Source organism: Heterocephalus glaber, unplaced genomic scaffold, assembly GCF_053883595.1.
Source record: "Heterocephalus glaber isolate CG9 unplaced genomic scaffold, H.glaber_assembly_v1.0 deba00001140, whole genome shotgun sequence".
In the NCBI taxonomy this organism is placed as follows: Eukaryota; Metazoa; Chordata; class Mammalia; order Rodentia; family Bathyergidae; genus Heterocephalus; species Heterocephalus glaber.
The window spans coordinates 2,610,564-2,895,397 of NW_028258200.1; the positions used below are offsets into that span (position 1 = coordinate 2,610,564).

Consider the following 284,834-nt stretch of genomic DNA (forward strand, 5'->3'; position numbering starts at 1 on the left):
GTTTATCTTTGACAAAGACTTCAGTGATCTAGATTACTTCCCAGGATCTGAGGATTTACCCAGACATATCTTTATGTGTTTATTTTCATGGTTACTTTTTTTTTTTTTTTTACTGCAGCCTTTATTGCAAAGGACATTGGTTTTCCAGTCACAGTAAAAAAATGTAGTTTCTCTTTTGTTTAGATTTTAAAAGAGATAAATGGTAAATATTTGATAGTATTGGTGGTATAAGAGTAAAGTGAGTGTGATGAGACTTGAATGCCTGAACTCTGGGAAATATAGATCCACAAAACCATGTCTTTTATTGGAATAGTGAACATTTCCATTCCTCCCAAGTGTCCTCATGAGGAAGGGTTGTTTTGTTTTGTTTTGCTTTGCTTTTTTGTGCCACTGGGGATTGAATTCAGCACCTTCACGCTGAGCTACATCTCAAGCTGGGTTTTTGGGGGGGGGGGGTACTGTGGATTGATCTCAGGACCTTGAGCTTTCCGGGCAGGCACAGTGCCACTGAGCTAAATCCCTGGACCAACATCCTAAGCTTTTATTTAATTTTTTAAAAAAATTTTTTATTTTGAGACAGAGTCTCTTTAAGTCGATAAGCTCCCCAGGCTGGGCTTGAACTCATATCCTTCTGCCTCAGCCTCCCAGTGTACTGGGATTTATAGGCATATGCCACCACTCCTGGCTAGGAGTCTGCATTTTAAAGATGGCCTGCCCACGCTTGTGCTGATGCACACCTGGACTGGGGCTACATACTGTTCTGCCATCTCCTGGTTTGCCTTTTACAGAGAGTAAACCAACCAGTACCTTGGTTGTGATATTGACTCTGCCCCTTGCTACCTGTGGGACCTTGGGCAACTTACTTAACTTCTCTGCCTGGGTTTCTTATCTGTAAAAGAGTACTTGCCTCACAGTATTGTGAGCAATACTGGATAATGCAAGAAAAGCCCCTAGATCATCCTTGGCATAGCTTTCAATAAACACTGGCTATTGTTACTCGGTACACAGAGCTCTGTCCACACATCTGCCTAGAGGTATCATATTTGGAGATACAAAAAGCTGAACAGGATAGGAGGCTGGGGAATCTCTCCCTTCTCCAAGGGAATTGGCTGAGGAGCTCACTGTTCTAGAAAGAAGTGGGGGGAGGAGGGGAGAGAGAGTGCTCTAGGATTGTGGGGCGAGGTCTTATGAAGGCTTCATTACATAGGCTCAACCAATTGCATCATTAGCCAATGGTAATTAATTCCACATTGGGAAGGCACCCTCTTCCCTCCCCAAAGATCAGGAGAGAGGGGCTAAAAGTCCCAATCCTTTAATCCCATAGTGTGTTCCCCTGACAACCTGTGCCCACCCTGAGGCTACCCAGCTGCCCAAGACTTATTACCTTGGTCACCCAAGGAAGTCCAAGGGATTTAGAAGTTCTGTAACTGGAACTGGGGTCAGAGACCAAATATAACAATGAAACATTCTCTTAGTGTCTCCGTTGCTCAGGAAAAAGGACTTGAGGCAGAGTCCAGTGTGTGCACTTCTAATCTCTTAGCTGCTAAGCAGGTTTCAGATGTGATTGAACCACTGTGTATAACCCTACCAGAGCTCTAGGAGAGATTCCCTTGCTCTCTATTCTTGGCAACACTAGGGATGACCAATGATCAGCCTTTTTAATGTGAGCCTTTCTGCTGAGTGTACCATCACAACATAGTTTGAATTTGCATTCTCTGGGAACAGTATTGAGCATCTTTTTCAGTACTTAGTGCTTCAGATAACAAATGAAATGTGTCAAGAACTCAGGCAATCTTGGGATGAGACAAAACACCTAAGAAAGCCCTGGAAGGGAGATTTGTATCTGTAAGCTTTCTTTTCCCTACCCTTCTAGCTATTGTCTTTTCTTTTTTAATGAGTGGTAGGCTGTTTTGGTGATAGGAAGGACTAGGTAAGCTAAATTGCCCTTGCATATTTGGGGCCTTGCCACAGAAGCCTTGGTCAAACTTTGCTGCTTGGGGCATCTTGAATTCCTTGAGGTCTGCTCCATGAGCCTTCTGGAAAATTCTGTTTAACAGGTGCTTTGATTTTCTCCATTGCTGCACAAATCCTAGGTTGGCCATGGCCACACCCTGCTGGGGAGGTGAGAGAAGGAGGGGTAAACCTGGCAGTGAAGGAAGGCATCTTATTCATTTTTCTCATTGCTCATTTCTATTTTCTCTCAAAATACCCAACACCCACAATTTCAGGAAGAAAGGGTTTATTTTGGCTCATGTTTCAGTCCATAGTTGGCTGGCTCCAAGGCAGGACAGCATGGCAGAGGGCATGGCGGAGGAGAGCTGCTCAGGCCATGGCGGACAGGAAGCAGAGAGAGGACCCTCTGACAAGGAAACAGGAAAACAGCACCAGTTCCAACAACATGCTGGGCTGTCTTCTCTCCCCTCTCCTCTTCCTCTCTCTCTCTCTCTCTCTCTGAGTCAGGAAGTTACAGAATTTCTGTAAAAATAACATAATCCATGCACACACCCTTCCAATCTTTGGATGGAGGAAACTGAGATTCAAACAGGGCCCAGAGCTCATCCAGGTCATGCAGCATCTCAGTCCAGGCAGGTTAAGGATGAGACCTGGGCTTTCTAACTCCAAGCCAAGGTCCCCTGTGTCACATGTCACAAAGCACCCCAAGCACATTCACCAGGCATTTTTAAATAAATGTATTATAATACAACGTGCAAATAGAAAATGCACAATCCTGAGTGTGCTGGGCAGGGATTGTCAGAGCGAGCAGTCCTGTATAACCCAGCCCAGAGCTGGGAAGAGAGTGGCCAGTGCTCCCATCCCCGTGTAACCCACCCTTCCGAGGGAACCCCCACCTGATGCCAATGCAGACTCATTTTGTGTCTTTGTGGACATGGTGTAAAGGGAGTGCTCTTGGGTCTGGCTCTACCTACTCACCACAGAGTTGGTGAGAATCACCCGCGCTGGTGGGTTACACTTACCTCTTTCATTCTCAGTGCTATCTGGGTCCCATCACAGAGCACACCACACCAGCGTCCCTTCTGCCACGGATGAACCTGGGGATTTTCCGGTGTGGGGTGGTGTGCTGCCACTGTGTGTGTCCTGCTGTGTGTCTTCTCAGGGTATGGGTGTTACTTCCTCTCAGATGCACCATGGGAGTAGAAGTGCTGGGGTACAGGTGCTGCTTCACTGCCCCCTCTTGCTTTCCTGCACCAGGAAAGTCTCCTGCTTGGTTCTTAGAGAAACCCCTGTGTGCACCCCCCACCCACACACTGCTGAGAACAGGTGGCCCTGGCATCTTTATGGGATGACCTCCTCTCTGCAGAGAGGAGCCCCCTGGCTCCAGCACTGAGGAGCCCTGGGGAAAGTCATCCATGCTTCTATTGATCTGCTCTGCTCCAGTGTCCCCTCTTCTCTTGGCCCAAGGCACTAGAAACAACAAACACTAATTATTTGTTCTTTTGAGATGCAGGTCTCACTATGTTGCTTAAGCCGGGCTCCAGTTTGTGAGTGCAAGAGGCCCTTCTGCTTCAGCCTCCTAATTAGCTAGGATGACAGGTGCACACCCAGCATCCAGCAACACTAACTTCTGTGTATTGAACTCACTCTGAACCAACCCAACAGATAGGAGTCCTTATGATTCTCTTTGACAAGGACCTGGCTTATCTCAAGTTCACTAGGAGTAATGCCAGGGCAAAGCTACATCCCCAGGCTCCAGGGGAGCACAGTTTTAGGGCACAGAGTGAAGGAACAGGGGAGCGAGGTGGAAGGGGAGGGAGCAAGAAGGCAGCAAGTGTGTTTCTGAGCTGCACACTGTATGAGAACACACAGCTCTTTGCTGTGCTTTATGGGGTACTGCAGGGTCCTGTGCCGGACACTTAGGATGACCACAGGGGCACACAGGGGAGCTCACTGCTGTCCTCCGTCTCCCAGGCCTGCAGGAGATGCAGGGAAGCCTGGGTTGAGCCCTGGAAGAGGCCCGAGGAGGTGAGGCGAGGAGAATCAGCTGGTACCACCCTCAGTCCTTGTTCAGTTGTCAACCCTGTCTCCTGTTCTGAGTGTTTCCCAGTCCTTTGAGTTGGAGCTGGTATCTGCCCCTGCCATCAGGAGTCCCATTTTACAGATGAGGAAACTGAGGCGAGAGGTGAGGTGTCTTGGCAGGGTCACATGGCCAATCCTAAATCTGGGGTACATGGCTGGGGGGGGCCTGCTTCCCTTGCCCCGTGTGCTGCAGCAGGCTCGGTGCTCTGGCCACCTGGCTCTGTCCCTAGGTCCTATGTACCACCTACATCATGGGCTCCTGGAGGTGGGGACAGCGCATCCACCTGGGAGACCTGAGCCTGGCTGTGCGGACCAGAGGGGACACAGGAAGCGGCTCCGGACTGGGGTCTGGGACCTGTGATGGAGATGTGCTGCCAACAGGGGTCAGCAGAGGCTGCTGCTCTTTCCACCGGGATGGCCGCCCTAGGCTGGGGCCGGGGGAAGCGACAAGAGGAAGAGAAAACACATCGCAGGGTGCCACATGCGGGGGACCGGGACCGGGACCGTAGGCGTCCTCAAGAGGGCGTGCTGGGACTCCACAACACGCTGCTCCTATCAGAGCCCAGAGGTGTGAGGCCCCCACAACTCCCAGGTTGTGATGCCAGGACACTTGAACTCAGCTCCCTCCTGCCTCCTCCTGAGGCTGGGTCCCTGTCCTTTAACTCTCGGGCCAAAAGCTTGCTTCTGAGCCTCCAAAGAGCAAACGTACTGCTGCACTGTGAAGACTTGAGTAACCTGCTCCCATTCACCTCTCCTGTCTCAGCCACGCTTTTACCCTGGCATTGTTAAGATTTATAGCATTTAATTCTTTAGTTTAAAAAAAAGACTTCTGAGCTTTTTTTGTGGTGAGGAGAATAAGTGAAAAGTGAGTGGGAGCACTGGGAAGGGAGTGGTTTTCAGGCCACAGGGAAGGTGACATGAGAACAGGTGGGGGTGTGGCTGGTGCGCCTGAGACCCTGGTCCGTCCCCACCTTGGGCTGGGGCTGAGGGTGGTGAGAGGCACTGGTATCGCAAGGGAGTGCATTTCAGCCTGGGAGCAGCTAGTAGGGAGCAGAGGGAGAGGGGACCAGTGGGGAGCCTCAAGGGTATAGCCCCAAGGATTGGGTTTCTGGTGGGAAGGACGCTCCAGCAGAGGGCAGTGTGGGCCCCTCACAGCATCACCTGGGCCCAGGGCCCAAGATCCTGGTGTGGCCATGGGCCAGGAAGGCTGCTTGCTTACAGCCAAGGGAGAGCAGGGCACATACTGCCTCCACGTCCTTTGCATGCTCCCAGCCCAAGTAGCTCAGTCTCCCCTGAGGTTCTCACTCAGCCACCTCTCTTTCCCCAAGCTGCTCCTGTCTCATCTCTGGGAGAAGAAAGCGACCTCGTGTGCTCATGGGCATCGTCCCAAGTGACAGCAGCAGTTTCAGGCATTAGTCCTGTCTTGGCATGGTCCAGTGGGGCTTGGACCCCTTGAACACCATGGGAGGGAAGCAGGCAGAGAGCTGGTGACCCCCACAGGGCACGGCCGTGTCCCAGAGGGCCCCGTGCTCTCAGCTCCTGCCTGGTGCTCACCTAGAGCTTCCAGAAGCAGCCCTGCCACCAGCCCACAGAGACAAGGCCCAGGGAGAGGGAGGCCCTGCCTAGGCTCACTCTGCTGTTGTGCAGAAGAGCAGGGGTGGACCCAGCCATGGGTGACTGGGAAGTATCCCCGTGGTCCCCACTGTCAGAAGCAGACTCTCTGGGACAGTGGCAGTGGCACTCTGTGCTACTGGAGGTATAGTCGGCCAGAAGGGCAGGAGCTACAGGCACAGGGAGAGAGACGCAGCTCTGCCCAAGCGCAACTGGCAGGGAATGAGCTGGTCCCAAACTCCTCTTTCTTTTTTCATACGAAAAAAAAAATGTTTTTTCTTAGCCCCTACAATGATTATGTTCCTTGTGTGTAGTATTAGCTTAAGTACAGAAGACATCTGAATTCTTTATTCATCCTCTTCCCTTCCCCTCCTCCATCGCTTGATACCATTCCCCTTTGAGAAAGATCTGTCTCCCTACTTCCTATTATTTATCTTTTATTCTGCTCCTTTCTTTTCTCTTCTTTTCTTTTCGTTTTGGTACTGGGGATCAAACTGAGGACCTTGTGCTTGCCAGGTAGGCGCAGTGCCACTGAGCTAAGTCCCCAACCCTATTTTGCTCTTTATGTTTTGGTTTCTCATATAAAAGAAATCATGTGGTATTTAAGTCATGTGTGTAATTTATTTTCCTTAACATCATGGTGTCCAGGTGCATCCATTTTCCTACAAATGACTCAAGTTTTTATTTCTTTATGGCAGAGTAGTACTCCATTGTGTGTAAATATGACATTTTCTTTACCCATTCATCTGTTGATGGACATATAAGTCACTTCCAAGATTGAGCTATTATGAGTTGTGCTGCTATAAATATGGGCATGCATGGATCACTGTAATAGGATGTCTTTAACTCTTTTGGAAGATATCTAAAAGGGACTAGTTGGGTCAAGTGAAATTCCTACTTTTATTTTTCTGAGGCACTGCCATACTGATTTCCACAGTAGCTGTGCTAGTTTATGCTCCTGCCAACCTCTCTCTCAGGGCCCTGTTCTGTCACAGGGTGAGGCCAGAGGGACAGACATAAAAACCAGTATGTTGTTTATGTTTATTTTTCAAAAGGCAGTTAGCCATTTAAACTCAGCTAAACCAGCTCCTCTGCTTCTGTCTTCAGCACTGTGTTCCGGCTTTGGCTCCTATTGGCTCCCCTTCATCCTGCTCCCCAGGTGACTGTCCTACTGGCCCCAAAGAGGTGTCACTGCCTGGGCTGCTGGTTGCAAGTGTCCCAGAGCCACCTATACTCTGTAGCCATCGCTGGGTGCTCTAGGGCCTTGTCGCTTTCTAAGGTGACCCAGGTCCTCACTGCCCTCAGCTCATACTGACCTGGGGGGTTGTCCAGACTTCCCAAATTGGCTTCCCTTTGACCCCTTCTCCACCCCAGTTCCCAAGATCCTGAGGAATCTGAGGCTCTTCAGCAATCTTCAGGAATCTTCCCACTCTTCAAGAATCTTCCCAAACTTTCCCCAGCTTTCATCCTGACAAAGGCTTCTGGACTTAAAAGCCAGAATTCAACCTCCTTTTTCCTGAGACTCAGTGTCTCCTGGGTGAGGGTGCGGTGGCTCCTCCCTTATACTGACCTCCCCCTGGTGCAGCCAATCTGCCATGCTCGGGCAGCGCTCTCTCCCTGTCCCTGCCTATCAGCTAGAGCTGGCAGTGACTTGGGCCACCCTCCAGGCCATTGCCTTCAGGACCCAAAGGGTTCCTGCTGAGGCTCTGGAGGTCCAGGACCCATCACCTGCCCAAGGTCACAGGGGAGACCTTGGCAGTGGGGTCAAGGTCAGACTCTGACAGATTCCTGCCTCAAAGCCAGACCAAAGCCTCCCATTCCATGCACCCTCAACAGAATTGGGAAGGTAGCACGCTGGGGTCTGTGGCCCAGGCCCTGAGTTTGTCTGGAGACAAGCTTGTCTCTGTCACCTGCCTTTGCCAGTTAGGACACCAGCACCTGTGACCCAGCTGGACTCTCTTGGGGACATCTCACAGGAGTCCTCACCCACATGTCGTGTGCAGCATTTATACTGGATTGAATTGTGTCCCCAAATTCAAGTTCCCTCAGGGCCTCCAGAGGTGCCTTTATTTGGAAACAGGGCCTTGCAGATGTAATTAAGGATGGAGCCATTTGGGACTAGTGTGGGCCCAGCCTGAGGACTGGTGTCCTTACAGGAAGGGGACATGGGGACAGCTATTCAAAGGCAGAGGTGGGGCTGGAGCCATGGGTCTACAAGCCAGGGAACGCAGGGACCACCGAGCTCGGAGAGGAGCAAGGCTTTCCAACAGAACGGTCTGCCCACACCTTCATTTCAGAGTCCTGGCCTCCGGACCAGTGAATTTTGTTTCTGTTGTTTTAATCATCCAGGTTTTGGTCATGGTGGCCATAGGTGTCCAACACAGTTAACCTTGGAGGGAGATTTTTTTTCTCTTTCTTTTTTTCTGGTACTGGGGATTGAACTCGACCTTGTGCAGGCATGGCAGGTACGGTGCCACTGAGCTAAATCCCTGGCCTGGAGGGAGATTTCGGGTGCTCAGAGAAACCATGCCATGAGCTCCCCACATCTGGGTATGGCTCCCTGAGAACCCACATTAGTGTCCTTCCTTCCTTTCTCCCTCCCTCCCTTCCTTCCTTCCTTCCTTGTGGGGGCAGATCCAGGCTTGGATTTAGGTGTCCCTGGATGACCCCGTTCCTGCATCCCCATCTGTCATGTTGGTCCAAGCACAGACACTTTCTCAGTCCCTGTCAGTCTCCCCAGACAGGAGTCCTTGAAGGCAGGGGCTCTGGGCCTTCCTTGGTCACCCAGGCGTTAGCTGAGGTGGCCATAGGGTGAAGTCCTTCCAGCCATGTGCAGCCACAGCGAGTTGGGTGTGCAAGGTGGGATGGGGTTTGGGTCTGTTCTAAGAACTCCTTCTGCTCCCAGAGTGGCCCTCGAAAGCCAGCGAGGAGGTTTTTCTGGGCCCAGAACGCTGAGCCCTGGGCCAGACATCCTGGGAGAGCCCGGGCGATTTGCATCCAAAAGAGCACTGGCTTCATTGAAATTCTCCTCGCCTGGAGGGAAACAAAACTGGGAAGAAAAGGAAAGTTTTAGCCCTGACCAACTTTGCTACAGAGGAACATTCTGAGCTGCTAAAAATAGGGAGGAAAAGGCGCTGGAATCACCCGGCCCCGCCCCCAAGGCCAGCTCTACCGTCGGAGACGGCTGCCTTTCTTCGCGGATGTCACGCAGCTCTGCAACTGGACGCGAGCACCACCCCAGGGACCCCAGCATGCCGGGCCGCCAAGATGTCCCTCAGGAGACACAGCAGGACAATGGCATGGGGACCGCCAGGGACAACTTGGGAGCCAGGTGAGTCAGGGCTGGATCTCGGCGTCAGGCTACCCGATTCCAGGCTCCTTACTGCTGGGTGAGCCTGGGAAGCCGCTTTTTCTCTGAGCCTTTGCTCAACTGGGAGATGCAAGGAGGGTCTGAGTGAGCCCCAAGATGGAACGAGGGTTCAGGGACACTTGTTCTTTGGAGCACTGCTTGCTGTGGCCAAAGGAGGCTCACCTGAGGAATAGGTCACATCCCAGGAGCTGCATGAAGAAAGAACTTTCCAGTCAATGAGAAGACTTCCCTGTCTCCTTCACAGGGCTTTGATAGACAGGTGAAGGGGGAGCCAGAAGTCCCCACTTCAGCTTGCTGTGTGACCTTGACAAGTCCCCAGCCCTCTTTGGGCTACAGTTTTCCATCTGTCCATGAGAACAGTAACTGTTATGTTCTTTAAACCCTTCTGCCAGATATGTTCTGTGGTTCAAGGAGGCAGATTCACTTTGCAAAGCCCAGTCCCAGTTAGGAGAGAGCTCCTGAGGAGATGGGACAGGCCCAGCCAGGACTCCACAGTCAGCATCAGTGACCATGCCCAGGAGGCCACCGCCTGGAACAGACAGGAAAGAGGCGTCTGTCCAGGATCGTTGGGGTAGCCTTGCGTGGTCAGGCGGGCTGGAAGGTTAAGGAGGAGAGGACACCAACAATGAGGGACGGGAAGTCGGGGTAACTAGAAGGTGCAGTAGGGAAGCCAAGGGAAGTACCAGGGCCTAGGGAGAAAGTATCAGTGTTTGAGCTCCATAAATGTGGCAGCCACTGTCCTCATGAACCACAGGAGGAGAAGTGGGGGAAGGGAGTGAATGTAAGAGATGGAGGGGCCCCATGCAAGGCCTGCCCTGCCTTGCCCTGGGCTCCAAAAGGCCCTGCTATGCCAGGGCGAACTCCATCCCCCCAGAACAGGGGCTTCCCACCCTCAAGACCTCCAGAACAGAAGACCAGCCCCCTGCCCAGCATGGACCTGAGCACAAGAAGATGGGAGCCCCTCTAGGACAGCAGGCCCAGCTCCCCATCCAGAGCAGCTCTGATCTGTTCCGGGTACAGTCATCTACAGATTCAGAGAGCCAAGCATGCTTACCCCAAGATACCTACAGGCAGGCTCAAGGCTCAGGGCTCTTTAGCTGTGGTGCCGCATGCCTGTCATCTCAGATACTGGGGAGACTGGGGCAGGAGGACCACAAGTTTGAGGCCAGCCTGGGCAACTTAGTGAGACCCTGTCTCAAAACAAAAAATAAAAAAGGGCTGGGTATGTGGTGGGTTTGAAGCCCTGGATTCAGGCCCCAGTATCCCTGATTCTTACCCTGCACAGCTCAGCCTTTAAAAGTAAAATTCAAGGGCTGCTGGCTCTCAAGGTCCCATGAGTGAGAGGGCATGTGAGAGTCAGGAGCCTTGGGGAGAAGGTTAGCAGAGGATCCTGTGTGCCCAGCTGGACCCGCTTTGCAGATGCACTGAAGGGTGGTGGCACACAGGCCAAAGCCCAGCCAGCTGCAGGGAGTATGCCCTCCCTGCCCCCACCAAAGGAACACAGGTTCCGGGCTCCAGGGCAGTGAGGGCCGGAGCTCAGGGCGCGGTGCCAGATCGCCCGCCGTCTTATAAGCAACTTTTGAGGAAGGCGTTTAACCCCTCCAGCCTCAATATCACCCATGTGCAAATGGAGAAAAAAGGCCTGAACTCGACACTGCGGAAGGTCCAGTATATCCACCAGCTGGTGTGCATCTCGGGCCTGGTGGCCCCATGGTTTCCTGGACAGACCCCTGTCATCGTCAGGCTGGAGGGCACCTGCCTTGAGCCTCAGGGCTGCTCCTGACTATTCTGAGATTTTGGGCTGGACACCCTCTCTGGGCCTCAGTTTCCCCATATGTCAATGAGGGAGCTGATCCTGCTGTCTCAACCTCCTACGGTAGCTGTGGGGGAAAGAACTTTGATTTTCAGTTGACACGGTTCCAGTCAGAGCAGTTATTACCCTGGCCAACACAGCAATATTCCTGCCACTCCGAGGCCCCTGCAGCCAACCCCAGCAATACAGCTCTAGCTCCAGTCTCTTCCAAAGCATGACAGGACCCCAGCCCAGTGCTGCAGTGGGGCAGTTGAGGGGGAACAGGGAGACTTGGGAGGAGGGTCCATACCCTGACTGCCCACCCAAGTCCCTCTCGTGCCACACTCATCACAGGGCTATTGTTGTGTGGCAGAAGCTGATGTCTGCCAGGCCCAAGCTGGGACTCTGGCACTGCACAGGCACCTGCAAGGCTGTGGCTGCAAAGCACTACTCACCAGGGCACCTGCTGACCATGCTGGGCCCAGGTCTTGCCCTGGATGAGCCCTTGTTGGGGAGACCCCAGCTTCCATAGGCAGAGGAAGCCCATTATGGAATGACAGGGGCTGTCAGATCCGACATGCAAGGCTAGGCCAATCCCTGGGTCTGGAGAGGCAGACACAGCCAGACTGGGAGCAGCTGGGGCCAGGGGAGGAAGCGGGGAGCCCCAGCAGAAGCCAAAGAGCCTGGCTTGGGGGAGGTGAACCTGGCAGTGCTGTATCCAGGCTGGGCTTGGCATGGAGAGGAGGCAGGAGATGCAGGCCCAGGGTACTGCCAGGCTCAGGGAAGGACGCAGGCTCTGAACTGACCACCCTTGCCCTGCAGCTGCTGCCTGCTGCTTCCCCCCAGCTCCGCCTGCCAAAGACAGGGTGTAGCAAGGAGCCCCTGAGAGTCCAGGACAAGGGACAGTCACAGTGTTACAGAAAATAATACCGGAGATGAAATATGAAATATTGTATCTCCCAACCTGTTAACTGTATGATATGCAAGTTCTTAGTCTCTAAAATTTGAAGGATGAGTCGTAGGAACAACAGAGGTTAAGAGTAGGGAGATATTTATTGATAGGAAAGCACCTGAGTGGCAGGAGAGGGACCTGATTGAGTAGCCCTGGGAACCCACTTTACAGAGGAGTTTTATAGGCTGAAACTCATGTGGGTATGACATGGGCCACAGCCATGATCATCCAATAAGATTTCAAGTGTAGTCACTTAGATAATGGTGGTCCAGTTGGGAAACAAGTCACGTAACAAGCGTGGATGGAAAGAAAAAAGATTCACCTAGGAAGTGGTGGGTCCCGGGGTCTCTGGTCACCCACTGGGGTGGTTGATATCTATCTAGACTTCATTAGGCCCAGTGTTTGTTCTTTGAGGAAGTATATAGGCCTGGTCATTTTGTTGTTATCTTGAGGCCTGGTTTTCATCTGGTCGCCGCTGTAGTGTGTTTCACCTTTGTCCTGACTCTCTTGAGGACCTACCCCTATCTGACTGCCTATAATATTTATTTCTACATAACTCATCTGTCTATAATAACAGGAGCTACTGCAAGCCCAGCCAACAGGGCTGCCCCCACAGAGAGGACTTTCCAAGGATGACAGGGAAAGAGTGCCCGTCTCTTGGGTATGCTAGGCCGGGAGGAGCAAGTGTAAGGTGAATGTTACAGGAAGAGTACAGGTGTCCCCTAAGAACATAGAGCGTTCAGGGCCTCTGGTTCTTCAACTCTTTCTTACCACCCGTTTCCCCATGATTTAGAAACATGATTGTTGCTTTTTCTTTTGTGTTTCATGTTTTGGTGTCTCTATTGTTTTTTTCTGTTTCCACAAGGACACATTCATTTACTCAAAATTTTTTTTTTCTCGGGAATAATTATCTCGTATCATTTGAAGGTTAGTAATTCCTTAGGAATGACCTCTCTGTTATAATTAGTAACTTACATACAGCTAACTCAGAATTATTTATTGTTGATTATTGAGGCGCCATGTTAAGCCCTGGAGGATATCCTAGAGTACAAAGCAAATCTCTGCCTTAATGAGTTCACACACCAGCAGAGAAGAGACATTAATAAATAGTTATACCATTTTTTTGTCATGCTGGGGGATCTAACCCACGTCCTCGTGCTCTAGAGTAGCCCTCTGCCCCTGAATTCCACCATAGTTAAACTATGACTGTGATAAGAACCATAAAAGAAGAGAATAAGAGCAAAATACCATCAATGCCCCTGAATTACATACTTAAAATGGTTAAAATGCCAATTCTCATATATATTTTACCACAATAAAAAAATATTCTTTAAATGCTGTTTTTTTGTTGGGCATGGTGGTGCATGCCTGTAATCCCAGCACTTAGGAGGCAGAGGCAGGAGGATCGCCACAAGTTCGAGGCTAGCCTGGGCTACACAGGGCCAGCCTGAACTACAAAGAGAAACCCTGTCTCAAGAGACCTAAATAAATAAAAATTTTTTAAATGTTGAGGTTTTTTTTTTGGTACCGAGGATTGAACTCAGGACCTTGCACTTGCGAGGCAAGCAGGGGAACCACTGAACTAAATCCCCAGTCTGGGTTTTTTTAAATTATGGAGGAAGTGCATCAGCTATCTGCCTTGGTACTGGGAGTTAAAGAAGACTCCCCTGGGAAAGTATACTCAAACAGAGACCTGAAAGATAAGTAGGAGTTGGTAAAGGGAAAAGCTTTGTAGGAATACAAGCACTGCAAGTGCAAAGGCTCTGGGGTAGGAAGGAGCTTATAGGATTCCAGGAACTGAAAGGCCAGTGGGAACAGCACCAATAGGGTGGTGTTAGAAGAGCTACAGGAAGTAAGGGCATTGGTGCCAGGAGCCAGACAGAGGGCAGGACACATCCAAGAAGTCAGAGTTCCTAGGTGAACTAGGCCTGGCCTCAGACATTGCATACAGATGTAGAATCTTCAGGATGTGGGTCAGCCCAGGTTGGCTCTGGGTCCAAACTCCAGGACCCTGAGTTGTTAGCTGGGATGCAGAGACTACTGGTGTCAGGATCTGGGACCCGAAGTAGTCACTATCTACAGGCAAGCACTGCTGGGTGGCAGACTCCCAGGCTAGAAGTTTTCAGGTCACAGACGCCTCTGTTACGACACCCACATATTGTCAGTCCACTCTGACCCGAACACCTCTGAAGAAGGGAGGCTGCTGCCCACACTCCATCCTGCACAGGCAGTTTCATCTGGGGACAATGGGGTGAGAGGAAGTCCTGTCTCACGCTGGGTCCCCAAGACCTCGTGGTTTCGAGACCTCCGGCTCTGACCTCAGACAGCATGTAAGGAGCGCCTGAGAACAGGGCGCAGGGAGCTGTAAAGGTCTCGACCATGGGAAGGACACCTGGATCTTGCTCAGACTCTAGCCTGAGAAGTTGTGAACTGATTTTACGCCTGTAGGTTCTAAAAGACAGTCAGGTTTTTATTAATGGAGGTAAATGGATCATATATTGAAACATACACCTATTACAAGTATAACTTGATGAAATTTTTTTTTTTGTACTGGGGATCAAATTCAGAACTTTGCACTTGTAAGGCAGGCACAGTGCCACTGAGCTAAATCCCCGGCCCAAGAAATTTGATAGTGTTATAGACAAATGCTTTATGCTTTATGCTTACAACTTTTTTTTTTTTGTACTGGGGATCAAACTCAGGACCTTGTACTTTCGAGGCAAGTGGCAGCAGCACTGAGCTAAATCCCTGGCCTCATTTTTTTTTTTTTTGGTACCAGGGATCAAACTCCGGTCCTTGCACTTGCGCAGCAGGCAGCGAAACCACTGAGCTAAATCCCCGGCCCCCTGGCCCCATTTTTGATAAATGTATACACACATGTAAATGTACAACCCAATCAAGATATAGGCCATTTTATCACCAGGAAGCCCCTCAGGCCCACTCTTCTCCCTTAGGCTGCCCCGGCTTGAGCAGTCATGGTCTGGCTGCTCTTGAATGTCACATGACACCATCTTGAATTCCTCTGTGTATGGCTCATCTCATTCATTATATTTGTGAGGCCACTCACACTGTTAGTGTCGCAATGGCCCACGCTTCACAGTTTAGATTTCCATCGTGTGGCCACACCACTGTGTCACCCACTATCCTGTTGAGAGGCATTTGTGTCCTTTCCTGTTCCAGCGAGTGTCCGCCTGATCGCCCTCCACCCTCTTTGAGAATAAGTGAGATTGTATAGGTGTGTGATTGGATGTGGGCCCACCTGGGTGCTCCAGAATGCTCTTCCTACTTCAGCATCCTTAATCATCTGCCAAGTTCTTCCCCTGCCCCACTCCTCCTATCCACAGCATCCCAGAGACATGGGTGACTTTCAGGGATGTTTCCATTTATTAGGCCGGCTGTGGCTGGAGACCTTTGCTCTTTGCCACAGGCCTCAGTAGGCTGCTTGAGTGTCCTCATAGCACAGCAGCTGGGGACAGGACAGGGGCATGTGTCTTCTTTGCTCAGCCACCTGCACCTGGTTGGGGGTTGGGAAGGCTCAACAAGCTAGGGATGGGGAGCCAGGGTTTTAACTCAGTGGTGCCACCACCTGCCTTGCAAGTGCAAGGTCCTGTGTTCAATCCCCAATACCAAAAAAAAAAAAGGCACGGGGTCCGGAGGGAGCATCAGTGTCTGCTTCCTGCGGTTTCCCCGTAAGATCTTCAGCTTCACGCCTCTCAGAGGGTGGGTCGAGGACCCAAAACACATGCATCCTGACACAGCCGCACAGCACTGCGTCACCTTTCATGGCTTCACCTTGGAAGCCACATGGCGGGACCACCCCTATGTAGTGAGTTTTAGAGTCCAGTCACCTGGCCGGTGTCTCTTGGAGGTGGGGAGCTGCACTCCATGGCGTGGATGGAAGGAGTGTTCAGGACCTGACTATACAGCCCTGCCCAGCTCACCGGAGACAAAGCCTCCTCCCAGCTCTCTGTGATGGAAACGTTATGTTTCACTTTGATTTTTTTGGTACCGGGGATTGAACTCGGGACCTTGTGCTTGTGAAGCAGGCAGCAGAACCACTGAGCTGAACCCCTGGCCCTGTTTCACTTTGTTTTTAAAAGATATATTCATTGGGAGAGAATTCTGGCTTGAGTTTATTTATTTTAGCATTTTCAAATATTTTGTTCTGATGTCTTTGAATCTGCATTGTTTCTTATGAAAAGTCGGTGCTTTTTCTTTTCTTTTCTCAGTCATTGTTTCTCTGTTTCCTTTTATATAATGTGCCCTTTTCATCCTACCCCTCCCCAGATGTGGCTGCTTTTAAAATATCTTTATCTTTAATTTCCAGCACTTTGGTTATAATAGATTTAAGCATTTTTAATTCAGCTGATGTTCTGTGATCTGTAATTTCTAGATTTCCGTGTGTAACTTGTGTATTGATGTTTTTCACCCAATTTGAAAAAGACATCATTTCTTCAAATATCCTCTTCTGCCCCGTTCTCTCTTGCCTCTCCTTAGGGTCTCCAAATAAAAATTTGCATTAGATCATTTGACCTTGCTTCATAGATCCCTGTGGCTCTAGTCATTTTTTTAAAAATATAACATCCTATGTACATGGGGTGTAGTGGCACACACCTGTAACCCCAGCACCTGAGAGAGGCTGGGGCAGGAGGATTGCCAAAAGTTTGAGGCCAGCCTGGGCTACATAATGAGTTTAAGGCCAACCTGAACCACATAGTGAGATCCTGTCTCAAAAAACATAAATAAGGGCCGGGAATTTAGCTCAGTGATTTCGCCGCCTGCTGCGCAAGTGCAAGGATCCGAGTTCGATCCCTGACACACACACACAAATAAATAAATAACAAACAAACCATCTTTATTGAGCTATAACTCATATATCATAAAACTCATTAAACTATACAATTTAATGGTTTTTAGTATATTCACAGAAATGTGTGACCATCATAAACCCTATTTTATTGTATTTTACTTTATTTTTGCAGTGCTGGGGATGGAACCCAGGGACTCACATATGTTAGGCAAGTGCTCTACCCCTGAGCTACACTCTCAGTCCCTACAACCAATTTCAGAACATTTTCATCCTCCCATAAAAATCCCCATAACCTTAGCAGCGACTTTCCACCTCTCCTCAGTGTCCCTAGCCTAGGAGACCACACCTTACTTTCTATCTCTGCAGATTCACCTCCTCTGGACATTTGTCTACATGGGCTGACATTTTGGCACTGTAGCTGGCTCCCTCCACTTTTTGAGTATGTTCACAGTTTACCCATGCTGCAGCGAGTGTCCGTGCTTCGTCCCTTGGCTGGCAGGATAATATCCTACTTGTTAACTTGTTCATCTGCTGACAGGCACTTGGGTTGCTTTCGCTCTGGCTTTTATGGATTGTGCTGCTACGAACACTTAGGTAGACATTGTTGTGTGGACATGTTTTTGTTTTCCCTGGGTGCAGGACTGGGAGTAGGATTGTTGGGTCACACACTCAACGCATTACCCTCTGAGGCACTGCCAGACAGCTTTACTCCCACCAGTACTGAATGAGTTCCAAGCTCTTCATGCCTCTGCCAGTGCTGTTATCTTTGATTGTAGCAATCCTAGCAGATGTGAAGCATTATTGTGCTCTTGACTTCTATTTCCTGATGGCTGATAGTGTTGGGCAACTTTTAAAGTGCTTGTTGCCCATCTGCATCTCCCCTGGGCCAACTCTATCTTTATCTTCATGTGTCCCTCTCCTCCCCATGAGGCGAGGATGGTGGCCTTCAGTGACCTTGAGTGTATCTTTGTGCATTGACCTTCAACTCCATGGTCTCTAAGCCACACGCACTGTGCTCGCCTCTACCCCTGGGGCCCATTGAGCACCTGGCCCACCGGAGGTGGAAAATCAGTATGCACGGGAGGAAGGAGGAACTTTGGCAGCTGTCAGTCACTGGAACAGGGAGAGGTCACTTCTAACTCTGGAAATAATTAATATTTCATATTTCCTACCAAATAAATATGTGTTAAAAAGCAATATCCTGCATGCTTGGTCCCCTGGAGGGGATCAACCAGGGCAATTCTCAGAGGAGAAAGCATGACCCTGCCTGTGCAGGCAGCTGGTGGACTCTGCAGGGAGATGGGAAGAAGGTCCCAGGTTTCCTAAGTCCTTAACAATATGGAAACTACACCAAGAGTGACCATCAAGCCACCCAGAGAACTGGCAATCGGTGTGGGATTCCTGCCAGCCCCAAAGTGAGGACATTTCTACTGCCATTGCCTGCCACATCCAGCACCAGTGCTAGGTCCAGTCATGAACGCTGATCATCCCTTACTATGGGTGCAGCAGGAGGAGGAAAGGTCAGGGAGTGGTCTCACTAGGGCTGGCAGCATTTACAAAGGTGGAGCTTCAAGCCCCCTCAGGAGCCAGAAGCGGCAAGGGGCCTGTGGGTGCAGAATGCACAGGTGGGGTGAGGGTGGGCTCCCACAGCTCTCGAGCATTGCAGGACGGAACAGCCTGGTGTCTGGAAGCGGCAATGGGCAGGGAAAGTCCTTTCTTTATACCGGAACTTGGTGAGGGGCAGGATTCTCTCAGAGTTATGCTGGGGCATTGCCCCTTTCCAGGTTGTTGTGACAATCGGCTATCATCTGCTGTAAGACCAGGGCACAAAATCACTGTCCACAGGGTAGCATCTGACCCAGGCTCAAAGGCGGGGGCATGTGGCTCAGGAGTGCTTGCTTGCCTGGCATGCCCAAGGCCCTGGGTTCTATCCCCGGTCCCCAGAAAACAAATTAAGGGCTTAAAATTCCTCCTTAACACCAGCAGGGGCAGCCTCCACAGTGGCCTCCCTTTTCTTGCCTCATCCAACCCCACTTGCCTTCAAGGCAGTTTGGGGTTTGGAGTTGTGACTTGTGAGCCATAGTTAAAGGGACAGGCCAACTCCCCAGGGGGATAGGAGACAGGCACCCAGGGGCACCCACAGGGAGCTCTGGTGTGTAGGAGGGACATGAGACACAGGGTGGGTGGCAAGGGGCTCTTCAGGGAGCAGCGGCCCAAGATTTAGAAGACTCTGTGGGCTCAGCTGCTCAGCAAGCCTGCTAGTGCCTGTGCACAGGAGGAAGGGCTGTGGGGATTCTGTCATGGTGAATGGGGTCCAAGGTTTAACACTGAGCAAGGCTGGAGCTCTCCAGGCCCCCATCACTGCCTCTGGAAAATGAGACTCTAATGAAACCTGCACGACAGGACACTAGAAGCCACACATGTGACGGTGTGTGTGCTTATTAGTGAACTATAAACAAGGCACACGAAGCCCAGCCTCCCGCCCAGCCTCCGGCCCACCTGGCTCCCAGGTACAAGGCCTCACAGTGGCAGCAATCACACCTGAGGCCGTCAGAGATGATGGGCAGCAAGCCGCCTCTCCTACTGAACCAGCAGGTCCCTATCCTGCCTCCCGCCCTATTATGTAAGAGACCATGGGTGGGCAGCTGGAGCTGGTGCCAGGTGGGTCAGAGGTACCCAGGGCCACACCTCGCCAGCAGCCCCAGGCGGGCTGGGGCGTGTCCCCACTTCTGCCCAGCCTCCCTCTTGTCACCTGAGACCTGGGGCACCGAACAGATCCCAGATTCACCATGCCTTAGCTGCAGGACCAAGGGGCTCACCGGCTCACCAGCCCAGAACTCACCAGGCACAAGCAGGGGGTAGCCGGACCTCTGGGGCAGGACCTCTGCCATGAGTCTCCTGAGGAGGAAGGCAAGCCAGGCATCAGGACCAGGAGAGAGCAGCCAGAGGCCTGGTCAGTGAGGTGAGGCTGCCCCTAAGACCAGAAAGAAGGGGAAAGGTGCATGGGGTCTGCTGGGCAAGGTTGTGGGGGGTCCGCGTGGAGTCAGACTATACTGTTGCTATGGGGGGCAGCAGTGTGGATACAGGGGGGAACCTTGTGGCCAGGACCGTGGGGTCTGGAGGAGCCAACCTGCTTCTCTTTGGGGTTTGGGATGGGTAGGTATCAGGCTACGCCCTGTGTGCGGCACATTCTGGGCTGGGGGATAGGGGACAAGTCTCCCTTTGCCCTGGCAGGGAGGTGAGGGCTTGAAGCAGCAGAGAGGGCAGAAGGCTGTGGTCAGAGGCTTTGTGAATCTGATGCATTTGCTCATCCTGGTGAGCAATGGCCCTGGGAAGGAGAGCCCAGAGCCTCAACAAGGCAGCTGCCTCCTATTCTGGATCTGATTGTCTGGGCTGACTCGTGGGTTTACAAGCAAGAAATCAGTCAGGTGCCCGCCCAGGGGCTGTGAGTCAGCCCAAAAGCAAGGCGCTGCTGCGCCCCCAGGCTGGCTGTGACTCACCTGTGTCTCTGTTGCAGGGCAGTGTGGCCTCCTTGTTCACTGGGGCTGCTGTGGCTCTCCGGGGACGGTGACTCGTGCACCCCTGAGGCTTTCACTCTCTCCCTGGTGAGCTCGTGGGGTGCAGCCCCCCAAAGGGACCATGCCCGAGATGCTTCTGCTCAGGCCCGCCAGCCTCCTCCTCAGGACTGTGTAAGAACCAGGGACCCATGTCTCCCAGGGGGAGTGCCGAGCACAGCACCCAGGCCCCCAGACTTGGGTGTGAGGTTTGTCACTCTGCTCTGTCATCCCCGAATCTCAACCAAGAGTTTTCTTGTTCCTCAAAAGATAGCGCGGCAGCCGTAATGATGAGAGCTGACCATGCACTAAGCCACTGCTCACCTGTCATCTCAGAGAGCACAGGACGGAGGCAGGAGCCAGGGCTCACAGAGGTTTGGTGACCCAGCTGGTCACACAACCTGTTAGTGACTCGGACCCAGGGGGGCAGACTCTGGTGAGCCTCAGTGCCAGACTGATTCACAAATACATTCACTGAGCAGTTGCTGCATGCTGACCGGTGTCACAGCTGCGAGGATGGCAGGGAAAGAAGGGCCAGAAATAGATGGGAGGGGAGACCCTCATGCAGGATGTGAAAAGAAGGCTCTCCTCCACTCACGCAACACAGAGAGTGACACCTTGAGATGTGGCCACTGCAACAGTGAGGACAGCACTGAACAAAGCTCCCCAGAGATGTCCAAACCAGGGGCAGCCTTCAGAGCCCCCCCCACCCCCCCCAAGCTTGTCAGGGAAATTCAGGAAGGCTTCCTGACAGAGGGTGGAAGGAAGCTGGGAGGCGGCGGCAGACAGGAGAGAGAGGCCAGTGGGTGGGGAGATGGCTGAGAGAAAGATGGGGTGCAGGCCTCCCACCCCACCCTGGTGCATTCGAGCAGGCCTTGGCTTCTTGCTGCTGGGAGGCCCTGGAGAAGTGGGGTCGATTCACTTCTGTGGAGGACAGTGAGGCGAGGAGGACATATTCCTGTGCGTTGTGGCGAAATAAAGGGGGCCCCCTTTCAGGGCTTTCCTCCTCCTCCCAGGAGTTCAGAACCCACAGTCTGCTGCGCTCTCCCACCCTTGCTGCTACTTTATTACTTGGGGTGCCATCCTCCTCGGGGACAACTGCATTCCAGGTGTATAATTTTCCAGAATGACAGGAATGAAATGTTCATCACCTTGAGTGGCTCCTTATGGTCACAAAGACAGGAATCTCGCCTCACCTGCTAGGGTCATTCACGGGCCTCTGCTTCCCAAATCAGGAATTGATGACCACAGAGCAGGGCTGTGAGGACACTGGGATGGATTCAGTGATGGGCTCGGTTCCTTTCTGGACGTCTCTGACTTTGCCTGCCATTTTAACAAGCTTGGTTGTCCTGTTTCCTGTTCTGCTTCGAGAACAAACTTCGAGTGGGTGGGAGACAATTGCTAGAAGCAGCACACTGGCAGGAAGGCTGCCGGTGAAGCAGGAAAGGAATAAAGACTGAAACAGCCTGGCCCACAGCAGTGACAAAGTGTAAGGAGGAACACAGGGTTCTAGCTGCAATGTGCTTTGGATTAGCACTTTTCTAATTTAGGTGATGTTCCCTTAAAGGGACTCAGTGTCTAGCAAGGGGAAGAGCAAGTTTCATTTAGGAAATTTGGTTTTGACTTTCTCTTAATCAGGTGCTGCAAATTCTTTGAGCAGAGGGTGCAGAATTAAGACCCTTCTGTGGGCCAACTGCAGGGATAAGTGAGGTGTCAGAGCAAGTACTGCGGGTAGCAGGTCCCCACTTCCTGGAAGGAGGGAGACAGTGGGTCCAGGCTGCTGGACAAGAACCATGTCCAGAAGATGCTTCCACCTCCTGGCCCCATAAACAGGTTAGGAACCCTAATCACCGAGGTGTGTGAGCTTGGCCCGGGCTTCCTGGCTTCCTCTGCCACTGGCTTTTCATATTTTCTCTGTGTTGAGCTATTTAAAAGCCAGAGCCAGTTTACACAAAGTTAATTAGGTAGGGAAATGCTCCCTTACCTTTCCTGGTGAGGATTTACCAACAGCCCTGTTTGTAGGAGGTGGTTAGGATGGGGGAGATTACAGCCTGAATAATTTGGGGGTGACTTCCAGCTGATGGCCCTGAGCCTGGAGTTCTCCTGGTCCCATCTTGGAGGACCCAGGCTGAGCTCATGTGAGGACACCAACCAGGGTCATGGTCCCTCCTCATGTGCGTGGCCCTTTGTCGCCTGTTGTTGCCAGAGCTCAGTGCTGTGGTAATATTCCCAGTCTCCTCTATCCCCAGGTGGGGACTGCTTCTCCCTGACAATCCTGGGGAGTAGTGGCACTACCCAGTGACCCAAAGTCTGCAGGTTCCAGAGTGGTCCGAAACCTCCCAGCATAGCAGACCCCAGAAGCGCACTTGGCCATCTTCCTCTGCTGTAGGTTGCCATATCAAGAGAGGCTGCCCTAGCTCTGTGGTCCAGACCAGAAGGGGGCTGCCCCAGTCCCCACACAACCCCCTTCCCACTCTCTTTATCACCTCCTTTTATGTCTTTTGCTTTAAAACCTATCCCAGGTTCTTAAGCAGACTGCTGCCAGGTGGGCCTGGGCCAGGGTGTGTTCGAAAACTTAGTTTGAACCTGCGGTACCAGCAAGGAGTAAGGCCGAATGTACAAAGCAGGTAAGTGGCCCAGCCACCTGGGAACTGGGCAGGGACAGGGCCAACCCCACCCTGACAGATGGGACTCCCTGGAGCCAGGTTACCCACTGCACAACTCCAGTGGGCTCTGTTTACATGGCTGATGACTACATATGTGTCCCTGGAGTTGTGCAACCTTGCAGCCTGGTACAGTCCTGAGGTGTGTGCTGAAATCAACCCACTCATCACCCAGGAGGCTGAGGTGTGGCCAGGTAAACCTTGAGGTACTGATGGACATCCAGGAGCCCTGGAAGGGGGCAGGATCTGGGGCAGAGGTGAAAGCCTGTGCCTGTTTAGATGCAGCCCAGGAACTGTCCAGGAGGCCTCCACTAGGGGCTGCATGATCCCCTGAGAGCCCTCGGTGGGACCCCAGGTGCAGTCTGACTTTTCCAGCATGGCCTGGACCGGTGGGCATGGGGAGTAAGGAGGAGCTTTTCCAATCCCAAAGCCCTCATGCTCCTTGGTGGGGCTCAGACTCCCCTAATGGCAGACCCAACACTGTCCTTGTCCTGATGGGCTCAGAGATAGGCATGGACTTGCCCAAGGCCACACAGCAAGCCAAATGTAGCAGAGCTGAGTTCATTTCCCAGGAATCCCTAGAGGCTGTGGGGGGCTGGGGCAGGGTGGATTGGCTCAATAGGACCTGAGGTCCTGTCCCCTGGCCCTCTGGGAGCCCTCTGTAGATGCCCTGGGGGACTGCAGGAGGCAGTGATACCAGTGTCACCCTGGGGTGCTGAGCTGCCTGCTGGGCCAGCATATTCCAACCTGTTCTCTGCCAGCTCCCAGACTGACGGACAGACACTCTCCAAAGAGTCCCTGAGCCATGGTCTCCAGCTCTCAGCCCCAGAGAAGCCCCAGGACACGCGGCTGGACTGTCCAGGTGAGCAGCAGGGCTGCAGGGTGTGCAGGGGTGGGTGGAGCTGTGCCAGATGCTGGGGCACTTGGGTCACAGTGCAGAACCCTGGGACCCCCATGGAGATCCTGCCACTCTCCAGCTCCCAGGGGTGCCTTCCGCCATCCCTGTTGACCTCCATGGCTACCATCCGGGCCAGATGTGCCAAAGACAGTGGGGGAAGAGTTCAGGAAGTGTGGGAAGGAGCAAGACCAGAGATGGGGTGCCAATTGGACCTCATCCTGATCAGGCCCTGGTGCCCCACTGAGTTGGCCTTGGGCGTGTTGGCCAAGGTACCTGGGCACAGGGCAGAGGCATTGAGGCCAGCGGTGTTTATCTTGGAGGCTGGAGACTCTCAAGCAGCCTTCCATTCAGATAACGCACATCTGAGAATGCAGAGCTATCAGAGCCATGATGATAATAATAATAATGAACATTTGTTCACTTTCACTGGCCACAGAGCAATACTGTAGCACAAACAGAATCTTTAAAAAAAGAAACAACAGCAGCTCAGAAGTCCACTGCCCCCATCATCTGTGCTCTCTGTTGACCTCACTCTGCCCCTCTCCAGGCACCTCTGGGGGCTAAGAGCATGCCCTTTTGCTGGTCTTCCAGGCTGTGACATCCCACCTACCAGGACCCCCAGGGCCACCCACTCCTGGGCCTCTGGCTGGGAGGGGTCGGAGGAAGCCCAGTTGCCTTTGGGTGGCTGTGTGTAAGCTGGCTGGGTATTTTACAGGCTGGCCTTCTGGGTGTTTCACAGGGTGGTCTCCGTGTGTCTTATTGGATGGTCTCTGGGTACCATATAGGACGGCCTCTGGTTATTTTATAGGATAGCCTCCTGTATCTTTTGGCATGGCCTCCAGTATCTTATGGGATTGCCTCCTGCGTCTTGTGGGATGGCCTCCTGTGTTGTATAAGATGGTGTCTGTTTGGCTACACCTGTGTTTCCCTCATGCTTAGGGGCTGTGTGTTTGGAGAAGTGGGTGATTATGTTCACAGCAAGATCAGCTGGGAGGAAGCAGCAAAGAGGATGAGGCCAGAACCAGAGCACAGGCTCTGAGTTCCCTTTTCTTGTGATTTCTTCTGACTGGGGTTTCCTGGCTCCCAGTGGACAAGGACAGGAACCAGGATTTCTTTGGTCTGTTCCAAGCCTTGTCTCAGGTCACTATGTCCATTCTCAGTGGAGAAACTGAGGCACGAGAGAGCTTCAGGATGAAGGGAGGTACAGTCAGGGGTCAAGCACAGCATCTCCAGGCTGCAGGGCTCCTTGAAGGCCAAATGCCAGGCTCCCAACCCCTAGGCTTGCCACTCCCCTCAAACAAGCTGCCCCTAGGCTGGTGTCTCTAATGGCCTTGTCAGGAGTCTGGCCTGGGGGTCTCCGAGAGGACATGGCCTTTCCTGCCCTCCTTAGGGGATAGAGGCAGGAGCTGGGCCAGAGAGGACCCCTGGCCCTGGAGAATGGTCAGCAGAACCAGGCAGCCCCACACCTGTCCCTCTGACCATGATGCCCCAACAATTTAGGCCACTAGGGCTCGGCCCCTGGCCTTCTGATGGTTTCCCTGAGAGACTTGAAGGGCAACATCAGCACCTGGGGACCTGGGCACAGCAGAGACCCAGGCAGGAAGGCTGAGTGTGGGCATGATGGCATTGTACTCTCCCTCTCCGTTTAAGGCCCTGTGGGCCACAGCTACTTGACCTCAGTCACTGTTACCCAGCAGTGAGTACAGGCACGGGGGCAGGCGCAGGCTCGGGCTCTGGCAGGGTCCCCCAGAGCAGGTCCCATCCGAGGGCCTGGAGTAGTGTCCCCTAAGGAGCTGGAGACCAGGGGTGCTGAGCCAGATGAGCCTGTCCCGCCCTCCAGTATCTTTCAGTCTGCAGGCAGATGGGCACGGGGCAAGGGCACAGATGGGCAGAGGAGGGAGGCCTGGTCACTGGAGGAAGGGGACCCACCCCCGTGCTGCCCTCTGAGCTTTGAGCCCTTGGGCCTAGCCATGAAATGCATGGTCCACCCTTGAGAACTCCCCACCAAGGTCTGGTGATGAGAAGTAATGACACTGTTGGAAGGGGTGACTTGGAGCAGGGACAGCAGGGGGCTCTTCTGCAAAGCCTTTCCCTACTTCCCCATGAGGACTGGGGGCACCTGTGAGACTGCAGGGCCTGACAGTCCCTCCCCACAGAGCTCCCCTGCAGAAGAGCACTGCACTGTCACCATGGCTGTGCCTCAGGCTAAGGGACTTCCATGGATTCTCTCACGTTGTCTCTTCACAGCAGCTGGGAAGAAAGCACATTTATTGCTTCCGTTTGAGAGAGGAGCAGAGTTCTGGGAGGTCATGATCTTCTCTGAGTCACACAGCCCATGAGAGATGAAGCTCTTTAACCAGCTTTCCTTACTCCTTGGGACCTGGGCTGTTTTGTCATAGTAGGGTCCCCTGTAGGTCTGGACAGCCCCAGCCTCCCCTCTACCTGCAGGAATGAGGATTCACCTGGGAGCTCTCAGAAGCTGCCTGGGCCCCCAGAGGGTCCCTGCACTCCAGTCCCCAGTCTGCACCCTGAGCAGCCCCAGCTGGAGAAGGGAGGCTGGGGAGTAGCTGTGGGCAGAGCTGATGGTGGTACAGGCCAGGGCCAGCCCCGCCCCACACCCCTAGGAGCCTCACACCTGGGAGCTCTGAGCTAGGGACTGAAGCATTCACTGGCTCCTGTTGTCCCTTGCACTTGCCTCTGTGGCCCCAGGCCATATGTGGTATATGGGCTGTAACAGAGGAACAGGATGCCCCCCACCCCAGGGAGCTCAGTGAGAGGCTCAGAAGGGGGCCAGAGGACAGCCCCAGGCAGAGGATACCCTGTCCTTTCTGCCTCTGTAGGTTAGGACTGGAAACACTGGAGGTGGCTCCTCACCTGTACAGTGGGACAGATGCAGAAAAGGGGACCTCTAGGGGCTCCCGGGATCAAGATCCCCCCTACCTGGACATCCACAGCTCATGCCTGATGTCCCCACCTGCTGTCCCCTCAGGGCCTGCCTGTGCAGGATGGGTGTGGCCATGCCTCCTGGACTTCATCCTCCCCAGCAGTGGGGACTCTACTTCCTCCTGTGCGTCCCCCTGGGCACCCACACAGGCAGCTGCAGCCCTCTTCGTGCTCTGTCCAGGCCTGAACAAGTGGGATCTTGGGTGCAGGCCCCAGAGCTAGGATAGTGACCTGGAGGGTCCCAAAAGGTCATCTTGTTCATCTGCACAGTAATTCGGGGACACTGCCATAGTGGCCTGGGCTCTAGCTCTTGTCCTTGTGAGAACCCTAGGTAGCAGCTGGCGGCCACAAGGCCCTTTCTGCTGGGTACTGAGGAGTGAGCTGCCAGTCCGTTGGCCAGTACACTCTGTGCTCCTGTGCCAAGGCACCTATGGCCGATCTATCCGGAGGCTTTGACCTTATCTCTGTCACACCCTGAGACCTGTGCTGTCTCCTCCAGAGTGCTAGGCATGAGTCAACCAGACACCATGACCCTCACACAGGCTCCTGTGTGGGGAGAGGCCCCCCGGAGCCTGCCGTGGAGAGATCTGTGCCTCCTTGTCCCATCCCAGTCTCTGCATAGTGCACCGTGTTCCCATCCCCTCTGCTGTTCACACAGACTGCAGAAAAGGCCCATGCCACCCCCACACTGCTCTGGTATTTTTCTCTTTCCCAGAAAACCAAGTGACTTCCTCTGCTGTTTGGATGCCCTAATCCCAGAGCCCTGGAGAGCACGCTCATGCTTCCCAGCACCCCTAGCATAATGGGCAGATTGATAAGAACCCAGGCTGCTCAGCCAGGAGAGGGAGCGGGTGGGAGGGAAGGCAGAGAGTGTCAGCCAGCAGGGGAGCCTCCCCCCGACGCCCCAGGGATCAGCTTTCAGTGCCAGCTGTCACACTGGTACAGACTTCAGGCCATGATCCTTGGTTGGTTGTACCGTAGATTTGTTGTTGGTTGCCATGTGGAGTTAGCCCTGTTGGGTTGGGGGTGCCTTACTGGGTGATGGGAACCTAAGTGAGTTCTGACCCAGTTTTTCTTTTTTTCTTTTTTTTTTATTATTTTTTGGGTAACCGGGATCGAACTTGGGACCTTGCGCTTGCAAGGCAGGCACCGGAACCACTGAGCTAAATCCCCGGCCCCTAACCCAGTTTTTCTATTGCAGCAGTGACCTTGATTTGGGTGTAGGACAGAGAGGATGGCTGTGACCTCCTTGAACTGGAGGGGGAGAAAGGTACTCCTTGAAGGACTGGAGACCCAGCCTGATTTCTGCAATCTCTCCATCCTAGCAGACCCCAAACACACAGGCCAAGAGGGGCTGCAGAGCCAGGCTGGCTCATGATCCTCCTTCCAAGCAGCCATTGAGGCAGTAAAAGAACATGTAATGACGGAGGAAATGGTCACAGTATGACATCAAGTAAAAAAGGGACAAATGTGTATGCATATAAGATGTGCAGACAAAAGGAAAAGGACAGAACAAAGTTGCTGAAGACTTAGCACATCATGGGAGCCCGAGACACTGCACTCTGCTCTTTCTAAACAGACTCGGGACTTCTGTGCAAGCACGGCTTGCAAATAGGTGTTTGCAGAAAGAGTAAGTAAAATGAACCCTGGGTTGTCCTTGAGGAGTGGCTGCCTGGAACCCATGACCAAGCTGCACCCTAGCAAATCCCACCCGTCATCCCCTGATGAACACTGGGGCCATTCCCAGCAGAGCTGTAAAGACAGCACATTCACATTCTCACTGCGCTCGTGTCATTGTCATCTGGCCTAGCTTCTTAAAGGGGGTTGGCTGACTCCCGGGATAGTCCTGTTCCAAGCCCGTTGGTAGGCACTGCCAACCCCCAGGAAAGCTATTGGTCAGTGCACACCCTGTCTTGCACACCGTCTGCCTTTGGTGAGACAGCCCATCTGCCTGGCTGGTCTTTGCTGCTTCTGGTTCTTCCCTTGGGAGAATCCCGAGGAGGCTGGCAGGTGGGTTCCAGTGGCTTTAGGAGATGGAGGCTGTGAGGACAGGCAGGGAGGGAAAGAAGCAGAGAATGAGTGAGGCCCAGGAATGGAATAAGCAGAACGGTGAGGCTCCCTGCTTTGTGACTTGACTAGGACTCTGCTCCTCTCTTGCTGCTGCTGCTTCTCACCATCCTGCCACTGTGCTGCGACTTATGCTGCTTCATTCTCCAGTGTGGCATTCTGATCTTTGCAAGTCCTGCAAGAGAGAGGCCCTGGTTGTCCCAGTTTCCACTACCTGAGCCCTCCAGCAGGGCTGTGTGCCTGTGCTGTGATCTCAGGGCCATGACAGGGCCTGAAGTTCAGGGTCATTCTAGTGCTGAGGCAGCAGGGCCAGCATCCAAGGCTCAGCACCAGGCCTGGGACCACTGATTGCACACTTTGCCAGAACCTGAACCCAGGCCTTGAGCTTGCTGTCCAGAGATTTCTCTTTTATCCGGATGGGAAGTTGGAAGAGGGCACAATGTGAATGAGCACTCAGAGTGGAGTGTGCAAGGGCATGGAAGATGGGGCGGGGTGCAGCCCCCAGGCTGGGAGCCTCACCTGTCACCCCTTCTTCCTCTTCCTCTTCTTCCCCTTCTTCCTATTCCTCCTCTCCTCTCCCTCCTCCTCCTCCTCCTCTTCCTCCTCTTCCTCCTCCTCCTCCTCCTCCTCCTTCATCGTTGTTTCGTGGCAGTAGATTGCCTTTTTTTTTCTGGTACCAAGGATCAAACTCAGGACCTTTCACTTGCCAGGCAGGCATGGCGCTACTGAGCTACATCCCTGGCCCCTTCGTTGTTGTTTTTAGCGGTACTGGGGATTGAACCCAAACCTTCACACTGAGCTCCATCCCCAGCCCATTTTTTCTTTTGATTTTGAGACAGGGTGTCACTCAATTGCCCAGGCTGGCCTCTGGCTTGTGATCCTTCTGCCTCAGCCTCAAATCAGTGCTGGGATGACCACACCCAGCTTGTCTTCCCTTCTTTCAACTTACAAGTGCATGGGGCCTGGGATGTAGCCCAGTGGTGGTGCACCTGCCTTGCAAGTGAAAGGTCCTGAGTTTGATCCTTGGTACCAGAAAGAAAAACCACAACAAACTTGCAAGTTGAAGGGCAGGCTCAGCAGCTGGCACCACTGAACTGTGGTGGCCTTAGGCCAGAGGGACATTAAGCAGGATGGGGCCTTGCTGGGCCCTGTAGGATGGGGGTTCCACCTGGCGGACCCTGCATGGGCCCATCTTTCTCTGTTCCAAGCAGCAACGGATCCTGGCTCACTAGCTGTCTTCCGGGTGAGGGTGAAGTGGGGAGCGGAAAGCCTGGGTCCCAGGGCTGGGGATGGGAAGGAGCCCACTCCTTCCTCCTGAGTACCCTGGCCAATGCTCTGGGCTCAGGGCTTTTATATCACAGGCTTCTAGATCGTTTCTTAGGACAAGTGTATTCCTGTTGTTAAAAAAGACTAACTGTGGAGCTGAGGCTTTTGGCCTGAGGGAGGATCTAGCAGCAGTCACAAGACTGAAAGTCACCCCTGCTCCGCTTGGCATCTGAAACAGGTGAGCATGGCAGGCCATACACATCTCCTAGAAGTGCCCAGAGGTGGCAGGAAGGCTCTGCCGTGGGAGGAGAGAACAGCAGGGGTGGCATCAGGCCTGCAGACTCCCAGGGTGTAATGGGGGGGACCTCCCAGCCCTTGCATCCCCTGGGAGGCCGGCCATCTGCCAATGAGGTGTAATCTATGCCACTGCACTTACTCATTTTAAATGTGCAGTTCAAAAGCTTTCAGCAAATTTTCATGGTCCAATTTTTAGAATATTTTCACTACAGTGGACCCTTGACTTATGAACTCAGTTCATTCAAGAGGACTAGTTGTAGCTCAGGTTGGTCAATTGAAGGCTCAGTCTCCTAACACAGCCTTCAAAGTCTCTCTCCTGTATACAGGTAGATCTCAGGGTCCTTAGAGAGACTTTGGCCCGGGATTTCTCAACCCCACACAGGAAAGGATGTTGTCATGTTCCTTCCAGAACACTTTAAGGTTTAAATCTGTATCTGAGACCATCTAGAAGCACAAGCAGCCAGCAATCAGATAGTAACTCAAGACTTTGTTCTTAAGTTAAAACTAAAATTCCAGTCGTAAGCCAAGTTGTTCCTATGTCAGGTTGGTTGTAACTCAAAGGTCCACTGCACTCCCAAAAGGCTCCTTGCACCTGTTTTTTGGTTTCTTATTCCTGTTTTTTGGTCATGCCCCTACTCATCTCAGTCCCAGGCAGCCACCACCAATCTTGTCTTTTCTGTATGCATCATGTAATCGGATTTGTGACACATCTGGCTGCTTGCCTCTGGTCTCTGTCACTATGTAGGCTTTGAGCTGCACCCGTGTGGTAGCCGGTATCAGTACTTCAGTCCTTTTAGGGCAGAATTGTATTTCACTAGACAGATAAAACACACTTTGGTTTTCCTTCACCAGTCTGTGGACATTTGGGTTGTTTCTACTTTCTTCTTTTTTTATACAATACTGAGAATTGGACTCAGGGCCTTTGCAATGAGCGACATCCCCAGGCATTTGTGTGTGTGTTGGTTCAAACTTGCAATCCTCCTGCGTCAGCCTCCCGGAGGACTGAGGTTACACCCATGCCCTACCACTCCTGGCTGTTTCCACTTTTTGATTGTTATGAGTAATGCTGCTGTGACCATGTGTAACAAGTCTTTGTGGGGACCTGGATTTTCCTTTTCCTCAGGTTGGTAGATACCTAGGAGTGCCTTAGCTGGGCGGTATGGCAAATCTACTTGAATTCACTGAGAGTTGGTAAGCTGTTCTCCCTTGTGGCTACCACAGTGTGCATCCCCATCAGCGCCAGGTGAGGATCCAGCTTCTCCACATCCTCACCCCACATGCACACTTTATTCCAGTGCATCGGGAGAGGAGGAGACTCTCCAGGGTGGCGGAACCAATGCTCTGGGCCCAAGCATCCCTGACTCACAGCCCATCCTCCTTCCACCTTGGCAAGGCAGGGCCTGGACTCAGGTTTGCCTGGACTGGGTTCTGGGAGGAGGGGGAGGAGGGAGAGGAGTGGTGGAGCAGCTCTTGCCTCCATTCAGGGACTGTTGCCAGCAGAGGCCATCATGGCGACCTTGTCTCTGGAAGGGGGTAGACGCCAGCCTGCACGGCCCAGGTTCTGCCCAGGCAGGAGGGGGACGAGGGACCTTCTTTCTGCACCTACCTTGGCCTGTCCAGCGTGTTTCACAAGCTGCCATGCGCCTGATTGGGCCTGGTGGTGTCCCCTGGTCCCTCATTCCTGGCCTTGTCCTAGGAATCTGACTCTGTACTGAGAGCTCAGAGTCAACACACAGCCTGAATAGCACAGGGCAGGGATGCGGGCATCATTTCCCACAGTCTCCCTTGGATGGAAGCCAGTAGCAAGATCCTGATAGTGCCACGTCTGAGGCCAGGTGGGGCTGGCCAACAGGTGGCAGCACCACCCCAGGATCGTCTTAGAAGGCTGCCTTCACCGGAGAGAGCAGGCCCCAGAGGGTCTGGACCACTCAGAATTCCTTTGCGAGCAGCTTGAAGAACTTGGAAAAGGGAGGATTGGGAAAGTGTCCTTTATTGAACACCAGCTGTATCCTGGTTCTTTCTTGCATACCATTTCCTTTAGTTCTCACACGCACCTTGAGAAATGGATCCGGCTCTGGTGAAGGCATCTGAACCCTCATATGCCCAGTGGACTGTCCTCTTCACCTACAGCCCACAGCTTGAGCTCTCCAAGGCTCAGAGGCTGGGTGTGCCCTGGAAGGTGTCCCATGGGTGACGGTGGCATCAAGTGCCCAGGTTCAAGTCCTCCTGCCACTTCCTTGGTGTGTGGCCTCAGGAAAGAGTCAAACCTGTCTGAGCCACGCGGCCTGTCTATGAGCAGGCGCCCAACCCACACAGTATAAAATGAATGACAGCCAAAGGCGGGTGAGCCACTGACTGCTATTCATCTGCACTGGAGCCTTTGTAGCCTGGGACTGGGATCTGACGGTTTTCAGTGCCCCCAGATCCTTCCATCTGCTGATCCTCTCCCCCGCTGGGTCTGTCCCCACTGGAAGACCACACTGCAGCTGAGATGAAGCAGGGCAAGTCCCAAGCCTCTGTGGCTCCAGGCCAGGCCAACCTCCTCCAGGCAGCCCCAACCTCCCTGAGCCTGTGGTCCAGTGTCCACAGCTGTAAGCTTGCCTGGGCCTTACTCAGTCCCCTGGGGACAGCTGGAGCAGGTGTAACCAGGCCATCCTTTCCCTGCAGAGGAGGCTCTGTGGACAACCAGGGCCGATGGGCGGGTCCGCCTGCGCTTGGACCCCATCTGCTCACAGCTCCCCTACACTGTGCACCGCATGTTCTATGAAGCCCTGGACAAGTACGGGGACCTCAGTGCTCTGGGCTTCAAGCACCAGGACAAGTGGGAGCGTATCTCCTACTACCAGTACTACCTGATTGCCCGCAAGGCTGCCAAGGGCTTCTTGAAGGTGAGGCTGAGCCATATCCTCCCTGTCCACATCATTTCTTAGATGGGCTCCTGTCTCCACCCCAGCTCCCCGAAGGCGAGGCCTTAGAAATCATGACTTTAACCCACCCCACTTAGTGAGCCAATACTTCATTCTGGGGCTTGGACTAGGGATTTTATACTTATTGAACCTTTTCCAAACATCAGACTCTTGTTGCTCGTGTGTTGTCTGCCGTCACATTTAAGGGAAACCTGCATGAGAAGGCTGATGACCAGGTTCCTGGAGCCCTGATGAATCCCCAGGAGTTCCCAGGCTGGGTGGGCCCCAAGGTGTGGACAGAAGCCCCTAGAGAGGGAGAGCCTTTTCCCTACCCTTCCCCTGGCTGCCTTGACTCACCTGTCTCCCTTTGTCCTGCAGCTTGGCCTGGAGCAAGCCCACAGTGTGGCCATCCTGGGCTTCAATGCCCCTGAGTGGTTCTTCTCAGCAGTGGGCACTGTGTTTGCAGGGTGAGTGGCTGGGAGGGGTGGGGCCAAGTGGGTTGGCAATGGGCAGAGCTGGGAGGGTCGTGTTCCCTCCCCAGTGGTGCTCTCCCCTGGATCTCTCCTGGGAGGGGGCGAAAGAGCAGGTAGGGGCAAGTTTGCCCCCTGTACCTGCCCAGGTGTGAGCCCCCCGGTGTCCTGCAGTGGCATTGTCACCGGCATCTACACCACCAGCTCCCCGGAGGCCTGCCAGTACATTGCCCATGATTGCCGTGCCAACATCATCGTGGTCGACACACAGAAGCAGCTGGAAAAGATCCTGAAGGTTTGGGGGAGAGGGGCTGGGTGGAGGAGAGGGACCCCTCCTCTAAGGACTTGGCCACCCACAGTCAGGGCTCCCCTCATCCTAGCAGCGATCCCCACCCCAACTACATCAAGGCCAGCAGGGTGATGGTTGCCTCCCTCTGACAAGTCAGGAAACTGAGGCCCAGGTACCTCAAAGGCTAGGGTCACCAGGATGAGGCTGGTACTCATGCCAGTCCACTGCCTTCCACAGCCTCCAGTCCGGACAGGATTTCCTGGGCCTCTGCTGGTGGGAGGGAGGGTGCAAATGGCTTAGACCTGAGTCTCAGTGGAAAGTGGAAGTGGGGAGCAGTGTGAGAGCTGCCACAGAGCAGGGGAAGCAAGTGCCAAGGGCAGTGATGCCCCCCGGAGCCTGGAAGTGGAGTGTTGGCAGGGGCCTCTGATTCAAGGAAGGCCTACCCTGACCAGCTCTGTGTCCACATGCCCATACTGGGTGGTGGTGCCCTGGGGACACCTCTGCCCCCGCTGTACCCAGTAGCTTTCGAGTCTCCCAGGTCTCCCTGAGTCCAGAAGACCCTCTAAGCCCGACCTTTGGCCTTGGGTGCTGGATGCATCCCCTGGGCCTTGGCCTCCTCAACTGTACCTCAGGGCCAAGGGTTTCCAGCCTCCCATGACTGCAGAACCTGGGTCTCCAGGTGGCCAGGCCTGGTGCCTCCTGCACCTCCCATGTCAGAAAGCAGCCAGCTGGGGCCAGGGGTCCCCACCCAAGGGTAGCAGGGTTCCTTCTCCAAGCTGTGGCCGGGTCTCAAGGCAGAACATCTGAGTGTGCATCTGTGGGCAGAGTGATGAGGCTCTGAGCAGCCCAGGCCCAGGACACCAGCACAGGTGGAACGAGAGGCCCTGGGGACCTCAAAACAGCCTAATAGGGCTGTGAGGCAGAATACACCTGTCCCCGTGGGAAGGAACAAGGATGTGCATGGCTGTGGCTGGCTCCTATGGCCCCTGAGCCTAGACACTGTAGGGAAACCGAGGGAGACCCCCTGCTGTCTCCAGAGCCTGGCCAGGGACATAGGTCAGCCACCTGAGGGCCAGGTCCTCAGAAGCAGGGTAGCTTCATGCAGTGAAACCCACACCATCTCCTAGGACCCTGAGTGTGGTTGGTACCCTACAGTGCCACCTTGAAACTCACGACAGGGCTGGAGCTGGGCCCCACATTGGTGTTGTGCACCCAGCTGCGGCTGCACCCAGACCCAGGCTCCCAGGGGTGGCTCTAAGCCACCTGCATGACCACTTCTCATCTGCCAGGTGGTGGACCTGCCTTTGCTTTCCAGTGGAGGTTTGTCCAGTGGCTCTCTTTCCTGTGGAGCTTGCCCTGCCTCTTCTCGGGCCCTTTTCTGCCCCACTCTTGCCAAGCCCTGTGCTTTCAGTCTCCTTTTGGATCATCTCCATCTTGTGTGGTTGGGTAAAGCCTTCATGTTGAGAGAGGATGGATAGATGTGAATCATGCAGTCCAAACGAACCCTTGCTATAGGGAGGAGAGTGGAGCATCCCCAGCACCCTCCTGCACCGCAGGCACCTCAAGACCTAGTATGGCCCAGATGTCCTCAGATTTGGGGGCTTCAGAGACCCCAGTGACCCTGAATGGCTCCTGGGCCACTGTTCACAGCCCCAGTCACAAGTGGACCTAGGCTCCCCCAACCTTGGGCCAGCTTTGACCTGAGGTCTTGGTGGTTGAAGATTTGTCTGAGAACCATGCTGGTGGGACCTGGGCTGCCACACATGGGATTGTTAGTGAGGGAGCCCCGCATTCCTCCAGGTTCCCCCCATATCAAGATCCAAGGAAGGGAGAGCTGGGAAGTTCACAAAGCCTCCAGTACATTCAACATGCTCCTCGGGAGCAGATTGCTGATCTAATGCAAATGCCACCTCCTATCCCCATCCGCAGGCAGAGAAACCGAGGCTGAGAGTAGGGAATGACCACTTGGGCTACTATTTAAAATAAAATCTGTATTAAAAAGGCCTTTGATACAAAAACAGAGAGAACCCCCTCCACCCATATCTACGTCAGATCCTATCATTATCGATGTGTTTCTCTATAGTCCATTCTTCGATCCTTCTGTGTGCAGAAGTGTTGAAAGGCAAAACCTCTGTCTTTCATGCTTCTCTAAAAAACACAAACTCTCTTAAATAATCATTGTAAATTTACTGTGAGTAAAAGAGTTCTTTCACATCTCCTTATATACACAGTGGGTTTTTTTCCCAATAATTTCATTTTTTCAATATTTTCACTGTGGTAAAACACACACGACAGGACACCTACCATCTTAACATTTGCATCCTGGTGCAACCCTCGCCAACATCCATCCCCAGAGCTCTGGTGCCAAACTGAAACTCTGCACGGTAAGCAGTAACTCCCAGAAAAGTAGCCAGAAGAGAGGGTGTTAAATGGCCTCACTCTGAACAAACCATAAATGTTTGAGGTGACAGCTATGCTAATTACCCTGTTGGGATCTTTACACAATACATCCTGTATTGAAATAGCACACTACAAATCTGTATAATTATTAGGTGTTAATTTAAAAAATCTTTTTAAGTGAACAAACAACAAAACAACTTCTGCACCCCTCCTCTCTCCAGCTCCTGGCTGTTCTGTTCTACACTGGGGCTCCCACCCTTTTCAGTTGATTTATTGAAATCAGGCTCCAAACCAGGCAGAATGTACAGGTCCCCTACGTGTTTTGTTTTGGTACCAGGGATCAAACTCAGGACCTTGTGCTTGCCAGGCGGGTGCAGCGCTACTGAGCTACATCCCCAGCCCCTCCTAAGTGTCTTCTAAAAAAGCTTTGCCTTTTGTTTCCCATGCCATAGACCAGTGTGGTCCGCAGTGGGCATTACCTGGGAATGTCCTGGAAATACAAACTGCAGCCCCACCCAGCCCTACTGAATAAGACACTTGGGGTGTGGGCCTGGCACTTGTGCTGATCAACCCTCCTGTGCCTGTGACGCACAGAGCCACAGACCAGCTGCAAAAACCAGGTCAATGGCTTGCACAGTCTCGGGTTTGGGATGTGTCTGACCGCCTCCCTCTTGGTCCTTCCCCCGCCCCACTCCCCCATTCTGGAGTTGAACTCAGGGGTTTGCACTGAGCTATATCCCCAGCCCTTTTATGTTTACTTATATATTTATTTGATTTTGCTGTACTGGAAATTTAACCCAAGACCTTCACACTGCATTCAACTCAGCTCTTTTTATTTTTTCTTTGGAGGTAGATCTTGCTAAGTTGCCCAGGCTGGACTCAAACTTGGCACTTCTGCTTCAGCCTCCCAGAGTGTTGGGATTATAGGTGTGCACCCTCTCATGCCTGGCTTCCACTTGAGGTCTTTATCTCCTTTCTCTAATCTCTGTACTTCCTGTTGATCTAAAGGCTGTTATGTTTTGGATGAGGACTCTCCAGGCAGACACCTCACAAGTGGTGCTGGCTGCTTCTTATTATGCAGCTTCCAGGAACAATGATGTCACGTCCACTGTTTCCCGGGCTGAGTGACATCTGGACCCAGCTGCCTTCTTTATAGTTTTAGCATCCATTGGTCCTCTTGGCCTGAATTAATTATTGCATGATGGTCGAAAATGTTGACTTGATTCATGGGCAGAATTCTTCCCAAAGGAAGAACTTGCCATCGCCACTCTCTGCTCTCTGGAATCTGAAACACCCTGTGTGCAGAGCAGCTGTGGTGACAGGTTCATGGTCCATTTGGTGACTGTGCCATGCCTATTTCAGTAACATGCACTCTACAGTAGTTGGGTAGAATGTTCCACAAATCTCATGTCAAGTTGGTTGATGGTGTTGTAATGTGATTAAGTCTTCTATATCCTTACGGGTTTTCTGCATCAAATACTGAGACAGAGAGTATCAAAATCTCCAATTATTATTGCAGATTGATCTATTTTTGTTTTCAGTTCTATTGGTTTTTGCTTCATATAGTTTGGAGCTTGTTATTAGACATATAGATATTTAGATTGTTAGCCCTTCATCATTAAGAAATATACTTATCCCCTATACTAGTGCTTGTCCAAACCTACTTTGCCTCAAAGTAATATACACACACCAGGTTTCTTATGATTAGGGCTTGTATGTATTTTTAAAATTTCTTTTACTTTGAAGTTGTCTCTTTATATTTAAAGTTTTTTGTAGATAGCATGTAATTGGGTTTTATCTTTTTTATCCAATCTGAAACAATTGTCATAAATCCACTAAATGGTTATTTGTCTCCTATGTGTCTTGTTTGTTCTTTGTCCCTTTTTTCCTTCCCCCTTTGGGTTGAGTTTGGTTTTGTTTTGTTTTTTTCTTTTTGAGGTTCCATGTTTGTCTCCACTGTCTTCTTAGCCATGCTGTGGCTATGTCAGTGTTGGCCGTAGAACTTGCAATGTGCACCTGTTATTTCTCACAGTGTCATCTCAAATATTGTGCCATGTCACCCGTGGTGCAGAATGGTCCTCTGTATCTGTGGGGTCCATGTCAGTGATCCACCAACCTCAGACAGAAATATTTGGGGACACTGCAGCTGTAGCAGACACATATGGACATTCTCTTGTCACTGTTCTCTAGACAACACAGTACAACTGTGGACAGCATTTATGCTATCTTGTACAAACTAACCAGAGCTGGTATAAAGCATGTGGGAACACATGTGCAGGCCACTTGGACACACGTCATCTCATACACTCAACTTGGGGTGCCTTGGTGTTACCTGCAGGGGTGCCGAAAGGGGACTATGTATCCACCCTTGCCTCTGTGCTGCCCATTTCATTTCTACATAGGCTACAGACCTTGGAATACATTACAGTTGAATATCAGAGAAATTTACAAAAAGGAAAATGTTTTTTACATTCACCCACATTTGCCATTTCTGACCCTGAGTGCCTTTCTGTAGATCCAAGCTTTCATCTGCTCTCATCTTCCTTCTGCCTCGAGAATGTCCCTCAACCTTGCTTATCACATACATCTGATGACGACACATGCTCTCATCTTTTCATTGTCTGGAACAGTGCTGAGTTTTGCCTTTTTTTTTTTTTTTTTTTTTGCAGTACTGGGGATCAAACTCAGGACCTTAGACTTTCAAGTCAGGTGGGGTGCCACTGAGCTAAATCCCTGGCCCTCTTTTTTTTTTTTAAAGAGTTTCATCTGGCTTACAATTCTGGGTTGAAAAGCCTTTTTCCTTCTTTTGTTTCTTTCTTTTTATCTCTTTTTTTCAGCACTTTTAGGAGTTCATTCATATGTTTTCCACTTGCATCTTTTTTCACAAGAAGTCTGTGATTTCTTAGCTTTGTGCCTTTCCAATATATATATGTTTGAATCATGAGTTCACAATGATACTTCTGATTCAAACATTACTTGACTTCTTTTATTTTATTCTTGCATTTTTTTTTTTGAAACAGAGTCTCATTAGGCAGTTCAGGCTGTCCTTAACTTGCTCTATAGCCTAGGCTGGCCTCGAACTCGCAGTGATCCTCCTACCTCAGCCTCCTGAGTACTGGGACCACAGGTGTGTACCACCACACCGGGCTTCTTCTTCCATTTTAAAATCTTACCTTAAAATCATCTTAATAACATTACCCTAATCCAACCCTATATACCCAAGAATTTCAAACTAATAGTATTTTTGTGCCGGGCATGGAACTCAAGGTGTCACCCATGCTAGGCTAGTGCTGGACCACTGAGCTGTACCCTAGCCCAATAGTCTTGGTATCGCTCCCAACAATCAGCGTGCTTGAAAAGCCTGGAATTCCTTTTCTCCTGTCGAGTGTCACAGTGTCACAGCATGCTGTCATGAGCCCCTGGATGCAACTCTCTGAGTGTGAGTGTGTATGTGTTTACATCACCCGCCTGGTCTCTAGTCTTCATTTGTTTCATGTTGTCTTCAAGTCTTAGGGAATCTGCTTTCCCTTTTTCACACACCTTTGTTTTTCAAATGATGATAATATTCATTTGATTCCAGAGTCTAAATTCTGTGAGAGATACTAAAATATTGCTTATTCCCATCCCTTTCTTGTTATTACCGTTCCCTTTCTGTGCTTAGAGGCAGCAATGTGACTAGTTTCTGGTTTTACCTTCCAGAGTCCCTTCTGGTCATATACACTCACGTGTACACTTGTCTTCACTCCTGTCCACTCTGAACCCTTATGCAAAGGCTGAATGCTGTGTGTGTGCTCTACACATTCCTCTTGTCCATTCTCTCTATAGTGTCTCAGGGTAGGACTTTCCCCTCTGTCCTCATCTCTCCCTCCTCCATGGTCACTCAGTGCTCTGCTGTGTGGCTGAACCTTTGTTTGCCAGCCAGGTACCTGATGCTGCTGGTTTCTCTGTCTTCCTGCCCTCCTCACCTTTACTGTTCCAAGTTCCCACAATGAGAAACCGTGAGCAAAGGGCGTTGATGGTCCCGCTAGCCAGGGGTCAGAGACGAGAGATCCAGAGGCCTTTGCTGCATGGGGCCTGCTGAGCACTGGTGGATGGGGTTTTTCTCAGGATATGACATGTTCCTTATTGACACCCCCGTTTGCTTTTCCTGTTGATGCAGATCTGGAAAAACTTGCCATACCTGAAGGCAGTGGTGATGTACCAGGAACATCCTCCCATGAAGATGGCCAATGTGTACACGGTAGGGAGGACGGTCCCTGGGTGAAGAGGGGCCATCGGGGCCCATCCACTGAAGGTGCTGGCCATGTTCCCAACCCGGCTGCAGATGGAGGAGCTCATGGAGCTGGGACACCAAGTTCCTGAGGAGACCCTGGATAGCATCATTGAGGCCCAGACACCCAACCAGTGCTGTGCCCTGGTCTACACATCCGGCACTACTGGGAACCCCAAGGGCGTGATGCTGAGCCAAGATAATGTAGGCTGATGTCCAGATGGGTGCGGTGCACTGGGTAGACTGGACCCCAGCTCCCTCTAGGGAAGACCCTGGTCCAGCCTAGCCCAGTGAAGGGAAGGGAAAAGAGCACAGATGGGCCCATTTCAGGCTTTCAGACTCCCCTAGGATGGCACCCACTCTTGAGGTTCCCAGAGGACTAGCCCCAGATCCCAAGGTGACCACAGTGGTGAGGATGGCCAGGGATGGCAATGACCCTTCTGGGCCCTGTCTGCCCCCAGATCACATGGACAGCACGGTATGGCAGCCAGGCAGGCGACATCCAGCCAGCCGAGGTTCTACAGGAGGTGGTGGTCAGCTACCTGCCCCTCAGTCACATTGCCGCCCAGATCTACGACCTGTGGACAGGCATCCAGTGGGGGGCCCAGGTGTGCTTTGCAGAGCCTGATGCCCTGAAGGTCAGTGTGCCCTGCCACATGGGTGTCTGGGGGAGCAGCCTATGCTGGGTGGGGCTCATGTCTGGGCCCTGCTGTGTGCCTGTGGGTGGGTGACACCGATCAGACAGATTGCTTCAGCTGCCACTGTGCAGTTTGATGCAAACAACCAAACACAAGGGTAACTGAGGACATTAGACTGAGTTGAGTTACAGTGCCTCCCGCTTAGAGGACCCTCATGTGATGGTCACCAGGTGGCCACAGCCCTCCCTGCATCCCAGCCTCTTCAACTGCACTTGTTCTTTGATTCCTTATTCGAACCACTGGGGAAATCGGCCAGAAACCCCACTAGGTTTCTCTGACCTGGCATCTCATGGCCCAAACAGTGTCACCCGTCTGTTCCTAAAGCAAGCACTGTGTAGGGGGCAGAGCTGTCCGGGCACAATATCGAAGGAAGAGTCCTCACCCTAAAAGCTGGAAGGGGATTGAACTACCTCAAAAGCACCAAGCCCCCTGGCACCCAGACAACACCCAGGTCCTGTCTGCAAAGGGCAAGGGGGTAGCAGTGAAGCCCAGGCAGTGGCATGCAGCCCACACTGGGTGCAGGGATGTGGCTTGTCCCAGCCTCCATGAGCAGTGGGTGAGCTGAGCACACCTGGGCAGGTGAGGGGCCTCCAGGACCTCCTGACCCAGGCCTCTCCATGGGGACAGGGGAGCCTGGTGAACACACTGCGCGAAGTGGAGCCCACGTCCCACATGGGGGTGCCACGTGTGTGGGAGAAGATCATGGAACGAATCCAGGAGGTAGCCGCTCAAGCTGGGTTTATACGGCGCAAGATGCTGCTGTGGGCCATGTCGGTGACCTTGGAGCAGAACCTCACCTGCCCCAGCAGGTATGGGGCCTGGGGGTGAGAGGCTAGAGCAGCCCAGCCAGCTGGGAACATAGGGCACAGTTCTTGCCCAGGGCATCCATTCTGGCCCTGTAAAGAGGCCCTGTCCGCTGCTGGGCCTGCACATCTACATCCACCATAGCCCAGTGGAGACCTCAGCATCTGTGGGTTCAGGCTAGGTGGGCTGAATCACTTCCTCAGGAGGGGAATGCACCTCCATAGGAGTGGCTCTGCAGTCTCCCCCGGTTCCTGCTCTCTGTGGCCCAGGTGACCGGGTTTCCACCTTCTCAGCCCTCCTGCCTCTGACACTACGGCTCCCATCTCTCTCTGCCCCTTTCAATTGCCCGACAAGTTCCCACCCAGTGCTGGGAGGGTCAGTAATGTGAGTCTGGATGGGTTTCAATTGTGAAATAGTTTCTGTGGCCAGCATGTCTGTGAAACAGCATCCTGTTTCATAAACCATGGAGGCGTCTGTACACCTCCAGCTTCATGCACACAAAGAGTAAATATGCATGAAGCAAGTGTTTGCAGGCTTCAAATGGGATCACACGTACGTGTCCATGTGAGTCCATGAATACAAACTCCAACTCTCTACATGTGCACATGGCATGTGTGCAATCTGCATGTGTCTACGCACACCTGTATCTGCCTGACGTTCTGGCTCACAGCACACCTGCACACAATCACTTGCATACACACCAGTATTTACATGCATGTCCATGGCACCATCCAATCATAACAGGCAACCAGGAGGGAAGGGGTGTGGCTCAGTGGTAGAGCACATACTTAGCATGAGCAAGGCCCCAGGTACCAAAAAAAAAAATATGGACCCCAGAATGCCTGTGCCAGTGCGTCCAGTGTCCAGTGTCTTCTCGTGTATGTTTCCTTCCTTCTGTGGACCACACTCCTCTCCCACAGTGACCTGAAGCCCTTCACAGCCAGGCTGGCAGATTACCTGGTGCTGGCCAGGGTCCGCCAGGCACTGGGCTTTGCCAAGTGCCAGAAGAACTTCTACGGGGCGGCTCCCATGACTGCTGAGACACAGCGCTTCTTCCTGGGCCTCAATATCCGCCTGTATGCAGGCTATGGCCTCAGCGAAACCACGGGGCCCCACTTCATGTCAAACCCCTACAACTACCGGCTCTACAGGTGAGGTGCAGCCCACACACCCTGACTGACGCCCTGCTTCTCTGTCCACACTGCAAACCTGGCCCCAGGGCTGTGGGCCACCAACTTCCAACACTGTTCCTGGGCCAAGCCCCTGCTCATCCTCCTTGGCTGTGGGGTGGTCTTCAGTGTGTGAGGCATGGCTGAAATAGCCCTAACACCCCAGGTGCCCTGCACTGTCCTGCGGGTGGGTCAAATCTGAGGGTGACCCAGGAGGCTGATGGCCCGGCTGCAGTTGAGGAGGGAGTGAGAGGACAGAGCCAGCCTTCTAAAGGGGCATGAAAGGATTCATTCTGGGTGTGACTTGAGGGGTCATCTGCTATGTTGCCATTCCCCTCTCCCTGCCAGCCCATCCCAGGCTCCAGGTTCTACCATTCACATTTTGTCCATTTAATCAGTCACCAAAAAATCTTTAACCCCACCTTTCCACTCTAAGTCCCCCATTAAATACAGAAACCCTAGGAAGGGACCCCTGGGCATCAGTGAAGACTGAGAAGTTGGGGATCTGGGGTCCCCAGAACAGCTGATCCCAGGCTTCCTTCTCTCCCACCCTTCATCCCAGCTCAGGCAAGCTGGTGCCCGGCTGCCTGGTGAAGCTGGTGAACCAAGATGAGGAGGGCATCGGTGAGATCTGCCTGTGGGGCCGCACCATCTTCATGGGCTACCTGAACATGGAGGACAAGACGTGCGAGGCCATTGACTCTGAGGGCTGGCTGCACACGGGTGACACAGGCCGCCTGGACCAGGATGGCTTCCTCTACATCACCGGGCGCCTCAAAGGTAAGCACCCTGCATCCAGTGGGCAGCAGGAGGGGTCCACTCCCACCACAGTGGTGCCTGAGACCAGTGCACAGCCTTCCGGGGTACCACCCACCTTTACTCTGCCCACTTCCTGCAGGCAGGAGCTGTCATCACCCCGATGAGGACATAGGTGAAGTGACTTGCCAAGGTCATCCAGCTTGTGGATGGTGGGACTGGGAGTCACATCCCCTAGAGAAATAAGGCAGGGCATCCTGGAAGATCTAAGGGCATAAGCATGAGGTTTATCGGTAGACACAGGTGGGGTGCAAAGCTGAACATGAACTGGACATAAAATTTAGAATAAAACAAGACTTCAAGGACATTTCCCGGGGGAGAAAGGGAAGTAAGTCGGGGAGACCTCTGAGGAAAAGATGTTTTGCTCCCTTTGCACAAGTGGGTGTAACATGGATGCATGTGTGTACAGGGGCACGCGCATACACACACAGACACATTTCACAGAAGAAACTGAATCTTGGTGAGTGGGTCCATAAATCACACAGGCCGGTGTTCCATCAGGTCCAGGTTCTAAATGATGGAGGCGTGGACTCTGGGGAGGGGCAGGACATCCCATATTTGGGCCCCTGGTTGTGCAGGCTTAGGAGCCCTGACTGGTGAGACCTGGGGGAACTGCAAGCGCCGCCTGGTGTTGGCCTTTGGAACAGCAGGTCAGGGACCTCGCTCCTGCATGGAAAGGGGAGAGTAGCCAGAAAACAAAATTCAACCAGAGCTGGCATTGCTTTTAGAAGTAGAGTGGAGACATCTTTACCAAATGCATATTCAATTGGCCCAATATTGCTTCTAGAAAAGATCATCCTGTCCCCATTGTTCTACAGTGCCACGTCGTCCTTTATCAAGCAGTTGTGTAGGAGAGATCTATCTTTAGACTCTTCTGTTCCATTGGTCTGTTTTCTGGCCCTTGCACCAACACCCAGGGTGCTGATTTCTGTAGCTTAATGGTAGGGCTTCTATTATAGTCCTAGGTCCAGAGTGTTTTAAAACCTTGATCCCAAACCATTCCAGACCCCAGGGCAACTCTGGGTCCCAGTCCCTCCTATTTCTCCTAACACACTACCTGCAACTCCGAAGGCTGTGCATCTGCTCACATCCACCTCTGCCGACCAAGCCCTTTCCTACCAGTATCCACTGGGCCTGGTGCCTCCTGCCCCGAGGTGCTGTTCACCCCTCATGTTGCTGCCCCATGCCTGGCGAGCTCTTAGCTCCATGCTGAGCCTGAGGTGGCCAGAGAGATAGGCACAGAAAGCACCAGCTTTGTTGACTTAGACAGGTGGGGGTGGAGTACAATCTCACTCAAATCAGTCAGGCCATCTTCATGGAATTTGTTGATTTTATTTTATTAAATGTGATGAACTGCAGCCCGGGAGTGAGCATTACTCAAAGACCAGTTAGTGTACCGAGAGCCTTGCAGACAGAGACTCCTCAATTTTTTTTTAAATTTACAAAATGTATTAGTCCCTGTTTGTAGCACATAATGATTACATTCTCCAAGGGAAGTTGGCACATGTCCGTAACACATCTCAGCTCTTTGCACGTCCCCTCCCCTTCACTCTGTCAGGATGAAAGGTGACCCATGGGTGAGTGGAAGGAAGCTGTGAGAAAAGCTCAAGGAGGGAGAGGTTGATGTGGACTGGGGGATGGAGGAGGCTTCCCGAAGGAGCAGACTGTGTAGAACAGGCTGACAGTGGACAGACAAGGAGGGGACAGGGCACTCCCGTGGGAGGCATACCAGCTCCATAAGAGGCACTGGGACATGGTGGGTACAGCATGGGATCTAGAACTGGACTGGATTTAAACCTTAGCTCTACTACTTATTTCCATGTGACCTTGGACATTGCTGAGCTTCCCCGTGCCTCAGTTTCCTCATCTGCAAAATAAGGGAGCTGGCTTGTTCTCTTTGTGAGGGTGGATTACAGCCCTGGGCCTGGTTAGTAGAGGGTCAGGGTGTAAATCAGAAATGACACCTGCTACTCACGGGTGGTGAGGGGAGGGAGGGCTGCAGAAGAGACCAGTGCCCGGACATCTGGGTGGCAATGTCCTCAGGATCACCCCAGCCCCTGCAGGCATGAGAGGCCTCCCCCAGGCACTGCCTGTGCTCAGGGCACCCAAGCTAGGGACAAGGCCAGGCTGTGCTCAGCCAGCACCTGGTCTGCACCACACGGGTCTGGCCTTCCTTCCCCAGAGCTGATCATCACCGCGGGTGGGGAGAATGTGCCCCCTGTGCCCATTGAGGAGGCTGTGAAGACGGAAGTGCCCATCATCAGCAATGCCATGCTGATTGGCGACCAGAGGAAGTTCTTGTCTATGCTGCTCACCTTGAAGGTGTGTAAGGTGTTGGGCCTGAGGGGGGCCCAGGGGCTGGGGGTGCAGCCTGACAGAAGCCTGTGCAATCTGGGCCCCATCTGGATCCCAAGGCTTGATTCTGAGAGCAGTTGGAGCACAGGGAAAGTCCTCTGTCCCCAACAGGCTGCCAAGGTGAGGCATCCACCTTCTCCAAGAGGAACTTAGGGCCCCATTTTCCAGATGACAACGTCACTGACTGAGGGCTCAATGTGGTGGCGCTGATCATTCTCGGACCCTCCCTGAACCAGCCCACTGTGATTAACACCTTGCTGTCTGCTTCCTGCAGAGTGGGGCCCAGGCTCACCTGTCTTCTGGCTTTTCAGTGTACTCTGGACCCAGATACCTCTGACCCAACGGACAACCTGACCGAGCAAGCTGTGGAGTTCTGCCAGAGGGTGGGCAGCAGAGCCAACACTGTGTCTGAGATCGTAGGGCAGCGGGATGAGGCTGTGTACCAGGCCATCGAAGAGGGGATCCGGAGGGTCAATGCAAATGCAGCCGCCCAGCCCTACCACATCCAGAAGTGGGCCATTCTTGAGAGAGACTTCTCCATCTCGGGAGGAGAATTGGGTAGGTTCCACTGTCCCAGGGGCTGTGGGAAGCAGAGGCCACGCAGTGCCAGGCAGGAGCCCACAAGGAAGCAGTCATAGCTGGCAAAGGTCTGGGATTTGTCTTTGGATGGCAGTCACTTTTCTTCCTGTGGGAAGACACTGAGGGCTGAGAGTGTGAATTTGTGGTTGTGCAGAGCCTGTGAAATGTTCAGTCAACCCTATGTATCTGAGGGTTCCACACAGGTAGATGCAACCAACTATACATGGAAAATATTTGGGGAAAAAATGCTCCTCCTCTACTGTAGACTGTGTTGTTTTTGTTTGTTTGTTTGTTTTTGGTAAACTATTTTCACCAATACAGTATTTGGACAACATTGCAAAAATAGAGCATAATTTATAGAATAGGTTTTGTGTTAATAGATAGTTTGGTGAAAGACATGTTCAGATTATTGCTCCTTAGTCTGACCATGTTTAGCCACTGTATTATTTAGAAGGTTATTCACTTTTTTTGCTATTTGATAGGGTTGGGCAAATTGGTTAGAGCTCACATGTTGAAGACTTAACAGTTGCAAAATATGAAAATAAGTGCATTAATTTTTCCTGAGTTTTGTTTATGTCTTTTGAATTCACAACAGTTGTATCTTTGAGTTATTTTGTTATTCTTTATGAACGCATTTCTTTGTAAGAAATGGACTCTCTTTGATATGCTTGTTTTTCTTTTTTTGAAGATCTGTTTGTGATTCCTGTTTTCTGAGCTTATGCCGATCTTCAAGACTCCCTTGTAGCCAAGGGAATGATGCACTCAATTTTTTCATCCCTAGTGCACAGCTTGTCTATTAGATTTTTTATTTCACGCAAGTTATTTTCACCATTGTGCACTGAGTCCTTAACTGTGGCCTGAAATTCTGTCCACAAATATTTATATTGTGTGTGCTGAGCTATCAGTTTACAGGACAGGTCACTTGAATTGTGTCTGAGGAAGTCTTGTCCTTCTCTGTATTCCTCTGTGTTGTTCTGTAAGCATGAAATATATTCTTTTAATCTTTTATTTTCCAGAAGCAAAAGGTCTGCTTTTTGGTCATGTAAATCGACTTCATTTTTTAAGTTTTTTAGAATTTCAAAATGTTCTTTGACCTTCTGCCTTTCTTGATCTCGTGCTTGTCTTAATTCTTTCTTCACTCTCTCCATGTTTTCAACATATCTTGAAAAGTCCCATGTAATATGAGAAATGTAGTTGTTCAGCAAAGTCTCCTGTCTTTGTGCTTTAATGTCCTATAGAGCTCTTGTAGCCTTCTGTTTTTTATTGTGTACTCTTCTTCTGCCAAATGAAGGTGTGGAAGACTATCAATGAGCTCTTCTGTTTCTTTGCTAATTTTTGTTTCATTAACGATTAAATACTCATATATGTTTAACTCATAAATTAAGGGGTTTTTTCTCTGATTATAAATTCCTCCTCTTCTTCTTTTAATTGTGCTGTAACTTTTTTGATCTGTGTCATAAATTCATCGATCTCCTTTTCTCTGTTTGGTCTCTTCCAGTAATTCATTTCGTCTCTGTTCTGCATGCTCAATTTTACCTGCAATTACCTGTATTTTGGTCATTTTCTTGGCTATCCATCGTGCATGCTGTTTTCTCAAACAACACGGAGTTATGATACATCTCTGATTTTCTCTTTCCAGGTTATCACTCAGAATTTCTATTTGTTTTTGATATACTTCTTTTGTTGATAATATGAAATGCAGTTATGTAAACGGTTGAAGGCCAGAAATATCCATAGATGAAACAGAACAAAATGCTGTCAAGTGAACTAGAAACACAACTGTGCTGTTTCTTTCTCTGTTTGAAATCATAGTGTGGCGTATGTAGTGACATCTTTGCCCAGTATTAGAGGCTGTAAGTGGCACAAGCTTCTTGCCCTTTCATAATTCGGCTAAATTACATTAAAAGTAACAGGGGGTTGCTGAGTTCACTTCCAGCCAAGGTCAACTTGACTCCAACTAAATTCTTTTCCTCTGAATTAACCGTTCTCTTCAGTGTAGACTGTGTTCTTGTGGTTATTCCCTAAATACCACAATGACGAACAATTAACATAGCACTTCCATTGTGTTGGTGATAGATATTATGAGTAATGTAAAGATGATCTGAGGTATTTGGAGGACCTTCCTAGGTTATACACAACTATCCCATTTTATGTAGGGACTTGAACATTGTGGGCTTTTGTGTCTGGGATGGGAGATCTTGGAACAAATCCCCCAAGAATACTGAGGGGTGACTACATAGGATGTGTGCCAGGACTTATTAATTTGAAGACAGCCCTTGGTTTTGCCTTGACTGTGGAACTGTTTTCCCTTTCAAATCCCAATGGACCCACCAGGCAATGTGTGGCCCTGCTGGTAATTCAGGCTGGCATTGCCTGGCCATGAGAACACTGCTATCATCTGCAGTCAGCTCACATGATAGGTTAAGGGATGACAATCTCTAGACCACAGTGCAGGGTCAAGAGAAGCCTGAGATGCATCCTCAGCTGGCCAGATGAAGCTGCTCCTGACTGTGGTACCTTAGGGTACTCATGGCACAGGGAAGGGGAAGGCACCTCCATGGAACCCCCATAAAAGCCAGCAAGGCTAAACTCAGTGGTACCAGCTTCAGTAATGCTGAGAGGTGGTTGGAGACCTCAACGTCTCATTGTCAAATTGAAAACAAGGTCAAGCAGATACAAAATGTCCTCCCTCAGCAGATGCTGATGTTGAAGCTTCCAGTTACAGTCAGGAGTGACATAGGCTACCCAGGACCTCAGCCATGCTTCACATGGGGAAAACCAAAGCTTAGAAAAGTGACTGAGGGAAGAAGTCTCATTAACACCCTGACAGAGGCTCCACACCCCATCACATCACCAGAGCTGTCCCAGATACACAGAAGCCATTGGAGCAGCTATGTTTCTGTGTAACAGTCACCCCCTACTGGAGCAATAAACACGTGTCTTCCTTTCAGTGGGTCAGGAAGCTGTGCAGCTCAGCTGTGGTTCTGGCTGGAGTCTCTCTCGAGGTCACTGTGGGCCAGGGGCCGTCACCCACAGCTGAAGGTCTGTGCTTGCCAGCTATAGGACAGACCTGTTCTGGCCCAAGGACCTCTCCACGGGCAGCCATAATGCCTCAATGTAGCAGCTGGCTGGATGCAGGGAGATGACATTCAAGAGCCTAAGACAGAAGCTGTAGGAGTGTTGATTTCTATTGCTGGACCAGTTTACTGGTCCTCCTTATATGCACATTCCACATCTACAAAAGACACCCAGCCTTAGATTGAAAGTATTTTTTTTTAAATGAACCTGTATTAAACATATACAGATTTTTCCTCATCATTATTCCCTAAACAATAACAATGCACCTATTCACATAGCATTTACTACATTGTATTTGGCATTGTAAGTAACTAAAGATGATTAAAGCATATGGGAGAAGCTGGGCATAGTGGTGAATACCTGTAATTCTAGCAGTCTAGGATGCTGAGGCAGGATGATCATAAGTTTTAGCCCAGCCTAAGCTACTTGGCAATTTAGCAAAATCCTGACTCAAAATATGAAAAAAAAAAAAAAATGGGGCGGAGGCAAGGATATGTAGTGGTGCCTCAGTCCACGAACTTAATTCTTTCCACAATTCTGGTCACAATCCTAATTGAACAAGAACTAAATCCGGGACCAGGGATTTAGCTCAGTGGTTCCACTGCCTGCCTCGAAAGCCCAAGGTCCCAAGTTTGATCCCCACTACCAAAAAAATAAAAAATAACTAAATCAAGGTCAACATTGAACCTAATCATTGAATTTGATTCAGTTCTTGTCCAATTTGGTTTGCGACCAGAATCATGGAAAGAATTAGTTCATGAACCAAGCTACCACTGTAGCTCAGTGTAAGGCCGAAGGTTCAATCTCTAGTACCAGGGTGGGGAGTAGACAGGGGGACATGCCTAGGTTATATGCAAATACTATGCTACTTTATGTAAGGACTTGAGCACTTTCAGATTTAGGTATCCATGGAGCCCTGGAACCAATCCCCTGTGGATCATGGGAGATGAGTATATTCATTGAAGGGACATAATCCCAATGAGTAGAGGTCAGGGATGGGCACAGGTCACAGGCAAGATGGCCACAGTTCATACTGCCTCCCCATATGCTGGGAAGAAACTATAGTCATTTCTGACCTATTTATCACTGTTACTCTCCGGCCATCCCTGGCCACTGCATGAAGAGCCTCCTCAGGGTGTGATGGCTGGAGGCCTGGGTCTGAGAGGCTGGCACCTCACCCTCCCTTCCTCACCTGGCCCACTTCTGAGTCTGAATCTTTACCCCAAATCTCTCAGAATCTGTGGAGCCTGGGCCTCACTTGCTTCTTCCCACTTCTCTTTTAGGTCCCACCATGAAACTCAAGCGGCTCACAGTCCTGGAGAAGTACAAAGATATAATTGATTCCTTTTACCAAGAACAAAAGAAGTAGTGGGGGCCATCCACGTGATTCCCAATGAGTAGAGAAGGCAGCCTCTGCCTGAGGTGTCTCCGAGCTCCAGGCTCTCCCATGTGGCCACAGGAACTCAGGCAAGTCTGTCTGGCCTCCAGGGCAGGGTTTGGCCAACATCTACAACTCCAAGAAGCTCCACATGCGAGTAGTTTAAATTCTGCTTAAGTGTTCAGGTGATGAAATCAGCTCTCCTTTCACAACTAAAGGGTTGATCCTGCTCACCCCTAATTCCAGGGAGACCTAACAAGCCATAGCTCAACAGCTCACCAGAGACCAGGGTGGGGGTGGGGGGGTCGTATTACTAGTATGTGCTGCAGTTAAAGCCATCTAGCTCACTTAACAGCCAGATTACTCTGGAATCTTCTTGGACACTGCCTAATAAAACTGCTGCTGCCATGTGACTGTATTTAATGTGTAATATTAATATTAAACTTTTAACATAACTGTTAACAAGTACCTGGTTTTTTTGTCAGTTGAGCAAGCAGGGCACAGAGCAGTGAGTATTTAACCTGTGGGATTCTGTGACAGGTACAAGTGACCATTTGAACACTGTTAGTGCCAGGGAGGATGGTCAGTGGAACAATCTAGTAACCAGAGCCCACTCTGGCATTAGTGCATTACCACCAGGCCACACATCTACTCTGCGCATTCGAGTGGTTATTCTTAGTAATAAGCTGAGCCAAAATGCCCCAAGGCACCTGAGCTGGAAAGGCAGAAGACGCACATCTTGGTTGTTTTGGAATTCTTTATTTCTATGAACCAAGAGCCACTGGTAATTAGCACAATCCAATAAAACAACAGAAGCAGCAGCATAAACAGAATAGAATACATGTAAGGATTGTTGGTCTGGTTACAAGCTTTAAAAATGACCCAGAGGAGGACGTCTGTTAAGAAATCCCCTTGTGATCTGGGGACATTATGCAAAGCCACAGGTTTGCAAACTGGTGGGGGCAAGGGAGAATGCGTATGGGGCCAAAGTGCAGTTGCTCATGCTGCCACCAGGGAGAGGGTGCAGGGAGAAGGGAGTTGAAGGTCACAGGCTGACAAGACCAGGCTTCGGGGTGACGTTCTGTGAGTCAGCTTTCTCTACAGTGGCATCTTATGCTGGTGCTATTGAGGCAGAGGGCAGGGACTGGGTGAAGGGCACAGTGATTTTGGGGAGGCAAAAGGGCAGCTGCTGAGATGTGAAATCAATAGCCAGCACCCTGGGTTCCTCAACTGCAGCTCAAACACCAGGGACCAGACTTCGAGCAGTGCCTCCCGGCAGTAGCAGCGAGAGTGGAGCCATCTCCCTGCTGTGACGGTACAGGGAACGTGACAGGGTCGGCTCCTGGCCCAACTCAGGTAGGACAGGGTTGGGGGCCTTGATGATGCAATGGTGACAGTGCATCCAGGGAGAAGGCAGCACCACCCACGGCTTCATCAGGAGCCACACGGAGTTTTAAACCTCAAAGTAAAATCATGAAAAACATGATCCATGTGGGACTTCGTACACAATATATTATCTGTATCTCATTGACAAAATTATACTGGGCTGGGGATTTAGCTCAGTGCCACCGCACCTGCCTCACAAGCGCAAGGTCCTGAGTTCCATCCCCGGTACTGAAAAAAATAAAATAAATAAAATAAATTTAAAAATTTTAAATTTTTTAAAAAAATTATATTGCTCATTATATATTTCTTGGATCTGAAATTTTTATTCATAGTAATTCATGTAAAGGAAACATCTGTTTTTATTTTCCATATCACTAAGAAATATACCTTTTTTGCTGTTTTAGATGTGAACTTTCCCAGGAAATTTCTCCTGTGCCCATTTAGCTTTATAAGAATGTCATTTTGTGCTATTATGTCAATGTCCTGTTTTATTTCCATTATGTTTGTCATAAACCAAAGACAGGACTTCTGTTTAAAAAGTTGTATGTTTTCTCTTATTAATTCTGTATCATAATATTTACAGTTGAGGAAAAATTATTTAAACTAAAGTGTAAAATGGTTAACAATGGCAAATGATACAGTCCACTTAGAGTTTACAAAACAATGTTTACCAGATAGACATTTAATAAATAAAACAAGCACTTGGAAAAAGTCCTTTGAAAGCAGATCAGGGACATTTCCTGCATCCTTTGCACAGACTGGTTAAGAAAAGGCCAGATTTTAAAATGTGCTCTGTCAAAAAACAAGCAAACCAAATGCACACAGAATGGCAGGCGCCTACAGAGAGGTTTACGAGGTGGTGTCCATTAAGAGTGACTGCAGCATACACCACTGGTGAACTGTTAGTCTAAATCTTTCACTCGACGACAGATTTCTTCCGTGAAGTCTGAGCACTTGGCATTGCCTCCCAAATCTTTCGTTAAGCTCTGAGAAAAGGAAACAGCAAGAATAAAAAGGGATCCACACCCAAGATATTGTCATTCAAAGCCTTCAGTGAGATGTGAACTGAGCAAGGAGCTTGCCTGCTGCAACTTTCATTCAGTTCCTCTCTTCAGAGTTAGGCCCCCACACACCAGCTACTCCCCAGGAGGACCAGAAGACCCCATTACAGGGAGTCCACAAGAACACTCGGAAACAATACTGGCACTCCTGGTATGAAAGGCAGCATGGAAGTCTCCCAAAATTTCTCCTTTGTTCATACACTAGTCCCTAAGAAAATACTTATGCATATTTAAATGAAAGAAAATCTAAACAAGAGGTTTTACAAATTCCATGGGAAATTTTTGAAGCTTCAAAAACTTAAGACAGCTGGGGATTTAGCTCAGTGGTTCTACCGCCTGCCTCGAAAGCGCAAGGACCCAAGTTCGATCCCCAGTACCAAAACAAAAAAACTTAAGACATGTTCTGATCTATTTTTGAAGGCTAGAGAACAAATACCAAAATATACCTAAGTGACTCTGTCTCAAATTTCCCTCCTTGTGGGAGAAGTCTCCCATTCAACCAGTCTCACTCTCCACCAGTCTCAGTCTTGCACCAGCTCACTCTAGTGCAAAGAGACCTCAATTTAATTCTCTTGCTGGGCGTGGTGGTGCACGCCTGTAATCCCAGCACTCGGGAGGCTGAGGCAAGAGCATCACCATGAATTTAGGGCCAACCTGAACTGCACAGCAAGACCCTGTCTTTATTTATTTACATATATATATATTTATATATATTTTTTTGCCTTGTATCTGCAACCTGCACAATTAAGGTTACTGTATAACTCAGGCATCTCTCTGCTGGGCTCTAGGATGTAACTTCTTAAAGCTTTAGAATAAAAACAGAATCAGGATTCCCTAAAGTTACTGTCAGGCTGAGGGTGTAATCAGTGGTAGACTGACTAATGGTCAACTTGTAATGCCCAGCTGAACTGAAATGGCATGGTCTGGGCATGGAGAATCCACCTGAAGATTGTTACCAATAGCCATAAAAAGAGAACTGAAGGGGAAGATCTGCCTGTTGATTTTCTAGAAGCTTGCTGCGGATGGTTTTCCTGATGCAAACTAGCCTCTTGTCAGAGGAGGAGCTCAGGACCTCGATGTCACTGGGAATAGCTGCTATTTTCATCAAAGGAGCTCTGATGTTTACCATGAGCATCACTTCCTGGCTCCAATGTGGATCCCTCAGCCTGGTGGCACAAATCCTTCATCTCACCAGCGTAGATGTTCTGGCTCCCACCACTGGCTTTTTGGGCCTTCTAGGTGCAGATCCTCAATACAGACAAGCAATAGACATTGCTCTAGGCCACCGGCTGGACTTGAGGAGGACCTTGCCTTGGACTCTAAGCCTTTAGCTAGACTCATATGGGAAACTGCTGGGATCCAGGCTCTCAGCTGAATCCTTTGGGCTTCTAGTGTGCGGTTAATCTCTTGCACTCCTTTGTGCTTGACTCTTTGGGTACTTATCATAAAATAATCTTACAAGTTATGTGTCCTGTATTTAATGCATTCCCTTGCCTAATCCTGCTGACTACAATAGCATGCAAGAGAACCTACGTTCCATCCTCACCTACAAAAACAAACAAAAAGCTTGGATTTCTTTTTCTTTTTTTTTTTTTTGGTGGTACCAGGGATCGAACTCAGGTCCTTGCACTTGAGCAGCAGGCGAAGCTTGGATTTCTTATACTTTGGTTGTGAGAAGGAATCTCAAATTATAACACTTTTATAAAGGGGCCAGCTTTGGAGAAATTCTGCTGAGGACAACTTGGCAAGTCAGGCACAGTAGTGCACAGGCTGAGGCTGAGTCCAGCCTGGGTAATTTAGTGACCTTGCAAGACCTTACCTGAAGGGCCAGGGATTTAGCTCAGTGGTTCTGGCGCCTGCCTTGGAAGCACAAGTTTCCGAGTTTGAGCCCCGGTACCAAAAAAAGAAAAAAGAGCTGGGGAATGTAGCTTAGTGCAATGGCCCTGGGTTCAATCTCTACTATCACAAAAAGGGGCCAGGGGGGAATTGGCCAAGACTGCACGGCGACAGGACAGCTGAGCTTGCCCTGTCTCTGGCTCCCTCTGTCCTTCCTGCTGTGCACAATGCCTGTCAGTGCTCCTTGGTCCTTTTTGTGTAGAATACCTGGACCCTGACCTCAGCAAATGAACATGTGTGTACACACTTCCTGAAGCTCACCCAGGGCGTCTACACTGAGAATCTCTGACATCGGTTCCCTCTACTCTCCTGAAACTCATCTGCTTCCTTCACTCAGACACAGCACAGAGATGCAACCACCACACACAAGTCAAGACCACGATACCTTTCCATCCTTGATTGTGGCGAAGCATGCGGCTTCAATCCTTGCGGCGTGGTCAAAAAGCCCCATGTGGCGCAGCATCATCACAGCGCTGAGCAGGAGGGCGGTGGGATTGGCCATGTCCTTGCCTGCGATGTCAGGGGCCGTCCCGTGAACCTTCGCGTCAGGAAGGCAGCATCAGCAAGGAGACCAGAGCCTGCAGCCCTCAGCAGATGGCAAGCACTGGCCCTGGGCTCTACCCTGCACTGCAGCCAAGACAGCAGCTTTCTGAAGGGAGGTGGGGTCCCCATCACCTTCCTCAACCCTCACCCCTCAAAGGTTTGCGCTGACGGTGCTGTGTGTAATTCACCTGACAGACCTCAGGAGTAAAGCCTTGTGGAAATTCAGAGCTAAGTTTTTTAAAAGTGCAAAAATATGGAACAATCTTTTTCAGTCAATTTTTGGTAAAATACAAGTGAGGAAGGTTACATAATAAATACCTGGAGAAAAATGAAGACTATAAAAATATGCATTATTCTTTTGACAATCTGTAAAATGGCAGAATTAAACCCCAAGAATACACAGAGCCCCTACTGTGTCCCTCCTGTTCTGACCTGAGCTCTGCTCGGGTGTCTGGGTCCCTTACCGACTCAAAGATGGCCACCCCGTTGGCTCCAATGTTGCCACTTGGGGTCACGCCGAGACCACCAATCAATCCTGCACACAGGTCACTGGAGACAGATATTTAGAAAAGGAAAACATCACATGTCATTCAGGCTCCATTATAAACACTATGCTCCACTAGCAGGAACTAATTTCCTGGAGAAGTGGCTGATTCCAGGGGTGACGTTTAGAACATCTCACTGTGCCAGACAGCAAGACGAGGCTCAGAGAAGGAAGGCCTGAGGCCACAGGAACCAGGAGCCCTGGGGAAGGGAGCCTGGCCCAGATGGCCCACCTGAGCATCAATGGGAATGATGCGGCGAGGGGCACAGCCCTGAATAAACAGAACACCATGAGCCCATATGGCACAGCTAAGTAAAGAGACACAGGAAGGGCAGCTGATCCTCACAGCAGGATGCCAGCCCCTAATACAGAAGGAATGATGGCTTGGACAATCACCTCTGGCCAACATTGGTGGTGAGGTGATAACAAAGTAAGTGTGGTGAAATGTTAAGATCTGGCAAACCCAGGTGCTGAGTTCAGGAATTCTTTGTGCCATTCTTAAAACTTTTCTGGAAGCCTGAAAGTCAGTCAAAAGTTACTGGGGATAGGAGTGTAGCTCAGTGGCAAAGCACATGCTTAGCATGCATGAAACCCTAGGTTTGGTCCCCAGCACCACAAAAAATAATAAGCAAAAAATTTGTTAAAATGACCAACCTAGCTATACATAACACAACATATTGAAATCAATCAGTCAGCCAACCAATAAAACATCTGATGGGCCGGGGATTTAGCTCAGTGGTTCCAGTACCTGCCTCTCAAGCGCAAGGACCTGAGTTTGATCCCCGGTACCAAAAAAAAAAAAACATCTGAAAAAGCCAGGCATGATGGCACATGCCTGTAATTCCAGCACTTTGGGAGACTGCAGAAGAAGGGCTGCCTAGTCCCACCTGGGCAACTTAGCGAGACTCTGTCCCAAAATTTAAAAAAAAAATTAACAGGAAAGGACTGGGAATGTAGCTCAGTATGAAGGTTCCGGGTTTAATCTGTAGTAATGAAAAAAAAAATTTGAAAAACAGAAAGAGCAAACTAATGATGAGGGAGCAATAGCCCAGTGCTGACTTGGTAAATAAAGGACCAACCCCACCCCAACATGTAATCATTGATGTCACCACCTGAATTGTTAGAATTCAGCTCACATCTGACGAAAAATGCTATATTTCATAAGATCTGATTGAAAACGTTAACCCAAAAGTTATTTAGCATGTCTGTAAAGAAACCAGAGACTAAAAATAAAAAGGGTGCAGCCGAACTCACCTAAGGATGTCTCCATACAAATTTGGCATAACAAGAACATCAAACTGGGATGGATCTTGTACCATCTACAAAGAACACATTTGTGCATTTAGCAATCAAAATCTAACCACACATACAGTGTTCATCACAGAATAGCTAAGTATGAAAATGTACTCACATTCAAACATACTGTGTCAAGGTACATCTCATTAAATTTAATATCTTTACAATTTTCTGCGACTTCCCTGCATTTTTGCAGAAAAAGTCCATCTGACATTCTCCTGTATTTAAGAAAGAAAACACTCAAATGAAAGAAGTTCAAGAAATTCAAGTTCCAGAAGTTAAAATGTCTGATTTCAATTATAGTAAGATCATCACAGTAAAAAATTATAGTAAAATTCTTTCTTTTCTGAGACAAGATCTCACTATGTAGTTCAGGCTGGCCTTGAACTCACTATGTAGCCTGTGTTAGCCTTGAACTCACAGATCCTCCTGCCTCAGCCTCCTGGGATTACAGACATACACCACCATGCCCACCTCAGTAAAAATTATTTCTTAGGCAGTTAATAAAATTGAAAATGTCTTGGGATCCTTCTGGAGGGACAAAAGGATAAAAACAAAATATGCAGTTTCATCATAACAGAGAACATTAGCTTTTTATAGTACTAACCAGCAAAAACCGAGTACTCAGTAATATTACTAAAATTGGTTTAAAGGGTTAATTTACTTCCATTATTTAAATGGTTTTACTGTTTTGCATGTTTAATAATTTTCTTACGTTAGGTGAACTATTTCTTTATACATTCAGAAAAGCCAACTTTTAGTTGGGTGAGTGTGATGAGAATGTGCATCCCATAGGATGCAGCAGGTGGCAGAGGTGCCACCAAAGCCCTGACCATGTGGTCCTAGGGACCCGAGTCTTTTCCAGGCTTTCTCATAACCCTCAGGCCTTCCTTAGCTCCCAGGGCCTGGACTTCTGCTTCTGTGAATTTGTCTGTCATCACCCAGCAAGGCACAGCAGCAGGAGCAGCGTCTCCGTGGGACTCACATGATGTTGGCCTTGTGCACAGCCGTGACGTTGCTCCGGTGATTGTTCCGTGCGTACTCAAAGGCAAACTCAGCAATGCGCTTGCTCGCCTCCTCAGTGATGAGCTTGATGCTCTGCACGACTCCATCGACGATCTGAGAGAGACAGAGTCCTGCCCTGCTCAGAGGGTATGCCCACAACCATCAAGTCAGCATGCAGTGTAGACTGCATCACTGTGGCATGCTAGTGTGGCCAGTGGCACACATTGTGTTTCTGGGGTCAGTGTTAATTTTAGCCTCTGAAGCAGGTGTAATAAACCCTGGTACACAGAAGAAAGAAACCAAGGCCCAGAGAGGGTCGACTGCCTGAGGGCCCATCTGTGAGGCAGGCAGAGTCCTGGGCCTGCGCTCTGAACCACCAGGCCCTGCTCCTACTGCATCCATCTCAATAGTCAGCTGCAGACCCAGCCCTAGAAAAACACCCAACTCCTTCCTCAGTGAGGTAACACACATCCATCCTTGGGAGATGTTCTAGCTTGTATCTAGAAGTCCCCCAAAAACCTCATGCGGTCCTAGGTGGGGCTTTTAGGAGGTGGCTGGATCTAGGATGTATGCTGCTGGAATCAAGGATATGATGCTGGGATTGATTCATGGTGCGATGCTAGAATTAATGCTCCTCTATTCTGGGTGTGGGGGCTACCTGCTCTAAGGGAGGGGAGCCTGGATAGGATATAAGGGCCTGAAAGAGGGTCACTGCTTGTCACTTGTCTGCTTGTCATGAACTGTTTCTCCCACGGCAATGCCCTCTGCCATGCCACCCTGCTTTGGACCAAGCCAACTATGGACTGAAACCTCTACAAACTGTGACCCAAATAAATCTTTCCTTTTTTTACTCTGGGCATTGGGTATTTTGACTCAGTAACAAGAAAAGTAACTAAGACAGGAGATATGCTCAGGTGAAAACATGAAAGACAAAGAACAACTCAACTAGAAACACAAAAATAACAACATACCACATGCTCAATGCCACTGTATTCTCCTTCCGTGTTCTCACGAATGGTGACAATATTCACATCAGTGTAAGGGGTTTTGTAGCCTTCGATTGAGACGCATGGCCGGACATTGGCATAAAGGTCAAATGTTTTTCGCAGCAGTAAATTCATAGATGGGTGACCAGCTGCAATTGGGGTCTTTAAAGGGCCTGTCATAACAAAGAACACCCAGGTAACAAGAGGACACAGCTGGTTTCACATGTGGTTCCCTGTGCAATGTGTGTGCCGCTAGCTTAACCCCTTCCCTCAGATCCAGTGGAGGAGGAAATCACCCTTACAGAGACTTTGGAACCTTACTGCACTTCCGTCTTGACAGCTTCTGGGACAAAGCACTGTACTGTCAAGGTGCTCGACATCATCTCATCCTCACCATGCCCTGTGGAAGTCATTTAAAAATGGAGGAAATAGGGCCGAGGATTTAGCTCAGTGGTTCCGGTGCCTGCCTTGCAAGCTCAAGGTCCCAAGTTCAATCCTCAGTACCAAAAAAAAAAAAAAATGGAGGAAATAAAAACCAAAACCCAAGACTAAGCAGTTTGCCCAGGCCTGCCAGCCAATGTGTGGCTGAGAGGAGATTCAATCTTGGATCTATGATTTTACAGTTGTGCCACGTTTCACTCTGTCACATGCTAGTCATTTTGAATCAGGACCTTAAATGTATATTATAATAATGATAAAAATGTAAAAATGAGGTAAAAGATAAATCTAAAAATGAATACATACTGTCAGTTGGTAATGGCCAGTAATACTTTAATGTTTTTACTAGAGTTTGAAAAAGAATGTCCAAAATCAAAAACAAAGCACCTTATTATGAATGGTGATTTCATAAAAACATGGCTCTACTTCAGCAGGAAGCCAGGCCTCACTTCGCCTACACAGATGAACTCTGGAACTTAACACCTAAGCAGAGAACAGCAATATCCAACACCTCCAACCCACCCTCTACCTTTCAGGCCCATCTTGTTCTTATCCATGGATTCCTTGGCCTCTGGCGGGATCATCCACTTTCCTCCGGGTCCCTGAATGGCAGTAACATTCCGCTCCTCCCACTGGATAGGTGCCTAGAAACCACAGAAGCACTGTGAGCTGACAGCCAGCAGACTGACAGGTGCGCCATCAACTCTGAAGGCCTGGCGTGCAGAGGTCCTCACACCACATCCCACCAGCTCCCCTGCACACCTATGTGCTTCTCAAGGACCCTCAAGGTGCTCCCATTAGAGTACAATAAGAAGCAGACAGAAATGCTTCATAGTACTGGGCATGGATGGATCTTGAAAACATTAGGCTGAGTACAAGAAGCCAATCACATAAGACCATATAAGAATCTATCTGGGGCCAGGCATTTAGCTCAGTGGTTTCACCGCCTGCTGTGCAAGCTCAAGGACCCGAGTTCAATCCCCAGCACTAAAAAAAAAAAAAGACTCTATCTGCACCCCAGAACACACAAACATACATGGGTGATCGAAAGAAATGATGGATTTTTCAATTCAAAAAAAAAAACTTGGGCTGGGGTAGCTCAGTGGTGCTGCTGCCTGCCTTGCAAGCACAAGGTCCCGAGTTCAATTCCCAGTCCCCCCCCAAAAAACTTATTAAAGTAAAGACACATTGCCAAGAATGATGGGATAAGTGTGTCTGAAACGAGAGGGAGCACTTCGAAGGGGATTAATGGCAATGTATCTTTTACTATAGTATTTTAATGTAAATATTCACTGTATTTTTTGATCACCTCTTGATTAACTGTTCACAGCAACTTCTGTCAAAAACATTACAATGCCTGGTGTGGTGGTGCATGCATGTAATCCCAGAACTTGGGAGGCTGAGGCAGGAGGATCACTGAGTTCAAGGCCAGCCTAGAATACATAGCGAGACCTAGTCTTAAAAAAACAAAAACATAAAAAATATTACAGTGTATTCGTCCACCTTATTCACCAGATCTTGCACTCTGTGACTTCTGGCTCTTCCTCAAAGTCAAAATGACCATGAAAGGTAAACATTTTGAATAGATTCAGAATATCTAGGCAGCTGCAACAGCACAACTGAAGACATTCATGAAAAAAGACTTTTAGAACTTCTTCAGAAAGTGGCAAGATGGGCCGGGGATTTAGCCCAGTGGTTTCGCTGCCTGCTGCTCAAGCGCAAGGACCCGAGTTCGATCCCCAGTACCAAAAAAAAAAAAAAGAAAAGAAAAAAGAAAGTGGCAAGAACAATGGGATGAGTGTGCTCAAAGCAAGGAGGAGTGTTTTGATAGGGATTCATGGCAATGTGTGTCTTTTACTACAACACATTTTTTAAAAATTTAAACATTCACTATATTTTCGAGTACACCATGCAGAGACAGAAAACAGTGGTTCCCTAGGGCTGAGGAAGATAAAGGGCCGAGAATGGAGTAGGAGAGAAAGGAGGGGGTGAGTGACTGCATCGGGTATGGGGTTTCCTTTTAGATGATGAAAAGGTTCCAAAATTAGGGCTGGGGATGTAGCTCCGTGGTAGAAATTTGCCTAGCGCATGTAAGGTCCTGAATTTGATCCCAGCACCATAAAAAAAAAGTTCCAAAATTAGATTTGTAGATAATTGTACAACTCTGTGAATATACTAAAAATCAAATTGAATTGGAGACTTTGACACAAAGAAACAAACAAAAAGAAGTATTTTTAAATATTGATAGCTTAGCTAGTTAAATAACCCATTCTTGAAAATAACGCCACATCAGTTTGGGTTTTTTAGGTGGTACTGGGAATGAAACAAACCCGGGGCCTTTGCACTGAGCTTCAGTTTTAAAATTTCGAGACAGCATCTCACTTAGTTGCCCAGTCTGGGCTCAAACTTGTGATCCTCCTACCTCAGCCTCCCAGACTGCTGGGATTATGTGTGTCACCATGCCCAGCGCACATCGAAGTTTTTTTAAAAAAGGTTCTTTCCAGGGGCTAGGAGTGTAGATCAGTGGCACAGCATGTGCTTGTCATATGTGAGGCCCTGGGTCAATCCTCAGCACAAACAAGAACAAAAACAAAAACAAAAAAAGAAAGGAAAAAAACAATTCCCTCAAAATGTCCCATATAAATTTTTTAGACATCAATTTTCTCCTCTATTTTGGCAGGAAGGCACAATGACTTCAAATCCCCCCCACACACAAAAAAAAGAACTTTAAACCCAAGCTGAGTTCAAAGATCCATGAATCCTGTAGTTCTACTTTGATTATTTTATATATCATTGATTTTAAACTACCAAAAATGCCAGTAACAAATAACACTGAAACATTAAAGAGAAGATCTGTGGTGATTAACAACAGACCTCTCAAACTTTATAAACACATGCAATTCACTATCACAGAACATAACTGGCTAAAAACACTTGAATTATTATTAAATGGATTTTTTTTTAATCCCACTTACTTTGGCAGCATCAAAAATTTTCATAACTGCAGCTGAAATTTCAGGGCCAATTCCATCTCCTGGAATTAAAGTTACTGTCTGAACCTGAATATAAGAAATCATTAAAGGAATAAAGTAAGAATTGGTTTTTGAAGGTTTAAAATAGAATATAATTGAAGAGAAATCCACCTCACAGGGTGCCTCAGAAAGACCCCAAACACTGCTAAGAAAACAGACAAACTTCCCCAGGACCAGAAAGCAAAGGCAGAAATCAACAGACAGGAGACTCAACAAATTTATTCTACCTGAGTTCAGAGGTCTTAAAAAGAAGTAAAATAATGCTCTTTAGATATAGCAAAAATAAATTACACTACACCAAGGAGACTTCCCAATTGAGATTTCTTTTCAGACAAGCTATGATGCGACCAACTGATCCAAGTCTATAAAACTAAAGACAATAAAATATTTCAACAGTATTGTTTGCCCTAATTCAGAGGGTTCTTTACAAAGCAAGAGGCTGTCTGTCCTCAGGCCACTTCTTCAGGCTTACGGAGCTCTTTCAGACCCATTTCCAGAGTATCAGAGGTCTGTTTTGAAACACAGAATCTCAGACTACTCTTCAAGAAAAGGCCTCCACTGTCCCGGTTCCTCTGTAAAACTGGTACTTAGTAAGAGTAAAATAAATAGGCTTAGCCAAGTGATTTGTGGCCAATAAAGGTAACATCTGATCAGACCTACAGAGCCTGCACTATATTAGAGAATGCAATAAGTGTATTTATGATAGAACATCAATTATTTGTTTCAATGGCTTCAGACAAAATGAAGCCAGCATTTCAAATATAGAAATAAAAATTTGGAATAACAGGGAGTTTAAATGAGTTAAGATAATATTCAGAGCCTTTCTCTACATTTGAAAACTATACATTTTATTCATTTTATTACTGGGAACATTATTCCATCTGGCCTTTTTTAGTTCCAGTTGTCTGAGCTACATGTTAAAAAGAAAACCACAGGCTGGGGATATAGCTCAGTGGTGCTGGCGCCTGCCTGGCAAGTGCAAGGTCCTGAGCTCGATCCCTGGTACAAAAAAAAAGAAAAATCACAAACTGACTTTAAATAAACACTAAATTAACTTTCCCTGGTCCTTCATCTTCTAATGATACCTCCTGGACAGGCAGATGAATTATTTCTCAATTCTTCTGTATAGCTCAAGAAATTTATGTCTCCTCTTATTTCATCTGAAAGTAATCCTATCAGGCCAATATATATATATATATATATATATTTTAATAAGTATCCTGAAAATTAATTAATAATTAAGTAAGTAAGTAACAGCAGAGACCAATGATCAGTTCTCTGAATGTATTTGAAATGCTGGCTTAGCTACTCTCAAGCTCCAAGTGCAAAGCTCATTTTGCATTTTCTGTATAAGCAGAGCCAAAAGAACCCTTTGGCATCTTCTTCCTGTCCTCCCCATGTGTAATAAACAGCATTAGACCATGCAGAAGTCTACTTTTCTCCCACAGTAGAGAAAATAACTAGGAAATAAAATGTACTATGGTTTTATAAATCCCTCATACATAAAGTGTTATAGGTAGTATAGAAATTAGGAAATCCCAATCAGATTCTGTAAAAGGGGAATAAAATAAAAATGAAAAGGAAATCACTGACCCACAGTCTTAGAATGTTCCAATAATGTGGTATCAGCTTTTAAAGCATAGAACTCTAATGCTGGGAATTCTAAAAGCAGCAGATTTGATGGATAATAGATGATCCACTAATGTGATAGTCTGTAATGACTATCTAAGAAAGTATAAGCCTACAGGGCTTAGCAATGTTTGAGAAATTCCTAATTGGCAATCAATCTACTGTTTTTAGGGAAGCTCACAAAATAAAAATGCAAAGCAAGGTTTGAAGCTTCTCAACAATTTTCTCTTGATTTGTATTAGCACAGAAAAAAAGCTTCTTACCAAAATGAGATTGTGAAATAAAGTAATAGGCTCAAGGGTAATATCTATTTTTTTTTTTTTTGAGACTGGGTCTTGCTATTAGCTCAGGATGGCCTTGAACTCACTCTGTAGCCCATGCTGGCCTGGAACTCACAGCCATCCTCCTTCTTCAGCCTTCCAAGTGCTGGGATTACAGGCGTGCACCACCATGCCTGGCTTATCTATCTATTTTTAACAAGGCTCCTTCAAGACAGTAATGTCACAGGCTTCCAGAGCCAGTTGTAATATAATTCTTTCACATGTACAAGTGACTAATAAGTTTGTGTATAAGTTTGCCAATAAATCTAGTATACAGTAAGTATGGCCAATTTTCTCTAGTTTTAAATAAATGGAGAGTAAATGCTATATATTAGAGCATCTTTCTTGAGAAACTTCTAAAAGGAAAAAAATAAAAAATATAATTATACTCACACCACCAGCAAAAGCTCTGGTCACCTGTTTTGGGCTGTGGAATGCCCCCAGCAGCCGAGAGACCTACGTGAACAACAACAAAGAGATGTCAGGCAAAGAATGAAAACACACAGCAACAGTGGAGACGAATGCTGATGGCTGACAATGCTACAAATCTGCCGATATAGTTAGGAATTTTCCGGGAATACTCCACCCATGTGTTAGCTCAGTGGAGTAGCTTGCTTGGATTTAAAAACCTAAATAAGTGTTTTACATTCGAGCCAGGAATTCAAGCACTATACTTTTTTCAAAGTTGATTTTATGCATGTAGGTTGTCAAAAATGTTTCAGACAGAACAAAACTATACTTATTTTTTAGCTCAAACATTAGATTTTATTCTGATGGTTCTTTTCATGTTACATATATGAACAAGGGACACGTATCCCTCCTGTCTTTGACTCCCTTTTTGGAGCCTGATCCTTTTACTCAAATACTGGCCTCTACTGATGAAGATACAAAAACTAGCCACCAAGAAAGTATGAATGAATTGCATTCTGTAATCCTGGGAATCTGCAATCATGTCCTGGTCTGAAAAGTTAGGCCCAAACACAAAAGGATGCTCTGCCAAAACCACCTGCCAAATCTTAACCCTAGGAAGATTCCAGCAGGTGGAGTATTGGAAGGGAGGCCATTTGAAATTACCCTGTGGCAAGCACTAAAACTTTCGTGAGTCCTCCCGTCTCAGTAAAGAGGAAAAAGACATTCACCCAAAACAGGTTCATATCCTTGTGGTAAAAGATCTGACCAAATTAAGATGTAAGCCTGTAATCCCAGCATTTAGGAGGCAGAGGCAGGAGGATCGCTGCAAGTCTGAGGCCAGCCTGGCCCACATAGTGTGACCCTGTCTCAAAAAAAATTAAAAAATTAAGAACCCAAAAAAAAAAAAAATCCCTTAACATAAGATTATTTCAGCATAGGCTGTCTTCTCTCTTATACCTATACATATATATCACATCACTGGATTTCAATGAAATCTGTGAAGCAGGGTGAGATGGTGCATGACTGTAATCCTAGGTTTCTGGGAGGCTGAGGCAGGAGGATCACAAGTTTGAGCCTAGCCTGCATAAACTAGTGAGGCTCTTTCTCAAAATAAAAAATTTTAAAATGGGCTGGGAGAGTAGCTCAGTATAAAGGCCCTGGGTTCAATTCTCATTACTGGGTTAAAGACTGGGAGGAATGAGAGGGAGATAGGGTTTTCAGATAAGAACACTGGGCCTAGATGGGACCCCTGAACTTCTGACCAGACCCTGGGCTGTCTTAGTCCCTGGCTCCTTGTTCTCTTCTCTTTGTACTCCAACTTCAATACACAATATGGTGTTGGATGGATGGCGGGCAGGAATCACACAGTGAGTGCTGGCTGATGGCAAATTGGCTCATTATAGTAGTTGAGAGCCAAGAAAGTCTTTAGAAACCCTCTATTTTCTCTGTGGGAAAGTTTTTTTAAATTGCGGATGTTTTTTCAAACAAAACCTTAAATGGCAATCCAGTAGAGGAACTGCTCCTCCAAACCCAGCATCCAGCTTGACCTTTCTACTCTAGGTTGGCCTCAGGTCTTTCAGAGGCACCAACCCCTACAGGGAGAAACTGGCCCAGAGGTGAAGGCCAGTGCACTGGGAGACTATGTCCAAGGAGGACCTTATCATTTTTTTCTTTTTGGTAATGGGATTGAACCCAAGGCTTTCACACGGAGTTATACATCCTCAGCCCTTTTTTGTTTTGAGAGAGGGTCTCACTAAGTCGCTAAACTGCCCAAGCTGGGTTCAAACTTGTAATCCTCCTGCCTGAGTGACCCAGAGAGCTGAGTTTCCAAGTATGTGCCACCAAGCCTGACTGACTAAGAATCTCATCTTCATGGGGCTAGGGATTTAGCTCAGTGGTTCTGCTGCCTGCCTCAAAAGCACAAGGTCCAGAGTTTGATCCCCAGGACCAAAATAAAAAGAATCTCATCTTCTGATTCTGCAGTCCAACACTTTCCAAACTCCTTGGAGTTTCTTCTTGCAGTGCACAGTAAAGGCCCAAAAAATTTGCTAGCACACTTATTATCACTAGTGTTGCTTTAGTCCTCAGGATGAATTACCAGTGGGTGTTAGAGTGGAAGCCCAGGGATTAAGGGACGGATTTGTTTTAACAGTAACCCAGAAATTACTTCACCTTTAGAAGCAAATCTGACCTAAGAGTTAGCATCCCAAGCAAATTTGAGTCTGAAGAGACTAGCACAGTCGAATCCAATTACAAAGCAATAAACCCAGCAATCTCTGTCCACTTGATGACTGCCCCCTAAAACTAATCTATTGATGGTCGAAAAAGCTTCCAATTTTTGTGTTCCTTCTGCATGTTCTAGGTGCTTTTACATACACTGTCCCATTTAAACCTCAACTCAAACAAGAATAGATATTTTTCTGATGGACATATAAAGCCGCAGATATGTTCATTTTGCTCAGTGTTACACTGTCAATTAATGGTCTTGACAAGACTTAAACCTAAGAACGCCTAAATTCCAGTGTAGTGATCTTATCAGTAAACCTCTTATCAGTGCACTTCTTTAAACTGGAAAAAAAAAAAAAAGGACAAAAGTAGTAACAAATCTGCTTATAGGAGAGCTCTGGGGGACCAGCCGTTAATAGCAGCAGGGACCTACAACCTGGTGTCCCCCGTGCGGGGCCGGGAACTTGCTATGTGACCTTGGTACTGAGACCCAGGATGCCTGGCTTCCTCCACTGCTCTGACCTCGAGTGACCTTGGGTGAGTCGGTCTCTCGGCCCAGGTTAGCTCCCAGAGAGCAGGGCGTGGTGAAGGGAATCCGGGTGATCTCAAGTCTTTTCCGCTGCACAGCGGAGCTGTCAAGGACACTCGCCCTCCTCATCACCGCAGGGTCCCTACCAAGGGCCAGGGCAGGCTCTGGGGGCCCTCTCGCGCGTCCGCGGTGACCCCGAGGTGCATGATGCCCGGGTCCTCAGAAGGGGAGCCAGCTGCAGACGTCCAGGGCCCCACGAAGGAAGACGGCCTAGCTCCCACCCAGAGGGCTGCAGTGGGTGGCACGGACCGGGGGAGGCTCGGCTGGGTGGGTCACCGGCCGACTCCCGGCTCAGCCCGCTCGGCCCGGCCCCCAGCGCTCCCGCCTCGACCCTGACGCCTTCCTGCCTCGGCCGCGTGGGTCGGAATGAGCTCCCGTACTCTAGGCGCCGCCTCCGGCCGTGCCGTCGGGACGCCTTCCACACCGCGCCCGCGTTGTCCCTGTCCTGTCAGCTGGCGGAGGCTCCGCCAGCACGTGCCAATCACCGTCTAACCCGCGGCCACCCGCCGGCGCCAGCTCACCTTGGAGATCCACGCTGGACCCGCCATCGCGACAGCCGTCTAGCCCGGCGATAGCGGCGACAGCCTAGCGCGTTCGCGCAGCGGCGCCCAGAGCCCGCCCCCGGCGTGGCCACGCCCCCCGAAGTGGCACGCCTCCGCCTCTGGCCTTTCCGCTTTCACTGCCTGCCCTACTTGGGGCACCCTCTGGCCAATCGTCGGATTCTTTTCGCGGGACAAGCCTAGCCGGCTGCTCAGCTGCGACCCGGAAGCGGCATGAGAGAAGCCCCGCCCTCTTCGCTCCTGATTGGCGGCTTCGCACTTGCTGGGTGCCAATCAAGCCTCTAGAATTAAAGATGCACTTCCTCTCGCGGAATTTACGAACCCGGGGGCTGAGAGGGACCTTTTATTCCACAAGTACTTGAGGTGTAAGTTATATATAACATTTACAAACTGTAAGTGTACGGCTCGATGCTTTTTATAAATGCAAACAGTTGCGCAATCGTCACACGATGTAGCTTGTTTTCTGGTAACTGAACCTAGGGGCTTCACCTGCACTACATCTCCAGCCTATTTTAAATTTTTTATTGTGACACATGGTCTCACAAACTTGCCCAGGCTTGGCTCCAGTTTGTGTTCCTCTTGCCTCAGCCTCCGAGAGCACTGGGATTACAGGCGAGCGCCACCTCGCCTAGCTGGTCTAGTTATTTATGTGGTACTGGGGATTGAACGCAGGGCCTTCACACTGAGCTACATCCCCAGCACCTTTTTTATATTTTATTTTGAGATAGTGTCTCACTAAATCGCTAGATTGTCCAGGTTGGGCTCGAACTTCAATACGCCTGCCTCAGTTTCCCAGCATGCTGGGATTAGGAACGTGGCGCCCCTACACGCAGCTAAGATCCAGTGTTAGACACTGGGAATGTTCCTGGTGCCCATTTTCAAGCAGTCCCCTTCCTGACCTCGGTCTGAGGCAAGTGCTGATGTGTTTTAACGTCTTTACAGCTTGCAGGTGCCAATTAGACGCCAGGCACTGGGCAGAGTGTTGGAGTTTAAAAGTCCAACAGGAAAAAAAAAAAAAGTCCAATAGGAATGACTCACACCCTGTAATTAAACTATGAAAAGTGTCAAATAAGGATTTTGAAGAGGCAGAACCAGGTGACCCAATTCAAACCTAACATGGAGGCCAGGGAAGGCTTCTGGTAGGAAACAGCTCCTGCATTCACTTCCCCCTTGTCCTGTCCTCATGGGAAGGCCCCTTGCTGGGAGATGGGGAGGCAGGATGATCAGCCCAGATGTCCTACCCCACCCTAGAAAGAGTTCTACCCAGAGAGGAGCTGTCCACCCACCAGAAAGGCAATGAGTACCTTGAAATGACACAAAGGTTCTCCTGAGATAAAATAATTGTTAGAAGGAGGGCTCTTATCAATCTCTTCCCCCAGGACCCTTCGCTGCTCCAGGCCCTGTCAGTTCCACCCTGAAGTGTTCTTCCACAGTCCCCTCCTCTGTCCCCACAGCTCTCCAGGCCTGACCATCTTGTGCCCGGTTATTCCAACAGCCTAATCACCAATGACCCTTTTTCTGTCCTTCCTTTTCTCCTCCTTGCCTTCTCCAGCTGTGTCCAGGGCTTGCACTGCCTCTAAAAGTCCGGGCTCCCTTGCTTTCTCCTGTTACCACTGTGTTTTTCCAGCCTGTTTCCCACCTTTCTGTCCAGTCCCAAACACCTGTAGCACCAGCCAAGTAGGTCTCCTGGCCAGCCCCCAAATGGTTGCCATGTTTCAGCCAAAGCAGTGCTGTAGCCACTGCCTTTGTCTACATGCCCTTCTGCCCCATTTCCACCTGCTCAGATTCCAGCCACTTGTCAAGTCTCAGCTCACATGTTGATTCCTTTGGGAAGTCCCCAAGACCTGGCCACATGTCCCCTCTTTGACTCAGAGCCCCTGGCACTTGTCTCCCATCTTCCCTGAGAACTATATCATATTCTTTCCTGCTGTGATGCCAGGGACCATTCTTACATCTTTGTTTCTGGAACAGAGACGAGTACACCAAGCATACTTGTAATTTCAGCACTTGGGAGGCTGAGGTAGGAGGATCACTGCAAGTGCAAGGCCAGCCTGGGCTACACAGTGAGTTCAGGGCCACCCTGAACTACATAGTGAGACCCTGTCTCAAACAAACAAACAAAAACCTGTAGTAAATAAATAGGAGGCGAAGGACCCAGTCAATTTATAGCCAAAGTCACATAAAGAAATTTAAAACATGTTCAACCTTAACTGTAATCAAATGTGTGCAGATTTTTTAAAAATAGAAAAACCTTTCACCCGCTTTGTTAGGGATCAGTTAAAACTCTAATATTACACACTGTCCAATCTATGAAGAAATCCCTAAACTCTAAGCACCCCCCCCAGGGATTGCTAGATCTTTTTGGAAAATACTTTAGCAGTGCGTCTCAAGAGCTGAGAAGTGTTCCTACTCTTTCCCCTGATAAATCTATTCCTGAGAATTAAATCTCTTGAGAAACCACAGAAAGAAAAAAACCATCAGCACAAAGATATTCATTATAGGATTATCTATAATTTTGAAAATTAAATAAACTTAATGATTAAAAAAAGGAAATAGTTATGTAATTTAGGTTAAATTAATTGAATGGACTACACAGCCCTCAAAAGTGGTCATTACAAAGACTCCTTAGCATCCTTGTAAATGTTTAGTATTTAATGTTTTTAAAAATCAAAATGTAAAATGTTGTCTATGCTTGGCTACACCTTTCTACCTCTGAGAAAGACCCCTCTTGCAGTTTCTTCCCCACCCAATAAAATCTAAGGCCAGTCTTCTAGCTGCTCAGCTGGAAGCCTGAAGGTCAGCTCTATTTTTAAAGTGGAGCCAGAACTGGACACTTCTCCCCACCTCCACTGGTGCTACCGCTACCTGGTCCAAGTCAGTCATCTATTGCCTGAACCAATACAGTACCTGTTACGGTTTGGATCTCAAATTTCCCCTAAAGTTTCATGTGTCCAGAGGTAGGGTTTTTGGAGGTATCTGTACCATGGTGGTGGTGCTTTCTCATCAGTGTGTTGATCCAATAATGATTTTGTGGCTGTTAGTGGGTGGAGACTGGTTGGCAGAGGCAGTCACTGGGGTGTGACCTGGAAGGGTGTATTCTGGACCCAGCTCCACCTTTCTCTCTCTGCTTCCTAAGTGCCATGAGGTGAGCAGCTTTCCGCCATCATGCCCTACCACCATGATGTTTTTGCCTTGGAGCCAGCCAACCATGGACTGAATTCCTGAAGTGTGAGCCAGATGAAACTTCTCTTCCTTTAAATTGCAGGTGTTGTATGTTGTGTCCCAGTGATGGGAAAGCTCACAAATATAGTAGCCTCCAAACTGGTCCCCCTTATTCTAACCTTCCCCTTTTCAAGTCCTCCTGTAAGAGGGATCCTGTTGAGACAGAAAATGAGCTAGGTGTGGTGGTACACACCTGTGATCCCAGCTACTAAGGAGGCTGAGGGAGGAGAATCGAAAGTTTGAGGTCGGCCTAGGTAACTTAGCAAGACAGTATCTCAAGGAGAGGGGGCTGGGGATGTGGTTCAGTGGTAAAGCACTTTCCTGGCATCTGCAAGGTCCTGGATTCAATCCCCAGTACTACACACAGGAGGGAGGGAGGGAGACCCTCTGCTCAAAACTGCCAATGAGATCCCTTCTCTCTCCAAGTAGAAATCAACCTCCAGACAGTGGATTTCATGGCCCCAGATGGCCTGGACCTTGTGCCCACTCTCTGCCTCACCTCCCATTGCTGTCCCAGCCTCTGTGCTGTGCTCTGATCAGGCCACGCTTCCTTTCACCTCAGCACCTGTGCATTGCTGTCCACAGTGCCAGGAAAGCTCTGCATGCAGCCTGCTCCCTCCGCCATTCCTACCTCAACTCTCCAGCAGCCACCAGGCGGGACTCAATCTTACAGTCTTCCTGCCTCAGTCTCCCAAAGCAGTGGAATTACAAATGTGCACCACCACACCAAGCTCACCAATCTACTTTTTGTCTCTGTGGATTTACCCACTCTGGGTATTTCATATAAAGGGAAACATTCACATGTGGTCTTTTGTGACTGGCTCCTGTCATTTACCATGTTCTCAATACCTACACATGATGTAGCATATGTCAGTGCTTAACTCCTCATTTGGCCAAGTTATAGTCCATTTTATGGATGCACCGTATTTTATTCATCCATACAATAGCTGATGGGCATTGGCATTGTTTCTACATTTTTTAATTTATTGAACCCAGGGCCTTCTATATGCTAGTCAAACCCTGTATTACTAAGCTGCTCCCTCAGCCCTGTTTCCACATTTTGACTATTATGAATTCTGAATTCCTTTATTGTTCTTAAAATGGATGCTACTTATGCAGTAAAAATTATGTCTTCCATAAAATCTTTGTACCCTGACTTTCTGGCAGTGTGTGTATTGCCTGAAGGATAAACACACCCATACTCATACACATTTACAGTGTGAAACTAAACCCTTTCCTGGAGGAGTGAAAAGACGCATGAGATAGGTCTTCAATGCAGCCATTTCTCCCATTGTCACAACTCCCTGTTAGTATGCAGGAGGCCGCCATTGGAGCTTGGTGCATGGGAAGGAGCTGGGCCCTGAGGAGACTTGGTCCCAATAGTGCAATGACTTTAGATCAAAGAAACTTGCCTTGAATCTTGGGATTTCCATAAACAGGGTGTATTTGTCAGCTTTCCTATGTCTGGGACAATGCCTAACATCCACAATTTAAAGGAGGAGAAGAGGTTTAATTTAGCTCATGGTTTCAGGGGATTCAGTCTACGATTGGCTGGCTCCAAGTTAGGAACACCATGGTGGAAGAGTGTGGCTGAGCAAAGCTCCTTGACTTATCATGGCCAGGAAGCAGACCAGGAGAGCAGCAGAGAGGAAGGAACAAGGAACCAGATATATACCAAAATTTACACCTCCATGTCCCACCACACACCCAGAAGTGTGCTCCATCTATCCCCTGGATGGTTCCCAAGACAATCAAATCAACACAATCAAGCTTAACTATCACATCCTATGCATGTTGGGCTGCTTTGAAATTTCATTCATCAGATCAATTAGTCCACTTCCCTTAATCTCAGTTTCAGGACCTGGGCAAAATGTAGACAATATTTTTCTCAGAGTGTAACACACATGACCTGCAGTCCAACTGCCAATGGAGTTCTTCTTTCCAACCAAAAACTCCTAAGCTTGGTCTTTACCAGCTGTATTTTTATCAGCACTCTGGTCTTCTGTGCTTTGACCAGAATCCCCCTGTATCCTTGGCTTATAGCATTCTAGGGCTTTGCAAGCCAGCATCACCAAGCCTTTCCAAACTCCTCCTGCAAACCACTTCCAAAGGCTTCTAAACCTCATGACCGGGTAGCCACAGAAATGTTCCCATGTCTCTAGTATCAAAATCTGTCTCATTCACTTTCCTCATTACCAAGACAGATTACTTGACACGCACAGTTTAAAGGAGGAGAAGTTTATTTGGGCTCACATTCTCAGTCCTTAGTCTTCTGCTTCCAAGGCAGAAATGGCATGATGCAAGGGTCTGGGTGAAGGAAAGCTGCTCAGGTTGTGGAAGCCAGGAAGTAGAGAAAAGAGGAGCCAGGGAAAAGAAGATACCCTTCCAGGTCAGACCCCTGCTGACCTGCCTCTAACCAGGCCCCACCTCTAACACCACATTCTGCTACTAAACTCATTAGTGGAAGAATCCACTGGTAAGTATAATATCCTCACAATCCAGTCACCTTCCCAAAGCCCCACCTCTGAATATATGAGTCTCTTGGAGGACATTCTAGATCTAAATCATAACAGAGCCATGCTTTCTAAATCTCTGCAATTGCTCAGTTTTGACAAAAAAGCTTTTATGACACTGACTCCAACCAGCTGTCAAATGTTCTCCAGTGTTAGACATATTCTGACTGACAATCACTGGGGAGGGCTACCTCGGCACCAAAGCAGGAGGCCACAGATAGTTACATTTGCCAATGCATTCAGAAAAGAAGAAAATGCATTCGGAGACAAGGGGGGAAGTTGTGAGCACCAAAGAGTCACCTGTGTGTCAACCCTACCAAAATAAGTAGAGCTGCAGAGGTTATGAAAGAAGGTTCTTATGCATGATTATCTAAAAGTGAAAGCCATTCCAGGAGGTACAGCTATTAAATACCTCCTGACTTTGGCCCTTTTGTATTTGACCACACTATCTTTAGCAGTATTTTCCTTTTTTTGGTACTGGGGATCGAACTCGGGTCCTTACGCTTGTGCAGCAGGCAGCAAAACCACTGAACTAAATCCCCGGCCCTTTAGCAGTATTTTTTTCAGCTGCAAGCATTTACTCCACTTCCCTTTGCTTGTGCTGCAGTTACCTTTGATGGAGTCTATGCCCCAATTCAGCCTTATACTGATAGCTAGATGCGGCTCCTCAGGCCCTCATTATTGAGGGCTGAACTAGAGCAAGATGGAGAGTTGAAACTGGCATGGAAATATAGAACTTTAAAAGTTAGATTTTCTACCTTTAGAGACTAGTGTCTTCTCCAAGTTTCCTCAGGCCTAGGGCATAAACTGCTACCCCCACCTGTCCTCAGCCCAGATGCATAGGCAGAATGTGTAGGTGCCAGCACCAGAAGGTCAAAGTTCAGTTTCATTGCCAGGGAAGGAAGAGAGAGGTCTGGCCCTGGAAGGAATGGAACAGGCCTGGATGTGTCTATTGTCTCATTGTACTCCCTGATCCCACTCGATATGAAAGATCCTAACACACAGCTGTACACAGTGAGATGCTCATTCGGGTGATGAGACCCCTCCAACTCCTTGGGGCTAGCTTTGAATAAACACTTTTTCTTTTTTTTCCCCCAAATAAATGGTTTCATTTGAGTTGGTCAGTGGTGAGCAAAGGAACCTGAGCATGTGAACTAAGTGGCCAGTAACAGTGGGGTGGACCACAGTGATCATGATGGAACACTAAGATGTGGTTAGCAGCTAGATGTACCAGGGTGTACCGATGGTCAAAGTACAAAGTGTGAAGAAAAATGGGGTCAAGCCAGGCATAGTAGCACATGCCTATAATCCCAGCACTCAGGAGGCTGAGGCAGGAGGATTACCGCAAGTTTGAGGTCAGCTTGAACTATATATTGAGACCCTGTCTCAAAAAAAGGGGGGGAGGTGAATCAAGAGTGAGTCTAAGGATTGTGTGTGTGTGTGTTATTGGAGATTGAACCCTAGCCCTTAATTCTGAGCTACATTCCGAGCCTTTTTCATTTTTTATTTTGAGACAAGTTCTTGTTAAATTGCCCAGGCTGGGCTCAATTTTGCAGTCTTTCTGCCTCCACTTCCCAGAGTTTTGGGATCACAGGTGTGCACTAACATTCCTGGCTAACTCCAAGTATTTTAAAGGCATCCGAATGGGTGAGTAGGAAAAATTTCAGGATGTGATATGTAATCTTGTCAACTTGATTGGACTGAGAACACCTAGGAAATTAGTAAAGCACATTTCTGGATGTGTCTGTGAGGATGTTTCCATATAAGACTGGCATGTGTGACAACACATTGATGGGGAGACCAGCCCTGAATGTGGGTGGTACCCTTCAATCTGGTGGGGGCCTAAATGCAACAAGAGTAGGAAGCAGCCCACTATTTGGGCTCTCTCGCTCGCTCTCTGTCTCTCTCTGTCTCTGTCTCTCTCTCTCTGTCTCTCTCTCCTTCCTGCCTTCCATGAGATCTGCATCTTTTCTCCACCACACCTTCTGCCATGATGTTCTGAACCCACCCCAGACCCACATGGAACCAGCTATGGACTGAAACCTCAGAAACCACAAGCCAAACTAAATCTTTCCTCCTTTAAGTTGTTATTCCCGGATATTTTGTCATAGTGACAAAACGCTGACCACACAGAAGGTTTTGGGAAGAGATTGACCCCTCTTTCCTCAGCAATAGGGCAGTCACCATAAGGTCTAGGAACTTATATCCAGAAAGTCTTCTGGGGAGGCTCTAGAACAGGCCAGCAGTTGTTATCAGAAAGGAAGAAAGGGGTTTCATTTTGTTTGCTTCTGGACCAAAGGGCTGGTCACTTGATCCCCTAGCAGGAAAATCTTTTCCAGGTCAGGGTGTTTGTAGATCTAGTTGATTCCACGTGTAAACGGGACCAAGAAAATATATTGGGGGTGGGGGGTGGGGATTGGATCCAGGACTTTTATGCTGAGCTCCATCCCCAGCCCTTTCTATTTTTTATTTTGAGACAGAGTCTAAGTTGCCCAGACTAGACTTGAATTTTCGATCATCTCAGCTTCCCAGAGTGTCAGGATTACAGCCATTATTCTTTTAATAATATGGATTCCAATTTATTAAGACCCTGCCCTAGACTCTGGGGATAGAGAGCCAAGAAAATGTCCCAGCCATCCTGTATTTTGGTGGTTAAGAGGAAATAATACCCCTCCAAAAGAGACAATCTCAGGCTGTGTATTTATTTAACCACCAGATACTATATACATGAAGAACCTACTATGTGCATAATGCTAAGATGCAGAAAAATTACACAAGCTGTTCAGTGCTATAGAGTTTAGTGCCAGGGTATAGGCCTGGTTAAACAAGGAGCAGCAGGGTGTTGGGGGGTGAGGCAGACACACTAACTGCTTACAGGACACAAACAGCAGCTATGTCAGGAGAAAGGCCAGGATGACAAAACTCTATAGACAAAGGAGGAAAGAGACAGGGTCTTGCTAAGTCACTAAAGTGGCCAAGCTGAGATTGAATTCATCCCTTTGTTTCAGCCTCCCAGAGTGCTTTGAATACAGGCATGCCCCATGCTGACTCCTTTCTTTTTCTTGAAAACAGAAGTGATGAAATCCCCATGTGGGAGCTGCCCCCCCTAAACCAGGAGAAAAGAAATACTATCAAGGTCAGGTTGAGACTAGATAATTCTGCCCAGATCTTATTAAAATAATATTTATTTTCTTTTAGCTTCCCCATATAATCCTATGATTTTCCCACAGTCGCCTCTGTTTTGCCAGTTCTCCAGGATTTGGCTTCCTTATGAGGCCTCCATGTCCTGTAAATCTAACATTCAATACATCTGTATGATTTTCTGCTTTGAACATGTCATAATCCAGTTATTTCTCAGGCCCAACCCAACATCCTACCAGGGTAAAGTTTTCTCTCCTTAACATGACAAGTGCTTAAAACCCCAAGAAAATGTCATGGCCTTTGCCACCCTTCCTTGGACACCATGAGTCCTTTCCATCTCACTGGAACTGAGCTAGCCCTGTCCTTCTCCCTAAGGGACCCGCGAGAAGGCCCGCGCGGTCAGGGCCAGGTGCGGACAGCCTGAGGGCACAGCGGCCCGACCTCGCCCTCCCAGAGACAGGGCCGGGCAAGGGCGCGTCAAGGTCGCGCGAGGGGGCGTGGCTGCTCGCCGGACCCGCACATTGTCCCGGGACCCCGCCCCCACACCCTTGAGGGAACTTCCTTGCTGGGAACGCAAATCCCGCACGACCGGAAGTCCTGGGTACCCCGGGTGGCGCAAGGTAAGCGGTGCCTGGTGCCTTCCAGTTCACGCCCTTCTCGGGTTTGGTCCCGCCCCCTCTGGCTAGGTCTCGCCCTTCCCTTCCCACCTGGCTCTGCCCCCTCAAGGATAAATCTCCCCCTTCTCCGGCCCCGCCTCGGACTTCCCCTTCCTCAAATTAGGCCCCGCCCCACCCCTTCCCCAACCCCGCCCTTGACCCGCCCCGGCCCCATCTCCGCCTGCCCTACCCCTCACTGAGCCCCGCCCCACCCTTCACGGCCACGCCCTTGGACCCGCCCACCAGCCCCGCCTCAGCCCCGCCCCTCCCCGGGTTGCGCTCTGGCTCCGCCCCGCGCACCGCCCTCTGGTCCCGCCACACCCCGCGCGCGCCCCCTCTCGGCAGCTAGGGGAGGCGGCGGGCCGCGGACTCTGCCCTCCCCGGCTGGCGAGGGCGGGGGCGCGGGGCTCTGGGCTCCGGGCTGGCGCCATGGGGAACAAACAGACCATCTTCACCGAAGAGCAGCTGGACAACTACCAGGTGAGCAGGGCCTCTGCTTGCGCCTGACCTTGGGTTGGTGACACCACCCCCACCCCCAGCCTCAGTTTCCCTACCAGGGATGAGGCATGTCTCAGCTGGTGATTTTCGGGCCGCGCCCTCCGCCCTCTGCCCTCCGGGTACAGCCTTGGGCCACCGCGAGGAAGATGGAGAGTCAGTCAGTGAATGTGGGGCCACAGGGGGCTGAAGCACGAGGTCCTCTGGGGCTCACCTTGGCTTGCGTGGGAGCAAGCAGGCGAGCCATGGGCCTCCCTCTGCCCTCTGAGCCCAAACAGAACCCCTAAGGCCCCTCTCCAGGTGGGATCTGACCTCTCACCTGTGGAGGCTTCTGGGGTTGTAGGATGGAGCCCCCCCTTCCCCTCTGCATCACAGTGTCCCCAGTTCTCTGCCTGCCTCTGCTTGTGGTCACCTGAAAACACTGTGCAGTTCCTGCCCTCCTCTGGTGCTGGCTCCTGGGCCTGGGATCCTCTTCCATCTCCAGGTGGTCGTCCTTATACTTCAGGGCCCAACTCTGATGGCTCCTCTCTGATCCTCGGGCAGGGGGCAGGATGTGTGGCTACCTTTGTTCCCAGGAGAGAGGGACACAGTAGGTGCTTGTGATTTCATGAATGATTGTGTCGGCTTAAAGCGTAGGTCCTCTGCTATGGGCAAAGATGCAATAAAAGGCCCTTTTCCCCCAGAAGCCCTCGTCATCAGTAACACAGGTTTCTCAGTTCTAGCAAGAGGCCGGGGCAGGAAGAGAGGCTCTGCATGTATGGGGTGCCTGCTGTGTTCCAGACCCTGCTGTGGCATCAGCAGGAGAGTAGACAGACAAGGGAGTTCATTACTGTGGAGGCCAGGCAGAGCTCATAAGCATTTGAATCATGAATCCCAGGCTTCCCTTCCTTCAGAAGTGGGCTCTGCATTCAGAGTCTCTGCTGAGACAGATTGTCACCTCCAGGTATGGCCTTTGTGACAGAAGCAGGTGGCAGAGTGTGTCCCAGGGAAAAGTGCTGGTGGGCAGGGGAGGTTGGCAGGGCAGGGGCTTCTGCTGAGGTTGGAAGGTGCAGAAACTAGAAACAGGGCAGTGCCGGACAGGCCCTTGGAGTTGGAGTTTGGCTAGGGCACCTGGAGGAGACATTCCAGTAGAGGGGTGGCTGGGATAAAGGCTGGAGGTGGCAATGGCAAGCAGCCCACACCCAGAAGTAAAGTGCACCCTGGTGGGGATAGGGCCCTGGTTCCCACTCCAATCAGCCTGGCATTGGGTTCCCCAGCAGAGCCCAGCCCAGTGTTGGGTTCTGGTCCTTTGCCAGGGCCCTGCTAGACAGGGTGGGAGAAATGAAAGCCATGAAACCTGAGAACCCTGTCTCCTCCCTCTAGTTCCCCAGCCTGGCTGCAGGGCCAGATGGAGTGACCCTGCATTACAGCTGCCCCACCTCCAAGTGACCCCCAGCTTTCCCTGGACTTCTCAGTCTGACAGTCTTTGCTTTCCAAGGCAGGGTTTTGCCTTCGTTTCCAGGGGCCAAGGATACCCAAAGCTTAGGCTCTTGTCCAGATCATTCCAATGCATTGCATACCCACCACCTGGACCCCCTCAAACCCTAAAACAGGTCCCAGCACTCCCCCAAACCCACTGCTGCTCCTCCAGCCATTACAACATTTTACTGTCCCTCAACCCACGTTTTCCCTTAGGAACAGGCCCTGTGACTCAGCCTCACATTCCTGTCACCTGGAAATCCCATTTTCTATCCCTATGCTGGCCCTGAGCCAGGCCTCTTCATCTCCTGGGAGATCTGACCACATTCCTCATCTCTTGTTTCTCTCCGTCTTCCTTCCTCTTCCTTCTTTCCCCTTTCATCCTCCCTCTTCTCTTCCCTCCTTCCTTCCTCTTCCTTTCAGTGACATGTATATCACCATTGGAAAGCACAGTTATTCTTTGATCATCATCCTGTGGCAGAATGGCACTGACCTTGTGTCAGCCAGGCTCCTGTTGCTGTGGGAGTCCTTAGGGGAGCTGTCCATGGGACAGCCATGCAGGATAGGAGGGACCTTTCTGAAGGACAGATGTGACCCTCCCCTCTCTCGGTGATTCCATGGTGTCTTGGGGTGACCACCCATGCTGACTCCAGAACACTAGCCTGGCCTGGGTTCTGTGGCCTTTGGCCTCAGTTCTCATTCCATGTTCCAGGCACCCTGAAGACCTTCTGGCAAGCACCATCACCCATTCTCCAGCCTATTCTGCCACCTCTGTCCAGGGCAGGCCTCACTGCACTGGGCAGGGCCCTCCAAGCTCCCCTAGTCCATTCAGCAGAGGACTCAGAGGGCCCACGACACACACTCATCTCCAGCCTCTTGTACTGCAGAGTGGTTTACACTGTGTCATGTGTGTGTTGACACCCCTCTCTCTTCCTGTGTGGTCCCCACTGAGGCACAGAGGAGCGCCCAAGGATGTTGAATGAATGAGTGAATGGTGACTCAGACAGGGATTCTGCAGACCTGGGATAAGGGCATAGCGGGCAGTGCACGTACTGGGCTTTGGCGAGCACTGTGTTCTTCAGGCCTCAGGGTTGCCTCCTCTAAGACAGGAGTTCCTAACCAGGTGGCCTGAGGCTACCCTGGAGACTGACCTCACACTGCATGGAATTGGTAGGGCAATGCCAGGCTGGGGTGGGCATAGCTGGATGGGGCCAGGCATGTGGGAGATGGCAGGTGGGGAGACTCCCCCCTCCCCCTGGCAGCACGTGAGTTGAGCTCTAGAGCGTGGAGGGATTGGGCACACTGGAGGGAGGGTGGTTCCCCTGGGTAGGGAAGAGTGTCCTATGCTTGGGGGTAGGTGCAGGCTGTCACTGAGTGACCTCTGACTTCACTAGGAAAATCAGCTTGGCCTGTTCACTGCTGCTGAGTCCTGAGGCCCCACATCTTCTGGCCAGGTCCTCAGCCTCGGTTTCTCCAAGGGTAAAATAGAGAGGTAAAGCCTGCCCCCTAGGCTGTGTGGAGGACTAACCAAAGTCGACTTTATTTTATTTTGGGTTTTTTTGAGGTAGGGTCTCACTATGTAGTTCAGGCTGGCCTTGAACTCACTATGTAGCCCAGGCCGGCCTCAAACTCAGAGCTATCCTCCTGCCTCGGCCTCTCGAGTGCCAGAGTTACAGGCGTCCAGCACTATGCCCAGCCCAAGTTGACTAGAATATTTAGTGCCAGGTGTGTGGTAAACGCGGTCTTGCTGTGAGGTGGCTCTTGGACTGGCTGCACCTTGGACTTGCCCAAGTGGCTTTGAAGACCCCTTCAGATGGACCCCCAGGAATTCCTGTTTAGTTGGTTTGGGGTCTGCCTAGGGTTCACAGGGAGCACAGACATTCTAAACAGCTCCCGGTGACTCTGCTCCAGGGCAGACATCTTCATGTTTGCTCACTTCAGCTTCGCTGGGAGATGTTGGAAATGCGGGTTCCTGGGCCCCTTGAGTGTCTGATTCAGAATCTGGAGTGGGGTCTGAAAGTCTGCATTTCCACCAAGTTCCCAGCAAGGCTGCTGCTGCTGATCCAGGTACCAAGCCGTAAGGACTGTTGGTGAGGAGAGCTGTAGCTGTGACGAGGGACCAGGGTTATGTGGGGAACTTGTGCATCTTTTTCCAGTGGCACCCACTGATCAGGGCCTCCTAAGCCAGGCCAATGCATGGTAAGGGGCTGCGTTCTTTCTAACCAAAGATGCTTCCCCATAGGAGAGAGGGAGGAGAGGGGAGGTGGGGAGGTGGGGGGGTGGGGTCCACAGGCCAGGGGAGGGAAGCGGAGCCAGGACCTGTTGCATTCTAGTCCTGCCTTGGGGGTGGTCTGCACCTGGGAGGTACAGCCCCTGCCTCTGCTGCCTCCTGCAGGCCTGAGGCCTCCTGAGAAATCTGCCCACATGGTCCCTTCCCATCTGAGCCTTGGGCCTGCTAGGCAGGGAGTTTCCTGTCTGTGCTCCCTGAGCCTTTCCTGGCTCCCACAGAGAGCCACTGACAAAAGCAAAACAGCTGCAACCCCACCCCCACCCTACCCCATCCCCCACCGCTGGGTTTCCTTCCAAGAGGGGCAAGCCAGCATGGGGTCTTCATCTAACCAGGAAGCCACAGAACCTCAGAAGAAGAGACTCACTGGGCTCCACAGGTCCTGGAAAGCCACGCCAGGGACCCCTGCAGCTCTACTGGAGGTGCTCAGATGGAATCGTCGTGGTTGTGTGTGTCCTGTGCATCCTCATACAGCTGCCTCCGTGTGCAGCCCAGTTGCCCTGGTATCCAGCAGCTCCAGGTTGTACCCAGGGCCTGCCTGGTTGTCGTCTGTTGCTTATAGGAACCCACTGGGCCCTGCATCCAGCCAAGGAGACCTCCCTTCACGCTGCGATGCCGCATAGAGGTGGAGCGGCCTGTGGCCTGCAGTGTGGGGTTTCCAGAGCTATCTTCAGCAGCCATCCTCCCACGGCACATCCTGCTGGCTCTCAAGCCAGCCATGCCCACCTGTGAGCGCCCCATCTTTCTCCCCGCTGTGCATCCCAGTGGGTCACATGCATTGGCCTGGCATCCCAAGATTCCTTGGAGTCAGGTGTCTCTGGATGAGGTGGGCAGGGTTCGTAGCGACTTCTGGCTCTGTCTAGCGCTGTCCAGTGATGCCTTGTGCCTGCAGGGCTCTGAGGAAGGGGTCTGGGACCCCAGCCCACTGCATGTGTTTTGCCTCCACAGGACTGCACCTTCTTCAATAAGAAGGACATCCTCAAGTAAGTGTGGCTTCCGGTCCACCCCTTTTAGGGCTGGGGCTGCAGTAGGGTGGGCTGGGGACCCTGTGTGAACTGCCTACAGGAGCCGGCATGGAGGGAGGACTTGGGCACTGTGTCCAGACCTCAGGTGTACTGGGCCGCTGTGCAGACCAGAGAGCTCCCCACTGCTCCCAGCTCCTCTGCCAGGCGTGAAGCATCTGCTTACTATGCTGGCCTCTCTCCAGGGTAGGGGTCATTTAATCCTCAGTGTGACGTTGTAACAAGAGGATCCCGTTACCCCAGAACCGCCACACAGATGAGGCTCAGCAGCCCAGCAACACCACCAAGGACCACAGTCCTGGCCGCTAACAGGTCCCTTGCTGCTTCCCTGCGTCATGGGGCAGCTGCTGCAGGGAGCCCCTGTTGTATTCCAGCTCCCAGTGTCCTCCTGCCCCTGGGAGGTCTAGCAGTCAGGGGCAGCCTTGTCCTGGTGGGTCGAGGGAGTGGCCGTGGGAGGATAGATGAGGGTCTCAGAACCACAGGACCAGACAGAGGGCTGGGATCACAGAGAGTGGGAAGCCTGCCCTGTGGCCTCGACTGGGCCCCCAGCCCAGGCTATCAGGTGGCATCAAAAGCCAGCAAAGCCTCGGGCTCATGTTCCCTGGACAGCAGTAGAGGATGGCCCAGGGCCTGTGTGGCTTCCCGAGCTCTGTGCTGCAATGTGCCCCTGACCTTTCTGGTTGGCCAGCCAGTGTGCCTGTGCAGGCTGCCACTCTACCTGTCCCCAGGCAAGTAGGGACCCCTGCTTCCCCCCTCAGAGGCCTGGCTCTGGGGGACCTGGGTTCTACCCCCAAGTCCCATCTCTGTGGCTGCAGGCAAGGTGTGACCTCCCTGCCTCAGCTCCCCTGGGAAATGGAGGCAGAGCCCTACTTAGTGTCTGATGACTGAGACTTGGCCTGTTGCTTGGTGATGTGAGCAGAGTCCCCACTGGGACAGGGTGGCTCTTGGATGCATCCCACAGCCACCACCCCAGTGCTGTGGTGGGCAGACCTTCCTAAGCTTTGCCACACCTGTCTTCTCCTGTAGGGAGCCCTCACCCATGCCCCACGTTGCAGATGTCCCCCAGGCTGTATCTCTCCTGAGACCTGCACCCTTTTCATTCTGGCCTTTTTACAGGTCATCCCTGCCACCTGGGACCAATTTGTCACTTCTGCCTTGAGATGGCCACACTTCCCTCCAGAGTCAGCTGGGTGTCCCCCATCTCCTGGCACCCCAGAACACAGTGCTCTCATAGCCTAGGGAGCTCTGGGGATCACTAGCTTAGATCCCAGCACCGCCTGGACTTGCCTTTGGGCAGAATTGGGCCTCCCTGCCCCCAGTTGGTGTCAGGAATGGCACCGTTGGCTCCTGTCAGTTGCTGGAGGAGCCTGTGTAAAGGATGGGAGGGCATTCTAAGCTGGAGAGCAGTGGGTTAAGGACATGGCCTCTCCTACCCCGGAACTGGTCTTACCAAAGCAGCAGGGGTTGCCCCAGGGGAGGGTGGCTGAAGGCCAGAGTAGGTGCCAGAACTGCTATGCCAAGCCTTTGGGGGTGTCCTGGCTCCTATATCCTTGTCCTGCTCAACTCTGTACCTGGCAGCACCCCAGCCTCTGTAGCTCGAAGCCAAGCCCGAGGCCAAGAGAGGTGAAGGACCCCTGGCAGCTGGAGACCCCCTCCCGACTGTGGATGCCCTCCCCATTCTGTCACTGGTTCCTTCAAGACCTGGCTCTGGATTAGCACTCCGGGACTCGGCGGACTGAACCCAGGGCTTGTTGTACACATTGGCCAAGTGGGGAGGGGAGGTGAAGCTTCCTATCCCCATCATGTCCCCATGAAGTAGGAGGCCTGGGTCTGTCCCTGCCATGTCACCCTGGACCAGGAGCCCTGGCTGTCCCCAGCAGTCTTAGGGGTCCCACCTGTGGGTGGGGATGGAGTATCCCTGGCGCTGTTTACTCCAGGTCCCTGTGGCTGGAGGGGCCAGAGAGACAGTGTTAAATGTCACAGAGGGCACCCGGGGTTTGCCATCCAACTCCCTCCCATGGGGAGGGCTCCAGGTGAGCTCTCCCTGCAGGGACGCTGTGGCCCCATCCCTGTTTCAGCCCCTTTGCTTTCCTCAGTCCCCTTCCTGGGCTCCAGGAGAGCCAGGGTGACCGATGCCCGCCACCCTGCCCCACGGGCCCACCTACTGTTCACAGCACAGAACGCTGTGTGGTCTGCTCTCCTCCCAGCCCTGTCCCTAGCTGTCTTGGAAAGCAGCAGCTGACTGCTAGCGAGGAGGAAGCTTGAGTGGGAGGCTCCTCTCAGCAGCATGCGTTGGTGACACCAGGCACAAGAAGTGGTGGGCCCCATTCTCCCCTCACCCTATACCGAGTCCCATGTGACCCCCCACTCCACTAGCCTCTTTCCTTCTGTGGGTGGAAGCTCAAGGCTTCATCTCCTTGCCCCAGCTCTGTTGTGTTCCTGAATGCATAGCACAGGAGTCCTTGTCCCCTCAGGACAGAGAAAGACTTAGCCCATTAACACCAAGGTGTTTGTCTAGTTGTTACCTTATTTTTTATTTTCTCAACTGTGTGTTGTGTGTGTGTGTGTGTGTGTGTGTGTGTGTGTGCACGCGCGCGTGTGTGTGTGTCTGTAGTACTAGGGATTGTATCCAGGGCCTCCAGATTGAGCTACTAACCCAGGAGTCTGAAACTCAGCTGTCTGTTGGTGCCAGCATGCGCTGTAAGTAAATGCAGCTGTCCAGCAGCTGTTAGCCCCAGCATGGCCAAGAAACCCAACTGCGTAATGTGAAATCTCTTCCTTTATAAACATTGAGAACTAAATTCTAAATAAGCATCATCATCATCATCATCATCATCATCTGGAGATTGACCCAGTGCCTCATACTGAGCTATCTCCCCAGCCCTTTTCCATTTTTTTGGTACCAGGGGTCGAACTCAGGACCTTGCGCCTGCGAGGCAGGTGGCAGAACCACTAAGCTAAATCCCCAGCCCACTTTTTCACTTTTTTTATTTTGAGTCTGGTTCACTCTAGATCACGCAAGATGGCCTCAAAATTTTGATCCTCCTGAGCTAGCCTCCCGAATAGCTGGGATTACCTGCCTGTGCCATCGTACCTGGCTAATTATTTTTTAAATAGTCTGTGAAAGCCAGGCATTAAGGTGGACACTGGTTTTGACACTCAGACAAAGCAGGTCTTTTCCCCAGGGATTTCAAATGCTGTATATCATAAACTGATTATCTTTTACATCTAAGTCTACCTCTCCCACTATGCTGCCCTTTAATGCCAGTGTCAGTTTCATACTATTTTTCTTATTACTGCTTTGAACACTTTTAGCATCTAATAGGGCAAATGTTCTCCCAATTGGTCTTTTTAAAAAAGCTTTTCCCCCCAACTCTTCTACATTTATTGCTCCAAACAAAGTTTTGAATCAGGCAAGTTCCCAAATATACCTTTTGCAGATCTTGATCAGGATTGTATTTATTTATTTATTTATTTATTTATTTATTTATTTGGTACGGGGGATTGAACTCGGGTCCTTGCGCTTGCGCAGCAGGCGGTGAAACCACTAAGCTAAATCCCTGGCCCGAGGATTGTATTTATTTTAAGGAAAACTGAAGAGAAAGCTGGCTTCATTGGAATATTAAGTCTTTCTAGTAAGAAAAACATAACAGTTATCTAGCTACCTAAAACATTTTAATAGCCTTTGGTAAAGTTCTATTTTTTTTTTTGTTTGCTGGCCTTGAACTCATTATGTAGCCCAGGCTGGCCTTGAACTCAGGGGCGATACTCCTGAGGGCTGGAATCACAGGAGTGCATCACCACACCCAGCTGAATTCTGTGTTTTTGGTTTTTTTAATATACTGGGGATCAAACTCAGGACCTTGCACTCGCCAGGCAGGTGCAGTTCTATGTTTTTAATATATATGTTGTATTAATTTTATATTTAGTCATTTCTGCCTTTGTGATTCTTTTGAATTGTGTGAATTGGACCTTTTCACTTTGTGTGCACATGGAGCTCGGGTGGAACCCAGTGCCTCCCACATGCTGGACAACTGCTTAGCACTGAGGTGCAGCCCAGCTTTCAGTGAGGCCTTTGTAATCATTTTTTAAAAAATAAACTAATGCTGGGCCGGGGATTTAGCTCAGTGGTTCTGGCGCCTGCCTCACAAGCGCAAGGTCCCGAGTTCGATCCCTGGTACCAAAAAAAAAAATTACTATAAATAAACTAATGCTGAGATGTAAATATATATATATGTAAATATGCAGTGAACCCTTGTCTTATGAACTCAATTTGTTCCCAAGGGCTGGTTGTAACTCAGATTGTTCAATTGAAGGCTCAGACTCCTTCAAAGTCTCTCTCCTGTATACAGGCAGATCTCAGTGTCCTTAGAGACACTGGCCCAGGATTTCTCAGTTAACTCCACACAGGAAAGTATGTTGTGATGTTCCTTCCCGAACTCTTTAAGGGTTAAATCTGTACCTGAGACCATCTGGAAGCACAAGCAACCGGCATTTGGGTTATAACTCAAGACTTTGTAAGTTAAAACAAAAATTCCAGAAGTAACCCAAGTTTTTTGTATGTCAGGCCGGTTATAACTCAAGGGTCCACTATATATATTTGTCTGTGTAGAAAAGATCCTGAGCCTTTTCTAATTCAAATAGTTTTAAAAATTATTATTTTTGATTTTCCAGCAAATAATCATAATTTGCTTCCTCCTTTCCAATATTTGAATGTATTATTTTATTGTCTTAATTACATTCACAAGCACTCCTAAAGTAATCTTATACAATAATGGTGATTATAGGTATCCCTTTTGTATGGGTTTATCCCTGTATTTTATTAAGTATAATTTTAAAAACTCATTTGAGATATAGATGCTCTTTCTTTTCTAGTTCTAAACAAAAACTCCTTTTGTTTCTGTTTTGCTAAACATTTTAAGTGATTTTTTGTTGACAAAAATAATACATACTTTTAGCATACTTTTTATTTTTGTTAACAAATACTTTTAAAAACTAAACAAATTGGAGGGCTGGGGATTTAGCTCAGTGGTTCTGCCACCTGCTGCGTAAGTGCAAGGACCCAAGTTCGATCCCTGGTACCAAAAAAAAAAAAAACTAAACAAATTGGATCTAGGGTATAGCTCAGTGGTAAGAGAGTGTGTTTTGCAGGCATGAAACCTTGAATTCAACCTGTAGCACCAAAAAAAATTTTTAAGAACCAAAAAGTATTCAAAAGTAGGTAAAAAGTAATGAGTGAGGCTGGGGATTTTGCTCAGTGGTTTCGCTGCCTACTGCGCAAGCACAAGGATCCGAGTTTGATCCCCAGTACCAAAAAAAAAAAAAAAAAAAGGAATGAGTGAAACCAGCCCCCTCCCCTTACTTCTCCCCTCACATTCAAAGGGCTCTCCAGTGTGACATGTGGTATGGGACTTGTCGGATATGTTTTTGTGTCCATTCAGCCATAGTCATATGCATTTAATTGATCAAAAATGTTTGCCTGTGAATGTGACTTATAGTCACAGATTTCCAGATACAGAGCCATCCTTACATCCTGACGAAAACCCTTGTTGGTCCTAATGACATCGTTCTTCTAGACCCTCTGGGATGTGACTTTTGGGTGTGTTATTTTAGAAGACTTTTGCACCTAGGTGTGTAGGTGCATTTGGCTCGTTCTAGATGCCACTCACTGGGTCCTGCCATCAGGCTGCTGTTAACTTTCTAAAATAAACCTTTCACATTTTGCCCTTTGCTCGAGCAGTTCAAGTAACACAAGTATGTCTGGTCCTAGATGTTAGGGTAGGATAAATATGTAAGTCTTCTTGAACTTGGTGGAGGGGAGAGGTTTGTGTGGCCTTAGACAAATCACTGTTCACTCTCAGACCTTGGTTTGCTGAGCTGTAAATGGGGGTGCATCTGCACAGTGAGGGGGAGGAGGGAAAATAGATAACCTGAGTCAGGTGCTAAGCACAGAAGAAACATTAGAAAGACCCAAGTGTGGGCTCAGGGGCAGAGGAGGAGGGGAAGCATTGGGTCTAGGCACCGTCTCTGTCAGCACAGAGCTCTGGGCAGAGACCCGCTCCCTGCCAACCCCACCTCCTATGGGCAGGGTAGTCCCCTCTTGCCCCTCATCTGGTTCTGGTTGAGGTTGGTTTTCAGAGCTAGGCCAGACCAGGTCAGGGGGCACCAGGAGGCAGGGTGGCAGCCCCTCACGCCTTACCTCTGCTCCCCAAGGTTGCACGCACGGTTCTACGAGCTGGCCCCCAACCTGGTACCCATGGACTACAGGAAGAGCCCTATTGTCCATGTGCCCAGGAGCCTGATCATCCAGATGCCAGAGCTCCGGGTATGTGCATGCCCTGCAGGTGGGCAGGGGATGGGCATCTGCACCCAGAGTGGGCAGCATCAGCACCCATCTAAGCGGCACCTGAGCACCCCCCTGCATGGCTGCATGGCACTGAGCAGATGTCTGGACCTCTCCATGTCTCAATGAAGGAATGAGTCACTTATGCAGGGCTGTGGATCAGGGCTCTCCCAGAGCCCAATGCCAGTCCTTGCCCACCTGCCTGACCTTGATAGAGTGGCCTGACCTGCTGTCCTTCGGGTGACCTTTTTCCTCCCCTTGCCTGGCCGTGGCTCCATGTTGAGGTCAGCATGGCTGTTGACAGTGTCACTTCTCAGACACTAACATACCCAAGTCACTTGGGACTGGTTTTGGAATGCAGGCTTAGGGTCAGCACGTCTGGGGCGGGTTCCATTGGCTGCTGGGCGAGGCTGCTGGGCTGTGCCCAGGTCACATGCTGTTTGGGTGCTCCATCCCCACGTTCCCCACCCAGCCTATGAAGTGCACCCCAGCATTAGAAGGCACCTGGGCACACTCCGCACAGCCAGAGGTCCTTGCAGATGGCCCCGGGTTGGGCCTGGGGTCCTGAAGGTGGGGTCAGTGCACAGCACGGTGTCCCCTGAGAGACAAGAAGCCATAGACATGACCCTGGACGAGAACCTGCCTATAAGGGAAGGGACCAGGCTCACAGTGTGGAGAGCCTGCAGTGCCCAAGAAAAGGAGCCACGTGCTTTGTACCTGAGCCTCTGGGCGGCCTGAGCCTGGCACGCGGTGAGCTGCCCAAGTGCTGGGCAGCAGGGACAAGGGAGTCTGGGAGTGTGGGCCCAAGTCATGTGGCATCGGAGAAGGAGGTTGATGTCCAGCCCCCAGGGGTAGGAATTGACTTGGTGACTGCAAGCCTGGTGCTGGCACTGGCTCTGTGACTCTTGCTGAGCATCTGGGTCCAGGTATTCGACCTTTCAGGCCTTGGTTCCACCTCGACCTCCTGAAGTGCTGTCTTCCTCTTGTGGAGGGGACACCTTGGTGCTGCTCCAGGCTGCAGGGTGGATCCTCGCTCCTGCCTCAGTGAGGCACAGCTCCTGCGAGCATACAGAGGCCCTGTGTGGCTCCTCACCCTTCCAGACAGGCTCCCACCTGCACGTGCTTCAGCTCCTGGAGTCCCTGACGACCCAGCTGAGCAGGTACCCTCACTGTTCCCATTTTGCAGAAGGGAAACTGAGGTACAGAGGGTCAGGCCACATGTGTGAGGCCATGCATGCTATAATCTCTGAGCCCCCTGCTTGGCTGGCCTGGTGACAGTGACGGCTGTGCTGTCCTTCTTAGGAGAACCCCTTCAAGGAGAGGATCGTGGAGGCCTTCTCCGAGGATGGTGAGGGGAATCTCACCTTCAACGACTTTGTGGACATGTTCTCTGTGCTTTGTGAGTCAGCACCCCGGGAGCTGAAGGCCAACTATGCCTTCAAGATCTACGGTGAGGGCCTGGTGTGCGGGGCCGTGCTGAGGACACAGGGTGTGGGGCACAGGGACAGGAAGCAGAGCTGTCCTCTGAGTGGTGCCTGTGTTGGGGCCTGGCCATGGGGACAAAACACACCTGGGAGACAGTCTTGGTTGGTGTGAGGAAAAGACAAATGTGGTGACATTGGGTCAGGATCTGGGACCTGAGGAGGTATGTCTCCTGAAGACACAAGGTGGCATCCATGGCAGGGGGGGTGTCCTTGCGGACTCATGGGAGCGAGATGCTGAGGGCTCAGGGAAACAGGAGAGGTTGGGGCACGGGATAGGGAGGCAGTGAGTCCAGAGGCAGATTAGCACTCAGGTCCCTGGCACCACAGGGCTCCGGGGAAAGGGCAGCTATGTTATGGAGAGGTCATATGGCCCTATAGAGTGTGGGGCCAGAAAGGAGGCCTAGGCTGTTGTAGAGAGGTAGGTCAGGCAGCAAGGAGGCCCCCAACACTATGTTATCATTTCGTGGCCCAGTCCTCGGCCTGCCTCTCAAGGGCCACCAGAGGGCGCTAGAATGCAACACTTCTCCCCTAGCCAGAGAGAGGGAACTTCTCACTCAGCTCACCCACTGAAGGCCTGTGGGGGTGGTGTCCCCTCTCAGACATGGACAAAAAGGCCCAAAGAGGGCTGGGCCTTTTGGTCCTGGACCAAAAGAGCCATTATAAGCCTTCTGTCTTCAGCACCTTAGGCAGCTGTGATCCCAAGGCAGCCTAACCAATCGGGCTGATTACATTGATTTGTTGTGATGTTTGTTTCAGAAGATTTTGGTTTAGCTATATCCACACTGTGTTTGTGTGTTAGAAAGCCAGCTCCTGTGTGTCTACCCTTAAATCATGCTGCATGGTTCATGCTGAGAGCTTCTGGAATTCCACCCATCTGGGAAAGACTTATCTGCCCAAGAGGAAAGCACAGTGAATGAGCAGAGGGACCAGTCCGCCGTCTGTCAGACCCTTCTTTGTGCCACCAAGGGCAGAGATAAAACCACCATGTGCCTGTCCCGGAGGCCTTCATGCCCAGTGCTGAGACAGGAAGGTAGTGCTGGGCACCCTTGAGTGCTCAGGCTGCAGGTCCAGCATAGACCGGGGATGCAACCTCAGCAAGTCCTGTCCATAGAGTAATCAAATGAGGAAGGACACACAGTGCTCACAGCAGTTACCATCTTCATCAACATCATTCGCGTCTCAGCCCAGTGGGCAGAAGAGCTTGACAAGGGGGTCCTTACATCTAGAAAGCTCCTCCTGGGGGTGCTATTTCTGCAGAAACTTGGAGGGTGAATAGGTATTTGCTGGAAGGGCGCCCAAGGCAGGAGAACTCAAGTGGCTTTAGGCTGAGTATGGTGAGAAGGGTGTCAGTTCACTGTGATGAACCTGGTACACGTGGTTCAGTCCTGTGAACCACTCTGCTGTGCTGGGGATGGTAGTGGGACCTTAAGCTCAGAGGAATCAAACCATGCTCTCTGCCCCGTGTACACAAGGCCTGTTGTGTGTCCCCCCCCCCCAAGGGGCTCCTGCTTCCCCCAACGTGACTTTTCTTTTTAACAGATGAAATTGCATGTCTGTATCGGGCACAGCACGATGCATGTGTTAATTAGCTGCAGGTGTGTGACTTTAGGCCCTCCAGTGCACATGGTACCACTCAGGGAATGCGGGTCTTAGTCCAGTAGGCCCCAGGCAGGGTCCCCACTTCCTCTTTGAATGGCTCTCTGGCCTTGACTCAGTCACTTGGCCTAGAATCTGGGCCTTGGTGTCTTTCACTCTAGAAGTCCCCTGGGGTCAGGCCGGGAGGGCCAAGGTCCCCAGGGACTCTCAGGTCTAGCCTATGGTTGTGCACACACTCATGGGGTTGGTGGGTGCTCTGAATACTGATTGTCAACTGTACATGGTTAAGATATGCCTTATAGGTGAGCCCCCTTGGTCCCCAGTATCCTTGGAATGTGCATGAAGATAGCCTGGATACCCCAGAGGCTGGTACAGAAGTCAGTGTGCCACCCAGGAGCAAGGTTAACACAGGGCAGGACTCCTTGGGGCTTCTGGGGGATCCAGCCCTGGCTCAAACGTCTCCACCGGCACCTGCCTTCTGGCCTGCAGACTTCAACACTGACAACTTCATCTGCAAGGAGGATCTGGAGCTGACGCTGGCTCGACTCACGAAGTCGGAGCTGGATGAAGATGAGGTGGTGCTGGTGTGTGACAAGGTCATCGAGGAGGCTGACCTGGATGGCGATGGCAAACTGGGCTTTGCGGACTTTGAGGACATGATTGCCAAGGCCCCCGACTTCCTCAGGTATCGCCAGCCTAGGGCTCAGGCGGGGCAGACAGGACGCTGGGGTCATAGTGGGCAGCCCATCTCGGGGGACAGCCATGGGCAGTATGCACAGGCCAGAAGGTCACACACAAGGCCCTTGCAGGCCCAGACTCCCATGGGAAGCATGAAGACTCTGAAGGTCCTTGGTTATGATGGGCGGCTGGAGTCCCCAAGGGCCACCGTTCATCTGGGCTTCTCTCCCTGGGGTCCTTAATGGCCCTTCGGTTTGGCTTCCCTAGTTGCCTGGGGCTAGGTTAGCTCTTCCCTAGGAGCCTCCGCCTGCCCCATGGTGGCCTCTCACCCCCTCACCCTTTCTGTCTTCCCAGCACTTTCCACATCCGGATCTGAGGGCCCTGTGAGGGGCTGGAAGCCCACCATCCTCAATGCTGTCTGCAGGGCTGTGGCCTCGGCCGCCCAGAAGAGGAGTTGTGGCCCTGGGTTTATACTACCAACAGCAAAAAACAACCTAACCAGGGAAGAGGGTGTGAGGTGGTCCAGCCTCAGGCCCATGGTCCCTCTGTGGGTCCTCTGTCTCCCTGGGAGGGGAAGGCAGGAAACCTAAGGGGAGGTGGTAGGGTCCCACTTGTCTGTGTGCTAGGCAGACACCCCAGTTGTCCAGTGAGAAGCAGAAAAAGAGGTCAGGGTTTTAACAAGCTATGCAATTTTTCCCCAAATGCCAGGCTGCACCCCACCACCCTGCCACCCTTCCCAAGGCAAAGGGGTGTGAGCAGCAGTCTAAAGGGCTCCATCCTTGTCTCTGCCTGGTTTGTGAGCTCCACCCAGGCCACCCTCTCTAGTGGTGTGGGATTTAGCTGGTGTGTGCTGACCACAGATTTGTGAACTCCTGTAGTAAACACTGTGTCCTGCACTGTGTCTGCTGGTGTTAGGAAACGATCCATGGCATCTATTTTCTGGTCGCTGGAATCCTCCATGGGCACAGTACCCATGGAGCAAAGTTAAGCATGGCCTCCCCTCTCCAGGCACTGGCTTTGGTCTCAGCACGGTGCCCTGGGGAGAGGCACCTTTCTCCATCCTCCCACCCTCACAGATAGGGACCGTCCTGTCTCTGCTTTTCAGAGGGAGAAGTTGCATAGCCAGGCTGTCCCAGATGTGCTCCAAGTCACGTGTGCCCAGGGTCTGGCAGGAAGGAGGGTACCTGTGATCTATCTGGAGAGGTCAGTCCTGGTCACTGCCCCCAGTGGTCACCTTTATGGAGGTGGGAACATGTGAGCAAGGGGAACAAGGAACAAAACAGGAAGGATCCCGGGCAGAGCCAGCCTGGACTGAGGGAGCAGGAGACCTGAGCCATGTCTAGAGCTGTGCTGGGCAGCAGTCCTCGGCTGTATGGGGCAAGGCCACAGGGTGAGGGGCCACAGGTCAGACTGGCTGGAGGCAGAGGGCAGGCCTAGGTGGCCTGACCACACAGGGATGGCACCCAGCACTCTGTCCCAGATTAGCCCCAGCATGAGCAGTCTTTCTAGGGGTCGTTCGCTTAGCAATGTCGCCCCAATCTACCGCCACTCCACCAGGCGCCTTGGTTTCTCCTTTGTACCACAAAGGGGTTGGGCTGAGAACATCAGGATTTGCCCAGCTGTGGCTGAGGAAAGCCAGGAGGAGCTGTGGGCAGCTGATGGGGCCCTGACCTGTTCTAAGGTCAAACTGTGGCTTCCAGGCCAGGCCTTGCTGCCATGTCCCTATGGGACAAGAGAGAGAAAGTAGCTCCTGCCCCTCTTCCTTTCTGCTGCTTGGACCTTGAGCCAGAAAGCTGCACTGTATCCCCTGTCCATTAGGAAAGTATCTGCCAGCCCAGGTCTGCCACACTCCAGCGAGCTCCGAGCCCATCTTGGCACACTCCTCTGGAAAGTGGAACACTGACCCCTGCTCATGGCCAGTCCCTTCCTCCTCTGTGTGGTTGGGAGGTGCTGGGGAGCAGGACATGTAGGCGCACAGGCTGAGGAAGGTCCCTCTTGCAAGCACCCAGGCTGCGTCTCAGAGCCTGGTCCACAGTGGTTGGTTGGGTTGAGGATTCCAGGCCACCTTCCACTGAAGCGGAGAGCTTCAGATGATCCCAGCACAGCACAGGGACCAGGGAACACCAGGGCCAGGCCCTCTTCAGAACCTGTGCTTCTTGTCTGCAAAGAAGAGCCTCCGGAGCTTGTCAGGCTGCAGGGAGGGAGAGACTTGGGGTTAGGGGCTCTCCACACTGGCCAAGAGTAGGGCCCAGGAAATGAGGTTGGGCTGGAATATTCCTGGCTCCTCTCTCAAGCCTCTCCCAGTTCATGAAACTCTATCTCACACGCCAGTTTGGCAGGAAGGATTCACCCTCATCTGGCTACAGAGGGGATGGAAAGAAAGAGTGTGAGAAGAAAAACCTTGTAATTCCAGCACTCAGGAGACTGAGCCAAGAGGATCACTGCAAATTTAAAGGTCACCCTGGACCATGTAGTGAGATCAAGGCCAGCCTGGACTACAGAGCAAGACCCTGTCTCAAAGAAACCAACACACATACAAAAGAAGATGTGGAAAGTGATGGTGGGCCCCACTTGACCTCCCTGGAGAGGCCTGGTCTTCTCTGACCCCAGAACTTTCCACCCTAGCTGGAGGCCAGGAGTTGTATCCAGAGCCACCTCATTTGGGTCAAGATGTGGTGCTACCTCCAGGGGAAGAGTAGGCCTGGGATGTGGCTTCTGAGGTCCTTAAAGGACTCTGTGGTCCTGGGAAGGTTGGACCCTGGAGGCTGTTGCATGCATGCATGGGCACAGCCTGGCCCAAGTGGGGAGCCAGTGAGCCTCCTGCAGAGGCCTCATACCTGGGTGTCACTGCTTGGCCAGGCACAGAGGCTTCTAGCGCCTGAGACCAAGGCCCTGCAATAGGGATGGCCTCTTGGGGCCATTGTCTCAAGGTGCAGGCAGGGTGAAGGGTGGGGCTCCTGCTTCCTGGGAACGCTGGCTGGCTCCACCTGGACTGCCTCCCTGTGCCTTCTTGCTCTCTGCTCCCTGTCTTCCTTCTTAGAGACGACACCTTGTTCATGGCTAAGCCCAGAGTGTGACAGGATGCCTGCCACTGTCCCCTGGGCTGCAGCTGCAGGACGCAACCAGAGGTACCAGCTTATTTCACAGAGAAGGAAGTGGTGTCCTAGGGAGGGTCTCCAATGAGGAATGCCTTGCTCCATTTGATTTTCATACAAACCAAGACCAATTGCAGCATTTGAAGCCTACTACAAAAAAATAGGTGTTGTTTATCTGAAAATCAAATTTAACTGGATGCCCTGTTGTTTTTCTCGCTAATTCTGGGGAAGTTGTCCTACCCAAAGTTAGGATAGTGGGGAGCTTAGCCATAATTAAGGCCAAGGGCTCTTCTGCCTTTCTGATGCTCCAAGACCCTTGCAGAGGCTGGGAGAGAGGCAGGAAGCCCATCTGCTGCAGAGAAAGCTGTCAGGGCCCCAACCCCACCTTTTATACCAAATCTTCCAGCTCCCTATCACCACCACCACCACCAGGCAGATGCAGGCAGGGCTGGAAAGTCTGGGTATTTCTGGGCAGGGTCAGTGACCCAAGCTCCCCGTGCCCGAGGTGTCCCCAGGGCCTGCAGTCCCCTCTGCCCATGGAGTGTACCTTTTGTGTCCGTCCAGGCTCCTTCCTCCTGGCTGCTGGGATTTGCTCGTAGGTGTTGCCCAGCTCTGGGAGCTCCAGGGTCCCTGAGGTCCTCTCATAGCCACTGTTCATGGGCCCCGACAGTGTGCTGTACGTGGGACTGGCCCTGAGAGGTGGGAGCCTGTCTGGGCCACTCCGGTGGGCTGGGATCTGCTCGTAAGCCCTTTCCTCCTGGTCAGCTGTATCGCAGGCCTCCTGCAGGAGACCTGTGGCCCCAGCAAGGTCAGAGGCATCAGCAAAGCTGCCCTGGGAGCAGGACAGAGCCGCATGGCTCAGCTGTTGAAAGCCCTGCCTCCGTGTAGCAGCCCAGGATCCCTGGGCCTCAGAACTGGGGTACAGGAGTGGTCCCCGGGAGGTGGCAGGCATTTTTGGGCCCTGGTCTGGGTTCAGCCCAGGGAGGGTAGGCCCCAGGTTGTCAGGCCTGTCCTGGTCTCCATCTGAGAGTCTCTGCAGGGTCTCTCTGCCTGGGGCACAGGCCTGGCTGGACACTGCTGTGCCCACACCCAGCCGTGCCTGGCTCGTCTTCCTCAGATCCATGTAGATGAGGTTACCAGGCATGGCAGGAGACTTATCCAGGAGGGAGGCGCTCCTCTCAGGGAGCGGGGGCACCCTGCTGTGGACCTAGGGAGAGAGGAACAGAGACCATTTTAAGGGCACCCACTGCAGAGATGTCCTCAGGTCACCTGGAGTCAGGTTTACTCAACTGTTACAGGAAAGGGTTGGAATGATATCCAGAGTCCTTGCCAGCTCTCATGCTCTAGGACTCTGAGCAGAGACCTTACCTTGGCATTCAGGGACTTGGACTTCCCAACCTCATCCCACCCTGCTCCTCCTGCCTCTGTGGTCCATGGGTTCTTGGGGCCTCTGAATCCCTCACTCAGTGCCCAGCCCCCTACTGCCACCCAGTCATTGCTTATGGATTCTTTCAAGTATTTAAGGTCCACCAGCTGTATAGAAGACAGCCTTGGGTACTGAGAACTCTGTGGTAAAGCCAGCTCTGGAGAGTTTACACAGAATCTGGATCCACTGTATGGTAGAGTAAGATGTGACTACTATGTGCTCCAAATCTTTTTTTTTTCTTTCTGGTACTGGGGATCAAACTCAGGACCTTGCACTTGTGAGGCAGGTGTAGTGCCACTGAGCTAAATCCCTAGCCTTTACTACATGCTGATGTATCATGAAATCATGTGGCATCAAGTCATTGTCAGTGCTGGGAATGGGCCAAGGACAGTGATGGGGAAAGGGGATGTTTTCTGATGTATAAGTGGCCTTTCTGAGGAGGGACAGGAGGAGAGGCTGAGGGCAGCAAAAGTGTGAGTAGGCAGATATCTGGAGGGAAGAGCATGCCAGGCCAAGGGCACCGCAAGCACAAAGCCTTGAGTGTGAGAAGCTGGGTGACCTCAGGGAAGACCTGGAAGCCAAGGAGGCCCTCAGCGAGGATGAGGAAGGAGCAGGCACCTGGTGGGGCTCCCATGGTCCTGGGGAAGAGTCTCGATCCTAGTCTGTGAGAAGTCTTGAGAGATACTGAGGAGGCTCTCTGAGTCCCTCCTGTGGGGTGCTGAGGAGGAGAACACAGTACTGACCTTCAGGCACCCCACTCTACTGCTCACTGGGGACATCCAGCCATTTCACATCCATTCTCTCATTCATGCCTCCAAGAACATCAGGAATCGTAAACTGAGGCTCAGAGAGATTGGCTCAGAGTCACACAGCCCCAAAATGTTTGAGACCAGACATGACACACATCCACTGAGCCAGGGACAGGCATGACATGAGCAGCTGCTGGTGCTTCCTGCCGGCCTGGGTCTCTGGCCTGCTGCTCACCCTGCAGCTGGAGGGTCTGCGGGGCACAGCACCAAGGGGCTGACTGAAGTGACACCCATATCCCCATTCTGGCAGCCCTCCCCTTGGTGGCTGGAATCTCCTCACCTCTGTGCTGTCCTCCTTGGCAAGGTTCCAAGGACCTGGGTCTAGGCTCTTTTCTGTGTGCAGGAAGGACCCCCGGGCCTTCACAGGGACACGGGGGCTGGCAGCTTTGTCAGGTACCATGGCAGGAGATGTTGCTGGGAGGTTTTCAAGGCCTAGGTTGGTCTGCTGGAGGCCCAGGGTGATGGCATCATACAAATCATGGTCCTCTGCCTGGGGCAGTGGGGACACAGCAGGTGCAAGGTCACTTACTCCTCAATGGCTTCCCAAGTAATGAAAGGTCCCCACCTGGCCCCTGGCTGCAGGCAAGATGCTGTAAATCCCCTTTCAAACAGAGACCCTGTCCCTACCCAAGTGCCCAAGGGGAACAGACAGTGAAGGCAAAACAGGACATGACTGAGCGAAAGATGCCCTTGTCTGGACTCCCCACCCAACCAGGAGATGAGAGGAACCTACCCGGGGGCAGGCAGCAGCCAGTGTCTCCCCAAAGGGCTCAAGCTGCACCTCCTGGTAATGGCGCACCAGCTCGGCCAGGGTGCCGTGGCTCAGGTTGTCCCCTGAGACCAGGTAGCGCCGGTTTCTGAGCTGGTTGATGACAAAATGCCGACAGCGATCACTGCCCCTGCAACATAAACACGTGTGGCCCAGTCTGGGGAAGTCTCTGTTGGCGATGATTCTGAATCAGAAGCTGAACCTTTCACCCTGGAGTCCTGCCTCCTCTTGGCCTAGGGCCGCCTCTGCCCTTTGCCTTCCTGACCCAGCTACTCCTGGGCCAGCATCAGCTCTGCCGTTTGACTTCCTGCGGGCCCCTTGTCCCTCTGTGTCTCTACTGTTCTACCCTGGCCTCCACTTCAGCCTCTCACATCTAACCGATGGCCTGGGATCCCTCCAACCTCTCATGTCCAGGCCTCCCTCCACAGGCTGCCTGGAGGACCTGGAGAGACAGAAGTGTGACCAGACCCACCCTCATTGTCTGTGACCTTCACCAGCATCCCAGGCTGCCTTCTCTGTTCTCCAGCCGTTTTTCTAGAGGGACCCTGCATCTTGCTGCACCCAGGGACTTGGGGCTCCCCCACACCCTGTCCCCGAGGCCTCTGTACTTGTGCACACAGGGTTCATCATCATCCAGCTACACCCTCCTTCCTGCTAGCAAACTGCTGCTCTTTGGGTTCTAAGCTCACCTGCTGAGCCTCATCTCCCAGCCCCCACTCACCTCCCCATGGCCTTAGCCTCGGGCCTGACACATGGCAGTGCTGCTCAGTGGGGCCTGTCACTAGGTGACAGAAGGGATGCAGAAGGGAGTGAGGGGTGGCACCTAGGGACAGCCCCACTTGGGGATGCGGGGCCTCTGGCACTTGCGGGCTGCATCCTGCACTTGTTTACCTGTAGGACAGGATGTAGCTGGCAGCCCGGTCGCTGAGGCGAATGAGGAAGGACCCAAGAGCTTTGTCACACAGCAGCTGCTCTGTCTGCCTGGGCAGGGGATGTGCTGTTAGTGGGGACCTGGGCCCCACCACAGCCTGGCACCCAGCAGAGGCCTGCTTAGACCCCACAGCCATTTCCTCAGCCCAGACTCAGTGCAGACAGCCCATGAAGCCTGACAGAGATTGCCCTCCATCCCGACAGGGTCTGTGGCCTCTCACGGCTTAGTCTATGCCTCTGGGCCCCCTCCCTTTATTCCAAATTTCCAGGTTGGGATAGCAGAGAATGGAGCAAGGCGTGGGGCCCTCCTGAGCAATGTGTCCCAGTCCCCACTGTTCACAGTGGCCCTGGCTCTGTGCCTGCGTGGTGCTGGACCCTGTCACGGGCCATGTTCCTCATTCTAGTGCCTTGCCCAGCCCACCAAAAAGCAAACTCTGCTGCTTGGCCCTTACTCCTGGGACAAGAGAGCATCCACATTTGCTGTGACAGTCCCCCCTGTGACACACCCTCTTTCTGTCCCTGGACAGCCTGGCAGCCCAGTTACCCTGAGCCCGTCTGGGACTGGTGCTGTCCCCACTCTGCCCATAGGTGTAACCCCTCCATCTGCTCCCTGACCCACCACCTCCCTGCCCATCCAGCACAGGGAGAGGACAGGGCCAACTGTCTTGGGGTCCCCAGCCAGGGTCCCAGCCCCCTGGGCCTGGGGACAGCAGCCTTACTTGCGGGTGACGAATCCGTGAAACCAGGGGGGCAGGGCCCCATTCTGCAGGATGGAAGGGGCTTGTGTCTCCATGAACCACTTCAAGGCCAGCTCCTGGAGCTCAGCAAGGGCCTGGCTGTCCCCAGGCCCCTTCCCTGGGCCGGGCTGCTCCAGGCTGCCCTCCATCCCAGCGAGCATGGACACAGAAGCGTAGCCCAGTAGCAGCTGCTCTATATTCGCACTCCAGCTCATTTGCCTGGGCTGTGCCCTCCCCGTGCCACAGCCACAGGAGCCCATTGTCACCTCGGGACTGGCAGTTGAGTCTTCCTGATGCTTTGGGGTGGGGACCTGAGCTGCCTGGAGTTGCTGATGGGGACACAGCTGCAGCCCTAGATGGGGGGAGGCCACCGCAGCTTCCCAGCCAGCCCCTGAGTTACCATAGTGGGTCTGGCTCCCTCCCCAACCTTTTGTCATTGTCTTAGCGCAAAGCCAGACTGTGGCTACAGCCCATAATACTTCACCTGCTACCAAAGCATGGATATGAATTCCATGCACTCCTTCTCACAGAGGCAACTGTATTTCAATGGGGAAATTCTGAGCTGGTTAATTCCTCCTTCCACTTGAGAGCCAGTAAGGCCAGTGTAGGCCATGCAAATCCGGGCACATAAAGCATCATGTCACTGCCTCAGAAGTAGTGTGACAAGCCCTATTTCCTCATAGTTTATTTCTACTTTCCTTGCATGTATTTTATTTTGTGCACTTGAAGAATTTACTCTGAGATGTCTGTAGGCTCTACCAGATTCCTGAGAGGTTCGTGGCACAGAAACGGCTGAGGATGTGGGGTTACACCCAAAGTTGGTCTTCGGCCAAAGCAAGGCTTGGAAGTATTCAAATACAAAGAAATGTCCCTCTGCGATTTTCCATGACACGTTCTCTCTCCACCTCTCTTAGGCTGGGTGTTTATGGGCAGAACCTGGTCATTTTCATAAGAAGATAAAGACTTTGTGTACAGAAGAAGGCAGATCCCCAGCTGGCTGTGGACCAGGGTGGAGATTCTGAAATCAGGCAAATAAGGGGGAGTCTATATTTATATACAAGGGAAGTGGAAGCCTGGAGAGGGGCAGGGCCCAGGCTGAGGAACTGGGTGAGCTCTGAAAGCCTGGAGTGAGGGTAGGAAAAGATCCTCCCAGATAGTAGCCTGCATCCCATTGTTCAGTTCCTTGCCCTTGGTCACTTACTGGGTCCTGGCATTGGGCATAGAGAGAATTCTGGAATAGCCCTGCCCTCCGCCTCCACCCCCCAAGGTGTGGGGAGAGGGAGAGATCTCAGGCTCTGGAGTCAGATTGATTGGATTATGGTCCTCTGCCCCCATTTGTCGGCTCCGTGACCTCATTGTTCTTATTTTTCTCATCTGTCAAAGTGGCGGGGAGAGAAAGTGCCTATGTGGTAGTGTTCAATGACTCAATGAGCAAATCTATGTGTACAGGGGTCAGAAGCCCATCCACACAGGTTGGCATCATGATTCACCAGCTCCAAGCCATCCCCATGCTTGGAGGTCCCCAAAACCTCATGTCCTTGTCTTTATAATGCTTCCCTCTCCTGGGTTCTCCTCTCTCAGGCCCTGCTTTTCCTGCAGGACAAGGAATAGTAGCAGATCACCCAGCACATGACCCAGTCTTGAAGGTGCCCAGCTTGCTGGTCCTCTAGAAAGCAGGGCTGAGGGGTTTCTAGAAAGATGCTCAGAGAGGCCTCTCTGGCCCTGAGTGTGGCCAAGCCATTCTATTTCTCCTCTTCTCTCCTCTCCTTTTCTCTCCTCCCCTCCCTTCCCCTCTCCTTTCCTTTTGGTCCTTTCTTTTTCTTTGGTACTGGAGATTGAACTCAGGACCTTGTGTTTTCAAGGCAGGCAGCAGCACCACTGAGCTAAATCCTTGGCCCGCTTTTCTTCTTGAGACAGTTTCTTACCATGTAGCTCAGACTGGCCTTGAACTTGTAGAGATCCTCCTGCCTCAGCATCCTGAGTGCTGGGATTGCAGGTGCCACCACACCTAGCCTACTTCTCCTTTCTTGAGCCTGTTCAGTGGTGTCTATGCACAGGGCTGGTGCTGTGGGTAGCCAGCTCCTGGGTAGAATGCCTTCGAGGGCTCCTCAGCAAATGCCCGTCCTGCACTTGTTAGGTTACAGACACAACATTCTCATAGGCTTTGTAGACAGGACTTTTTTCTATGAACCTGGGGAGGAGAGAATGAATGATCCAGTTTCTTTTGTGCCCAGAACAGTACCTGACACAAGTAGATTTTAAATTGTCATTCCCATAGATGACAAGTCCACACGGTTTTTAAAAATATAAAATATAGGGCCGGGGATTTGGCTCAGTGGTGCCACCACCTGTCTCGCAAGCGCAAGGTTCTGAGTTTGATCCCTGGTACCAAAATATAAATAAATAAATAAATAAATAAATATAAAGTTATTAATAAAATATTTTCTCTTTAAGCATTAAATCCGTCCATTCAGTTTTTTCCCCATCCATCCAGTTTTGATCTCACTTCATTTCCCCTCATAGCCATACTTGTTCCTTGAATGTCCGAATAAATATCTGTATTTCTATTTTCTTCCTCCTATGACTTTTTTTGAGACAAGATCTCTATCGCCCCAAACTGGCCCCAAACTCCTGTGTACAAGTGATCCTCCTGCCTCAGCCTCCCAGGTAGCTGGAATCAGCCGTGTACTGTGTGGGCTTTTATTCCCCCTTCTTATATAAAAGGTAGATTACTGAACGGTGTTCTACACCTCACCTTGTAAAATAATTAACAACACATCTTGGCTCTCCTTGTACAAGAGTACCAAAAGGGTGCCATTCTTACTTTTATGGCTGTATAGAATCCTACTGCATGGATACATTATCATTTTTGTAACCAATCCCCCACTGAGGGTTGTTTCTAGTCTTTTTTATCCCCCAAAATGTATCAACTGACAACCTCATACAGAACTGGTTAAGCACAGACCAATCAGGGCTGGGGATTTAGCTCAGAAGTTCCGCTGCCTACCTCGAAAGCTCAAGGTCCCGAGTTTGATCCCCAGTACCAAAAAAAAAAAACATAGAGTGATCAGACCTACTCTAAGCTTCTCAGAGGTGAGATCACCAATCCAAAGGGAATTTGAATGTATCATTCTGATGGAGATTGCCCAATTGTGCTCTCTAGGTTGTCTTGACTTGTGTGCAGTGAATATTGAACGAATTAACAAATGAACAAATGGATAATATATTTTTTTGGTACCAGGGATTGAACTCGGGACTTTGCTCTTGAGAGGCAGGCGGCGGAACCACTGAGCTAAATTCCCAGCCCCAAGTGGATAATATCTTAAAGCTAGGTCATGTTGGGAGTCTGCAGATATAAGAACCAAGGGAGATGGGTGGTGCTAGTTCAGAAAAATCATCAATTTTATTGTGACCCATCTGTCCCCTTGTGACTACTCAGTGAAATCATCTTGTCATCTTCAAGTATAATTGTGCTGGCAGGGAGGGGTCTCCAGAGATGTCCTTCTTGGCTGTCTGTCCAAAAAACAGATTGGTGGTTTTATTCACAGGACAATGGCCAGGTGCTGGGAACTTTCCAAGGACCCCTAGAAATATCCAAGGCCTTGGGAAAACAACAGCAACAACAGTGTTGTTCCCAAACACAATTCACAAATGAAATGTCCATGCAGTGTAATTCAGCATCAGCTTCACTTAGTTTTCATGAAGATTTCCTCCCATGTGAAAACAGCATGGAGGCCACGTGATCTCACTTCACAGGCGTCCTCAAATGTTGGGAACTGCCAAGGGATAGTTACTTGTGGTAAATTCAGTGAATCCCTTAAAGCAAAACCACTCCAAAAGCAAAACCAGAAAAAGTCTTTTCAAAAAAGTTTAAAGCATATGTATTTTTAACTCAAAATGTGGCCGTGTCATTTAAAAATATATAGCAGGAGAGTCTACATTTGTATCCCAGGGTTCATCATCAGCCAATCAAACTAATCATGAATTGAAAATATGAGGGAAGAAACTGTGTCCATATTGAACATGTACAGACTTATTTGTGGTCATCATTTCCTAAACAGTATCACAACTATTGACATAAACAGAAAAGTAGGTATTATAAGTGATCTAGAAATGATTTAAGGTATGCTGGAGGATGTGGGCAGTTTACACACAAACATGGTGCCATTTTGCAAAAGGGATTTGAGAACTTTTCAGATTCAGGCATCTGAGGGGGCCTGGGAACCTCTGCCCTGGGGGGAATAGGGGACTCCTGGATTGATATGCAATAAAATGGGGACTTAAAGGTAAAGGGGCCTTGGGCCTACGGTATGGTATGCAGTCTTAACTGGGCCTGCAGCTCCCAGGGACACACAGGCCCCTACCTGTCCATGCCCTGGACCCCCAGTCCCAGGGCTGGAAGCTTGGCCAGCGCCTTGGATGCCTGCCCTCTTGGAAAGAGAACCACCAGCCATCAGATTTGCCTGGCGATTTGTCAGGGAAATGAGGCCCACTGGTAGCCAGAGCTCACAATTGGAGGTCCTGAGCCTGGTGAAGCTTTTTCCTGTGAAGCTTGCTTCCCTCCTGGACCTCCCCAGGGCAGTCAGGGGCCAGGCCCTGTGCCCAAATGAGCTCTCAGCATTTCTTGGCACCAGCAGAGGCAGGTGTGGGCGGAGAGGTTTGTGTTGGGATCAGTTGCATGCTGAGATTCCAGTGTTCAGGGGTAGGCCAAGGTTTGGTTTCATCAACTTGCAGGAACCCACAGCAGTGCCAGGAAGGAGATGGTGTTATTATGCCCCATCTGCGGGTGAGGAAGCAGGTGCCCCTAATCCTCCCCATCACCCCAGGATGTAGGGTGCAGGTGGCCCTTGCAGAACCATGCTGATAGCTCTGGAAGCCTGCTCCCTGGTCGGGCTCTGGGGTCAAAGCATCTCTGCTCTGAGGGCTGCCTTGTCCCTCTGGCCCCTTGCCCTCCAGTGCCCCATCAGGCTTCCTCCTTCATGTGTGCTCTGGGCTCCATGAGGTCCTGCCAGGTGTTGTGCCTCTGCCCCACCAGCAGGGCCATTCCTGCCTCTCTGCCTGGAGGCCCCCACCTGTGCTTTGGTGGTGTTGCTGGTGGGGGGGAGGGTGATGGACCCCCAACAGGGCGCAGGGAGGAAGTGAAAATGTTACTCACAGGAGCAGCTTGGACTAACCACAGTGGGTTCATCCAGCTGAGCCCAAGGATGGAGTAGAGCCCCAAGGAGAAGGTAAATTCAGTGGTGATATCTGGGAATATTAAGAGGGCTCAGAGCATGAAGACATGAAAGGGCAGAGCCTCTGCTGGCCTGGGGAGCTGTGGAAAGTTGACCAAACCCTCACAGTTAGCCCTTGCACCACTGTTACATTCAGAGCAGGCAGGGGTGGGGCCCTGGAGATCACATAGCCATCCAGCCCCCTGTACAAGTGGGAAACTGGGGCCCAAAGAGGGGAGAAAGGCACCCAAGTTCACACAGCATTCATGTGGCAAAGCTGTTTTCTTCTCTGCACCCCTCCCCCTGGGCTTGAGGTTGACATCTTGGCGGCTCTGTCTCCCTGGGGTCTGGCAGATGCAAAAGCAGACCCTTGCCTGGGTGCTTCTTCCTGGCTTCTGGCTGCACCCCACACTCTCTGAGGAAATGGCCTAGGATGAGTCAGTCACTGGCTCTGTTTTTCCCCTGAAGTTTGCCCAGAGGCTGGCCACGTGGGAGCAAGTTCACTGCCTGGATTTTCTCTTTTCAGCAAGCAGCCAGCTACTTCCTCCCGGGTTGGCCACTTCCTTCTGGTCACTGAGTTCCTGGGAGGTTGGAGGGTGCAGGGGCTTATGTAGCACACAGGGTAGGTCCTTGGTCACCCAAACGCCTGTCTGGGACACACAGGCCGTATGAAGCTGGCCCCTGGCCACAGAATGTTGATGTTTAATCCAAGGGACTGCAATCTCTACTAGCCTTTGCTATGGTTTCTGTGTTTGCCTCCTCCTAACCCTTAAGAGTCCAATGTTATGATGCTCGGAGGCGGGGCCTTGGGAGTTAATTAGGAAATTAACTGAGGCAGTGAGTGCCCCTCATCTGCTCTACTGCAGCTTTCTAGGAGGAGGAGACATGAGCTGGGACTCTCCATCTTGCCATGGGATGCCCTGGCTGCCTGACCCTGAACTTCAAAACTGTGAGCCTTATAAACCTTTATTCTCTAGAAATTACCCTAGACTGCAGCATACAATTACAGCAACAGCAGAAGGCTTGATACATCACTTAACAAGGACTCCAAGGAATGAGGAGCCCCCAGAAATAGCTCCCTCTGTCTGGAAGGATGTCTTCCTCATGCCCAGCAGCCTCTGCCTCCACGTGACACCCACAGGGCTTGGTTCTGTGCTCTGGGACCCCAGGCCATGCCCACCTCCTTCTCACAACTTACCAAAAGAGCTAGAATGGGCCAGGCCTGCTGATGCCTGTGGCCTCCTCCTCTCAGCACGCAGACCCACTCCCTCCTGGCTTCCCCTTTCTGGTGCATTTCAAAAGCACATCCCAACCTGACTGCTACCCTACGGGTCAATGAGTCATGCCCTTCTTACCATGAAGATAGCGGGAGAGAGCAAAGTGGCCCGCATCCTTGCTGTGGCTGCCCCAGCCAGAACCCTGAGGCCCCAGGAAAAGGATGCTCAAGGCAGCCAGCTGCAGGTGGCTCTCAGGCTAGGTGAGGTCCTGCACCTGCCCAAACAGGCAGCCTCATTGGTGTCCGTGTCCACTTCAGAAAGCTGGGGGTTTCTGCCTGTGTCTTCTAGAGCATGTGTAAAATACGCAAAGGAAGGAAGGTGAATGAAATATTTGTTTGATTTGGCCTTCTGACCAATGTAGCTACCAACTTCCTTTTCTTCTCTGGGTAAGGTAAACTCTGTCTCCACACTTCCCTTTGCCTGGAATGCTGTCCCTCCCTCGTTCACTTGTCACAGTGGCTCAGGGCAAGTGCTTGGAGCTGGCCCCTGTCCCATCCAGGGAGATGGCTCCCTCTTCTCTGATTTATTACCTAATAAGGGCATCTGCCTCTGAGGTTATTAGAGTTCGCCTGGGTGAACACAGAAAGCAGAGTGGTAAGCGCTAGTTAGGTAGTGACCAATATTTAAATGGCATCAGCATTTATGCAACGTGGCATCATTTATTTTTGTTTTTTATCTATCACCTCACTCTAGAATACAATCCCTCCAGGGGAGGGAAATGACTGGCTGTCACCCTCCATCTGCTGGTGGAACCCTACCTGGCACACAGAAAGCACTCCATGGATATTTGTTTAATTCCAGGAAGGACTGAGGCGTGGAGAGGAGGAATGCTTCGACTTTTCATTCATGAACTCTGCAAATATTTACTGAGCTCCCACTCAGCACCAGGCGCAGGCCCTCTCAGTTTCACAATGCTGGACTGTGGCTCTGGCAGGGTGGAGACTGACGCGTTTTCTAGGAAGGCCATGAGGCCGTTTTCAGTGTGCAGTGCAGTTTCGAGTGGACACGGTGGGTTGTCGTGGGACACAGGCTCGCATAAAGAAACAGAAGCCGCCTTGCCTGGCAGGGCAGGAACCTGGAGCCTCGCAAGCGAAGGTTGGTGCGATGCCAGGGCCCTTCCCGGGTGGGAGAGGGCAGGGCCGAGGCGTGGGGGGGCCGGGCGAGGGGACGAGGACCGGGTCGGCCCTACAATCCGCAGGAGGCGGGGTGGGACTACAAGTCCCTGGGAGGCGGAGCAGGGGCGGGGGCGAGGGCCCGTGGCGGGGGTGGGACTACAAGTCCCAGGGTGCCCCGCGCGGCCGTGCGCTGGGAGCTGCGGGCCGCCGCTGGCTGGCGGGAGGGCGATGCCGGGTGCCGGGGCCCGGGCTGAGGAGGGCGGCGGCGGCGGCGGCGGCGAGGGCGCGGCTGGGCCAGCGCGGCTGTGCGGCTACTTGCAGAAGCTGTCGGGCAAGGGCCCGCTCCGCGGCTACCGCAGCCGCTGGTTCGTGTTCGACGCGCGTCGCTGCCACCTCTACTACTTCAAGAGCCCGCAGGACGCGCTGCCGTTGGGCCGCCTGGACATCGCCGACGCCTGCTTCTGCTACCCGGGCGCGGACGAATCCGCGGAGCCTGGCGCCGAGCTGCCCGCGCACTTCCAGGTGCACAGCGCGGGCGCCGTCGCTGTGCTTAAGGTGGGCGGCCCCCCGCGCCCCACGGTCCGTTCCTCTGGCCCCAAGTGCCCGAGCCCCGTAGCTGGTCCCTATGTCCCGTGCTCCACGCCCTGTGGCCGCGCCCCACGCCCGGTCCTCACACCCCACGCCCGCGCGCCCCGCTCTCGGCGTCCTCACGTCTGGGGTCCGGCGAGGATCCCACGCCTCACGGCCAGCACCCATGCCCAGAGCCTGGTCCCCACGTCCCAGCCTGGGCCCCGCGGCCAGTACCCATGTCGCGCGTCCCAGCGCCCAGCGCCTGGTCCCCATGCCCCAGCCCGGGCCCCAGCCCTGCAGCTGGTACCCAGTCCTCACGGCCACTTGCCCCACGGTTGGTCCACGCCCAGCCCGGCTGCCATACCCCCGCGGCCACCTCACGGCGCCTCCATCTTGCCCCAGGCGGCCTTCTAACCCCCCACCCATCCACTCTTGCTTCCCTGTTGCCCTTTCCCTGGCCTTGGCCAGTGGGCCTGGGGACTATTCTGTCAGGTCCGTTCTCAGGTCCTCAGGTCGTTGTCTCTTACGGCCCTCCACACCCTCTTTGTCCGAGTCCCCAATCGTGTCCCCACCCCACCCCACCATCCCTGAGATAGATATCAGTGGCAGCCCTCCCAGATTTGTAGGCCTCCTTCCCAAGGGCCACTTTTCTAACTGCGTGGAGCTTGGTACAGTGTGTAACTTGAGCTGCCTCTCCTGTAAAGTGGGTAGCTGGAGTGTGGAGCTCACAGGAGTTTTGGATTAAATGATTCAATCTCTGCCCGTTGATTCTAGCTTATCCTAGGGAGTTAAGCATTTTAGCAGACCCAAGGGTGGGTGGGCTGGGGATGTAGTTCAGTGTGAAGGCCCTGCTTCAATCCCCAGAGCCACACAAAGCCATTTTGAACCAATCTGTAAATGTTAGTGGACGGAGCCAGATGGCAGAGACCCTGAGATGATCACCATTCTTTCTGAATGGATGGGTGGGTGGGTAAGTGGGGGTTGCTCCTGCTTTCTTGCCGTTTCCACCTGGAGAGGTAGGAGGGTTGCTTGGCTGTCATACTTTGTTGGCTGGAGGCCTTGGTCTCCCAGCAGAGGAGTGTGGAGTTTATGTGGTAGAGTTGTGGTCCTGGATCTGGCAGCCTGCCGTGGCCTTGAGGGGGTCTATCTCTTAAGGATGTCCCTGCTCCTAACCTCCAGAGGGGCCCTTGCTCTCTGCCTGGTTCTTTGAGTCCCCACCCTTGGTTCTCTCTTCCGTATTGCATGCTGGTCTTCCTCCAGAGCAGTCTTCCTCCAACGCTGGCTGCTGGAGAGCAGAGTGGACAAATGCCCAGGCCTTTCGAGCACAGGCCTGTTCCCGGATCCCTCCAGAGCCAGGCCAGCTGGAGCTGCTCCCAAGTCATTCTTAGAGCTTTGTGGACTCCACTTTGCCAGTTGGCCCAGGGTCAGATTCCCATGGTCTCCAAGTGGGTGCAGGCATTCTGTTTCTCCAGAGGAAACCAAGGCAGGTTACAGTTCAACTTGAGGTTACTTAGCATCTGCATAGACTTGGGAGTGGTCCTAGCTCGTTCACAGGACTTTCAAAGGAAGAGGCTTGTCCTCAGAGTACATGAGGATCATTTTATGTCAGATGAATTTCCGGTGGAATTATTTGTTAAAAAAAAGAAAATGGAGTATCCTGTTTCAGGTTTTCTCATGATGTTAGAGCCCTCCTCTATCATTTTTTCCTTTCCTTTTCTTTTTTCTTTCTTTCTTGGCAGTACAGTACTTAGGATTGAACCCAGGGCCTTTGTACTGAGCTATATCCACAGCTCCACCCCTCTTTTAAAAAATCCCCCCACCCCCCTTTAAAAAAATTTGAGACAGGGTTTTGCTAAGTTCCTCAGGCTGGGTTTGAACTTGTGATCCTCCAGGCTCTAGGAGGGCTAGGATTACAGGTGTGTGCCCAGCTAGTTCCGTTTTTTAGTTTGAGAAAAAAGCCCAGGCTGGCCTTGAAATTGAGATCCTCATGTCTCAGCTTTTAGAGCCCTGGGACTACAGGTGTGCACCACAACACCCAGCTCGATTTTTTCATTAAAAACAAACAACCCCCCCCCAGCTTAGTGGGATACTCCTATGATCCTGGCACTCTGGGAAGCTGAGGCAGGAGGTTTGTGACCTACCAAGACCATATCTCAAAAGTAAAATAAAATTTAAAAAAAGGGTTGGGGATACAGTAGTGTGAAGGCCCTGGATTCACTTCCCTATTAAAAAAACAAAACAAAACTAAATGCAGTGTCTACATTAATGGAACCACAAAGCTGATAGCAATGTGGCTTCAGGCTTGGGTTTGCAGTTTGAGGCTACTGCTCAACAGGTGCTGAACAAGTTTTACATCTCTCTATCCTGTTTGCAGTTTGGTCTAGTGGGACTTTCACTTCTGGGGTGGTTGTGAGGATTCCTGAAAATGGCTGGTACAAAGGTAAGCACTACCCGGCAGCCATATGAAACATCAGGCAGTGTTTTAGGCTAAATATGTGGCATATTTATATTATTCCCATAACAGTGTTATGCAGGAGTGAACATAAAGAATCTGGAACTGTGTGTGTCCATGTGGATGACTGTCACAAACATAAAATTGAGCAAGAAATAAGTTACACAGTGATACCATTTATATGATTAAGAAGATTGAGTGAAACAGTACCACAGATCATAAGAGTACAGTCTATGCTGTGTGGGGACAGGGAGAGCTGTGTTGGGTGACCAGCCTTGGATTTGGGGTAGTGGTTACCTCTGATGGGAGAAGAGGGGGTGTGGCTGGGGAGAAATGTGCTGGGGCTTCTAGGGTTGCTTTGCATTGTTATATTTCTCAGATTGGGTGATTGGTAGGTACACTAAAGTTGATGTATTTTTTTCTGTCTATCATTTTGTATGCTCAAACGTTTTTTTTAAAGGAAATTGTTAATAAATTTTTAATAAAACTTTAATATGGGTTATTGACCCATTTGAAATTCTTTCATGAAATTCACTGACTTCATAAATATACATGCATAAATATCTTTTCATAATATTTGTCACAGAACAAGACAGAAGACCTGAGTCCAAGAGTTGGCTTCATAAAAGTGATGAAAACATAAGATTTTCCAAAACAAAGGAACAGTTGAGATGGAGGGTTTTGGAGTCAGGGTGTGTTTTTAGAAAGGTGAATTTAAATGCGCAGTAATTCCTGTTGAGCCATAGGAGTAACAATTTTATGGTGTTAAAACTGGAAAATAGGGCCAGGGATTTAGCTCAGTGGTTCAGCTGCCTGCCTCGTAAGTGCAAAGGACCCGAGTTCGATCCCTGGTACCAAAAAAACAAAACAAAACTGGGAAATAGTAGTTAATCGTCCTTTTCACACGAACTAATCCAAGAACTGATTTCCTTAGGCATTAATGCAGCGGGCTAGGGCTGTCCATTTGGAAGATGGGCCCCAACTTCCAAGGAGTCTTGAAGGTTAACGAGGGGTCTGTCCTGCTCAGCCTTCAGCTAGTTTTATGGAACCATGCAGAGACTGTTTCTTCTTACAGAGGACTTTAGAAGAGAAGAAAAATCAGCAATCTGTTTATTGTATTGTCATATGTTTCTCATTTTAAAGAGTCTGCCTTCTCCGGAGAAGCTGTGGTTTTGTTGGGCTTTTCCAAAATGCTTTATTGCTTGAGTCTTCGTGAAAGCTGATACCAGAATTTCTTGGTAAACGCTTCTATTCTTGAACTTGGAAATCAGGCCCAGTGCTATTTTACAGATGAGGGAAAGGAGGCCCAAAGGGGATGTGATTTGCCTGGGATCATGAGCTAGACTGCCTTTATTGGAGGCAGAGGTTCTGGTAGCAGAGTGCCCCATCTGCAGCATCTGATTGTTAGCTGTTCTGATACGTCGGCCTCTGTGATGCTGGATAGTGATTGATTTGGTTTAGATAAGATGTAGTGGCTTTTCCTCCACTGCATGGAATGTCTGACCTTTGCACGCAGAAAATAAGCACCATTTACTGCTTGACTCTTTACCAGGATGTGGAGTGCCTTTTGGTGGGCATTTGGAAGTGGCTGCCAGGTTCTCGCAGAGCTTGGGCTCTGGGTATGTGTGTGTGTGTGTGTGTGTGTGTGTGTGTGTGTGTGTGTATGTGTGTACACATGCAGAGCTGGCCTGGGACAGTTGTGAAATGAGCTGGCACTTAATGGGCAGGAGGGCATGTTCCTGGCCGGGGGTAAAGCTTGAACAACCCTGTGCTTCCAGACCTACGAAGTCTCTGGAACAAAGGTCATCACCAGTCTGGCCACACTTGGGTTCCCCTCCTGCTGTGTAATGTGAACTGAATATTTGTGTCCTCGGAATGCTTAGGTTGCCACCCTAACTCAGAGTGTGATGGTATTTGGAAGTAGAGCCATAGGGAGGCAGTTAGATCATGAGGGTGGAGCCTTAATGAGTGGGATCAGTGCTCTTAAAAGGGGACTGAGAGAGCTGTCCTTTGTCTTCACCTGTGAAGGCACAGCAGAAGGACCTTCCTGTACAGCCCAGGAAGAGGCCTCTCTGGGGCCTGAACTGGCCATCTTTCGGCCTTCAGATGTCCTAGCCTTCAGAATTGTGAAGAAGAGATTTCTTCTTTGTAAACCACCTGTTCTGTGGTATTTCTGTCATTTGTTGAGTGAAGAGCTAGTAAGCCTTGGTTTTGGTGTGAGCCCTGGCCCTGTTGAAGTGACCAGCTGAACTCCCAAATGTATTTGGATGGTAAGTGACCTTCTTGCCTCATGTCATGGGGGTGGCCACCATCAGTAACAGCCCACTGAGTATAATAGACATCAGGAATCTGAAAGAGGGCTGTGATTGCTCCTTTCTCCAAGCAGCAAGATTATGGTCCTGTATTTTCAGGAATCTTGTATTTCATGTCCACAATTTGGACTCTGGGAACACTGTGTTGTAGGGGCATTTTTTTTTTTTTTTTTTAATGGAAAGGGCCATATAACATGTGCCTGAGATTTGTAGGCTGTTCCAGTATTCCCTGTTGTGATACAAAAACGACTGTTTAATGGATGTAGCTGTGTTCCAGTTTTTCCTTATGGATTTTAAAATTTGAATTTCATATAATTCATGTAAATTTATGTCACAAAGACTCTTTTTTGACCATTTAAAAATGTTAGGATCATTCTTCAAATGTAGATGATACAGAAATAAGCAGTGGGCAAGATCAAAGCTTCAAGTTCAGGGCAGGGACCTGTGTTTTAGGAAGGTCTCAGGAACTGCTTGTTAATTAATTACCTCACTGGGCATAGAGACTGAATTAGGCAATACACTTTGTGTCCTTGTGAGCTTTCAGTATAGTGAGGATGAAGTGGGGGAACCATTTATAAAAACTGAGGATAGGCTTGCAGGGCTTGTGTAGTGGGGGGTCTGGATCTAATTTGGGGTTTGGGAAGACTAGGAAAGGCTTCCCTGAGAATGTGACATTTGAGCTGAGGCAGAAACTATGAGTTGTAGTTACCTGGGGGGGTGGAGAGGGAGAGGTGGGGCATTGAGGGAAGGGAAGTGCTAACCCTAAGCAGTGGCCTGGGGAGAAGGACTGGTTGCACGTAGGACTCTGCCACTATCAGGTCACAACTAGGGTGTGTAGCCATTGGGAAGGGCAGGCCTGGCCTCTTTGCACAGGTTTTGGGAACATGGCAGGATTTTTTGATCTTTGTTGTAGGCCTCAGTGAAGAATGTTAAGCAGGGATTGATAAATACTTTTTTTCCCTCCCAAACTGATTGGTCGACTATAACAAAATAGACCAGATGGCTTCTTAAGGACAAAGATGCACTGCTTACAGGTCTAGAGGTGGGGTGGGGTGGGGGGGTTCAAGGTCAAGGTGCCAGCAGATTCCTGTCTGCTGAGGGCTCACTGTACTTTAGAGATGGTACCTTTGAGCTGTGTGTCCCCACTTGGCAGGAAGGCCAGGCAAGATCCCTCTGACCTGTTTTGTAAGAATATTTCATCTGCTAACTTATTCACACCCCAAAAGGCCCCAACTTACTTCCCTCCCTCCTTCTCTCCCTTCTTTCTCCCTTCCTTTCTTCCTCTCTCCCTTCTGACCTACCCTCCCTCCCTCCTTTTATTCTGTGCTAGGGATTGAACCCAGGGCCTCATGGGTGCTAAACACATATTCTACCACTGAGCTACGGCCCTACCTTTCTCTTAATACCATCACATTGGGGGTTTAACATGAATTTTGAGGGGACACTGTTGGGAGCAATGCTACATAATTCTAGGGAAAAATCATTTGGTTAGCCTAGTTCTCTTGCCTACAGCCAAGCTACAGAATAACTCCAGTTTGTCCTTCGGTCACAACTGAGACTTCAGTGATCCAGTAATGCTGTGATTCTCCAGGACAAGAAACATCCTGGGAGAACAAACATCTGCTCAGTTCCTCATTGTTCTTGGCCTGATTAACATCTTGTTTGCCGGAGATGTACTAACCTCTCTGCAACTGCAAGCCTTCCGTTACACCTTGTTTATCCCAATGTGAACTATTGAACGCTCTGCAAGTCACTTGTTACATTTGTTTCTCCCGATGTACTGAATAAAAGGTGTGGTAAGCTGGGCGCCTTTGTCTTTGCTGCCCAGAGCAGCACTGATGAGACCCAAACCTCAGCTTCTTCTCAGTCTCATTTTTCTACCTTTCCTGTAATTCACCGTGTGCCGCCGTGGCTCGCAGGAGACCAGAACTCACTGCAGAAGTTCTGGTAACGTCCCCTTCCCCTGTCCCCTACAGGACACAAACATTCAGACCATGGCATTGATGGTTTGATCATGTCCAGGTTTTTATTTTTTTGTGGTGCTGGGGATTGAACCCAGGGCATCACGTGTGCTAGTTAAGTGCTGTATCATTGAGCTATATATATTCCCAGCCCTTTTTTCATTTTACTTTGAGACAGGTTCTCACTAAGTTGCCCAAACTGGCTTTGTGATCCTGCCCCTGCCTCCTGGGTAGCTGGGATTACAGCTTTATGCCACTGTGTCTGGCTGTGTCCAGTGTTCTTATTTAACTGTTGGAGGATTTCTTGTCTGTGTATTAAAGGTTCAAGTGTCTGTGTGTTATGCTGTGGCAAGCAGGTTTGAAAGTAGACAAATGCAAAGCTAGGGTATCTCCAGCAGTTGCTTCCAAAGCTGTTTGTTTCTGAGTGGGTTGTGGTGAGGTCTATGGGGGTGGCCTTGGGTGCTGTGTGGCTGTGGGACCTACCTGCCCGGTTGGGTTTCCTTCCCTGCAGCCTTCCTGACAGCCAACCACACTGACCTCTCAGGTTCTGGGTTCCACTTGCTGTGCCTAGATATACATCGCTTATTTCCTTCCCTTTGGAGGTGACCATCTCTTAAGAAATAGAGGGTCAATAGATTGAGCCCCCACCCCAGGAATTGAACTCAGGACCTTGTGCTTACAAGGCAGGATTGAGGCTTTTTTTGAGACAGCATCTCACTGAGTATTCCAGGTTGGCTTTGAACTCACTGTGTAGCCCAGGCTGGCCTTGAACTCGAAGCAATCCTCCTGCCTCAGCCTCCTGAGTGTTGGGATTACAGGCATGTACCACCATGTCTGGCTATGCGGGCTTCCCCATTACTGCTGGGTTTCAGCCTTCCCATCTCTAGCAAAACAGACTATAGACAATCACCTCCCCTGCCTCCCACCATAGGAAGAGAAGGATCCTGCTGTTTAGAAATAACTCAGGTTGGGGGAAGTGAAGGAGTTTTGATAGGGAATTTTCAGTTCTGGTGGGGAGAGATTTGTACAGGGTCTTAAAGACATTTGAATGGGTGTTTCCCTGAGTCCTCAGGCTAATCCTCAACTGGGGTTTCTTGCTTTCACAGAGTGGAGTATGGAAAGTGAATTGGAGAGTGAGTGTTTCATAAATCTTTTCCTACGGTGCTCAGTTCAGTAAACACCTGGGCACTTCTGAGGGGCAAGAAGCTGTGTGCATCCTGGAGGGACTGTGGTTTTCATGACTGCCTGATAAGCAGTGGCCCATGAGACAGCACGGAGAAGCCCTGATCTGACTGGAGACTTGAGATGGTTTGCTCTCTGTGGTGGTCAGGTGTTTCACACCTCTGAGCATGCCGCTGTGCCCTCCCACAGTGCACGTTTTTCTCTGTGTATTCACCGCTGTACCTCTGATGCTTAGAGGGAAGCCAGGCACCTGTTAGATGCTCAGGGTATGTTTATTGGAGAAAGGAATGAATGCTTCGAGCCCTCCGGTCCCCCTGAGAGTGGGTGTGGTGTGCATGTGGTCGTTTCACACCCAAGGGGAGGTTTGCAGTATCTGTGTACTAGTGTTTTCAACATTGTGCAACTTGCTACAGATAGAGTAGTAAAAAGTTTCCACTGATTTAAGAAACTGTAGTGTTAAAGCTTAACACATAACTTAGCATCTTATATAATTGAAGAATTGCAAGAGGTTTGAGAAAGAATCTTTGGAGAGAGACCGTATTTGTCTTTAGTATTCACCGTTGGGAGATAAATATCAAGTGTCTGAAGTTTTTGGTTCTAGGAGAAGTCTGGCATCTCTCCAGAGTAAATAGGGGGAGGGGCACCCTTTATACAAAATGCTAATCTGTATAAGGCGTGGAGCCAGAAGTCTGTGCCTCAGCTAATAGTTTCCGAGAGCATTGTGCAGTTGGAGAGATCTGTGTTACAGCACTGGTTTTGTCAACAGATGCTCCCTGGAGAAGATGGGGCAGGAGTAGGTAGGTTTTGGGGAACTGTGGAGCTGCACAAAGATTCAGTTCCTCTTAAGACTCTGAAATGACCAGTGTCTTTGGATGAGTGTGTACACTTGCCACTTGGTTAACTCTGCAGAGATTGTGTGCAGAAGGAGAGTCTGATGGGAAAGAGCAGTTGGGATTAGCATTTCCCCCACCCTACCGCACCCCCATCCTTTCCTGGGCTGTTCTACTGGGGAGAGCTGGACTCCCTGAGCAGACTGGCCCTCAGGCACAACTGTCCGTGCCTGAGTGTTGGATGGCCAGACCATGCTATCAGGGATGTTGATCTTGGATTACAGGAATTATTTCTAGGCAGCAAGCCCAGTTTTCATTTCCCTTTCCAGCTTTCTTGATGTTTAAGGGAAACTGCTTGCAGAGAATGAGGATTTCTATACGCTTTTTTTTTTTTTTTTTAGATGAGGTGTTGCCACGTTGCCCAATCTGGCCTAGAACTAGCATCCTCCCACCTTTTGTCCCCATGTAGTGGTGCTGAGGCACATACCCCCACTAGCAGCTCTGTATTCTATGGCTTCCTAGATTTTTTTTCTTTTTGGTACCGGGGATTGAACTCGGGTCCTTGCGCTTGCGCAGCAGGCAGCAAAACCACTGAGCTAAATCCCTGGCCCATAGATTATTAATGTATTATTTAGACAGGATTTCACTATGTACTCCAGGCTGGCCTTGTGATCCTGCTGCCTCAGCCTCCTAGTGCTGGGATTGCAGGTGTGTAGCACCATAACCAGTGGCCTGGCTTTCTCAGTGGGATGCAGCCAGCCATTCAGCCCCTGCTCCTTGTAGAGGAAGGGCATCTGGCAGGTTGCCTCTGGCCTCTGAGAGTTAGTCCCAGCCCTGCTCTGGGTGCACTGACATCCTGTCATTGAGGTTCTGTGAGCAGGAGACGTCATTGGCGTTTTTGTTCAGATTGTGATCCTAATGTCAGAGTCGGGGGTTCAGCCTGCCTTGTGCTGCATGATACAGTGAGGAGCCTGAGTCCAGTTTGAGGGGACACTCAAATAGTATGTTGAAGGACTTTGTGTTCGGCATAGGTTGAAATTTAGTCAGAGGCCTTGGCTGACCTGAGTTATGGAAAGGAACTCTTTCTCCGTGTTTTTAAGGGTGGTACCTGACCCTGCCCTGCCGGGTAATGAATTGAGCCAGAGGCTTATAGTGGGGGAGAGGGCAGTGATGTTCCCTGGGAAACCCCTTTCAGCCGCCTCTCTGGGAGTGAGGTATTCAGCAGAGGAAGAGGCCCTTGGCCCTCTATTCTCAGGAGGAAGCTAGTTTTTCTTGTTTTTTTTGAGACAGGGTTTCATTATTTGGTTCAAGCTGGTCTTGACTCACTATGTAGCTCAAGATGGCCCTAGAATTTGTAGTCATCCTCTTGCCTCAGCCTCCCAAATGCTGGCATTACAGGCAGGCACCATTGCACCCAGTAGAAACCAATTTTTTAAGCTTTCCAATTTACCCAGCTTCCTAGTGTATGCTGTCCCAGAGGTGGCAAGCTGATGAGATCCTTTTATTTCTGTCCCGTGAAGGGAAACATCTCCCTCAGAACTGTGGTTCTCAGACTTGGGTGTGGGGAAGAAGCCTCCTGGGTGCTGTTCATGTGGAGACTTTGAGTTCCTGCCCTAGAGGTTCTGTTCTGACAGTTGGGCCAAGGTGGGCCTTGGGATTTCTCCCAGCATCAGCTCTTTGCTGCAGATCTCCATGGCCTCTCCCTGGGTTACAAGTAATTGCTCTTTCCGCCCCAGCCTAATGGTAGCTTTCTGAATGGGCTAGAAATAACTGAATTGCCCGGGCTGAGAGCAGTGAAGTGTGAGCCTTTTTCCCCCAGCCAGTACTCTGTGGTTTGCAGCTGTAAATCTTCTTTGCATTCTGGGTTTCTATGCTCTAGAGTGAAAGTTTTGAGTCCAACTCCCAGTTGTCCTTGAGGTTCCCTTCTCCCATGCTAGGGCTCCTCCATGGGTGTTGTCTGTAGGGAAACAGTTTTGCCTGGTATCTTTGGGCATTTCTGCAGTGCATTCTAATGAGTGCTAGAGCCACATAGCTGGTAAGTACTTTCTCCCAGAGAGGTGTGGTGCCTGACTGACTCCCTGCCCCAAATCCTCTGATGGGTGGGGCTGAACCTGTGCCCCACCCCTAGAGCATCACGTGGTCCTGCACCCCTGCCTTGAATGAAGATAATGCCGTCCTGGAGGCCATGGCTGTGGCTGTGAGAGTTTTATTCATTTTGAGCTCTAAACCCTGGCCTCTGCTGTTGTGAAAGGAAGAGTGATAAGGACTCAGAAGAATGTAGCCTTGTGATCAGTGGAGGCCTTGTGCTCTTGAAACTAAGCTTTTGGACAGGTTTCTACATTTCCTGTTGGAAGGTCAGACCTGGAGAATGACCTTGTCCTTGCTCCAGGCCCATAACAATCCAGGCCAGCCTGGGTAGGTGACTGGGCTGGGAGAAGTTCTGGGTCCTCAGGTTCCTCACAAGCTACTTGTCCTCCTCACCCACTCCCCATTAGCCCATGCTGGCTCACCTTGGTTCTCCATGTGGGCTCCCTGTGGCCACCACCTGTGTGGAGCTTTCTTACCTCCATAAAGTGGTCGGTATTTAAGAAAGGTTTCCGGTCAAGATGGGCCCAAGAAGTTCCTCTTCTCCCCAAATGCTAGCTTTAATGTCAGAGAGGCAGTGCTCCCCACTGGCCCCTCAGCGCAGGTCCCTTTGTGGCTCTTCCATGGGACCAGCTGCCACCCCTGAGTGTGCAGTGTGCTGACCTTGGGCCTGGTGTTTGCTCAGCCTTTGAGAAGGAGTCAGATTAGAATTCAGGTGGTTATCTTAGTGAGATACATGAAATGCTGATTTAAGATAGTAATCTAAACAGACCCAGAATGAGAATTCATTGTGTCACTGGGGGAGTAGAGGTTTGTTCAGTTGTGTCCTATCTCCAAGAAGCAGGAGGCCCAATATGGCCTTTGGTCTCCATCTCTAGGCCAAAACAGACCTAAGAATCTTCCAAGGGAAAAAGACATTATTTCCCAGTGACACAGAACCAGATCCTTTAAGAGTATTCTCAGGTTCATGATTTCAAAACTTTGAAACCTAAAATTATTTATCGAATTTTGGATTTAGTCTCTTTTCCATCTGAATTTCGTTTTGCATTGTCAGGCTGTCTGCAGTGTCCTTGTGCTTTTTGTTGCTTATGGATGAAGAGTCTTAGACATTGTCAGGTAAAAGGCCGAAAACCAAGACCAGACCAGGCCACAACAAGCCTTTATTAGGGGAACAGATCTGCTGGGCTGTCTCTGAACAAAGGAGAGACAAAAGCAATATGGCCGGGGCAGGGAGAGTTTTTTATAGAGACTGGGGTCGGCTTTGTAGGGGCTGAGGCGGGGTTGAGTGAGGTAGTGACTAGGGAATGGAGGAGCCTGTGACGTCACTAGGTGGTAGGAGGTGAGTATTAGGTTATTCTCTAGGCGGGAACAGGGGCATGCTGGGAAGAAGGGTTTATTCTTTGGTGGAGCAACCATCTTGGCATGACGTCACACAGGGGAGGGGGCAAGGCACGATTGGAAGAGGGCTGCTACTATACATAATAGCTGCTGAGGTAGTGGGAGACCTATCAGACATGTTTTAGATATCCAGATATCCTTCCCTGACTTTAAGAAAAAAGTTCCTTTATCATGAGCAGCTGGGCCAGGGATTTAGTTTAGTGGTTCCGCCGCCTGCCTCACAAATGCAAGGACCCGAGTTCCAGCCCTGTTACCAAAAAAAAAAAAAAAAAAAAAAAAAAGACGATGATGAGCAGCCAGTGTGCCCTCTTAAAAGCTATGGGTGAGTAAGACTGCCTCATGGTCCACAGTGTGTCCTGTGAGGGGTGTGGCTATGGCTCACTCATGTACATGGTCTGCTGTCAGCTCCATTGTGACCACAGGCTATGTTTAGAACCATGATGGACCTGAGCTGGTATCTATTCTGAACGATGAGGGTTACCATCACCTAGGACATGTTGGAGGACTGTGTGAGTGCTTCCATGAGAGATCCTGGATAGCTTCACCAGTGGGTCTGAGCTGGGTCTTGGAGGGGGCCACAGTGGGAGCAGAGCTGGCTCTGTGCACCTTTATGTGGGAGGAAGGTCGTGGTCCTGTGGAGTGTGGGGCAGAGTGGGGCTCATTACTACACCAGATGCTTGGCATTGAAAGCATTGGGGGTTTGGAGCATGGAATGCTTGTGACTTCATTGACTCAGTGCTTAAGAAAGTTTGGAGTGGGAGGCTGATGACAGCAAGTCCATTAGGAGGCTGTTGCAGTGGTCCAGAGTAGAAGAGACAGGATGATTGTCAGAGCTAGGGCACCTGGAGGACTGTCACCATCCTTCTTGGATTTGTTTATGTGTGGCCTTGTTATTTCTCACTACAGTTTATTTTTAAAAAAAGTCTTTGAGAGCCAGTTGTGGTGGGGCAGGCCTGTAACCCAGCTACCCAGGAAGCTGAGGCAGGAGGGTTGAAAATTGAAGGCCAATCTGGGCAACTTAGCGAGACCCTGTCTCAAAAAATAAAAAAGGGCTGGGGATGCAGCTTAGTGCTACCACTGGGTAGCACTCAGGTAGTTCCCCTGGGTTTAACCTTCAGTCACACACACGCCTATACTCACACCCACTCATACCCCACGTCCCAAGAGCAGAAATGTGGCTAGGAGCATTAGTTGGAAGCACCTGTGATTGGTGGCCGTACTCTCTCAGCCTCAGTGACACCACGCTGCCTTCTGGAGTGACAGCGGACAGACTCTGGGTGGGAGTTGTCTTTGCCCTGGAAGCCAACATACATAGGGTTTAAGTTGAACTTCGCTGTTGCTTGAGGTCATCAGCATTTTAGTATTTGAGAAAAACCAGAGAGGAACTTGTGGTTCCAGCTGAAATGCTGAGAAGGGCTTTTTTCCCGTGGACACTGTCCTCCTCCTTTGCAGCAAGCAGTACAGCCCCAGGTTTGAGTTTTGCAGCAGGCCGTGAGATCTTGAGCAAGCTCAGGAAGCTGGAGAGTTGATTCTTCCTGAGTACTTGCTATGTGCCCAGCCCCTTCTGAGCTTCACACTGGTAACCCACTTCATCCTGTCACAGCATCACAGAGATTCCTGACAAGGTGTCTGAGTTCCAGATAGGCTATGGAACCCACTTCGCACAGGTTGCAGGTGCAGGGTTGGGAATGAATCAGGCAGCAAGGTGCCAGGTCTGTGGCCAAGGAGATGGCACTGTTTATGACAGTTAAATGACAGCATGTGTGAAGCAAAAGTGTCTTATGATATTACTAATATACAGATGGAGTGTGTATATTAGATTGAAGAGTCTGTCATTTTATTTCAATTTTATGAAGAAAATTGGTGTATATGTCTATAGGTGGAAAGTATTTGGTAATACACCAGTTTCGATAGAAGTTATTTCTGGTGATGGTGTTATGTTCATTTTGTTTTTGTCTTTGTTTTTCAGATTCTTCATAGCAAAAGTAGCTAGTTATTATTATTTGAAATAAAGTCTGAAATGTATTTTTATAAAAATGAAGATGAACAGGTGCTCACCAGGCTTAGAGAAGCCCTGTGAGACTGTGGGAGGTGAAGCTCCTACCCGTGTGTATATACCTGGACTTTGTCTGCATCTGTCACTTTAATTTTATTGATGGTGTTTGAGACCCACAGGCATTTTCTCTACATGCTGTCTTTTCGGGTTTAGAAAGGCCTTTTTGAACCCAGAGCATGGAAATGTGAGGACCGTAGTTCCTCTGCATTGCTGGGAAGAAGCACCCACCCTGGGGAAGTTGGCGACATCCTGTGAGGCTTGGCCTGCCAGTACCTTTGGGTTGCCCTTGGGAGAGGCTGCCAAGTGTCTATCCCTCTATGGTTCACTCTGGGGCCCAGTCCTAGAAGAGTGCTTTGTTGTGCCATGGTGTGCATGGCATTCGTTTTCTGAATGCGAGTCTTGTGGCTACTGATGGTTGTAATGAGTTAGATATTTGGGTGCTTTTTATATTTGAGGGACTGAGCTGGGTACTGGATCCTATTGAGACTGGTATATCTGCCTACAAGGAACTTAGTGAGGAACCCCCAGGCTCATCCCCATGGGTGAGCTCCTGTTTCAGAAAATGGAGAGGAAATGCACCCTCATCCCAGGGAAGTCTCTTCTGAAGAGGTGGCATTTGCACAGGACCTTGGGCAATGAGTAGGAGTTGGGGAGACTGGTGTTGTGGAGACCCAGGAAATGGCCTGGGGAGCTCTCAGACAGTGGACACTGGCTACCTGTGGGGTGCTTACCTGGCACCCGCTAAGTGGTAGAGCTTTGCTTCATCTCTATTCCATCCCATGTGACTGGAATATCTGTCAGTCAGAGCTTAGAACAGCAGCATTTTAAATGGCCAGTCTCCCAGCCATGTTTTCATATCTCTGGCCAGGGGTATATGGTGGATACCACGTGGTGGTGATGGTGACAGGCTCATCACCACTTGAACTGAGGCTCAATGGATGGACTCCTGGTGATAGAATGTCATGGAGCTGTCTGTGAGGCCCAACTGTTCAAAGGTCCTACCCACCTGCTGTGAGGGAGCAGGAAGGGCACTGAGGCCCTGAGCCTTGCAGACAAGCTTTTTACTAGCTACTTTGGGACTGGAGTTAGGGTTCTTCTAGAGACCTCTGGACTTGTGGAAGGTAGCAAACTCTGGTTATTCACTGTCTTGAGGTGGTTTTGCCTGTCTTGTTGACCAGATTTACGCAACATGATGTCAGATACTGAGGCATGTGATCTGAGGGCTTCTTTGCCCCAGGAATTTAGTGAGAGGTAAATAGGTGGTTACTAATTGTTTCCAGTTAGATTTAATAGTAAAGATTGAAAGGGAAAAGGTTTTCCTGTAAAACAAGGTTTTCACGTGGCTGCATTGCAGGAGAGAGTAGAGAGCTGATGAGGATCTCATCACCCTAGACACATGCCCACCTCAAAGCTGGGGTGGAGATCCAGGTCATAGTTCTGACATTCATTAATTTGTATGTGATCTTGGGAAGCCACTTTCTTATTGGGCCTGCCAAAATGTGGAGGAGAACTAGGGACTTTAGCCTTGGGTTGGGGCACACTTGTGTCTCCCATCCTCACCTGCTCCCAGAATCCCTGATCCCCTCTTGTGGGGATTCCTGAGTTCTCTTTGTCCCGGCCCAACCCTACCATCCACCCTGCAGTTGGCTACTGCCTGGCCAATAGGCTATGACATGTGTGTCTCCTAGGTGGGCTCTTGGCTTCTGGGCCTTCATTGACCTTTTCCCCTTCACAGCCATGTCTGCAGCGGTGACACTGTCTGTCTGGGCCATTGCCTTGTGAACTTCCTACTCCCTCCTAACACCACCCCTCCTGGCTCGTGTTATCTCCCTTGTGGGTTTTGTAGACATTCTGTGCAGACATTTTGCTCTTGGCCTTGAGCCCTCCTCTTCCCTGGTCCTTCTGGCTGGTGGCTGTTTCACCTTTAAGACCCAGCTTCAATATCACCTCCTGATTTGTTACTTACTTATTCCTTCCATATTTGGTAAATAAGTGTCCTGTTATGTGTGTGGTGGTGAGCAGGCAGTTACAGAAGTGGGGCCATCTTGGAGTTTGTGTTTATTGAAGCAGACAGACAGGAAGCCTGTACTCTAAAGCTTTTGACCTGTAGATGGATGATGATGTCAATTCTGAGTACCTTGCCCTCCTCACTGCTCTCCAGGCACCATGGCTCCACCTCACCCCTCTGCCCTCTCTTAGCATTCAGTGCACTGTGGAAACACCTGATTTGTTTTCTTTCTCTCAGGCTAGCCCCAGTTCCAGGTACCTTGTAGGTGCAGTTGGTTGAATGCATCAGTGAAGAGAGACCTTACCTGATAGAAACATTTCCTATAGATACCCAGAGATCTTATATGGATATCTTTATTTGGGACCAAGTGTGCAAATGCTTGTCCCCGTGCTTACCAGTAATACAGTGTGGTCTCTAGGTGTGTTACTTGCTGTCAGGCCCGTAGAGCCGGTTTCTGCACTACCTCTGACATGGGAGTTGCTGTGTCTGAGGTTTGCACACCTCGCTGGACACCAGTGCAGATGAGCTTCTGTGGCTTCCCTACTTCTCTTGGGGACTCTTTGCAGGGAAAACCTGGTGATCTTTGACCTGTACTTGTGGTCCATTGTGTTTATTTACACCTGGGTTCATGGTTTGGGGTTCTCCTTTATCCTGGTTGCTTTTTAAAGATGTATTTACATTACAGAATACAATTAATTTGTGGTGTGCAGTTGTTTGGGTTTGGACCAGTGCATGAAATCACGACTCTTCCTGATAGTTGTAGTGTGGTCAGCTCCACCTTGCCTCTAAGCCTTAGCCACTCTAGGTTTGTTTTCTGTCTGTGTACTTTTGCCTTTTCAGAACATTGCACACATGAACTCAGACAGCATGTGGCCTTTAGGGTCTGGCTTCTTTCTCTTAGTGATATACTTGGTGAGTCAGTGGTTTGATCCATTGTATGGTTGTGCTACAGTCTGTTTATTTGCCAAATTAAGTAGACTCAGGTTGTTTGCAGTTTTTGATGGTTATGGGTAAAGCCTTTGTATACATTCACACACAAATGTGGACATAGAACAGGGTTGTAGGGTTGCTTGGTGAATGTGTTTCACTTGGAAGTGCCAGAGTGTTTCCTAAAATAGCTCTCACCCTTTGGTGTTTCCACTAGCAGTTTATGAGCATTCTGGTTGCTCTATACCCTTGTCAGCATTTGATACTGTTAGCTTCAAAAAATATTAGCCGTTCTAATAGGTGTGCCATCTAGTTTTTATTTTGCAAGTTTTTATTTATTTATTTATTTATTTTTTTGTTTTGCAGCATTGGGGAGTGCAGAACCCAGTAGGTGTGGAACTACATTTTTATCCTTCTTTACTTTTTATTTTGAGACAGGGCATCTGTAAGTTGTCCAGGATGGCCTCAAACTTATAATTCTCATGCCTAAAGCTTTGTGAGTGGCTGTGATTACAGGCATGGACCACTATGCTTGGCTGATCTGCAGTTTTTTCTGTATATTCTCTCCAATGCTGGCAGAGTTTAAGTGCCATTATTTGATATGATTTGGCAAGGTACCCTCCATACCTTTGCAAGGTTTGACTTCATGTGATGGATGGATGAGTGTTCAGAGTGAAGGAGCAGCAGGGAAATCAGTCCTAAAACTCTTAAGAAAAATGTTAACACTGCATTAATCTCTAATCTTAGAATTTAAAAAGATTTCTTATCAATTGTGCTAAAAATCTTTATAGAACTGCTTGACCAACTTGTTATGAGCAAAAGCTACCAGTCCTGTAACTGAAATTTCCTTGCTCTGTCCTTATTGCTTCCTTTCACGTGGCAAGGTGCACAGTTGCCATCAGACAGAATTTTTTTAAGCTCTTTGTCTTACTTGTGGCCATAACAAGTTTTTCTCGCCCTCTTCCTAGGCTCCTAATCGTCAGCTCATGACTTACTGGTTGCAGGAGCTGCAGCAGAAGAGATGGGAATATTGCAACAGCCTGGACATGGTAAAGTGGAACAGCAGGACGTCCCCCACCCCTGGGGAGTTCCCTAAGGGCCTTGTAGCCAGAAGTAATACAGGTAAAGCAGGGGTGGAGGGACCATGCAGTTCTCTGTGTGTAGCTACTTAACCTAGTAGGTCCAGCTTGGCTGTGGATGAACGTGAATTCAGGATGAAAATAGTGGTGATGGTCTCTTCTGAATGGGTGCCTTCCCATGTTTATGGTGCTTCCAGTTTCAGAGTCATATTCAAACTAGGGATTTTAACCCTCAAATCTGATTTTATTTTATTTTTTTGCTGCATGGTATTTTCTTAACTCTTAGTAATTCCTAACCATTTGCAATCTCGAAGTGTGCTTTTATATTTGAATATCAAAAATTAAAACTCCATGATCCTCTTACAACTATGTAGTTGTCTTGAGCCCTCTAGAAAGACTGAAAATTATTTGCTGACTACCTTAACTGCTGGCCTGTCCTGTTCCCTGCAAAGATTAGTGGGGAGGGTAGGACTTTTTTATGGCCCTCACTCATCATGTAGGGAAAAGAGCAGGCCCAGGGCAGGGCAGGGTGGGGACCAGGCTCTGAGTCCTGACGTGGGACTGAAATGGCAAAGCCATTGTCCTAGCAGTTTTGAAGATCATAAGAGTTCACATAAAATTTTAGCCTGTGCTGCTTCTAACACTTTCTGAAGAGAGGTGGTCTGTACTTCCTAAAGCCTGAGGACCTTCTGCTGGCCCCCACACAGGGCCATGTTTGAGTTTGCTGTTGCACTGAGGATGGTGTTGGCACACATACGACTACTTTATTCCAGAGACAAATACCCTCTTAGAATTTTCTTCTTCACGTTTGTCACAGCATTGTTCAGCAGGTTGTCTCAGGTCAGTGAGAAGTTACAGCAGACCCATTATAGCTGTGGACGTGTTTTCTTGAGAGTTGCTCAGCTGTTCCTGTGGGTATCACAGAGCCGACATGGTGCCTTCAGGTTTGGGTTCATGCCTCTCCATTCTGTTAAGGAGTCTACTGATTAGGCTGAATCTTTAAAAAGCCACTGTTGGGGTCAGGGATTTAGCTCAGCAGTTTTGCCACCTGCCTTGCAAGCTCAAGGTCCCGAGTTCTATTTCTGGTACCAAAAAAAAGACACTGTTGACATGCTTTCCGTGAAAAGACACTGTGACTCAGTTCCAAGTCACTCGAGACACGGGACACCTTTGGGGAACCAGCAGCATTTGTGACCGTGGCTCATGCCTTTGAGCCAGAAGACGCTCTGTTGGCCTCTGCTCCTTTAATTTGGTGGCACAAAGTGCTGCTCTACAGGAGAGACTTGCAATCTCTCTAGAACACCTCTTTTGCCTCCTTGCCACCCAAAGCACTGACGCTGGTGACAGAGGAGTTGTGTGGAGGTGATCTTTGGTTCCCTGTTCAGTTTGGGGACTCTTGTGTGGAATTTAGCGTTTGTGCCATATGATATTCTGCATTCAGCCTGACCCTGCCCTCCTGGAGTTTCTAGTCAAGCAGGGTCGTCGTGTGAAGACAGGTAAGAGTAGAATGAGGGGAGGGATGTGCAGGGGCCTAGGCCTGTGTGTGGGCCAACCGTGGTTTTAGGCTTCAGGAGATGAGCAGAAGCCAACCAGGTTGAAAAACAGCTGAGGCAGGAGAGCTGGAAAGCAGTACCCCTGTGGGACTGGAGGGCCAGTGCACTCAGGTGGAGTTGGAGCTGTAGCTGGCTGGGAGTGTCCTGGCTGCAGGGTTCTGGACTCTGCCAGAAGCACAGTCGAGCACCTTTGAAGATACTGTGTGTAGAAATGACTGCGACTTCTACCAGAGTTTAGATAGCTTCTAAGAACAAACAGTGAAACCTCTGGGCTGTTTTCAAGACCATAACATTCAGGAAGTAAAAAAAAAAGTCTTATTAAATAGGAAACCAAGAAGAGGCTGTATTTGAGCCCCTTTCCTTTCATCACCAAGAGAAAAAAGGATTAAAGATAAGTTTTTGGTGGTGCTGTGGGATATCCTGAACCCTTGTATGCAGTTACTTGCTGTGCTTAGCCTAGCCATGCTGACTGGAGCTGGAGTTGAAATGGGTATTTTTGTAACTCTGGTTTTCATGAAAACAAACCAAACCAAACCTTTTACTGCCGTTGTCTCCCAGTTACATATTTGTCTAAAGGTGTTCCCCCATCAGGACCCTTGAGTACTAAAGCCAGTATGGGGAAAGGTAGGGAAATTCACTTGTTCCCTATATAACCAAGCCCACCTGGCCTGGGGGAGGAAGCCCTGTGCATCTGGGTGGAGATCTTTGTTCTGATATCTCCTGCTAATCAGATTGAGCAAGTCACTTTACCTCCAGAACAAGAGCACAGACTGCCACGGAAAGAAGTTTGTCCATCTCCTTCATGTTGCTGTTGCTCGGATTGAATCAGAAATCCATTGTTAAAATGAAGAGTTATAACACACAAGTACATATAATATATGCACACACACAATATATATATACATGCACACACATGTATATGATACTAGTGGGTTAGGATTATGTTCAACTGCAGTTGACAGGAGCCCTCACAAAGACTTACAAACAGGATGTACTTGTCCCACGTGATAGGCAGTGGATGGCGGGCATAGCCACTCACTGTTGTTGAGGGAGCCAAGTATTTCTGACCCTGTGCTCTCCATCCTTAGAGTCCGCTTGCCTTTCTACTCATGCTTGCTGCTCCTGGCAGTTGCACCTATATCAAAAAGGAGGATGCTTTCCCAGAAACTTACAGTGCATATGTCATTAGCTAGAGCTGTGTCACATGACTGGAAGTGATCTGGGGAGCCAAGTGATTCAGCAGAGATATGGCCTCCATCAAAACTGAGGTCTCTGAGCAAGAAAAAGTAGGAGTGAATATTTGACAGTGAGCTTCCACTGTCACTGAGCTGCCTGCATTCATGTTTTCCCCAAAAGTCCTGTCTACAGAGTGAGACTCCTACCCATGTGCTGCATTTTCAGCCTTGTGTTGTTGGTCAGGAGTGTGAAGCCTGCGTGGGCACTGTGGGCTGAGTGTCTGAGAACTGTTTTTGCAGAAACTTATGACGATGATTTCAGGGACGACCGCACGTTTCCTCCCTTGCAGCAGCTGCTTTTCATAATTCACTGTCACCTTTAGCACCTGTGAGTGGGAAGGAGCAGCTCCCAGTCCTCTGCACCTGCTGCTGGGTTTCTGGCAGGAATGGATGAAGGGTAGAGCTGGCATTGACCACACTTTGCTAGTCCATGTCATCCTTCAAGGCTGTGGTCCCTTGTGGTGGTTCCAGAAGCACTGCTTCTGTGTCATCCCATCTGAGAAATGCTATAAAATGCCATGTGGTATTTTAAAGTGTAAGCCATAGTACTTGCATCAGTATTGTCTCTGCAAGGCTGTTTCTTCAAGGAGCCTGCAGGAGCCCACAGAGAGGTGAAAAGATGCTGTCCGAGAACACTTAGGGCATGGCATGGTCCTGTGGGGACACCTGTGCCTGCACCCCCTGTGGGAGTTGGTGCTGATGAAGGTGGTGGCGGTGGTGGTGGGGATGGGGGTTGCTGTGGATGGGGCTAGAGCCAAGGGGCTGCATGCAGGGAGCTCATTAGAGGGAAGTGGTGGTAGGAGAAGTCAGGAGGGACCATGTCAGACATGGAGGGCTGCAGAGGCCTCGGCCACTGCCTGCCTCGTTCCTTGCTGTGCCAAGGGATGAGTTACTGTCTTTTTCACTTGTTCCAACTATTTTACTGATGGCATCTGAGTCCTCCTCTGTTCTGGGTGTTGGGTGTGCAGCAGTTAGTACTCAGCTAGGACTCCTTGCAGTGGCTGGGTACAGATGTACAGGTTTAATCAGACCTGTAGCTGGGCCGGCCTGTCCTGGGCATTCTTAGACCCATCTCTCCATTTGTTCTTAGATGGTGCCATGTCCTCACTTAGAAGACAACGCCTGCTCCTCATGACCACTCCTTCAATCTGGGTTAAAACTTGATTTGATTGTGAAAAAGGTGTTTCGAATTCAGCCTCCCCATCTCCATCTCCTATGGTGATGCTTCAGCTCCTGTTTGTGCTGTGCTCTGAGGCACTTGAGTGGATTTCATGGGATTCTTCTGGTTGTGTAGTTCACTGGCTGCAGAGTTGCCTAGTGGTGGAACCCTATCCTTGGCTGCTGTGGCAGAGTAGGAGCTGGAGGGGGAAGGGAGCCCCCCAGGGCAGGGCAGATGTGAGCAAGGGCCTCCCTGTGAGACCCCCAGTGGGAAACTTGGACTGTAGCTGGAGCCGAGGCTGCCTGGGTTGCTGGAATTAAGAGACTGTACTGGAATCAGGACCCAGGAAGTGTAGACATTACAGTCTAACTCCCTCAGAGATGTCACTTAGGCATTGGGAAATGTTTAAAGAGCACAGAGGAACCAAGCATGGTGGTGCACACCTGTAATCCCAGCACTCTTGGGATTGAGGCAGAAAGATCCCGAGTTTGAGCCCAGCCCAGGCAATTTAACAACTTCTTGACATTCTGTCTTGAAACAGAAATAAAAAGGGCTAGGGAATACAGCTCAGTGCAAAGGTCTTGTTCAGGTCCCCAGGAGAGAGGGTGTGGGGAGGGAGGGAAGGGGAGAGAAGGAGGAAGGGAAAGAGGGAGAGAGAGAGAGAGAGAGACAGATACAGACACAGAGAGACATACACAGACAGAGACAGACAGAGACAGACAGAAACAGCAAGACAGAGACAGAGCAAGCTAAGATGTTGTCACTACAGGGACAGGCAGTGCCCCTATCCCTCGCTCTGGAGTTTGTAACTCCTGCCTCTTGCCTTGAGTTTGGGATCCATTCCCATACCCATGATTCCTCCGTCCCCAGCACATCTCTTGACCTTTCCTGGTCAGAACCCTGCCATAAACTGGTATTGATTTCCCTGGCTGGAGCTAAATGCCCCCACTGGGACAGCAGCCTCTTACTCATGTCACACTGTGGGTATCTCCCACATGGACTTCCGAGCTTCCCACACTATTGCTGACTGGGGTTCAGTTAGTTGCCTCCCTCTACAGGGCAAGCCCATCAGTGGGTTCCTGTGTAGGACACTGGTCTTCGAGGGCCTGTGCTGCCTAGGCCTCTCAAGCTGCTGTCTCGACCCTGCCCAGTGATCTCACAGAGGCCCTTCCTAAATGACTGGTGTGTGCTACTTGGGTTAGAAACTAGCACTGGTCAGAAGTTACTGTGACCTGCTACGCAAGCCCAAGGACCTGAGTTAGATCCCCGGTACCAAAAAAAAAAGAAAAAGAAGTTCCTTTGTGATTTTCTTCTCCTAGAAAGAGTGATAGTTGATATCACTGATGTAGGGATGCTTTGTTAAAAAGAAATGTAGATCACATTGATTATGGTGAAGTAATATTAAGTTCTGTTTACAGATGTGCCCTATTCCTGAGTTACATTATTTGGAAGAATACAAAATATTTGTAGTTTGAAATGTGTTTGGCAGGTTTTTAAAAAAAGGAACTTTTAATTATGGGAAATTTTAAATATATCAAGAGAATAACATAACATTACCTCCATATTTATTAGTTTCAAAAGTTATTTCATAGGTAGCCATGGTGGCACATGCTTGTAATCCCAACACTCGGGAGGCTGGGGCAGGAGGATTGCTATGAGTTCAAGACCAGCCTGGACTACGCAGTGAGACTTTGTCTCAAAAAAAAAAAAAAAACACTTAAAAAATATTACTTCATTAACTTTCTTGGTTTCTACTTCATTTTGTTATTTTGAAGCAAGTAAGTAACATGTTGTTTGAACAAATACTATTATATATTTAAGTAACAAAATACCATTATTTTGAAATAAATCCGGAATATATCACTTCAACCATAAACAACTCCAAAGCTTACATTTTAAGGATATATTTTGAAACTTGGTCATGCTTTAGCACCAGCGTGTTTGCCTGTAGCTTACTAAATTATGATGTGCAGACTTACTTTTTCAGTGTCACTATTTGCAAGTATTAGCAAATATGTTTATATTTGTATTCCTCCTACTTTCTTGGTGGGAAGGGAGTGGAGTGTAATCTGATCTGCTTTCCTGTGTACCAGTTTGTCCTGGAGCTGGTTCCTAATCGGCACAGGTGAGTGGACTTTGCTTGTAGTTCCTCTGCGCTTACTAACCTACAGGGCCTGGGGGAGTCCTGGCCTCTCTCTTCTGGGTCAGTGCTGGTAGTGCCGAGTGGTTTGAAACATATCACAGCCTTCCTTCAAGAAACAGGTATCTACTTTATTTTATTTATTTATTTATTTTTTGGCACCAGGGATCCATCTCTGGTCCTTCTGCTTGTGAGGCAGGTGGTGGCACCACTGAGCTAAATCCCCGGCCCTACAGTTATCTACTTTAGATGAAAATGGTTACAGAACACCAAAGTCTCCCACAGATTGTGTTTTTTATATGGTATACATTAAAAATATGCTATTATTCATATAGTTGAGATTTTCTATGTAGCATATCAAGTCCATTCATGTAGAATGTCAAGTTTCATGTGTAAGTTCTGAGTAACTGACCTTTGTTGTTTGCCTTTCTTTCAGATGTCATTTATCCACACCCAAATACTTCTGCAGAAAAAGCCAGAAATGTTCTAGCCATAGAAACTGTTCCTGGAGAGCTGGTGGGAGAACAAGCTGCAAACCAGCCGGCCCCAGGACACCAGAATCCCATTAACTTCTATTCTCTGAGACAGTGGGGCAGTGAGCTTAAGTGAGTCTTTGGGAAGTGGCATGGGAAACTGAAAAAGGATTATTTTTGATAATATATATCCCAACATACATGTTTATATATGAAATTATAAAACCACTGTGCACTTGTGAGGGTTGTTTTTCTTTTACAATGTATTTTCATGGCTCATTTTTTTAGCTTATAAATAACATGTCTGTTCTGTGGCTGACACCTTGCCAAACATCATCATGCTTATGTTTTAATTTAAATGCATGAGTCTGAGATAAGTTGTGTGATGTTTTCTTTTTTTCTTTTTTTTTGGTACCGGGGATTGAAGTCAGGACCTTGGACTTGCTAGGCAGGCACGTTGTTACTGAGCTAAATCCCTGGCCTAGATGATGTTTTCAGAGGCTGAAATTGGTTGACATCAACTGTGTCTGAGGTCACAGGGCTCCCAGGGACAACCCTGGGGCTCTTGCCCAGAGGGTCTTGTCCCATCTCTGCACTCAGACTGGCCCAGGCCTCTGCTCTAGATTTCTATCCTCAGTTTTGCTTAGGCCAGTGAGAATGAAGATTTTATTAAAAACATATTTATGCTTAAAGAGAAAAACCTATTTTGGAGATATAATTCACATACCATACAATCCATCCACTTAAAATGTGCAATTTGGTGGTTTTCAGTGTATCCACAGAGTTGTGCAACCATTACCACAGTCCATTTTAGAACATTCTCATCACCCTAGATAGAAACTCCATACCCATTAGCAGTCCCTTCCTATTTCTCCTGCCTCCTTCTCTTTCTTCCCACCTTTAACCCTAGGCAACCCCTAATCTACTTCCTGTTTCTATAGATTTGTTTATTCTGGACATTTCATATGAATGGAATCACAGGAGACCTTTAAGGTCTGGCATTTTTCACTTAATACAATGTGTTCAAGGTCTATCCATGCTGTAGCATGTCAGGCCTGTACTTCTTTTCCCTAATGGCCAAATGATATTCCCTTATATGGCTGTGCCATGTTTTGTTTATCCATTTATCAGTTGGACAGTTGAGTTGTTTCCATTTTTGACTGTTACCAGTAAGTCTGCGGTGAACACTCACATACATTTGTTGTGTGGACATGTTTCATTTCTCCTAGGTATGTGCCTAGCTGTGGGATTGCTGGATCTCATGGTTGCTCTATGCATAACCTTTTGAGGAACTGCCAGACTGTTCCTCAGTTGTACCATTTGACATGGCCACTGACAGTGTATTTGGGCTCTCCATATCCTTACCAACGCTTGCCTTCTTGATTCTAATCATCCTGTAGTGTGCCATAGTTGTTGTTCCATTGTGGTTTTGATTTATATTTCCCTAATAACTGATGGTGTTGAGCATATTTTCCTGTACTTGCCATTTGTGAATTTTTTTGGGGGGGGTGGGTGTTGGTACCAAGGATTGAGCTCCTGACCTTGCACTTTCGAGGCAGGCGCCGGGACCACTGAGCTAAATCCCTGGCCTATTTTTGAATTTTTTTTGGAGCAACATCTATTCATACCCTTGACCCATTTTTAATTGCATCAGCTAATTATTACTGAGTTTTGTGCATTCTTTGAACAAAGGTCTTTGAAACAGTCCACCTTATAGCCACAGAACCTGAAGAGCCTTGGCCTGATTTAGAAGATGGGGAACAGTGCAAAGGTGTGTGCTGATGTGTTATGGGACCTGGAGGTTTCTTGCTCTGCTATAGGGCTCAGCCAGTGATCAGGACGCAGGCTAGGCACCTACATTGCAGAACTCGGATGTCCAGAGTATCCAAAAACACATTTTAGAAGGTAACCTCTTTCCTTCAATTGCTTTCCCTTTTTTGTGTCTTTATGGCTGAGTTCAGTATGATGAAGCAATTTCTTTTCTATGTGTTTTTAGTTCTTCAGACCTGGGCTTATGTTAGAAGTGAGTAGGATGCAGTTGGGCCCAGACCTAAGAAGACCAGCATTGTGAGGGAGAGCACTTTGGGGCTTTGACCAGCAGGCCTGCCTGACTCCAGCCACATTCTGCTGTTCTCTTCTCAAAGCTTGTGGAGTCAGCTCTGTCTGATGCTGAGATTCTCAGCAGTGTTGCTTCAGCCTGTTCCTTGGGTGGCTGTTCGCCTGAACACACACTCTCCAAGCTTCTGTGTTCTGGCCATTTGCTGCCTTCCTCTGAACCCCACATCTACACTGTGCCCGTCTGCTCAGTCTGACCATCACATCTGTTTGAGCCTCAGTTGCTCGCTGTGCCTGTGTGTTCAGTGTGCCCTGTCTCATGAGATTGTGTCCCACTCACCTTCCAGTAGGGGCAGGGGTAGGGGCCCGGGGAGAAACAGCAAGGTACTCGCACCTGTACCTAGAGCAGCACTGCTCCTCTGTTTCACAGAAGCATGCTTCTCAGCAAAGAAATGGGTCTGTGCTCCTAAAAATGGCAGAAAACCATGGGAAGGTCCTCCCTGCATTTTACAGGTTGAAAAGCTGAGGCCTGGAGAGATAAAGTGATTGCTCAAGGTCATGGGGCACATATGTGTCAGAACTGAAAGGTACACCCAGGTTCCTTCCACCTTTGCCTGAGAACATATTTGGAGGACTATGGATTTACCAGGTTTTTGTTCCTGAGTAGCCTTGTCTGCCTTCAGAATTAGGGAAAGGAATGAAGCAGAGACAGACCTCTATTACTATGTGCTTTCTGTGTCCTTGAGTTTAGGATGATTTTGAGTTCTGCTGCCTAGGAAAGGAAGCACATGTCACTTTGGTGTGTGACAACTGACAGAGCACATTGAGAGTTGAACATCACTGGGGTTACTGCCTATCATCCTTGCTTTTGGAGTGTGGCACGGGGTAAGAGCTGGACTTTCTGAGTTCAGTTCCCAGCTGTGCCCCTTGGTAGCTGGGTGTTGTGGGCAAATTTCTTGTGCCTCTGTTCCTCACTTATAAAAGGTGGTAGTCATTGTATGGACTTCATGAGCTTGAATGTTGATGATGAACTAGTAGTGCAGAGTGGTCAGAGCACTGCCTAGCACTGAGTTGGGTGGGAAGTAGGGTTGGTGGCCATAGTTGGGGTTATAGCTAGTAACAAATGCTCCTTTGTAGGACCACTTTCTATAGAAACCAAATATTCATGATGCCATATGGATCTTAAGTGTTTGTGGTGTTTGGCTTTTCTTTTGTTTATCTTTTTATTTGTGGCATGCTTTATGAAGGTTTAAATAAAATGTTTTGGGTGCCTGGAGAGTCTTTTATTTTTTTCTGCCCTGGGAATGGAACCCAGCGCCTGTACACATAATAGCCAAGTGCTCTGCCATGAGCTACATCCCCAGCCTGGAGATATTTTAATGACCTTTGAAATAGTAAAAATATTTTATCCCTATATTTTAGAGGAATAGCCCAAAAGTTATGTGTGTCTTTTTTTAATGGATTCTAAACAGTATCCAAATTGAGCATAGTCAGGGCCTAAAGGACAATTAAATGCTTCTGTTTTCTTATCGGTAGCTGAAGCTCTGTTATGAAGCTGTCCTCATGAGCTGATGCTCTGAATTCCCTCTGGGCTAAGGTTCACGCTGGCTGTATGAGACTAAAGGGCCCTGCCAGCCGCTGCCCGGCTGAACTGCAGACTCCCCAAGACTCAGCTGGGTCTTGTTCCTGATCAGCTAATGGCTGATGTACATTGTAATTATGTAAATCAGTGAAATACTTAGAAAACTCAGAAAGTATAAGAAGGAATCATTTCTGTGAAAAATCAGACACCTAAAGGGAAAATTGGTAAAAATGGGTCACTAAAAAACTGTTGTGTGGGTGACATAGTTGTGAAAAAATGAGAGAAAAAAGTTATTAAAAGTCCACGAGATTCCATGTTTATGTTGTTTCTAACTGTAAGTCTCTTTGCACTTTTAAGAAAGAAGGAACACTGAATTGGAACAGCATGGGGATATCTTGTGGTGTGATTTATGCAGGAAGGTGATGGACAGCAGTAGGTAACCACAGACGCAGAAGAGGCCTCGCAGGCAAGGGCTCAGTCATACATCCCTTGATAAGTGTGTGGGTTTTAAGTTTAGTAGTTTCACTTGTTTTCCTATTTTAATGATTTCCTATAACCAGCAAGTGTCCAGATCATATCAGGTAGAAAAACTAGACCTCTTGTGAACTCCACTGGTTGATGTGGATCCGAGTGCAAGTGGAGTGAGAATGGAGTGTGGGAGCACAGGGGCATATGTGGGAGGCATGCTGACTTCAGCTGCTGCAGGGCTGAAGCAGTGACAGTGCTTGTGTGGCATGGGCTGTGCCTGCTGTGTGCCTGGTGCTCCTGGGTTGCATTTATCTCTGGGTAGGGTCATGGAAAGGCTGTGCTCTTCGTGGTCAGTCTGGGATTTGGAGCCCCAGGCCTGCTCTTATTAGATGAGCCAGTCCCTTGGCTTCTCTGGGCTTCCTTTCCTTTGTTGTAAGTGACCCATGTGAGTAAGTGTGTCTTGCAGTCTCTGGCTCACTGCTAGGGCTGGTGACGGGTGGCTTTGTGATCCAGTCCTGCAGGCACCATTGCTTGTCGTTACCCTGACTCCCTGACCTGGTGAGTGGGGTGGAGGTGGTGCCTTCCCCAGTGGGTGGAGGCCCAGATGCTGTGCCCTGCCCCTCTTTCTCACTGGCCTCCTGGGTCTCTGCTGGTGCTACCGTTTTCTGACTTTGTTTCTGCTTCTCTCCAGACTCCCAGGCTTGGTAGCAGTAATGATTTGTGTTCATGGCTGGTGTTTCCAGGAGTCTGAAGAGGGCTCTGCTGTCTGGGACACAGCTGATGACTTAGTTCTTTATCCCCAGGAGGGCACAGCAGAAGGTCTAAACCAGCCCAAAGCAGGCACCAGATGTGTGGTAAATTTGGGGAAGTTATTTGTGTCTGGTGCTCTGATGTCGTATTTATTTGTATTTTCCTTGTATGATACAGCTCGATGTTTGCCAAGAAAGACAAGGAATGTAGTCAGACTGCATCCTTGCATGGACATTTTCAGAGCTGGGTCTCAGGGAGGGAAGTGTGAAGGAAGGATGTGGTTCTGGCCGGTGGAGTCACAGGGCCTGCAGGAAGTTGGCCCGGCTGTGTCTGCCCTGGTATTGGAGCCCCATCCTCCCTGATGGCTCCTGGGATGCATGTGGTTGTGCTTGGTGGTTCCCCCCAGCAGCCCGCTTGCCTCTTAATGCTGTCCATGCACTTCCAGGCCCTTTCATTGGAAACACCACTGTTGCATGGAAATCACTGTGGTTGTCAGAAAGGTGACGGCTTTGGCTCATGGACACAGACTGTAACCACAGCTGGCATGTGTATGTAGTCATTAACCCAGGTTTGGAGAACCTCAGTGCCTCCTCTGGACCCCAGAGGGAGTGCTTGGCCCAGATCTTGTTATGTTTCCAGTTGGGGGCTGGGGAGGGGACCTGTCTGCAAACTCTGCTGTCTCAGGTTAGTCCACTCCCTCTGCTTTTTAGAGGTTGTCATTGCCTTTGGCTGAGAGCCAAGTTGCTGCACCTGCTGAATGTGGCCTAAGAGCCAGCCTGGATCCAACTCCTGCAGCCTCCTTTGTGGCAGGCCCATTCTATGTCTCTGTTTCCAAAAATGCAGTCCCCTCTAGGGCCTGTGTTGGGAGGAGCCCTCTGCCCTTCTTCCTCCTGCTTGTCTTGCCCCTGCAGGAAGCCATCCTGATCCTCCCACTCCTCACTACAGTGCTTCCTCACATCCTTGCTCCCATTTGCAATTGCTGCATTTCTGTGCCTGCTTGTCTGTGGTCCGCCATCGTGGTGAGGCAGGAGCTGCGTGGCTGTCTGTTGCGCCCTGGGACTTCAGTGTCCATTGACTTCAGGGACCTAGCATTCTCTGCATCCACCATGTCATAGTGCCCTGCTCTCCCCTGCAGGGGACAGAAGAGGGCTGGCAGTGCTGGAGTGTCTGGGGCCACCTGCTGTGGCCCTTGGAGCCCTCTTGTCACTAATCTGGAGTAGCTTGTTAGTCCTTGTCAGGCCTTCTGTTCTACACAATTCACTTTACAGCTTGTAGCCTGAGGGGTTTGAGAAGCCCATCAGATTAGTGACCTGGGGTGGCCTGCTCCCCTTTTGCTCAAAGGGTCCTAGCAAGCCCATCTCTGCCTCAGTGGTATCCCCCACTGAAAAGGTTGCTTACTGAAGCTTGGTAGTTCCAGGAGAGATTTCATTGAATTCCCTCTGATCATTAGGGTTCAGGTGCATACTGAATACATTGCTAAACTGCAGAAATCCACCTAAAACCTTTGGATGTGGAAGAGGCTTTCTTAGTGATGATGCAGTTGGCTGGTGATGGTTTAGCAAGACGCAGGCTGCAGACTGCTGCTGTTGGATGCTATGTAGCTGCCGGTAGCACCTAACTTCCTGCCTTGGATCAGGGCAGCTCAGTGCTTATTGGACATAAGCACAAAGCCTGGAGAACATTCAGAGCCCTCTTAAAAGGAGTGGGGCTTTTGGAGAGCAGGTACTGTTGAAGGATAGCCTTTGACACCAGCCCCAAGAACCCCATGTGCACAGGGCTGTGGCTTCCACAGTGTGGTACACAGACCAAACCCTGGTTCCTGCTAAACCTCTGCCGAATGGTGTGGGCAGCATGCTTGTGCTTGAGTCTGCACTGCCATGACCCATGTTGACGGTCACAGAACAGGTTTCACCACGTCCATGCTTACCCAGGGCTTGGTTCAGTATTCTCCACTTAAGGAGGCATTTGCTTTGAGCTTTATCACCACTGCCAGAGCTTGGCAGGTGGTAGTGCACCCCCTGGCACCTCTCAGCTCTGGGCAAGAGTGTGACTTTGTGCAAGCAGGCTTGTGACAGATTGAAACTGCGGAACCCTGGTGGGTAAAGTAGGTGTCCTTCTTCCTGCTTTTAGGCTGTGTGTGTGTCTTCCCTGCTTTCATTTCTCCTTCCTATATTCAGTTTTTGAGAACCAGAGCAAGGGTACAGTTTGGAGCCCAGGCAAATGAAAGGAGATTTTGCTGCTGAGATGGACGGGGATGATCATACACACTGCATGGAAGCTTTCTCCTGGGAGGACCTCAGCATAGGTGGGGCCACTGAAGATAGTGTGGCAGGACTAGAGGTGCCAGTGCTCAGGAAGCAACAAACCAGTTGTGTCAAAAATGAACAGAAGTAGTTGGAGCATTTGTGAGCGATTTCCTTTCTTTCGAGAGCAGCTATTCCTTTTTTTTTTTTTTGGTACTGGGGATCAAACTCGGGTCCTTGAGCTTACGCAGCAAGTAGTGAAACCACTGAGCTAAATCCCCGGCCATGAGAGTGGCTATTCTGAAATAGTTTTCCCCACAGTTCTATGATGTTTGTAAAGCCAGAGTTCAGTATTTTGGCTTCTTGGGGATTGCAGTTGACCCAAGCCTTTCTGTGCAGATGTAGCTTGGTGCCAGGCACTAGAAGGGCTTAGGAAGTGACTGGCATGTGCATTTGCCAGCTCCCTTTTGGTCCTAAGTCGGTAATTTTAAGAAAACACCTGCCAGGTCTTAGGTGTAATCATCGGGTTCTGGGGACTCCTTGTTAAAGCAGTTTTAGTAGAAAGTTATGCCTTTGTATATTCTTGTGGCAGGTTGGGAACCTAAGTGTTGTCAGATTTCTTTGGAGTCTTCTAAATTATTTTTCTGGGTCAAACCTAGGGCATTAACACTGAACTGTATCCCCAGCCCTTTTAAAATTTTACATTATGAAATAGAGTCTTGTCAAGTTGCTGAGTTGCCCAAGCTGGGCTCTAATTTGTAGTTCTCCTGCCTCGGCCTCTCAGAGTGCTGGGATTACAGGTGTGTACCAGCATGCCTGGCTTCACTCTGTCTTTTCAACCCAGGGAGCTACTGGTCTTCTCCAGGGCTTCCCTTGCCTGTCCTCTGGTCTGGAAACTACCTCTTGGCAGTGGGCTGGGTCAGTGGTGGGATTCACTTCCATTGTTTTTTCCCTCTCTCAGGATTCTCTGTCCTGAGTTGCATGACAGCCAGTGTCTGAAAGCCATTATTTCCTAGATTTTGTTCTGTTCTTTAGTTTTCAGAAAGGTGAGTAAATCCAGTCCCAAATCTTCACTGGAAGCAGAATCCCAACCCAGTTTTTAAAACCTCTAATGAAATATTTTGGCACATGGGCTGGTATATAGTATGTTGATTGCTCCCATCTTTATAATTTTGTCCTATTTCTCCTGCATTTGAAAAAACAAAGTAAAACATTATAAATATAGTTAAAATCCTCTCTTCTTGAATCCATTCTCTTGCTCTTTACAGAGGTAGTCAATAATCTGTACTTGATCATTATTCATGTGTGGATTTTTAAAATAGTTTTTTATTATTTATATCCATAAACAGTGTCTATTAATAATGTTAGCATGAACATGTAAAACAGTATCATTCTGTACTTGTCTTTTCTGTTTTTTTTTCCTTTATCATCAGCATTCAAAAAAATCTCTCTGCCTATGATACATGTAGCTTTAGCTGGAATGTGTGTCCCACAGGACGAGAAGCTTGATGTGTTGTGTTCCCTGGGTGTCCCACGACCCAGAAGAGTACGTGGTATAGAGCAGGCACTTGTTAAGTATGTGTTGAATGAGTTCACCTTTAGTGCTGTATGGTATTTGATTGTTCATCTGTTCATCTGTTCATCTGTTGATGGATATGTAGGTAATTATATCTTTTTTTCCCCTAATATGAACAATGCTGCATTGAATGTTCTTGCTTAGTCTCCCTGTAAGAATTTCTTTTTAGGAAATTCTGGTATCCTAGGGTAGGAATGTCGTCAGCATTACTCTGTATTCTTAGAGTTATTCTCCATGATAATGGTACCAGTTTACACTCACACTGGCAGTATACAAGAGTTAACCATTTCTTCATATCCTCACCAACATATGGTATTGCCACATTTAAATTTTTGCCAGGCCTGCACACATGAAATTGTGTTGTATTTTACGTTTTCTTGTTTATTTTTATTTTTTGCCCCCTTTTCCTCTTTTTTGAGACAAAGTCTCATTGTGTAGTCTAGGTTGACTTGAACTTGCTATGTAGCCCAGGTGGGTCTAGAACTTGCAATCCTCCCACCTTAGCCTTCTGAGTGCTGAGATTACAGGAGTGTGCTGCCATGCCTGGTTTACTTTTCCTTGTTTTTAAATAACACATTTCTTCCTTCCCAATAGGAATTCAATGTCATCATTCCGTCCTGGGAGAGGGCATAATGATAGTCGGAAGACTGTGTTTTATACCAATGAAGAGTGGGAACTTGTAGATCCACCTCCAAAGGATCTGGAGGAGTCTGTGGTACAGGAGGAAAGGAAGAAGCAGATACCCGAGGGAAGCAAAGGTACAGGCGTGTTTCTGCACTGTCACTCTGTAACCACCAGTGACTTCTAAGATGATCATGCACTCCAGTGGGTGTATAGCTTTTTTAGGAGGTAGAACACCTGGAAGTCATGCTGCTCTTGATGGAAACAGTGGTTTAAAAGCAGTTTATAGAAGTTTGAGACATACTCAACAGAGGAAAACATAGTGTCATGAATTACATGAATTTTTCATGTACACTGAGTTAGTCAGCTTTCTAGTACTGTAATAACTACTCAAGGAAAATTGACTTACAGAGAGAAGAGGTTTATTTTGGCTCTTGGCTTTGGACGTTTTAGTCCTTGGCCAATGGGCAGTGGATCCTGGTGGGAGCACATGCAAATCAAAGCCATTGCTCTCAAGGCCAGGGAGCAAGAGAGGAAGAGTAGGGGCCCACCTCTTCAGTTTCTATCTCTGCAGCCCAGGCTGGGGACCAGGCCTTCCACATGGGCCTTGACCATGCAGAATCCAGGCTCTGGCACCCATCACCCTGGCTTCTGCAGCTTTGAACTACAGCCTGTCTTACTTCGTGTTTCTCTTCTAAGTACTTCTTTCCTACACTCACCATCAGCAGGGTTTTTATTTTTAATTAATTTTATTGGTACTTTTTTTTTTTTTTGGTACTGGGGATTGAACTTGGGACCTTGCACTTGCAAGGCAGTGGTGGAACCACTGAGCTAAATCCCCAGCCCAGTACTTTTTTGATATACATAATGATCACATTCATCGTAGGGAATTTGTACCTGTACATAATGTATCTTGATTCTCTTTTTCCCCATTCTCCTCCCCTCCCTTCAACCTTTCTTCCCCTCATTTATAAAAGCTTTGTTTCCATGTTTTCCTTCTTTTCCCTTCCTTTCTTTCTGTCTTCCTTCTTTGTTCCTCTTCCTATTTGAACATTTTATTTCTACTTCCCAATATCTCATCCATTTTGGTCCTTATTTACAGAAGGGTTATTTTATTTTTTGGTGCTGGGGATTGAACTCAGGTCCTTGCCAGAAGGGTAATTTTAGAGATAGGATTTTCTTTGGATGGGGCTGGTACTGGGGATCAAACTCAGGACCTTGCACTTGCGAAGCAGGCATGGCACCCCTGAGCTACATCCCCGGCCCCACAGAAGGGTTATTTTAAAGTAACTTCTAGACAGTCATCTGTTGCATTTGTAAATACTTTAGTAGGTATCTCTTTTTAAAAATTTTACTTATGTTTTTGGTGGCACTGGGGACCTTTGGATTGAACTACACTGTCAGATCTTTTTATTTTATTGAGATAGAGTCTTGCTAAGTTGCCTGGGCTGGGCTCAAATCTTGCAATCCTTCTGCCTCAGCGTCCCAGAGTGCTGAGATTGCAAGTGTGTGCCTCCATGCTTGGATTTTAATAGCTGTCTCTAAGAGATAATGACTCTTCAAAAGAACTGTAAATACAGCTTCATTATTACATCTTAAAGAAATTATAGTAAATACTTAAGATGACGTAATTCCCAAACTCTTTCTTAAATAATCTCTTTTTAAACAATTTTGATGTGTTTATTTTTATTTTTATTGGTATGTTTGTGTTATAGTACATAATGATTGCTTTCGTTGTGGGGAGTTGGTACATGCACATAGCACATCTTAATTCTTTCTCCTTGTGGTTCCCTTCCTCTCCCTCCCTTAAATGTCTCCTGATAGTTTATTCAAATGAGGATCAAAACAAAGCTCACACATTGCATTTAATAACAGGTCTTCTCATCTCTCTTGCTCCCTTGTTTTGTTTTGTTTGTTTTGTGATGGGGGAATTGAACCCAGGGTCTCATTCATGCTAGGCAAGCACTGTCCTGCTGAGCAACCTCTCCAGTTCCCTTACAAATTGTTTTGAGACAAGATTTCCCAAAGTTGCTCAGGCTTGCCTAGAACTTGTGACCCTCCTCCCTCAGCCTCCTGGGTAGCTGGACTACAGTTGTATGCCACCACACCTGACTTTTTAGGCCTTTCTTGTCTAAACACCTTGTGTCTTTTCCCTTTCCTTTCTCCTGTCACATGTGCTCAGAAATCCAATGGTGATAACTGGGGAATTTCCCACCTCTGAGTTTTGTTGGAGAGCTCATTTAACATACTCCTCTGTCCTTCCTTTTCCTTATACTGAAGTTACAACTGAAGCTTGGCCAGATTCAGGATTGACTTTTTAAAAATTGTGGTAGGAATATATTTTTTGTTGGCTTGGGGTGCTGTGTACTTCTTGTTACATGTATTTGAAGCCACAGCATGTCTGTTTTTTTTCTCTTCCACTATTACAGTTGATTATGGTTAGGAGTGACAGCTTGATTCATTCATAAAATTTTCCATCAGTCTTTTGCCTAATGCTGTTAACAATCTAGATGCATTGATTTATTAAGAGTATGTTAATGTTTTAAACATACAATTACAGTAAATAACTTTGAAATTCTGCTGTGTGCTTGATTCTAGCATGGGCCACCAGGAGAAGACAGGATTTGGGGAAATCTTTATTGGGAGAGCAAATACTGCTGTGATTACTTTGAGAAGGGGCTTTATTTCCTGTGTGCCGGGGATGATGGTGTGAACTCTGGTTCTGAGGAAATGGTATATGGTGCAGCCAGGTTGAGTCTACTTGTTTGCTCAGTGGTATGGCGTAGCCACCCGGAATACCCAGGATGGGGCCACTGTGACCTGGGGTGGCTTCCTGGAAGGGAGGAATATGGATGGGGAGTTTACTAAGCATGTGACTTCTCATGGAAACTGAGCGATGTAGAAGTGTGAACTGGGGGTCTCAGTGCCTGAGGAGAGATGAAGTGCTCTCAGCACTTCCTGGAGAGTCTTTCTCCACTGCTAATAGCTGGTTCTGCTTCTGCCCACCCTGGTCTCCTTGAGAGGGCACTTGTATGAGTTGTGGGCATTTCTGCAGCTGCCCGAAGAATCAGCCTGCCGACTTGTTGTCCATGTTATTTGCAGGAAGTGGATGGCCCTTCCTTGTACACCAGCACAACATGAAACCAGCATTGTGTAACTTGAATTTGTACAGCATATACCCTCGGTGTCTCTTGTCTGTATCTTGAATATATATTTGAAGCCATCTGCATTAAAATTTATTCAAATCCTACAATATTTTAAAATATTCATTATAAAGAAAAAAATGGGCAAAGTTACATTTTAAAATAGGTATTCACGATAAAAAAAACACATTTAGGTTTTGTTTTGTTTTCTTTTTATTATAAATTAGTAAAATAGGAAGCCAAGCATCCCTGTGTCTTAGTTTTCTTTTAAGATTATCATGTGGTGGGCATCCAGGGAGGGATCCCACAGAGGCATCATCTCTGGTTTGGGGCATGTTGATTTTTCTGTAGAACAAGGTGAGGGGAGAGGGGCATCTTAGTCCACCTGCATTCTGTGGGTGATGAGTACACACTCCTGGGGGATGATTTGTGAGGACGCTTAATGTTTTGTACTTCCTAGAAGGACGATTTGGCCAGCTCTTAGAAAAGCAAGTTTTGTTTTTGTGTAGGAGTATCTGGCTCGGGATTCTCCTTTGATTTTGGACGTAACCCCTACAAAGGGAAGCGCCCTTTGAAAGACATCATTGGGTCATACAAGAATCGGCACAGCAGTGGAGACCCTTCCAGCGAGGGGATGTTGGCCACTGGCAGTGTCAGGCTGGCCTCCGAGATGCAGCTGCAGGTTCAGAGCCAGCAGGAGGAGCTGGAGCGGCTGAAGAAAGACCTGACTAGCCAGAAGGTAACCATCTTCAGACTGCTGTCTTATCCACCTCTGCAGTCCCCACCTCCGGAAGCGCAGCCCATTCATGCTCCATTTCCCAGAAGTGCCTTTCTCTGTAGCTTCACATTGCCATGGTGACCTTCCCGGGCACTGCTGCTCTGCCCAGTGGTGGTTTGTCCAGAGAGGTTTGATTGATAGGGCAGGGTCAGCCCCTTACAGGAGGTTGCAAGACGGTGCTGTCTGCACTCTGGCCAGCTCTACTCTGAGTTTGTTGCTCTTTAAACATGGTGTTAGCCCAGAGTTCTGTAACAGTTGTTTAAAACTTTCCACATCCTGTTAAACAGCAGATTCTTTCTGAGCTGATCAGACCTGATTACAATTAATTGCTTAGCAGTTCAGTGACTCTTAGAGCACAGATTCTCTAATTCTGATTAATACTTGCCAGCACCATTGCTAACAACTATATGCATTCCCGTTATTTCCTATTTCCTATCATTGTTCTCTACAGGCAGTCTTTATGGAGTAAATATTTTTCCTCTTTAGTTTTGCTATCTTTCAAGGAGTTTCCAGTAAAGTTTCTGTGTTTCCTCAGACTAGCAGTTGTTCCTTGTGGTGCTATCATAATTCTGCCCTTTCCTTCCCACTTTCCCCTTCACCTTGTCGTCTTCTTGGCTCCCAGGAGCTGGTCCGGCTGCTACAGCAGACAGTCCGGTCTTCCCAGTATGACAAGTATTTCACAAGTGGCCGATTCTGCGAAGGGGTTCCCGGAGCTACGCTGGAGCTGCTCCACCAAAAGGACGATCAGATTCTGGGCCTCAGCAGCCAGCTGGAGCGGCTGAGCCTGGAGAAGGAGAGTCTGCAGCAGGAAGTGAGGACCCTGAAGAACACGGTGGGCGAGCTCGATGAGCGGCTGGGGATGCTGATGGAGACCATCCAGGCCAAGGATGAGGTCATCATCAAGCTCAGCGAGGGCGAGGGCAATGTGTCTTCCCCCTCCTTGGTGCCGGGCTCCAACTTGGTCGCCCCAGCCAGCAGGGACCAGCTGGAGCTGGACAGGCTGAAAGTAAGAGCGGGACACTGATTCTGATTACAGGGACAGGGCTCCCAAAACTGGTACCTCCATCTAGATCACCCTAGAGGTCCTCATCTCTGGGAGCTCATTTGGTGAGACGAGAACACTGTGCCTGTTCTTGTTTTTGTGTTTGACAAGTATAATAGGGCTTATTGTCGGTTATTAATGTTCTCAGTAGGCCCCCTGGGAAATGTGAATGCTGTCGCCACTTCTTGAAGGAGGTTCAGATCTCTCCCTTTTGTGCTTTAAGGCAGCTGAGCCTTCCCTTTCTATTTGGATTAACCTAGGATCTCGGTATCCCACAGACCTTGTGGAAACGGTCACTTGTCCCTTCTGTGTGTATGACATACACACACTTACTTGCACAGCCTCGCACGCAGCCTGACAGGCCTGGAGCAGGAGCCTCATTCCCTTAGCTGGTGAAGGACCAGTCAGGGGTGGACCCCAGCTCCAGTGGGTCTGGCAGGAGTCTGCACCCCTGTACCCCGGGTGGAAGGGTCTTGATGTTGAGAAGGACAGAAGACAGAGCTTTCCTCCCAGCATCCATGTGTGGGCCCCCTCTGGGTGAGAAGCAGTGATTCTTCTGGGTCCGACCTAGGGTGCTGACAGCAGATGCTGTTGGAACACCCAGCACTGTGGAAGGCAGGGGTGGTTGGACTCGGATGCCTGCCAAGAAGCCTCATTATCCAGGGGATGGAGCTGAATGGCCTTGGGCTGCTGTTGGGCCATAGAGAGGGTCATCAGGTCCTTCTTCCACCATCTTCTGAGATTGTTGGAGAGGTTTCAGGTGGACAGATGTCTCCTAGGGCATGAATTGTTGGGCAGAGCCCAGTTGCCAGCCCCACTGAGCCCAAAGTGTTCTCCACCTGGCTGCCCCCTTCTTGTGAGTACTTGGCTCTAAGCGTGTTTGCCCCCAGTGGAGTTTGTCCCCGAAGGGCAAAGGATTACTGGTGTTGAGGTCGTTGGTGAGCATGTGCTTCAAACCTCCTTTCATGCACTGCAGCGGATTGCATGAGTGATGAGCAGACCAGGCACCTTGAAGGTCATTCCAAAACAGAGCTAAGAACGTTGGAGTGATAGATAGCAGCACTGTTGAAATGTATAGATGGTCCCTCATAGTGACTAATTCTCAGGGACAGCACCCTTGGGTGTGAGGCACAGGATTTGTTAATGAGAAAACCCAAACAACCACAAAACCCCAACCTCATTACTTTATATTTACATTTACTATAAAATAGCCTTTCCTATAAAAGATGTCTTTGTTAGTGCTGCCAGTAGAAGTTGGTTTTCTTTATATATGTGACCTTAACTGCTCCCAACCCTAATCATACATCCCATTAGAAGTGTTCATTTTGCAAACACATCTGTGTTCACAGAATGTGGGGACTATGCCAGAACCAAGGTTTCCAAGCCATGGTGGGCTATACTGGGCAAGAGAGAGGTGTGGGTCACATTTCCCCAGGAACTGAGCCAGGTGCATGGTGAGGGCCCCTCCCTTTTGGAGAACACTTAACAGGGTGAATCAGGGTGGACCCTTCCTTCCATTTCCTTTTTGTGGCATAATAATTGGGATGGTTTAGGGTCAATAATGAAATATTTTTCCTGAACATTTCTCAGCCATTTAAAAACCCTTTGGCTCCAAAATTCACAACCATGAGGTTCAGTGGGTGCAGCTTGTAAAGAGGCAGTGGTTGCCAGATGGGTTCCAGGTGGGACACATGAGTCCTCCCTTGGTCAAGACCTTGGGTTTTCTGTCCCTCTGCCCTAGTGCACACCTTGTGTGCAGTGCTGGAAGGCTTGAGAGAGGAGGCCTTTGACAGCGATGTCTTGACCTTGTGTCCTCCTTTTCCAGGGCTGAACTGCACGGTTGAAGAGGGAGTACTGAATTCTTCTTTGACCTCACATCTAAAATGACTAGGTGGAAAATAACATGTATATATAGTTTTCATATGTAAATATAATATACTTTTATGTAAACAAAATCTGTTAAAATATTTTAAATGTATTTTTAGATAATCTTTTTTAAAAACTGCTCTTCTGGCCAATTTTCTTGCTTGTCAGTGGATGTGGCCTGTAAAGATTTCTGATCTTTTGGATTTTACTCTTTTTTGTGTCTGAAAATGGTTACTTCTTACTTTTGTAGTATTCTGAGGTAGGGACAAAATATTGGTCCCTTTTTTTTCCAGTACTGAGGATAGAATCCAGAGTCTTGTGTATGCAAGGCAAGTGCTCACCACTGAGCTCTTCCCCAGCCCCACTGTACTTTGCTTTAAGCTTTTCCATAAGTTTGAACTTTTTCAATGTAAAAAAGTTGAGCAGTACATTCTCTTTAAGTACCTTATAATCATAGGTTGAATTTATTATGTGTAATTTTTAGTTCAGGGTTTTTGTATATGTTTGTAACCATTTTTTTCTTTAACAAAGTACATAAGTAACAATGAGAACCTTGAGAGAATATGTTCAATTTCTCTAGTTTAAAAAAAAAGAAGGTAAAATACCACTTTCTTTGTACCACCTCAACGACTACAAGTAGGTAAAATAGTTGCATAGATTTAGGAAGTAAGTACTGTTCATTTCAGCTGTCATCAGTTGAGAAAAATCACCACCATTAAGTCAACATTTCTTCTGTCTCCTTTGTTGCAGTAGCAGTGCCTGCCTTCATTCTGCTGCCACAGGTGGCCAGGAAGATTAACCCAAAAGTTTGTTAACAACTTCCAGGTCCTTAGAGCTGACCCTGATTTAGAGACTGTTTGGTGAGGCAGCAAACCCTATCACATAGTCAATATCCAACCAGTGTGAATTGATGGGATTTCCTCCCCCCACAGGATAATCTACAAGGGTACAAGGCCCAAAATAAATTTCTAAATAAGGAGATTTTGGAACTCTCAGCTCTACGAAGAAATGCGGAAAGGAGAGAGAGAGATCTGATGGCCAAGGTGGGTCCGTATGGAAGTATTCCTATTAACTGGTGAGAGGGAAGACTAGAAAACCACATTTAAATGGATGTGCTTTAAAACCAGTTCCACTGCCGTGCTTGGAGAAAGATGACTGTTGGTATCAAAATATATTAAAATATGTATAGTACATAGAGCCATGCACTTTGTGTTTGATGAAGACAGAAAGGCCCGTAGATGTGGCTTCTGTCATACATATACATTTTAAATGCACTTTTTTGAGGAAAATTTTGTACAATTATAGGTTCCCCAAGTTAAGAGTATTTAGATTTTTGTTATCATGTTTCATATCTGTAAAATCAGGTGGTGAGGATACTGCCTTCTCTCGGAACCATTGGGTTGGTTTGAGAGTCAGAGATGATTATGGCTGGAAAGGGCTTTGCAGAGTACAAAGGGACCACAAATACTCCAGTTGTAACTGAATTATAATCAGATGACACTTGCCTGTGGTGCCTATGTACCTGGTGTAATTTTTTGAGCAAATCTCAAAGCATCTATCCAAATCTTACCCCTGCGTGTTTTCCAGATGTGTTTACTTTTTCTGATCAGGTGACAGATGGGAGCTAGTCCTGGGTCACAGTGTCCTAAGAAAAGTGGCATGGCATGGGGTGACCACTGATGGTCCATGTGGTTGGTGGCACCAGCTTGACCTCAGTGTTGGCATCTGGTGTCTGCTGCTCACTCCAGCCCTGTGCAGGGGTGTGGCATGTTTTGGCACCCAGGCCTCTGGTTATCAGTGTGCCTTATGTGCCAGGCCTTGAGGAGGGAGCTATGTTAAACATAGCAGTTGGCCAGCAGCATGCATTAACATTGCCTTTGTTACTGTCTGTCTCTGGCTCACTTCCTGATAGTCTAGGGCTTGTCATTGATCAGTTGCTTGAGCCATGTGAGGGGAGGCTTTTTTTGTGTCTCATCTGGATAGAGGTAACCTCCCACTTGCTCTAAAGTATTCCAGCCTGGAAGCCAAGCTCTGCCAGATAGAAAGCAAGTACCTGATACTGCTTCAAGAAATGAAGACACCAGTGTGTTCAGAAGAGCAGGGGCCCACCCGGGAAGTGATTGCCCAACTGCTGGAGGATGCGCTGCAGGTTGAGAGTCAGGAACAACAAGAGCAAGCCTTTGTGAAGCCTCATCTTGTCAGGTAAAGGTGCCAGCGACTGTTGGGAGTTATACCCTGTTCCTGAAGTCCCTTCAGCAGAATAGCTGTTCATAGAGGACTTCACACAACTCTTGTGTCATTTGATGCAAATGACAGTGCTGCTGGGTCAGCTGAACAGATGACACCATCATTTCCCCTATCATCAAGGAATAGATCTGGGGATCAGATCTCATGTGCCATGTCAAAGTCACCCTGCTTCCAGACCATATCTACTTCAGGAGGAGCCAGTGTTCCAAAGAGTAAGGATCCTTTTTGGGGACACAGCTATACCCACAGAGGATTCAGAAAGAAAGGGGCCCCATAAAGGAGAACTGGGCTTTCTTTGTAAGGGAAATCTGCTTAGGTAATCTGTTCATCCCTAATACATTACAAATATTTTCTTCTTTGTCTTTTCACCTTTTAAAATGATGTCTCTAGGGCTGGGGATTTAGCTCAGTGGTTTCGCCGCCTGCCTCGCAAGCTCAAGGTTCCGAGTTTGATCCCCAGTACCAAAAAAATTTTTCAAACAAATAAAATGATGTCTCTGCCAGGTATGTTGGCGGATGCCTATAATCCCAGCATTTGGGAGACAGAGGCAGGAGGATCGCCGCAAGTTCGAGTCCAGCCTAGGTTACATGGTGAGTTCAAGGCCAGCCTGAACTGCATAGTGAGACCCTGTCATCTTTCATTTTTTTTTGGTACCGGGGATTGAATTTGTGTCCTTGCGCTTGCGCAGCAGGTGGAGAAACCACTGCGCCAAATCCCTGGCTGGACCCTGTCATCTTTTGAGACATGCATTTAATCACTTGTATATGTATAATATATAAACACATACCCGTTGATGTTGCCATGTTTATCAGTCTTGTTTTTGTGACAGTGCCTATGTTTTCTTCAATGTTTTTCACATTAAATATTTTAAGCCATCTGGAATTGATTTTTTTCCACCTAGATGGCAGTTGTCCCTGTTTATTGAGAAGCTCACTGCTTGCTAGTTTGAAATGCCTGGTCATATGTATATAGATGTATACATGGATGTGGATTGGTTTCTGGGTTCTCTACTCTGCTTTTTTTTTTTTTTTTTTTTTGGTACTGGGGATCAAACTCAGGTCCTTGCGTCTACTCTGTTTTATTTATTTATTTTTTTGAAAAGATCATTTTTATTTTCATTTTTGTTTTTATCAATAGTGAGTATGATATCTATGGGTTCAGGACTGTGCCTGATGACGATGAGGAGGAGAAGTTGGTCGCTAAGGTCCGTGCCTTGGACCTGAAGACTCTGTACCTCACAGAGAACCAGGAAGTTTCCACTGGGGTCAAGTGGGAAAACTACTTTGCCAGCACAGTGAACAGGGAGATGGTGTGCTCTCCAGAACTGAAGACCCTCATCCGCTCAGGCATTCCCCATGAGCACCGCTCCAAGGTGTGGAAGTGGTGCGTGGACTTCCACACAAGGAAGTTCAAGGATGGTGCAGAGCCAGGCTATTTCCAAGCCTTGCTGCAGAAGGCCCTGGAGAAGCAGAACCCAGCCTCCAAGCAGATTGAGCTGGACTTGCTTCGGACACTGCCCAACAACAAGCACTACTCCTGCCCCACCTCAGAGGGTATCCAGAAGCTGCGCAATGTCCTTCTTGCCTTCTCCTGGCGGAACCCGGATATTGGCTACTGCCAAGGGCTGAACAGGTGGGCATCAGCCACAGCATGTTCCCAGGTACCATTCAAAGAATTGTGGGCACCAAGCACTGCCTGGCAGCTCCCTCGCTTCTTGTGTAGTCAAAAAATGCCAGTGTTTTAGGGAAAAAAGCAATTATAGAAAGCTAGTTTTAGTGAGGAACCGTCCCCAGCTCTGGAAAAACAGAAACAAACATGCTTCCAGAAAGTATTAAGAACACAGAAGTTGGGGTGGGAATGTAGCTCAGTGGCAAAGTGCACAAGGGCCTGGGTTCAGTCCCTAGCACATAGAAAAAAGATCACGAAATCAAATTCAGTTGAAACAGTTTGGAATCTCATTCTTCCTTGTTCCCTCACACTTGGATTTTGAGCGAAGTTTTATTTCATTGGTTGATAATGCATGGAGTGAAAATTCAGGGTCACTCCTTATTTATACAGGAAACTTGTGAATTAGGAAGTTGCCTTAAACAGTGCTTTAGCTGATTTAAACCCAGCTCTTGAAAGACCTAACCTTGCTTTTTTAGACTGGCCTCTCTCAACATGTCTTCCATACTTCCCTAAGCAGGGGATGTAGAAGCCACTGGGCTGTCCTTAATGATCTAGCTCAGTGGTGGTGAACCTACCACGTGTGTCGCAGTAGGCTGTTTGTATCATTGAAAGCTCTAAAAAGTTTGCCATCACCGATCTAGCTCTTAGGTCTAAGCCATGCTGGGTCAGAATGAGGCCTCTGCATGTCGCTCCTCTGGGACAGGGTGTTGGGTGCTAGAGATGGCTTCCTGCTTCTGACGTTACCTGGCTGATCCACCTTCTGCTGTTTGTGCCTGCTGATGCATTGCGCTTTGCAGTTGTATTTCTCTGTGGGAGTGATGTAGGTAACTAAGGTTATTGGAAAGATAAAGAATGAAGATGCTGTTTATGTACTTGAGGAATCCCCTGTAAGCCAAGTGCATGAGCTTGAGTTTTGAATGCTGATGTTTATCCTGGCTGCATAGAGGTCTTTATGCTTCTGGTCATTCCAGGTGCTGACATTGGTGTCAGGCCGTCTGTTTGCATCAGAAATGAGAGGCAAGGTTTCAGACTGCACTGTTTCTTGGGTAAGACCCAAGATGATTTCATGCCTTGTTTATGGTGGTGAGAACAGGGTGGCTCTCTCTGTGGCCTTGGAAAGTAAAGGGAGTTCAGCTGTTCCTAGAGAGTCTCCATTTTAAAAAGAAAAAGCCTGTAAATAGGCTACTGCTTAATAAAGCAGTTTTGTTTCACTTAAAGCCACAATTCACATATTATTCTCACGTCTAAAACTAACTAGAAGCGGACAATCTCTGAAACTAAGGGGCCCCATTTGGGGGTGTGGTAGCACCCTAGTTACCTGATGATGTCATGGAAGCGGATCTTTGCCTGTAAGGGATGCTTACAGATGAAGCTTTTTCTCTGCACCTACACCCCACTGTAAAAGGGTCTTAATTTTAACTGTTTTACTGGATGTTTTTCTTCAGAATGTTTGGTTCATGTCTGTGCCTTCTGAATAACCAGAACTTCTGTAGAAGAACTTCATCCTTTCTAGATGATTCAGGCCCCTTGTCTTCACCATCATCAGTTCATTTAAGTGATGTCCTCAAAGGCTCTGTGGACTCTGCCATCTTAGACATCCTCGGGTGATATGGATTTGGCCATGTGCTTTTGTGAAATGTTTTTCTCCTTCATCTGTCATTTGTCGTCTTTGCACTCTCCATCCCTTCATGATGACTGGAGGCCTCCCTGCCCACCTAGCTCAGGTCTTTTTTTTTGTTTTTTTTCCAATTTGAGATGAGATCATTATAATTTTACCTAAGGAGCAGGAGCAAATTGTGAGAAAGGGCATGGGTTTTCCTGTGAGTGATGAATGTAGGGTAGAACACACGGGCAGAGGTTCTTGGATTTTAGCTAAGTAGAAAGGGCATTTTTCTCACCTCTGCCCCAGTGCCTACTTGGAGCCAACTTGGGGATATTGAACGAGTAGTCTCTAGGCCTGGGGATTTAGCTCAGTGGTTCCGCCGCCTGCCTTCCAAGCGCAAGGACCTGAGTTTGATCCCCAGTACCAAAAAAATACCAAAAAACAAACAAACAAAAAACCCCCCCCAAAATGTGAACAAGTAGTCTCTTGGTTAGTGACAGTGTGTAATAGCTGGACCCAAGTTTCCATTATGAAGAATGTAGCAGTTGGTATACATAGTTTCCTTTCCTAGTACACCAGGTGCTATTCCAGATGCCCATTGTCTGAGAACCTCTCAGCTGGGTTCCTTGGTCTGTGGTTCCTTTTCATTCTTCCAGTATAGAAGCAGCATAGGTGGAGCCTGGAAAGTTGTTTTTTAAACCATCTGGTACTCTTTGTTATTTACATCCACATTTTTTTTTTTAATGCATGAAAAGAGTAGTTGAACTTTTTGAACAATGAAGTCAAAGAATAGCTGCATTAGCAAACTCTTAGAATGAAAACTTACTTAAAAAATGAGCCTGGTCAGTCATTGGGAAACAATTTCATCTTTTTTTTGGAGGGGGAGTACCAGGGATGGAACTGGGGACCTTGCTTGCAAGGCAGGTGCTGGAACCACTGAGCTAAATCCCTGGCCCAACAATTTCATCTTTTAACAAAAACCACATGAAAGAGCAAGGGAAGTGTAGCTTTGCTTCTCAAATTTTAGAAAGTGCCTCACTTGTTCAGCAACACTTACTTGTTTATTGGACAGCTAGATATAGTTTGCCCAGAGGAGAGAAAATGGCTCAGCAAATGTCTCAGTGAAGATTGGCACAGGGCTGACACTGACCCTCCCCTCTTGCTTCTAGGTTGGTGGCAGTGGCCCTCCTATACCTGGAACAAGAAGATGCTTTCTGGTGTCTGGTTACCATTGTGGAAGTTTTCATGCCTCGAGACTATTACACAAAGACTCTTTTAGGATCCCAGGTACTTTGTGCGTGTGCGTGTGTGTGTGTGTGTGTGTGTGTGTGTGTGCATGTGCATGTTTGTTATATAGAATAGTGAGATTCATTTTGGGGAATTGGTACATACATATAAGATATCTTGACCATTTTCAATTGCTTTGCCTCCTTCCTTCCCTCTCCCCCATTTCCTTTCCCATTTCTAGTAATTTACCTTCTGGGTGTCTGTCTGTCTGTCCAGCTTATCCTAACTTAACCTAAAATATCTTTATTTTTTTAGGTTTTTCATATAAGAGAAAACATGCGATATTTAACTTTGAGTTGGGCTTATTTTGCTTAGCATGATGTTGATTTCCATCCACTCTCCTGCAAATGGCATGATTTCATTCTTCCTCATGGCTGAATAATGTTCCATTACCTATATATACCATATTTTCTTTATCCATTCATCTGTTGATGGGCAACTAGGCTGTTTCCACAGCTTAGCTATATTGAATTGCATTGCCAATAAGCATGTGTATGTGTGGATTGCTATAGTATGATGTCTGATTCTTTCAGGAATGTATGCAGGAGAGGTATAACTGGGTTAGATAGTATTTCTGTTTTTAGTTTTTAGTGGAATCTCCACGCTGATTTCCATGGTGGCTGTACTAGTTTACATTCCCACCAATAATATAGAATGTTCCTTTTTACCCCTCTCCTGGTCAGTATTCATTGCTTTTTGTGTTGATGATAGCCATTCTGACTGGGCTAAGAATGAATCTCATAGTTGTTTTGATTTTCATTTCTCTAATGGCCAAAGATCTTGTACATTTTTTCATGTACTTATTGGCCACTTGTACTTCTTCTTTTTGGAAGTGTCTAGTCACTTCATGTGACCGTTTTTTGATTGGGTCATTTGTTTTTTGGTGGGTTAATTTTTGAGTTCTTTACATATTCTAGAGATTATTCTTGTATCAAAAAAGTAGCTAGCAAAACTTTTTTTCCTGTTGTGTAGGTTGCCTCCTCACTGCTGTGCAAAAGCTTTTAGTTTGATGTAATCCATTTTGCTGATTCTTGATACAGAATTATTTCCTGTGCTTTTGGATTTCTATTCAGGAAGTCTTTGTGCTTGTGGCTTCAAGTATTCCCTTATATTATCTTCCAATAATTACAACTTTTTTGGTTTTCTGTCTAGGTTTTTGATCTGTTTTGATTTGATTTTAGCACGGGGTGAGAGGTAGGGATCTAGTTTTGATCATCTACAAGTGGATGTGCAGTTTTCCCAACACTGTCTGTTAAAGAGGGTATCTTTTCTCCAGTGTATGTTTTTGGTCCCTTTGTCAATAATCAGATGGCTGTAGGTGGATGGACTTGTTTCTGTGTCTTCCCTTCTACTCCATGGTCTACATGTCTGTTTTCGTACCAGTACCATATGGTTTTTGTTACTACAGATTTGTAGTACAAATTTGAAATTCGGTATTGTGGTACCTCCAGCTTTACTCTTTTTGCTCAGGATTGTTTTGGCTATTCTGGGTCTTTTTTGATTCCATCTGCATTTTGAGGTTGTTTTTTCTAGTTCTGTGGTTAATGTGTTGGTCTTTTATTTTGTTGTTCTGAGATAGGTTTTGTAATCATTACTTTCTTGCTATGAAATTCACACTGGCCTTGAACTCACTATGTAGCCCAGGCTGGGGTTGAGCACACAGCTATTCTCCTGCCTCAGCCTCCCAAGTGCTGGGATTATAGATATGCATCACCACGCCTGGTTTATTTTTGGTGTTTTACGAGGGATTACATTAAATCTATAGTTTGCTTTTGTTAATATTGCATTTTCATCTTAGTTCTTACCTGAGAACAAGGAAAGTCTATTTTTTTAATGTCCTCTTCAGTGCTTTGTAATTTTCATTTTGAGGTTGTTCACCTCTTTGATTAGGTTGATTCCTAGGTTCTTAATTTTTTGGAGTTTGCGCATGGGATTGCTTTCCTGGTTTCTTTCTTAGTAGGTTCATTATTGGTGTATAGAAACACCATTGATTTTGGGGCATTGAATTTCTATCCTGCTGGTATTTTTTTAAACTACTGTGCTTCAGTCACCAGCCTGTAGACTTAAAGCTGAAATGCAACCTGAGTTAAGTCCCTGTGGGAGGCTTTGTGTACTGCATTTCAGCAGCTGATCCCTGGAGGCAGCTGTCCACCTGCCTTGCCACTCTACAGCTCCTTCAAGGCAACACAGGGCCTCGAGGTGCGGGTCGAGGTGTAGTTGAAGTGAGGATGTGGAGACAGGAGGGACACAAGCAGGAAAGCACTGTCCCTGGTGTGGTGCTGACTCTGGGCATGGGTAGGCTTTCTGGGAAGGGATGACAGACCATGTCCAGAGAGCCTCCTACAGTAGTAATCTGACCACTTACCGGGTGTTACGGGCAGGGGGATGTGGGAGAGAAGCTGGAGGCCCATACCTTTTGCACTTGGGGGGATTTCACAACTTTTTATGTACTTTTGGTTTTTTTTTTTTAGTTCTTTCATTGGTACATTTTAGGTATACAGTTCGTTTACATTTATCATTGGGTGTTTGTACCTGTACATGATGTATCTTGGTTCTTATTTTTTGCCCCATTACCTGTGCGCCCTTTACCCCCTCCACCTTATTTACATAGATTTCATTTCCATTTTTTTTTCTTTTCTCGTAGTTTTTCCTTTCCCTCTTTTCCTTTCCCCTTCCCCTCCCTTCAGTCCTTCATCTTTGGACCTTTTTTCCTATTTCAAGTTATCAATTATTCATTTTAATCATTTTAACCCTTGTTTACACTATCAGTTTCTCACACTAGAGAAACTATTCGGTATTTACACATGTGTGTCCTACTTATTTCACTTGAGAGTATGGCCTTGATATGTATCCATTTAGCGATAAATGACTCTAGTTTTTCGTTCTTTATGGCTCCGTTTTATAAAAAAACCACATTTTCTTTATCCAGTTTCCAGTTGATGGGCACTTGGGCTGCTTCCAAGCTTTAGCTATTACACACTGTGCCGCAGTGAACATGGGTGCACATATATCACTGTGGTATGATTCTTTTAATTCTTTGGGGAAGACACCCAGCAGGGGGATAGCTGGGTCAAATGGGACCTCTAGTCCTAGTTCTTTGAGGTATCTCCATACTGATTTCCACAGTGGTTGCACCAGTCTGCACTCCCACCAGCAATGGAGAAGGGTTCCTTTCTCCCCACAACCCGCCAGCATTTGTTATTGGTTGATTTCTTGATAGCAGCCATTCTTTCTGGGGTGAGGTGGAATCTCAGTGTTGTTTTCATCTGCACCTCTCGAATGACTAATGATGTTGAACATTTTTTCATATATTTGTTTGCTGCTTTTATTTCTTTGTCTGAGAAATGTCTGTTCATTTCAGATGCCCATTTTTGAATTGGGTCTTTGAATTTGGGGGGGTCTGATTTTTTTCAATTCTTTATATATTCTAGTGTACTTTTGTTTTTTAAGTGTTTAAGAAAATTAATTATAATTCATTTCACCCAGTGTATATCTTGGACATTTTGTGTCTTATTCTAGTCAGAAAGCAAATTGGCCAAAAATGTGTATTTCCAATCCTGAATTCTTATATTTTGTGATGTTTTGCTCTGGGGTATATTTACAACTTTTTAGTATCATTTTTATAAAATAGCAATGCTTTTTAGCTTTGTAAGTTACATTGCCTTTTACATTTTAAAAATTTTAACCAGTAGTTTCTGTTGGAACCTGTGTAACTGTACTTTTTAAAAAACAAAAAACAGAAGCATTTTTGAAACTTCTTTTAAAGAAAAACACATTTGTCTTGATCAGGTGTGTCCAGCCTGCAGTACTCAGTTTTGTGACTTCTGTACACTATACATTTTACACATGGCCCAAAACAAGGCCTTTTCCCTTGCTGTTGCTCAGATAAGCCATGTGTGTATACCCGGCAGGCTTGGGCTGTACAGCCTGAATATTGCTTCTAGTTTTTTTAGTATTTCAGGAATCCCAAGAATGGTCACACCTGTTGTTCTAACTTACTGATGTGTGGTATAGTTTTGCAAGTTTGGGGATGATATCCTGGTAGGAGTAGTTTTACTGTGGGGGGAAGCATTTTCCTAGTTCTAGGTGCTGCCGAGTTGCCACAGTGGCTGTCCAGTTTCCCCCCATTGGTAGCCCATGAGAGGATACACTGCTCATGTGGACGGTTCATAAAACATTGCAAGGACCTTCAGTGGAGCTGGCTGCTGTCGCCCCTGCCCTGACCTCTAGGGACTGGCTTCATTTGCCCTGTGCCTTGGGCCCTTGCTACTCCCTTGTTCTTCTTGCAGATCTGCCACTCCTGTGTGGCTCCTCCTTTGAGTCCAGGCCTCCCCTGGAGCTTCAGTGTAGTCTCCCAGTAGAGGTGCCATGGGCACCCGTGCCTGGCACTCTCCTTGGTCTGGCCCCGGCTCCATACTTCTTCCCTGCCATGTCTAGGATCAGAAGCCAGGGAACACTGAACACCTCTTCTTACCTGTTTCAGCATGATTTTAGGTTCTGTAGATTTTTCTCTACACAGTCATGAATCTGTATCCCTCCTTTATCCCACTGCCCTCCATGGGCTCAGATTCACTGCCTGTGCCTGGCCAGGCAAGGATCCACCTGGGCTCTCTGGCCAGCCTTGCTACCCCACTCCAGTCAGAGAGCTTACAGCCGTGAGACCCTGAGTGCTTACAGCTGTGAGACACTGCTCCATGCCTCTTGCATCTTTTAACCTGGGTAGAGAAAGCGGTTCAGGGGGGTTGTGTGTCCTGTAAAGTTGAGCAGATGGGAATCGAGAAGTGAGTCTACTGTGTGGGCTAAGTACTATTTGGTGCGACTTTTGCTGCTGTTGTATATGTGCACATGGATAATGTTGACTGAGCCACAGATGAAGCTGCCTGTTTTTGTGTGGGGTACAGAAAGGCTCTGGACTACAGGACAAGGTCTTGAGCCTGCTGTGTGACATGGCAGCCTCTGTGACTGGCTTCTGCCAGGTGGTGCTGCCTTCTCTGTACCCTGCTGTCTGGAAACCTAGGCTTGGGCAGTGGGTGCTGTCCCTTCTCTCTGAGAAATCTTTACAGGACTTGCCACAGTGAGTGTGCCAGTTCATATGTCTACCTGCTCACCTTCTGCATCCTTGAGGTCAGGTTGTATGTATGCCATCCTGTTTCCTGCAGGCCCCTTGCCTGGCATGTCTGTGTGCAGTAGATAGTTCACGTGAGCCCCATATGAGCCTCACAACAGCCATCTTTGTGATAGGGCACAGACTGTGTAAAACCCCTTGCTGAAAGCACCTAGCTGGTGGTAGTGGAGGTGAGACCCCCACATGGGTCCCTCAGTCTGGAAACCCCCCCCCCATCTTGGTAAATATGTGTCACATGGTTGGGTAGGTAACGGCACACTTCTTCTTTAGCTGAAGACTCACTTTGCTACTTCTGCCTAGAATGCAGGCTTTTGGCCCTTGGTTTCAGCATCACTGTACTGTGCTTTCCCTAGGCCCTGGATGTCGGATGCACATCTGGAGCACTCAAGTTTCATTGCCTCTGAGCCACAGAGAAGCCCAGTCCTGTGACAGTCCCCACAGTGGGTTTGGGACAGCCATATGGCTGTGGTCCCCATGATTCCACCCTCTGCTCTCAGTCTGAGTGACTGGCCTTGTGTGCCTGCACAATGCTGCAGCTGACCCTGACCCTGCTCCCCTCTGTTCCCTTGTCAGGTGGACCAGAGGGTGTTCAGAGACCTCATGAATGAGAAGCTGCCTCGATTGCATGCCCACTTTGAACAGTACAAAGTTGACTACACTCTCATCACATTCAACTGGTTCCTGGTGGTGTTTGTGGACAGCGTGGTTAGCGACATTCTCTTTAAGATATGGGACTCTTTCCTGTATGAGGGACCAAAGGTGGGTGTGCTTGGCTCTGGTGTTCTCAGTTATACTCCTGATGGCAGCAAGCAGTTAGCAGGGCTGAGTGACTGCCTCCCACAGCACCATGGTGGTCTTGGTATGCATGGCCCTGGGGACCTTGAGGAGCCATGATCACTGCGTATCTATTAACAGTGCTCAGTGGCATGGGGATGTGGCCCAGGGACAGAGAGCTTACCTAGCTTGTATGGGGCTTGGGTTCCATCCCAAGCACTGCAATATAGAACAAAAACAACAGTACCAAGCCCTGTGTTAGGCCTGGGAACTTGGATGGTTTATAATCTGAGCCTCCCCATTTGTAGAATGGGTGTCAGCATTATCCACATTGTGTGGTTGAGGAGATGTAGGCGCAGAGATCTGATTATAGAGAATGGGGAGCCTGGTCACAGTCTGACTGCCCATGAGCCTCCCCCTATTCTGTTGTATGTTTTAAAAAACCGTTAAACATTTTAGTATATAAATACACCAGTTACCAAAAACTAAGGGTAGATAGTGGAAAGGAGCTCTCCCCCTCCCCCAGTGTCCTAGTTCTTCTTCTCCATGTCTTACACATTCTTCTCTAAGTATTCAGTACATAGCTTACATATGTTTTTAAGTTGGTATGTCTTGGAGGCAGTTCCATATCAGTGTGTCCAGGTCTGACACGTACATGTTTTGTAATTCTGTATAGCATTTTCTTGTATAGATGAGCCAGAAATTTACACAACAGCCCTGATAGATGATAGGATGGACAGTTTTGTGTCACTTATGACTGTGCTGTGCCAACTCTTTGGAGATCATTGTCTTTCTGCATCTATGCAGGTGCACCTGTAGGTAGTGGTGCTGGGCAAAGGGTGTGGGTTCATAGATACTCAAACTTTTATTTAATGCAGCACATCACCAGCCTGATGACCTAGTCTGCCATTACTGCAAGGATTTCTCAGTGAGGGCAGAAATGTTATAGGAATCTGGCCACACTCAGGGAAGGAGACCCCTGTAAATACTCTTCTAAATATGAGAAGAGCAGGCTGGTGCAGGCACCCACAGCCCTTACATAAGAGAAAAGAGTTTTTTTCCAAAGCTGCTTTAACCTCCAAGACCACCAGAAGTCCATTCCCGCAGCCTCAAATATGGGACCCTCCAGAATCCTCTAAAACATGGATTCTCTTTCTTCATACTCAGAAGTCAGCAGTTAAGGCACTGCTGTACCAGTCAAGATGGGAGTGGCCTCTGGTGGCAAACCTTTCCAAGGCTTTCGGAATAAAAAAATCTCAGTTTTGAGTTTACTTAACATGTTCACCACGGGGCTATAATTTGGATGTCCTACTGCCAGGAGGCTTGAAGCACCTGTGGTACATGCATGACTGTCCTTTGGGTGGCTTTTTATTAACTTTATTAGTAAAAAGCCTGATAAAAATGATTAGATCTGTTTGTACCACCAGTGGTACAGATGATTTCTATCCAGGCACAGTGGGTGGCCCACATCTGTAATCCCAGTTACTCTGGAAGCTGAAGCCTGGAAACATATGAGACCCTTCTCTCAAAAAATAAGAAAATGGGCTGGGGATGTAGCTCATGGTGAGTTCTTGGGTTCAATCCCCAATTCCGCAAGCAAGCAAGCAAGCAAGCAAGCAAATAAACATGATTTCTAGCTCTGTTTTCCAGATTGACTAGAATTATTAGCTGGACTTAAGGTACCATGTCTACTTACTTCACAAGGTGACTTGGTTGGGGCTGAATAGTTGACACAATCAGAGTTTACTTTCCTGTGAGAAGGCTTTCCTGGCCAGCAAGAATCAGCCCCCAGGGCCAATGTGTACCTGGGGCAGGGCCCATTTGGGGTACTTCCTCAGGGTTTCAGTGCTCAAGCTTGTGTCTGCACTCACACGCTTTCCTGTCCTTCCTACAGGTTATTTTCCGTTTTGCCCTCGCAGTTTTTAAATACAAGGAAGAGGAGATCCTGAAATTGCAGGACTCAATGTCTATATTTAAGTATCTCCGCTACTTCACTCGCACTATTCTTGATGCTCGGTAAGTCCTGGGGATGCGCCCTCCCTTCCCCCAAAGATCAGGGGAATAGGAAGTCCTACCTCTGACCCTACTGTTGTCAGACTCAGAGCCACCTCAGGGTGCTGTGTGGGAGAAGGAATTTCCTTCCTGAGAGAAGAAACAGGAAGAGGTGTGACTTTTAGAGATCAGAGGGGAACTCAGACGAAATTGGTTTTATCCTTCATCCAGCAAATGTGAATCCCAACAACCAAAAGCCATGGTCTGCATGTCTACAGCTGTTTGCTGAGTGTCTGCTACGATTGGGGCCAATGCCAGGCATGAGCTGCTGGATGGAGTTTGATGGTAGGGGAAGCAGGCCCTATCCCATGGTGCTATGACCATGAGGCTCAGGCTGGGGACCCAGGCTAGGATGGGCAATGAGGGGAGATGCTAGGCAGAGCTGGGGTAGCCTGCAGAGCTGTGGGAACGAGTGCTTGGGGTCCTGTGGAAGTGGATTAGCTGGGTCACCAGTCTGCTGGAGTATGTAGCTGGCCACAGTGGAGCTGGGCTGTTTGGGCTCTTGCAAGCTTCCTAGCACTAAGAATACTGGAAGTCATCACAGGGTTAGGCAAGAGGACAGGTTGCATTGGCATAGGACTGGCCCCTGGGATCCCAGGGATGATGGCTGTGAGAGGGCTCCAGGCAGGAGAGGAGGTGGCCTTGGAGAGAAGTGACCTGCAGCTGGAGAGCTGGGACAGACTGAGGAGAGAGGGTCTGAATGTGGAAGAACCCAGGCTCTGACTTGGGCAGCTAAGCATTCTGAATCATTTTATTCCCTGCATTTCTTCTGTCCTGGGCTCCCTGTGTCCCCTGGACCACAGCTGGTGTGTTTGTTGACAGCAGAAGGAGCCAGTGGATACCACACAGGGTCTGGCATCCTCACCTTTTTGGTGTCTTTCGCTTCAGACTGTCGGGATGAACACTGACATGCACAGTGGGGACTTGATCTCTGCCCAGAGGATATCTGAGGGTTGCACTTGCCTATGAGCATTGCCAGATCCTGGGGAGCCTCAAGAGCTTTCTGCTAACTCATATTTTCAAGAAAGACCCTGGATGGCCTCCCCCAAGCCAACAGCTAACCCTGTGTTGAAAGCCTTTGGTTCAGAGATGGAGCCTGCCCTACCTGCCAGCCTCTCCTGTAAATGCTCATCGGGCTTGGGCAGTGCCCACCAAGTCGTGCATGGTCCTGCAGCACCACCTTGTGAGCAGATTGGTGCTTCCCCTCCCTTTAGAAGGTCCAGGGCTTCAAGTGGCCTTGAATGTAAACTGGCAGGATTACAAGAGGTGGGGGGTAGTGCTGTCGAGACTGCAGTTATCCAGGCTCCTCTGCATGGAGGCCCCAATGTTTAATAATCCCCCACACTAATGGTTCCAGGATGCACCAGTTCTGTAGCACATGGATGAATCTCACAGGACAGGAAGGAGGGGCTTCTACAGCCAGGTGGATCTAGGAGATGTTGGGTGATACAGTTTGGAATGGTCTCTGAGGCAGGAACCCTGGGTGCCCAGTGGAGCTGAGCACTGCAAGGTAGAATCTGGGTCTCCTTGTACTGCTCCTGGGCTGATGGGCCAGTTTGCTTCCCTACCACAGAGTGAGTGGAAGTGTTAGCTTTGCATTCCCAGTGTTCACTTTCTGTAGCAAAGGGGAAGATGCCTAGGTCTTGGGTTTGTGGAGCCCATGGGCTCACAGCTGCAGTAGGGAGGGATGGTGTGTGGGCTTCCAGGGCCTGGTCCCTGCAGTGTTTTATTTCCTAGCCATTTTGCATACAACATCCCTTGCTCAGGGCTGCCCTCATCTCTGGGGCTTGCCTGTCCTAGAACACCGGGAGTTTGGCATTGAACAGAGCTGGCCTTTCTTGCCTGAGTCCTTGGCAAGGACTCAGTCAGGCATGCCTGAGGAGTAGGGGTAAAGGTGGAGGAGTTCCAAGGCTTATGCCTCTGCACTTTGTACACCAGGCTAAATACAGCCCACGTGGCTAGGTGATGGCAGGGGTGCTGCTCTGACCCAGCCCTCCTGGGCTAGATGCGAGTCAGGCCCTCATTTGGCAGGCAGGGTATGCCACCCTGCTTGGGAAGCCAGCTCCTCCTGTACCTAGGAGAAGTGGGCTGATCTGCATTCTGGGAGCAACAGGAGCTTGGGATAGTCTTAGTTCAGTCTTTACCAGACAGCTGGGCAGTGGTTAAAGTTAAGTCACAATTCTGTAACTTAATGAAAATTGGTCCTTGGCCCAGGGGTAATAGAATCCCTCATGCTACATAAGTCTCTATAGACTGTTGACCTTGTCACGTTGCCAGTTGACTCTTGATTGTCATTGCTGGTTTGCTCAGGCATCTACCATGCCCAGTCAGTCAGTCCGGCCTGGCACTGGCCGGATCACATCCACGAGCATTCATGGGTGTGGAACAAGCACTGGGCACTGCTCTCAGGAGGCCCCATGCTCTGGGAGGGCACACCCAGTGTTCCCAATGTGCCAATGGGGAATCAGGCCAAAAAACAAGTGTAGCAGAACTAGAGTCTGTGCTTGGGCAGGATTCAGGGTTGTCCCTTCTGACACTGTGCCCTTCTGTGGGAGGAGGCTTATCCTCCTACCCAAGCCCCCAGCATGGTATCCCTCTTGCCTGGCCCTGGACTTTGCTGCTGTGAGCGCTGTAGAGAGCACTCACAGAGCCTCATTGACCCCCTTCTCTGTCCTCCATCACACCAGGAAGTTGATCAATATCTCCTTTGTGGACCTGAACCCCTTCCCCCTGCGCCAGATCCGGAACCGACGTGCCTATCACCTGGAGAAGGTGCGGCAGGAGCTGACTGAGCTGGAGGCCATCCGTGAGGACTTTCTGCGTGAGCGGGAGCCTGGCCCTGACAAGGGTGGGCTGGTCAGCGATGAGGAGGAGGACGCCTGAGTGACGCCTGTCCCAGACACTGCTCTTTGCTCTGGTAACCAAAGTGTGTCCAAGGGAACTGCAGGGTCCCTGCTCATTTAATGCCCAGGTGCAAAATCTATGGCTTCTGGGACTCTGCGGGGCAGATGTCCAGAGCCAGACTGCACTTTCTCATTTCCCACTTGGGGCTGAAGAGGGGTCTGCTCTGTTTACAGCCAGTGCCATGCTGTAGCATTTGGTCACCTGTGTCGCAGCCCTGCTTTCTGCCTGATTGGGGAATCACTGTGCCCTTATCAGCTGGTTGTCTCCAAGAGCCTGTTTACAGATTCTGCCCCCTGGGCTGGTCTTCACCCCGTGAAAACCAGTCTTGCTGGGCACTTCCCATGTTGTTATTCCTCTTGTACACAGTGAACAGCTGTGTGTGTATCTTAAAGGGCAGCACTTGGAGGATGCACCAGGGCTTCAGAGTGTAGGTGTTTCCATGGGGTGAGGCCAATGTGCACAGAGGGGTATCCTTAAAAAGCAAGCACACCTTGTTCTGGAGCCGCCTCCGCTGAAAGCCCAGGAGCCTTCCTCTGCCCTGCCATGCACAGCCATTCACTATTGGTTCCCCCTCCATGTGGGGCACCTGGTCCTGCACCAGCCCCACGTGTGTTTGCAGGTTGCTGATGGTTTCACCCCAGCCTGCCCTGTGCCTAGCATCTCTCTGGAAGTGTCTGTGGTAGTGACTTATGGAAGCCATTCTCCATGTATGGCTGAGGTAGGATTCCAGGTGAACTGCCTGCCCTGAGTGAGGGTGCAGAAGCAGCTTCAGGGTTGCTTTGCAGGTAGCTGCACAGCTGCTGGGCAAGGTCTGCACAGCAGTGACCACAGGTCCTAGGGTGGCCAATGCTCCAGTGTCTTCCTGCACCGGAGTTGGCAGTATCTTTGCTGAGACCAGGGTTCATGGGAGCTCTCATCCAGCTCCGTGCTGGCTGCCAGACAGCCTTGTCCTAGAAGATGTGGGGTCCATGTGGCCTCTGACGTGGCAGGCTGCCAGGCAGGTCCTGGCTATTTTTGTTGAACCCCTTGGGACCATCCCTGAGGTGTGGGTGCTCTGAGTAAATGTTTTCTGGCACAGTGTTACTCAACACAAGAGAAACAGTCTTACATGGAGCATTTTACACTACCTGGAAAAAATTGGAATGCTCTCTAGTTAATATAAACACATTTGGACTAAGAATTGAGGCAATGCAGTTTCAAGAAATGCTCCTGTAATCAGCCCCCCACCCCCACCCCCTTGTCAGCTTTCTAGCGGTTTCATGACTGGGTTGGTACTTCAGCATGCTAGGCTGAGCTTAGCTTCTGTCTTTGGTGAAGTTGTTTCCCTACTCTGCAGAGGGAGCTTGTCTCTTCAGGTGTCAGAAACATGTCTTGCCATTGTATGTCTTTGGAGTTGGTTTTTGAGGCCTGGCTTCTCCAGAAGTCAGCCTGTGAATGGGGAGCCACAGTCTCCCACTATTCTCAGGTATGGGCCACCTGCTGGCAGTCCCCATCCCACCTCCCAGGGCTGGGGACAGCTGCTGAGAAGGTGTAAGGGAGAGGGGTCGGTGGGTGCCTCCAGGGTCAGCTCCAGCTGCCCAGTTTCTAGTTTCCAAGTGAGTTTCCCACACAAGGTGCCAGCCCAAGCTGCAATGTTCAGGGGCCATGAGTAGCCCCTCAGGAATGAGCTTGTTTGGTCCAGCTTGCTCTGGAAAGATGCATCTCCACAGTGCCTGCACAGCTGGGGCTGCTCTGTGGCCAGGCAGTGTATGAGAGGAGAGCGATCTGGGGATGGACTGGGAGCCTTCCTGGAGGTCCTCCTTGGAACAGTGCTCTGAGTGGCGGCGGGGGGGGGGTTAGGGGGGTTGGGGAGGGGTTTGCCAGGTTCCAGGCTGGGGACAGGATAGGCCAAAGCCCCAGTTTTGCATCTACACTTCCTGTGCTCTCCTACCGCTGAAGAGATAACCTGCTCCTGTCCCCAGTGCCTCTCAGGCCCCTCCACCAGCTGCCTGAGTAGCCTCTGGCCAAGGCTGGCACACACTGCTCGTCTTGCATGTAGTCTCCACCTGCTGGCCACAGATGCATGTGCCAGGGTTTGGGGAGTCGCCAGTTCAGCAGTCAGTGTTTTTTGTTGTTTTTAAATGGGTTGAACCTGTTAATACTTTTGTATATTTTTACTACAGTTATATTTTTGTAGGCTGTTTTATCAAAGTTTTTCTAGGTTGTGTACATCTATTTTCTATAACAAGTTCTATTTTGTGTGCACGATCCCCTTGCATGTATTTATGTAAGCCTGAGCCTCCCAATTGCTCTTCCCTCTATGCCACCTTTACCTCCAGCCAAGCACTCTGTATCTGTGTGGACTGCATCCTCACCCTTCTTTCCCTGGTAGTTTGGGTGCTGCATCATCAAGCTGACAGCTGAACAGTGGCAGCCAGGACTTCGGGTTGCAAGAAACACTGGTTTCCACTGTTATATTGATCATAGGAAGCACCCTAGGCAAACCCCAGTCAGGTTTTCTTAATGAAGCATTTGTGTTGTTGCATGACCTGCCCCGTTTTCTGTGCAGTTGGACCTGCCCGGAAGGCCCTGGTAGGTGGGAAGCCTGGAGTGGGTGCTGAGCATTTCACTGTTGGGCAGCGGGAGGATGCGAGGGGTACTGCCAGGTGACTGTCCTTTGATATGACAGCAGCTTCTGTACTGATCTTTAGGTTAAAATAAACTCCTTCATGTAATGTTCTGCTTGGGCCCATACCAAGGGCAGGAATTTACCTGCTAATCTGGCCATCGACTCTGGGCATCTCTACCCTCTATTCCAGTGGAGTGGCTGGGGCAGGATATCTCTGCCAGCAGCGGTGGCTGCAGGTGGACCTAAGAGCCGAGGCCAGGCCACAGGTCAGGTCTGAGGACAGTGGTGGGAGCCAGGATCCAGACACTGTCTGTTCCCAGACAATGAGAGAAGCCCCTGCAGAGGACAGGTGCCCTCCCACCAGCTGTCCAGGTCTGCCTGGTCATGGCTCGTTTGCCTCTTGCCCAGCTGACAGTTCAGGCCCAGCTGCTACTGTGAGGACATCTCAGCCACCACTGGAAAAACACATAAGGATTGAGACCAAATGTCTTTCCATAGAGTGGGGTGGTGGGGTGGCCCTAGCAAGGATGTCCACAAGGTGGGCCAGGACTGTAAGCTGCTCTCTGTGGGGAACCTGAGGTCACTCTGCACAAAAGCAGTGGCAGAGCTGTGCTGGGAACCCCAGCGGTACACCACCATGCCTGCCCCTGCTCCCATCCTTGTTAAGTCTGCTGCTTGATGAAGCCGAGATGTTATTACTCTGTGGGTGCCCAGGACCTCCTCACAAAGACACAATAAGTCGGCCTGATGCTTTCCTGACAGACCTCGGGTGACTTCCTGCCACTGTGGGGTCCTGCCTGGTGCAAACTGGGCACGGTGGAGGGCACCCAGTGCTCAGAAGAGGGGATGAAGATTTGGGGTCTCCATCTGGGCACATACTTGGGCTCTCACCTGGAATAGTGAACATTTAGGATCAGGTGGGCAAGGCGGCAGGGAATAGCAGGTGCACAGCTTCACTACACCTGGGCAGGGCCCTGTGCCCATACTCCCCACCTTTCTGGCATAGATGTGCTGGTTATTCTGCCCTTCGATATGGTCCCATGGTCTCAGTGCCCATTGAGTGGTTCCCAGTGTGCCCATCCCAGTCTCAATGCCACAAAACCCACACAGAGTGCCCATATGCTACCCCTGGAACCTGATAGTCTGGGGGATATACACTGGAGAATGGAGTGTGACAGCATCCCCTCAAACTCAGAGAAGTGGCTTATCACCTTCCAGGAGGAGACTTAAAAGAGTTGAAAGGTCCAAGGTTGCAGCCAGAGGGAAGGAGTAGATGAGGCTGGGCCTGGGAGGACAGTGTCCAGTCCTTTCTGGCTGAGCACCTTCATGCCCAGCTGCTCCCTGGTATGTATACACCTCAGTCTGGCTCCATGGAATGACATTGCCATGCCACTGGGCCACAAATCGGTGTGGTGAAGCCTAGGGCCCAGAGTTGGCAGTGGGGAAGGGGGCACAACCAACCCAGCCCCAACCTTGAGCGCTGAGGAGATGAAGGAATGGAATGATAGGCACCAGGAGGAGCAAGGAGGTCCAGGCTTTCCCCCTCCCCACACTGTGTGGGAGTTAGCAGAGCCAAGGAGGCGGGGGCAGCCCCTGAAGGTGACAAGGGGCTCTGCAGCTTGGGAGTGTATATGGCTCTACCCTATGAAACAGGTTTCTGAGGGCCTGAGTGGGGCTCTGGGAGGGCTGGGTGGTGGACACCAAGTAAATGGTGTGGATGGAACCAGACTGTACCCCTTTATCAGTTGTATCCTGCCCCATGCCCAGTCCTCTGCAGTGGCCTCCCCAGATGCACCTCTGGCCTGATGGCCTCCATGTCCACATTCAGTGCCATGCTGCTCAGAAACAGAGGCACAGCTGTGGTCACAGGGTCCAGGATGAGGAGAATCGGCAAAGGATGGGAGGGTAGGGTTCTCCTTAAGGTTCTCTGATCCAAGATGAAGCCAAGCTGTGCTTTGGAACAGAATTTATGTAAAATAATAACAAACGTCACACAAACCTTTACAATAATAAAAAAACTTTCCTGAGGGGAGGGGTCCCTGCCTGCCCTAAGGCGGGTGGGGTTAGCACCATGGGGCATGAGGGCTGGCCCTGAGGTCTGTGTGTCATGGGCAGCCTGACAGTCTGTGTGTTCTGCCCAGGTCCTGGTCAGCGGTGGGCTACCCACTGGTGGCCATGGGACAAGCCTTCATGGCCAGGCGGTGACATGAACGGCAGCACTGAACACGAATGGTAGGCAGCTTACAGTGGCCCATGATGTGCAGGAGCTCACAGAGGTTGAAGGATAGGTGGTCTCGCTCACAGCCTGGGCAGAGGGCGGGTACAATTCAGGTAATGGGCCAGGTGCCAGGGTGAGGGACTTCCTGGGACATTGTGTTGCCCTCTAACTCCCGTCTTGAGACATCAGCAGGCAACTTCAGGGCACAAGACCCTGCCCTCCTGTTTGTGGAGGAGCTCTCATGGCCCTAGACCTGCAGGTCACCAGCCGTGGCTGTCCCTGTCACACTTGCCTGTGACTGGGCCTGAGGACTGGAGAGCTGGCAGGGTGCAGCTCAGGTTCCTGGAAGAAAGGCACCGAGACTCCATCTTAGCTCTCATCAGGAGACTCATCCTAGAGAACCTTGGGACACCTAGATTTATCTAAGGCCCCATCCTAGATAAAGGACCTCACCTGAGGTGAGCCCATCCTAGACCACCTCAGGAGTCCCCAGCCAGGATCACCTCAGGTGACCCATTCTAGTCCATCCCACCTGAGAGCCCATCCTAACCGCCTGAGGTGACCCCAACCTAGACCACCTCAGGTGACCTACCCCTTCCTAGCCCATCTAAGGAAACCCCATTCTAGACTACTCACGTGACCCATTCTAATGCTCCTCACCTCAGGATATATCATCCAGGACCACCTCAGGAAACCTGATTCTAGCCCATCTCACCTCAGGAGCTTCCATTCTAGCCAATCTGAGGCGATCTATCCTAGAACACCTCAGGAAACCGCATTCTAGACAGCTCAGGTGATCCATCCTGTTTTCACTTCAGGAAACCTCATCCAGGACCATCTCAGGTGACCCATCCTAGCCCTCAGAAGAAACTATCATAACCCATCTCACCTTAGGAGATTTCATCATAACCCATATTAGTGGGCTCCAACCTACACCACTGCAGGAGCTCCTATTCTAGCCCATCTCACCTCAACCCCATTCTAGACCACTCAGGTGACCCATCCTAACTCCTTACCTCAGGATACTCCATCCTGGATTTCAGGTGACCCCATACTAACCCTTGTCCATCTTAGTCCACCACACCTCAGGAGGGCCCATTCTAGACCATTCAGGTGACCCATCCTAACCCCCCTCACATCAGGTGACACCATCCTAGCCCACCTCACTTAAGGAGACCACATGCTAGACCACTCAGATGACCTAGCCTAGCCTACCTCACCTAAAGAGATTCCATTCAGGACTACCTCAGGTAACCCATGCTATACCACTTCTGGAGCTCCCATTGTAGCCCACCTCACCTCGGGGGACCCCATCCCAGACCACCTTAGGAAACCCCATTTTAGCCCACTTGAGGTGACCCATCCTAGACCACCTCAGGTGAGTCATCCTAGCCCACCTCAGGAGACCCCATTCTAAACCACTCAGGAAACCCATCATGGCCCATCTCACCTCAGGAGACCCCATCCTAGCCCTTCTCAGAAGATCATCCTGATCACTTCAGGAAGTCCTATTCTAGACTACTTAGGTGAGCTATCCTATTCCTCCTCACCCTAGGAGACAATCCAAGGAGTCTATCCAAGGTCACCTCAGGAGACCCCCATTGTAGACTTTAGGTGACCCATCTTGTTCCACTTCCAGAGCCTTCATCCTAGCCCAGCTTAGGTGACTCATCCTAACCCACTTCACTTCAAGAGACCCCATCCTACCCCTCAGATCCATTCTAGACCATCTCAGGTGACCCATCTTAACTCTCCTCAGGAAACCTCAGCCAGGACCACCTCAGGTGACTATTGTAGACCATAGTAGGTGACCCATCCTAACCTTCACCTCAGGTGACTCCATCCTAGACCACCTCAAGAGACCCCATTCTAAACCATTCAGGTGACCCCTGCCTCACCTCAGGAGACCCTATTCTTTTTTTTTGGTACGAGGATCAAACTTGGGACCTTACGCTTGCAAGGCAGGCAGTGGAACCACTGAGCTAAATCCCTGGCCCAGGAGACCCTATTCTTGACCACTTCAGGTGACTTCATCATAGACCACTTCAAATAAGCCACCCTATGCTGCCTCAGGAGACCCATCCTGGCCCACCTTAGTGTATCCCTTCCTAGACCATCTTGGCTGACCTGTACCCTCCAGACTACCCCAGAAGACCCCCATCCTAGCCCATCTTAGCAGACCTCATCTAGACCACCTCAGGTACCAAAAGGGTCCACCCAAGGGATTGTATCCCCTCATCCTTGCTTATCCCTAGTACCTCACAAATCCTGGCACACCATTGAGTCTCAGGCAGTTCTGCCAGTCTGCAGTAGTCTGTGTTCCACAGCCATGCCACCTCTCAGTGCCCTGGACACCAAGCTGGGCCTTAGGCACCACCTCCCCATTTGGGGGCCACACTGGGCCTCATCTTCTGGTTCTCTGGCCAGATCAGAGGCTCACCCCCCCTGGCCTGCCTTCCACTTCCTGCAGGCAGTGAAATGCTGGGAGTGGGCCTTGTGTACAGCCACAAAAGCCATCAGGGTGAGATAGGAGGTAGAGCAAGGACAAGTGAACAACAGGAAGCTCTGGGGCAAGAGTTGAGAGCAAACCAACCCAGGACGATGACATCAAAAACATCAGGAAACCAACAGATAAAGGTCACCCTGTTCCCCCAGGAACCCCAGGCATGCGCAAAACCAAAATGACAAGACTGGCCTGGGTCCAGCCTCATTTGTGTACACACACACACACACACACACAGTGGGCTTTGGACACTCTGATCTCTAAAAACCTTGCATAGTCAGAACCTCCCTGCTGACAGGTAGGCTTAGTCAGTACCCCACTGGGCCAGGACTCCTGTCAATCCCAGCGACAGGACCTCCCATAACCCCAAGTCAGAGAGAGCCAGCACTGCCACTACAGGCAGTGAGCTCTTCCTCAGGAGTGTCTTTTGCTGCTTTCCCTTTTTTTTGGTACCGGGGATTGAACTCGGGACCTTGCGCTTGTGCGGCAGGCACTGGAACCACTGAGCTAAATCCCCAGCCCATGCTTTCCCTTTAATACATCTTACCCTTGCTGTTCCTTCTGATTGTCTGCTCAGTTTTGTTTGGGACACCAACAACCTGGAAACAGCACCCCAGGATCCCCAACTAATTACAAGGGGACACTCAAGTTGAGCACTGGAGAGGGAGCTGTAGGCTTTCAGGGACTAGGGCTGGGGACCCTCCTGCCCTGAGGCATCTATTTTGGGACATGGCCTCCAGGCCTCAGATCTTGCTTCCTGTGCTGGTGATGGCCCCCAGCTGCCTCCTGCCCTGCTTACCACAGACTTGGGCCCAAGGAATGCAGCCACCCCACCCTGCTGTGTTCAGAGCTCTGCAGAATTAACTTCTAGTCCCCTGAGGATCTGGGCAAGGTTCTTAGCCTCTCAGGCCTGTTTCCTCCATTGACAAGGTGACCACACACCCTGAGGTCCCAGGGTTTCCAAATGTCCTGCCACAGTCACACGACAATCCTAGCATCCTGGAAATTCCACGGGTCTCAGAGCTCAAGATACATCCCCAGGGCATCTTCACTGTGGCAGAAAACTCACTTGGGAGCATTGCCTGCTCAACCACCTCCTTGCCCTGCAAGTCCCCGCTACAGTCCACCGTGCCCGGGAGACTATGAAGCCCAGTCCCCCCAAGCTAGGCTTGTTCTTAATTCCTGCTACCCATTGGGTCCTCACCACCCAACTTCCTGTGGACCCCAGTCCCCATATGTGGGACAGGAGCGCAGTCTCCTCCAGCTCCAGGCTGTATGCAGGACAGGGCTGAGACAGGAGCAGCATGGGCGGGCTCAGTGGCTGGCACTTCTGTAGGGCCTTGAGGCCATGGAGTTGAGGTGGGAGGGACATTCCTGCCAGGGGCAGTGCAGCAAGGCATGGCCACTTGGCAGCTGGCAACTAGTGGAGGATGCTATACGGAGCAAAGGAGGGAGGGCAGGCTGGTGTGATTGCTGGACACCCTGGCCTGACCAACAGCCACACTGTCCTTAGGACCGGGACAGCCAGCAGGCAGGAGCGCTGTTCTGTGCATGGGATGCCATGCCTTTGTGTTTTTGTTGCACAGGTGGTCCTGGGTTCTCCCTGACTACAATATAGGACAGCAGTGGCTGCCACAAAGAGAGGAAGAAGTCACCTACCCTGAGCACCTCTTAGGTAGAAGATATAAAAACTAGGTAGAAAGGAGACAAGGAAATCAGAATTTTAAAATTGTGCTTAACTGCATCTTCAAAACACAAGTTACTCAAGCCTTTTTCCCTTCCAAGAAACTCCAAAAAAAAAAAAAAAAAAAAAAAAAAGATTTCTGAAGGTCTTAAAGACACAATGAGCCTGTAAAGCTGAGTTCTGGACCTGTCCTTTTCACTTGTAAATTGTGCTTCCTCCATTCACTAGGAAGCAGCAATATTGGTGGACAGCAGATCTCAACTTTAAACACATGTACACGGCTTGTGTTGTGACCCATAGACAGCAAGAATATATATACCTTAGATCACCCATCTCAAAGACACCCTTAAATATAACCACTTCTGGCACATTTCCTGTACTCCACTCTTGAGTGTGTCCTAAAATCTCCATCTAATAAACCTTTCTCTTCCCTCCTACTGAAGAGTCCTACAAATTCTTTTCTCATGATAGAGTCAAGGAAACACTACTTATTCTACAGGAGACCCTCAGAGACCCTCAGACCCACCCTGGTGACCCTTCTAGGTGCCTCACAGAGCTGGACCTTCACCCCAGAGCCCATTTGTGCAGGTGCGAGTCCAAGGCCACGGGGTTTCCTGTGCTGAGCACTGCTGGGGGCAGCTGTGGCTCAGGAAGGAAGTGGGGGTTGGGGTCCGAGCCACCTCTGGCCCAGGCCCTTCTGCCTGCCCAAAGGATCCAGCTGGCCAGGAAGCAAGCAGCACTAGGAGCCCACAGCACCCTGGGGGAGGCCCTTCCTGTAGTCCCTTTACTCACTCCTGGCTTCCTCATCTGGCTAGCTGGGAATGGGGGGCCTTGGGACATCCTGCCTTTCCCAGGAGGGAAAAGGGCTCACCTAAGGGCACACGGTTTTAGGGTCCCTCATCCCCACTCCCCTGCTGCTGGAGAAGCTGCCTGTGATCACTGGCTCAGCTGAGCAGCCCCTCCCCCACCAGGAGGCCTGGTTTCAGCACGGAGCCCCTTCTGCCTCCCCGTCACGATGGCCACATGGTGCTGGAGTCCATACTATAGGGCGCGCCCCGCAGTGCTTTGAGATGGCTTCCTCATCCCCTCACCCCACCTACAGCGAGGGCTGGGAGACGGGGCACTCACGTGGGCCCCCCGCGACCTCACAGTCCTTTGCGCTGCATGGCCGGGAGCCTTCGGGCTGGGCCTCGTGGCCGCACTGCTCGCTGTCTTCCTCACGCAGCCCTGTCCGCGTGTTGATGCACTTGACTAGGCGCCGCCGGACGCCTCCATCACAGGGTGCTGAGCACTGCGTGGGAGGGGAGGAGAGGCCTGGCACCAGCCCCCCAGGGGGAGCGTGGGTTTCCCGGGCAGTGCCCTGGGCCTTAGCAGCCCCCATGGTGTGGAGAGTGCGGCAGGGTGTGCACCGCAGGACCTGCTCCCACACAGGGGAAATGTGCACGGAAGTGAGCCCTGCCTGGCAGAGTGGCCAGAGATCTGGACAGGAACCACAGGGCCCTAGGGCAGCAGAGGGGGGCAGAAAAGGCAAGAAGTTTCTCAGCCCGAGCCTCTTCCCGAATCGGGCTTTGTTCTCTTCAGCTGGGGCCCTGGTGTTGTGAAAAGACCCGAGAACAAGTTTCATCTGCTGACTTGGGTGGGCCTCGTACTTAATTGTGCTGTTTCATTTATGTTTCCCTCCCTCCCCCCTCACACTGTCCCCATTTTTAAGATGGGACAAGCGTGGTCCAGCGAGGCAAAGCCACCTGCTAGTCACTCAGCAGCTTCTGGGACCAGGACCTGGATGCAGGCCGTGCTGCCCTCAAGGCCGGGTTCAGGGGCAAACCTGAAATTCCTGAACCTCTAGGCTCCAGACAGGTCCAAGAGGGAGGAGTCCTGCCTACCAGGGGGGCCCTCTCTGTCCCCTTGTCCCATGGTCTCTGGCTCAGGACCTTCATTTGCTGACTCTTTGCCCCTCTTCTTGGCATTTCTGACCCTCTGCTGGTTCTCGACCCCAATCCTCCCCCCGCAGGCTTCCCTGGTGTCCTGGCACCTGGCCGTTCCACATCCTGCACTTCATTCTTCCAGCTCACCGCCCCTCCCTGCAGCCCAGCTCACCTGGCCCCAGGGTCCTACCACCCACTTTGTGCAGGGGTGGGTGTTGCAGGGCTGAGTGGCATTGGGTCTCAGCGCCTCCTCACAGAGTCCCGGTTCCGGGCAAGTCACCAGACGCTGTTGCTCGCCACCACCGCAGGCCTCAGAGCACTGGCCGGGAGGGGAGGTGTCAGCACGGCTGGATCAGCACAGCTGGGACTTCAGGAGGACCAGCTCCACCCTAGACGCCCCTCACCTCTCTCCAGGAGGAGGTGTACCAGCTTAGGCAGGGGCGGGTTCCGCAGGGCTGCTGGTGGGGTGGCTTGGCGGGCCCAGGCTGGCAGTGGAAGGGCCGCAGTGGCTGGAGGTCCTGTATGTTCACACAGTGCACGTCCCGTACCGCAGAGCCTCCACCACAGCTGCGGGAACACTGGGGGACGGACACACGTGACACACCAAGCACATGCACACACGGGTGCCTAGGGACGTGTGGATGCAACCCACGTGCACACACATAACTGATGAGTGTGGCTGGGCAGATGTCAGACCTTGTCCCCACCAAGCCCAAGGCAAAACCCCAAGGAGCAACTGGGAGGGGCCAGCCCTGGGCAGCAAGTGGGAGGCCAGGGGCTGCTGCAGGCTGGGTCAGGTGGACAAGGGGGCAAAGGAGAGCTGGCAAAAGGGAAATCTAGAGGAGTTGGGAGGGAGGAGATGCCTGCAGGAGCAGGCGCCGGGCTGGGTCATGCTGAAACTGAAGATTCCAAAGACATCAGGAGTCAAAGAGTCAGTGCACAGATGGGTGTGTGGAGCCCCTGCCTGGCTACTCTAAAACTCTGTTTCTGGGGTGCAGGGCCTCACCCTGCACCAGGGCTATACCCTGGCTTCCCCTGCATGCACCTTACTCCAGTTGCCTGTGTACCAGGCAGCGCAGGGCCGCAGGTGGCAGTGGCGGGCGGGCTGGGGCCGTCCAGCAGTAGCGCAGTCCTCGTCCCGGCCAGAGCTGCAGTACACTGCCCTCCAGACTGCACCCAGGCCACAGGTAGTGGAGCACTGTGGGCATAGAGGCCATGAACATCAGCCAGGTCCCCACTCGGTCCCTGGCCTCCTACAGCCAGGGGACTGACCCACTTGGTGAAGCTGCCTCTGCCACAATAGGCCCCTCACCTGGGCCCTGGTTCCCTTATCTGCAAGATGGACTCCTCCACCCTTCACCTAGGGAGATGTTGAGAAAGAGGCAGAATCCTGCCACCCACCCTGCCCACGAGGGACCTGCAGGGCCCCGCCCCACTGACAGGGCTTGTTGATCTTAGACTCTAAGAAAGTAGTCCGGGTCCGGGTCCTGGTCCTGGTCCTGGCAGCCCACTCGCTAGAAACCCCAGGCAAAGCCAGCTCTAGGCTCCAGCCTGTCCCTCTCTCCCTAAGGCTGGGGGCCTGAACAGGCCCTTGTTTCTCTTGCAGTGACAAACCTGGGGACCCGGGAGGGCGCTCAGGCCAGCTCCTTCCCATCCTCTGTGGGTTCCTGACAAAGCAGTGGAGCCACTGAGGAGACTGCCAGGTGGCAAATCTGTAGATTCCCCCCTCCCACACCATAGCTGGAGGTGAGCTCCCTGTCCCTGAGGGCATGCGAGCATGCATTTCTTGGTGCCTGCTGCTGCCATCCTCACAGCCCCATGTTGCTCGGGAACGGGCCTCTTGGGACACATGGGGTCCTCCTCCATGTCACTGCTCAGAGGAGAAACCTGCCCCAGGTTGGGGCAAGGCTTTGCTTGCCTCAGCCTCCATGCAGCATGCATCTCTGTCCACCTGGGAGCAGATGGACAGGAACCCAGCCTAGCTCTGCACCACTTGCCTGGCTCCAGTTCCCCACTTGCCAGCTGGCATTCCCGGCGGGTGGGTCTGAGGGGCGGCTCTCCTCATCGGTTGGAGGGATGGTCCCTGTCACTGTCAGGGGGCTGTCCTGGTCCCAGCTCCTGGGCACAGGGGTGGTGTTAAGAGGAGAGGGAGTAGCCACCCCTGCTGTGGGCCACATCTTCCTGCGTGGGTCCCTCTCCAGTGTGGGGTCCCAGGTCATGGTCCTTGTTGTCTGCAGCAGCACATTCGGATCAGGAAAGTTGGGGGTGGGGTGGACAGGGGGCCAAGGGGGTTGCATGGAGCCAGGGCCTTGGGGCAGGTGGGGTGCTCTGTAGCCTGCAGTCTCTTCCCTGTCCTTGGAGATGTCATTGGTCCCGTCCCAGTGTGGCAGGGGTGGCTGGCTTTGGCTGTCCTCCCTCACTAGGAGCTTGTTGGGGCTCACAGGGGCAGTGGGTATCTCTGTGCTTGTGACCGAAATAGGGAGCCCAACATCAGGGGCAGCCATGGGGGCATCTTCCTCAGACAGGGAAGGGACTAGCAGGCTCCCGGGGAGCTGCTGCAAGGGCGGGGGTGAGAGGTGGCCAGCTCCCTGCTCTGCCCCCTCCTCAGCTCTGGGGGACTCCATGGGGTGCTCAGCAGGGCTGCTCTGGGGTGGAGGCATCTGTTCCACCAGGTCTAGGTTGGGCTCCTCAGGGGTTCCATAAGACAAGTCCTCGTGGAAATTGATGAAGTTATAGTCGTAGTAGAAGTCATCCACCCACACGGGCCCAGGTGGGTTCAGGTCCTCAATGCGATTGCTGATGCTGTCTGACTCAGGCGTGGAGTTGGGCAGGGGGTGTTCAGCCAGGGAGTTTGAGAAGAAGTCGACCTCATTGAAGAGCTCGGGGCTGGTGGCACCACTGCCAGAGGCCTCGGGGACCAGCATGTTCTGGCAGGGCTGCAGGGCGCAGGAGGCCTCAGTTGCTGGCCGGTTGGCCTCATCACAGGGGAGGTCCGTGTCATTGGTACAGATGGTAATTCGTTGCCGAGTGCCATTCCCACATGTCACTGAGCACTGTGGGGAGGCCATGGTGAGGGCTGGGGGCAGCAGAGCGCTGCCAGAGGACACAGGCATGGTGGGTACCACACACTGCCCACTGTCTGTGGCTAAGGCTTCAGGGTAGGCACACAGCCCTGAGTGCCCCGACCTCCCGCACCACCCTGGGGCCCAGGCAATGAGGGTTCTCACAGGTCCTCTGCCTCCCATCCAGGGCAGGCTCCTACTGCCCCCACTCACCTGAGACCAGTTGCCCACAGCCCAGGTGGCTGGGCAGGGCACATTGGGGTAACAAGGGGTTTCGGCGGGGGGTCGAGGAAGGTGCTCGCAGGCGGAAAGGTCCAGGGCACTCTGCTCCTCCATCCCCACACTCTGGAGGCAGAGCACAGCCCGGCGGGAGACACCTTTGGAACCACAGGAGCGGGAGCAGTGCTGCCACTCCCCAGCCCACCACCTGTTGAGGGCATAGGGTGGCATCAGCATGCTATGGGATGGGCGTTGGCAGACTCTTGAGTGGGGAAAGCCAGCCCTGGGGTCCAGAGGATGAGTCCCCAGAGCTCCAAGCCTAGGTGGATCTGTGTCCCTGAAGCCTGGTGACAGGACATGGCTCTTTCATCCCTGCTGCCCTCCCCAGTGAACCTGTGCAAGGCCTGAGGCCTCTTTCCACACCCAGGGTCCCAAAGAGGAGTGACTGGGGTGTCTAGAGCAAAGCTGCCTGCCTAGGGCCACCCAAAACCCAAGCCAGGACCAGGGACAACAGGGGCTTCAGTTGTGAGCCTGGTCTTTCCTCCTGGAATCAGAACAGCAGGAGCTGGTGGGCAGCTCACCGGGCGGGGCAGGGCTCCTCACTGCAGGGCCTGTGGCTGTCATCAGGCCGGGCCAGGGGGTCACAGTGTCTCTCATCCACCAGCCCTGCCTGCTTCTCCACACAGTACACGATCTGCCTCTGCACACCTGGGGATTCACATGGGTGAGCCCCTGCCCAGGCTGTCCCTGCACCCCAAGGCCAGGCACCCCTAGAACAGGGCCTGCCTGTGTCAGGATTAGGGGCTGCTTCCCCCTCCTCCCCCTCCCTGTGGTGCAGCCCCCATGCCAGATGCCCTGGGATAGGTGGTAGGTAGATTGTGGAGGGTTCTGGGTGAGGCCCAGGAGCTCGTTTGTGTGGTGGGAGTGACTGTACAACTTCCCTGAAGCCTGTGTGAGGGTCATGTTTGGCCGAGGTGTGGGCTCGGCCTGTGTCCAGACCTCAGGTCAGCCAGCATCAGCCAGGCGGTGGCTCTGCCTGCCCCATCCCACCTGTGCCGCAGGTGACTGTGCACTCGCTCCAAGGCCCGTGGTGCCAGAAGAATTCAGGTGGCGGCACCACACTGAGGTTCTCAGTTTCTCTGTGGATTGTGTACTCGTAGCGCACCCCAGGGTTGTACTCCTGGAACAGCAGCTGGGACAGGTCGGGGAGCCCTGTGAGCACCCCTCCATCTGCCAACTGGGGCTACTCTATGGTGCCACTTCAGCATTGGGGAAACTGAGGCAGAGGGCTTAGCAACAGGGCCCCACCCAGAGCCAGCTGTGTGCCACCTCAGACTCATTCCCCCAGGACCACACCCTGCCTTGGCGGGCCGGGCGGTGGGGTGGGGTGGGGGATCCCACCTCTGCAACCCCCGACAGACCCCGGGACGCAGCACCTGGATCCAGACAGGCTCACTGGTGGGGCCCGGGGAGGTGAGGTTCTCTCTGTCGCCTGTGCGGGTGTAGGTGAAGGTGGTGCCCGCCACCTGGTAATCCCCACTCCACTGGATGATCCAGCCACCGTTGAGGAAGTACTCGTCCGGGTCCTCGTGGCTGCGCAGGGCCAGGAAATTGGCGGCCTCGGCCACCTCCTCAATGTGGATGTCACGAGCTCCAGTGGGGATCAGCCCCACGTCCACGTACCCTGTTGGTCGGGGGTATGCACAGGCCACCAGGTGGGAGGCTGGCCGGCCCTGGCCCTTCCCTACAGCCCCACTGTTAGCTCAAGCTTGAGCTCCCCTAAGGCGGATGCCAGGTCTATCCCAGGTCACCAGAGGCTCCCAAGGCCCACAAACCTTGCCTCCGTGGCCCATGCCCATCATCCTCTCCTGGGGGCCTCTGTTAGTCTCACTGTCACCAGCTGGGTACATGCCCTACATTCCAGGCCTGCAAAGTCTTTTAAAACTCCCGGGCCTTCCTTCCAGTTCAGCTCCCTCCTCCCCACAGGCCTGCTGCTCTTTGGGTAAGGAGCCCCTTACAGCTGGCTGGGTGACTCCTAGGACTCAACTGTGTAAGCTCGGGGAGACAAGCCCGTCACAGGCCACCATCATCACCCCCACTTCGTAGCTGCGGAGTCTGGGACGTGAGAGGGTAGGCAGCCTGGACAACACTGCTGCTGGAATAGGAAGCAGGCACGGGGGCTGTGTGGTAACCACCAGGCCATGCTGCCCCTCCAGGAAGAAAGCTAAGCTACAGGCCTGGCATTCAAGGCCCCAAGCCGGCCTGCCTCCTGGGGCCTGGGCAAGGCCGCGCACACGTGCTCCTGCCCCAGGCTTCGAACAGCCTTCCTCACTGCACTCACCACCTCGCCTGGGTCCCTCCTCATTCAGCTGTGTCCGCCTCCCACAGGAAGTCCTCCCACCCTCCCGGGACGGGGCCTCTGCCCTGAAAGCTCCCACCACCCTCTGAACATCCCTACGCTGATCCGTCACGGTGAAGGCTGTCACCCTGTCAGACTGTGGGTGCCCCATCACCTCTCTCAGGGTTGCACTTAAGCAGTGGGGCCCGAAGGGGAGGCACGGAGCTGGGGTGGCCTCCATCTCTGCATAGGTAGACGGCACCTTCTGCAGGGACTGGGACCATACCCAGGCTTACCTGGCCGGCCTGGGGCCCCTGGGACAGGAGGACCCCCCCACCCCAAGACTCTCCAGTCTGGGGGGACTGTAGGGGCCGAGAGCAGGGCCAGCAGTGGGGGAGAGGCCCCTGGTCAAGTGCAGCCCCCACGGCGGCCCCGTCCGTACCCTGGCCCTCCGCCGTATCGAAGGTGCCGCTCACAGTGTGGCAGGTGGAGCCGTTGCCATGGCACACTCCGCAGCGGTCCTCCACAGCACCCGAGTCAATCTCGAAGTCACAACCCACGCTCTGCAACAGCGGGTGGGAGCCAAGGCCTGGTGCTGGGCACCGATCCTCCCTTGGGACTTTGCCCACCCACTGTGCAATCCGACCCCTCTGAGCTGATTCCCTAGAGGTGAAGCAGGGCCAGCCCATGCCTTGGGGGCATGTGGTGAGCCTTAGCATGGTAGAGGTGGGTGGGGAGCGGGCACACGGGGTTCCTAGGCTCACTGTCGAGGCCCGCGGCCCAGCACGGGCAGCCAGCCTCCTGAGGCCAGGACGCCACACCAGTGGCACAGAGCAAAAGAAGCAGGGGCAAGAGGTGGCTGGGCTCCAAAGTGAGACTAAGAATTGTTACCAAGCACAGTGCTTCCTCTGTCAGCTCAAGGCCTGTACCACTTTCTAACCCTTCCCATGGTGGAGGAAACTGTTGCCCGGACTCCTCCAGCCAGCAAGAGGATGAATACTGTCTGGGCTCTGGTTCCCAGCTAGGGCTGTGCTGGGCTGGCTGCCACTGAAGGCAGACAGCTGGGAGCCCAGGTAGGGAGGCCGGGGGAGGCCGACTTGGTGGTTCTGCAGTGCTGGGTGACGGAGGGCTTTGCCTTTGAGGTCATGAGGGGAGAGGCGAGGACTCCCAAGGGTGCAGCCTGGGGTAATGGGGCCAGGAAGAACCCAGAGGAGCAGCTGGAGCTCTCCAGGGGGCTGGGTGCAGGTGGTGCTGGGCACTGCTCTCACTGTCCAAGCGCACCTTACAGATTCCGTTGATGCAGAGGTCACGGATGGTCTGATCCTTGTAGCAGGGGGTGCCGTCAATCACAGCGTCACGCAGCTTCTCGGAAAAGTGCTCGGTGGAGGGCTGGCAGTTCAGCTCACAGGGGTTTCCTGCGGAAGGGGGACTCATCAGGCTAGGGTCACGAGCCCGGCAGGAAGACCCCTCCTTGACATGCGCCCATGACAGGCTGAGAGGCTGTGGGCGGGCAAGTGGCCACATGTGGTGCTAGGAGGGGTGGGACCCTGGGGACAGCAGGGGTGATGACCGGGCCACCCGCCTGCATCACTGAGGAACTGAGACCCACATGTCCCCAGCGCTAGGGCCTCAGTGTCCCCAGGGTGGAGGACTCACCATAGTCGAACACGGGTATCCATGTGTGCAGCTGGCCCTTGTAGGGCTTGGAGTCGAAGTGGCTGCACTGGACATGGCGGAAGGAAGGCTGGCCTTGAGGGCAGGCCTGCAGGCTGCAGAGGCGCACGCGCCTGCGCTCGCCCACGCAGAACCTGCCCTTGTACTTGGGCCTGTGAAGAGTGGGTGGGCCATGCTCAGGGTCTTGCAGGGCTTGACCCCTCCTCCCGGGCCAGGCAGCCCCCATCTCTACCCTGTTGGTGAGGATTCAACAGAGAGCAGCTGCAGGACGCCTGGGCCGTCTCAGGTTCCTCTCTATAAAAGGGGCTGGGGCTGCTCTGGGGCGGGGGGAGCTGTGAGAGGCTGGGGCACAGTGGACATGGCCGGCACTGGTGCCCAAGACCCAGCACCCTAGCCTTCCCTCAGGGTGCATCCATGCCTGGGGACCATGCCCACCTCCACTCCTCTAGGCCAGGGTCCAGCCCACTCTGGCAGAGGAGGGGGCATGGCAGGGTGTGTCTGCAGGAGGGGGTTCTGAATCCCGCTGGCCCAGCTGCCACATTGCTGGGCCTGTGCCACACTGGCTTCTCACTGATGTCTTCAGAGGGGAAACAGTCCAAGGAGGGGCCACCACTCACCGCAGGCCACACAGCCAGCCCTTCCTGCAGCAGCCCCATCCCAGACCCACATGGCACGGCTGGTGCACTGAGGGTGCCTGCTGAATGCTCACCACACACTAGCTGCACCCATATGGTCTATGGGATTCACCCTGAGAGCTACTTTATACCAGGTGGACAAATCCAGGGAAACAGGCTTGGAGAAGGCCCTCTACTTCGGGGTGGAGCAGACCTGAGCCCTGGTCTCTCTAAGGTCTATTGGCCAAGTGCTGACCACTGCCCTCTCCAACCGCTCTCCAGCCAGGTGCCCCTGTGGCATCTGATGCATTGTCCCAATTTCTCAGCAATGGGATCACCACTGGGACCCTGCCAGCCTTCAGAGTCTGCCCAGTCCTTCAACCCCAGGCACCCATGCCCCCACTCACTCAGGCTGTGTGCACCACCGCTCAGTACTCTGCACACCTATTCCACAGCTCCGTGAGCAGACGGACCAGGCGCTCCAGTCGGACCAGCCGCCATCCACGGGCTCAGGCCGGAAACCCATAGGGACGCAGTCCCCATTAAAACACCACTGCCAAGACAGATGGGGACACAGCAACCCCCCACACCCATCAGTCATCCTCTTGCTAGTGAGAATAAAGTGGGTGGACAGTGGGGAAAGATGGAAGGTGTGAGAGGCCCCCATGGTTGTGCCTGTTCCAGGACCAGGGTCAGGCTGGGCAAGGATGAGAGGGAGCCCACTTGTGACTGAGGGAAGGTGCCTTAGAGAATCATGGCATCAGGCCCTGTCCCCAAGCCCTCTGTCTTGCATGCTTGGGCCAGAGAGGGGTAGGGGTCTGCTGGACCGTGAGGCAGGGGTGACCCAAGAGCAGTGGCCCAGGGAAAGTCAGCTCTCTCCCGACAGCTTGGGGGACGGACGACCATCCCCTACCTTGCCATGCCCGCACTTGGTGCCGTCCACAGCAGGGTCCAGCTTGGAGTGACACGTCAATCCCACGGAGCACCAGAGAGTGTGGCAGACATTCTGTAGGGAGGAGGCAGCGTCACACCTTCACCCCTGTCCTAGGGCTACCACACACTCACCTCCCTTGCTGTCCCCAAGGGCCCCTTGGACACTGCTCCGTGGGCGGGCACACCATGGGGGTCTGCACCCCGGAGGTGCCCTGTCTTCCCTGTCTCCCCCACATCTGGACCACATGGTGCACACCTCAGCCCCGCCTGTCCTCTGGGAGGAACCCTGAGAAGTCAGATGTCTATCACAGGCCGTGGCCGAGACATCACACAGTCTGCCCCAGGACCTCAGAGTGCAAAGCCAGTGGCAGGCTGAGGAAGGCACCCATGGCCCCACCGTTCGGGGATGGTTGACCCAGAGTCCGCCCCAGGCCCTTCCCATGGGCCACTGTCTGGGGCGCTCTGAGGAGGAGGGCAAGCGGGGCTTCTCCCTGGCCGCATCCCCAACTGCTGATGATCATCCCTGCACCCTCCTGTCCCCTGCTACACTCACGTCCACGTCCTCACAGAAGATGGAATTGGCCCCGTACTGGAGGCGGCACTGGTGGTCCACATCGTACAGGACCCCGGGCGGCACAGAGGGGAAGTCGATGACATCAGTGGTTGGGTGGTCATCCAGGCACATGCCCCACCCACGGCTGGAGGTGGGACAGGAGGAAGGCTTGAGTGGTGACTGGCCCAGGGGCAGGAGGACAGCACATGGGGCTGTGGGAAAGGCCTTGGTGGGGCTGGGAGGGCAGAGAGGTGCGAAAGGCACAAAGCCCTGAGCTCCCCCCGGCCCCAGCCTGGCCCTACGGGCCTCTCCCCGCTCCCCTTTGGACACTATCACCTGGTTAAACAGTGCCAGCGGTGGAGCTGTTGCCCATCACACTTGGCCTTGTGGGTGAAGCCCCTCCTCAGCGTGCAGCCCAGCACCTTTGGGTGGCCCTGCTCTGAGCTTCTGCAGCTTGCATCCCTCACCTGAACCCGGGAGCTGGGGGCGGCGGTGAGTGGAGAACATTGCAGCAGGGCTGGCAAACAGGGCTTGAGCTCCTCTGGGAAAGGCTTGGTCCCCAAGGCAGCCCTGTCCTAGCAGCTGGGCCACCTGCTCACTTCCCCACTGTGGGGTGGCTCTGCTGCCTATCCCTGCAGCCAGCTTCCCTGGTGGCAGCTTGTGCCCATTACAAGCCCCCACTGTGGCAGAGTCAGAGGTATGACTACCCAGATGCGCAGCAGGTGGGCAGCTCTGGAGGGATTGCAGAGGCCTGGGCTTTCCTGGGGCAGCAGTGGCTGGGAGGGGGGAGCCATGCAGACACTGAGTGACAGAGCCAACAAGGCAACAAGGATGCGGGGCCTCGGCCAGGCAGGGAGTCTGGGAGGCTGAGGGCAGGCAGTGCCAGGGCAGGGAGCAGGATGAATCCTGGGTGCTGGTGGGGCAAGCAGGGTAGGGTCACAGAGAGAGGAGGGGCGGGGCAGTGCACCCTGGGGTCTGGCCCAAGAAAGGAAGAGGAAACCCCATAGGATGTAGTGAAGCTGTGGGAGATGCTGGGGTCAAGAAACAAGGTCAAGCTGGCCATGGTGGTGCATGCCTGTCATCCTAGTTCACTTGGGAGGGTGAGGCAGGAAGTTCACAAGCTCGACATCAGCCTGGGCAATTTAGTAAGACCCTGTCTCAAAATGCAATAAAAAAGGACTGGGGGGCACCTCAGTGGTGAGTGCTCAGCTAACATGTGTGATGTTCTGTGTTCCATCCTCAAAACTGCAGCAAGCAAGCAAGCAGCAAGAAAAGAAGGGAAAGGGTGGGAGAGAAGAGGGAGAGAAGAGAGAGACGGAGGGAGGGAGGGAGGGAGGGAGGGAGGGGGGGAGAGAGGAAGGAAACAAGGAGCGTCATCCCTGCCAGGGCTGGCGGGCTCAGACCCAGGAATCCTTGTGCTGAGAGGGTGGAGCTATGGACCCGGGCAGTGCGTTGTCTGTGGGTCTCAGCCCCTGGCTGGTGAGAGGCCCCAGGCTGTACCACAAGCAGTGAACAATCCCTGGAGACTACACTGCTGCCAGGGACCTGAGGGTCCCCCTGAATCTCCTGTTGGACCCTCTAAATGGGCATGGGCAGCCAGCTGCTGTGGGATGTGCCTGTGCCTAGGTGACCACACCAGACTGGCCTGAGTGCTTAGCACATGCCATGATGGGACCTCACAGCCCGGGCAGACTACCCATGATCGTCTGTTACCATCACAGGGCTCAGAGCCATCTACCACCTTCCTGTCTGCTGGGCCCATGCTGTCCCCTGCCTGGGCCGCCAACCTTCAAACGCTTCACTCCAAACACCAGATAACAACCACAGCAGCGAGGTCTGGCGAGGACAAGGACATATTCCCAAGGGCTTGCTGAGCCTGCGGGCTCCCTGGCAGCACACAGGCACAGGGTCCGCTAGCAGTGAAGGGGCAGCCTGGTCTGGGCGTCCTCCTTCCCTCTAGCATGGTGGGATTGTGGGTGTGGATGGGGGGTACCCTCTCCCTGGGACGGACACTTGGCCCCACCTGACAGCTGCCCGGCCACCTCCAGCCCCATTTCCTGGCAGGGACCTGGTGCTGAGTGGCTGAAGGTTCCGCTCCTGTGCACAAGAGAGGGTAACTTTACCCTCCATCCATTCCCACAATCCCAGTGTGCTGGAAGATGCTGTGGCCTGGGGCCACCCCAGGTCCTCATTGATGGGGGAGGCCTAGCTCCAGCCCTCGAGTATAAATAGCAGTGTCTACTTGGGAAGTCACACGGTGGCCAGTGGCCGGCCCTTCCTTCCTCTGGCTGGCTCCCTGCCGGGCTCTGCACTGTAACACACACCCAGGCTCCCATGGCTGTCAGCCTCCCCTTGGCCTCCTTGTTCCAGTGATAGCGGGGCCAGGTTAGAGTGGACACTGGGGGACTTTAGGGATGGTACAGAGCTGCCCACCACCTGGGAAAGGACCTGTGTGCCCCTCCCTCACACGCTCGGGCTGTCCTGGGCCCAGGAGAAGTTCAGGACATGGCATGAGACAGCTTGAGGGGAGGCATGGGGGTGTGTTCCCCTCCTGTCTGAGCAGAGGCTCAGGACCAATGTGACCTCTCACCAGGGTCTCTAAAGCATTTTCCAGCCTGAAAAGGCTTCTGGGTTTTTCAGGCCAGGAGAGTTGGACTAGCCTGGGGAGTCCTCTTCAACCCTGCAAAGATTCTTCACTTGCCCAGCTCTCTTGTCCACCTTGGGCTGGGCCTTGAGCCCCATTGAGAGTGTCCTGCTCCCTAACTGGCCATCAGAAGGCAACTCTGAGGCTCCTGACCCCAGAGGAGGCTGGTGTCCCCCTCTGTCTTCCTAGACATTGACAAGGACTGCCTGCCATGGGACTAGTCACCCGAATTGTCATCTGTCTGCCTCCCCTGAGGTTGGTGAAGGCTGCAGAGAAGCGCCATGTCTGCATCCTTTTCCGCTGTCCTCTGACATGGCCCCGGGGCCATGGTGACTATGACAAGGCAAGGTGAGAGCGTGGATTCATCACGTCTGGGTCCAAGCAGCCAGTGAGCAGCCATCTATCTGCAGAGAGCCTGGGGCGCTGGGTCCCTTGGGAAGGCGGGTGGCCTGCATGCCCCAGACCCCCAGGCCCTGGAAATGGGGCCTGACTCACTCATTGAACACCCTACCCTTTTGCGGGGAGGGCCTGGCTCCTGTCCCACCACCAGGAAGGAGACTGAAGGTTCCACTTTTCCCTGATGCCACTGTGGCCCTCCAAATGCACTCTCTTCCTTCCCTCTGCTGCCTGACCCCCAGGATGGTGTGACAAACCTGGAGATGGCACCTCCTTCCCAAGGACCTCTTGATCTGTAGGGCGAGCATCTCCATCTTTCTGCCTCTCTCTGGCTCTTCTCGGTGCTGGGCTTGCTTGTCTGGCTCAGGCGTTCATCTTCCCCTCCCGCCCTCAGCTAGGCCCTGGGCCAAGTCTCTCCACATTCCAGCAGCTGACCAAGGACAGAGACACCCCTGTCTGTCTGTCTGTCCCAGAGCCAGGGTCCTGGGTGGCACCCTGGGTGAGGCAGCTGGGAACAAGCCCTAGGGGTGTTTGGGAGGTGCCTCTTATTCTGATTTTCCAACAATTCTCTCATTCTCTGCCCACTCTGGGGGAGGAGACACATCCTCTTCCCCATTCCAGGCCACTGATCTATCACTTGGTAATAGTAGAAAAATAACAGCAATAACTGCAACCCTACATACGGAAAGTTTACCATGCAGCAGGCACTGTGCTAAACACTGCCAGTTTCCTCAACTGATGCTCAAGCAAGCACACAAGGCAATCCCATCATTATCCCATTTTTTGAGGCTCAAAGGATAATGCAATGGGTCTGCCAACTCAGGTAGGAGTCTGGGCCACAGTCCAGGTTTTTAAGTGCCAAATTAATCTCTTCTCTGTTTCCAATCCGAGCCCATGATTTAGCAATCCTTCTTCTCTGGAGGTCAGTGTCCTTACTCCCACCTCCCTCGTGGACCAGGCAGTTGCTTTCTTGAACCACAGTGGGTGGACTTGAGAGAACCATGGCACACTGAGCAGATGACGCTCTCAGCTCCCTTCTGAAGCCCTACTCTGCACACTTGAGGAACAAACAAGGGATAAATCCACATGCCAAAGGACAAGAGAGGCAGCAGTGGCAATAAGCCTAGTGGCTGGGAAGCAGAGTCAAGCAGCTGCTGACTTGGGAGTGAGGACAGCTGACAGCCATGTGCCTTCAGGGACAAATCATGAGAAATGAGAATATGGAAGGCTCAGCGCCTGGAGTCCCAGGGAGTCTTGGGACCAGTAGGGTTGAGGGCAGAGACCCAGTGGGGTGTTCTCAGGAAACTCAGCCCTCACCAACACCTCCCCAAGCCTGTGTGGCCAGATGACTGCCACTCTCCCACCCACTGGGACCAAAGTCACTCTCGGGAGAGGGTGAACTAGGAAGCTCCAGGAATGCCACATGCAGATGGAGGCAGAGGGGCTTACAGAGAAAGGGGACAGTGACCCTCCCCAGTGAAGGGCGGGACATCACCACACCCTTCCGTCTGGATGCTGGAATGCTGCACCGGACTTGATGCTTTCCAGGGAAAGACAGGACTGCTCTCTGGGATGCTGAATCCCCCAGAACTATGACTGCAGGAGCCAACAATGGAGGACAGCACCCAGAAAGAGTGTACCCAGTCCCTCATCATGGGGACATGGATAGTCCTACCCACGCCCTCCTTCCCAGCGGCCTCTGTGTCTTCTCCATGTATGGCAGACAACCAACGTGTCTGAAGGAAATCTTTAACATGGAAGGAAGATTTTTCTAAAGACTACCCAAACAAAAAAAGAGCGCGTAAGAAAAAATAACATTCATGTAAATGATAACCTCAGAGAGATAAGAGAAGATATTGTACTCCTAAACTAAGAGTAGGATAAAGGAATGGAGTAAGTCCGAGAAATGAAAAATACAATAGAAAAGTATCCAAAATGCAATAGAAGGATGATAAGGTGAAGATAAATCAATGCATCCCAGAAAATACAAAGAAACAAACAAACAAACCGTAAAAAACTAGAAAATAAAGAAGGGAACAATTGAATATTAAGGAGTCCAGAAAGAAAAAAATAGAAAAGAGAAGATTATCAGATAAATACAGTGCCTCAGTTCACGAACTCAATTCTTTCCACAATTCTGGTCACAAACCTAACTGGACAAGAACTGAATCAAATTTCCCCATAAGGTCAACCTTGAACCTAACCATTGAATTTGATTTGGTTCTAGTCCAACTCGATTTGTGACCAGAACAGTGGAAAGAATCAAGTTTGTGAACCAAGACAACACTGAAATACAAGAACATTTCAAGTACTCAAGGACATGAGTTTCTAGATTAAAAGGGCCCAATGTGTGTCCTCCAAAATAAAAACAGACCAATACATATAGTTGCAAAATTTTAAAAATAAGGGTGGGAGGGAGAGGGAATCCTAAAAGCTTCTAGACTTAGCTGTGCATGGTGGTACACGTGGTGGCCTATAATCCTAGCTCTAGGGAAGCTGAAGCAGGAGGAGCACTGCAAGTTCGAGGCCAGCCTGAACTACATAGTGAGACCCTGCCTCAAAAAGAAAACAAACAAATAGCTTCTAGACTTTTTTTTTTTGGTACCACAGATCTAACTCCGGTCCTTGTGCTTGCAAGGCAGGTGGTGGAACCACTGAGCTAAATCCCCAGCCCCTAGACTTTTTAAAAGGTTTCATTCAAAGGTTTGGGAATCAGTACTGATGGCATGTCTCAGCAGCAATGCTGGGCACTACAAGACAAGAAAAGTGCATTCCACATCATGAAGGAGAGTGACCCCTAACCTAGAAGTTGATATCAAATCAAACTATTAGGCAGATGTGAGGGAAAAATAAAGATATTTTCAGATAGCCAAGCCATTTATCTCTGTATACACTTTTCTACTTGAGGATGTACAACACCAAAACAAGTAAGAAACTAAAAAGCACCCCTCCCCCAAAAGCAGTTTGGGATCCAGCAAACATGAGGACCTCCCAGGATAATTTTAGGGAAGGCCTTGAAAACACCCAGTCTAGCCGGATGTAGTGGTGCATGCCTGTAATCCTCGCACCCGGGAGGCTGAGGCAGGAAGATCGTTGTGTATTTGAGGCCACCCTGGGCTACACAGTGAGGTTAAAGCCAGCCTGAACTACATAGTGAGACTTTGCCTCAACAGACAAACAAACAAACAGCAAGCACCCAGTCTAGCCCAGATGGCAGAGGGAAGTTGGGGGAGAACTATCAGATGACCTGGTGAGGATTGATTACTTTCTGAAAATTGCATTCAGAGGCATTTTACGGAACTGTTAGAGGATGTGGGAGACAAAGACCAAAAACTTGTACAAATAAAAAAACTTGTTTTTAAAAATAAATGTCCAAAAAAAAAAGTCACCTTGTTATAATGTTTGATTCAGCAAAAAAGATTGATATAATGAAGAAAGTTAAAAAAAGAACTTAATCAAAATGTGTCGATACTATATCGGGATAGGCGAGGTAAGGGACAAATATGTATATAGGAAGTGATGCAAGGGAGTTAAAAGCCAGCTTTCCAGATAATAACAAACCTGAAAACACCAAGAACTAGCAATCTAGCAATGCTTTTAGGAAACATGAAATATAGGAGAAAAACCAGAAGAGTTAAGGCTGCAAGAGGTCATCGACAGAAACACAGAGAAGAGGAGGAGGAAGGGGCAGGTTGATATAGGAGACAGGGCATGGCAGAGGCGGCTGGGGAAATAGGCAGGACCCGTCAATGACAAGATCCCAGGACAGCGCCAAATAATTTTCAGGACTCTGTACGTGGAACTTCTCATAGGCTCCACAAGATGTGGATGGCATAAAAGAGACAAGATGCTCAAGGAGCATGACTCTTCATGGTAGTCCCCCCTCTGTCTCCTGGATGTAGGATGTACTTTTATTTTGCTTTCATCTTTTCTTCTCTTTATTCAACCCAAATTCGCTCTATAGAGAACTCAAATTCGCTCTAGTTCTTCTCTTACCCCATTCACCCTTACTTTTTAAATAAACTTTTGGCACCATTTTTGGCTTGTCTTGTCCAATTCTTTGTTTGAAGCAAGAAGGACCTGGAATACTTCTACTTGGTGAGCCATTTCTAAAGGAACTACCCAACAACATTTTGGCATGGCCAGCTAGGAGATAACATGCTGGCGTGGACAGCTACAAGAAAGGCTCAGGTACTAGGGACCAAGGTAAGATACATGTTAGGTACAATGTTTGTTTCTCTCCATAAGGCTTTTTTTTCTTCTCTACTTCTTTTCCTCACTCTCTCCCATAAGCCAAGAATCAGGGACTCTTCTTGGGCACCAGAGAGGGTCTTCCTGACCTGGCTGTGGGGATGGGGGAAAGGATGTAGGCTTGTCTTTCTAGCTGCTTGCATTCACTCCGTGGGTATGCCTTGTTGTCTGCATGTTTGTTTCTTGTGTATTTTGCTAAATTAGCCTGGTCTCCTCTTCCTCAAATTTGTAAAGGCTTTTTCTCAGTTTGTATTTTGGTTGAGAGTGTCTTGCTATGTGGTCAGCAGCCATATTGCTTTGCCACGTGGCCAGCTGCCATCTTGTCTTTTTGTGTGACTACGCGTAACTTTTACATGGGTGTGCGTTACTGGTTGCTGCCATCTTTTTTTTTTTTCTATTTCCTTTTTTCTTTTCTTAAATAACTGGCCTTATGAGCTAAGCCTCTGATTTTGGAGACCATATGGGCTTACTGAAAACCAGGGTGAGGAACCTTTTCCTTTCTTCCCATACAAAAAGAAAAACTTTATGCTATCCCTTTAAGAACTCATGTCGCCTTTGCTACTGCCAAACCTTTGAGGAGGGGTGAAGCTATAACTGGAGGACCGTGGCTGTGGCCCAGGCAAATGTGGGTGCATGTGGGGATGCAGCCCTGCAGACAGCACCTACTCCATGCCGGGTAGAGTGTGACCATCTTACTGTTGCTCTAGGGGAGAAATGGGAACACGAGGGGAAAAAACCTGTCTGTTTTAAAATGCCCAAGCCTTTTGGCCAAAACTGAGTGTTTCAGCTACTCCAAGAGCCTACCTGAGGCCAGTGCCACCCAGCTTTTGTGTTTCTCTGTTTAAATGCAGATAAGTTAAAGACTGATGTCTGATGCCAGAACAAAACAACATTTAACATTTAAAAACCTAACTAAAGTGACTGTGAATATATGAAAACAGCCATCCCAGTTCTTAGTACCTTTTCCATGAGAATAAATCCAAGAGTGGCTTCTCACATGGTTTTAGTCTGGTTAAGCAGTCATCAAGGGACTTCAAATACTAGGTAAGCCATTAAGAGGCTTAGAATAAATACAAGTTGGGCCATTAAGGGGTCCAACTAAGTGGTTAAGAGAACTTTGCTTGGGAAGGTTCTGCTATTACCTCATGGGAGTTTGGACTAGGCAAGGCCAACAGATGGCCCAGCCCCCATGTCCCTAAGGAGTTATTGGGTCCCTGATATGGAGACAGAAGTCCCCAGGGGGCTTTCTTCTGGGCTTCTGTGTTCTTGAACCCATCGCCCTAAGGTCCAGAGGGAGGCATCCATCCAGTCTTGTGTAAAAGTCTCACAAGAGGCATCTTGTACTATTTCCAGTCTCTTTCTTACATGTGGGAAGCCACCTTTAGGCGTGCAGGCCTAACTGTCTCCTTCTCTCTATAGGTCCCAAGACAAGCAGATGGGAAATCTATTAGACCTTGTCACTACACAGATTCCACTGACTTCACCACTAGGCTGAATCCTTGATGAATGGGACAGGTTTGATCCTGACAGTTTAAAACAAGAACAATGTACCTACTATTTCAATACAGTCTGGGTTCAGTACGAACTGAGAGTTGACAAAAGATGGGTACGGGATGGACTTTAAATTATGAGACTGTTCTCCAGGTACAGCATTTCTGTTTGGAACATAAAAGGTGGAGCGAAATGCCTTTGTGACTCTTTATCAAAGGGAATGCTCAAGAACTATAGTACTTAGGATGGACCCTGAGGAAGACAAAGATCCTGGATGACCCTGTTTTAAGGGGATCTAGGCCTTGGTGATCTATTTAGGGAGGAAAAACACACTAGGAGGTCACCTCAACCTCCCCCTTATAATCCTCAGACCAATAAATCAGGTCCATCCCCCGCAAGTGAGCAGGGAACTCCATTAGAGCCTACTGCCCGAACGTTCCTCAGCTCCCTCAGTAGCTTCCTCAGGGAGGAGTCCCACTGGGTACACACAGACAGCTTTAAGCCCTGCAAGTTGATCCCAAGGTGGTGCTTCTTGCTACTCTAATTCACAACTTATCCTTCCCCTAGGAGAAGTCCCAGAGGTGGAAGGAAATACTTAAGTGCAGGTTTCTTTTTCAATAGCAGATGTCCAACAGTGCAAGAAATGATTAGGCCAACTGTCAGAAGACCCTAGTAAATCTGCAGATGGGTTCCAAACTTTGACCCTTGCTTTTGACTTATGGTGAGATGTCCAATTCCTATTGGCCATTTGCTGTACCTCAGATGAAAGAAAGAATCTTACAAGAGGCTAGGAGATATGCAGATGAACAATATGCTTTAAAAAAGGGTAGGAAACCACCTTGGAGAGGCTATTCTCCCCTCAACAGAGCCAAGCGGGGACTATAATACTCAGTCTGGACTAGAAATGATGTCTAGTATGCTGCTGCTCGTATCACGGGGATGAAAAGATACATTAAAAAGTCTATTAATTATGATAAAGTCAGTGGGATCTTACAGGGTGCAGAGGAAAATCCAGCTTTGTTTTGTAACCAATTAGCAGAGGGCTTCTGCAAGTATGCTAATATAGACCCATCTTCCAAGAAAGGAGAGGCACTAATGGGACATCTCATTTGTCAGTTGGCCCCGGATATCCAGCATAGGCTACAAAAACTTTAGATGGGGCCACAGACACCTATGGACCAATGGCTGGACACGGCCTTTGCTGAGTTCAACAACTGTGACCCAGAAGAGAGACAAAAGAGAAAAGCTAAAATTATAGCTATTGCAATTGGTAATGCTTTAAACCCACCCAGGTCTGAGGAAAGACCCAGGGACATCTGAGAAAAGGGTTCCTGTTTCAGGTGCAAAGGAACTGGACATCAGGCATAAGATTGTACCAAACTTCCACCTGAGCCCTGTTCTATACGTAAGGCAGCTAATGTGCCTGACTCATGGCACTGGAGGTTTGACCATCCCTGCTCCCAGAGAAGGGCTAAGCCAGCCAAAACTCTCATTTCCTCTTGGACAACTGAGGAGCCCAAGGGGAACCTGCAATGCCCCTGTCCACAGACATAACCATCTCCTCTGAGGAATCCTGAGTAATCTTGGACATGATGGATGAGTCAATTCAACTCCTTATAGATAGAGGTGGGGCAGCTCATTCTGTTTTGATTTTCTTCTCTGAAAAACTCATCTAAGTCTATAGCCATAGTTGGGGTTGAAGGCTCCCCTAGTCAGAAATTCTTTACTCCTCCTCTGATGTGTCGCTTTGAAGGTCAAATGTTTCACTATGAGTTTCTAGTTGTCTCACAGTGTCCTACTCCCTTACTAGGAAGAAATTTATTAACAAAACTGGGGGCAATTCTCAAATTCTGGCTAAGGCCAAAAAGAATTTTACTTGCTGAGATGACACTAGGTCTTCCAGACCAAAGTAGGGAAATCCTGATGCATGGTACAAAGGAATGCTCGGTAGGGCAAATTCAACTATGCGAGTAATTAATAAGACTAAAAGACTTCAGCCAATTTCCTAATAGAAAGCAGTATCCATCAAGGAAGAGGCACATAAAGGCCTCCAGGCTCTCATAGACAGATTTCTCAAATACAGCCTTTAAAAAACTTGTCAGTCCTTTGTAATACTCCCATTCTCCCTGTAATAAACCCTTTAGGAGACTATAGCATGGTACAAGACCTCTGCTTCATTAACCAGGCTGTTATTCCAACCCATCCTCTAGTGGCAGATCCATACACAATTCTCTACCAAATTCCAGGTAATACTAATTAGTTCTCAGTCTTAGATTTAAAAGATGCATTCTTCTCCATCTCTCTACATCCACACTCTCAGTTTCTGTTTGCATCTGAATTGGAAAATCTCATTACAAGACAAAAACAGCAATGTACTTGGACAGTTCTCCCACAGGGGGTTAGAGATAGTTCTCACTTTTTTGCTTGGTCCCTAGAAAGACTTGAGGAACCTAAAGCTAGAACAGGTAACCATCCTGCAGAATGTAGATGATATTCTAGTTTGCGGTCCAAATCAGGAATTATCTAACCTTAACACTGTACAACTCTTAACTTTTTTGCTAAGAAGGGATATAAAAAGTCTCCAAAGAAAAGGGTCAGACATCCCTCTAAAAAGTTAATATCTGGAATATATTCTTACACCTGGGAAATGACAGCTATTTAGGAACTGGATCCAGGCTATCTGTGATCTTGGGCCTCCAAGATCTACCAAATAATAGCTTTGTTCCTTTCTGGGAATGGCAGGCTTTTGTAGGATCTGGCTATGTAATTTTGGACTAATGGTAAAGTCTTTATATGAGGCAGTAAAAGGCCCTGACTCTGTGCCCCTAGAATGGACGAAAGTAACTGACAATGGCCTTTAGAAAAATAAAGCATGCCCTTACTCAGGCTCTAGCACTGGGAATACCTAACTTAAAAAACAAACAAATAAACAAACAAACACACCAAAAACCTTCTTTCTCTATGTATAAGAAAAGGGACGAATTTCTTTGGGGATCTTGACCCAAAGACTTAGGATAAGAACCCCACCCAGTGGCATACTTCTTAAAGAAATTAAATGCAGTGGCTGCTGGATGGCCACCCTACCTGAGAGCAATAGCCGTGATAGCTGTACCAACAGAAGAAGCTACAAAGCTAACTTTGGGACAGAGACTAGAAGTTCTGATTCCCCATCAGGTCAGAGCTATTCTGGACACAAAAGGTTACTTGTCTCTAAGAGGAACAGCATATGGAGTATCAGGTTATGTTCTTAGACACCCCTGAGGTTATTATAAAAACTTGTACTACTATTAACTATGGTTCTTTGATGCCTACAGGCCCAAAGGTTAGCCATTCTTGTGAACAAGACGTCTCCCAGACCTATGCAAGCAGACAGGAGGATATCAGTGACCTGCTCCTCCAAGATCCTCAGGAGGTATGGCTCAATTAGAGAGTTCTTGGCAGCCAGTCAAATTTAAAAATGTAACAATCTGAGACCAAAAAGACACTTTAAAATACAAGTGGCAACAGCCAGCCCACCTCTCATGTCCAGTCTAACTGATGCTTTTAGACAAAGGCTTTAACTCTCTTTCTGAGATTAATGCTAGACATGAGCTTTTTTACATGACTAGCAGGTTTACCTAGACAAGCGAATAACAAAAAAACAGGCTGGAGTTGCCTCCTTGGGTAATTCTGACTTGATTTATGACATTCATTATTGCTATGGACAGACCCATTCTTTTTGAATGACATTCTATTAAAAAATGATGAAATTGAGTAAAAGCTTTTTTATGCCATTTAATACTTTGTGATTAGATAAAGATAACTATGACTGACTAAAAGGTTGTTCTATACTAAGTTAAACATTTAAACATTTTGCAGAGACAATAACAAAACCTAATGGTTCTAATATAATAATGTCATCATGCTAAAATGTTATGATCTGAAGTTTTCTCTATAAAACTTTGTAATTGTCTGTTAACATTTTACAGAGATTCAGCTTCTAAGACAATCATGGTTAATAAGAAGTAACAGTTCCCTGGGTCATGTTATCTATTTCAAAGTGTCTAATATCTAAAGAAAATCATAAAATTAAATTTACTGCTCCCATCACAATGCAGATATAACTAATCCTTCTGAGTGTTTAACAACTGAGGTTTAGAGATCAGAGATAAAAAGATAATTGGGCTAGGAAGACGGCCAATATTTTGGCCCCAGCCCTCCAAGGTCAAAAGGACCCAAGACAGAAGGGCACCTTTCTACAAGATCCTACAACTTTGTTAAGTCACTTAACCTCCTGAGCAAGGAGATTGCTGGACTCCAAAGAACAAGAATCAAGCACTATACAGTGTGGTAAAAAGGAGGGTCACCAGAAAAAAAGTCTCCCTTGCTTCTATGAGAAGCCACATGGTCAAGTAAGACCATGACCCATCCTGGCTTCTGACACTGACAGAGGAGCTAAGAGGCTCTACACAAGGTCCCAAAGAAACCCCTGGAGAGCCTTAACTGACCTTGATATTTTGACCAATACTGGTGTCATTTTAACTTGGTCTTAAACACTCAAAAAAAAAGTATAACCAAATGTATAAAAGTTATATTAATATAGACTAGACATAAATAGGGGGTTTATGTCACTAACCCCTGCAGGCAGTTTCCAGCCACACTGGGAGATAGATCTGAGAGCCAGCTGGTTACAATTGTCCTTTCCATACTAGTGCTCATGCTTTCATCATCTGTGCTTTAATCCCTTGATAGGGCTTGTTTGTTCTCACCCAGGGGATACCAAACTCCAAGTGATCATGCAGATGGTCCTCCAGGTGGAGCCAGCCATCTCCTGCCCTCTACCATGGTCCATACAATCAACTTCCCAATGGACATCATCCACTGCTTCAGCAGATCCCCCCTTTCAGCCATAAGTAGCTAGAGTGGTTGTCACCCCTGAGCCCAACAGCAGTTGGATGGTCGTTTCCAGAGGGAGGAATGTAGGGACAGGTGAGACCCCTAGTCAGGATTAGATACAGGACCAGGCCCTTTAAGAAGTAGAGGAGACATGACCCTTGTGTCACAGCAAACAACCGGGCTAACAGCCTGCAGTTTCACACTTGTGTCTATATAGCATCAGTGCTATCAACATGCAGATGGTCCTACAGATGGAACCTCATGAAGCTACCAGCCTCCTTCCACCACAGCCACCCAGATCATCCCTCCTCAACCAATATCACCTGTCTTTCACATCACCCCTTACCAGCAAGAAGCAGGCAGAACAATCATTGCCTTGTCGCTCATCCTACGAAAGTAGGATGATCAAGTCAGAGGGGGAATGTAGGGACAGATTAAAGGGACATAAAAAACCCAAGGCAAAATATGGATGACTAACATTCTAAAATCATCATATGTTTATGACAACTGTAAGATCATCACATGCTTATCTGTGGCAGATAATTATAAGATTATCACATGCTTATTGTGAATCATGTGTTTGAAAAAAATGTACCCTACTGTATCCTTTAGGAAAGTGTTACTCACATTAACAGTATGCTGACCTAGTCCTCCTTCCCATAAACAAAGGTTAAAACCCTGATTGGCTCAGCCCACACTAATTAACAAAACAATTTGCCCCTGTAAGTGTGGACATATCTCATACTCACCAGGCCAGCCATCCCAAGTGGGATGCCCCCTATCTTGTAGCACTACTCTGCTGCTAAGATAGCTCTCCTTCTGCTTTCTTTGGGTTTGCCACACTTTAAATAAACTTTTGTTCTGCACTATACTCCCTCATTTTCTGCTAAGAGCCTCATTTCTCCATTCTTTGCTGGAATGAGGGAAGGGACCCGAAGAGAGGCAGAGGGTCACTCAGAGACCCACCACTGGACACAACATGAACAAGTAATCTCCCAGACCTATGCAAGCAGGCAGGACATCAGTGACATGCCCCTCCAAGATTGTGAGGAGGCATGGTTCTGATGGAAGCAGCTTTGTCCAAGAAGGACATTGTAAGGCAGGTTATGCAGCTGTCAGCTCACAACAGGTCACTGAAGCTCAGCCTCTTTCCCTAGGAACCTTTGCTCAAAAGGCAGAGATGGTAGGTCTTACTTGAGCATTGATGTCAGGAAAAGGCAGAAGGTTAAACATCTATACAGACTCCAGATATGCCTTTCTGGTGCTACATGCCCATGTCACAATCTGGAAAGAGGCTTACTGACAAATAAACAATCATCTATAAAACACAGACAGGAAATTCTGCAACTTTTAGAGGCAGTCCATCTTTCCAGACAGGTTGTAGTCATGCACTGTAAAGGACATCAGAGAGACATGTTTAAAATCTCCTTGGGAAATCAAAAGGCTCATAGGCAAATTCCTGAGGAACCATTAAAACCAGTTTATATTCCCCAGGAAGATTAAATGGGCCTCAGGACAAGGAGGAATTAAAAAAAAGGGACTCTAGAGGTATTTAGAAACAAACTGTTCCTTCCCCAAGGGATACAGTGGAAAGCTATAAAAACATTTCATGATTCCTTCCATGTGGAAAGAGATGCTACATGACAACCACCCAACAGGTCTGCAGAGCTTGTCCACTTTGTGCCTACAACAACCTGGGCAATCCCAAACTGCCTCCTTTATTAGAACCTGTACAGAGGAGAGGAATATACCTTAGAGAGGACTGGCAATTAGACTTTATCCATATGCCACCATGTAGAGGATTTAAATAGATGTTGGTCCTAATTGATACATTCACAGGCTGGATTAAAGCCTTTCCTCCCTGTTCAGAAAAGGCTACTGAGATAATCAAGGTTCTTCTTAAAGAAATCATCCCCAGATTTGAACTACTCCAGTCTCTCCAGAATGACGATGGACCTTCTTTTACCTCTGAAATAACTCAGGGAGTGGCAAAGGCTTTAGGAATAAGAACTACCTTCATTCCAAGAAGGTAGGGAGAGCTAACCAGACCCTAAAGTGAGTCCTGGCAAAACTTTGCCAGGAGACATCTGAGTCCTGGGTCCAATTACTACCAATAGCACTCATGAGAGTTTATAACATGCCTAAAACTGGACTAAGTTTGAGCCCATTTGAGATGTTATACAAAAGCCCATTTCTATCCTCTGATATGACAGTAGACTCAGAGACTACAAGACTCTAACTGTATCTCGTCAATTTGGGCCAAGTATAACGAGCTATCCAAATGTATGGGAACAAAGTCCTGCCAGCTCCTGGCCCAGGGGGACCACCTAGTGTCTACCCTGGAGACCAAGTGCTTGTGAAAATTTAGAGAGAGGGAACACCAGCAGACCAGTTAAAGCCAAAATGAAAAGGCCTCTTTTCAGTGATCCTTGCAACACCCACTGCAGTTAAAGGTAGCAGAGATAGATAATTGGATTCATCTTTCTAGATTAAAACTAGTCCCACCTGAACTGTCTAAAGAACAAGATCATCTAAAAGGAAAAAGTTACTTCTATGAACCTTTGGAAGACTTGAGATTTCTCTTCAAAAGGCAAGACTCCAGTGCTGCTACAGATAAACAAACAAGATATTGCTAAGGCCATGGCTCTCAGACTCTTGATACTTTATCTGACATACCTAATATACATTCTTCTCTACAGGAAGCATGGAAATCTGACCTGCTCTTCACATTTGAGCTAATAGTTTTTTTTTCTCCCTTCACACAGTCAGCTTGAGGGTCACTAACTTTTTTCTCAGTATTTTCTGACAGGTTCTTTTTTCTTCAACATAGCCATAGTACCCCAAGGTAGTTGGAGAGTACATAATCCCTAATAGGTAGGGTCTACAGCCCCTTCCAGCTTGAGGAAGATATAGAAGACAGAGACCACTGCTCCTTCAACACCTTATCAAGATTTATAGAATTTTTGTCTTTTAGAGGGAAATGATACAGGAGATAGGGCATGGCAAAGCTGGTTGGGGAAATAAGTAGGACCTGTCAACTACAAGATCCCAGGTCAGTGCCAAATAATTCTCAGGACCTTGTATGTCGAACTTCTTATGGGCTCTTATGAGATGTGGATGGCATAAAAGAGATGGGATGCATGAGGAGCCCACTACTGTGATTCTTCAGGGTAGCCCACTCTGCGTCTAGTCTGTTTCCTAGATGTAGAGTGTACTTTGATTTTTGCTTTTATCCTTTCCTCTCTTTGTTCAGCCCAAGTTTGCTTTACAGAGCTAGTTCTTTCCTTACCTCATTCATCTCTCACTTTTCAAATAAACTTTTGACATCGTTTAGCTTGTCACATCCAATTCTTTCTTTAAGGCAAGAAGGACCTGTAATATTTTTAATTGGCAAGCTATTTCTAAAGGACAACCAGGTGACCAAAAGCTCTGCTGTCACTATCTTGAATTCTCAGGGTCTCTGAACTCAAGCTTTGTTAAGTAAGGTCCCGTGGGACATGGAAGATTGGGCACAAGCAGAGGAGACACACCCATATCTGCCCACTGTCCTTGCCACATCTTTGCCCCCCTGAGCACAGAGTTCTGGCAGATCACAACATGTAGGTCAGTCAGTAAGACAGCAACCAAGTGTGTAAAGATACATTCATCACGTTGACAGTGACAGAGAAAGGAACATGGACAGAGCAGAGGCCTTATGCTATATCCAGTCATGCTTCGAAAGCAGAAAGAAGGCAATGACCCTAAACAACAGAAACGACAGGATCCTTGTCACCCATTCTCACTTGGGTTCCTTGCTGGTTGGAGTCAGTCACTTCACTAACAAGGGTGACATAGGAGAAAGGAAAGAAAGATTACTGCAGAGCTCCTGCTTGCGGTCTCTCTTTACTCATCAGTACACTGAAGGCAGAGTGCACATATTAAGGAAAAAAATAACTCTGGAAATAACTGAGTGAGTTTGAGCAGCATCTCCACTGGCCAGTAAATGTGTGTGCTGAAAGATGAATTGTGCATATTCTTATGCATACTTGAGCATTTAAAACTAGCATTTGGGGCTGGGGGAGCAGCCCAGTGGCAGAGCTCTTGTCTAGTATGTGCAGAACCCTGGGTTCTATCCCAAGCATTGCAAAATGGGAACTGTGCACGTGAAGATGGGAATTAAATTTTTTCTTATGTAAAATATTAGGAAATATCTTAGCAAATTAAGAGACAATAAAAGAAAGGAAAAAGCTATTTCAGTTCCCCTGCTTCTTAATGGGACGTGTGGCCTTCAATCTTCACACCCTCTGCAGCCTTTGCCCAGAGCCCTTCTTATGACTTTGCACTTCTCTGAGAACATCACATATGCCTGGCTACACACAAGTCCTTCTTGCACAGGCAGAGAGAGGCAGCCTCAGAGGAGGCCAGGCTGCCTGCTAACCCAAGAGAGGAGGTGGGAAAGGAGTTCCTGGCCAGACAGTTGGACTTGCTTGTGTCCTCTGCTGGGAGCATCCTTCTTTCTCACCTGTATCCATGATCTCCTGCACAGGAGTCCCCTCCAGGGGGACCTAGGGGCCCTGGGCTTGCTCCTATCTGGGCTGTGTGTCCCTCCTCACTGGCACTGTGCTGCCACCACCTGCCTCCCTCCCTGCACTGTGACTGGGAGGTCAGGACAGAGCACCCAGGCTGGGAGAGACTTACTCGAGGAACCTGGTGATGTATTCGCTGCTGCAGCGGGACCAGGTGAGCTGGGCGGAGTCGTACAGGAGCTGTGGAGACATGATGAAATGCGGTTTCCCAACAGGCTCACAGTCATTGCCGCTTCCATCATGATGCATGCCAAAACTGTGTGAGAGCACAGGCCCCAGGGGCGGGTGAGCCAGGGGAGGCCATGGGCTGCCCTTCCCCCAAGGGTCCCCTAGGCTGCCTCTGCCACTGAATGGCTCTGTGGCCTTATGATGGCCACATGCCCTCTCTGAGCCATTTCCTTAGTGCCCAATGTGGGTATGATAACTGGTGTCCCCTGAGCTCTTCTGTCAGGTGCATTAGCCTGAGCTTGACCCAAGGGCCAGGGACCCAGAGCAGCTGTCTGTGCCCCCAAAGTAGCTAACAAAGTAGGTGGCATGGCTGGGAATCTGTTATGGCCATGCACCTCACCCACACCAAGAGCCAGCAGGCAGATGGCCTCCTGCCCTCTATCTCTTGTCCCATGGTGTGTCCTTGAGTCAAGAGATCCAAGCTACCACCTTCCAGAAAAGTTTCCAGAGATCACTCTCGGGAAGGACGTGGGAAAATATTTCTTGAGGATCTTTCAGAAGTGCCATCTCCCCAGTCCTTGACACTGCTGGCAGAGGGCTAAGAACTGAGCCCATTAACAGCTAGGAAGTGGCAGAATGGGGCAGAGAGCTCTTCTACCAATGGCTTCACAGCCCTAGGTGTGGCTGTCACCAGAACATCTGAGTGGGTGACTCCACGCCTTGTCCTGCTCTGACCAGCCTGCTGGACATCTAAGGTGCTGCTATATTCAGCAGCTAAGTAGCCTGGGCACAGATGGCAGAGGGCATGAGCCATGCTCTAGATGAGCCCTAGGCCCAGGTGTCAGATGGGGCATCTTGGACTCATTGCATCCACCCCTCAATCTATAGGGAGCACACAGAGTGCTGGAGCTTGGCACTTGTCCAGGTCACAGAGCAGAAGGAATAGGGACAGCTAAGGGCTCTGGGCTCATCTCAAACCCCTTCCAATAAGTCCGCACCAGCTCAGCCCCAGATATGCCCTGCATGCCTCCCTCCTGCTCAACAGGGAAGCAGCCTGGCCGAGGGGTGGATGAGGACAGTGCAGGAGCTATATGTGGCCTGGTGCAGTTGGGTCTCCCACCCAAGAAAGTTTCATCAGGATTTCCTGACCTATGGATCTGGCTGGCTGGTGCCCTGGGTCAGGAAGCTGAAGCTGGGGTCTGGGGTGGCAGGGAGGAGAGGTGTGGTACCTGTGTCCGAGTTCATGGGCCACGGTGAAGGCAAGCGGCAGGCCAGTGTCCTCGCTGACACTGCAGCTGTGGTTCAGATGACACATGCCCCCCACGTGGGACAGGCCCAGGGTCTCGCAGGGCTGGTTCATGGCTAAACACAAGTCCTTCCTGCACAGGAGGAGAGATGCAGCCTTCAGAGGAGGCCAGGCAGGGCCCATGCTCACCCAAGAGAGGACTTGAGGAGGACGCCCCTTGCCATTCTGTGACATCAGGCCAACAAGGTGACCACTGGGAAGCAGGTGCCCTCAGTCACACACAACCCACCAAACAACCATGTGGGCCTAGGGTACAGACGCGTGCCCAGAACAGGTTTGCTTCTGTCTCAGTTAAGGTGCTGATAGAAGCCACGGCATTCAGCAGAGGGAAAATAAGTCCACATGGAGCTTAAACACATGGCCTCTGGTAAGATGAATAGATGCCAGAGGTGGGGGATGGGCGGGCAGCTGTGACATAAACAAGTGACACAAGATAGCCTTCTGTTGCAACTGCTCTGTATCTGGACTGAGGGTGGACACTTGAACCTACACAGTGATAAAGTGCACAGCCCTGAACACAAATGCATACACACACACACACACACACACACACACACACACATGCAAACACACACGGAGGCCTGATAAGATCTCTCTAAGTGGACTATATCCATGTCTACCTCCTGCTTGGGATACTGCACTTCAGCCATGCAGCATGTTACCAGTGGGCAAATGGCATGGAGGAGAGACAGGGCCTCTCTGCATTGTTTCTGACAACCTAATGCAAATCCACAATTACTGTGAAATAGAAAGACTCCCCAGTGCTGATAGAATCCAGCTTCAGGCCAAAGCTGTGCAAACTGATCAGACACACTGCCCCTCTACCCTCAGTTCCTCCCTCAGGGGGCAGCTTTTCTGCCCTCACATTCCCATGGCAGGTATACCTGGTGAGCAAGATGGCTGTGTCATGGTGCTGGGGGTGGGCGTCCCCCTTCATGTTGATGTTTCTTTGCCATTTGCAGAAGCTTCTCAGGGTGTTATCTGCATGGTGTGTGATCTTTAAGTCCTTCTGTGGCAGAGACAGTGACCACTCATGCCTGCCCTGGACTCCCACAGGACAGGCCCAATTCTCACCATACAAAGGCAAGAAGCAGGAGGCCAGGGGGGAGTGGGAGGACAAGCAGTCAGCCTCCAGCCTCCATCCTTCCTGCAGGTACTCTTGGGACCCTGGCACCAGAGACCTGACAGAGGGAGAGTTAGGGACTAAAGGGTAATGGAGGAAACTGTCCAGGCCCAGGGGCCTTTGCTGTGCGTTTCCATCCAGGGCAACTCAGGGTATAGGCAGGAGGGCTCAGTAGCCAGTGCCCACCGCCAGGAGGCAGAATGGGGCCATATAGCCTCTCACCTCTTCATCTTCCAGCAGGATGAGGCGCACAATGGTGATGTGGATGGGGTTCCCAATGCTGGGGTCATGAAACAGGCCAGCCACCTGTCCAAGAGATGTGGCTTGTTATGGTTTATATCTAGATGTCCCCCAAGAGTCTCATGTACTCAGTGGTGGGCTTTTGTAAAGTGATTGGATTATGAGGGCTTATAGATGACTTGGTATTAGGAGGTAGGTCTGGGCAGAAGAGGCAGGTCCCTGGGGCATGGTCTGGAAGTGTTTATCTCTTGTCCTAGTTCCCAACTTCTCTCTCCACTTTCTGTCCACCATGATATGAGCAGCTTCTCCTCTGCCATGCTGTCCTGCCTTGCAGCCAGCTCACCACAGACTGAAACATGAGCCAAAAAAATCCCTCTGCTTTTTAAATTGTGGATGTTGGGTATTTTGTCCCAGCAATGAAGAAAGTGACTAAGATAGAATTTGATACCACAGAAATGAGGTTGTTGCTGTGACACTACCTGACCAGGTGGTTCAGAAGCCTTTGGAAATGGTTCACAGGAGGAGTTTGGAAAGGTCTGGAGATTCTGGGCAGAGCTCAGAAGACCAGAATGTTGATAAGGTAGACAGTATGGGCTGGGGATTTAGCTCAGTGGCGCCACTCCTGCCTTGCAAGTGCAAGATTCTGAGTTTGATTCCCGGTACCAAAAAAAAAAGGTAGACAGCAGGGTCGTGGATGTAGCTCAGTGGCACAGCACCTGTTGGGCAAGTGGGAAGTCCTGAGTTTGATCCCCAGTACTAAAAAAAAAAAAGAAGGTAGACAGTAAAGAACAGGCTCAGAAGGTTTCAGTTGGGAACAAAGACTCCACTGGCATGTGGACTCCAGACCATGTATGTTATGCTCTGGTAGAAAATTTATCTACATTTTGCTCATGACCTGAGGCTTTGCAGGAGACAGAGATTAAGAGAAGAAGATTAATTAATCTGGCAGAGGAAGTTTCAAGGCAGCCCAACATTTAGGCTATGGCAGGGGTACTGCTGAGGGCTTTTGGCCTGCTCTACACTGAAAATCATGAGCAAACAGCACAGCTGAGTGATTTGAGAAGTTCCCATTGAAAAGGAAGGTCCTATAAAGTTGAGGTCTGTGAATATGGAGCACAGGAGAGCCTGGATGAAAAGATCACCATTAAAAAGAAGCCAAGTATTTTGGATCAGGATGATAGGAAAAATGGATTAATGGCATGTAAGGAATCAGCAAGACCCCAACCTTCTCAGGCTCAAAATTGCAAAAGTGAGACTTTGCTTTGAGACGAGAGCCCCAGAGTACCCTGTTAGAGAAAAGACACCTAGGAAACTGGCTGGCTTCCTGGGATTCTGTTCATGGTGCTCAAACATCCAGGCACTTGGAGGCCCCTGCAGCCATGAGGCAAAAGGGCCTGGCTACTGTTAGACCTGGCAGCTGCAGACCTTGGCATCGTCCATGTGGTGCTGGTTTTATAGGCATGAATAATATGAGCTGTGCACTCATGGAGGCTTCCCACCAGATTTCAGAAGGCCTGGGAGGCCAGGCTGTGTGCCCGAGAGGGCTGTACATGAAGCTATGACAGCGAAGCCAAAAGCACAGTGGAGACTCCAGGAAGATGGAGAAGCCAGGAACAGGGAATGTCTGAGGAAAGCCACAAGCAATCAGCAGAGCCACCCCAAGAGAAAAGCCATGAGGGCTACAATCACTGGCAATGCCTTAGAGGTGGGGTTGCCCAACTCATCTGGAGTTCACATCACACCACAGATTGCCCTGGGTGCTGGGCACAGAGTTACAGGACTTAATGTTTGCCCTGTTGTGTTTCAGTGTTGCTTTGGTCCCATTGCTTTTTATCTCCATTCTTCCCTTTTGGAAGGGGAATGTTTACCCTGTGCCATTGTATGGCAGTGGTGTTTCATAACTTTTTTTGATTTTTACAGGGGCTCATAGCAAAGAGTTTGCCTTAAGCCTCAGAAGGGACTTTGGACTTTTCAGCAATATTGAGACTGTTAGAGCTTTGGCAATTCTTAGAGATGAACTGAATGCATTTTACAAAAAGGGATGTGCCTGAGTCTTTCAGGGGATAGGGGTGGAATGTTATGGTTTATATGAAAATGTCCTCCAAGATCCTCATGTGCTTATAGGTAGGGCTTTCAGAAGATGGTTGGATTGTGGGAGCTCATAGCTGGAGAGAAACAGGGCTATGCAGTGGCCTGTATGGGGCTGCTGAGAGTGCTAGGGCTGAGATCTTTTTCCAGGGGCTTCAGGAGTACCCTGGCTATTCAAAGGCTCCCATCTGCCCCTTGGGGAGGGCACTGCTGGCCCGACATCCAGCTCTGGGATCCACAGTGCCCCTCACCAGGGAACCATAGCAGACTTGGTGCCCATGCAGCTCTCCAGTGCTTTGCTGGGTGTCCTGCATGCCACTCACTTCTTGGGGCCCTGTTGACTCAAGTGTCATGTCAGACCAAGAGCAGATTTTCAGCCCCATGAGGTCCTACCCTCCTTCCTCATTCACAGATGAGTTACTTGCTCAAGGTTCCCAGATGATTGACCAAGAATTGTGTAGATCCCTCTCCCTCTAATGCACGTTCAAGTCTAGGCAGGGCACATCTGTGTTACCAGCACCAAGCCCAGGTCTGGACACAGGAGAGGGTTTACTTCAGGGCAGGATGAATGAACCACATGGTCTGTGAGCTCCCAGGCAGCACAGGACAGTGGCCTTCTTGGTGTCCCTTTCCCCTCCCAAGTGCCAGCTGGGCCAGTGAGTGGAATGGCACCCACAGTGTCCTGAAGCAGCATCCTACCTGGCACTGTCGTGGCCAAAGCAGGGGAGGGGCATGTGTCATGCAGCTGGATGATGTCTGAGGAGCCCTGTGGTAGTGCCCTGTGCTGCTGCTCTCTCCTGGTGCCCCTGCCAGGTCGTGTCCCCCCATGGACTTGGGAACCTGGAACTCCCTCCTTCCTGTTTGAGGCCTAGACCCAGGTCTGGGGTGCAGCCTGCCAGCTACTCTGCCCCACACCCACCTTGAATGACACCTACTGCCAATACCTTGCCTCCCCCACCAAATAGCATCACTATCACCGTGATGGCCTCACCATATTCATGATGGTCAGCACATAGTTCTCCACCTGCAGCTGCCCATGGTATTCCACCATTTTAGTATCAGCCACCACCAAGGTTTCTATCCACTTCTCCTTGCTGACTGAGCCATGGTACAAACGCTTCTGCCGCTGTTGCTTCCCCGGCTGTGGCTGCTCCCAGTCCTCTTGTTGACGCTCCAGCTCTGGGGACACTAAGGACCCAATGGGGTGGGGTTAGATGGCCCAGGGCCCATGTCCCCAGGGCCTTTCCTAAATGAGCTGTCTCTGGCACAGTGTGAACAGAATTGAATCAGAAGGGAGAGGCCCAATTCCCTTTCTGGGGCTGCCCCAGACTGTGCTGTGTGTCCTTGGCCTGGTTACTTCCCTTCTCTGATCCCAATTTCCAGGATTACTCCTAGAAATATGATTAGCTGATGTACTTCCAGGGTGACCTTGTCCATAAGAGGCTGGCCCATCTCCTTGGCTTTCTTTCCCTGACACCACATGCAGAGACTCCTGGTCTAACCTCTACCCCGGAGGACCAAGTCTCAACCTGGCTGACCCCACTGAGGATCCGCTGCCCTGAGGAATCACACCCACAAAGCTGGGGAAATTGATGCAGAGAAGGAATGTTTGTGTGGACAACTTTTCCAGCAAACAGAGACCTGAGTTGTGGGCAGCTTGGGGTTAGTGTTAGCCAAGCAGTCTTCAAACTTCAGCAGCCCTCAGTGGTTGGCTCTTTTTCTTGGACTGGCTAGCACTACGGCCATTCTGTAGAGGGGACCCTGGGTACTGTGCTCTAGGTCCCCAGTTGTTCTGAACCCAGAACAAGGAGGGGAGGGAGTGTCTACCCAAGGGCCCTGCTGGAGCTGGCTAGGACATGTGAGGAATAGTGGCTGGCAGAGCCAGTGATGCCACAGCCATGTGGAGGGGGAAAGGAGAGAGACGTGGAGTGAGGTGGGGAGAGCAGGTAAGGCCAGATCCAGAGGCATCTAAAGACCCAGACTATGGCAACATGTCTGCCTGTCCTTCTGTGTCACTTGTGTCCAAGGGAAATACAAGGATATTTTGAGAGGCTTCCAGAAAGGCCTTCCAAGTCCCCAGACCCTCCAGTGCCACAAGCCAGAGGATGAGCATACCTTGTACCCCACAGGTACGTGAAGCCTGGATGTCTCCTTGCTCTGCCCACCTCTCAGTGGTCTGGTGTTTATACACCACGTGGGGCCGTGCATGGCCAGGCTGGTTTGGAGCCCCATCCAGGGGCTCAATGAAGTAGTCCTCACCAGACAGCCAGAAAACTCCTTTCTGGGGAGGAAGCAACAGGGTCACACAGGGAGGGCTGGTGCCTGGCTGCCCTTTCTACCACCCGAGACCCATCCCACCCCACTGAGCCCACCCTGTGCCTGCCACAGATAGGCATAGCACTTCTCTCCCTCTGGACCTCTGTCTACACTCTGTTCTCTGCTGGAATGTCCTTCCTGCCCTCTGCACAGCCAGGGCCTTTGAAGTGGAGTTTAGAGCCCCTCTCTTAGGATGCTGTGCCCCAGGCACACCCCACGAGGAGGGAGAAATGGTCTGCACCTAAATCTGATGACAGTGCTCCTTGCAGAGTCCTGTAAGTGGGCTCCAGCCCAGCAGCCCATGCCCATGCCTTCAGGCTACTTTGCTTCTCCAGCCACTGTGCCTCTCCCAGCTGGCCAGACCTTTTGATCTGCCCTTGGCCTCCCTGATTCGGTGGTCACTCCACAAGCAGCCCTGTCCACATCCAAGCCACTGGGATGTCCACGGCCACAAGGATAGCCCACTCCCTGGGCCCAGGGCTGCCTAGAGATGGGAAACAGGCAGAGGTGCCTTGGTACATCCTCTGAGAAAAGGGAGGGAATGGGAAGCATCCTAAGGCAGCCCACCTCCCTGGGATGTTCAGAACCTCAGCAGGGATGAAGGTGGATCCCTTGGATCCCTTCTCTCTGGCACCAAATCTACCTTGCTTGGGTTACAAAGGCCCAAGGAGCTTGGAGGGTAGGACAGTGCATCCACTCTGGACACCAGAGACCCAGCTTGCATGCAGTCTCTAGCCCTGGATGACCAGAGATATAAGGAAAAGTCTTCTCTGAGCCATTTCCTCATCTGTAAAATGGGAACCATGCATGGTATGCGCAGATGCTGCCCAGGGTCCACAAGGTGATACTGAGCAGGCAAGGATTCCATGGATGAGGAGGCAGGGTATGGGGCCTCCAAGGCCTGGGCTCTCTGCAGCCTGTGCTGGGTTCTGCCCTGTCCTTAGGACCTCTGCCACCACAGCTCATCCTTTTCGTGAGACATCTATGTGAGGGCCCTATGGGAACAGTGGATGGCCAAGAACATATGCCCATCTTCCCTGCTCCCACACCCCATCCTCAGAGCTGGAGGGCAGCACTGGGCACAAAGCAGGAGCAGAGCGGGGCCCTGTGCCACCCTTAGCACCAGTGGTTCTGACAGCTGCAGCAGGGGAGGCAATTAGGGTACAAGGCCCGGAAACTGAGGCCTACTTTCCCCAGAGCTCTGGTCTGGGCAGAGGGGCTGAGGGGCCTGAAGACCCTTGCAGATTGGCTAAAGAGCAAGGGGAAGGGTCATGACTCATATCTAGATGTCCCCCAAGAGCCTCGTGTGCTCGGAGATGGGCTTGTTGAAGGTGACTGGATGATGGGACTTATGGCTGACTTGCTCTTAGGAGGTGGGGCCTGGCCTGAGAGGGTCTATTTTCTGCCCCGGCTATGCCCTCTGCTGTCTTTGCCTTTGGCCTCAGTCTGCCATGAGGTGAGCAGCATTTTGTCTACCAGACCCCTCTGCTATCGTTCTTCTTTGGAGCCTGCAGACCACAGACTGAAAGGAGCCAAAATAAATCTCACCTTTAAGTTGTGAGTGTTGGGGATTGTGTCTCAGTGACGAGTAAAGGGACTAAGACGCGGGCCTGTCCAGGGAGACCAAGGGGGTCTATGGAGGAGCAGGCCCAGCCGACACCAAACCAAGAGGGTCGACTGATCGGCTCCATGGTGATGTTCCAGGTGGGTCCTGCAGCATCAGTGTTGCCCAGGACATTCTCAGAAGGGCAAGTGCTAGCTCCCCTCCCACACCTGCTTGTCAAAACCCAAGGGTGGGGCTGGGGATTTAGCTCAGTGGCAACGTGCCTGCCTCGAAAGTGCAAGGTCCTGAGTTCGATCCCTGGTACTGGTAAACAAAAACCAAAAAACAAACCCAAGGGTGATTCTGGCTCAGGTAAAACTTTAGAACCTGCTGTCCTAGTGAACAACAGGCCTTGTGCTATCACAAGGCCAGCAGAGGAAGGCACTGTGCGTGACCAAACCACGAGGCCAGGCAGGGTCCCCGACTCACCAATCCATCGCAGGCGCTGATGGCTGCTCGGCCGCCCTCAAGCTGTGGGTCCTGCACATGGCCCAGCAGGTGGCAGGCAGGCATGTGGGGCTGGATATGCGTGTGGCCCAGGTTACCCGTTCGCCGCGTCTCGAGCACAAAGCCTGGTGCCAGCAGCTGGGCATTGGCTGAGAGGTTGAAGTGCAGCTCGAGTCCGCGATAGCGAAGCTGGAAGAAGGTGGGTGTGGCATGGGGTGCAGGCCCTGAATCTGAATCTGCATCTGGAGCTGCCCGCTTCTTCACCATGCGTGGCCAGAGCTCGAAGGACAGGAAGGTTCCAGTTGCATCCACACGCACGGGGTGCACGACATCCAATGACTCCAGGCTGTCAGGTGTGGGCCCTGATGAGAGAAGAGAGAACCATGACTGTGAGACCCTGCGAGAGGGCCCTGGGCCAGGATGCCTGGGGCCAGGTGCTGCCTCGTGTCCACTAACTCTGCCATTTCATCTCCAGTGACTTCGTCTTCTCATCCATCCTAGGACTTTTTCACAATGCAGCTTCCAGTACTGCAGCCAGGGTTCCTTCAGAAGGATCTTGATCTGATGTCCAAGGTCCTCCTCTGTTCAGAACTTGCAGCTGCTTCCCTCTCAGAGCGACAGACACAGTTCTGGTGGTGGCGCAAGAGGCCCAAGGAGGGAACGGCTTCAGCCTCACCTCCAGCTATGCTTCCCTGCATCCCTGCGCTCAGCCATGGCCTCCTTGAGGTTCCTGGCCAGGCCACACGGGCTCCTGCTTTAGGGATTTGCATCCCTGTTCCCACCCGAGCACTCTTCCTGGTTTTCCACAGGCTAACTTCACCTGCTTGCCCGGGCTCCACTCCGCCTCAGTGAGACAAAATGCTGATACCACCCCTACCCGCCAGCACTCCAACACACATTTTCATTATGTTTTCTATTTGTTTTCTCCCCCTACTCTCAGTGTAAATTCTAGAAAAGTAAAGATTTTAAGTGCTGTAAGTGGAAATATTCGTTGAGTGAATCTGCAGAATGGGGATAATAATGGAACTTACTCCTGGGGCTGTGAGGAGTGGATGAACTGTTTCTCCACACAGTGCCTGGGCTGCTGTTTGGTTGAGCCTGGAGGTCAAAGTGATGGCTACAGTTGTTACTATAAAACATGCTGTCACCTGCCCGAGGTTGGTGCAAGTATCTCTGAGCCGCCAGGGTTCGGGAGATAGAGGACACCCAGAAGGACTTCTGAACCCTCTACTTCAAAGGAGCTGCCCTGGTTTCTTCAAGATGCAAGAGCTAGCTAGCTGCAGGGGATCATGGCCTGTAACCTCAGCTTATTCTGGATGCTGTGGCCGGGGTATTCCAGGTTTGAGGCCAGCCTAAGCAACTTACCTGGACTGTCTCAAATTTAAATATAAAGGGCTGGGGATGTAGCTCAGTGGTGGAGCAGCTCTAGGGTTCCTTTCCCAGTAGAGGAAAAAAAAAGAAAAAGAAAAAAGAAAAAAAACAGAGCCTGAAATTACATGGTCCTTTAGTATTTGCTAAATAAGACCTAATGGGAAACTTGGGAACTATGGTAACTTTGAAGTATTGATGAGTGTGTACCTTATCTTGAGTTACCTGCAACTCTAATGACAGAAGAAAAATGTTGTTTTTTTCCCTTCTGGTAGCAAAATCACAGATGCTGCTAATGTATTGAGATTTGTTGGTAATATTCATAATTGAAGGAAATAATAAATTTCACTTGGAGATTAGAAAAATTAGAGATGTAGTTTTTGAAAGCAAATTTATGGATCCTTGAAATTTGTAGTCCTTAGGTTACAGACACCAGGTTCAGATACTGACAGAAAGATCTAGATCTGTGACGGCGAACCTTTTAGAGCTTCCAATGATACAAACAGCCCACTGTGGCACATGTGTCATAGGTTTGCCACCATTGTAACCTAGACTGCCTCCCAGGTGAGAAAGCAAAGGAAGGAAGGCTGACAGAAGTGGACAGTCAGGTCTGAAGGCACAGTGAGCGTGGCAGAGCTGAGACTTGAGTCTATATTTCCGGAATGGCTTTTGTCTCTTCAGTAATACTCCTCTATTTTCTCAGCAGTCTATCAGAGGTGGGGCCTTGGTTTCCCCATCATTAATGGGAAGAAATTGGGTTAGATCAAGTTTTTCAAACTTCTTTGACCATTGTACTTAATCTCAAAAAGAATCTCATATGGACACCTACGTACACTAGAGCAATGTTGCTTTGGAGAGGTGTGGCGTACCCAGGGTGCATGCTCTTATTCTCTGTTTCCCTTTGCAGCCCCCAGGCTCTGAGAAGCAGTCAGGAAACTCACCAATCAGGTTTCTCTCAGCCCCAGGTCCTTCCCAGACCTACCAGGTTTATGTCCAGCTCCTGGATCCTGACTAGTAACAACAGGGACAACAATGCCTGGCACCCTCCAGATGTCCCACCAGGACTCTGCTGCTGCTTGCCAAAGCTGGGAGGCTGGGCCTAAGCTGGAGGCTTCCCCTAGCCACACTGCAGAGCCAAATTTGCCCTCTCCATGTCTCCTGTGTGTCAGGAGTACACAGAGCTCCCTACATATGCCAGCTGTACGTCTGCTGCTGTAGGCCTTACACTGTTCACAGCTGCCCTGGTGGGCAGGCCCCAAAGAGCCTTCTCTGGGAGTCCCTGGCGGGTGGGGTGGACTGGGGCTCTGAGCAAGTCTTTCCATCACTGAGCTTCAGGGAGGCGAGTGCAAAGATTTTCCAGACTTCCTGGACAGGAATGTCTTTAAAAACGTCTCAGGCCCCATCCCTGCCTGGCTCACTGACTCAGCATTGCCAGAAAGCAGGACTAGGAAGCTGTTCTTCTATCAGTAGCCTGGGGGATCTCTGACCATGAGACAAGTTTGGAAATCTTTCCCTGGAATGAACTTGGCTGCCCAAGAGCAGCACCTACAGTACTTTGAAAAACTGTAGGCACCCAGGGCCCAACCCAGGGATCCTGAGTCTACAGATCTATAGCTATGATCCCCCAGGCCCTGAAATCTCTGCAGTTTCCTAAGTCACCCTAGGGATTCTGATGGGGCCACTGCACTCGGAAGGTGCTGGGCGTGATGAGTTAAGGAGACTTACTGCCCTGGTCTCTTAATCAGGCATTTGGGACTACAACTGTACAATCCACCATCTGCAGACTTGTTTTTGTCAGCTTGTTAATATTTTTAGTCTGTTTTGGCTAGAGAAAATATTGAAAAACATTTAAGCAGTTACCAGTGTCCAAGAATCCCAAGATTTTCTACAAAAATCTCAACTTTCAGCTTTTCTTGAAAAATCATATTATCCATCTATGTCAGGCCTAAATTTCTACCTGGCAGAAGTAGCTGGGACGGAAGAGTGGGTCCGATTTGGAGGGGGCTGTCTCCCCATCTGCCCCAGTCCCCACCACTCCCTATCATCCCCAGCACCGTGGCAGACTATAGGTTGCCGGTGAGCATCACCTTTGTGTTTTCTTTCACTCAGTAAAAACTGAATCTCTAACCAAAATGCATAAAAGAAGAGACAGACCAAGAAGCCCCATTTGCAAGACAAATTTTTCTCCTTGTCAGCCTTGTTTGCTCATTTCTGTTATAAAAGGCTGGTCCATTGGTATATGGTGTGTGGCCCTTGGCTACTAATTGTGCAACAGCACCGGGTTCTCCAAAGATCAGGAAAACACAAAAGACACCATGCTACCCTCAAAACAGAGAAGAGGGCACAGGGAATCTATGGCCCCCACCCCAGCATGGTGCTGAGAAGGCCTAAGTCAAGGGAAGAGACACACTACGGAGGGACTGCAATGAAGAAATGCCTCATCAAAGACGGTCACTTACATGTTCCCTTAAATGTCCCCTGACATCTCCAGCTGTGGAGATAGGGCAGGCATCTTGGGTTAAGGACCATATGACAGGGCCTCTAACAAGTGGGGAAAAGCGAGAAAGGAAGAGAAGCAGCAAGACATTAATTACTCTTGGCACAGACATGTATTGTGAAATGAGACAATGGAGTGACACCATAATACACTGTCAAGTGCATGGGCTTTGAAGGTAGAAAGACCTGGGCTCAGTTCCCAAGCGGGCTATGCAGCAGCTGTATGAGCTCAGTCATGCCACCTCTCTGACCCTCAGTCTCCTTATCTGCATGGAGAATCCAGGCCACAAAACAGAAGGATAGCCCAGGTTGAGGGGTGAAATGGCAAAGAGATAGAGAATAAGACGATAGCTACTCTCCAAGTCTTTGATGTATGAATGTCACCAACAGTTCCCAGAGCATGAAAACCTTAGCCAGGGCAGCCGAAGGCAAGAAGTTCTGGTGGCATCGCTGAAACCCAGGCCTGAAGTCCTCATGTGGAAGGACAGAAGGTACTGGCACATTTTTAGGAACAGCAATGTCCTCAAATGAAGGGTGGGGGATACCTGTGGGGGAAAATGGCCCCAAAAGCTTGAGAAACTGTCCCCAGGGAGGGACCTATGCTCTCATGGATGTGCAGTCCTGGTCCCAACCCCTGCCCTAGACCATGGGCAAATATTGCAAGATGGGAATTCTAGTTGAGTTGTAAAGAAACATTTCATCAGATTCAAAAGCATGAATGAGGTTGGGGTGTAGCTCAGTGATGCAGTGCTTGCCTAGCATGCACAAAGGGGTGGGTTCGATCCCCAGGACTGGAGAAACAAAAGACCCATGAGCAGGGCCAAATAACACTATGATGTGGGTAAACGACATTAGGATTACTGTGCTGTGGAGCTGGAATGTCTGCGTTTAAGTCCCAACTCCACTACACATAGCTATACCGTAATCCATGAGTACATAAATGTTTATACAATTGCTGGGATATAGCAGGTGTGAGCCATATTATGATTGAAAATTAGCAAGAGAAGTTCTAAGTTGCTCTTCGCTCTTTTCTTACATTTCTCCTTTCTTTCTTTTCACGTACCAGACAAGTGCTCTATCACTGAGCTACACACCCTGGCCCCCTTAGCTATTTATTTAAAAACTTGTTTCATCTCTGCCTAATAGCTTAGATTTTTTTAGTTAAAAAAATACTTAGAAGGGCTGGGGATTTAGTTGAGTGGCATAGCACCTGCCTGGCAAGTGTGAGGTCCTGAGTTTGATCCCTGGTGCCAACCCCCCCCCCAAACAAAACAAAACAAAACAAAAAAAACTTATAGAAGGTTGTGACTTTATTGTCTTGTTTTGTTCTGAGTTATTTTTAGAATGAGCTTGTATTGTTTTGTCATTAAAATATTTTTAAAGAGGGGAAGAGTCAATTACAAATCTAACAACTGTCTCAGGGCTGCCTATAGTAGATCCTGGTGGAGACTTTGGTGGCTGAAACTGGCAGTCCCCAGTGCCAGTAAAGCCTAACTGCAGGTTCTAGTCGACTTGTGTGTGCACTAAGCATATAGGGCTAAAGCCTTCAGTGGCCATGGGATCCACTCAGACACTCCCCAATCCTAATGGGTCTTCCTGGAAGATTAATACAAACCACTGTCTTGTGCCACGAAGTAACTGACATTCAGGATCTTAGTTCTCATGAGAATCCCATAAGGTCAGACCACTCTCCTCCCTCTCACAGGGGTTTGGACCCACTTCCAGCTGGGGGATGTTCCCTGGGGAAACATTGTTTGTGGCTGAATCTGTTCGGTTGAGTCTTCTCTGATGTCACTGAGCTCCTGTCACACTGTTAAATACTTTGAATATCACCCCTGGGTGACAGACTGTCACTGTGGGGCTTCTACCAGAGAAAAGCCAACAATGTGTTTACCTTCACCGCCCTATCAAGAGCCTGGGCTAAAATTCAGCTTTCAAATGACCTGCAGCACAAGCTAAAGTGAAAAAAGAAGCAGAGCAGGAGGTAGGGTGGTTGTGGGAATGTCATGTCTTGCTTCGACCCTCCTTCTTGGTGCACACAGTGCATGCCCACGTGTGCAGCAGGGGTAGGAGACAGGACTGAGCCCCAGCAGCTCTGCAAGTCCCTGATGAAGAAATAGTAGCCTCCTAAAAAGCCCAGGAAGTGTTCTTTGGCTAGAACAGGGACCCTTCGGGGCAAGGGCCCCACAGGTTAGTCCTAGGCTCAAAAGAAAATAGGCAAGAGGCCACAGACTCAGGTCAGAGATCTTGAGTAAGGGGGCGGGGGCGGGGAGCTGCACTCCTACTGGGGACGACATCTGCACACGGGGCAGAGTTTAGTGCCCAGGTCACCAGAGGAGAGTGCCTGGTGGCCTCCACTCCCAGACAGAGGTCCAGGTTTCAAGACTCTCCAAGGATCCCTAGTCCTACCGGGTCTGCCCGGAAGATTAAAACAAACCTTTGTCCTGTGCCACGAATAACTGACATTCAGGATCTCAGTTCTCACGCGAATCCCATGAGGTCGCACCCCCCCGCCCCCACTTCCCGCGACTGCCAGGGGCTTGGACCCACTTCCGGCTGGGGGGGGGGTGTTCCCTGGGGATCAACTTTCTGCTGCTCACTCCCAGTCCCTGGCTCATCCTCATCCAGCCTGGGAGTGGGGACAAGCAGCTTCTACATGCAGCCCGGGGTCCAGCCCCAACCCAGGTGCAGCCCCTAGAGCCGGCCCCTCTGCGGCTGATCCCGCTTGAAGGTCCGTTCTGAGTTGCCTTTGAGGGCCTTTAGGAGCCAGTGAACCGCTGGCCAGATTAGGTGCTGTTCAGTGTCGACCCTCTGCACCTCGCGTCCGATTGCAGGACCAGACCTCGAGCCCACTAGGATCCGGTCGAGTGCCCCATGCCCGGGTGCAGTCCCTCCGGGGTTGATTCGGTCCCCAGCCGGGCCGTCCTCACCGCAGCCCCGCGCCTCGGAGCTCCGCTTCCAGGCACAAGACGCCGGCAGCAGCTTCAGGCAGCGGGGCTGTTAGAGCCTGGCGCCTTCACTTAGGAGGCAGAGGCAGGAAGTACACGGGAGCAGGGCTGGGCTGGGGACCCGCGTCCGGGGATGCCGAGCTAAGGGGGAGCAGCCGGGCCCCGGGGGAGGAAGACGCTCAGGGCACATTCCTGGAAGCCTAGGACACTGGGAGGCCGAAGAACGAGTATCGCGAGTTCGAGCCCAGTCAGGGCCACTTAGTGACTCAGGGAGACCCTGTCTCAAAACAAAGCCAGAAACTAGGGTTGGGGGCGCAGCTCCATGCGGAGGCCCCGGGTTCGTCCCCGAAACTGGCGGCGCTGGGCCGGGCAGCGCCGGGAGAGGAGGCGCGAAGCGCTGTCCAGTGGGAAGCGGGAGCTAGTCCTGCAGGACTGGTGACGGCGGCGTGGGGTCTCAGGAGCGGCCACCCACCTGGTGCGGGCCCGGGGGCGCCGGGCACTGGCGTGCAGAGCAGGAGCAGCAGCAGAGGGCAGAGCAGCGGCGCGCGGCCGCGGTAACCCGGACAGCAGGGCATAGAGGGGCGGGAGGGGGCGATGGCGGTGCACGCGCCGACCTTTAGGGCAGCTGCGGCGATCCGTGAAAGGGCGGCGAGGTCCGCTCTCCCAGATGGCTGCAAAGCTGAGACTGAGCCGGGGGCAGAGGAAGAAAGAAAGAAAGAAAGGGGCGCGCAGGGCCGCTTACGCCCCGCCCAGGGCTCCCGCGGGGTCCTCTCAACCCGGCCGGCTTCACCCCGCCCCCGCGAGCTCCTATCCCTGCCCCAATCGGGCCTCGCCCCGCCCCGGGCCAAGCGCTTTTGGCCCCGCCCCACAAATCTCTCCCCGCCCTCCTCCCCGCCTCGGCACCCTCGTCCTCCTATCCCAGTCCCTCTTCGGCCTCCCCCCCCCCCCGCCGGCTTTTCCCCGCCCCCAGCCAGGCCTTGCTCCGCCTCCTTAGCCCCGCCTCGCTCCTCGCCTGGCCCCATGCCTGCCCCGCCCCTCCTCACTCCTCGCCCTGCCCACCATGCTCCTCCTGCCCCGCACGCCCCTGCCCCACAGACCTGCCCTGTCCCTACCCGCCCCGCCCACTCAGCAAGCCTCTGCCCCACCCCTTCCCACTCCTGGCCCCTCTATGCCCCGCCCCTCTCCCCCGCCCTTCCCCACGCCTCGCCCTGTCCCGCATTGCCCTCTCTCCTCTCTTGGGCCACGGGTAGGGACTGCGCCTGCGTACCCATCCTGGACTCTCTTCCCACTGGGCGCCCCCTGGCGGTGGAGCTGGGCCGGGCCCTCTCACGTGCGCCCTCCAGCGTCCCAGAGAATCCGCAGTTCCAGAGTTTCCGCTTGGCCCTAGACCCAGCACCCAGGGTGCTCCTGCAGGCCGCCGCTGCTCCAAGAAGAGATGTGGAAGCCAAGCAAAGCCCGCAGCTCTGAGTCGCCGCAGGCTTTGCGCCAAGGCCGGCTCTGCTCGTGGCCAGGCTGAGTCCCTGAGGTCCCCTCACAGTCCTATGTCCAGAGTCATGTCCCTGCTTATTTTGCTCTTTAAATTGTTTATGATTTGAGTCTCTCATATTAGAGAAACCATGTGATATTTAACCTTTTCTGACTGACTTATTTCAGTTAGCATTATGGTTTCAAGATCCACTCATTTTCCTAAAAAAGACTCAAATTTATACTTCTTTTGACTGAGTAGTACTTTATTGTATATATACCATACTTTATTCATTTGTTGATGAGCATAGAGGCCTCTTTGTGATTTAATTATCGTGAGTGTGCTTCTATAAACATGGGAACTCATGCATTGATGTAGTATGATGAATTTTGCTCTTTTGGGAAAATATACAGGAAAGGTACAGCCAAGTCAAATGAAAGTAGTTGTACTACTACCACCAACAATGTAGAAGAGTTTTTTCCCCCCTTACAACCTCACCAGCATTAGTTGTTTTTTGAGTCCTACGGTCATTCTTACTGGAGCAAAGTGGAATCTCAGTGTTTTGTTTGGATTTGCATCTTTCTAATGATCAAAACTACTCAACATTTTTCATGTATTTATTGGCCATTTGCAGTTCTTCTCCTGTGAAGTGTCTTTTCATTTCAGTTTTTTATTGGATCGTTTATTTTGGCAGTCTATTTTTTCAGTTCTTTATATATTCTAGATATTAGTCTTCTCTCTGAGGAGTAACTGGTAAAATTTTTTGCCCATTCTGCAGGTTGTCCCCTCACTCTGTTGGTTGTTTCCTGTGCTATGCAGGAGCTTTTAAATTTGATATGATCTGGTTTGTTGATTCTTGTGGTTATTTCTTGTGTGATTGAGGTTCTGTTCAGGAAGTCTTTGCCTATGATATCTTCAAAAGTTTAACTATTTTTTCCACTAAATTCAGTTTTTCTATTTTTACATCTAAATCTTTGATCTATCTTTTTCTCTTCTTTTGGTACTGGGGATTGAACTCAGGACTTTGAGCTTGCTAGGCAGGCGCTGTGCCACTGAGCTAAATCCCTGGCCCTAATCCATTTGATTTTATTTTAATAAAATGGATCTAAATTTATTCTTCTGCATATGGAGTTTTCCAAGCACCATTTGTTAAAGAGGGTATCTTTTCTCTAATATATATTATAGGCCCCTTTGTCAAAAATCAGCTGGCTGAAGGTGCTTGGGACTTCTTCTGCATCCTCTATTCTATTCCATTAGTTAATATATGTTTTTGTTCTAGTATCATACTGTGTTTTACTACTGTAGCTTTGTAGTATAACTTAAAGTCTGGGGTTGTAATACCCCCTGCCTGGCTGTTGTTGCCCAGGATTGCTTTGGCTATTCTAGGTCTCTTCTAGTTCCACATACATTTTAGAATTGTTTTTTTCTAAGAGAGAAAAGCTGATGGTATTTCGATGGGTATTGCACTAAATCTATCTATCTATCTATCTATCTATCTATCTATCTATCTATCTATTGATATTATGGGCATTTTGATTATGTTAGTTTCCCCTATCAAAGAAAGAGGATGTCTTTTCATTTTCTGATGTCCTCTTCAATCTCTTTTTTCAGATTACTGTAGTTTTCACTGTAGAGGTCTTTCACTTCCTTGATTAGGTTAATTTCTAAATATTTATTTTTTTCTTGAAGACAGAATGGTATTGTTTTCCTAATTTCTCTTCAGTGGGTTCATTATTGGTGTACAGGAATAGGAATGCTATTGGTTTTTGTGTGTTCATTTTATATCCCAGTACCTTGCTGAATTTATTAGTTCTAAGAGCTTCTCAGTATAGTGGTACCTTGGTTCACTAACTTACTTTGTCCCATGATTCTGGTTGCGAACTGAATTGGTTGTGAACTAAATCAAATTTCCCCATAAGGTTCAGTGTACAGTAAATAAGGTTAATCTGTTCTGACCCCTACGAACATGATAGAGAACTGATTTTGGTTGTGAACCAAATCAATATTTCTTAACAGTGGGTGTGAACACCTGGTGCAGCCATTTCACGAACAGTTGTCTTGTGACCCAAACTGTTGCATTGGCCTCCACATGACAGGCAGTTTGGCCTTGTTCACATTCCATAAGATTCAATGTACATAAAGTTAATCCATTTGAAAGTATGTTTTTATCCACAGAAATATGAAACGAAGTACAGTTAAGTATAAAGAGAGAGAATACTACCCTCATTTAAAGTGACTTCTGGGGTGGAGAACAGAAAGGTGGGTAGGGAGGAGGTTATTGTTTGGAGAGAGAGATCTTCAGGGATTTCCTTTCTTGTTGCTTAGTTGCAGGATGGATTTTGAAGAAAAAGTCTGTGTAATGTCACTTATGTTTTCCTGTGCTGCATAACCCCCCCCGAAATGAGAGACCATGTCATAGTTGATCAGATCCAGCACTCTGTTACAGTTATGTTGGGGTGGTGTTTCTCAAAGAAATCCTGGCACTCATTCCATTTTTCCATAATGGATTTTATGACATCACTGCTAAACTCCTCCCTGTTTTCCACTTCCTCAGGAATACTCCTCAACAAGTCTTCTGCTGGTTACTCTGGAGTTCAGCAAGTTTTTCCATTGTCAGCTCCTTCTTATGGTCCTCAACAAGCTCCTCTATGTCTGCACCATCCATGTCTAGATCCATACTGTTGTCCATGGACACAATCTCCTCCACTCCCTGTGCTCTGGACTCTTCAAAGTCATATTCAGCAACACATTCTGGCCAGTTTCCTCCAGGCTGAGTTTAAGGACCAGTAAGTAACATCTTCTCAGGCTTTGTCAATGAGGTTGATGCAGTGGAGGATATTGAAATGTTTCTTCCAGAGCTCTTTCAGAGCCAAGGATGGCTCTTCAGTGACATTAAAACATTTGGCCGAGGGTCCCTTTGTGTACAGGTTCTTGAAGTTGCACATCATTTGCTGGCCCATGGGCTGCAGAAGAGGTTTGTAAGGGACCACGAGAAATCAATCCAGGACCTGCTAGATGATGCAAAGAAGAAAAACAAGACTGATTGGAGTCAATAAAGAAACAGGAGAGAGTGCAGATGACATAAAAAAACCTGTTCACAGAAGTAATGGCAGAAAACTTCCCAAGCAGGGGAAAAGAACTTGACATACAGATAAATGAGGCATATAGGACTCCAACTAGCCTTGATTAAAAATAATTCTACACATAGGCACATAATTGTTAAGATTTCAGAACCCCAACAGAAGAACAAAGTTCTACAAGCAGTTAGAGAAAAGAAACAAAACACATACAAAGGAAAGCCCATCAGAATCACAGCAGACTTCTCAACACAAACCCTCAAGCCAAGAAGAGCTTGGAGTCATGTATTGCAAGTCCTAAAGGAAAACAGCCTCCAACCCAGATTGATGTACCCTGCAAAATTATCTTTCAAAATTGATGGAGAAATAAGATACTTTCATGACAAAGACCACCTTAGGAACTTCATGAATACCAAACCAGCACTCCAAAAAATGTTAGACAATGTCCTAGGAAAAGACAAGGAGGATCACAACCCTAGGAAGTCCAGCAGCATGAATCCGTCAGGCGTGACAAGAAATTAAAAGCAAAGGGGGAGAATCCAACAAAAAAAAAGTCATTACAATGATAAATCAATATGTATTAGTTATAACCATCAATGTTAATGGTCTCAACTCACCAATCAAAAGAAATAGACTGGCAGAATGGGTCAAAAAGCAAGATCCAACAATATGCTGCATACAAGAAACACACTTAATTCAAAAAGAAACTCATAGACTGAAAGTTAAAGGGTGGAAAACAATACTCCATGTGACAAGAACTGGAAAAAAAAGCAGGAGTAGCTACCCTCTTAGCAGATAAAGAGGATTTCAAACCAAAATCTGAAACATTTCTGGTCCCAAGAATTTCAGATAAGGGGTAGTCAACTTGTATGTACAAATCTATTGTGAACATGTGTTTTCATTCCTCTCAAGTAAAAACTTAAGAACAGGACTTTTGGTTCTTAACAGTAATACAAGTAATTTCTATATTGTTTTCCAAAATGGTTTTGTCATTTTACTTTCACATTAGCAGTATTAGAAAGTTCTAATTGGCTCACACCTAAGCTGACATCTGTTCTTTTAAAACTTTGAACTTCATCTCCCTAATGAGTATATAATATGATCTTGTTATTGTACTGATTAGTATTTTTATTCTAGTGTTGCATACCTTTCCTTGTGCTGTACTGGCTACTTATCATCTTCTTGTGTCTACCTTTTAATTGACTTATCTATTAATGAGCTGTAAGTGTTCTTTATATATTCTGGTCATAAGTCATATGTATTATAAATATGATCTGTTTAAGGACTACTTTTCATTTTAATGATGTCATTTAAAGTTCTAAATTTTGATGGAATCTCATTTATCAATTTTTTCTTTTATACATCATGTTTTTTGTATCCTAGGAAATTCTTGCCTACCCTAAATTCATGAACATTTTGCCTTATAATTTCTTCTTAAAGTTTTATAGTTTTAGTTTTTCATATTTAAGTTCATAGATCCTTTCAAGTTATCTTTGTGTATGGAAATAAAGGGTTGAAGTTAATTTTTTACATACAGATAACAGGTGTTCTGTTTTGCTGAAAATACGATCTTTTCCTCTTGCTCTTGAGTTAAGGTTATGTTCTATAAAATGTTAATGTTAAATAATCTTTCAAAACTCAGTGGACCATATATGTGTGGTTCTATTTCCAGATTTTCTGTTTTATTCCAGTGATCTATATGTCTTTCCTTATGCCAACAGTGCCTTGATTACTGTATCTTTAGAGGAAGTCTTAAAATTAGGTAATAAGGGCCGGGGATTTAGCTTAGTGGTTCCGCCACCTGCCTTGCAAGTGCAAATCCTACTTGGTCATGGTATATAATGTTTTTGATGATTTGTTGAATTTTGTTGACAGTAACTTACTAAGAGTTTTTGCACCTATGTTCACTAGGTAGATTGGGCTGTAGTTGTCCTTTTTTGGGTGGATCATTTCCTGGTTTGGTATCAGGGTGATACATGCTTCCAGGAATATCTTTGGGAGTATTGCTTCCCTTTCAAATTCATTACAGAGTTTGAGGAGTAGTGGCATTATATCTTCTCTAAAATTCTTGTAGAATTCAGCAGTAAATCCATTAGGACCTGGGCTTTTCTTTTTGGTAGGTGTGTTAGTTACTTTTCTCTCATTGCTGAGACAAAATACCAGACATCCAAAGTTAAACAGGAAGAGGTTTGTTTGGGTTACAGTTTGTAGAGGTTTCAGTCCATAATCAGCTGGCTCCTAGGCTGGGATGGCAAACAAACATTGCAGAGGAGAAACAACATGGTGCACACAAGGTAGGAAAGGTAACAAGAGGGTTTGACAGCATCTTTCTGCCCCTTTTACCTTATTCAGACTACTGGGATTAGGGTGGTGCCAAATCACTCACTCACATGTAGTGGTTTAGAAATCACATGCCCTTAACCCCAGGATCACACATTCCAGATTCAACTACCTCTAAAAAATAAAGTCCCACTTCATCCACATGAGGATTTAGGGGGACATCTAAACACAAACCATAACAGTAGGTTTTAAATTACATCTTCAATTTAATTGTCTGATATTGGGTTATTTAGAATTTTTATATCTTCTTGATTCAGCTTTGATAATTCATATGTATCTAGGAATCTGTCCATTTCTTCTGAATTCTCCATCTTATTAGAATACAGGAGGCTCTCAACATAGGTATTGAAGATCTTCTGGATTTCTGGAGAATATGCTGTGATTTTACCCTTTTCATTTTTTTTTAATTTTTAATTTTTCATTACAGAGATCGAACTCTCTACCTTGCACTTGCAAGGCAGGTGCAGTGCCACTGAGCTAAATCCCTGGCCCTCACCCTTTTCATTTTTAAGTGCCTGGATTTGAGTCTTTTCTTTCCTTTTTTTTGGATAAGGTTGGCTAAGGGTTTGTCAATTTTATTTAATCTTTCAAAGAACCAACTCTTCAATTTATTGATTCTTTGTATTGTTTTCTTAGTCTCGATTGCATTAATTTCTGCTCTGATTTTTATAATTTCTTCCCTGTGTGAGCTTTGAGCTTGACTTGTTCTTCTTTTTCTAGAAGTTTGAGGTTCAACATTAGGTTGTTTATTTGAGCTGTTTTCCTGATGTGAGAATTCACTGCTTTAAATTTCTCTCCTAGGACTGCTTTTATTGCATCCCATAAGTTCCAGTATGTTGTATTGGCATTATCATTTCATTGTAGAAACTGTCTATTTAATTTCAACTGTGACCATTGGTTGTTCAGGAGGATGTTATTTAATCTCCATGTGTTTATGCAGTTTTTGTGGTTTCTTTTGCCATTGATTTCCAGTTTCATTGTAGTATGGCCTGATAATATGCATGTAATAATTTCAGTTCCTTTGCATTTGCTTAGACATGTTCTATTGGCTAGTATGTTGTCTATTTTGGAGAAAGTCCTGTGTGCAGCTGAGAAGAATATGTATTTTGATGTTGTGGGGCAGAACACTCTGTAGATATCTACTAAGTCCATTTGTTCAAAGGTTTGGTTCAGGTCTGACATTTCTTTGTTGATTTTTTGCCTAGTTTATCTGTCTATTTGTGACAGTGGGGTATTAAGTTCCCCCATTACTATTGTGTTAGTGTTTATTTGATTTTTCATGTCTGTTAATTGTTTTATTATATAGTTGGGTGCACCAGTATTTGGTGCATATATATTTATGATTGTTGTCTCTCCCTTTGGAATTTTCTTTTAACAAGTATGTAGTGATCTTGTCTGTCTTGATCAGTCTTGGATTGAAGTTCATTTTGTCTGAAATAGAATAGCTACCCCTGCTTTTTCCAGGTTCTTTTTTTGCATGAAGCATTGTTTTCTATGAAAAAAAGCTATGATTTTTTTGAGTTAAATGTTTCTTGTATGCAGGATATTGATTTTTAGTCCATTCCACCAGTGTGTTTCTTTTAATTGGTGAATTGAGGCCATTTACATTGATAGTTATAACTGATATGTATTGGCTTATTTTGTCATATTGTTTTCCTGTTGTTGCTTCCCTGTCTTTTCTCTCTGTTTAATTGCTTGCCTTGCCTGGTGGATCCTTTATATTGGTGTTCTTGGAATTGTAGTCTTCATTATCTTTTTCTAAAATATCCTTCAGAACATTTTAGAGAGCTGGTTTGGTGGTCATGTATTTCAGTTGTTCTTTGTCATGGAAGTATCTTATTTCTCCATTGATTTTGAAAGATAGTTTTTCAGGGTACATGAATCTGGGTTGGAGGTTGCTTTCTTTCAAGACTTGAAATACTTCAAGCTCTTCTTGACTTAAGAGTTTGTGTTGATAAGTCTGATGTGATTCTGATAGGCTTTCCTTTACAGGTTATTTGTTTCTTTTCTCTAACAGCTTTGAATATTCTACTCTTGTGCTGAATTTCTGGAATCTTGACTATTATATTCCTTGGTGTAGATTTATTTTGGTCATGGCTAGTTGGAGTTCTATATGCCTCCTTTATCTGTATGTCAAATTCTTTTTTTTTTTTTTTTTGCATGTCAAATTCTTTACCCATGCTTGGGAAATTTTCTGTCATTACTTCTGTAAACAGGGTTTAAAAAAATGTCATTTGTACTGTCTCCTGCTTTTTCATTGTCTGATCAATCTTATGTTGTTCTTCTTTACACCATCTTGCAGCTGTTGGATTGATTTTTCATAGTCCCTTGCTATTTTTAAGCAAATCCTTCTTTTCATGATTGCTATCTTCAATCCTGTCTTTTAGATCTGATATTTGGTCCTCATCTTGGGTCATTTGACTCCATATACTTTCCATGGAATGTTTAATCTCTGGATATCTGTTTGAATCTGTTTCATGGATTTCATTTCTGTCTTATGTTGGGCATTCGTGGTTTCTGTAATTTTCCTGGGCTCCCCTAGTTTTTTAAATCTATGTTTACTCTAGATTCACTGGGAAAGTCCTTCATTATGATCATTATCTTTGTTTTTTTTTAAACCTGAGTGATTATATCTGGTCTGATTTTCTCTATAGCCCCATTCATCTGTCTTTTTTTTTCCTTCTGCTGATATCATTTCAGAAAATTCAAGTGGGTGGCTTTTAATGTCCTCTATCTCATTGTCCCCTGGACTTGTCCTGGGTGGACATGAGGTCTGGGGTTGCATTTTGCTTCCATGTCTTGTCATTTTCTATTTTTAATTTTAATTTGTTTTCTATGTTGGTACTTGCAAATTGCTTATGGTAGGTTGCTTTATCACTAGTATCTGGGAAATGTCTCTTCCTCAGAAATGTCTTCTAGGTATAGCTAATTCTTGGCCTTTGTGTCTGTCCCAAGATCCTACCTTTCCAATTTATTAGGAATGAGAAGTTGCTATTTATTTGGTCCAGCATCCTGATCATATGGAAGGGGACAGGATTCTAATGGTGAGGATTTCAGATTGGCTACCATGGAACACGTGTTGTAAAAACAGGTACAATCCTGTTAACTAGCCTGTTACTTCATGTTAAGTATTTCTCATCTTGGTTTTATGTTCACCCTTGACTAGTCAAACAAGCTCTTTTTGACTCATTTCTTTTTTTTAAATTTTTTTATACTGAGGATCAAACTCGGGTCCTCGCGCTTGCAGAGCAGGCGGTGGAACCACTGAACTAAATCCCAGGCCCTAGAAAAACTCTTTTTAATTGCCACTCTTCAGGGTCCAGAAGAAGGGCTGTTTATACTAAAATGCACTTGGTCTATTTGCCCTAGTATTATCTGCAGTCCAAGTGTACTAGGTTCCAAGACTGGTCAAGACTGAGATATATTTTGATATTCAATACTTGAAAAAAGGTAAATGTTGTTTATTACATGTTTTTTGTGTAATAATGAAATTATCTATAAAACAATGTTGAAATAGAAAATGAGAAAATTATACTTACCACAATAAATAAAAACATTGCAAAAACATTTAACTTATCATGTGAGCTTTTCTTTAAGAAACAGATGAATTCATTCTTATCTTTTAGTTAGTTTCCACTGCATTAATCTTTTCTAGTGAAGTATTTTGTAATTATGCCAAGATATTTGACTATATTTTCTTTACTATTTGACACAATATACCATGACCTTGTAGTTACTGTGTTCCTACTAATTGCCAAATTATAATACTGTGTTCTTTTCAAGGAAGTAGCTCTATTTTGCTATTTTGATAGTTGATGTAAAATAATGACTCTGCTTTAAAGAAAATAGTTTATTCTGATCCAAATATGAATGACCATGGCTAGGGAATACAGAGTAAACTTATCCCAAATAGCATGTTTCAGGGTGGATGAGGTCACTTGGGCTGTTATAGTCACAGAACAAAAGAAAATTATAGATTAATACATTTGCTAATGACGTTGGTGCAAGCATAAGGAATTTCCTCTGTAGGTTTGAGATGGTGTTTTGTAGCCTTCCTAGTTCAAGGGTTGGTGGAAAATAGAGGTTTCCTAAGCTTAAAAATACATTCCAAGAAGTTTACATAATAGTCACATGACTGTTAGGTCACATACAAAATCTTAGGTAAATGACTTTTTTTCCCCAGTACTGAGGATTGAACTCAGGACCTTGCACTTGCCAGGCAGGTACAATGCCATTGAGATATATCCCTGGCCTGCATAGGTAAAAGGCTTTAAATTTTTTTTTATTTTATTGGTACATTTTAGGTATACAATATAATGACACTCATCATTGAAAATTTGTACCTTTACATAATCTCTCTTGGTTCTTATTTTTTGCCCTTCCCCTGCCCTCCCTTCAACCCCTCCATTCCTCCCTATTTACAAACACTTTGTTTCCATTTTTCATTTTCTCATATTAATTCTATTCCCTTCTTTCCTTTCCCCTACCCCTCCCACTTCCCCTTCCCCTTTGCCCCTTTGCTTCCTATTTCACATTATTATACCTTTTAGTTCTTATTTACACTTTCAGTTTCTCACACTAGAGAAACTATTTCGTATTTATACATGTGTGTCCTATTAATTTTACTTAAGAGTATCACTTCAATGTGCATCCATTTAGCTATAAATGTCTCTAATTTCTCACTTTTTATGGCTGAGTAGTACTCCATTATATAAAAAAACCACATTTTCTTTATCCAGTCTCCAGTTGATGGGCACTTGGGCTGTTTCCAAGTTTTAGCTATTACAAATTGTGCTGCTATGGACATGGGTGCACATATATCACTGTGGTATGATTCATTTAATTTTTTGGGGAAGATACCCAGCATGGGAATGGCTGGATCAAATGGGACTTCCAGTCCTAGTTCTCTGAGGTATCCCCATACTGATTTCCACAGTGGTTGCACCAGTCTATACTCTCACCAGCAGTGGAGCAGGATTCCTCTTTCCCCACAGCCTCGCCAGCATTTGTTATTGGTTGATTTCATGAGAGCAGCCGTTCTTTTTGGAGTGAGGTGGAATCTCAGCATTGTTTTCATTTGCATCTCTCAAATGACCAGTGATGTTGAACATTTTTTCACATGTTTATTTGCTATTTCTACTTATTTGTCTGAGAAATGTCTGTTCATTTCAGATGCTCATTATTTGATTGGGTCTTTAAATTTGGGAGGTCTGATTTTTTAAAGTTCTTTATAGATTTGAGATAGTAGGCATTTGTCTGAGGAAGAGCAGGTAAAAATTTTTCCCACATTGTGGGTTGTCTCTTCACACTTCTGGTGGTTTCTCTTGCCGTGCAGAAGCTTTTTAATAAGAAGAGATCCCACTTATTGATTGTTTGTGCTAGTTCACAGGCAACTGAGGTTTTGATCATAAAATCTTTTCCTACACCAAAGTCTTCAAGAGTTCTATCTAACTTCTGTTGCAGCCAGTTCAACATTTCTGTTTATATATATATATATATATTTGGTTAATATTTATATTTTTAATCCATTTTGATTTTAGTTTAGTGCATGGTGAGAGATATAGGTCTAGTTTTCATCTTTGGCAAGTTGAAGCCCAATTTTCCCAGCACCATTTATTAAAGAGGCTATCTTTCCTCCTGTGAGGGTGTTTGGCTCCTTTGTCGAAGATGAGGTGGCTGAGTGTGTCTGGAGTTGTTTTTGCATCTTCTAATTGGTTCCACTGGTCTTCAGGTCTGTTTCTTTGACAGTACCATGCTGTTTTTCTTTTATCACAGTAGCTTCATAGTATAGTTTCAAGATGGGGATTATGATACCCCCTGCTATGTCTCTGTTGCCTAGAATTGCTTTTGCTAGTCTGGGTCTCTTCTTCTTCAAAATGAATTTTTGGATTGTATTCTCAAGGTTTATGAAATATGCTGCTGGTATTTCAGTTGAGATTGAATTGAATCTATATAGCAGTTTTGGAAGTATGGCCATTTTCACTATGTTGATCCTTCCTACCCAGGAGCAAGGGATGTCTGTCCATTTTCTGATATCATCTTCAATTGCTCTTTTCAGAGTGATATAGTTTTCAGAAAAGAGGTTTCTGATTTCTTTTGCTAGGTTGATTCCTAGGTATTTCAGTTTTTTGGATGCGATTGTGAAAGGAATTGTTTGCCCTATTTCTGTCTCAGTGAGTCTGTTGTTCATGTAGAGGAAAGCTATTGATTTTTGTGTGTTGACCTTGTATCCAGCTACTCTACTCAATTTGGTTATTAAGTTTAGAGTACTTTTGGTGGAGTTCTTGGGGTCTTCTATATACAGTATCATGTCATCTGCAAATAATGACAATTTGACGTCTTCATTTCCTATCTTTATTCCTTTTATTTCTCTCTTTTGTCTTATTGCCGTGGCTAATGTTTCCAAAACTATATTGAACAGGAGTGGTGATAGTGGACATCCTTGTCTTGTTCCTGATTTTAGTGTGAAGGATTTCAGTTTTTGACCATTTAGTATGATATTGGCTGTTGGATTTTCATAGATGGCTTTTATCAGAGGGAGATAGAGACTGTATATTCCAATTTTTTGAAGGGTTTTTATCATAAATCCATGTTGGGTTTTGTTGAATGGTTTTTCTGCATCTATTGAGATGATCATATGGTTTTTGTCCTTGACTCTATTGATACAGTATATCACATTGATTGATTTGTATATGTTGAACCATCCCTGCAACCCTGGGATGAATTCCACTTGGTCAGGGTGTGTGATCTTGATGATCTTCTGCATTCTATTTGCCAGTATCTTATTAAGGATTTTTTGCATTTATGTTCATTAGTGAGAATGACCTATAGTTCTCTTTTTCGGTTGGGTCTTTCTCTGCTTTGGAGATCAAGGTGATGTTTGCTTCCAGGAATGAATTTGGGAGTATTGCTTCCCTTTCAATTTCATTGAAGAGTTTAAAGAGTAGTGGCAGTAGTTCCTCTGTATATGTCTTGTAGAATTCAGCAGTGAAGCCATCAGGACCCAAGCTTTTCTTAGTTGGTAAGTTTTTAATTATGTTTTCAATTTCATTGATTGATATTGGGTTGTTTAGGTCTTCTTTGTTCAACTTTGGTAATTCATATATGTCTAGGAATTTGTCCATTTCTTCTATGTTTTCCATCTTATTGGGGTATAGGTTCTTGAAGTAGGTATTGATGATTCCCTGGATTTCTGCTGGATCTGTTGTAATTTTATCTTTTGCATTTTTAATTGCATGGATTTGGGCCTTTTCTTTCCTTTATCTGAATAGGTTGGCTAAGGGTTTGTCAATTTTGTTGATTCTTTTGAAGAACCAAATCTTTGCTTCATTGATTTTTTGTCTTGTTCTCTTAGTCTCCATTGCATTGATTTCTGTTCTGACCTTTATAATTTCCTCCCTTGTATGAGCTCTGGGGTTGTCCTGCTCTTCTTTTTCTACAAGCTTAAGGTTCAGCATCAGGTTGTTTAATTGGGCTCACTCTGTTTTCCTAATATGAGTATTCATTGCTATGAATTTCCCTCATAAGACTGCTTTCATTGTGTCCCATAGATTCCAGTATGTTGTATTCTCATTGTCATTTAATTGAAGGAACTGTCTGATTGCTTCTTTAATTTCATCTGTGACCCACTGGTTATTCAGAAGTGTGTTGTTCAATTTCCATGTGTTTATGAAATTTTTGTGGTTTCTTTTGCTATTGATCTCCAATTTCATCGCACTGTGGTCTGATAATATACAGGGGATAACTTCAATTCCTTTGCACTTACTTAACATGTTCTTTGCGTGAGTATGTGGTCTAATTTGGAGAATGACCCATGTGCAGCTGAGAAGAATGTGTGTTCTGATTTGGTGGGGTGGAACACTCATAAACATCTGTTAAATTCATTTGTTCAAGAGTTTGATTGAGTTCTAGTATTTCATTACTTATTTTTTGTGTAGTTGGTCTATTTATTTGTGACAGTGGGGTACTGAGGTCCCCCACTATTATTGTATTAGTGCATATATGACTTTTCATGTCCATTAATATTTGTTTTATATAGTTGTGTGCACTAGTGTTTGGTGCATAGATATTTATGATTGTCATCTCTTCCTATGGATTGTTTCCTTTACAAAGATGTAGTGTCCTTCTTTTTCTTAATCAGTGTTGGTTTGAAATCCACTTGATCTGCAAAGAGGGTAGCTACTCCTGCTTTTTTTCGTGTTCCTGTCACATGGAGTATTGTTTTCCACCCTTTAACTTTCAGTCTATGTGTTTCTTTTTGAGTTAAGTGTGTTTCTTGTATGCAGGATATTGTTGGATCTTGCTTCTTGACCCATTCTGCCAGTCTATTTCTTTTGATTGGTGAATTGAGACCATTGACATTGATGGTTATAACTGATATGTATTGACTTATCATTGTCATGACTTTCTTTTCCTAGGATATTGTCTAAAATGTTTGGGAGTGCTGGTTTGGTACTCATGAAGTTCCTAAGGTGCTCTTTTTCATGAAAGTATCTTATTTCTCCATCAATTTTGAAAGATAGTTTTGTAGGGTACATCAATCTGGGTTGGAGGTTGTTTTCCTTTAGGGCTTGCAATACATGACTCCAAGCTCTTCTTGGCTAGAGGGTTTGTGTTGAGAAGTCTGCTGTGATTCTGATGGGCTTTCCTTTGTATGTGTTTTGTTTCTTTTCTCTAACTGCTTGTAGAACTTTGTTCTTCTGTTGAGTTCCTGGAATCTTAACAATTATATGCGTATGTGTAGATTTGTTTTGATCAAGCCTAGTTGGAGTCCTATATGCCTCATTTATCTGTATGTCAAGTTCTTTTTCCCTGCTTGGGAAGTTTTCTGCCATTACTTCTGTAAACAGTGTTTTAAAAATGTCATCTGCACTCTCTCCTGTTTCTTCACTGACTCCAATTAGTCTTATGTTATTCTTCTTTGCATCGTCTAGCAGCTGCTGGATTGATTTCTCATGGTCCCTTACAATTTTGAAGCATTTTTTCTTTTCCTAGTCACTAATTGCAATCTTATCTTCTATATCTGAAATTCTGTCCTCACATTGGCTCATTCTGCTGTGCAGACTTTCAATGGAGTTTTTAATCTCCTGGAAATCTGTTTGTATCTGTTTTATGGATTCCATTTGTTTCCTATGTTGGGATTCCATCATGTTCCTCAGCTCCTCTCTAGATTTATTAATCATGTGTTGCACTATGAGCATAATCTCTTCTGTTATCTGAGAAATTATTTCTGATTTCACTTTTCCAAATCCTCTTTTGTTGCCAATGAGGGAGTCCATATGGTTGAGTATAGGAGTATTCCATCTCTTTTCCCTTTGGGGGTTGCTGTAGGTAATCTGGAAGTCTGGTTTTGAAACTTATTTACATGTCTTCTCATTTTGATGGGTGGGGCGGGGAGGAATGGGGCAGGGTTGTGCATTTGTGGGTGTCTGTGTGTGTGCTGCTGGCACCTGCGCACCTCACCTCCTCTGCGCCGGGAGCAGTGCTACTGCAGCCCAGAAGCCTCCTCTGTGCTGGGAGCAGTGCTATGGTGGCTGGGAAGACTCACCTGTGCTGGGAGTGGTGGTCTGGTGGCCTGGAAGCCTCCTCTGTGCTGGGAGCAGTGGTACGGCAGCCTGGAAGCCTCCTCTGCACCGGGAGCGGTGTTACAATGGCCTGGAAGCCTCCTCTGCCAGGTAAATGGCTTTTAAAAGGTCTGAGATAGCCCAAGATAATTTTGGCTCTTGACCAACAATGTTTGATCTTCCCACACTCATGAGTTTCTAGCCAGCCAAGGTAGAATAATTTGAAGCATCTTTAATATAGATGTAGAGAATTTTAGTTCAAAATATTCTATCATTTTAGCATTGTTCCTTTTATTTTAATGTAATAACTATGTATCGCAGTAAAATGGTGCTCACTCAGGCTAGGTATATTTTCCTTATCACCATGTCATCATATGGAAAGGCAATCTTTTCCACTACTCCACAGTCAACTTTTCTTCATTCTCGATCATCTTTGTCACCATATAAATAGTAATTTATAAAGGTTAGGCTGTGGAAATTGCCCCCGAATGGTCTAACCCATTTACCTTTAGCACCGTTTAGAGCTCTATTCCTCTCTTTCGGCATGCATTTTGAATAAACACTGCTTGGTGTTCAAAACTTGGGAGAACCAGCAGAGACATTCTCGGCACTCCCTTCCTTTTTATTCTGTATGCCCAAACAGAAATCATCTTTCCCGACAATGACAATAACTTTGTCCAAATCTTTGTAACCACCATTCTCTTTTATGTAGGCTACTTTAAGAGTTTCATAACTAATTTCTCCACATCTATTCTAGTTCTCTTCTACTTCACCCTTTACATAGCAGCCAAAATAACTTCTAAAATGCATGTAAGGCCCTCAGTAAAACTGTTTTTATCCTCTCTCAACTCTCTAATTTTTCCACTCCCCACCATCCACCAGCTAACACAGATTCATGTTACCAACTTAGACTTAGTTTTAAACTTTTCCTCAGGCCATTGTTCACTATGCTTCCTAATTAGGTTTTGTCTCCTTGATAGTACCTGATAATACTTCACAAAGTATCTCTTTTTCCTTTCTTCTGTTATACATCACAATTGCAAACAATATCACTACATTCATGAACATTCTCAGGAAGATTCTTATCTTTGAGACCATGAAAAAATAGAACATTAATATATTTTTTAATTACTTAAAACAGGCCTAAATTCTTTGAAGTATGTAGATTTATTTCAAATCATATTTTTTTATTACTACATGTTTGCTGTACCTAATGATCACATTCATTGTGGGGAGTTGGTTCATGCATATAACACGTCTTAATTCTTTTTTTTTTATCATCTCCATCCTCTCCTCTCCTTCCTTCTTCCCTCCAACTCTTGGTATCCTTCCCTTTTGCAAAAGATCTAACTTCTTTTCCTGTTATCTTTTATTTTGCTCTATAACTTATTTATTTTTTGTTTCTCATATAAGAGAAACCATGTAATATTTAAGTTTGTGTGTCTGATTTATTTTACTTAACATTATGATCTCAAGGTACATACATTTTCCTACAAATGATTCATTTGTCTTTCTTTGTGGCAGAGTAGTACTCCATTGTGTGTAAATATTATATTTTATTTATCCATTTATCTGTTGATGGGCATATAGACTAATTCTAAGATTTAGCTATTATGAGTTGTGCTGCTATAAACATAGATATGCATGTATCACTGTAATATGTCTTTAACTCTTTTGGGAAGATGTCTAGAAGGAAAATAGGTGAGTCAAATAGTAGCTCTATTTTAGATTTCTGAGAAATCTCCATACTGATTTCCACAGTGAGTGTACTAGTTTACATTCTCACTGACATTAGAGAAACACAAATTGAAACAACACTGAGGGGCCGGGGATGTAGCTCAATGGCACTGCACCTGCCTGGCAAGCACAAGGTCCTGAGTTCAATCCCCAGTACTGCAAAAAACCCCAAACAAACAAACCCCAAACAAAACAAAACAACAACAACAAAACACTGAGATTCCATCTTACTCCTGAAAGAATAGCTATTATAGATAATGTGAAATTGGAAGAAAAGGGGCAAAGGGGAAGGGGAAGTGGGAGGGATGGGGAAAGGAAAGAAGGGAATGGAATTAATATGAAAAAATGGAAACAAAGTCTTGGTAAATAGGGAGGGATGGAGGGGTTGAAGGGAGGGGAGGGGAAGGGGGAAAAATAAGAACCAAGAGGGATTATGTAAAGGTGCAAATTTCCAATGATGAATGTCATTATATTGTATACTTAAAATGTACCAATAAAGTAGTATTAAAAAAGAATAGCTATTATAAAAAAATCAAATAATAACAAATGCTGGCAAGACTGAAAGGAAGAAGGAGCCCTTCTACATGGAAATATAATTTTGAGGATCAACAACTCAATAGAAGATAGGCAATGGCTTTGAATGGAAGATTGACAAATGAGGAAAACTAAGTGAGTAATGAATATGTGAAAGGATATTAGTATCATGTGAATTCATGGAAATGCAATGAAGTATTATTTCATAGGTAATAAATAAAAATAAAATGAAAATCTAACAAAAATCAATCATTACTAATATTGGCAAGGATAAGCAGAACATTATTTTTGTCACAGTACTGGTAGAAGTATGAATGAATGTAATAAATTACTAGAGCAATCTGTCAAGTTCCAACAAAATTGAAAACATTTAACCCCAAGTTTCCAGTTGCAGGACCAAACACAGTGGGATAATTTGTACAATCAATGCACTAAGCGTCCTGAGATATGATGTTCATTGCAGCATTAGCTCTCTACTAAGGCTCATGTGAAGCTGGGTTGCATTTGAATCTCACAGCTGCAGGAACTACATAGGCTCTGGGGTGTGTCCTGGCCCATTCCACAGTTTGTAGTGATATAGGCTGAAATATGAGTCTGGTCCACGGTGTAGGTCCATACCTGTTGCCAGGCCCAGCCAAGAGACTCAGACCATAGGCATTCACCTATGTGTGGACTAAAGCCATTGTGTTCTGTCTGATGTTGGGTTTCTCTATGTTGGGCTCTGGACTGAATTCCCAGGTAAAGTCTTGTGATGTCTTCCTCTCTGCCCTATCACCCAGAGAATGGAGTGTCTCTCTGCACTGTTCTGCCTAACAGTGGGGGATGAATGGTCGAATCAGTCTCTGGACTGCCAGGTAAATTGAATCTGATGGCTCAGCCCACAGACACTGGCCTGGGTTTAGGTTCACTGCATTTCCACTCAATAATGTGTTTCACTATGGCTTGCTTGGATTGTGTTCCAAACTCAAGGTCTGAACATACTTCCTTCTCCTTCCCACAGGTAAGAGATATTTCTCTCCATACTACCTTGCTTACAGTTGAGGGAGGAAGTAAGTGAGCAAGTCTCTTTCCTGACACCTTCAACACCTTTTCTCCACTATAATGCAAAAAGCAGATACTGAGATCCCCTAGTCTCCTTTGGTCTCCTTTGTGCAGATGGTTTGGTGTGTGAATTGCTGTTCTGATTGAAGTTTTTGTGTTGCTGGAAGGTCTTACTATGCAACTATCTTCCTCAATCTCCCGCTTTTTACTTTCTAAGGTGGAGAGTTAATCTATTGGTTTGAGATATTTCTACTTTCTTGACATAGGTATTTGCTGTTGTAAATCTATCATATTTGGGATGATATGTTTTTGTTTTTATTCATCTCAAATGTATTTTTGAATTTTGCTTACATTTCTTCCTTGACGTATCAATTACTTTGGAGTGTGCTATTTAATTTTTGTTTTGGTAACTTCCCCAAATTTCATTTTGTTATTGATTTCTAATTTTATACATCATATATGGGAAAACTTTTTTTTTTATAATTCGAGTCCTTTTAAAGGTATTTTAGCTTATTTTTTTAGCTCCCCTGGTTTCTATTAGAAAATAACAATCATGCACTCAAGATGAATGTGTATTCTGGTGTTGCTGTATGAAAGGTTCTATAGATGTCTCTTAAGTTTAGTTAATTTATATGGTGATGCTCAAATCTGAAGTTATCTTGACTTACTGTTCTCTATATTGCTGAAAGTGGGTTATGGAAGTATCCAGTGATGAACTGTCTCTCTCCCACTTGGTCAGATTTTGCTTTGTGTGTTTTAGAACTCTTAGGGTAGTTGCATATATGCTTATCATTTTTATGTGTAATAGATTGACCCTTTCATAATTATAGAAGGCCCTTCTCTGTCTCCAGTAAAATTTTTTTCTCTTAATTTTTATTTTGTTCATTATGGTTATAGATTTTCATCTCTCTTCTGATTACTATTTGCATGGCATATCTTTTTATTCATCATTTTACTATGAACTCATTTGTGTCTTTTAACCTAGAGAATGTCTCTTATAGTCAAAAAGTATTTGGGCCATATCTTTAAAATCCCTCATTCCTGTCTCTAACATTTGATTAGAATATTTATTCTATTTATGTATTATATAATTGAAAATAGAGTAGGATCATATTTGCCATTCCACTATTTTATATATGTCATATAACTTTGGTTTCTGTGTTCCCTAATTTCTGCTTTTCAAAGTAAATGAAAATTTTGTCGTATAGCATTTTAATTTCTATTTTATCTTAATATAAATAAGTATACATATATATATATATATTTGATACCGGGGATCAAACTCAGGACCTTGTGCTTGCAAGGCAAGCACGGCACCACTGAGCTAAATTCCTGGCCTGTTACTATATATTTTTAATTATTTCCTTACTAATTGCCTTGGGATTACAATTAAAGCCTTAGCCAAAAACAATGTAATATGAAGTGATATTAATATGCTATTAAATATACCAACTAAATTAATATTAAATATTACATCAACGTTTATTATTTTTTTCAAATGACAACTACAATGTTATTATTGTGATTTTTTTTTTGTGGGGGGGTTACCAGGGATAGACCCTTGCACTTTTGAGGCAGGCAGTGGAACCACTGAGCTAAATCCCTGGCCCCTATTTTGTGATATTTTAATAAGAAAAACAACTACTGCATCCTTGAAATATTGTTGTGATTTAACAATTTAGTCTGAAATGTAACATCTATTTGAAAACCTAGCATGTGTCAAAGAATTGCTTTACCTATTACGTGTACATAATTTCACATCAAAACAGTTTAAAATGAAGGAATTGTAGAGATGGGGTCTGTAGCCAGGGAAAGAATAGAATAAGGGCCTCACTAGGCTTTATTAAAGAAATTAATAGAAAATCTTACTAAAAGCTGCTTTTGCCTCTGCAGTTAGATTTGAGCAATGAAAAGGACAAAGGTAGAGAAACAGGGAGAAATCAGACCCAGAAAGGCACCAGATAGCGCAATTAACATAAGAATTTACCAGAGGAAGAGCTGATAGACAAAGTATGGAGGAAGCCAGAAGCGTGGAATACCAGGATAACTGCCCCCTTTTCCCACCAAAGGAGACAAGGGGTGGCCATCTAATTGAAAAGAAAATTCTTATTTAGTACATAAAAATACACACACACATTCCTCCCACTGTAGGATAACTACATCATGCACTAAATAACACACATCACTTTAATCACTAAATTTAAATTGCATTGTCTATAAGGCTCCTCTTAACCAATTGATAAATTCCAGAGATAAGGCCCTGATAAGAGAAAAGGGGAAGGAAGAAGTCAAACAAACCCCACCTAAAGGAATGTGCATGTAGGCAAGGATATCTAGTTTAGGTTTTGTGGCCTGAGACTCAAGAAGCCAATCATACTGTGACAAGCTCCAGGTTGCCGGGTACAAAGTACCGGTGGGGTATCCATCTTTGCAGAGACCCCTGCCCCCTCTTCAGGGCAGCTTTCTGTCTTCTGCTTTTTCTTCCTTATAAATAGTGTCTTCCTTTTTTACCACTCCATCCCTTTAATTCATTACTAATGCTGATTTTATGATCCTGGTTGGCTGTTCATCCTAGCAGAACAGTGGTGTCCACCCTGGACACAACATATTTGGTTCCCTGACCAGGTTCAACAGTAAAAGCTGAAGTAAGAATAGTTTAAATGATTTGACTGAAGTCAGATGGCTGTAATTTTCACACTGGTATGACTGTACATATGATTAAGAATTATTATTTATTAATTATTCTTTTATCTGTTATCTTTAAAAAATTTTGGAGCACATCAATACTATATCGCATCTTCTCTTATACTCAAGGAAACTCCTCCCAGCATTCTCCCTTTTCCCTTTTGCTTCATGAAAAATTTCAGCTCTGCTGATAATTTTCATTAGCATAAAATAATATTGGAGCTCCTGAGCTCCCTCACTAATTAACATCCTAAAATGTTAAAGGATTTGAGTTTTACGATGAAACAAACTCTTCAGAGTGGAAGTGGAGAAAGGGCAAGATGGGGAATGAGTTTTTAGCAGAGAGAGGGGCAGAAAAGAGGGAGAAGAGAGAAAGGGTAGGGGAAGAATACAAGGGAGAAGAGAGAGAGGAGAGCAAGAGAGAGAAGAGAGAGAAAGAGAACCTATGCATCAGAGGCAGAGTTGGGGAAAAAACTGAAAAGCTTTTGGTTGGGCACACCAAAGGTCATGTTTTGATGCCTCATTTACCTCTTGGAGCTGCTTTGCCAAAAAAGAATGTCACAGGGTCTGCAGAGGTCCCCCAAAGTGGGAATGGGGATATTTATCTCACTCCATCCACAGAACAGGTTGTGGATTTGCTGATTTTTGACACAGGAAAAGAATTTTCAGGACAGATCATTAAGAGGCATAAAGAAATTAAGGTACATTTTAAAAAGTACATATTCAGAGAAATAGAGTGCAGGAACTGACGAGGGAGAGAAGTGTCACTGTTCAAGGGTTGTTCTTTTTTTGTGGATTCAGGGATATCTCTAAGATGGGTTATCTACCATGTGAATTCTAGCATCTGTAGGATTCGCCCATTTGATGGATTATGTTAAAATGTAAACCATTTACATGTATTTGAAACTGAGATCTTCAGGATGAGGACTTGTAGGAGGGAGCAATGTACTGGCTGTAGGCACAAAGGAGGCCAGTTTCCAGGCTTACTGTCTTTAAGGCCCTGAGTAATTTTTCACATGGCTTCTGGTTAATCATTCTCAAATATGGCAGGTGCTCAATGGATTTCTTTCTCAACTCTAGCCTGCCATGCAGAAGCAGTTACTTTCAGAGTAAGACTCCAGGATATTTTTTACAGTTTAAAATAACCTTGGACCTCTTGATAGCAGCCATTCTTTCTGAGGTGAGGTGGAATCTCAGTGTTGTTTTTATCTGCATCTCTTGAATGACCAGTGATGTTGAACATTTTTTCATATGTTCATTTTCTACTTTCACTTCTTTGTCTGAGAAATGTCTGTTCATTTCAGACCCCCAGTTTTGAATTGGGTCTTTATATTTAGGGGGGGTCTGATTTTTTTTGAGTTCTTTATATATTCTAGATAGTAGACCTTTGTCTGAGGAACAGCTGGTAAAATTTTTTCCCCACATTGTAGGTTGTCTTTTAGCTCTGTTGGTGGTTTCTCTTGCAGTGCAGAAGCTTTTTAACAAGATGAGATCCAAAATGTTGATTTTTTTTTTTTTTTTTTTTTGGTACTGGGGATAGAACTCAGGTCCTTGCTCTTGCGGGGCAGGCGGCAGAAACACTGAGCTAAATCCCTGGCCCCCTAATTGTTGATTCTTTATGCTAGTTCCCATGCTACTGAGGAGTTGTTCATAAAGTCTTTTCCTATGCCAATGTCTTCAAGAGTTCTACCTAACTTATCTTCCAACAAGTTTAGTGTTTCTGTTTTAATATTTAGATCTTTAATCCACTTTGATTTTAGTTTTGTGCATGGTGAAAGATAGGGGTCTAGTTTTAATCTTTGGCAGGTTGAAATCCAGTTTTTCCAACACCATTTATTAAAGAGGCTGTCTTTCCTCCAGTGAGGATGGTTGGCTCCTAGTAACAAATGCTGGTGGGGTTGTGAGGAGAAAGGAACCCTTCTTCATTATTGGTGGGAGTGCAAACTGGTGCAACCACTGTGGAAAGCAATATGGAGACCTCAGACAACTAGGATTAGAAGTCCCATTTGAACTAGCCATTTCTCTGTTGAGTATCTTCCCAAAAGAATTAAAAGAATCATACCACAGTGATATATGATCACCCATGTTTATAGTGGTACAATTTGTAATAGCTAAAACTTGGAAACAGCCCAAATGCCCATCAACTGGAGATTGGATAAAGAAGATGTGGTTTTTCTATAAAATGGAGTCCTACTCAGCCATAAAGAATGAGAAACTAGAGACATTTATAGCTAAGTGGATGCACATTGAGGCCATACTCTTAAGTGAAATAAATAAGACACATACGTATAAATACTGAATAGTTTCTCTGGTGTGAAAAACTAAAAGTGTAAATAAGGATCAAAATGTATAATTGATTTTGTGAAATAGGAAGAAAAGGTCCAAAGGAGTAGGGGAAGTGTGCGGGTAGGGGAAAGAAAAGGAGGGAAAAGAAAAAATGTGAGAAAAGAAAAAAAATGGAAAAAAAAGTCTTTGTAAATAGGGAAGGGAGGAGGGAGTGAAGGGAGGGCAGGGGAATGGGGAAAAAATAAGAACCAAGATACATCATGTAAAGGTACAAGATCCCAATAATGAATGTAACTGTATTGTATACCTAAAATGTACCAATAAACTAAATGAAAAAGAATAACCTTGGACCTTTCTTGGTGCTAGTGCTACTGGCCTAGTTTATTGTTTTTCCATGGAGCTGCTGAATTTCTCTGGGCTTGTCTTGTGTTTTGCAGAGACAGGTCCCACTCCCTGGGAGCTGGCATTCAGATTCCAGCCTGCTTTTTTCTTTTTCCTGTGTTGTCATCAGTTTCTTTACCTTTTCTGTATTTTCTAGTTTTCCTGTCAGCTCTATCTTAATTGTGGGAGCTTTTCTTCCTTTCCTTTTTGCTAAGTTGTTTTCCAAGTGGAAAGAGTTCAATTTTCCATATTGTCAACATTTCTAAAACACAGTGAGGTGCTTCTTGTCACTCACTTTAATGAATAACAAATAACTGATAATATCACTTGCGTTGAAGACTTGAGGGGACTAGAACACCTCCACGTTCCTGGAAAATATAAATATTACTATCAGTTTAGAGATGTTTGGGGCAATTTTATTAATTTAAATTTGATCATTAAATTACCATTACAGTTCTACTCCTAGGTATTTACTAATGATAGAATATGACCACAAAATGATTTGTTGTGTTTTTTTTTGGTACCGGGGATCAAACTTGGATCCTTGTGCTTGAGCAGCAGGCAGTGAAACCACTGAGCTAAATCCCTGGCCCTCACAAAATGATTTCTTTAGCAATGTTCAGAGCAACTTAATTTCTTATAGCTAAAATTTGGAAATAATCCCTAAGTCCATTAGTAGAAGGATATAATAACGAAAACTTTATATACAATACTGTGAAGAATTACTCTGTAGCAGAAAGGGAGACACCATTTAAATACATATAAAATAGATGAGTCCCAAATAGTGAATCCCAGCAAAATAAGACAAACACCAGGAGTACATCTCCTGTAAGATTTTATGCATATGAACTTTAAGAATTTACAAATTGCCTTCCAGGAAGATGGTGGAGCTGTAAGCAGCAGTGGGTCATCCTCTCCGAGATTCAAAAACCAGACACTGGAATGTAACAAGTTGGGTAATAAAAGAACAAGGGAAATAGATCCCCAGGACCTAGGAAGGATCTGAAGGGAAAATTGGAGTCCACAGGGAAAGAGGAGAGGCAGACCTCAATGCAGAAAAAGGAAGTGCAAGCTGCACCTTCTCCCTGACTCCAGCTCATGGTGTGAGAGGAGGCTCAACTCTCCAAAGACACAGTCAAAGCAGGTGAGTCCAGTAGCCTCCATGGAGAAATGCACTAGTGGAATAGAGCAGTGGATGCTGTGAATCACAACAGTTGGTGAGTGACTCCAGTCCAATCATTCCCTGGAGAGGGACCTTGGCCAGACACCATTTTAGGGAGGTGCAACTGAACCCAGGACTCAGAGCAGCCATGGGTTAGGTCTCTCTCAGGGCTCCCAGTGATTGGATGAAGCACAACTGTGGAAGGGATCCAGGGTCAGGGAGCAGAGGTCAGACTGGTAAGAGACACCCAGAGGGTTGTAGGCTGAACAACTCAGGCCCCAACACCACAACCAGAGGCCAGGATTAGCCTGAACTTCTGTGGAGTTGCAAGCACTAGAATCAACACCCTGCCCTATTCCTATTGCAGGCTTGCTGGGATTATTCAGTACCCCACCCAAATCCTACTGGAGGTTTACTAGAATTATCTGGGAAATATCTGGGCTCTGTCTGCCTCCTTTGTCTACCAGAGACAACAGAGACATGCCCTGAACTGGACACTACCACAAAACTGTAGATGCCAGATGACCACAGGCGTGAAATCACAGAAAAATATCTTTTTTTTCTCTTTGCTTATTTTTCTTTTTTCTTGATCATTTGTTTTTGTTTTCTCATGAGTGTGAATATTGTTTTTAATTTTTTTGTTTTGTTTAGTTCTTGTTTTTGTCTTTTCCTTCTTTCTTTCCCTCCTGTCTTTTTCACCAGTTTCCCAAAGCTTGGGTAATCGTTCTTTTCCCTTCAGCCATGCTTTTAATCTCTTTTTCTTCTTTTATTTCTCTATATTTTCCTTTCATCCCTTTAAAATTTTCTCCTCTGAGGGTAAAATTACTCTATTGAGGGGATATTTACTGTATCTAATTTATTTTAGATTTTGTTGTATAACTATAAATTTTGTACTCATAGTTTAAGGTGGAAAATTAACAGTTACCACAGTTTGTCATTTTCTAGACTGTACTTCATGATATTGTTATTACTGATTGTTCTACTTTAGTCAAGGTGACACAGTTATTGTGATCAGTTGTTCTTCCTTGTAGTTACTTGTTTTTCCTTGACAATGCTGAGATTGTCTTGGGTTCATAAACAATACCATAGCCCAGCACCAAAGAACTGGGTGCTAGGCCAAATAGGCAGCAACTCCTCATCCCTAATAAATTGAAGAGGCAGGCTCTTAGGACAGACTCAAAAGCCAAAAACCAGCTACACCTAGAAGACATTGCTGAGGAATAGTCATTTCTTAAGGAGGTCTTGTTACTAGTAACAAAGCTACCTACCATAACAATTTACAAACATCACTTCAAAAACAAATTTAAAAAATAGAAAATTAGAAGATACAGAAGCAAGATGCAGTCCCAGACCTCCAGTTCACCCAAGGCAAATCCAGGGTGCATTGAAGTGGAAGAAATCAAAAGACACTCAGCTGACCTTTCTGAAAGGGTAGCAGCAGAAGTAACAAAGCAGATAAAGGAGGCTCTAGAAAAAATCAGAAATAATTTCACAGGTAATTAAAGAGATGATGACCATAACAAAGATGTGTTTGGTGAATCTAGAGTAGATACAAATAATATATTTTAGTATATGTGCTGCTGAAGTGAGCATGAGTAGATACAGATAATAAAAATAGACAAGCTTTGGAAAGTGATGGAAATCATGAATGCCCCAAATAGGAAAGAACTGGAATCCATAAACAGATCCAAACAGACATACAGGAGATTAAAAATTCTATTGAAAGTATAGGTAGCAGAATAAACCAATGTGAGGACAGACTCTCAGATCTAGAAGACAGGTTTGCAATTAGTTATCATCAAATGAAAAACTTCTTGAAAATTGCAAAGGACCATGAAAAATCAATCCAATAGCTGCTAGATGATGCAAAGAAGAATAACATAAGATTGGTAGGAATCAATGAAAATCAGAAGATAGCACAAAGGATATAAAAAATATGTTCACAGAAGTAATAGCAGAAAACTTTCCAAGCATGGAAAAAGAATTTGACATACAGAGAAGTGATGCATATAGAATTCCAATTACCCATGATAAAAAAAAGTCTATACAAAGGCATATAACAGTCAAGATTCTAGAAATTCAACATAGGCACAAAATATTAATTAGATAGAGACCTATAAAGGAAAGTCCATCAGAATCACAGCAGAAATTTCAACCCAAACCCTTATGTCAAGGAGAGCTTGGAGCGAAGTATTTCAAGCCCTAAAGGAAAATAACCTCCAATCCAGATTGATGTACCTCACAAAATTATCTTTCAAAAATCAATGGAGAAATAAGATACTTCCATGATAAAGAACACCTGAAGAAATTCATGACCACCAAACCAGCACTCTAAATTTCTAAAGGATATTCTAAAAAAAGATAATGAAGACAACAATTCCATGAATTCCAATAGAATGAATACACCAGGTAAGGCAAGCAGTTAAACAGAGAGGAAAGAAAGAGAACCAAGAACAGAAAAATTATATGACAAGGATAAGTCAATACATATCAGTTATAACCATTGGTGTAAATGTTCTCAGTTCACCAATCAAAAGAAACAGATTGGCAGAATGGATCAAGAAACAAGATCTGCCAATATTCTACATACAAGAAACACATTTAACTCAAAAAGAAATTCATACTGTAAGTTAAAGGATGAAAAACAATACTTCATGTGACAGGAACCTGCAAAAAGCAGGGTTAGCTATTCTATTTGCAGACAAAGGAACTTTGAGCCAAGACTGATGAAGAGAGACAAAAACAGTCACTATATACTTGTGAAGAGAAAACTCCAAAGGGAGAGATAAATATATAATACACCAAATACTGGTGCACCCAACTATATAGTAAAACAAATACTTATAGACACGAAAAATCAAATAAGCATTAACACAATTGTAACGGGGGACCTCAATGCTCCACTGTTACAAATAGACAGATCAACTAGGCCAAAAAAACCCCAGAGGGCGGGGATTTAGCTCAGTGGTTTTGCCACCTGCTGTGCAAGCACAAGAACCCGAGTTTGATCCCCAGTACCTAAAAAAAATCCCCCCAAAACCCAAAATCAAACAAAGAAATATCAGGGCCAGAGATTTAACTCAGTGGTTCTGGTGCCTACATTGCAAGCGCAAGGTCCCAAGTTTGATCCCTGGTAAAAAAAAAAAAAAAAAAAATCAGAGCTGAACCAAACCTTTGAACAAATGGACTTGGTAGCTATCTACAGAGTGTTCTGCCCCACAACATCAGAATACAAATTCTTAGGTGCACATGGGACATTCTCCAGAATAAACCACATACTAGCTCATAGAACATGTTTAAGTAAATGCAAAGGAATTGAAATTATTCCATGCATATTATCAGACCATACTACAATGAAATTGGAAATCAGTGGCAAAAGAAACCACAAAAACTGAATAAACACATGGAAATTAATAATATCCTCCTGAACAACCAACGGATTTCAGCTGAAATTAAATAAGAAATTAGAGAGTTTCTACAATTAAATGATAATGCTGATACAACATACTGGAACTTATGGGATACAATTAAAGCAGTCCTAGGAGGGAAATTTATAGTAGTGGATTCTCACATCAGGAAAACAGAGCAAGCTCAAATAAACAACCTAATGTTGAACCTCAAACTTCTAGAAAAAGAAGTCAAGCCCAAAGCTGATATGAGGGAGGAAAGTATAAAGATCAGAGTGCAAATAAATGTAATCGAGACTAAGAAAACAATACAAAGAATCAATGAATTGAAGAGTTGTTTCTTTGAAAGATTAAATAAAATAGACAAACTCTTAGCCAAAAAAAAAAAAAAAGGAAAGAAAAGACTCAAATCCATGCAAGTAGGAATGAAAAGGGTGAAATTGCAAATCTTGTAGAAAACCAGAAGATCATCAATACCTACTTTGAGAACCTGTATTCTGATAAGATGGAGAATACAGAAAAAATGAACAGATTTCTTGATACATATGAATTACCAAAGTGGAATGAAGAAAATATAAAAATTCTAAATAACCCAATATTAGTCAATTAAATTAAAGAAGTAATTTAAAAACTATCAAAAAGAAAAGCCCAGATTGTGACAGATTCAATACTGAATTCTTTAAGAACTTTAGAGAAGATCTAATGCCACTACTCCTCAAACTCTGCAAGGAAATCGAAAGGGAAGCAATACTCCCAAACTCATTTCTGGAAGCAAATATTACTCTGATACCAAAATCAGAGAAGTATCCAACCAAAAAAGAGAACTACAGGCCAACCTTCTTAATGAATAAAGATGCAAAAATATTCAGTATGATACTGGCAAACAGAATGCAACAAATAATCAAGAAGATTATACACCATGACCACTAAGGATTCATCCCAGGGATGAAGAGATGGTTTAACGTATGCAAATCAATAAATGCAATACATCACTTCAACAAAGCCAAGGACAAAAATCACATGATGACCTGAATAGATACAGAAAAAGCATTTTGACAAAGTCCAACACCCATCATGATAAAAAGTCTATAGAAAATTGGAATAGATGGTCTTTATTTCAATTGTATGAAAGCCATTTATGACAAATTAACAGCCAACATCATACTAAATGGTCAGAAACTGAAAGCTTTCACTCTGAAGTTAGGAACAAGATTCCCACTATCACCATTTCTATTCTCTGGAGACATTAGCCAGAGCAATTAGACAAGAGAAAGAAATAAAAGGAATAAGGATAGAAAAAGAAGAAGTTAAATTATTATTTGTGGATGACATGGTACTCTACATAGAAGACCTTAAAAACTCCACCAAAAGACTCCTAGATTTAATAAACAAATCTAGTAGCACAGCAGGATATAGAGTCAACACTCAAAAATCAATATAGCATCCTGTACATAAATAAAAAACTCACTGAGAGAGAAATTAATGAAACAGCACCCTTCACAATAGCGTAAAAAGATGAAATACTTAGGAATCAATCCAATGAAGGAAGTAAAAGACCTTTACATTGAAAACTACAGTACTCTGAAAAAGGAGACCAAAGAAGATATCAGAAAATGAAAAGATATCCCTTGTTCTTGGATAGACAGGACCAATATAGTTAAAATGGCCATATTCCCCAAATTGTTATACAGATTTAATGTTATCTTGATCAAACTATCAATAGTGCACCTCACAGAACTACAGAAAACATTCCTAAAATTCATTTGGAACCAGAAAAGACCTAGAATGCCAAAAGCGATTCTGGGCAGCAAAACCTGGGTTGGGGCTGGGGATTTAGCTCAGTGGTTCTGCTGCCTGCCTTGGAAATGCAAGGACCCAAGTTTGATCCCCGGTACAAAAAAAAAAAAAAAAATCAAGGCAGGGGGTATTACAATTACTGACCTGAAACTATTTTACAGAGTTATCATAATAAAAACAACATGGTACTTGGAAAAAAAGATCTGAGGATTAGTCAAACAGAATAGAATATGTAGCAACAACTCCAAACACAGTGAGTCGGCTTATCTTTGACAAAAGGGTCAAACATTTTTACTGGAAGAAAGAAAGCCTCTTTAGTAAATGGTTCTGGGAAAACTAGCTTTCTACGTGTTGAAGATTAAACATAGACCCATATCTCTCACCACACACTAAACTAAAATCCAAATAGATCATGCCGGGGGATTTAGCTCAGTGGCTCCACATCTGCCTCGCAAGCGCAACGTCCTGAGTTTGATCCTGGGTACAAAAACAAAAAACAAAACAAAAAAAAGGATCAAAGATCTATTAAAACAGAAACACTTAATCTGCTGGAAGATAAAATAGGTAAAACTCTGGAAGTCATAGGTATAGACAAAGGCTTTATAAACAAAACACTGATTGGACAGGAAATATTACAGTGAATCAACCACGGGGAACTCATCATATTAAAAAGCTTTTGTACAGCAAAAGAAATCACCAACAGAGTGAAGAGACAACCTACAGATGAGGAAAAAATTTTAGCCAGCTATACCTCAGATAAAGGACTACTATTTACAATATATAAAGAACTAAAAGAAACCAGACCTCCCACATTTAAAGACCTTATCAAAAAATGGGCATCTGACGTGAATACACACTTTTCAGATGAAGAAGTACAAACACCAAATAAATATATGAAAAAATGTTCAACATCACTGGCCATTTGATAAATGCAAATTAAATAAACCTTGAGATTTCATCTCACTCCAGAAAGAATAGCTATCATCAAGAAATCAACCAAGAGCAAATACTCGTGGGGCTGTGGGGAAAAAAAGAACTCTTCTCCACTCTTGTTGGGAGTGTAGACTCATACAGCCACAGTGGAAATCAGCGTGGAGATTCCTCAAAAAACTAGGATTAGAGGTCCCATTTGATCCAGCTATTCTCCTCCTGGATATATTCCCAAAAGAACTAAAAGCATAATACCATAGCGATATATGCACACCCATATTTATAGCAGCACAATTTGTAATAGCTAAATCTTGGAAACAACATAAATGCTCATCAAGTGAAGAATGGATAAAAAGGATGTGATTTTTTTTAATATAATGGAGTGCTACTCAACCATAAGGAAGGATAAATTTGAGATATTTCAAGGTAAATGAATTCACCGTAAGACCATACTTTTTAAGTGAGATAAGTGAAACACGTATAAATATTGCATTCTTTCTCTGGTATGAGAAACTGAAATTATAAATAAGTACCAAAATGTATAATAGACATTGTGAAATAGGAAGAAATTGTTCAAAATAATGCTGAGTGTCAGATACTTTGTTATTAATTAAAATGTTTGGAAATGTACCCATAAAATTAATTTAAAAAAATGTTTGGGCCAGGGATTTAGCTCAGTGGCACTCCGTCTGCCTCACAAGTGCAAGGTCCTGAGTTCAATCCCTGGCACCAGAAAAAAAAATTAAAATGTTTTATGCAAAAAAGGTATACTTTTCTTAGGAGATGAGTTGAGAGCTAGATTAGCAATTAAAAATATTTTTTTTCAAGATCATGAAAAAAAGAGAAGTACCATGTTTTTAATATACTTATTATTTATGTTGTGATAGCTAGTTTTGTATTTTTTCTTATCACATCTGTTTTTAAATATATTCTTTTGGCAAGTTTTGCAGTATCTCTCTCTTTTGGCCTTTAATATTCCAGAGTTGAATGGTCACATGCTATGATAATACTCTTTAATTTAACATAGCAATATCTTGAGTTTTCATGTTAATTTTGGGAACAACTATTTATTGTACAATAATAGAGTTTTGTAATCCGTGTTTGGTTATATCTTTCCACTTATCCTTGCTTAATAATTATTTATTAATATGAAACACGTATGTATATATCGTGTTATGTATATATATATTTACTTAAATTCTTTTATTGGTACATTTTAGGTATACAACACATTTACATTTCTCATTGGGAACTTGTACCTTTACATGATGAATCTTGGTTCTTATTTTTTCCCCATTCCTAGCCCTCCCTTCATCCCCTTCACCCATACCTATTTACAATATATATATATATTACACCCAGTGAGAGAGAACCAACCAGAGACCGATATTAAATCCACACAGGAGTTTATTACCGGCCGGGACCCGAGCCGAGCATCGGACTCGAGCCTCGACTGGGGGTTGACAAACATGTTTTATACACCTTTGAGGTCAACAGTTTCTAGGCCCCCCTATGGGATAGAACTAGTAAAACAAGCAAAAGGTACAGAAGCAGAACATCCTACTGTTAGAACATTTGTAAAACAATAGTTGATTAATTGTTGTTTCTAAGAGACTCTCTAAGGGGAGGAGGTTTCTAAGCTTCCTCCTTCTGAGTTCATCTAAAGGGCAGGCAGGTGGGTCAAGCAGCAGTATGGAGTCTGTCTTGCTAACAAGGGTCCTTCAATATATATATATATATTTTTGGTACTGGGGATCAAACTCAGAACCTTGTGCTTGTGAGGCAGGCTGAGGAACCACTGAGCTAAATCCCTGGCCTTTATATCTTACTTTTGACACCATACCTTTACAGAAAATGAAAATGTGTTCTTACAAATTTACATTGCTCAGAGTTTACATCAATATATGGTCAAATATGTCTTAATATAAATTGAAGTTATTATTTCCTTAAATTATTGTTATGAATTTCATTCACAATGTTGAATACTTACCACTGAGTAAAATCTTAATTGCTCATGAAGTACTGTATTTTTCTTTCATGAAACTATGGGAGATCTCCTGTGCACCCTAGAGTTAGGGAAATTGAGTGTTTCTAAATCATTCTGTGACTCACTAAGCCTCAGAGTGTCCCAGGGAAACTTACCTGAGCACAGATTCCTGAACAATTAACTCTTCAGTATACTTGAAGATTTATATCAAGAGGAGAGACTTCTCCATCTTCAGGCAACAGATATAATTTTAGGAGAAGAATGGGTCCCTACACATCTGGAATTTCACTGTCAAGAACTCACCTTTCACCTGTCTTCTCTGTGTTCTCAATAAGAGATACCTGTGCAGTAAGCAGGCAGAGCAGACCAAGGAGGAAGAAGCTCTGAGATCCAATCTATTCCACAGTTCTCAGCATAGGTGTCATGAATGCTTCAAATTTCTTCTAAGAGTAACCCCTAATCCCAACCCATATACACATGCATTGTCCTCTGGCAACAGTGGGATCTCTTTTCTCTCCCAAGGTTAAATTTGAGATTTTGGCTATTACTGCTCATATGAAATATATTCATACCTCCATTTTGCATATAAAGAATGAAAAATAATTTTCCATGTTAATATTCTTAATGTTCAAAAGTATTCTCCATATTCTATCTGATCTCAAATTGTAGGATAACATGACACATGTCATACATAGATATATATTTCCAAATCCAAAGAGTCACACTCAATTTTTTTTAATTCGGTACTCTGAGAGTGGTGCAGAAGTAGTTTTTCTTCCTATCCATGCTATAAATCTGGACCTTCACAAACTTTCCACCCTCTCCTGCTTCCCATCCCTCTGAGGAAAACTGATCATACATGCTGTGGCTGCTCCATATCAGAGATTCGGAAAATGTTTCTCAATCTGACCACACTGCCCTTGCCTCTCTCTATATGGATTTATTTCAAGGCCACTATGGAATACTTTTTAAGAATAGTTGGAACATTTTATAAAATTTCACCACTCCCATGAGGCAGGTCTATCACAGGTTAGTTGCAGGTGTACCCAGGTTATAAAGCTAGGGTTGAGACCCAGGATCACTGCACGGAAGCAAGGAACAAAAACTATAGAGTGAAAGTATCTGGAGAATTTTTTTTTTTGGTACCAGGGATGGAACTCAGGACCTTGTGGTTGCAAGGCAGGTGGAGGCACCACTGAGCTAAATCCCTGGCTGGAAAAATTTAATTAGTTCCATTTGACATTTTATTCAAATAGGAAGTAAATCGTGTCCTATATTAAAACTCATTATAAATAGTAATATATTTCATATTACTGTATGGGAAGAATTTATAAACTACAGTTTTATCTAACATGGGGTTAATAATTAAATATACTGCATGGATAAATGATGGTTATTTGTCCTAATCAAGTGTAAGATTAACTGCAGTCTTTCATGCTGATGTGCCTGAAACAAAAGATGTAAGATTGTACTAGTTAAGATTATCCTCTTCAGGGGCTGGGGATTTAGCTCAGTGGTTCTGCTGCCTGCATTACAAGCATAAGGACCCGAGTTCGATCTTTGGTACCAAAAAAAAAAATTATCTTCTTCAGGTTTTACACACATTGGCTTATTTGATCATCAATGTGAAGTTACTACACATGAATTTGTTAGTTTCAAATGAGGATAACTACTGTTCCCAAATTTTTAATAATATAATAAAATTGCATTGGTATAATGAGACATAGATTAATTTTGAACTTAGATCTGTGTTCTTTTCCAAGGTTACACTCCTAAAAATGTTCATCCTCACAGGCACACATCACTCCTTCATAAGTTTGATCTAGACTATTACCTTCTAGATTATCCATATAATTAGTGCATATAGTTTGTTTGTCTTACCACAAGGGAATGCCATCTAATTGAACCCTCTCTCACCTATTAGGGCAGTCTGTATTCAGTTTTGCTGCTCAGTTTAATCTAGTGACTTATTTGACCACATGCCTACAAAGACAGAGTGTTCTGATATTTCAGTGATATTTTACCATATCTGCTGATTAAGAACTCAAGCTTAACAACTAGTTTTCTGCCATTGGCACACAGGGCAGAAAATATTGAACAAATTATTGATCCTGGTTTTATTAGATTCAATCAGTCACTAAATTATTTTAATATATGTCTGTATTTAGTGAACTATATAATTATTCTATGCTCCATTAATATTTCAAACTTTCTTTTGGGCATATTTCTTTTATATATTTTCATGTTGCCATTTACCTTATGGTACATAGAAAAAGTGGGTAATATGAAAAAAGAATTCTGTTCATTCAATAAAACTTACAAATTTACCTGCATTAATTTTTATTTTTATTTCTCCAATTATTATATCTGAATTGTCATGTCTATCCTAGATGATAACTACTTTCTATATTTTAATTTGAATTTGTGTCCATTTCTCTGTCATTCCTCAGAACTTCATATTACTGATTACTTTCAATTTATTTATTTATTTTTTCCATTAAGTTTATTGGTACATTTTAGGTATAAAATACAGTTACATTCATCATAAGTACCTTTACATGATGTATCTTGGTTCTTATTTTTTCCCCTTCCCCTGACCTCCCTTCACCCCCTCCACCCTTCCCTATTTGCAAAGACTTTGTTTCCGGTTTTTTCCTTTTCTCATATTTTTTTCCCTTCTTTCCTTTCCCCTATCCCTCCCGCTTCCCCTACTCCTTTGGACCTTTTCTTCCTATTACACAATATCAATTATACATTTTTAAATTACAATATCAAGATTTAGAAGACATTATCACAGTTTTGCAGAATTTAAAAGGATATAGAAAGCATATTACAAAAATCTTTTTTTGAAATAAATTTGACACCTTCTCAGAAGTACCTTGGAAGACAAAGTAATGAAACTAACTCTGGAGGAAATAAAAATTTGAATAGGATCTATTAAAGAAAGTATATTCCTAGCTTGAAAACCTACCCATATGAAAACAACAGGCTCATATGCATTTTAACTGATAAATTATATCAAACATTTAAAGCAGAAGAAAGAAGGAACACTTTTCCCCTCATTTTAGGAAATCAACATTGTGCTACTACTAAAACTGGATAAAGATAATAAAAGAAAAAAGTATGAACATAGATAGAAATTTGTTTAAGAAAACAAAATATTAGAAGTCAGATCTGGCAGGATGGAGAAAGTGATTTTATTATAGGGATGTCAGTGTTGGTTCAGCTTTGGAAGATCCACCCCAGAAAGTCAGCATTTTAACAGAGAAAAGGAAAAAGTCATATGATCCTGTCAGTAGTTGCAAAAAAAGTATTGGACTAAATTCTATAGCTGTTCATGGTAAAAGCTGTCAGGAGACTAGAAGTAGAACAGAACCTTCTCAACAGATCAAAGACATGTACTCCATACTTCCAGTGAGAAGGCCTTATATGAATGGAGAAGATACAATGCTTTCTCCTTAAGGTGGGGAACAAGGGCAGATATGCTTACTCTTCATCTGTCCATTAAACTTTGAAACATAGGCCCAAACCAAAATAGTCTGACAATAAAAAGAAACAATTAGGATAGGATTGACAAGGTAGAAGTAAAATCTTTATATGTAGATGAAATGATCATCTACAGAGAAAATACTAAGAAATCTCTAGGAGCCCCTAGAACTTGTATTTGAATTTAGCAGGAGTAGAAAACACAAGGTATATATAAAAATTCAGGTCTATGTATACTTGCTATAAATGAAGAATTGCATATTGAAATTTAAAAGTTATGTAGGAGTACAAAGGACCTAAAAAAGTAATAAAGAAAAAAAAACAGTGTTGGAAGGCATTTAGTAGCTAATTTTAGGACTTCCTCTAAAGCTACAGTAATCAAGGCAGTGTTGGTTTAAGGAAAGATATATAGATCATTGGAATAAAACAGAGAATACAGATATAGAACCAAACATATACAGTCCACTGAGTTTTGAAAGATTATTTAACATTAACATTTTATAGAACATAAACTCAATTCAAGAGCATAGGAAAAGACAGTGTTTTCAGCCAATGGCACTAAAACACCTGGTATCTGTATATAAAAAATTAACCTCAACCCTTTATTCCCATACATAAAAACAACTTGAAAGGATCTGTGAACCTAAATATGAAAGACTAAAACTATAAAACTTTAAGAAGAAATTATAAGGGAAAATGTTTATGAATTTAGGGTAGGCAAGAATTTCCTAGGATATAAAAACATGATATATAAAAGAAAAAAATTGATAAATGAGATTCCATCAAAATTTAGAATTTTAAATGACATCATTAAGAAAATGCAAAGTAGTCCTTAAACAGACCATTTTTACAATGCATATAACCTATGACCAGAATATATAAAGAGCATTTACAGCTCATTAATAGACAACCCAATTAAAAAGTAGACATAATAAGATGATCAATAGAAGACAGAGAAGGTGAGCCAGTCCCAGCACCCAGAAGGAAGCTCCCTCGCCACCATTCCATGCTCCTAGGGCAGAGAAGGTGAGCTGTGTGGGTGCCAGAAGCACCCTCCCCCCGTGGAAATGAGAAGACACATAAACAAGCCTCAAAAACAGATTTCCACATCACCTACAGCAACCCCAAAGGGAAACAAGATGGAACAATCTGATTCTCAACCACCTAGACTCTCTGAACTGGCAACAAAAGAGGATCTGGGAAAAATGAAATCAGAAATAATTACTCAGATAACAGCAAAGATTGTGCTCATAGTGCAAGACATGATTAATAAATCTAGAGAGGGCACAGATAAAAAAATAGAGGATCTGAGGAACATGATGGAATCCCAACATAGGAAACAAATGGAATCCATAAAACAGATGCAAACAGATTTCCAAGAGATTAAAAACTCCATCGAAAGTCTGCACAGCAGAATGAACCAATGTGAGGATAGAATTTCAGATACAGAAGATAAGACTGCAATTAGTGACCAGGAGAAGAAAAATTGCTTTAAAATTGTAGGGGAACATGAGAAATCAATCCAGCAGCTGCTAGATGATGCAAAGAAGAATAACATAAGACTTATTGGAGTCAATGAAGAAACAGGAGAGAGTGCAGATGACATAAAAAAACTGTTCAGAAAAGTAATGGCAGAAAACTTCCCAAGGAGGGGAAAAGAACTTGACATATAGGTAAGTGAGGCATATAGGACTCCAACTAGGCCTGATCAAAAAAAATCTACACAAGGCATATAATAGTTAGGATTCCAGAAATCCAACAGAAGAATAAAATTCTACAAGCAGTGAAAGAAAAGAAACAAATCACATACAAAGGAAAGCCCATCAGAATCATACCAGACTTCTCAATGCAAACCCTCAAGGCAAGAAGAGCTTGGAGTGACCTATTTCAAGCCCTAAAGGAAAACAGCCTTCAACCCAGATTGATGTACCCTGCAAAACTATCTTTCAAAATGGATGGAGAAATAAGATACTTTCATGATAAAGAGCACCTCAGGAACTTCATGAATACCAAACCAACACTCCAAAAAATTTTAGACAATACCCGAGGAAAACACAATGAGGATCACAACCACAGGAAGCCCAGCAGAATGAATCCATTGGTCATGACAAATTAAATGCAAAGGGGGAGAATTCAATGAAAAGAAAAAGTCATGACAAGGCTTTTAAAACTTTTAACTTCATCTCCCTAATGAGTGTATAATTCAATCTTGTTATTGTACTGATTAGTATTTTTCTGATTCTAGAGTTGCACACCTTTACTTGTGCTGTACTGGCTATTTATCATCTTCTTATGTCTACTTTTTAATTGGGGTGTCTATTAATGAGCTGTAAGAGTTCTTTATATATTCTGGTCATAGGTTATATGCATTGTAAATATGGTCTGTTTAAGAACTACTTTTCATTTTAATGATGTCATTTAAAGTTCTAAATTTTGATGGACTCTCATTTATCAATTTTTTTTATACATCATGTATTTTGTAACCTACGTAGTTCCTGCCTACCCTAAATTCATAAACATTTTCCCTTACAATTTCTTCTTAAAGTTTTATAGTTTTAGTCTTTCATATTTAGGTTCATAGATCCCTTCAAGTTATTTCTATGTATGGAAATAAAGGGTTGAGGTTAATTTTTTATATACAGATACCAGGTGTTCTAGTGCCGTTTGCTGAAAACTCTATCTTTTCCTTGGCTCTTGAATTGAGTTTATATTCTATAAAATGCTAATGTTAAATAATCTTTCAAAACTCAGTGCACCATATATGTGTGGTTCTATTTCTAGATTCTCTGTTTTATTCCAATGATCTATATGTCTTTCCTTACACCAACACTGCCTTGATTACTGTAGCTTTAGAAGAAGTCTTAAAATTAGGTACTAAATGTCTTACAACACTGTTCTTTTTTTTTTTTTTTTAACTTTTCTAGGTCCTTGTACTCCTACATAACTTTTAAATTTCAATATGCAATTCTTCATTTTTAGCAAGTATACACAGACTTGAATTTTTTTATATACCTTGCGTTTTCTACTCCTGCTAAATTCAAATACAAGTTCTAGGGGCTCCTAGAGATTTCTTAGTATTTTCTCTGTAGATGATCATTTCATCTACATATAAAGATTTTGCTTCTACCTTGCCACTCTTATCCTAATTGTGTCATTTTATTGTCAGACTATTTTGGTTGGGCCTAGGTTTCAAAGTTTAATGGACAGATGAAGAGTAAGCATATCTGCCCTTGTTCCCCACCTTAGGGAGAAAGCACTGTATCTTCTCCATTCTTATAAGGCATTTTTGCTGCAAGTATGGAGTACATGTCTTTGATCTGTTGAGAAGGTTCTGCTCTACTTCTAGTCTCCTGACAGCTTTTACCATGAACAGCTGTGAAATTTAGTCCAATACTTTTTCTCCAACTAGTGACAAGATCATATGGCTTTTTCCTTTTCTCTGTTAAAATGCTCACTTTTTTGGGGGGATCTTCCAAAGCTGAACCAATACTGCCATCCCTATAACAAAACCACTTTCTACATCCTGCCAGATCTGACTTCTAATAGTTTGTTTTGTTAAACAAATCTCTATCTATGTTCATAGTTTTTTGTTCTATTATCTTTATCCAGTTTTAGTATTAGCACAATGTTGATTTCCTAAAATGAGGGGAGAAGTGTTCTTTTTTTTTCTGCTTTAAATGTTTGATATAATTTATCAGGTAAAATGCATACTAGCCTGTTGTTTTCATATAGGTAGGCTTTCAAGCTAGGAATATACTTTCTTTAATAGGTGCTAATCAAATTTTTATTTCCTCCAGAGTTAGTTTCATTAATTTGTATTCCAAGGTACTTCTTAGAAGTTGTCAAATTTATTTCAAAACAGAGTTTTGAAATATGCTTTCTATATCCTTTTAAATTCTATACAATCTGTGGTAATGTCTCCTTGGTTTTGATATTTTAATTTTAAAAATGTGTAATTGATATTGTGTAGTAAGAAGTAAAGGTCTAGGGGGGCAGGGGAGGTGGGGGGAGGGGAAAGAGGGGAAAAATATGACAAAGGTAAAAAAATGGAAACGAGATCTTTGCAAGTGGAGAGGGGGGGAGGGGATGATGGGAGGGCAGAGGAAGGGGTAAAAAATAAGCAAGATACTCATGCAATGGTACAAGATTCCAATGGTGTATGTAAATGTATTTTATACCTAAAATGTACCAATAAACTTAATGGTGGAAAAAAAGAGAAGATGATTAATAGCCAGTACAGCACAAGGAAAGGAAACACTAGAATCAGAAAAATACCAATCAGTACTATAACAAGACTGAATTATACACTCATTAGGGAGATGAAGTTAAAAGCTTTAAAAGAACAGATGTCAGCTTAGGTGTGAACCCATCAGAACTTTCTAATACTGTTAATGTGAATTTAAAGTGACAAAACCATTTTGGAAAACAATATAGAAATTTTTTGTATACTGTTAAGAACCCGTCCTGTTCTTAAGTTTCAACTTGAGAGGAATGAAAACACATGTTCATCATAGATTTGTACATATAAGTTGACTATCCTTTATCTAAAATTCTTGGGACCAGAGTGTTTCAGATTTTTTTAAAATTAAATTCTTTTATTGGTACATTTTAGGTAGACAACACAATCATATTTCTCATTGGGAATTGTACCTTTACATAATGCATCTTGGTTCTTATTTTTTCCCATTCCTAGCCCTCCCTTCACCCCCTCCACTCTTCCCTATTTACAAGACTATATTTCCATTTTTTCCATTTCTCAGCATTTTTCTTTCTTTTCTTTCCTTTCCCCTGCCCCTCCCACTACCCCTACCCCTTTGGACCTTTTCTTCCTATTTTGCATTATCGATTATTCATTCTAATCATTGGTACATTTTAGGTATACATTATAATGATATTCATCATTGGAAATTTGCACCTTTACATAGTCTCTCTTGGTTCTTATTTTTCACCCTTGCCCAGCCCTCCCTTCAACCCCTCCATTCCTCCCTATTTACAAACATTTTGTTCCTATTTTTCCATTTTCTTATATTAATCCCATTCCCTATCCTTTCCCCTAGTCCTCCCACTTCCTTCCCCTTTGCCCCTTTTCTTCCTATTTCACATGACCTATTATACTTTTAGTCCTTATTTACACTTTCAGTTTCTCACATCAGAGAAACTATTCGGTATTTATACATATGTGTCCTATTTATTTCACTTAAGAGTATTGCCTCAATGTGCATCCACTTAGCTATAAATGTCTCTAATTTCTCATTTTTTATGGCTGAGTAGTACTCCATTTTATTAAAAAAACACATTTTCTTTATCCAGTCTCCAGTTGATGGGCATTTGGGCTGTTTCCAAGTTTTAGCTATTACAAACTGTGCTGCTATGAACATGGGTGCACATATATCACTGTGGTATGATTCTTCTAATTCTTTGGGGAAGATCCCCAGCAGTGGAATAGCGAGGTCACGTGGGACTTCCAGTCCTAGTTCTTTGAGGTATCTCCATACTGATTTCCACAGTGGTTGCACCAGTCTACACTCCCACCAGCAGTGGAGCAGGGTTCCTCTTTCCCCACAGCCCTGCCAGCAGCATTTGTTATCGGTTGATTTCATGATAGCAGCCATTCTTTCTGGAGTAAGTGGAATCTCAGCGTTGCTTTCATTTGCATCTCTGGAATGACCAGTGACGTTGAACATTTTTTCATGTATTTATTTGCTATTTCTACTTCTTTGTCTGAGAAATGTCTTTTCATTTCAGATGCCCATTTTTGGATTGGGTCTTTAAATTTGGGAGGCCTGATCTTTTTAAGTTCTTTATAGATTCAAGATAGTAGATCTTTGTCTGAGAAAGAGCAGGTGAAGATTTTTTCCCACATTGTGGGTTGTCTCTTCATACTGCTGGTGGTTTCTCTTGCTGTGCAGAAGCCTTTTAATAAGAAGAGATCCCACTTGTTGATTGTTTGTGCTAGTTCACGGGCAACTGAGGTTTTGTTCATATAATCTTTTCCTACACCAATGTCTTCAAGGGTTCTACTTAACCTCTGTTCCAACTGGTTCAGAGTTTCTATTTTAATATTTAGATCTTTAATCCACTTCGATTTTACTTTAGTGCATGGTGAGACAAATAGGTCTAGTTTTAATCTTTGGCAAGTTGAAACCCAATTTTCCCAGCACCATTTATTAAAGAGGCTATCTTTCCTCCAGTGAGGGTGTTTGGCTCCTTTATCGAAGATGAGATGGCTGAGTGTGTCTGGTGTTGTTTCTGCACCTTCTAATCTGTTCCACTGGTCCTCAGGTCTGTTTCTTTGCCAGTATCATGCTGTTTTTATCAGAGTAGCTTTGTAGTATAGTTTCAAGTTGGGGGTTGTGATACCCCCTGCCATGTCTCTGTTGCATAGAATTACTTTTGCTATTCTGGCTCTCTTCTTGTTCCAAATGAATTTTTGGATTGCTTCCTCAAGGTCCATGAAGTATGCTGCTGGGATCTCAATTGGAATTGCATTAAATCTATGTAGCAGTTTTGGAAGTATGGCCATTTTCACTATATTAATCCTTCCTACCCAGGAACAGGGGATGTCTTTCCATTTTCTGATATCATCTTCAATCTCTCTTTTCAGAGTGCTGTAGTTTTCAGAGAAGAGGTCTTTGATTTCTTTCATTAGGTTGATTCCTAGGTATTTCAGTTTTTTGTATGCTATTGTGAAAGGAATTATTTGCCCTATTTCTCTCTCAGTGAGTCTGTCATTGGTGTAGAGGAAAGCTATTGATTTTTGTGTGTTGACCTTGTAACCAGCTACTTGACTGAATTTGGTTATTAAGTCTAGAAGACTTTTGGTGGAGTTCTTGGGGTCTTCTATATAGAGTATCATGTCATCTGCAAATAATGACAATTTGACTTCTTCATTTCCTATCTTTATTCCTTTTATTTCTTTCTCTTGTCTAATTGCCATGGCTAATGTTTCCAAAACTATATTGAACAACAGTCATGATAGTGGACATCCTTGTCTGGTTCCTGATTTTAGTGTGAAGGATTTCATATTTGACCATTTAGTATGATACTGGGTGTTGGTTTTTCATAGATGGCTTCTATCAGTTTGAGGTAGAGACCATCTATTCCAATTTTTTGTAGGGTTTTTATCATAAATGCATGCTGGATTTTGTCAAATGCTTTTTCTGCATCTATGGAGATAATCATATGGTTTTTGTCCTTGGCTCTATTGACATAGTGTATTACATTGATTGATTTGTGTATGTTGAACAATCATTGCATCTCTGGGATGAATCCCACTTGATCAGGGTTATGATCTTCTTGATGATCTTCTGCATTCTATTTGCCAGTATCTTATTAAGGATTTTTGCATCTATGTTCATTAGTGAGATTGGCCTATAGTTCTCCTTTTCGGTTGGGTCTTTCTCTACTTTGGGGATCAAGGTGATGCTTGCTTCCAGGTATGAATTTGGGAGTATTGCTTCCCTTTCAATTTCATTGAAGAGTTTAAAGAGTAGTGGCAGTAATTCCTCTCTAAATGTCTTGTAGAATTCAGCAGTGAAGTCATCAGGACCCAGGCTTTTCTTAGTTGATAAGTTTTTTTTATTACTTTTTCAATTTCAATGGTTGATATTGTGTTGTTTAGAATTTTTAGGTCTTCTTCTTTCAACTTGGTAATTCATATGTATCTAGGAATCTGTCCATTTCTTCTGCGTTTTCCATCTTATTGGGGTATAGGTTCTTGAAGTAGGTATTGATGATCCTCTGGATTTCTGCTGGGTCTGTTGTGATTTCACACTTTTCATTCCTAATTGCATGGATTTGGGCCTTTTCTTTCCTTTTTCTACTAAGGTTGACTAAGGGATTGTCAATTTTGTTGATTCTTTTGAAGAACCAACTCTTGGCTTCATTGATTTTCTGTCTCATTCTCTTAGTCTCCTTTGCATTGATTTCTCCTCTGAGCTTTATAATTTCCTCCCTTGTATGAGCTTTAGGTTTGTCCTGCTCTTCTTTTTCTAGAAGTTTGAGATTCAGCATCAGGTTATTTAATTGGGCTCATTCTGTTTTACTAATATGCATATTCACTGCTATGAATTTCCCTCATATGACTGCTTTCACTGTGTCCCATAGATTCCAATATGTTGTACTGCCATTGTCATTTAATTGCAGGAACTGTCTGATTTCTTCTTTAATTTCCTCTGTGATCCATTGGTTATTCAGAAGTGTGTTGTTAAATTTCCAGGTGTTTATGAAATTTTTCCAGTTTCTTTTGCTATGGATCTCTAATTTTATCACACTGTGGTCTGATAATATGCAGGGGATAATTTCAATTCCTTTGCACTTACTTAAACATGTTCTATGTGTGAGTATGTGGTCCGTTTTGGAGACTGACCAGTGTGCAGCTGAGAAGAATGTGTATTCTGATTTTGTGGGGTGGAAGACTCTGTAAACATCTGTTAAGTTCATTTGTTCAAGAGTTTGAGTACTAGTATTTCATGACTTATTTTTTGTCTAGTTGATCTGCCTATTTGTGACAGTGGGGTATTGAGGTTCCCCACTACAATTGTATTAGTGCATATATGACTTTTCATGTCCTTTAGTATTTGTTTTATATAGTTGGGTGCAATAGTGTTTGGTGCATAGATATTTATGATTGTCATCTCTTCCTCTTGGATTCTTCCCTTTACAAGGATGTAGTGTCCTTCTTTGTCTCTCTTAATCAGTTTTGGTTTGAAATCTATTTGATCTGCAAAGAGGATAGTTACTCCTGCTTTTTTTCGTGTTCCTGTTGCATGGAGTATTGTTTTCCACCCTTTAACTTTCAGTCTATGAGTTTCCTTTTGAATTAAGTGTGTTTCTTGTATGCAGCATACTGTTGGATTTTGCTTCTTGACCCATTCTGCCAGTCTATTTCTTTTGATTGGTGAATTGAGACCATTAACTTTGATTGTTATAACTGAAACGTACTGACTTATCATTGTCATGACTTTTTCTTTTTGTTGGGTTCTCCCCCTTTACATTTAATTTCTTGTCATGCCAGATGGGTTCATTCTGCTTTGCTTCCTGGGGTTGTGTGATCCTCAATGTCTGTTCCTAGGATATTGTGTAAAATTCTTTGGAGTGCTGGTTTGGTATTCACAAAGTTCCTAAGGTGCTCTTTGTCATGAAAGTATCTTATTTTGCCATCAATTTTGAAAGATAATTTTGCAGGGTACATCAATCTGGGTTGGAGGCTGTTTTCTTTTAGGGCTTGGAATATGTCACTCCAAGCTCTTCTTGCCTTGATGGTTTGTGTTGAGAAGTCTGCTGTGATTCTGATGGGCTTTCCTTTGTATGTGATTTGTTTCTTTTCTCTAACTGCTTATAGAACTTTGTTCTTCTGTTGAGTTTCTGTAATCTTAACAGTTATATGCCTATGTGTATTATATGCCTAATGTGTAGATTTTTTTTGATCAAGCCTAGTTGGTGTCCTATATGCCTCACTTACCTGTATGTCAAGTTCTTTTCCCCTGCTTGGGAAGTTTTCTGCCATTACTTCTCTGAACAGTTTTTTTATGTTGTCTGCACTCTCTCCTGTTTCTTCATTGAGCCCAATCAGTCTTATGTTATTCTTCTTTGCATCATCTAGCAGCTGATGGATCGATTTCTCATGGTTCCTTACAATTTTGAAGCAATTTTTCTTTTCCTGGTCACTAATTGCAATCTTGTCTTCTATATCTGAAATTCTGTCCTCACATTGGCTCATTCTGCTGCATAGACTTTCAGTGGAGTTTTTCATCTCCTGGAAATCTATTTGCATCTGTTTTATGGATTCCATTTGTTTCCTATGTTGGGATTCCATCATGTTCCTCAGCTCCTCTCTAGATTTATTAATCATGTCTTGGACTAGAAGCACAATCTTTGGTGTTATCTTATAAATTATTTCTGATTTCATTTTTTTCCAGATCCCCTTTTGTTGCCAGTTCAGTGGGTCCAGGTGGTTGAGTTTCAGAGTGTTCCATCTCATTTCCCTTTGGGGTTGCTGTAGGTGATCTGGAAGTCTGGTTTTGAAACTTATTTACATGTATTCTCATTTTGACCCTTGGGAGGTGGGGGGCGTGTTGCTATTGGCACCCACGCAGCTCACCTCTTCTGAACTGGCAGAGGTGGGACAGTGGCTCAGAAGCCCTTCCTGTGGGCTGGGAGCAGTGGGACAGATGGCAGCCCAAAAGCCCTTTGGTCTGGGCTGGGAGTTGCGGGATGGATGGTGGCTGGGAAGCCCCTTCCTCTGGGCCTCGAGCAGTGGGACAGTTGGCGGCCCAAAAGCCCTTTTCTCTGGGCTGGGAGTGGCAGGACGGATGGTGGCCAGGAATCCCCTACCTCTGGGCCTGGCTATTCTTTTTAAATATCAGTACAAAAGTATCAGACTTGTATTATTCAAATCACCTTGGGAACATTTTCTCCCATTTTAGGACACTAATCCCAAAAATTCCCACAAAAGAGTACACTTCAAAGATGGTTAAATCTGAGTCTCCAGCAGTCCAATTGGCTTTTCAGAATGTATTGTTCTGATCTGGCTATCTGCATTGGGAAACCAACAGCATTGGCATATAGCAACTGAGAATTTTTCAAAACCATCCTAATTGGAGGAGAGATTAAAATTGCTGTTGTATAACTCTGCTGTCTCTGACATGACTTCTCACCTGTACCTGGATTCTTTTCTTAGGGCACTTTAAGAAAGTATCACAACATGGCAGCTTAAATAACAGAATTCTATTCTATGACAATACTAGAATGCAGGTGTTTGCAGTCAAGATTTCATCAGATGAATCATTTATTTGAGACTCTGCATATAATCTGGCCCTGTCTATATTTAGTTTTTTCTTTTTAATGAAGGCTTTGAAATAAATGCAGGAGTACAAGGCTAAGATTGACTATTTTCATGAGTTTCACTTTAGATGCAACACATTTCTTCATTTTACTACCTAAACTCAGATTCTGGAATTCAGAATTTAAAATTTAGAAATAAGGGAACAGTTGGTTCCCTTCACTTGCTCTAAAGTTTGGATTGAGAAATACTATAGCAACCTGTATACATCTGGGGAGGCCTTCAGTTAGTTTCTCCAAAGTTCTGCAGGGAGAAGTTCTGAAAATTCCTAGAATTTTTCAGCTCTTGGATTTTACCTTGGGTGGGCTTGAGCTGGGACAATGGAGGCAATACATTAAGACCTCAAAGGAAGACTAGCTTAGTTCCAATGTAAACAATGTCTGAGGAGCCTAACAGTTTATACTAAAGTATTAGGCCTTTTAAACATACCTCCCTTTGAAACTAAGTTAAACCCTAGGCACTTCTTGGATCGATTCTGAGGACATTGGCGGGGAAGGCAGAATTTTCTGGGCTCCCTCTGTGCACACACAGGGGATAAGGGAAATTTTGGCCCTCGCTAGGATGGAGTCTGAACCAACTCATCTCCCAGGATGTTTCTAATGAGGCTCTTTGAGGGACAGCTTCCTGACCCAGCTTTGACTCAAACTGCTGAGACAGTTCTGGGAACTAATGGAGCTTCCCTAGGCTCTTACTGCCGGGGAGAGAATTGTCTATATTTAGTTTTATATGGTGCCCACGGATAGCAGTGGAGTCCACTCCAGTCTCGATTACTGTCATCATGTGCTATTTCCCTGTTACAAACACTCCAGTTATATTGGATTGGGGCCTGCTCTGATGGCCTTACTATTATATCTATAAGCACTCTATTTTCAACTAAGATCACATTCAAAAGTAGAAGACTTCAGACTTCCACAAAACATTTGTAGAGACACAATTCAATTCATAATTTCTGATCCAAATTAGAAAACATGGCTTGAAAATGGAGGTCAAATATTTATGTGATGGTCTTGGCCATATGCTTATATGTGTTAGCTTTTATACTGAGAACAACTTGCAATATACAGACTATCAGACATGGAAGCCCTGAATTTAAAATTTAAATTATATCTCAATGAAATTTAATTATATCTTAATCAATAGATTCAATTTATTAATATGTCATATACTTAATAAAATTATTATTGAAATGTTGTACTTTCATAATTTCCTAAATTTTTTGAAAATCATTATAGATTTTGCACTTACAGCAAATTTTTATTTAGACTACATACCTTTCAAAAGGTAGTAAAGATACAAGGCCAACATCTTTCAAATTAGAAAATATATTTGCTTTAAAATTTTTAGAAAAATTAAAAATAATAATTAAGTTTTTTCCATCTTTGTCCTTTCGCCTATTTTTTATATGTCACAGTTACAAGCCAATATTGATACATCAGTAATAAGCAAAGCCCAAATATACATTGAGGATCAGTCTTTGTGTTCAACATTGTATTGATTTTGATAAATACAGAATACATATATTCAACCACTACAAAATCATGCAGAATAATTTTCCTGTCATGAAGCCTACTGAATACTAGGGCTAAAAATTCTGCCCATGTGTTCCTGGACATCAATAATTTGGGTGATAGGAAATAGAGAATTAATTTCTATCTTGATCCTTTGCTTTGAGGTTAGGAAAAATTTTTTCTAATCAAACTCATTTTTAATAAAAGCCTAAATAATGGAGGAACTCGTCATTTTAAATATAGCCATGAATCACCACCATGTATATTACACTATGGAATTAAGACATTTGAAAGAATTGAGCAGTAGGAAAGAAGACCAAATAATAGAAGTCAAAAATGCAATTTATTTCTTCATTGATCTTGAGTTACTAATTTAGATTTCTGTATTCAGTGTACTTTCTGGCATCTCAAGCCATGGAAAACATATGTGACTGTGAGTTTCAGGGCCTGTCATTGGTACACAGACAAACATGGGCCATACAGTGAATGTTCTGGGGCTGCAAAAACCCCTGGGTGTATGAGGCCAGAAATCCTTAATTGGAGCTTAATCCTTAATCCAGAAGTCCTTAATTGGAGAACATAATACCCAAATGTTCTTGGCTTAGCATAAGACTTTTCAGACAATTCCAACAAACACAACATTAAATGCTCTCTTGCAATCCTTTAGCAACACTGCAAATATCTATGCAGATGGCTTAATGACACAAGCACAGGAGCAAATCTCTCCAAGAGGAGGCAGCCCCTGGGATGTTTCCATAAGTGAGTTTGGATGAAATCATGGTGCCTCTAGGTGGAGAGAATGATACACAAATGTAATTTCCAATTTGTGTTTTCCACCTGGACACCAGAGCCCAGGAGGGTAATGATGGCAAATTCCTTTTGGGACATAGAGGAGGCTTGACTGAAAGGACTCAGGGGTGTAAGAGTGTCCCTCTGAGTCAAAGAGTAATACACACCTGAACACACATAGTATATGTATTCAACTGGCTGACACTGCAGGTTTCCCTTTTCATTGAGACTTAGGGCTTTGCAGGCATTTTAAGATGCTCCTTTTGATTATCTTCCTTCTCCTGCAGTTTCCTGTCTTAGTGTGTAATTTTGATAATTATGCCTGCCTTCAAGAAAGAAGCACCAGTGTGTACAAAGATGGAGATGTGGTAATTGGGGGATTTTTCTCCCTTTATGTCTCTATATACCACACTGGTATCTTTGGAATAAAGCCTACAAAGGACTTCTTTACTATACCGTAAGTTTCTTCTCTATGTATTCATTTCCCTCTTGGTTATCAGGATGTAAGATGGATAAATCTGAGGATGGATAAATCAATATTCTCTATATAGCTATCATGTCCTTCTCACCAACATGTGCACAGAAGTGTCCATTAATTATTTTACATTTTATATTCTTTTTTTCACCATTTGTAAGTGACAAGATAATACTTTTTTAATTTCATATCTTTTTGTCTTTACAGTTGGAATCTGAGGGAGACACCATTGTTCACCTTATTCCACTATCCATGCCCCTTCTCCTACCTAGCTGCCACTATTCAACATTGTGTAATGTTCCTTAGAAACACAAATCAACAATTGGATTGAATTTATTTCTAAGCAGCTGTGGAAAAATATCTTCCATATACAATCCAAGATATGCCAATGTCTTTTATGTATAAAATGCCTTATATCCCCACAGAGTGTCCACTGCTATTTATACCCCACCTGCTTTGAGAGAAGCCTTACTAGAGATAGGCAGTTACTCTTTCAAATAGCCTGTATGTCATTGTCTCATGCAAGGAGTGCTCCATGACTCCTGCAGCTTTAAGCATGGCCAGGAATACAGCATGTATTATCTGTGAGATTTTACCTTCCAGTTTGATTTTTCTTCACTTGGGCACATATACATTCTCTGTTGTTAGATATTATTTCATCATTCCAGTAGCCAAATGTATAGTTAAACAATAGATTTTGCATAGTGTCAGAGGATTCTAAGCAGATAACTTGTGTACCTGTGAGAAAAGGGATGTCACTGACTCAATGATTAATTAGGTCTTTTATTCAATCTTGGAGCCACAAAAATTTCTGGGGCACCTGCCCACATTTGGGAGCAGGGATGGTGGAATAAACAATTTGGTTTTCTTCCTTCGGTATATGGTGTCTGTATCTATCATATATTTCTTATTATGCCCAAATGTTTGCTTACATGTTTGTTTTGGATACTTTCTCACATGTTTGCATAGATTTGGAGACAGAGACTTATTGTTTATCATGCACTGGCAGCAAACTTGTGGCCTTAAGCATTCCTTCCGCCTTAGCCTCCAGAGCAACTGTCATTACAGGCATATGTCAATATACATGGCATATCTTTTTTTCCCCATAATTTTCAAAATGTGTTAGCTGTAATTATTCATGTGTTTTATGTACAAACTTTGATTATGATAAGTCTTTCTGAGTGTTGTTTCTTAGGTAGTAACAGACCAGCAGGATTTTTTTTTTTGGTACTGGGGATAAAACTCAGGACCTTGCCCTTGCAAGGCAGGCACAGTGACACTGAGCTAAATCCCTGGCCCTCAGCAGGATTTTTGAGTGACTGAGTCAGGGAAGTCTGCTCTGATTCTCTCAAAACCTGTTAAAGAGGGCCAGGGATTTAGCTCAGTAGTGCCATGCCTGCCTCACAAGTGTAAGGTTCTGAGTTTGATCCCCGGTGCCAGGAGAAAAAAATAAAAAGAAAAACCTATTAAAGAAAAAGGAATTCATGGCATTGGTGTAAAATGGCAAGAAGAATTTTACTTAATCAGGGCTTAACCCTCATTATAAGAATGACTAAAATGTGGTGGTTTTGTTTTAGAGAAGTAGAATTGCAGTGCATTCTGAATGCTGTATGAGCTAACAGAAATTTATGGCCAAAGAGCAGGATAGAGGTTATTGGATGCAATATTACTAAGAGAAAAAATAGGTGTAATTAGAAATTCTGGCTGAACAAACCAGACAGGATTCTAGCTGAAACCAGCCCAGTACAATCAGACATTACCTGAAGATAGTGGAGGGTGAAGAACTGATCAGAGATGAAGGGTAATCAAATTTCAAGGATATTTCAAAGATTATAGACAGTTTGTTTCTACTTCTGGGAGGACAGGAGAAGATACCTTCTGTTCCTATTGTCCTCTGCTATCAACTCACCAGCTCAGGAGATCTGTCTGCTATTACAGTTGGCCTGATTTCAGATCCATGCACTGTAAAATCTATCATTGAAAAGAATATACTTGTAATGTCAAGAGCTTTTTAGGTATAGTCTGACTTAACCACAGAACTCACAAGAAAATTTTCATTTGTCCAAAATCATAAAGAAAACATATTTATATATATACAATTAATGCAATATTTATTTATGTCAATCATATATTGTAATTTTAGTAGTTTAAAGGAGGATATAGCCCATGCATGGATAAATACAATGGCCATAGTAATTAGAATGTAGTTATGATATCTTGAACTTTTACGTACATAAATATATTGCCTCTAATCTACTTAAATGTATTGTCTTTGCATAACAAAATGTGATAGACATGTTTACATATACATCAATATCTTCACAATAATTTTTATGCCTTCATAATATAACATCCCATAAAACTAATAAAATTTAACTATCACCAATTTTTGATGTTCCTAGATTTTAAATTCTTTACTATTAAGTCTCAGATTTTTTTTCCCTTGGATGTATAATGTGAAAAATCTTATTTTTTATGAGATACTATTGCCTGCTTGTCCCTTCAATTCTTTTTCCCTGAATGTTTATTTTATGGCTTAGGAAATCCAGCACAGTACTAAGTAGTTATGAAGCTGATCAAGAAATATCGAGAGATAGATCCTTCTGAGAGGAGAAGGGGATCAAGAGATGCAGGGAGGGAAGAGGGAAGGGTTACAGAATCAAAAAAAGGAATTGGGATGCGTTACACACATGTACCAACTCCACACAAGGAATGTAAACACTGTGTACTACACACATGTACTCATAAACTAAAATAATGCAAATTGTCATAGAACCTATTATACTGAAAATGCTCTTCATGCAAAGCTTAAGATTCTTCATCCTAAAATTATACTAATACAAAATTTTAAAAAAGAGAGCAAGTGGGGCTAAAACCAAAAATAAATGGCTAAAGCTGGAAGGTTAAAGATTTTACCTTCAGTTCATAAGAGATTCATTTCAGCCATGTGGTTAAGTCAAGAGACCTACATGAGTAAGTCTCTCAAAAACAACAACTGCCACCACCACCACAACAAGCTCTGGACATCAAACTTGGGGAGACTTTCCCAATGGGCAGTGTTTTCTGCACAGTAACAAACATTTCTGCTAGGAGCATTTACGATTTTCTAGGCTCCACTGATAGAAAACAACCGGAAGCTTTTTCCTGGAATTCTTAATAGGGCTGCTCATGTACCTGTTTCTTTGAGTGATATTAATCTATCTCTTTTTGCTATAAAGCATGTTCATGAAGGTAATAAAAAAGAATATTAAGCTCAAACATTGAAAGGAAATTACACATTGTTAGTAGAGTATTTTCATTTGTCCAAAATCATAAAGAAAAAGAAAAGAATTATTGGAAAAGAAAAAATATTTATATATATACAATTAATGCAATATTTATTGATGTCAACCATATATTGTATTTCTCATATTTCTTAATATAAGCTGTGTCAGAGGAGAATGGAGTAGTTGTTTGTGCAATGCCTCCCCTAGAAAGAGGATGACTTTCAATGCCTGTACCTCACCCACTCTCATTGTGACTCATTGCTTTTTTCTTTAGGGAATATTTAAGATTTGACTTCAGGGCCGAAGATTTAGCTCAGTGGTTCCGCCACCTGCCTCGCAAGCGCAAGGACCCGAGTTCGATCCCTGGTACCAAAAAAAAAAAAAAGAGATTTGACTTGAAAGAGTTTCCATTTTTATCTTCAGCTATCAAATGCTAATTATATATACTTATGAAATGCATTATGTGATTACATATATATTTACATTATCAATAGATTAAATCAATCAAAGCTACATATCCATCATCTCTTGTACTTTTCAATATGGATGAATGTGGACAGGAATTTTGTTTCATTTACATGAAATAACAATACTGAAGAAATAGCTTTCTTCTAAACTAATATTCAAAAAAAAGATGCTTTTTAGTATCAAAAGCTGTATATATTTCAATAAACATTGTTTATTTCTTTCAGGAATGTCAAGATATTTAAAAACTATTGCATTTTCTAATGGCCCACTTAAGATAGTCTTTTTTCAAATTTTGTTTTGAGTGTTTATAGCAAGCACATGTAAATAGTATAGAAAGCACACTTTGATTTTGCTTTCTATATTGTTTTATTTAAGATATTCCTAGTAAATAGTTTTGTTTTTGTTTTTTTCAGTACCAAGGATTGAACCCAGGGCCTGCACATTAAGCTACATCCCCATAAGGTTTGTGTGTGTGTGTGACAGGCACTTGTGAAATTGTTAAGATGCCAGGCTAGGCTTGAAGTTGCTATCCTCCTCCCTCAGTCTCTAAGTATGCTGGGATTACAGGTGTACACCATCATGTCTGCCTTCTATTTTCATGTTTCTGAAGCAACTAATCTGTAAATTCACTTAGGCTCAGTATATATTGAAAATTTTATTTCAACTATAGAAACCCTATGTCAATGTTTGTATAACTTCATCTTCTTTTTATATTTCAGTCATCTTGGGTAATTAAATTTTGATTTAAAAAACTTAAAATAGGTTTTTTATAAAGATGAATGTAATGAATTTAAAATTGTGTTCATATATTACTTCATGGTCACATTCTGTTAATGTTAATGTGTGTTTTCCCTTGTTGGAATAATGCCTATTTAATTGATCTTCACACAACAGGGTTTAGATTCATATGAGTTCATAATGATAAAATCTTTATCTAACAAATAAGCCTATACAATGTATACTCTAGTGCATATGTATATACACTCCAGTGTATATGTATATACGTACTCCACTGTGTACACCAGAGTGTATGTATACACAAGTGTATATCTATGTATGCATTATACTGTATATAATATATGTATAGATAATCATTAATCAATTTTATCATCTTTAATACTTTTACCTGGAGATGGCATGTTAAAGAGCAAATTAGAGCGATAAGCCTGTTTCATTCTTAAATTTTACTATTTTGAAGGAGTAGATGTTACAAGCACACAATCTGTTGTCTTCTATTGACTGCCCAATGTTACATGAAAATATTTAATTTGAATCCATTATTTCCCTTTCTCTCCAAATCTAGGTTACCTAGATACAACTGAACATTTTGAATACTGGTAATTTTAAATTTTCAGTCATTCCTTTCAGGAAGTTTGTATTTAGCACATATTCAAGGCAATATTAACACAAGGATTTTAGGAAATTATTTCAATTTTCTGTTTTAATTTATTTTTGGTATAATATTTTACTAGACTCAAACTTTACCAGGGAACACCATAGACAGTCTTATTAAAATAGTAGGACTACTGGGATCCACACTTAATTTTTTTATTCAGTAAATAGATAGGGCCAGAGGATTAGAATCATCACATTTTGGTGAGAAGTCTCCTCTGCCTAATTAGAGAATGCAGCACTCCACCACGTGGAGGAGATATAGTCAAGTAACCAACAAAAATACAAATCAATTAATAAAAACCTAGAAAGTAATTTAGTAGTTATCTGAAAATGGAGAACAACATAAAGATAGTATGAACAAAGAAAGTATATACATTACCACAGATTCTAAATGGAATAATTTCATTTAATGGGACAGAAAAATCACAAATTTACTTATCTCCTTTTAACAACAGACATGTATAGGCCAATATGAATATGGGAAAACTCTAGGATATAATATAAAAATAACTTTGAAGATAGCACTATGCAAACTTCAACCAGAATAAATCTAAAGTAGTTGTGTTAATTTCAAATTAATTGGATAAAGAAAAATGGCAGAATTAGAAATAATAACAAGTAAAACAAATACTCCATTCATAATAACAGAGTTTCAGATTATCACAAAGAAATATTGAGATTTTTTTAAAAATTAATTTTATTGGTACATTTTAGGTGCACAAAATAATGGCATTCATCATTGGAAATTTGCATCTCTACATAATCTCTCTTAGTTCTTATTTTTTCCCCATTCCCCTGCCCTCCCTTCAACCCCTCCATCCTTCCCTATTTACAAAGACTTTGCTTCCATTTTTTCATTTTCTCATATTAGTTCCATTCTCTTCTTTCCTTTCCCTACCCCCTCCCACTTCCCCTTATTGTGATTTTATATATATTTTAAGATAATGTATCCTTAAGTAAAGAGGAAGAAAAATGATGAAGATAATCATCACTGATTATGATGATGATGAGGCTGATAGGAGGAGAAAGATGAAAAGGAAAAAGTAGTATGAATTGGATGATATATGGCATTATGCTGAGGAATTTCAATAATCTTTTCTCAAATTATAATATCTGTGTATTAATAAAATATTTAAAAACTTGGTAAGTCCAATTCATTAGACACATAGAGATAGGTATATTTGTCAACTGGAAGATACATGTTCTGGGCTGAGTATACAGGTCAGTGTTAAAACATTTGTGGAGTACATAAGAGGTCCAGGGTTTGACCTATAGCAAAAGAGTATTGCAAAAACAGTAAGAATAAACAACAACAACAAAAACCCCAGTAAGAACAGATTTTTTTTTTTTTTGGGTACTGGAGATCGAACTTGGGTCCTTGTGCTTGTACAGCAGGCGGTGAAACCACTGAGCTAAATCCCTGGCCCAAGAATAGATGTTTTTAACACTAACACAGGAATCATTAACAAGACATGGACATAAACTAGCCTGTTGAGGAAGAATCAACACAATAAGATAATTAATTAATTAATTAATTAATTTTCCATTAAGCTTATTGGTATATTTTAGGGATAAAATACAGTTACATTCATCATTAGGATCTTGTACCTTTACATGATGTATCTTGGTTCTTATTTTTTCCCCTTCCCCTGCCCTCCCTTCCCTATTTGCAAAGACTTTGTTTCCATTTTTTTCCTTTTCTCATATTTTTTCTTTTTCCTTCTTTCCTTTCCCCACATCTCCCATTTCCCCTACTCCTTTAGACCTTTTCTTCCTATTACACAATATCAATTATATTGTTTTAATTACAATATCAAAATTTAGAGGACATTACCACAGATTTTACAGAATTTAAAAGGATATAGAAAGCATATTACAAAAATCTTTTTTGAAATAAATTTAACAACTTCTAAGAAGTACCTTGGAAGACAAATTAATGAAACCGACTCTGGAGGAAATATAAAACTTGAATAGCACCTATTAAAGAAAGTATATTCCTAGCTTGAAAACCTACCTGTACGACAACAGCAGGCTCATATACATTTTAACTGATGAATTACATCAAACATTTAAAGCAGAAGAAAGAAGGAACACTTCTCTCCTCATTTTAGGAAATCAACATTGTGCTAATACTAAAACTGGATAAAGATAATAGAAGAAAAAAGTATGAACATACATAGAAATTTGTTTAACAAAACAACTATTAGAAATCAGATCTGGGCTGGGGATTTAGCCCAGTGGTTCTGCTGTCTGCCTTGAAAGTGCAAGGTCCTGAGTTTGATCCCCAGTTCCAAAAAAAAAAAAAGAAGTCAGATCTGGCAATATATAGAAAGTGCTTTTTTTTTTTTTGGTACTGGGGATTGAACTCAGGTTCTTGCACTTGTGAGGCAGATGGCAGAACCACTGAGCTAAATCCCCAGCCCAGAAAGTGGTTTTATTATTGGGATGGAAGTGTTGTTTCAGCATTGGAAGATCCACCCCCATAAGTCATCATTTTAACAGAGGAAAGGAAAAAGCCATATGATCCTGTCATTAGTTGCAGAAAAAGTATTGGACTAAATTCTACAGGTGTTTATGGCAAAACCCAGGAGACTACAAGTAGAACAGAACCTTGTCAACAGATCAAAGACAGGTACTCCATACTTCCAGGAAAAATGCTTTATATGAGTGGAAAAAATACAATGCTTTCTCCCTAAGGTGGGGAAGAAGGGCAGATATGCCTACTCTTCATCTGTCCATTAAACTTTGAAACATAGGCCCAAATCAAAATAGTCTGGCAATAAAAAGAAACAATTAGCATAGGATTGGCAAGGTAGAAGTAAAATCTTTATATGTAGATGAAATTACCATCTACAGAGAAAATACTAAGAAATCTCTAGGAGCCCCTAGAACTTGTACTTGAATTTAGCAGGATTAGAAAACACAAGGTTAATATAAAAATTCAGGTCTATGTATACTTGTTATAAATGAAGAATTAGATATTGAAATTTAAAAGTTATGTAGGAGAACAAAGGACCTAGAAAAGTAAAAAGAAAAAAACAGTGTTGGAAGACATTTATTACCTGATTTTAAGACTTCCTCTAAAGCTATAGTAATCAAGGCAGTGTTGGTGTAAGAAAGACATATAGATCATTGGAATAAAACAGAGAATCTAGAAATAGAACCAAATATATATGGCCCGTTGAGTTTTGAAAGATTATTTAACATTAACATTTTATAGAACATAAACTCAACTCAAGAGCAGAGGAAAAGATAGTGTTTTCAGCAAATGGTACAAGAACACCTGTTATCTATATGTAAAAAATGAACCCCAATCCTTTATTTCCATACATAAAAATAACTTGAAAGGATCTATGAATTTAAATATGACAGACTAAAACTATAAAACTTTAAGAAGACATTATAAGGGAAAATGTTCATGAATTTAGGGAAAGCAAATTTCCTAGGATACAAAAAATCATGATGTATAAAAGAAAAAAATTGATAAATGAGATTCCATCAAAATTTAGAACTTTAAATGACATCTTTAAGAAAATGAAAAGTAGTCCTTAAACAGACCATATTTGCAATACATATAACCTATAATGTAACTATATAAAGAACACTTACAGCTCATTAATAGGTAACCCAATTAAAAGGTAGACTCAAGAAGATGATAAGTAGCTAGTATAGCACAAGTAAAGGTGTGCAATACTAGAATCAGAAAAATATTAATCAGTACAATAACAAGATTGCACTATACCTTCATTAGGGAAATTAAGTTAAGAGTTTTAAAAGAACAGATGTCAGCTTAGGTGTGAACCAGTTAGAACTTTCTAATACTGCTAATGTGAATGTAAAAGATAAAACCATTTTGGAAAATATAGAAATTTCTTGTATTACTGTTAAGAACCAACAGTCCTGTTCTTAAGTTTTTACATGAGAGGAATGAAAACACATGTTCACAATGGATTTGTACATACAAGTTGACTATCCCTTATCTGAAATTCTTGGGACCAGAAATGTTTCAGATTTTCATTTGAAATCCACTTGATCTGCAAAGAGGATAGCTACTCCTGCTTTTTTTCAGGTTCCTGTCACACGGAGTATTGTTTTCCACCCTTTGACTTTCAATCTATGAGTTTCTTTTTGAATTAAATGTGTTTCTTGTATGCAGCATATTGTTGGATCTTGCTTCTTGACCCATGCTGCCAGTCTATTTCTTTTGATTGGTGAATTGAGACCATTAACATTGATGGATATAACTGACACATATTGACTTATCATTGTCATGACTTTTTCTTTTGTTGGATTCTCCTCTTTTGGGTTTAATTTCTTGTCATGCCCGATGGATTCATTCTGCTGGGATCCTGGGGTTGTGATCCTCATTGTCTTTTCCTAGGATATTGTCTAACATTTTTTGGAGTGCTGGTTTGGTATTCATGAAGTTACTAAGGTACCCTTTGTCATGAAAGTATCTTATTTCGCCATCAATTTTGAAAGATAGTTTTGCAGGGTACATCAATCTGGGTTGGAAGCTGTTTTCTTTTAGGGCTTGGAATATGTCACTCCAAGCTCTTCTTGCCTTGATGGTTTGTGTTGAGAAGTCTGCTGTGATTCTGATGGGCTTTCCTGTGTATGTGATTTGTTTCTTTTCTCTAACTGCTTGTAGAATTTTGTATTTCTGTTTGGTTTCTGGAATCTTAACAATTATG

General features: G+C 47.2%; 6 protein-coding genes and 1 pseudogene across 28 annotated transcripts; 3 read left to right on the forward strand and 4 right to left on the reverse strand.

Moving 5' to 3' along the window:
• The first annotated feature begins 8,728 nt into the window (after positions 1-8,728).
• On the forward strand, positions 8,729-51,878 carry Acsbg1 (acyl-CoA synthetase bubblegum family member 1). 6 transcript variants are annotated; one of them, XM_021250060.2, is made up of 16 exons: positions 19,345-19,532; positions 20,088-20,259; positions 22,647-22,751; positions 23,549-23,649; positions 32,926-33,146; positions 33,543-33,631; positions 33,809-33,929; positions 40,483-40,563; positions 40,648-40,797; positions 41,055-41,231; positions 41,919-42,100; positions 43,016-43,246; positions 43,827-44,044; positions 46,263-46,402; positions 46,747-46,993; positions 51,376-51,878. In XM_021250060.2, exons 2-16 carry the CDS (start codon positions 20,210-20,212, stop codon positions 51,459-51,461), a joined length of 2,199 nt encoding a protein of 732 aa, XP_021105719.1. In that variant the 5' UTR covers positions 19,345-19,532; positions 20,088-20,209; the 3' UTR covers positions 51,462-51,878. The 6 variants fall into 6 exon arrangements, with proteins under 6 accessions (XP_004872163.1, XP_004872165.1, XP_021105719.1 ...); XM_087210286.1 differs by having other exon boundaries at positions 19,408-19,523; XM_004872106.3 differs by lacking the exons at positions 19,345-19,532; positions 20,088-20,259 and adding an exon at positions 8,729-8,977.
• LOC147828350 (coiled-coil domain-containing protein 175 pseudogene) lies at positions 47,508-48,695 on the reverse strand (annotated as a pseudogene).
• A 335-nt stretch (positions 51,879-52,213) lies between the features above and the next one.
• Positions 52,214-69,607, reverse strand: Idh3a (isocitrate dehydrogenase (NAD(+)) 3 catalytic subunit alpha). Of its 4 annotated transcripts, none has more exons than XM_004872109.4 (11): positions 69,354-69,607; positions 66,000-66,062; positions 63,601-63,684; positions 61,155-61,269; positions 60,173-60,360; positions 59,182-59,315; positions 58,312-58,414; positions 58,155-58,219; positions 56,821-56,905; positions 56,199-56,351; positions 52,214-53,842 (listed from the first exon to the last, which is right to left on the reverse strand). In XM_004872109.4, exons 1-11 carry the CDS (start codon positions 69,378-69,380, stop codon positions 53,759-53,761), a joined length of 1,101 nt encoding a protein of 366 aa, XP_004872166.1. In that variant the 5' UTR covers positions 69,381-69,607; the 3' UTR covers positions 52,214-53,758. The 4 variants fall into 4 exon arrangements, with proteins under 4 accessions (XP_004872166.1, XP_087066416.1, XP_021105720.1 ...); XM_087210290.1 differs by having other exon boundaries at positions 66,024-66,062; positions 69,354-69,491; XM_021250061.2 differs by lacking the exon at positions 69,354-69,607 and adding an exon at positions 68,919-69,173.
• Positions 69,608-79,244: 9,637 nt separating this feature from the next.
• Cib2 (calcium and integrin binding family member 2) lies at positions 79,245-95,183 on the forward strand. Of its 11 annotated transcripts, none has more exons than XM_021250110.2 (10): positions 79,245-79,404; positions 82,819-82,944; positions 83,500-83,586; positions 83,727-83,990; positions 84,113-84,147; positions 84,268-84,372; positions 90,400-90,511; positions 91,832-91,979; positions 94,099-94,294; positions 94,642-95,183. In XM_021250110.2, the coding sequence occupies exons 1-10, from the start codon at positions 79,354-79,356 to the stop codon at positions 94,661-94,663; spliced, it is 1,146 nt and encodes a 381-aa protein (XP_021105769.2). In that variant the 5' UTR covers positions 79,245-79,353; the 3' UTR covers positions 94,664-95,183. The 11 variants fall into 11 exon arrangements, with proteins under 11 accessions (XP_021105769.2, XP_087066419.1, XP_021105770.2 ...); XM_087210293.1 differs by having other exon boundaries at positions 82,915-82,944; positions 83,727-83,999; XM_021250111.2 differs by lacking the exon at positions 84,268-84,372.
• A 98-nt stretch (positions 95,184-95,281) lies between these two features.
• On the reverse strand, positions 95,282-102,243 carry Sh2d7 (SH2 domain containing 7). Its single transcript, XM_087210297.1, has 6 exons — positions 102,036-102,243; positions 101,278-101,367; positions 100,347-100,516; positions 99,898-100,103; positions 97,930-98,589; positions 95,282-96,478 (listed from the first exon to the last, which is right to left on the reverse strand). The coding sequence occupies exons 1-6, from the start codon at positions 102,212-102,214 to the stop codon at positions 96,428-96,430; spliced, it is 1,356 nt and encodes a 451-aa protein (XP_087066423.1). The 5' UTR covers positions 102,215-102,243; the 3' UTR covers positions 95,282-96,427.
• A 7,010-nt stretch (positions 102,244-109,253) lies between these two features.
• Positions 109,254-171,576, forward strand: Tbc1d2b (TBC1 domain family member 2B). Of its 5 annotated transcripts, XM_004872122.3 has the most exons (14): positions 109,254-109,638; positions 109,980-110,213; positions 128,408-128,488; positions 135,042-135,210; positions 144,347-144,510; positions 148,026-148,255; positions 148,917-149,300; positions 152,135-152,245; positions 153,211-153,404; positions 154,587-155,081; positions 157,890-158,007; positions 163,706-163,891; positions 165,801-165,922; positions 168,646-171,576. In XM_004872122.3, the coding sequence occupies exons 3-14, from the start codon at positions 128,461-128,463 to the stop codon at positions 168,839-168,841; spliced, it is 2,397 nt and encodes a 798-aa protein (XP_004872179.1). In that variant the 5' UTR covers positions 109,254-109,638; positions 109,980-110,213; positions 128,408-128,460; the 3' UTR covers positions 168,842-171,576. The 5 variants fall into 5 exon arrangements, with proteins under 5 accessions (XP_004872179.1, XP_087066418.1, XP_004872177.2 ...); XM_087210292.1 differs by lacking the exon at positions 109,980-110,213 and having other exon boundaries at positions 128,408-128,561; XM_004872120.3 differs by lacking the exon at positions 109,254-109,638 and having other exon boundaries at positions 109,872-110,213; positions 128,408-128,561.
• A 1,843-nt stretch (positions 171,577-173,419) lies between these two features.
• Positions 173,420-223,954, reverse strand: Adamts7 (ADAM metallopeptidase with thrombospondin type 1 motif 7). The gene is given in 25 exon segments (XM_087210296.1): positions 173,420-173,671; positions 173,674-173,775; positions 179,004-179,166; positions 179,973-180,119; positions 180,205-180,378; positions 180,846-180,998; positions 181,798-182,853; positions 183,076-183,289; positions 183,663-183,789; positions 184,132-184,273; positions 184,518-184,765; positions 185,862-185,982; positions 186,701-186,834; positions 187,076-187,245; positions 188,115-188,260; positions 188,621-188,713; positions 189,194-189,338; positions 207,528-207,671; positions 208,813-208,962; positions 209,774-209,898; positions 210,235-210,318; positions 213,332-213,528; positions 214,456-214,621; positions 216,689-217,125; positions 217,128-223,954. Coding segments are annotated over 25 exon segments (4,734 nt in total). The 5' UTR covers positions 217,171-223,954; the 3' UTR covers positions 173,420-173,618.
• Positions 223,955-284,834: the final 60,880 nt, after the last annotated feature.

What these genes read in the sequence shown, in the direction of transcription:
- Acsbg1 (XM_004872106.3), top strand. Translation starts at nt 8,847, where the DNA reads ATGTCACGCAGCTCTGCAACTGGACGCGAGCACCACCCCAGGGACCCC. An exon ending in GTGGGCACTGTGTTTGCAGG is followed by an intron (nt 33,632 to 33,808) that starts GTGAGTGGCTGG and finishes GGTGTCCTGCAG; the next exon opens with TGGCATTGTCACCGGCATCT. An exon ending in AGCTGGAAAAGATCCTGAAG is followed by an intron (nt 33,930 to 40,482) that starts GTTTGGGGGAGA and finishes CTGTTGATGCAG; the next exon opens with ATCTGGAAAAACTTGCCATA.
- Sh2d7 (XM_087210297.1), bottom strand. Translation starts at nt 102,214, where the DNA reads ATGCTCGCTGGGATGGAGGGCAGCCTGGAGCAGCCCGGCCCAGGGAAG. An exon ending in CCAAGGAGGACAGCACAGAG is followed by an intron (nt 98,590 to 99,897) that starts GTGAGGAGATTC and finishes CTCTCTCCCTAG; the next exon opens with GTCCACAGCAGGGTGCCCCC. An exon ending in AGCCTGGACGGACACAAAAG is followed by an intron (nt 96,479 to 97,929) that starts GTACACTCCATG and finishes CCCTCCCTGCAG; the next exon opens with CCTGACAAGCTCCGGAGGCT.
- Cib2 (XM_021250110.2), top strand. Translation starts at nt 79,354, where the DNA reads ATGGGGAACAAACAGACCATCTTCACCGAAGAGCAGCTGGACAACTAC. An exon ending in GTCAGGTGTCTCTGGATGAG is followed by an intron (nt 83,991 to 84,112) that starts GTGGGCAGGGTT and finishes TTGCCTCCACAG; the next exon opens with GACTGCACCTTCTTCAATAA. An exon ending in TCCAGATGCCAGAGCTCCGG is followed by an intron (nt 90,512 to 91,831) that starts GTATGTGCATGC and finishes TGTCCTTCTTAG; the next exon opens with GAGAACCCCTTCAAGGAGAG.
- Idh3a (XM_021250061.2), bottom strand. Translation starts at nt 68,978, where the DNA reads ATGCACCTCGGGGTCACCGCGGACGCGCGAGAGGGCCCCCAGAGCCTG. An exon ending in TTGACACAGTATGTTTGAAT is followed by an intron (nt 58,220 to 58,311) that starts GTGAGTACATTT and finishes TGTTCTTTGTAG; the next exon opens with ATGGTACAAGATCCATCCCA. An exon ending in CCACAATCAAGGATGGAAAG is followed by an intron (nt 53,843 to 56,198) that starts GTATCGTGGTCT and finishes TCCTTTTCTCAG; the next exon opens with AGCTTAACGAAAGATTTGGG.
- Tbc1d2b (XM_004872120.3), top strand. Translation starts at nt 109,887, where the DNA reads ATGCCGGGTGCCGGGGCCCGGGCTGAGGAGGGCGGCGGCGGCGGCGGC. An exon ending in GCGCCGTCGCTGTGCTTAAG is followed by an intron (nt 110,214 to 128,407) that starts GTGGGCGGCCCC and finishes CCCTCTTCCTAG; the next exon opens with GCTCCTAATCGTCAGCTCAT. An exon ending in TACTGCCAAGGGCTGAACAG is followed by an intron (nt 155,082 to 157,889) that starts GTGGGCATCAGC and finishes TCTTGCTTCTAG; the next exon opens with GTTGGTGGCAGTGGCCCTCC.